General features: G+C 37.5%; 4 protein-coding genes and 5 long non-coding RNA genes across 13 annotated transcripts; 5 read left to right on the top strand and 4 right to left on the bottom strand.

Moving 5' to 3' along the window:
* The first annotated feature begins 22189 nt into the window (after positions 1-22189).
* LOC140144364 (uncharacterized protein F54H12.2-like) lies at positions 22190-23269 on the top strand. Its single transcript, XM_072166185.1, has one exon. It carries the CDS (start codon positions 22190-22192, stop codon positions 23267-23269), a length of 1080 nt encoding a protein of 359 aa, XP_072022286.1.
* A 22649-nt stretch (positions 23270-45918) lies between these two features.
* LOC140144359 (uncharacterized) lies at positions 45919-49220 on the bottom strand. Of its 2 annotated transcripts, none has more exons than XR_011857868.1 (3): positions 48980-49220; positions 47040-47131; positions 45919-46647 (listed from the first exon to the last, which is right to left on the bottom strand). It is a non-coding gene; the product is annotated as an uncharacterized lncRNA (long non-coding RNA). The 2 variants fall into 2 exon arrangements; XR_011857869.1 differs by lacking the exon at positions 48980-49220 and adding an exon at positions 48551-48899.
* A 1494-nt stretch (positions 49221-50714) lies between these two features.
* LOC140144377 (uncharacterized) lies at positions 50715-59449 on the top strand. The gene is made up of 3 exons (XR_011857874.1): positions 50715-50890; positions 55693-55808; positions 57268-59449. It is a non-coding gene; the product is annotated as an uncharacterized lncRNA (long non-coding RNA).
* A 10928-nt stretch (positions 59450-70377) lies between these two features.
* LOC140144360 (uncharacterized) lies at positions 70378-94076 on the bottom strand. Of its 3 annotated transcripts, XR_011857871.1 has the most exons (6): positions 93880-94076; positions 89454-89594; positions 77449-77643; positions 76714-76812; positions 71783-71875; positions 70378-71130 (listed from the first exon to the last, which is right to left on the bottom strand). It is a non-coding gene; the product is annotated as an uncharacterized lncRNA (long non-coding RNA). The 3 variants fall into 3 exon arrangements; XR_011857872.1 differs by lacking the exon at positions 89454-89594; XR_011857870.1 differs by lacking the exon at positions 93880-94076 and having other exon boundaries at positions 89454-91008.
* A 19551-nt stretch (positions 94077-113627) lies between these two features.
* On the bottom strand, positions 113628-184018 carry LOC140144363 (uncharacterized). Its single transcript, XM_072166184.1, has 9 exons — positions 183897-184018; positions 172913-173112; positions 171514-171772; positions 146885-146944; positions 146331-146437; positions 145459-145652; positions 143896-144189; positions 135596-135742; positions 113628-113906 (listed from the first exon to the last, which is right to left on the bottom strand). Exons 2-9 carry the CDS (start codon positions 173055-173057, stop codon positions 113676-113678), a joined length of 1437 nt encoding a protein of 478 aa, XP_072022285.1. The 5' UTR covers positions 173058-173112; positions 183897-184018; the 3' UTR covers positions 113628-113675.
* Positions 150800-153309, top strand: LOC140144369 (uncharacterized). Its single transcript, XR_011857873.1, has 3 exons — positions 150800-150899; positions 152179-152315; positions 152834-153309. It is a non-coding gene; the product is annotated as an uncharacterized lncRNA (long non-coding RNA).
* A 1006-nt stretch (positions 184019-185024) lies between the features above and the next one.
* On the top strand, positions 185025-213287 carry LOC140144373 (baculoviral IAP repeat-containing protein 3-like). The gene is made up of 8 exons (XM_072166191.1): positions 185025-185206; positions 195697-195883; positions 198593-200682; positions 204095-204294; positions 206069-206252; positions 206912-207253; positions 208494-208601; positions 211892-213287. Exons 3-8 carry the CDS (start codon positions 199314-199316, stop codon positions 212083-212085), a joined length of 2397 nt encoding a protein of 798 aa, XP_072022292.1. The 5' UTR covers positions 185025-185206; positions 195697-195883; positions 198593-199313; the 3' UTR covers positions 212086-213287.
* Positions 213288-231423: 18136 nt separating this feature from the next.
* Positions 231424-233841, top strand: LOC140144387 (uncharacterized). Its single transcript, XR_011857876.1, has 2 exons — positions 231424-231936; positions 232876-233841. It is a non-coding gene; the product is annotated as an uncharacterized lncRNA (long non-coding RNA).
* Positions 233842-243157: 9316 nt separating this feature from the next.
* LOC140144378 (uncharacterized) lies at positions 243158-256632 on the bottom strand. 2 transcript variants are annotated; one of them, XM_072166195.1, is made up of 3 exons: positions 256422-256632; positions 249094-249197; positions 243158-247449 (listed from the first exon to the last, which is right to left on the bottom strand). In XM_072166195.1, the coding sequence occupies exon 3, from the start codon at positions 247443-247445 to the stop codon at positions 243636-243638; it is 3810 nt and encodes a 1269-aa protein (XP_072022296.1). In that variant the 5' UTR covers positions 247446-247449; positions 249094-249197; positions 256422-256632; the 3' UTR covers positions 243158-243635. The 2 variants fall into 2 exon arrangements, with proteins under 2 accessions (XP_072022296.1, XP_072022297.1); XM_072166196.1 differs by lacking the exon at positions 249094-249197.
* Between the last annotated feature and the right edge of the window lie 8867 nt (positions 256633-265499).

Raw genomic sequence — 265499 nt, 5'->3', positions numbered from 1 at the left:
CATTTTTTTCAATGACCGCACCAAAATCTTCATGAGGGGAGGTTAGGAGGGGTGGGGACAATCTGAAAAATTGCTAAAAAATTGTGCAATATTTGACTGAAATAGTGGATTTTTCAAATTTGTTTTGTTTTTACTGAGCCATTCCTCCATGCCCCATAACTTTTAAAGCAATTTACCCAGTAAACCATTGCATACGAGAAATATGTTTCACACAATAATGACGAAAACCTAATTTCCAGGTCAAACATCATGTTTTTGATTGTAGGCCGTACAGGGTAACAACTTACTCTGATGTTGGCAAAAACGGTTGAAAATTGTCTATCTTGAAAATAGAATCAAGGAAAGATATTGCACTTGCTCAAAACTGTTTACTTGTGTGCAATATGGAAGTCAAAGATCAACAGTGGCTATTAATATTAGTATTATGACCTTTCTTAACCGCTTAGTAGGTAACACGGTATAGGCAAAACTTATTTACCTGATATAATTTGCAACCATTTTACCCAAAATTGGAGCAAGTTGAGATTTTTACCCTCTAAACAACACAAAAATGTGTGATTTACGCAGTGGCGTAACTCCTATGGGCTCTGGGGGGCCGCGCCCCCGGGCACCCGGGCTAAGGGGCACCCATCAGCAGACCGGATACCCTTTCGACACGATAATACTTTGTTATAGGAAAGAAGTGGAAACCTTTACCCACCATGTATAGAATTCTACTCTTCATTTGAGTGCCCCGCCAACACAAAATTTTCGCGCGCATTGCACATAAAACTGTCATTTGAAAGACCAAAATTCAACTTGATTAGGCTATACCAAATTTGTATGCACATTTTTGCGCGCCCGCACCACAGGTATTGTGTATTCTTTCCTCTGGGCGCCACAAGCCCTAGCTACGTCACTACAGCTAGTGATGAATTTTCAAAAGTAAAGACATTGGAGAAGATGAAAACATTTTTTTTATTAACATGAAGTTATTCGGTAGGTCTATGGCTTTCAATACCAAAATTGATTAGCTCTGCAGTCTGCACCATGCACACATAGTCCGACGAGTAGGACCTGTTTTTTCTTAGATAGCAACTTTCGCGATTGGTCTTTCTTGCGCCATGTGAGATAGTGATCATAGTCTGAGCTGAGTATAGGCCTACATGTTAACTTAGAAAATAGGTCCTACACCAGTGGCGTAGCGACGGGGGGGGGGCAGAAGGGGCACGTGCCCTGGGCGCCACCCGTGGGGGCGCCGAATTAACCAATTCAGCGTCGATTCTGCGCCCACTCCAGCTATGAAAGTCTAATTTTTCGCGCGCTTCGCGCGCATTTCAGCACAAAATCATTTGAAAGATCAATTTAAGACCGATATTCAACTTCATTATGACCAAAGTTAATGCGTGATTGGTCCTATTTGTGTAAATTATCGCGCGATCCTCCCCAAGAATTGGGGAGGGGTGCCAATATGTATCCTTAGCCCTGGGCGCCACAACCCCTAGCGAATGCGAGACGTCTCACCCCGAAACCTATTCGCCCCAAAAAGTTCACCCAATACACATTACATACCACGACCAGTTCGCCCTAATACACGTACATACCACGACCAGTTCGCCCCAATTGACTCACCGTGTATAACGTTGCCGTAGCGTGCATAGTACTATAAGTAGTGTTAAACATGATGTAAATTACTTATAAATCGCCAGTGTAATAATTTATATAATATATGGCAAAACAAAACACTATATAAAAGAAAATAAAAACAACAAAAAACTCTTACTCTTGCGAGTTTTGTGTATTTTTATTTTACCGACTCAAACTCAGTTAAAATAAGTTTGAGATGTTCAAAACTTTCAAAACTTGCAGTCCTATAAACATATTAAATCAGAGAAGATCTTCTTTGACATAATGAAACTATTAAAAGGACTGAAAAAAATATATTTGGCAATTTTGCGTACAACTAGCAAAACAAACGCCAGCAGCAGCTTTGAGATGTTTTGTGGGTTCCGTGCTGTGCACCCGGGCTGTGCACTGACTTTTGCCCGCTTTTTGCACCGCGTGTAAGCGGCGGATATTTGCTGCCACTTCCGCGAAAACGCCGGGTGTGATATGTGTTCAATCCTGGTTCAATCAATGGTACCGTGACCAAAGCACGCAAAAGTGCCAGAACACACCGACGGCGTACCTTGCTTGACAAGTCCCCGGGCCCGCGGCCGTGTGCCTTACACACTGATGTACGATCGATTGCTTGACAAGTAGGCCTAGTATGCTCTCAATTTGATTAAGACCCGGAGGTAGTGCCACAAAGAAGAAAAATGCAATGATTTTGTTTGCAAAACTGGTTAAAGTCCAGTATTATTCTTTGCCAAATATTATTATAGTAACAACTGTCAGGAAAGTTTTCTGGTCATTCTAAACTGTGATGTTCTAAAATAATCAAAGATATAACAATTTTTATATATTAGTCTCAGATAATTATATATTCATCCTCATATAGCTTGATATGCGCGTTACAACTCTTTACAATAACTTATTATTATATATATCTTTAATTGAAATGCTATTATTTTAATTATATAATCATAATTTTATAATGTTTCAGATATATTGTACATTGTAATTGACAGTTATCATGATTCATTTTGTTCTTAATTTCTGCAACTTGCCTGTCAATCACAGACTAATTATGATTGATTTAAACACCACGGGACATCTTACATTGTACGATGTGTCCTAATCCTCTCAATATGCCAACAATTTTAAGGCGGGATGTTTTAACTCGATGATGTTAATACAATTTTTATTATTTTATTGATTTATATCAAACGCTAATACATAAGCTGGCATAATTATTCCCGGAATATCATGATTATATCGTTATGAACACGACAAAGTGCCGAATACGCAAAATTGCTGTTCTGAGTAAACGCCACGGCGTTTGAAAATCTTGGTACCATGCTCGACCAATGGGCTCAATCGATCCAATTTTATATCACAATTTTGCCCCCGACATACCAATGACCGCAATTTTGGCAAGCTGAGAGGGAGCAAGCAATTTTGGCACGAATTCATGGGGCGCCTGTTTAATAAAACGCTCTAAAAGGCTTAGGAAAACGGTACGGAAACGCTTAAAAATGCAAATTGTCCTGCTCGCTGCGCTCGCAACATAATTCTAGACCATTTAAGGTTTGCAATTTGGGATCCCAAAAATTTGACATGTTCAAGGGGGGGGGTAAAGAATTTTTGGCGAGCCGAGAGGGGGGGCAAGCGATTTTTGGCGGGCCGAGAGGGGGAGGGGGTGAGCAATTTTTGGTGAGCCGTTTGGAAATTTTACCCCCCGCGGGGGGGAAAATAATTATTGCACAGCACCTAAACACGTTACACAAAATTGTTCCATTAATTGGATTTTTACCCATGGTAGCTCCAATATCTTAAAAACATAATTAATTTGGCAGAGTTCAATGTAAGCTTTGACATTTTTAATCTTTAAATAGGCTATCGCCCTTTTTTTACATTTATAAAGTAAAAACAAAATTTAAGAAGTAAAAGTTTGTTCTCAGAGAATAAATAAATTGAATATCTCTTGTGTGAAATATTGTATTAGGCCTATATTAAAGCCACGATTTCTCCGTGATACGGAAAAACGGAAAAATTCACGGAAATCGGGGTTTGCCCACGGAAATTTGAAAATGCCACAAAATTGTAAAAAACGGTGTAAAATGTCTAACTGTTGTGTTGATTTGCAAAATAAAACAAAGAAAAGTGATTATTTGGCAGTAATCAACCATTAAACAACCCATTTTAGCATTAATTCTAGGCCTACTACAGTAAAGGGTAATAGAAAATACACTTATAAAACATGTTTGTTTTCAATTTTCAGTGCTTTATAATTATTGGAAAACGGAAAATCACGGAAATCGTCCAATTTGTAACACGGAATTTTAATTTCGTAACATGGAGAAATCGTGGCTTTAGCCTATATTATGTTGTAAAAGAATTAAATGGGAAATATTTTCCATTTCGAATTATGCGGAAAGAAAACACATTCGGATTTATGCGCGCAAAAGTAACATTTTCCAATTCCGCGCTCAATTCTTTTATTCTGTTCAATACTGTTCATGAAGGTGTGCGTTGTGTAACTTGGGGTGGAGGGTGTATAAAAATAGTTGTTTTTAAAAGGTTTAGTATGCCTACAACGTCAGAAATCCCATTCTTGCATGAAAAGTAGCCTATACATTACCGGATACATTACCATGCATGAAGATATAATAATGTCTATAATACATGCTGCATGCATGGAAGACACCATTTAATATCATGAGTAGGCCTAATGTTGGAAACTCCATTCTTCCATACCAGAAGTTCAGCTTTTTCCTCTGGTCTTAAATTAAAATAAATATCTTGTTGTTTTCTTTGGTTTTAGATTTCAATAACATTTGTCAAAGTGTCAAAGTGATTTTCCATTTCTGCGCCAAATTTCAAGTTTGAGTATATGGGTGACCGATCATGACGATGTGTGTTGTGTGTGTGGGGTGTGTGGGGGGGTGTGGGGGGTATACCGGGTGTGGTTGTATAGAGAATAGCTAACCAAGCAAAGAAACACAATTATTTGGGAAAGATTTTCCATTTTGAATTATTGGAGAAAGAAAACTCAAATTCTGATTTATGTGCGCAAAAGTGACATTTTCCATTTCCGCGCTCAATTCTTCTAGTATTTCAGTGTGTTTATACTGCTGAATGAAGGTGAGCTTCAGTATGTGGGGGGGGGCGTGTGGGCGGGGGGGGCATATTTTTATATCACTGGAAACCTCTGGCTACATAATGTACAAAATATTTCTTGCAGATTAATTCGTTTTGCAAAGATATCGTGAAATTTGAATTTCGTTCTGGTGCACCAGAACGAAATTACAACGCATTGTCTATGGAGCAGTGTAATACACATAATCGTGCATAACTCGCAAACGCAAAATCGGAATCAACTGAAATTTTGGGAATAGGCTTTTTCGTGGATATCTACTGAATAATGTCATAAAAAGAGATTGCTAGGATCACGAAACACTCCTTTAATAGGCCTACTGGGCTTTAATCAGTTTTGCAAACAAAATCCCAACTTTTTCTTCTTCGCGTGCCTCCCAATATAGGCCTACGTCACAATTTCAAAACACGGCCCGTAATTCTTGGGGTCGTAAAAACATACTCGATAAAATAGATAAGTAACAAAAACCCATATGGATGGAAAAGTACATGATCAAAAATAAAATGTTTTCATAACATAAACATAGTCAGCTCAACTGAATCTCGGGGCTGAATCACAAGGGGTTCTAAACAAATTCATAGCATTACACGTTTATATATATATATCACCAGCCAAATTGTTACAAATACTCAACATTTATTTAAAAACAGCACTGCATACTGTCTACTGAAAATACAAATTGTATTAGTTACGAACAATGGATTGTAAAAACATGACAAATTCATAAAATACAAAAATACATTTTAATGGCATAAAATTCATAGAACACCGTCAAATTTGTTTACAAAGACATAGGCCTATACAGCCGGGGCCTACAGTAAATAAACAAATTAAACAACACAATGTAAAGTGATTCAATAATATAATAATAATTAAGATATGATTAATATATACTAGTACTATTAATAATATTAAAATGATAGTTATTTTTTATTGTTATCATAAGAAAATAATAATAATAGGCCTACTATAATTTTTACTATACCGTATTAATTATTATTATATGAATAGGTCGTATTGATTATTCCATAATACATGAATATAAATGCAAACAATTGGAAGTTGTATTGATTGGCCATATGACCGCATGCACTGCATTCACGGCACTTTACAGTTTACACAGTGAGTCAATTGGGGCGAACTTGTCGTGGTATGTACGTGTATTGGGGCGAACTGGTCGCGGTATGTACGTGTATTGGGGCGAACTGGTAGTGGTATGTACTGGTGTGGGGCGAAACGTCCTGACACCCCCCTAGCTACGCCACTGTCCCACACGTCGGACTATGCACATCCTTGGTCAGGGGCACCCGATCTACTTTCGCCCCCGGGCACCCTGGCCCAAAGTTACGCCACTGGATTTACGGTTTTTACCTGAAAATAAGGTTTTTATAGCATAACTCAGGCATGAGAATTTCCAGTCAAAAAGCTGGAACCAGCTTTTTGTGATGTCAACATTCCCGCAATTTTATTTATTTTCAGCCCATTTTCAGGTGTTTTGGTTCAATTTTAGGTGCTTTTCCATCTTTTTTTATGCCTGATAACTTCATAACAATATCTTATAGATTGCACAAACTTTTGAAATCCTTGTGATCAGACATGATTTGGTATCTGTAAAAAGATTGGGATTATTTTCAATTTTTTACCCCTGTATGACCTTTTGTGACCTCTAGCGGTCATCGTGGGTCAAATTCAAAGTGGTTCTAAACTAGTTCTCAACTAAATAATTTGGACCTTGTACTTCATCTGTGGAAACACTTATTATGCTTTCATCACAAGTGCACAATACTTACTTCAAGGAATATTGCGATGATGAAATTGGGGGGAATATTGTGATCATGAAATTTGGTGAAAACCGGGGATGAAAATTACAACATTTCATTCTCAGTCTAGGGTAACTAACCTCGCCAGGGGGGTTTGCACTGGGGTTGATCTAGAAATTGGAAATTCAAGCATCCAAATTTCGTGTTCCCATCTCCTCAATGGCCAATATGTTTTCATCTAAAAATTATTTACCAATTAAAAAAAAAATTGATTGTAATTAAAAAAAAAAAAAAGTTGTGTAGGCCTACACGTAATTCCCTTTTCTTGAAAAAACGAAATATGTTTCTCCCATAAAATTAATTATTGGTCGTGAATCGATGGAAATCTTAAATCGGGATCAACCGGACCATGACTAACTCAGCAAACATAAAACGTTTTTAAAACGAGGTTATATTTTGGATTTTTGGTTTTGGTAAAAATGTTTTAATAACGTTCAATGTCGGGCTATAAAGGTTAAAGATAACGTTTTAAAACGTTTTGTATGAAAACACACTACAAACATTTTGTTAATGTTTTCAAAATGTTATTGTAAAATATGTTTGGCAAACATTTTTTGCCAAATATTGTGTCAACACTTAGATAACATTGTGTTAGAATATTTGCAGTACATGTAAGTTATCAAAAAACATTTTTGAATGTTATGAAAACGTTTTATACCCTTTATATACCCTTTATATAACCCGCCATTTAAATGTTTTCTGGCAACCTTTTCTAACCTTTTGCGAATGATGTCGAAATGTTATGTGTTTGCTGGGAAGGGAAGTAGGCCATAATGATTATTGTAATTGTATAAAAGGAAATCCGGTGAAAATGGCGTGTTTTAGGATTAATCTTATAGGCAAAATTCATATAATTGGGATTTCCAAATTTTGGGAAATGGCATACATTTTTTGGTATCACTGATTCACTGAATAAAGTGTCCGGGGGACTACTTTCGAAGTGACGGGGTGTCACGCTGCAGACTGAGATTCAAAACGGGTTCTCTCGATGAGTTTTGACGCCCACCCCAAATGGGGTAATTGGGTGAGGAGCTACCGTAAAATGGGGTAACTTCGGTCAGCGGGGTAACTTTGGTCGGTCAAATATATTTTTTTAAATGGTCATATTTTCGTACAGCAATATTGTTTTTAGTCATATTTGGTGTCAATTTGTTAAGAAATATGTTTGGAAGAAATAATAGTCGCTCATGTGTAATTTCCTTGAAATTTACGAAAAAAGCGGGATTTTTGACCAAAAATCAGCATTTTTTTTACATTTTTTTCAGAAAAAATAAAAATCGATATTTGTGAGCAAGGATGTGTGTTTGATAATTTTGCAAGGTGTCAAATGTCACAAAAAACAACAACTTGTCCATATTCAGCGAAGATCAATTTTTATTATTTTTTTTTACTTCATGGAATGCAATACGGTGACCAAAGTTGCCCCAAAGGCGGGGTAACTTTGGTCAGGTCATTTTAACCCCTAGGGCACCCTTACAAAATTATTAAAAAATCTTTTTCAACTTCAAGGTGTAGAAGGGAACCCTAATGTCACAAAAAAGAGTTAATTAGAAATATAATTGGTTTTGTTTGGAAGCAGTGGTTTAAGGGATCTAAAATGAGCGTTTATTGCGTTTCGACAGTATTTTTTGTGGCACATGAGAGCACGTCAGACCTATCGAATTGTATTCTGAATACGAACCATGTCTTTCTGATATCAAATAATTTTCATTTTTTGAAAATCACAATATAGTACAAATTTTATGACAAATTATAAAAATTTGATATTTTTCGAATTTTTGATATATAACAGTCCTCGAAGTAAATTATATAAATCTAATGATATATTCTTAAAGTGTATGTAGCAGGGAGGAAAAGCCGACGGTCAATTGAAAATTTTGACCTTTCATATTGAAGCTATGGATTTTTTTCCCAAAAACACCTAATTTGTTTTTGTGTATTGGGAAAAAAATCCATATCTGCAATACGAAAGGTCAAAATGTTCAATTGATCGTCGGCTTTTCAACCCACCTACATACACGATAAGTATAAATCATCAGATTTATAAAGTTTACTTCAAGTACTGTTAAATATCAAAAATATCAATTTTAATGATTTGCCATAAAATGTGTATTAAATTGCGAATTTCAAAATTCAAAATTATTTGATATCAGAAGGCCATTCTTCGTATTCAGAATGCAATTCGATATGTCTGATGTGCTCTAATGTCCCAAAATAAATACTGTCCAAACGTTCATACCCCAGCCCTTAAAAACTCTGAAAAGTGCCCAAAGTTATACTAAAAATGATGATTTAGTGAGACCTGTGACATTTTGGGCTCATAACGGTGCTGATAGGCCCTATGACTATGTCAAAAAAGGTGTTATATAAATTGAATAAAATTTGGATAATTAAAAATTCTGCGTGATCATTTTAGAAAAAAAGTAATTCAATGAGATTGTATCTAAAACTCGTTCAGAACTATTTAAAGATTTAAAGAGGGGTCATTGGATGACAAAAAAAGTGGTCAGTCGGGGTGAGACGAAGTTGAAAACTGGTGGTCAATGTGGTCCCCTGGTACCCCATCACCAATTTCCAATGAGTGCCCGGGGATACATTACTAACATTGACGGTAAGGCGACGAAAAAAAGAAAACCTGTTCTACGGGCGGACGGACCTTTGAAGTAGGGTCGGTCGGTCGGGCTTTTTTTTTTTTTTTTGAAATTGTCGAAATTTGGGTCGGTACTCATTTGTACAAGAAATTTTTTTTCCCAATTTGTTCAAAATCTGGGTCGGTCGGGCCCGTAGAACAGGGTTTTCTTTTTTCGTCGCCTAAAAGGACTAAAGGTATAAGCCAAGTTACCCACCCCACCCCCACACACCGTAACAGTCATCAGTCGAACTTGAGGAAAATGGTTCTTATGGGCCCACTGTGCCACAACGGGGACATTTTTTACATTAACATATGATTTCACCGTGAAAGAATGAAGTCTTCTGTCTTTAACACCCAAACACGCAAAGCAATCGTATATCGTGCTCTCGATTCTTGCACAATAGGCCTCAATCAGAACATATGACCATTACTCATACTGGGAAATCCCCATATTATTATTAGCAAAACGCTCTCGTTGTGTTACACGTGCGTGTTGCCATAATAGAGAATGCATGGAAACGTAACATATGGCTTTATAAGATATCGGTCTATCATGATATCGGCCTACAAAGACGGTATAAATAATATCCTACGTATAATTCATCTTCTGATTTTTCTGGATATCTCGAGGTCAAAATGAAATGCGCGCAGATTGAAGTGGAGTGAATTTCAAAATATCCAAAAAGTAGGACGTATTGGGATTAAAAAACTGGTGTTGGAGTCGAGTGAGGTATGAAGGACTTAAAGTAATGTTAGAAAGTTTGTTTGACAGAAAAAAAAAATTAAAATAACGCAAAAACAACCTTATTTAAGATAAAGTCAGTTTCAGATCTGGTGTCTTAACCGTGCACGTGTGCTCTCATTCAAAATACATGGTACCTCGTGGACAAATAACAAAATTGGGTATCGCAGCAAAAGGACTCATAAAAATTAAACGGTAGTCGCGATTCACTTCATATTTTCACAGAAGGTAGGCATTGAGTGTAGCATTTATAGAATTTTTCAATATTGGGAAAGTTCGACTTGGTTCTTACATAAATATTGATTCTTTGCTCTATTGCAGTTTTTTTGACTCGCCCTGTATTTGATTCTGGCCAAGTTTCAAAATAAGCTTTGTATTGTCAGGAAATTTCCTTCCCATTTCAATACGCGGATTTAGTGTTTCTCTACCGGAAGTCAATTTGTGCCGAAATTCCTTCCCACAATGCAATAAGCGTTTTGCATAATAATAGATACAGCTCGAAGGTTGATCCGTCTCCTTTCTTATGCAATACGCATATTGCATTGTGAGAAGGAATTTCGGCACAAATTGACTTCCGGTAGAGAAACCCTAAATCCGCATATATTGAGTTTCAAATGGATACTCAAGAATATTTTCAAATGTACACCATCATATTCATTATCCTTTGTGTGTGTTATTTTCAGCCTGTGTGCGTTAGACAATAAAGTCAATGTGCTTTCATTGATAAACTGAATTACATGTATTTGTTGTCTTTTTTGTGTCATCTTAATACTAATTATGGCGTGTCTGTCCTCTGTCCGCGCGCTATCGCGTGCGCGTGGCTCGCTAACGCGTGCTCGCGGTGCGTATAACGCGAGCGCGCGGTGCGTATCGCGTGTGCGCGGTGGGCTCTCGCGTAGTGCTGCGGAGTACCGACGGGCGCAGTGCGAGCATCGGAAAGTATTACAGTGACTAACAGGTGCATCTCATCGGACCAATAGGCCTATTTTAAAGACATGATTAACATACCCGTTTGCGTTCACATTTCTCCCGATTGAATTGATGGCCTACATCCAGACACTACTAAAATTTCGGGGTATTTTTGGGTCCTCCGATGTGGTTGCAGGACAGGGTTTGGAAGAGGCGAACGATGGGTTTTCAGATTATAGGTTCCGAAGTAAGCGTCACAGCTACAAAACAGAGTTGATAGTTGTGTCTTAATCATTGAGAGACATATATATCGTATAGGTCAGGACAAGTATGATAGGTAACGGGCGTTGGGTAATATTAGAGATAGGCCTATCACGAGAACCGCCCAACCCGAGAACCGCGAAATCTAGTAAATATATAATTTGGTTTGAAGTGAGGTCAAAATGTTTACTGTCCCTCCACAGGATAGTTTCCTTCTGATCAGCGGCATACTGGATGAAATTGTGTCATCTTTCCTGTTACTTTGCAGTGATATTGTCATTTTAAGAGGCACCATTAACATGAGGTGAATGGTCTTGCACCATTTAGGAAAATGCATACCACTAGTTTGGTACATTTTGTTATGTTTTATGTTTCCATTTTTCAATGACAGAACCAAAATCTTCATGGGGAAAAAGTGGGGTGGGGGTTTGCCAAAGATTAGGCAATATTTTACCAAAACAGTGGATTTTTCATTTTTTTTACTGAGCCACTCCTCCAATGCCCCATGATAACACTTTCTAAGTCTTCTGGAAATGTGGCCAAAAAAAAATCCGGAAATGGGGGGGGGGGGGTGATACCCGCAGCCTATTCCCCGGACAAGCCCCCATGCACTTACGAAAATTTGGCGAGGTGCTCGCCTTTGGCTCGCATGTTTTTCAGGGAGTGGATCGTTACCTCACTTACACCTCTGTAAATATGTTTCACATGATAATTACAAAATCCTCATTTTCAGGTCAAACCTCACGTTTTTGGTTGTACAGAGGTAACAATTTCAACTTATTCCAATGTTGGCAAAAACAGTAGGGAATTGTCCATCTTAACAATAGAATCAAGGAAAGAGCCAAAAAATGTTTACTTGTTGTGCAATATGAAATTCAATGATCAACAGTGACCATTATGGCCAGCCAATGGTCTTTGACCTCTTTTACCCTTTTAGTAGGTAAACACAGTAGATAGGCAAAACTTCTTCATCTGATACAATTTTCCACAATTTCTCCCAAAATTGGAGCAAGTTGAAATTGTTACCCTCTAAACAACACAAAAATTTGTGATTTTACCTGGAAATGACATTTGAAACTTTTGAAATCCATGTGATCAGACATAATTTGGTATCTGTAAAAAGATTGGGATTATTTTCAATTTGTTACCCCTGTATGACCTTTTGTGACCTCTAGCGGTCATCGTGGGTCAAATTCAAAGTGGTTCTAAACTAGTTCTCAACTAAATAATTTGGACCTTGTACTTCATCTGTGGAAACACTTATTATGCTTTCATCACAAGTGCACAATACTTAGTTCAAGGAATATTGCGATGATGAAATTGGGGGGAATATTGTGATCATGAAATTTGGTGAAAACCGGGGATGAAAATTACAACATTTCATTCCCAGTCTAGGGTAACTAACCTCGCCAGGGGGATTTGCACTGGGGTTGATCTAGAATTTGGAAATTCAAACATCCAAATTTCGTGTTCCCATCTCCTCAAATTCAAAGTGGTTCTAAACTAGTTCTCAACTAAATAATTTGGATCTTGTACTTCATCTGTGGAAACATTTCTTATGATTTCATCACAAGTGCACAATACTTAGTTCAAGGAATATTGCGATGATGAAATTGGGGGGAATATTGTGATCATGAAATTTGGTGAAAACCGGGGATGAAAATTACAACATTTCATTCTCAGTCTAGGGTAACTAACCTCGCCAGGGGGGTTTGCACTGGGGTTGATCTAGAAATTGGAAATTCAAACATCCAAATTTCGTGTTCCCATCTCCTCAATGGCCAATATGTTTTCATCTAAAAATTATTTACCAATTTAAAAAAAAATTGATTGTAATTAAAAAAAAAAAGTTGTGTAGGCCTACACGTAATTCCCTTTTCTTGAAAAACGAAACATATTTCTCCCATAAATTATTGGTCGTGAATCGATGGAAATCTTAAATTGGGATCAACCGGATCATGACTAACTCAGCAAACATAAAACGTTTTTAAAAGGTTATATTTTGGATTTATGGTTTTGGTAAAAATGTTTTAATAACATTAAATGTCGGGTTATATAAAGGTCAAGAAAACGTTTTAAAACGTTTTGTATGAAAACACATTGCAAAATTTGTTTCTAAATGTTTTCAAAACGTTATTGTAAAATATTTTTGGCAAATATTTGTTAAAACACCCACTATAAGGGGACACGCACAGCAATTGTATATTGGTGCTTTCGGTTAGGCCGTATAAAATTAATGTTTTGGTTCTCGTCCAGAGGATTTTCATGAATTGATGAGGAGGGAGGTGTTTTTTTTTTTTTTTTCCCCAATGTAAAATTAGCATTGTCAGTAGTTTTCGGTCTTCTCCAACAGTGCTCGAGGAAACGATGAGGCCTTTTTTTTTTTTTTTCAAATGTGAGATTCTGAGGATAAACCCCTAGAGTACCACAAAAAGACTTGGAAGTGATGCTTGTTCTCTAATAAACTTATTTATACTAGCGGGATACCCGCGCTTCGCGCGGGTCCCCGCTAGATGAGTAAATGGGAGCGTTCACTATAACAGGAAAAATTACTGAACAGGTAGAATCATTGAAAAGGTACATTTTATTTATCTAAATCTGTCTCTTCTAACATTTTCTTTTTTAGTTTCCTCTGCTTAGCTTGTGATTTTCCGTTTCCATGTTAGTTATTTATTTAACCCATGCAGTTCCCATTATTTTCTAAATCTGTTCTTTCTTACATTTCCCTTTTAGCATCTTTTTTATTTGCTGCTTGTGATTTCCCGTTTCCATGTTTTTTATTTAATTCTGTTCTCATTATTTTAGCTTCTTTTTTTCTTACATTTCCTGAATAGTTTCTTTCCTTCTTTGTCAATTCATGCCCGTTTCATTTAGTTACTTTAACCCGTTGGTCTAATTACTCGTACCTTTTTGTCCTCATTTTAATTTAATTTTTCTTTATAGTACCGCTTCATCCCGTGACCCGTCCATGTACCTTTTTGTCCTTTATTATTTTTCCTTCTTTCCGTATTATCATGTCCACTGGTCTCTGGCTCGCAGTCGCGTGGCTCTGCGCCGTTTACGCGCCCATTGGCGTAGTGCGCATTACGCACGAGGCGCCGACGCGCTGCCGGCCAGCTGCAGTGACGCGTAGGCTGACAACCGATTTTCATAACAAAAACCCCGTTTTTACCCATATTTTCACTGTTTTTGCAGCCAATTCTTGACCGTTTTCAACCAAATAAAGTGTAAACATGTTCCCGTATATTCATCGATCTCCCGTATGAATTTGGCGACATTTGGATCGAAACTGACGGAGCCTTTATAGGCATACATAGATAGATAGATACATACAACATTCCCTATTTATAGTAAGACTAGCGGGATACCCGCGCTTCGCGCAGGTCCCCGCTAGATGGGAGCGTTCACCATAACAGGAATAATTACTGAACAGGTAGAATCATTGAAAAGGTACATTTTATTTTTCTAAACCTGTCTCTTCTTACAATTTCTTTTTTAGTTTCTTTTGCTTAGCTTGTGATTTTCCGTTTCCACGCTAGATGGGAGCGTTCACCATAACAGGAATAATTACTGAACAGGTAGAATCATTGAAAAGGTACATTTTATTTTTCTAAACCTGTCTCTTCTTACAATTTCTTTTTTAGTTTCTTTTGCTTAGCTTGTGATTTTCCGTTTCCATGTTATTTATTTATTTAACCTCGATCCCATTATTTTCTAAATCTGTTCTTTCTTACATTTCCCTTTACCTTCTTTGTTTATTTGCTGCTTGTGATTTCCCGTTTCCATGTTTTTTTTATTTAGGCTAATTCTGTTCTCATTATTTAGGTTCTTTTTTCTTACATTTCCTGATTAGTTTCTTTCCTTCTTTGTTTCGTTCCCGTTTCATTTAGTTACTTTAACCCGTTGGCCTATTAGGCCTACTCGTATTTTTTTTTTTTTTCCTCATTTTAATTTTATTTTTCTTTATAGTACCGCTTCATGTTGTTTATACAACAAACATCTTTTTTCCCGTATTTATTACGTCCTCTCATAGCGTGTCTGCGGACGTGTTCACCCGTTATCATAATCCCGTGACCCGTCCATGTACCTTTTTGTCCTTTATTTTCCTTCTTTCCGTATTATCATGTCCACTGGTCTCTGGCTCGCAGTCGCGTGGCTCTGCGCCGTTTACGCGCCCATTGGCGTAGTGCGCATTACGCACGAGGCGCCGACGCGTTGCCGGCCAGCTGCAGTGACGCGTAGGCTGCCAACCGATTTTCATAACAAAAAACCCGTTTTTACCAACATTTTCACTGTTTTTGCAGCCAATTCTTGACCGTTTTCAACCAAATAAAGTTTAAACACGTTCCCGTATATTCATCGATCTCCCGTATGACTTTGGCGACATTTGGATCGAAACTGACGGAGCCTTTATAGCATACATAGATAGATACATAGATACATACATACAACATTCCCCTATTTATAGTAAGACTAGCGGGATACCCGCGCTTCGCGCGGGTCCCCGCTAGATGAGTAGGCCTAAATGGGAGCGTTCACTATAACAGGAAGAATTACTGAACGGGTAGAATCATTGAAGAGGTACATTTTATTTATCTAAATCTGTCTCTTCTTACATTTTCTTGTTTAGTTTCTTCTGCTTTCTTCTGCTTAGTGATTTTCCGTTTCCATGTTATTTATTTAACCCCGTTCCCATTATTTTCTAAAGCTGTTCTTTCTTGCATTTCCCTTTTAGCTCTTTTTTTTATTTGCTGCTTGTGATTTCCCGTTTCCATGTTTTTTTATTTAATTATGTTCTCATTATTTTAGCTTCTTTTTTGCTTACATTTCCTGATTAGTTTCTTTCCTTCTGTGTTTCGTTCCCGTTTCATTTAGTCCGTTGGCCTATTACTCGTACCTTTTTTGTCCTCATTTTAATTGTCTTTTTCTTTATAGTAGGCCTACCGCTTCATGTTGTTTATACAACACACAACTGTTTCCCGTATTTATTACGTCCTCTCATAGCGTGTCTGCGGACGTGTTCACCCGTATAATCCCGTGACCCGTCCATGTACCTTTTTGTCCTTTATTTTCCTTCTTTCCGTATTATCATGTCCACTGGTCTCTGGCTCGCAAGTCGCGTGGCTCTGCGCCTTTTACGCGCGCATTGGCGTAGTGCGCATTACGCGCTGCCGGCCAGCTGCAGCAACCGATTTTCATAACAAAAACCCCGTTTTTACCCATATTTTCACTGTTTTTGCAGCCAATTCTTGACCGTTTTCAACCAAATTTTCGCATTACCGTCTCGGTATATTCCCCGATCTCCCGTATGAATTTGGCGACATTTGGATCGAAACTGACGGAGCCTTTATATACATGCAAGATGCAAGATACATACATACAACATTCCCCTATTTATAGTAAGATGTATGAAGATTTCATAAATCATTCCAAAGTCTAAAAAATTGAAAAATCTAAAAAAAAAAAAAATCTGACAAATCCCAGAAATTGAGGAGGGAGGGACGAGAACCAAAATATTAATTTTACACGGCCTTATGACCATTATTACTCATTCTGGGAAATCCCCACATTACATAGGCCTATTATTTATTAGCAACATATTGCTCTCGTTGCGTTGCACGTGTCGCCACAATAGAGAAGGCATGGAAACATAACATATGGACATATCTATCGTGATATAGGACTAAGACGGTATAGCCTATGTACTAGTATTATTCATCTTCTGCTATTTTTTCTGGATATCTCGAGGTAAGACAAGTATTCTATAACTTCTAATTTTAAATCCACTTTATAAAAATATACAGCTATAGGCCTATGGCGATATGTTTCTTTGTATTTTACATCATTTTCATCCCAGTTTGAAACTTAGGGGCTGTGCACTGTGGCGTAGCTGCCGGGGGCGGGGGGGGGGGGAATTGCCCCCACTGGCAATGCATATTTGGGCCCACGTCCCATTTGCCCCCCCCCCCCTAGCGCAGGGCAAAATAATAAAGGAGTGAGAGAGATGGAAAAAAGGGGATAGATTTTGAACAATTTTACAATTTTGTTAAAAAATGGAACTATATTATATCAAAATGAAGTCGCTATCTCTTGTATTCCTTGTATAGTTGCATCATACAATACATATGCCGGTTTTGTTTTTGATTAAAAAAACTGTACATGTCTTCGAGCTTCGCGCAAAAAATTGTATTTAACACTAGCACTATTTTCGCCCATTATAAGGATAAAACATTGTGCGCGCAGCGCGAAATTATTATTATTTTTTTTTTGGCCCATGATCGGGGTGAATTTTTCTTTTCATTTGCCCTCCAGATTTTCTCTTAGATTTTTTTGTCAGAGGGACCTTTTTGCTTTCATTTTTGTCAGGCTATGCCCCCCCCCCCCGCCCCCCGCTACTGACAAAACTCTTTTGTGCATGCGGACCCGAGCAGGAAATTTTACATATTTAAACGTTTCCTGAGCCTAGAGTGTGTTATTAGTAGTTCCTGGGCATCCTCACACCCAAAATTATGCAAATGAGATCAAACAAATGACGTCACGAGTTAATCCCTTCTATTACCTAATTGCTTCCTAAATTGTAGTGGCTGAGCAAACGAGTGAAACAATGTCAATATTAATAGGTCAATTAAGAGGTTCAACTTCAAATATAGGGTTTAACATGTTTAATGTAGTACTTGTACAGTATACCTGTATACAGGAGTAGATTTATCGGCCTAATATAATATTGGTAAAGTATAAAAGTTAATAATAGGTACTCTACTATAAAAGTCAATAGGCAGGTACAATTTTTGTAATATAAAAGGTAGGTCAAAATGGATCCCCTTCACTGTTCATCTTGAAAACATTACAGTTACATCAAAGTTATAATATATCATTACAATACTGCATAGATCTGCTTCAGACAGTTAAAATAATATGGATGCGCAACTAAATGAATGTCCTCTAACAGTGGTGAGGAAGGAAGAATTGACCAACCAGTTATGTGCCTGGGATGCTGATTTTTACCCAGAAAAGTTCAATCCTTCAAGAACATTGTACATTGAAGTATATGGCTGCAGTGATTGTGGCAAAGGTCTGTCCTATGCCAATGCCAATCATACGTGTAGTGATGGTTTAAATACAGACGATGGATTTTCTGAAAAAGACTGTTACCGTGGTCATTTCAAATCATTTTTGAAGAGGATGGTGAACAGTATCGATACCGAATTTGTGAAAAGGTGCGAGATATGTACTGAAATGCATTATGTTTCATTTATACTGGAAGAAATCGACAATGATGATGATGGAGATTATGGCGACATGGACATCGATGATGGTGATAATGAACCAATGGAAATGGACCACGAGTTTTTGTAGGCGGATAATGAGCCAATAGGAATGGACCACGAGTATGTGTAGGCGGAGCATAGAGGATGAAAGGATGAACTTCCGGAGCATTCTGGGATGAAGTAATATATAAGCAAGTAGTTTTATGAACTATAACATTAAACATTCAATTCGGCAAAATGAATTCTTCTGCAACATCATCATCTACCCAGTGTTGTGGCCTTACTGAAGAGTTGGACAAGATACTTGCATCGGATATGAAAGAAGAACTGTACAAACTGTTAAAGTACTTGTACGCCGCTCAAATTCTTTTTGCGTACAGAACGCTGGTGGAATCCCGATGTAACGGATGTATGATAGATCATCCTTCCCAATCGCAGCACACATGCTTAGGATCTATAGACGATCAAGTTGCTGCAGAGCTGTATGGTATTGCAGAATCCAAGGTGAACAAACATTATTTAAAACTTCATAGAGTGTTGTAATACGCTTTGGCTGAATTACAGACTGATTGACATTGAAAATACATTATTGGAAAGTTTAGAATGGTGGACAGGCACAGACTTCCTAGATGTGGACTTCAGTATGAATGTAGAGGAGTCTTTCAAAACAGCGTCGTTAGCAGCAGCGATGAAATTGTGTTCGCTGGAAGAAAGATTTTCCAAATGATAGCGATCTGTTCGCATGTGGAGAAACTAAAAACAAACTGTGAATGCAACGAATGTGTATTATTACAAGGACTGCCTGAAAGGATACGACTTATTCGAGAACATAAGGACTACAAATCAACTACGGAATGGATTCTACAAAATATAAATTCAACGAGGGAGCTGAAGATTCTGGGAGAAGAAGTGTTTGCAGAAAAAAACTGTAACCCTAAAAGCCTGTGTTATAGAGCATTGACTTTACTTGTCTGCACTTACGACGTTTGCGCACAAATGAGAGACAATGATTTGATTGAGGACATACTTTTAACCACTGAGAATTTAGTGGATTCAAAGAAAGTGAATTGGAACTTAATGTGCGTTGACAATGATCACGATAATTATCATACAGTTTGGATTATACTTAAATCATGTTGCTGTGCAATGGTTGCATGCTACATTCACTATCTTCTTAAATATTAATTTGTTTAATCAAGCTATTGATCTAATCAAGACTAAATGAAATAATGATTGAAATAAATATCACCTTTGAGTGTAAAAAAGAAAAAGAAAAAGAAAAAATCTTGTGTGTCATTGTGTTTTATTTTCTAGAATATATCTTTTGTACTTAAACCTATAACAGTGTTTAAATGTATTCATTACATATCAGCATGGCTAACGATCGATAAAGAGGTTAAAGATTTCTTGCATGGGATTTATTATGATGCTAGTCATCCTGCAGGTTATGGGAGTGTAAGGTCTCTTTACTTGGCAGCACGGAAAAAAGGTTTTAAAATTACCTTAAATATAATTAAAAAGTGGTTGCAAAGTCAGGACACTTACACTCTACATAAAACTGCCAGGAAAAAATTCCGACGCAATAGAGTTGTTGTATTTGCGATGGATTCACAATGGGAAGCTGATTTGGTGGATTTGTCATCTCTTACTCGTCAAAATAAGGGATACAAGTACTTGTTAACCTGTATAGATGTGCTTTCCAAGTTCAGTTGGGTGGTTCCTTTAAAAGATAAAAAAGGAGTCACTCTAGTAAATGCTTTCAAGAAAATCTTATCCTCAGGAAGAACCCCTGTCCGATTATTTACGGACAAAGGTACAGAGTTTAAAAATCATCACTTTCAAAAGTTATTGAAGAGTAAAGGTATTCATTATTTCAACCCCAACAATAAGACCAAATGTAGTATTGTAGAAAGATTTAATAGAACACTCAAAACAAAAATGTGGAAATATTTTACCAGTAAAAATACATCCAAATACATAGATGTACTCCCCAAACTTGTCAGAGCATACAATGATACCGAACATCGTAGTATAGGTACAAATCCATCATCCGTCAACATAAATAATCAGATGAAAATCAAGAAAAGGTTGTATAGAGAAATGTACCCTTCAAAATCATCTCCAAATTTTAAATTTAAGGAGGGGGACCGTGTAAGAATAAGCAAAACCAAGATGACATTTGAAAAGGGATATAGGCCTAATTGGACGGAAGAAATATTTATAGTTTCAAAACGTTTAAAAAGAATACCACCCGTGTACCGAATCAGTGATCTCGATGATGAAAATTTGATCGGTACATTTTACGAGGAGGAATTGCAAAAAGTTGATAAAGGAGATGATGCTTTATTTATCATCGAAAAGGTGTTGAAGAGAAGAAAAAGGAGTGGTAAAACTGAATATTTTGTGTCTTGGAAGGGTTACCCTAGTAAATTTAATAGCTGGGTGTCAGACATTCAAATTGCAAATAGGTCCTGAATAAATACCGTTGAATTTTGTGGGTTATGTCACATTGAATCCAACTACGGACAGAGTGATAACGTTTAATAAAAGATGGGTCTCACACAATTTTACGTTACCTTACCTAGTAACAGCTCGATGCAATTTTACCCCGACAACAAGTTATCGTCCTATACAACAAAACTCCATACTCCATTATCATTACAGGGTGAATGGGAGGTGTCTTTGGTAGAAGTCAATTATCCTAGAACATGGTACAACATATCGGGGGATAGTTGTAAAATAAAATACAAAGGCAGTGGAGTGGATATAGAGGAAACAATTGCGTTAACCCCTGGATATTATGAAGATGTACACCAAATTATTTTAGAGATAAAACAATATTTATCAGAAAGATCCAAGAGGAATATACTCATGTACGTGAAATCACAATCCCGAAAAATGGTCATCAGTTGTCAGAATGGCGCCAGTATAGAGATTAATGATACATTAGCTCGTATGTTTGGGTTTGAAAATGCTGGATATTTCAAAAAAACTAATTATGGTTCATTTCCAGTAGATGTTCATAGAGGATTTTACACTTTTTACGTTTATACCGACATAGTTAACTCTCAATTTGTCGGAGATGCGCACGCTCCATTGTTAAGAACTGTAGATGTTGATCATTCAGTAATTGGTGGGATGGTTTGTAGAACATATAACAGTCCTCATTACGTACCTATCAAACTGAGGGATATTGAAACTATAAAAATAGATATAAGACTGAATTCTGGGGAACTTGTACCATTTGAAGCCGGACAATTGATAAGTAAACTACACTTTCGCCTGAAGCGCTCACCATATTTGATTTAATTAAGTACATCATTATGTACCGTAAACCATGCTCAACCCACAGTCAAGACCCTCATTTTTTTAATGATTACTATCTCAAGCAGGTAGGATCGGGGTCAGGAATGCCTTTTTACCGAGGGTCTACGAGTCTTCAAAGGGGGTACGGTTTAGGGGGTCTGTTAGGAGGACTTTTTCGATCAGCCATACCTTTACTCAAACGAGGAGCAGTGACAGTAGGTAAACAAGCTCTTCAAACTGGTATGGAAATTGCTGATGATGTTATGTCAGGTCAAAATGTAAAAACCGCAGCAAAGAGAAGACTCAAACAAGCCGGTAGACAATTAGGTTCAAAGGCTGTCAGAAGAATACAGACGGGTAAAGGAAAGACAAAAAGAAGAGGCAGGAAACCTAAAAACAGACCGAAGCGTGGGAGAGGTATAAAGAGAAAGCAAAGTGGTCGTGCAGTCAGTTTAAAAACTAGCAAGCGAAGAAGAAAGACCTATCTAGACATATTCTCTTAATTTACCAAAGATGGCTTTATTACACGAAAAATCATGTCAGTGTACCACTAATCAGTTAGATTTATTCACTGTGCTACCAACTCAAACAGGTATTTTGTCTGGGACATGGGATGAGTATCACCCCATATCTAATCTTCTTGATGGATCTCCAATAGAATTTCATATAGCTGGAACGGCGGAAGAATATGTAGATCTGTCACAAACTAAACTACATATAAAAGCAAAAATAGTCAATGGTGATGGGACCAATCTACCTGCTCAAGCTGAAGTAGCACCCTCCAATCTTTTCCTACAGTCTTTATTCAGTCAGTGTGAAGTGTCCCTGAATGAACGCTTGGTGTCTGTGGCTAGTAACAACTATCCTTACAGAGCTTATCTGGAAACATTACTCAACTATGGGAGGGAAGCCAAAGAAACGCAACTTACATCATCACTGTTCTTTAAAGATAAGGCAGGATTGATGGATGAAACTAATCCTCATGCTGATGATGGTGTGGTGAACACAGGGTTAAAGAAAAGATGCGAGTACTCTGCCCGTAGTCGTCTCATAGACATGACGGGTCCCTTACATTCCGACATTTTTATGCAGGAAAAACTTTTACTGAATGGTATTGATCTTAAAGTAAAACTCACACCATCTAAAGCTCAGTTTTGTCTTATAGGTACCAATGCAGCTGGTGACTACAAAGTTTCTATAACTCACGCATCCTTGATGGTGCGTAGAGTCAAGGTCAGTCCTAGCGTGTCCTTAGCGCATGCCCGAGCTTTGGAAGTGGGTACGGCCAAGTACAATCTTAATAGAGTTGAAGTCAAGGCTTTTTCAATCCCTACAGGGACTATGTCTTTTTCTAAAGATAATTTGTTCCTAGGACAATTACCACAACGTTTAGTAGTTGGATTTGTCGACAATGATGCTTACAATGGAGTTTTGACCAAAAATCCCTATAATTTCAAAAATTTGTCCTTAAACTACATGAGTTTGATGCTAGATGGACAGACTGTGCCAGCGAGCCGGGCTCTCACCCCTAAATTTACAATTGCAGGAGGACAGGGTTACATCCAGGCTTATCAGACTCTTTTTCAGGCCTAAACAAAATGTACCAAGATACGGGACACTTCATCAGTCGTGATGATTACCCCAACGGTTACACACTGTACTGTTTTGACCTCTCCCCAGATCTAAACCAAGGAGATCATTTGAACCTAGTGAGAAAAGGCAATCTGAGATTGGAAATGCGCTTTAATGAAGCCTTACCCCAAACTGCCATGGTGATTGTCTATGCACAATTTCAGAACATTCTCGAGGTGGACAAACAGCGAAATGTACTCTTAGAATACAACGTTTAGTCAAAAGCATGGATTCGCAACAACTGAGACGTGTTATGCATATGGATAGACTAGGCAATACATACTTTAGGGGTGTATTTGCATCTGATGAACTTAGTAAACAAAAAGTCAACAAATTTCCCAGTGGGTACATTGTCAATACAGATCCGAGCCAAAAACCTGGTGAACATTGGGTGGCTTTTTATTTTGATGAAAAAGGCAGAGGAGAATTTTTCTGTTCTTACGGTAAAACACCATCAACCTACAACTTTGAAACATGGATAAAAAGGAACGCTACATCTTGGAAATACAACAAAACCAGACTTCAAGGAGATATGTCAAGCGTGTGTGGACAATATTGTTTATTTTTCTTATTACATCGTTTCAGAGATATAGTCATTGATGATGTTTTTGGATCAGATAGGGATGTAAATGACTCTTGGGTTAATGACTTTATTAGTAGTCGATTTGATTTAGAAACTCGAGTAACTGACGAGAAATTTCTCTTAAAACAAATTGCTAGATCTTTATTAGGACAATTGTAAAATCATATAGATCTTTTTCTTATCATTATAGGGGTGTACTAGATTTGTTTAAGTCATCATCTTTGTACATAGTATTTATAAGTAAAGTAGAGGCAATAAATAGACAAAAAGATTTTTTTTTTTTTTTCAGTTAACATAAACAATGTATGTTTTTTATTAAAGTATTATTCTTTTTTTCCTTTGTACATGATATTAATAATATTGTAAAAATGACAATGTAGTATCAAATAAAGTTTTACAAAAAAATTTATATTACAGTAATGAATGTGCTTTATTATACAGAGTGTTGTTTGAAAACGTATCTTACAAATACTATTATACACAAATAAAAACTAAATATATTTTATACAGATAACACCCAAACTACTCGTAATACAAATTTATATGTTTCTTATAATCAAAGTATTATTTACATATTATTAAAAAATTAAATATTTTACGCAATCACTTAGGTGGGTAAGTATCCCAATTTAATCGCCCTTTTACACGCTTTAAAGGAGTCGCTGGGGATCTCCTAGCTTTTTTACCTTTTGATGGTTTTTTGTGTGGTGTGGGAGAATCAAATTCCCCCAAGGTAGAAGAAGAGGTGGTGAATGGAGGAGTCGATCCTTCTCGCTTCATTTTTATCATTTTATACCGTCTATTTGCGTTACTAACAATCCTTTCAGGTATGTTCATTTTGATCAAACCGCCCAAAAAATGTTCCCAACCCCTTGGTTCAAATCCCTTTTTTCCTAAAAGAATATCATAAAGCAAATCTGAAACGTGACTCCCATGCACCACTTTTCCTTCAACGATCAATTCTCCTTGTTCATTATAGGGTCATTCCATATGAAATCAAGGAGGCGTCCCACCTGACCCCTTCAGATTTGCTTTATATTGTAGTCATATGTTGTACCTGTGAAAATATTAAAAACCTGCAAATTTGAGGTCTGTAGCTCTTGCGGATTTTCTGTGGCAGCCATTTAAAGTTGGAGTAGGGGGGTCTAAATTTGGACCCAAAAGTTGCCCTTTAAATAAATTTCATCTTTGGGAGTCTGTGCCTTCTTTATAAAAAGAAAGAGAGGTCTGAAACTTTGTATACACACTAACTGCATGCCCAATTTGTCAAAAAATAAAAATAAAAAAATTCTGTAATTGCGCGTTGTGTCACGGGGTCATTAAATATGCAAGAAAAAATGTAATATTTCGTAAACTGGCAAGTTTAGCCCCCCTAAATTCACACTTTTTGTCAGATTAATTATTTTTTGTTATCACTGATGCTATGTATAGGATAAATACAATACATATCCAAAAATTGAGGTCACAACTCATTTACAGTTCGAACAGCACCCTCAAGAAGAGGAAATTTATTGCAAATTCAACATTTTCATGTGATCCAAAGTCGATGTGGTCCACCTTAAAAATTTATAAAACATCACTTTTATATAACTACTAGTCTTAAATTACAACTTTGGTAAGTCCCAGTAATTGTATAGGTTGACTTCATATAAAATGACAAGCCCAAAGTTGACCATTTTCTTATGATTGTATGTAGTGCAAATGTGCCGAATTCGGAAGGCTTGAAAGTCAAATTGGCCACAATATTAAAAAATAAATGATTAGATAAGTAGTTATTGGTCCTATTTATTTTTATTTCCATTTCATTTTCAATATATACAGATTTTCTACGGTAGCCATTTAAAGTTGGTGTAGATGAAAATTAATGCAAATTCACCATTTTCAGGGGCCCAAAGTCGATGTGGTCAACCTACAAAATTTATAAAACATCACTTTTATATGACTACTAGTCTTAAATTACAACTTTCCTCAATCCCAGTAATTTTATACATTGACTTCATATAAAACGACAAGCCCAAAGTTGACCATTTTCTTATGATTGCATGTACTGCAAATGTGCCGAATTCGGAAGGTTTAAAAGTCAAAATGGCAACAATATTGAAAATAAATGACTAGATGCGTAGTTATTGGCCCTATTTACTTTTATTTCCATTTTATTTTCAATATTGGGGCCAATTTGACTTTCAAGCCTTCCGAATTCGGCACATTTGCACTACATGAAATCATAAGAAAATGGTCAACTTTGGGCTTGTTGTTTTATATGAAGTCAACCTATACAATTACTGGGACTTAGCAAAGGTGTACTTTAAGACTAGTAGTTGTATAAAAGTGATGTTTTATAAATTTTGAAGGTGGACCACATCGACTTTGGGCCCCCTGAAAATGTTGAATTTACAATAAATGTCATCTTCGTGAGGGCGCTGTTCGAAATGTAAATGAGTTGTGACCTCAATTTTTTGGATATGCATTGTATTTATCCTATATATAGCATCAGTGATAACAAAAAATAATTAATCTGACAAAAAATGTGAATTTAGGGGGGCTAAACTTGAGAGTTTACAAAACATTAGGGTAAATTGGGGTAAATGGAACGCTTAAGCAATAAATCACTTTCTGTGGTCAGGAGGGTATCCATATATGATTTTTGTTTGTTTCAATAAGTAGATAATATGTTTTTACAACTTGTTTTAACAGATAAACTCCCATTTTATGGCTTTGTTTCTTGTATCGGTCCAAATACAAGCATGGTCATGGTGTTCCAGTTACCCCAACAAATTGGGGTAAATGGAACAGTAGGTTGGGTAATTGGAACAAGGGGCATTACTTGCAAGGAGCCTACATTCATAGCTATATTTACATTGAAAAGACATCAGACTATTTTATTTAACATATATTTTGTGACTAAGCAAAAGATTAACAAAAATAATTTTGTTTTCATGTTTTTTATAAACATGGTAAAATACCACGTAAAAACACACTTTCTCTCGGTACATAACAGAAAAAAATGGTTTTCAGATATTTAAAAAATCAATAGGAGGCCTAATCTACCATGAATTAGTTATTTGTAGTATATAATTTCATAATAATTAAACCAATTAGTAAAAAAATATTAACATGTTATATATATTTGAAGTCAGTCAACCGTGTTCCATTTACCCCAAGTGGATCTGTTGTGGGGTAAATGGAACACCAAACTAATTAATTAGCTAATTAACATATTAATTTGCATAATTTCATCATTAAAATCTGCTATTTTATTGTTTAAAGCATTTATGTTATTGTAGAAAACAAACATATTGCCAATATTGTAAGACAACTCTCAGCACAACATTCAAATATTTAGGAATCAATACCCTTAAATTAGTAATGTTCACTGAACCGTAGCACCACTTCAAGGTCAGTGACAACATTTGAGATTTTCTTCCACTCAAACAACGAGTAAACCCACGCTTGGGGTATGAAACGAAAGCAGAACGTATGGCGTTGGGGTAAATGGAACAGTCGGTATGATGTTGCCCAATTTGTTTCTTGATTGAGGGAATTGTATTCTCCGCGTTCCATTTACCCCACCGTTCCATTTACCCCAATTTACCCTACATTTTTTCTTGCATATTTAATGACCCCGTGACACAACGCGCAATTACAGAATTTTTTATTTTTTATTTTTTTTGACAAATTGGGCATGCAGTTAGTGTGTATACAAAGTTTCAGACCTCTCTTTCTTTTTTATAAAGAAGGCACAGACTCCCAAAGATGAAATTTATTTAAAGGCCAACTTTTGGGTCCAAATTTAGAGCCCCCTACTCCCACTTTAAATGGCTGCCACCGAAAATCCGTAAGAGCTACAAACCTCAAATTTGCAGGTTTTTAATATTTTTACAGGAACAACATATGACTAAAATATAAAGCAAATCTGAAGGGGTCAGGTGGGACGCCTCCTTGATTTCATATGGAGTAACCCTATAGTCTAAAATACCCCCACTGTTTTTAATTACTCTCAACAAAGACTTGGCTTTTGCAAGTAGAGTCATTGGAAAATTTATAAGAAGTTTTTCAGCATCTTCATGTACAGAGTCTACACCTGTTGCGCCATCTAAAGATTGTACATCATTCTCTAGATCAGAAATTTCCATTGGATCAATAGCAGCATCCTGAACATTCTGAGGTTTGTCCTGAGTTACTCGAACAGTGATCGGTTTTTTGACAGCTTGATTATAGTACGTCAAATATCTTTGCAAAATTTGATTATAAAGTTGTACTTTGTCAAAGGGAAGTAGATCGTGTCTATCAAGAATCTGCTGAAGTTCTAGGTCTAATTTAGATAAATTGTTTTTCGTTGAGGATGTCGGCACATCTTTAATCGCCGATAATGCTTCCGGTGACACTAATACCATTTTCTTAGCATGCTGCATTTTTAATGCAAAAGTAATTTCCACTATTTAAACAATAAACCTGCCAAAGTTGATAAAAACTGGTTTTAAGAGAGCTCCTAAAAATCCACCTTGTTGTACTAGTAATTTCTTCTTGCGATTATTCGACACTTTATGATCAGCGAGTGCTCTTAACTTTTGCTTGTGACGAGATAATTTTCTCTTCTGACAAGGAGTCAGCTTGACACGACCATTTAATACATTCAAACAGCATTCAGAAAGTGATCTTAATAAAGTTGTACTAGCTTTCTGTAAGATGGATTTCCGGACTTTAGGATTACATTCTGATAATATTTTGAGAAGGTGAGCGTTGCTCTTTACGTGTTGAGACATTTTGATAAAGTGAAACAAGTTTGATTATCAATCTTCTTTTATAGTACATCGATCATTTCTTTGGTAAATATACAAAGTGTGGTTTTTCTTGAGGTAAAATATTTGATCTAACTCTCATATTATCCGGACAGTTAGGCTTAAAATCAAGAAATAGATATCCAAATGGTGGTGAAGTTGCGTCGGTAAAAGCCTCCCGCAAAAAATTAACATTGCCAGGAAACATCTGCTTGGCTAGGTGAACAATTTGGGACCTATCCCTAGGGTTTTTAAATAAGACCATATAATGACTATTTAAGCTAATAGTACGACTCTCTTTACCTTGATAAAACAAATTTTGTAAGATGAATATTACACTAAGGTTACGATGGTGAGATCCGTAGGGCGTCGAGTTGGGAACTTTTCTATCACCAGCAGCTTCAGCCATTAAATCATCTATAATGATCATGTTATTCATTTTAGGGTCAAACATATCAATAACGTCTGTAGGAATACCTTCGATAAATTCAATTTGAGGGAATTGTTGGGAAAGTTCTTGGTAAGAAGGCTGAAATTCACCGTAGCAAAATACTATTCGATCAGGAACATTTGTCATCATCTCCTCCCTAGATTCCAAAAGTTTTTTTGTCCATTGAGTTTTACCCGAACCACTAGGTCCGCAGCATAATAACGAAAAAGGTGTCTGTAGACGGACGTCCATACTCTTGAAGGTCTTGGAATCCATGCGCGTATTTGGGGGGGCTTTGGGGGCGCCAGCCCACCGGGGTCAAAGTAGGGGCGGCAAAAACGAAGGGGCGGCGGAACAAGAAGGGCGGCAAAAACAGGGCGGCAAAAACAAAGGGGCGGCAAAACGAATTAAGAAAGAAAAAAGGGCGCAAAAAATTGAAAAAGCATAACAAATTTATAAAAAAGGTTGCTTTAAGTGCGCTAGCGCCTATAATTTTTTTTTTTTTTTTTTTTTTTTTTTTTTTTTTTGCTCTTCACTTTTTCAAACGACCGTGAAAAAAATTGGGTCAACCTTTTCGGGCTGTTAAGGAAGGGGCGGCAAAATTGTTTCTTCTTCAGCCCCCCGGGGTTGGGGCGGCCACGGTACGCCACTGGGAATGAAATGATGACAAAGTACAGTATGATCATAAATAAGTTATACATAATAAGAATGATACAAATGTCTCAAACAGGATGACTCGATAAATCAATCGCCATGTTGTCTATGATATTGACACTTTGTTTTATAACGTTCCATTGTTGTAGATTGAGATTTATGCCAACTACCGTTGGTCTGATGCCAGTTTTAACCGTTCCTGTGAACTTACGGATATCTATTACAATATTATAAACATTATTATTTAGGTTGCTGACACCATTATAAATATTGCAAACACTTAGGAATACATTTTCACCTAATCCTATAACATTTTCTTCCAAACATGGCTGGGGGTGTAATATGGAAGAGAAGTTAAACTTCAATGGTAAATCATCTGACAAAGAGGTGGTAGACACGTTAGATATTGTATCGGTGTGATTCATATCCTTAAAGAATCCTATGTCATTGGACAGTTTTTCAGTTGAAGATAATATAAGTGCCGGAACTGCGATGTATAGTCCCATTGTAACAAAGATAAAAACTAGAGTCAACAGACGCTGAATACAAGCCGCAATTTGACCCCTATAACTTGACCCCTGGGTTACGGATGGGGTCAACTGCTCTTGCATTGTGCTTAGGATGTCATAAGAAATATTCCTGGTGAATTTCAGCTTAATCGGAACTTATACATGGATTTTGATTTTTGACAATTTTTGATTGACCTTTTGACCCCTTAATGACCTTTGACCTCAATGAAAAAAAAACCTTATATACACCGACAAAATGCATTGTTCCAATTTTAATTAAAAAATTCTAACATGTTTATTTCTTGAGATAAAAATTTTTGAAGTTATTTAGCTAAAAACAGGAAGTGACCCCTTAATGACCTTTGACCCCCAAAATAAAATACCATACATACATCAGGTAACACTGATTCATGTATGATGGTTATATTACTCTGGTCTGTCTACATTTTGAGACAAAAATTTTTTGAACATTTTTGATAATTTTGGTTTTTGACCGGAAGTAACCCCTTAATGACATTTGACCCCAAAACTGTAGGCATCCTAAAGACCCTGGCTAGTAGCAATGCATGTGTGCTAATGGCGACTCTCTGCTATGTAATTTGTAAAGACAGTGATTTTTTGAATATTTTTAGACTTTGACCGGAAATGACCCTTAATGACCTTTGACCCCTTATCTGAGCACACCCTATAGACACCGACTAAAGTTGAGTCACATGATATAACCATGTCCTCATCGCATGAAATTTGTGGAAGGAGTAGCATTTTTTTGTGAAATCACATTTTTGACCATTATAGCTAGGTCAAAGGTCACAGCAAGGTCAAAGTCAAATGGAAGGTTTGGCCTAGCCCAATGGTCATTTGGGTCAACTTTGGTTGAAATCTGTCAATCCGTTGCGGAGCTACATGCAGTTAATTGCGGTTGCCAGAAGAAGAAAGAAAGAAAGAAAGAATTGGGAAGAGACAGAACAAGCCGACATTCGTCGTCGGCTTGTAAAGAAAATCATGAGGACAAATTTATTGTCCTTAATGTTTTGGTAGGACATAGTTAGAGAAAAACGTTGTTCCTCAGCCATGGTTAAAAGTAAAATGATAAGTTTCAGCAATTGAATGCATGTTTTATACATACTGTATTTATTAAATAAACAAAGCTTTAAAATTAAAATATTTTTGATTGTTGGGGGAATAATGATAAGAATATATGAACGATATTTTTTGGCCTAATCTTGTTTGGTTTCTGCATCTTCTTTTACTAAAATGTCCATGACCCGGGGGGCACTCCAACTTTGGAGGTGACGCGTATGTAGGGCTGTTAAGACCCCTTTTTCAGCATCGCTGTCACCCAAAGACCCATATTTTTTTTACGAACACATGCTCGCTCTGCGCTCTGTCACCCAAAGACCCCTATTTTTCCATTTGATCTGTCACCCAAAGACCCTTACAAGTTCAATTTGAACAGCAACTTTCATTTATCACTGATTTTGTTACTTATTTTGAAAAAATAAAGAATTTTGAAGCCATTTAGAACTAGAAATTCGATTTTCGAGGTTTTTGTGGCGCTGTTTTGGTTCTCACCCAAAGATTCCTTTTAAAAAAAAGGTCATGTTCTCACCCAATGACCCCATATTTTTTACATTTTGCTCTCACCGAATGCCAAAAATCATGCTCTCACCCAATGACCCCATATTTTTTACATGTTGCTCTCACCGAATGCCCCTTAGTGTGAAAGCGCCAGCCCTACACCTATATCCATTTCAAATTGAAGTGCCCCCCCCCCCGGGGTCCATGAGGTTGTGAAAATAGTTTGGGGGCAAGTTTGGCGGTGTAGGGATGGGGGATGTGGGTGGAATGTGAATGTGTGTAGAGATGAAGGCTTGATATTACTACAAAATTTATCAATTAGTCCTATATCAACGTAGCTTAATGGTCTTATGGGCGCTTCAAAAACATCATCATCCCCGATGCTATCATCGGATAGGTTCAAGGTTAGTATAGAGGATGATGATGATGAGTGTGGACATGCACGCATGATGTGCTGACACTAATCTATTGCATCTCTTGCAATCATAGGGGTACGGTTTAATACCTTCCAAGCTGTCATTTAGATATTGCCCTATGCTTGAATTCAGAGGATTAAAACCTACAAAACTACTACCGGAATGGGGGGAGGGGAAATCGGGTTCACATGGAACAAATACGGGACTTTGTAGTGGGGAACTTGTGCTACATGTATAAGGGACTAAACGTAGGGGACTAGGGGCAAGAACGGGATCATTTCTAAGTACGTTGGGATTTTCTTCTTCTACTACTATACCTCCATATATAATTCTACTTCTACTTCTTCATCGGACATTTCTTCTTCCCCTTCCCGCACACCATTCATCGGCTCTTCTTCTTCATCCTCTTCTGTATCGTTCTATTGAAATGAAATAAAAATAAAAATGAAAATATAAATTTTAGTGGGAAATATTTGGACGATATCCATAAGGAATAGTATCAAATTCCCCTACCCTAACCCTTTTATCATAAACGACCCTAAAATCTTTGTTTTGGGACCTGGTAATAATCTGTTTATTTTTCAAATCCCTTACAATTTTGTGCGGTTCATGAACCGTAACTTTCTCCGCACCCTCCCCCTTAACCATTTCTGCTAAAGTATTAAAATTGACCACTTTCAGAGCTTCAGCGTTTAAAGTGATCCCCCTAATTTTGTTCACTATTTTCCCATTATTTGTAACATACGAATAGCATTTCGGTCCCGATGTAACAAATGTTTTTATATAATCCCCCCCTCCTATCTCGTCCGTTAATTCCCCAGATTATCCCTAAAGGCGGATTCCACTCCCCTCACGCTCTAAAAACACTATGGAATCGGTATCGGCATAGTAGACCCTATCACATAAGGCTTCTAAAAGTTCATAAAGTTTTAGGCGTGCATGAGCTGTCGTGAAAGCTGCTATGACAACATTTGTTGTGGAATTTGACTGAACAAAGTTTTCCCCCATTTTGTAAGTAATTTCGGCGAACATTTCACCGTAAAAATTCAAATCTGATAATTCCATCCCATCACTCCCTAAAATTTCAAATAATCTTGATGGTGAATTTATAAATTCTGTTTTTGGCAAATTATCCCTCATACCAAATCTACCCCACAAAGTATTTAAACAGAGTTTTGCGACTGTGCGCAAACCAGGGTTGTGTTTAATTTTTTCTGGGTCCAAACGTATACCATCTGCCGTGAAGTAATCTTCAATATATTTACAAGCCGACGACGGATGTCGGCTTGTTCTGTCTCTTCTCAATTCTTTCTTCTTCTTCTTCTTCTTTCTTTCTTTCTTTCTTCTGGCAACCGCAATCAACTGCATGTAGCTCCGCAAGGATTGACAGATTTCAACCAAAGTTGACCCAAATGACCATTGGGCTAGGCCAAACCTTCCATTTGACTTTGACCTCGCTGTGACCTTTGACCTAGCTATAATGGTCAAAAATGTGATTTCACAAAAATGCTACTCCTTCCACAAATTTCATGCAATGATCATGTGACTCATGCATATGAATCAACATGTGGCAGTGCTTAAAACTTCCTAAAAAGAATTGAGGTCAAAGGTCATTAAGGGGTCATTTCCGGTCTGAAAGCTAAAAATATTCAAAAAATCACTGTCTTTACAAAATATATAGCAGAGAGTCGCCATTAGCACACATGCATTGCTACTAGCCAGGGTCTTTAGGATGCCTACAGGTTTGGGGTCAAAGGTCATTAAGGGGTTACTTCCGGTCAAAAACCAAAAATGTTCAAAAAATTTTTATCTCAAAATGTAAACAGACCAGAATAATATAACCAACATACATGAATTAGTGTTCCCTGATGTATGCATGGTATTTTTATTTTGGGGGTCAAAGGTCATTAAGGGGTCACTTCCTGTTTTTAGCTGAATAACTTCAAGAATTTTTATCTCAAGAACTGAACATGTTAGAATTTTTTAATTAAAATTGGAACAATGCATTTTGTCGGTGTACATAAGGTTTTTTTTCATTGAGGTCAAAGGTCAATAAAGGGGTCAAAAGGTCAATCAAAAATTTTCAAAAATCAAAATCCATGTATAAGTTCCGATTAAGCTGAAATTCACCAGGAATATTTCTTATGACATCCTAAGCACAGTGCAAGAGCAGTTGACCCCATCCGTAACCCAGGGGTCAAGTTATAGGGGTCAAATTGCGGCTTGTATTCAGCGTCTGTTGACTCTAGTTTTCTTTGTCTTCTTCTGACACCACTCCCTCTGGCCAGCCAGAACATTCTTGTTTAATTTTTAAAAATGCATCTATATAATCTCCAAAAATACCCTTTTCTCCCGTTTCAGAATTGTACTCTGCTGTATTTTCAAAATTCCAAACTTCGATCACCTCAACTAATTTGTAATTCATCTGTAATGCCTTCATAATTTCTATCGAAACCCATGTACCTTGTAACGCTCGTTCATCGTCAGTATGTTGACAAAGATCAGTTTGTTGCATCTCAGCGCACATGGAGCAAAGTGGAAACACTAATTTGCCATTAGATTTTACAGGAAGTACGGGGAAATAAAGAGAAGTGGGAGGTAAAATTTTGCACTTTATTAATCCGAAATACTCTTCGATATTACCAAAATTTTCCCTGATAATGGTAGGTTGCCCTATCCCATATTTTTTGTATTTATTGCAGAAAGGATAAAGACTGGTATAATCGTAGTAACGTATTTTCTCCCCTTTTTTACACTCGTGAAACTATTTAAAACCATTAGTACGACCCCCCATGAAAGCATCAGGTGGCTGGATCGGGGGTTGCACGTTACACTGTAGAGCCGCTGCCTTAAATTGAGGATCTGTTTTCATTAACTTATCAAATTCATGTTCCCACAAAATACACAGATCGTATCCCAAGTCTTTAATAGCCTTCATTTTGTTTTGTGATTCTTGGTAAAGTTGACCCATTGTTTTACCCGTTAAAGAATTGATAGTCGTATGTCCGTAGCACTCGTTACACCCATGATGAAAACACCCTTCCAGTTCCCATACTGTAGGCCTATTTGTCTGAGGATCTATTCCAAAACCATCTACAAACCCAACACCTGGTATGTAATGCTCACCCCCATGTGCCGCATCTTTGATTTGACAATTTTTCAAAATTCTCAAAGTATGAAGCCACCTTAACCCTTTAACCGATTGATTTTTACCAGGAGAGTAACCATGAGGGGGAATAAGCGCTATCTTGTCAGCAGGCATAAACATAGTTCTATACACCAAGTTACAGGCTGACGCTAAAGTGGCACTCTCACGAAATGGATCAATTCCTGGAAAATCATCACTCAAATAAGTTGTTTCCATAAAGAGCCGTCTAAATTCTGAACAAGCTCTAGCAAGAATATCAACATCGGAACGACAATACTCCAAAATTTCCTTAGTAAAATCAAAACGATAGAGTCCCTTTTCCTGCAACTCTATCGTGTCCTTGTACCATTTTTCAAAGTCAGCTCGGGCAGAGGGCATCATGGATTCGTACCCATAATCTTCCATTGGAGGAAGCTTACCAATATAATTGAAGTTTTCCGGCCTATTAAAGAAATGAGCAAAATATCCTTTTTTCAATTCGTTAAAACCAAATATTTTTGGTAGCTTGGCAAGAGCCATTGGAAGGAAACTAAGGGAATCTATAAATCTAATACGTGTGATAAGGTTCCATCATCTGCCTAATTTTCCCCCCTGATCTAATAACGTTGATTGGTTTGACACCATTGGCAATCATGTATTGTATTATAAAATGTATATCATAACCAGAATTATTGTGCGCTATAACTGTCGCTCCATGATTAGCTTTTGTATGAAATAACCAATGGCAAAATGCTTTATTTACATCTATTGGCAAGTTATATGTAAAAACTGACTCCCTCTCGGAAACAGGTCCGCATAATTTACATTTGCTGAGTTCACCTGATTTTGATACCTTAGGTTTATTATGTTTTTCCCTTTCCAAATTCTCTTTATCAATCCTAGCTTCTAAATCTAAACAGTCTGTACATGTCCTCCTAGCTACAACTACGTCAGGTTTATGGATGCCTCCCAGTTGTGTACACTCATAATCAAAAAATATATAAGGTAAAGGTTTTTTGTGTGTGGGGTACTCAATATTTTGCATGCAACAGTTGTGATCATGGGTGACATACTGATTACAAGTTTGACAATGATAATCTGAACAATTATGTTCTAGCCTTTCACCTTTATCATCGCGGGGGAGTTTTTGTTGGTATACATAAAGCTTACATTCACCACATATGTAAAAATTTTCACAAGTTTTATTTTCAGGGTCTATATGTAAATCAAAACATAATTGTGTCTTAAAAGATCGGAAACAATCGTCACATTTTATCCAGGGAGCATTATTACCATCTGGGATGCGAGCATTACAATTTGATGTCTGACATTGTGAACATACAGGGGTGTCTGAGTTTCCCATTTTACATTTTGTATGTGTATTTTTATTATTATAGCCCTTTAAGCAAGCGTGGCAAAAGTAATTGCTGTTAACAAAACCCTGGGGGGAACCAATTACATCGTAATGATTATGATGGTAAAAGAGATATGCATTATACTTGGCTGGGGGTCCTTCAAAAATCACACCATCTTGACTCCTAAGACCATAGACTACTAATCGAAAATTTTCTTTGAGGATTGCTTCTTGAAATTTGGGGTAATCTACCGCGGAAACTGGCCCTAAATTAACCTTGGCTTGATGGTACAAAGCTATAGATTTGCGTGTTAGAATTTTTGACCCATTCTGAATACCTCTCCAATTTTTATCAGCTGGTTTAACACCCCTAATTGGTCGAGCCATAGATGTAACGAGTGCTCTTGCAAAACAAAAGTCATCATCTTTGTTTTCTATAGAAAGCATTGAACCAGATTTTTTGACAAATTCACGACTGTCCAAATCCTGAACTTTACGTGAATGACCTCCTATGGGAATATTAACGTGTTTAATAACTAGAGTCACTCCTGAATGGATGTAGAAATTTTCATTTGATTGTAAAACACTCTCGATGGCTTTCAACATCTCCTCGAGGGACATATCTCTAGCCAAAACCCAAGGAATGGCTATAGGGTTTTCTAAATCGGGTGAAATCAAAACAAATCGTACATGATCGCCACCCTGAATACCGTCCAAAGTCTGATTCATAACATCTTGAAAAATCCGATCTAAATCCCCCAAAACTTCAGCCATGGACCCTCTACTCCCTGATTCAAACGATACTTTGTACCATTTTTCCGTTCCCCTAAACCTTTTACTTATCATTTTCCTGTCTAACTTTAGATTGTACCTAGGGGTTTCACGCTGCCTTTTAGGTAAGGACTCTTCACTCGTCTGATCATCAGAGATACTCCTCCCACGTTTCAACGTTGATGATGGTGTTCGTGGAGTTAAAGGTGGTAATGGAATTGATGGAGTTGAAGGTGGTGATGGAGTTAAAGGTGGTGGTGGAGTTGATGAGGTTAGTGGGGATGTTTCATTCAGTGTGGACCCTCTTGATGGTTCAGGAATATCCCTCCTATCTTTCGCTACAGTCGGGTCTTTTGATGCATATGGCTTACTCTTTTTAGAAACTGAACTTTCAACATTTTCTAACCCGCGTTTAGAATACGTAGGCCCTGTTTTTGATGATTTCACGTCATTCCTAATTGTAACGTTATCTCTAGGTCTACCACCTTTTTGATTCTCTAATTTGGTTAGGCATTCACCCTTAACTACACTGGCATATGATGGACGGCGTTGTTTAGTGTCAATATCATTACACGATTGATTTACCTTTTTTCCTGGTGTTGATGTTGATGGTCCCGGTGCTGTTGCTGATGGCGATGGTGGTGGTGATTCCACGGGTACGCTCGGTGGTGATGGTCCAGCAGGTGCCGTTGATGTTGATGCCGTTGGTTGTTGCTGTTGATCAGCGGGTGCTATTGGATTTTCTCCTATGGGTTCGGTAGGTGGTGGTGGTGATGGGCCTATAGGTCGGGCTTCACAGTTGTGTCCGTCCCAAATCTGTTTCAAAGTACTCATCCGTTTCCACGCAAGATTTCTCATGACTCGCTCATCCAGGCGATCCCCAAACACTTGCTTCAATGCCGCAAGAATCTTCCATAGCCATTGATCGCTAATGAATTTGAGTCTAAAATTAAAGATAATTGAATCATATGTTAGATCCACGTTTCATATATTATATATATAAATATGCACATTGCGACTAAAAATACTAAACATAATTATGTTTCGTTACGATTGTTTTTGTTTTTTCTGAATATTTATGCCAAATGCCGGTAATTCGAGTCATTTTTCCTCGGATAGTTTTGTCTTGTAACTGATCACATTTCATCCATAAGATGAACAATATCAAAATTAAAGTTTACCCGCTTTAAATAAAAAACTATTACATCTCAGATTTAAAGTAAAGGAACAAAGAATAGAATACTTACGTAGGGTGACTCAATCTCCATTTTCTCAATTTGACAGCAATGTTAGATCGCACTATCTCATCCGTAACACACTCCGCAATCTCCCAGTGTACGCTTTGAGGATAAATTACATCAAAGTCTTCACTATCCCACTCCCCTCTGATGTATTGTTCATCCTCGGGTTCTCCTGTTGGATTGGTCATGCTAATAAGCCCATCAAGTTTGATAACGTCCCGGATGTTAGCCATGATAGTTGCGATAGTTCTTGTAACGGGGTTTTAAGCCGAAGAAGTCTTGATGTATTACGATGTAAGGTGTGTTCAAGAGTGAACATGAGAAATATGTCTCTGAAAATATATGTCATAGAATTCCTACACTAATAATTTAGCACCCTCCCCCTTTCTGAATCTACCAGAGTACATCAAAACATCTCTGATTGCTGATTGGACTGTACTTGATATTAGGCTCTGTTTGGAGTAACCAATCAGGACTGCTTTACTATAACATACATGTATAACTTTTAGGTATATAATTATCATACATGATTGGATAATTAAATATTTTACTTTGGGCCCATTAACTTAATGATAAGAAGTCAATAGTCAGCATCCTGAATACAAATTTTTTTTTTCTGTTAACATTTTAGATAAATTTATTTGCTAGAAGTACAGCACTACTTCTTCAAATCTTTTCATCTTTTGACATCTAGGTATAAAACTAGCACTTACTTGTTTATGGGTCAAATATTAACTCTGTTTTAGCTTTTTACAATATTTGTTATATGTCCAGGTGGTTGGAGCATTTCACCTGTATCTTTGTTTGAACTTGTACTTGAATGTCTAACAATTATTTACAACATTTACCTTCAACTCTTTTCATCTTTTGTCATCTAGATATAACAATAGCACATTGGATTATTCTTACTTGTTAATGGCTCAAATATTAACTCTGTTTTAGCTTTTTACAATATTTGTTATATGCACAGGTGGATGGAGCATTTCACATATCACACCAGCTCTGATTGAACTTGTTCTTTAAAGTCTAAATATTTACAGCAGCTATATACTGATTAACTGTTTGATACATATACTTTAACAGATTGTATAATATATACACAGGTGTTTAATGTCTTCCTCTCAGGAAATGTACTTGTACTTGTACTAATACTAGGCATGTCCACTAAAAATTGAAGTACTTTTAAATTGATTCAGACCTAACTTATTGGCTGGGAATTGATGAAAGAAACATTTTGGCGTTTAAATAATCTTAATCGGACGTTTCATTCCAGAGATATGGCCTTTTGAGTGTTACGGTTTTATATAGGGCTGCTAGAACATTTTAAAAAGTTAAAGTCCAAACAGGATTACTAACAGAAAGTGCAATTTTAAGGTACTTTTTCTTAATGTATTTATTAACTAGCGTTATCTGGAACATTATATTTGCTTATAACAACATGAAAATAAGATCATCCTGAAAATTTAATCGATTTTGTTGACATACAACAAAAAATATAAGACCTCAAAACCCATGGTTTGTTTGGTGAAACCGCAAGCATGATCATAGATGGCCGCCATGGAAAATATCTCCATAGAGGAGATGAACAATAAGTGCATTATTTCAAATGAATGGCGGTAGTCTTAAACATTGTTCAATCTTTTACGGTCAGCACATTTTATCTTCAAAAATTATTATATTTCATCAAGTTCGGTAACATTAATCACTGCCAATTTTGAGAAATTTGCTCCAACTCAAAGTTTATCTTTACTACATTGAGCAATACACTGTGTGCATGGAAGCCATGATGGTCCCCGGTTTTTATACTCCCTATGAAATGGACATGGTAGTAAGAAGTGCACGGGGAAGTGCATGATTTGAGATGGGCCGCGGTAGGCTTAAACATTCTTAAATTTCTTAACATCCTACACATTTTGTCTTCATAAATAGTTAAATTTTATGAGTATGTAAGTTTGCTTGTCTGATTCACTCCAAATTTGGAGATAATTGCGTTTGAACACCTGATGCACGGAATGGTGTCACTTCAACCTGTTGTAGTTCTCATCTCATTAAATTTGTCATTAAAAAAAGTTGATCTCTTCATGCAGGAAGGTCCTCTCTATTTACTGACCAAACAGGAAAAAGTTTGGTGAATGTTTTCTGGTGGAATCAGGAATTTCTTGAAACACCCTGATATAGGCCTACATTTGGATCAAAACAAGTATGTACGCCATTTAACATGCCTGGGATTTCTTGTATCGATCAGTTTCTCCATAGACAATACGTGTGTGAGTGCACGCACACAGTAAATGAAAAATCGTTCTAGTGGAAACTGTATTGAGAGTGGGCATCCCTACTAATAGTCAAATATTTACACATACAGCTATTGTAAAATGTTCAGAATCCTTCAGTTCTTGTACTTATTAGTTTTCAGAATTCTCTGAATTTAGAGTTTTGTTAACATCTTCCATCATGGTGGTTAGTTTCTTCCATTCATCCAATGTAAAGACAATTCCTTTTTTGCTAGCGTGCCTGAAATTTTTACATAACATTGTAGAACTGCCTAATGTGTACGCTTTTTCTTCCTCTGAAATTACGTCACTGTAACATACTTTTCATTAGCAATATGAAATGCTTTCTCAGAGTTGGCCTGTTGATCCGATTTCTTCTCCATTTTCTCAAACAATGTCTTTGGTCGCTGATAGAGTCTTGGTAAATGTGCAAATGGTTTTCTTGGTGCATTGCTCAAATTATTGTCCAGTGACGGTTTCTGTTCTATCGGTGTGTTATCAAGTCCCGGAGGCTGCATATGCCCACAGTCGTCAACACCTTCCGAACATGAATCTTCTACAATGATCAAATTTCCTTCATCTTCTTTGCCTTTATCACAGTGTTTCTTCTTTTTGTCGGATTCTCTCCTACATTCTGAAATATGCTCCTCAATGTAATTATCCAGACTAGCAGCCACAGGGTCATCAAGGTCCCATCCATTTTGGGCTTTCATAAATTGTCTGTAAGAATCGGCTGTTTCCATCAAATCATGAACGCTACAACTACTTCTTGATGGTTCGTCGTAATTGCCTGCTGAATCTACACCCGTAACATCTACATCAAGCATACTGGTGCTGGATGTTGAATTGTGCATTGAAGACACAGGATCACAGTGTATTGGTACATCAGGCAGCGCTTTAGTATAATATGGAAAAAGACTTTGTTGTACAGTATACAAATATTAACTGTCTTATTCGTGTAATGGTCGAAATATAATCACGAGGTGAAAGATGGATTGTTCCATTCCACGAGCCGGAACGGCGAGTGGGATGGAACAATACATCTTTCACCGAGTGATTATATTTCGACCATTACACGAATTTAAGACAGTTAATATTTGTTTTATATCACTCATGCATAAATTATATTACTAAAATACTATTTAAGGTAGGAAATACATTTGTTCATCAACATAACACCATGATTTGCGGTGATATACTTCACATTTTGGGGTCCACCCCATAACTAAATCGGCGAGTCCAAGAGTCAGCGAACGGCTTGGCGCAGGCGCACTACGGCAAAGCACATGATGGTATAGTCTCGCGGCCAGACTGTATGTGGCTATCACGAACATACAGTCTGGGAAACTGAAGGATCTACGTGATTGTGATTGGACAGTCGATTCTGAGTGTCAAGTCACGCAATTGATATAACATCGTTCGCAATTGGTCAAGATACCATGACGTAATTTAACCCCGGAAGCCGTTCGTCAGCTGGCTGCAGTGTATTACGGGGATTTCCCGGGAACTGTTTACGGTTATGTTTACGAGGATTTTATGTAAACAAACAAGGTGCTAAACATGAACAAAAGAAAGTATAATTAAAATGCTGTGACACTTTATGGATACAATTTGTATGGATTTACCGTGACCGGCGCGGCAGACAGCTGAAGCACGATCGCGACAGTGTCAGAGACAGGGCAGTTTTGTGCTGATCTAAGAAAGCTTAAAAGTGACGTGAGTATATTTATATTTAATTAAATAATTAGGTGGCTGGCATTTTCTTCGGAAGGGTGTGGGTCTCAAATATACTTGGGGGGGTCATACAATTTTTAGACCAAAAATAGGGGGTTATAATTTTTTTAACACCCAAAATAGGGGTTTGTAGAATTATTAAGGGCTGGCGACTAAAATTTTCACGCGCTATGCATGCATTCTTTAACTTCACAATCAAAATGTGCATACAATCTATAGCTATATAATGCAAATTTTTATGCACTTCACGCGCCTTCATCGCTCTTAGCCTTTGGCGACTCCGCTTTAGTTCCGCAATGAATGATTCGCCTTGAGTGCGTGTAGGTGGAAGGGGTGGGGTGGGGTTGGTCATAAAATTTTTTGACCCAAGATAAGGGGGTTGTTAAAAAGTTTTGGCCGCGATAGGGGGGTCATAAAAAATTGACTCTGGTCACTGACATATTTGGGACCCCCCTTCTGAAGAAAATGCCAGCCCCTTATACTAGGTGCTTTACATGAATTGAATCCTACAGCACTCTGAGGGCCGATGACACACATTCGATGGGTGTACATGTAGGTGCTTGCATGGAAGGTCATTACTTCAAATCATCCTTCCACTGACCTCCAGATTGGCGCCCAGAAGACATGCAAATGCATTTGCATGTCTTCTGGAGCATGTCTGAGGATGATTTGAACTGATGACCTTCCGTGCAATAATTAGGGGCTGTGCAATAATTATGAGGAGGGGGGAGGGTAAATTTCCGAACGGTTCGCTAAAAATTGCTTGCCCCACCCTCTCTCAACCTGCCAAAAATTATTCCCCTTCTGGCGCATGGCCGCATGCCAAATTTTTGGGATCCTAATTTACAAGATACATGTTAAGTAGCGCAGCAAGCAGGAATATTTATGATTTAAGCATTTCCGCACTGTTTTCCTAAGCCTTTTAGAGCTGCTTTTATTTAAAAGGCGCCACATGAATGTGTGCCAAAAATTCCTAGCACCCCAATTTTACCCTCCAGGGCTCATAATTATTGCACAGCCCCTTATATGTACCGCAGGGTGGTGAATGGGGGGGGGGGGCAAAGTTTTTTGGTAGGCCAAAGGGAGGTTTGATTTTAAAATAGGTGACAAAAAAAATAAAACCCTGTTCTATGGGGCTGACCTACTGAGATTTTTCCAAAATTGGGAAACAATTTAAGTTTACAAATGAATGCCACTGAGTAAACCAAATGTTGGGAGGGTAATTTTTAAAGTTTGACTAGCTATAAAATGTACCTACAGTCCACCTGATCTGCAACCAGTATGTGACCAGTCACAGTGTATCATTTTCAATTTACCAAAAAATTGTTTGATTTTAAACAATAAAAATATTTTATTCTTTTTCCTTTAAAATTTACAGGTTGAGGTGGTAAGCCAAGTGGTTGACCAAGCCTGGGAAACTTACAGAAGCCACCTGGGAGTCAGCAATATGAGGTTCCACATTATGCTATTAGTCCGATGTACACTGGTGTGGCAACAAGCATTCCACAAACAACTTTTAATTTAACACATTCCAATTTAGAAACTAAATTTATGCAGTGAACTGTGGCAACAAATGAATAAGGATTGATATTATGAAGCTTTGTTAGACTGGATAGACAGAAGCTGAGAATCATGTTTATTCAGTGATTCTCAAATCTCCAATGAGTGCACCACTGTGAACTCTTTAAATTACACCATAGTACCACTTTCAGTGCAAATAGCATGTAATTGGTACAAAATTCACAGCGAAATCATCTGGCCATTCTTACATCTGTTCACAGCTCAACTTATTGTCAGAAAAATGCAAGTATTTTCATACCCTATGAAATACTTCCACTAACTCATTGTGTGGCAATAGATGGCCTTGAGGTCTACATGAAATGTGTAATTTCCACCTCTTGATAGGAATTTAGTTTCATCTCTTTTAAAAGGGTCAAGGTTCACTTGTTTCATTTAGACTTTAAATGTGTTTATGTGTTTCTGGTAACATAGGTCCTGGAATTAACTCTCAGTTGGTCAGCCAAATATTTTATAGTGAATTGTGATCACATGTACATGCTGTTGAGGTCTGTCAGAACTAGTAAGGACATTGATGAGAGATGAATGACTATAATCTGACTTATAAATGACCATGGTATATAAAAAGTACATTTTATTCAAACTCTTTTCATGGTATCTAAAGATTTACCTTTCATACACTGTTGAAAGAAACTATAATTATATTTGATAACACAAGCACTGGTAATACTGTTGGTAATTACAGATGGCATTTAATAACAATCATGACTTTGTATTTCATGACTTTGTATGTGTAACAATGGAAAGAAAGAATGATAATTACAAGCATAATTATTTTAGTTTGTTTGAATTTGCTTTAGTGTGAAATACCCGGGGAGCCACTCAGAATAAATGTGTTGTCATCATCGAGCAACAATCTGCAGGAAAGGGTACTCTTTTCATGCATCATCGCGGTCTGCAATTTAATATACAATCCTACAAACCTATGGGATAAAATATTTTGCAGGCAAAAATAAAAATCATGAAAGATCATGGGTTTTATTTTTGCCTGCAAAAATGTTTTTGTCCCATTGGCTGTAAATGTTTGAAACTGTGAATACAAGAAACTGCAAGTTGAAGGGGTTCGAATAAGCGATAGCCCAATAGCCATGCCTACCAAATTTTCCATTGGGCTATTGGGTTTTATCTCCATGTGGCCTGTCGGGCTATTTAAAAAACATTTAATTAATTTATTTAGTTATTTATTTTTTCGGTTTTGGAGTGTCCCTGGACCCTAGAGCTAAGGCCTTAAAAAATTGTTTGATTGGCGTAACCCGTTTAATTCTAAACTTAAACACCCTAAAAAATAATAATAAAAAACCTTTTTTTAAAGTTCCAAGGCCTTTATCATAAGCAATTTACAGCTTAAAAAGCGGGTGCAAAAACGAAGAAAAAAAAAGGAGAAAATGCTGACCGACCTACCCTAATTTTTCAAATGTCAATCAAACAATTTTTTAGGCCTAAATGCTAGGATCATTCATGGTTGATATTTAAAAAGAAGAAGAAATAGGCCCTAGTGTTTTTAATATGCAAATAGTTATATATAATGTGTTCATGTCATATTTAGTAATGATTTCAAAATGGATACAAATGCATTTTGAAATCATTAATAAGAGTATCTCATGAACACACCGAATTATAGCTTTGCAAAAACACTGGGGCCTTATTTTTCTTATATTTTGTTTTAAATGTCAATGAAGACTGATCCTAGCATTTAGCTCTAGTACAGGGACACTCCAAAACCAAAACAATAAAAACAAAAAAAACCTTAAATACAGAACTGTACTCTCTGAACTTTAATTATTGTTCCAAGTTTGGTTCCTGAACCAAACCGTTGATTTTCAAAATTAAAAAGTAAGTGACAGATGCTTTACCACGTAAAAACATACACCTTTTTAATTTCTTTGTAGCAAAATTAATTACGGTACTCAAAAATTAAATTTTCTGACTGCAGTTCTTTCAGAGGCCCTGTATTAAATCAAATTCCTGTGTCATAATCTTTGAGTGTTATACATGTGTACATTGTTTATGTAATTTTTAGAGTAATACTGGAGCCCTTTTAGTTTTGTTCTCCATGAACACAATCATTTTGTGTTCTGTGTTTCTGCACAATTCATTTTCATACAGGCCAAACAAGTGTTTTTGTCTGATTTTTCTCAATTGCTGAATGCTGTAACTTTACATCTAATTGCTATTTGAGAAGTATGTGACAAATCAGTAGGCTACATAATCCACTGAATAATCAGCAATAATAGTTCTGTTCTGTCTGTTGATTCAAAAATCAGTTGTTCAAGGTGGCCATCACAAGGTCCAATTTCCAAATCATCATGCATGCTCCTGTAAGACAATAATAACAATTAAACATAATATATTAAATGGGTCTGAAAAATGTCTGCATGGAGATTTATTCACCAATAAAGTGAGTGCTGAGACATCTCATTACGTATCATTGAATCAGTGACATTATGCATTAGTATTTTTTCTTTCAAATCAAAAACAAGTAAAAGAGCCATTTTAATGTGCTGCCATAGATGATGTTTTTCACATTTTCAAGCCTTTCTGTGATTGTTTAGCGTAATGTAGCCTCTTCCAGTTTTTTAGTTGCTTGTCTTATCTAGGCTTATTTATATTCCACCATTCTTAATTTCACCATTATACTCTATGGTGTTTTGCTGTTGGCATGATTCTAAAGGAAAAAATGAGTTGACATAAAGAATGTTTTTACTTACAAAGTAACAGGTCACTGTCTGTCAGAAACCCAAGATCGTGTTGCATCAAGCCATCTCCATTACTGTTGTTCATCAGATGTCATCTTGGTCAACTGCAAACCAAATACACAAATTAATGATTTAATAAATAGCAGTTTTTTTTCTCACAAATGATGTTTTCATCATAAAATGAGTAAAAAACTTTTTAGGGGGTATATCCCCATTTACCAATTCCTCATGTTTGCTAAAAATTGTGCCCTGAGCTGGCGCTCTAATTGGATATGGTATATTAACCGCACTCAACTTGAGCTAGCTAAACCTGATTTATCTCTAGGCCTCAACCGATATGGCAGAACTGTCTACCGATTGGATATCGATGTAAATAATACCGGCAAATATCTGATCCGATCAGATATCAGTTAAAAAAAAAAAAATTTAATTCAATTTAAAAAAAAATGTTCCCAAAGTTTCCAGCGACTTTGAAGAACCACTGGACCTATTCTGAGGTGCTAAGATCAGAAACAATTACAATTTTCCATGCATTTATAATAATTATGTGGGCCTAATAGATGAAGAGCTAAGAGGTAAACATTTGTTGATAGTTTGCATATTGGATAACAAACTGTAATGTTTTCGTAATTTTTTCCAAATTTTTTCTTCAAATTAACTATGCTAGCACCTCAGAATAGGTGCAGTGGTTCTTCAAAGTTGCAGAAAACTTTGCAAAAAAAAATAATTAAAATTTTTTTGGACTGATATCCGATCCAATACCAATATCGAAAATATCTGGCCGACGTCACGGTACAATATCCGATTTAATGATACTGAGATAAAATTGTTACTAATTTTGAGTTAGATTCAGAATGCCAAAATCGGGACTTCACAAGTGAAAAAAAATTCCCACCATACTCCCATGGGACCAGGATTTGTACCATTCGAGAATCGAGACAGTAACGTTTGCTTACTACTTACTTGAGAACTCTAGCTTCAAATTTGCACACAATAGTTTTACATACAGTACAGCTTTGTACGCATTCGATGCTATCATGCTCGAGTCCATTTGCTATCATTATTTCAGTGGATCTGCCAATCAGAACTGACATGTAATATTTCTGCTGATTTTGATGCAAGTTAAAATTTGATTGAGTCAACTGTGTATTTTAAGGAAATGTTGCCTATTTTTAACAGTCTAATATTTAGTTGAAGTGCAAACTGCAATTTTAGCAACATTTTTTGATACGATCTCCAGCAGTGATCGGCTGTATTTACTTACAGCTATAGCCATTGATTTCTAAGTACTAGATTTTGATAGCCCAGGACTCGTCTTTAAATAGTGTGAAGCTATCTGTGACAAATTCGAAGCTAGACTTCTCGCATAAGCTGCTCATGTGTATTGTGTAATTACACACACAATCAAACGTTTATAAATTAACACTGTTTGAAGGCCGCAGTCACCTCGCACCACATCCTGAACCCCGAAGAATCCCTAAGTATAATATGTTGTAGTAAACCTTTGATGAGCCCGTACGTACCGTGATGTTGCAAAGTCAGAGCTAACAATGTGTTATGTACGGCACAAAGTTAATTTGTAAATTTCCACTGACTCCATCAGCAGGTCACCTCTGCAGACAACAATCAGACAAGTGTGTTCCAACAAATGACTGAGTAAATTTTGTGATGTACACTCTCGTCAAAGGTTTACTCATGTACTCCAAACGCCATGCCATCAGACAGAATCAGTATGTAGAGTATCATGCATGCATGCAATGGGTAGTATTATAATATATTTTATATTCCAGTGTAATAGTATGTGTGCCATGTACAAATGTGAAATGATGTAAACATTGTAATGTACAGATGTATCATGCAGGAATTCAATTTTAGACGGGACTATGGACCTAGCCTGCGCCTGTCGAGCTGTATCAATAAAATCAACAGAAATCAGTTCGTTAAGTACTTACTTTCTCGTCTTGAGATTATCTTTCGTGCTCAAAATTACCAAATAGATGTTGAAAATTCGTTCAATTTTCAATCAAATCTGCTCGCGTTGACAGATCGTGCTGCGACGAACGAAATCAATCAGCTGTTCAAAGGTCAAATCAAATTGATCAGGTCAACAGTCACTTCCGTTTCCCCGAAATATGGGGAACCAATCAGAAGAGTCGTTATATGTGCTCTTTTGCAGACTGTTTGTTAGGAGGATCGACGAGTGTCAGACCGACGCAAACTGGCTGTGTAGGAGACTAATGATGGTAAAGACTATCACACGGAGTGGGTGATGGTAAAAATGGCAAATGGTAACAAATGGTAATCAACCAATGAACTGTCTAGAATTTATGTATGAGTGATATAATATCCATTGTAGAGGTATAGTACTGTGTAAAACACGTTTTGTATTCTCAATTTTGAAAAGATGAATACAATGATATCCTACAATTTTTCTCTACTTATATAACATTAGACTATTTTTCTATTTGATTAAAATCTTGTTATAACCAGTTAGTACCGCTTTGTACTAGTACCGCTTTGTACTAGTATTTTGATTAAATTGTTTTTACCTATTTTTTCATTCATAACTCTATTATAAAGTTGGGGGGGGGTCTTGACCGATTAATATTGCGTGTTAATTAGATGATTGAGCTATCTGGGTTAGGCCTACTATATATATATATTTTATAATCACAGACCTCTATGCATTTATTAAAGATATTGTCCACTTATTTTGACAAATTGTATTTTGGTCTAATTTTATATTACAAAACTGTGTAGTACAGGTCCTATTAACTTTTATACTTTACCAATATTATATTAGGCCGATAAATCTACTCCTGTATACAGGTATACTGTACAAGTACTACATTAAACATGTTAAACCCTATATTTGAAGTTGAACCTCTTAATTGACCTATTAATATTGACATTGTTTCACTCGTTTGCTCAGCCACTACAATTTAGGAAGCAATTAGGTAATAGAAGGGATTAACTCGTGACGTCATTTGTTTGATCTCATTTGCATAATTTTGGGTGTGAGGATGCCCAGGAACTACTGTTATTTAAAAGATGCCAGTAAATGTGTGCCAACAATTGCCCCCACGGCCTGGCAAACATTACTTGTCCCCCCCCCACCTCTCGGCCTGCCAAAAAAATCTTTGGCAGCCCCCAATTCTATACCCTCTCACAGGGCTCATAATTATTGCACCGCCCCTTACTAATAAGTTTATACGCAGGATTGTTTTTTTTGGGGGGGGGGGGTTTGCGGGACTTCTAAAAAATGGACCTTATTTCGAATAATGCGGATTTTTTTAAAAGTAGATCTACCCATGGCCTTCATATTAAATGCCTGTTATTTTTGGACTCTTTGAATCCCGTATCACTAAAAAGTGGACATTTGTCATTTTTTTCCCACGGGAAATTGGGGGTCTTTGAAATACACACAGCACATCTTTAATATATTGAGCAAGCTACCCCCGAAGTTACACATTACACAAGATACGTGTGTTCCGACGAATGTGTCGACGCAACGCAAGTATCAACTCGTATAAGTATGAAAAGAAAAAAAAAATTCTTTCTTTTTCCTCTTCTTTTTTTCCTTCTTTCTTTCTCTCTTTCTCTTTCTTCCCTTCTTTCTTCTCTCTGGGTCGGGGTTGGCAAATAATTACTTAAAATTGGTAATTTTACAGGTTTACTGCTTAAAATATATGGACTATATTTTTCACTCGGCGGGATACATTTTTTCATATATCAGTAAAACATACCCGGAAGTGCTGGTTCTTCAAACCAAAACAAACACAAGGTCGATCGAGCAGCGGTAAGCTGTGTGGAGCAAATTTGGTTCTTATTTTCCTTCATTTTCTTCTCCCGTGACATCCCAGGTAAGAGTTTTGGGTATATAATACATACATCGATTGGTTGTGAGAATGGCATGAAGACTAAGTCAGGCTTAGTGCTGAGCCTGGTGTATTTAAAGTGTCTATCATGCGGGCTATCATGCCAGTGGAGTTGCAGGTATAATAAATTTTAATAAAGGAAAGGGTTCCGAATTCAACACTTCACGTAGGCCTACACCCCGGCCTACACAGTTCTTCTTCTTCTTCTTCTTCTTCGTTATACCATGGTAGGTAATATACTGCTTAACTTCCCAGCGAAGAGATAACACAAGCAGGGATGTGGTGTGCGCAGTTTGTTTAGTCCTTCAGATGACTGTCCTGCTCACGCAGGTAGTCTATGGTGACAGCTTTAAATTGATCTGGGTTGGATATTGAGGAGATGGTATCAGGGAGATTGTTCCAATCCCTTATTGTTCGGTTTATGAACGAATATTTGTGGCAATCAATCCTAGCGTGTTGTTCAATATAATTATTGGTTCCAGATCTCCGTGTTTGCCTTTGGGCTGGCGCCAGGTAGTTTTGCACGGTATAGCGAGGTGCCCCCTATGGCTTTATGTAGAATTCCAAGTCTGTTTGCTTTCCTTCTAGTGGCCAAGTTGTCCCATTTCAGCTTCCGTATGAGTCCCTGAACACTGCCTTCCAGTCGTAATTTTGTAGACCATTCTGGCCGCCCTTCTTTGTACTTTTCCTACTTTTTTTAGTAAGATCTTGAGTGTATGGGTCCCACACAGCCGAGCAGTACTCGACTGTGGGGCGTACTCAGGTCTTGTAGGCTGAAGACTTGATCTCCTTGGTGCAGGAACCCAGATTACTACTAACAAAACCTACAGTTTTGTTTGCTGTTGAAGTGATTCTGTTTATATGTGTATTCCATTTGAGATCATCCTGTATGTCCACCCCTAGATAGGTATGAGTTCTTGTTTCCTGAAGTGTGATATTACCCAATTTGTATTTGGTTATGAGGGGTGATCTAGAGGCTGGGATCCGGAGAACAAAGCACTTCTCGGCATTGAATTTCATTTGCCAGTGCTTTTCCCACAAGGACAGAGACTCAAGGTCTTTTTGGAGCAATGCAGCATCCTGAGCAGATGAGATATTTTTATAGATGACACAATCATCTGCAAATAATCTCACAGTTGAATGGAGATTATTAGGAAGATCATTAATATAGGCTAAAAATAATAAGGGTCCTAAAACTGTACCTTGCGGTACTCCGGATTCCCCCGGCGGATTCCACACTAGACCATTGAGAGTGTTCACCTCCAACCACCACACGCTGTTTCCTCCCTTTCAGGAAGGCTTCAATCCATCCATTGACTCTACCACCTACACCGTACTGTTTAAGCTTGAGCAATAATCTGTTATGGGGCACGACGTCGAACGCCTTCGAGAAGTCCATTATCACACAGTCTGTTTGGATGTTTTTATTACGTGAGGTGGTAAAGTCATGGACAGTCTGAATGAGCTGGGTGTCACAGGAGTGGGCTACCCTGAAACCATGCTGTTGTGTTGTTAATATGTTGTTTGCATCAAAATACCTCATTATGTGAGAATGAACCACATGTTCTAGTATTTTGCATGACACAGATGTTAAGGATACTGGCCTGTAATTACTGGCTTTGGTGCGTTCACCCTTCTTATAGATTGGAGAAATATTTGCTGTTTTCCAATCTAGAGGCAGCTGACCTGTGTTTAACGATTGTTGATATATAAAGGATAACAGTTCATGAGTTGTGATGTTACTAGTGAGTAGTAAGTTTCGAACATTTGAGGACTTATTCGCAAGTTGTAGAACGTTCAGTGCATGTAACTCCGGGAAAGTTTGTAATAGTTATGTAGCATAAATAATATTGACAACTTTCACCCATCCATACATACATGCAGGGATCTGTAGAATGATTTTTTATTCTTTAATAGTCAGTGGGAGTGGTCTAGTTCGTAGACACATAATCTGATTGGACAATCGCATGATTTCGGTGCCGCCTATCAAGCCGTAGACGACCCCACGCCATCATGCGTGTTCATAACGCTGTAACACGCTCACAGAGGTGCGTGCAGATATATCGCGTTGTATGCGAGACGAAAAGGGATACTCGCACGCCGCTTAGCAGTACGCCGCAAAAGAAGATGTGAAGTTGTAAATAAGTTTCGTTCATTTTAGCAAAAGGGGAGTTTTTATGACGGTAACTTAATTTTTGCTTTAAAAAATAGTTTACAGTTATTAGAACAATATTTAACTGACTAAGATTAGAATGAGAATAAACGATAGGAATTTTTATTTTGACTGCGCCGGTATCCACTACGATAAAAATATTGGACCTGCCTGTCATCTATCATAGGTAGAGGATAGTCAAAATAAAAATTCCTATCGCTTATTCTCTAATTTTTGGGTGGATCAGCGATGCAAATGATGTAGAAAATACATGTCACCCAATGTACCACGCAATTGAATAGCATTGGCACCACATGCTCTCAAAATTTAGCAAAATTGCACACTTTCTGATAGAGGCATGATAGTTTCCAAACATGATGTACATTGCACATGGTCCAAAGTTTATTTTAAGATGTGGAGGCATTTTGGATGTGACCTCTAGAGGTTCACGATGGTCATTGCTGGTGTAAAAAAATTCTCAAATCTTGTTCAATGATATACAGCAAATTATTTGTCTGAACACAAGGATTTCAAAAATGTATATTTTGTGTTCTCTACAACCTATCGTGACCATGTTATTATACAAAAGCCTCAGTTTTGGGTCAAAACAACACATTGTTGGTTGTAGGCCTACAGCTCGAGGTAAAAATTTTAACTTGTTCCGATTTGGGTGAAAATGGTGGAAAAATGTTCGTCTTGACATAAGAATCAAGAAAAGGCATAGCATTAGTACTTGCCAGCTAAAATATGTGACCGCCCATCTTAAACCGTCAGTAAAGTCAGCAAATTGTATTTTGAGTTACAGTGCAAAATGTACATAGAGGTTGTATTCATATGTCCCTAATATTTGTCCGACATAATTCTCATTTTAGTCCTGTCAAACACCAATCTGTAATCCTATTGTTGAAGAGGATAATAGGCTTATACTTAGGCCTATGTATAGAATTAGTAAAAAGCTGAAGTCTTTGTTTGCTTTGGCTGAATCCTGTTCAAGTGGTGGGTTAACCAACAATTAACAATGGTATGACATTCCTCAACCTCGTTGAGTTGGGGATGATTTGAAGTGACCACCAATTATGACCATTTGATATTTAATACCAGCAATGTGGAAAAAGAGAAATAATGTAGTGCCAAAATGATATACCCTTTTACTGAAGGAGCAAAGTTAAACAAGTTATAACTCCGCTTCTGGATATCGTTTGAAGTCAAATGATATATCATTGTAAAGCTTATGATATATATTTTCTAAACACGGAAGAAAACAAATTTGACCAGGGGCCAACTTTACGAGCGTTTCGACCTGGACGGTCACATATAGTACTCTTTACGTCTTAGGGAGTGTTCATAAATACTTTGGAGGGGGTGGTTGGAAAAGTTGGCGCATTTGCCGCCTTGGACACAAAAAAATTCTTGATCCCCATTTTATGTTCTAAAAATTAGTTGATCCCCTTTCTTAGGGCCCAAATTGTTTTGATCCCCCTCATGTCTATAGACAGAAAATAACAAAGGCTATAAAATTGATCTAATTTAAAAATACTTTATTACAAAGTATTCATATGACAGGTATCTAGATACAATTGTGTAAATACTTAAATATTTGAAGTCATTTTAGATACTTTGAGGGTGCTGCTTTCAATTGGATCAGTTCATGTTACATTAATGTTTCTTCATTCCATGCCAATTCAACAAGGGGTATACACCATACCTCATGTGTTTTGTTCGTGGTTTCGGTATTAATAGATATCACTGAGAAATGAAAAACCTGAAAATTTGAGCCTCTAACTCTGTTTTGTTTTCGTACAGCGTCAATTTGAAATTTATGGGGGCTGGCATGAAAAGTGTCGTCGCGTGAATGTCCAACTGCAAGCGGGCATTTCTCCCAAACGACACCCCCTAGAACATTAGGATTTTTTTGGGTGTAGATTTCAAATTTGTATCTTGCTTCTTAACAAAGTTATAGGCCCCCCCCCCCAAAAAAAAAATGGTCGAAATTTCATTCGAACCATATTCTGGGGGCATCTGTCCGGAAACTTAAACTATTTTTTTTGTCAAATTTGTTGGAGTTGGTAGATAATATTTCAGTATTTAAAAGTACTATTAAAATTAGTACATGTATATCTCATCAAGCTTGTCTGAGAATTAGCTACTCTGGGAATGATCAAAAATGACACTGTCCGAAATAGGCAACCTTTGCTCTGAAAGATACAGTTGACACATCAAAATAACTAATCCAGATTTAAAGATCAACAGAATATTTAAGATGATTTTGTGTTGCAAATTTTTTTTTAATGTAAATTCCAAACTGGAGTTCTCGAGTAAGAGCACTGATAACTGGCGATGGATAGGGTTTTTACCAGTGACCTGTGCACTGATCATGTAATGGCAGTCTCTAACAAATGCATACTGCAACTATGGACTCGGTTTGGGCCGGGTTGGGTAAGTCGCAAGAAAAAGTCGTGCCAGGAAGAAGACAGGGGAAGAAGAATACATTTTAAAAGTATTCTGGGTCAAGTCAAGTTTAGTTAGATTTTATGGGGAAGAAAAGCAACCTAGTTTACTAAAATAAGGTATGAAGAAAGTATTCTTTCAACTAAAGGATTGTCCTGTTTACATATGCAGTTTGTTTTTCTTCCAGGGATTTGTTCATGACTTCTGTTTGGTTTGGCATTGTGTAAGAGACTTCGCATGGCACAACACAGCTTTTGGTTTGGCATTATGTAAGAGGTTTTGCATGGCACAACACAGCTTTAGGTAAGTGGTGAAAAAGTACTTAAAATTATCATTAATTTTGCAAACACGTACTGGCACAATGCCTAGACGTTGATCCACAACACTCAGCACACTTTACAGGTTGTCTCTGACCACTACTGCCCCACATCATTCAATAAACCATTAAATAACTCGGGGAATTTGCAACTTCAAGAGCGCACAGCCTTGACATACCACAAATGACCTTCACAACCAGGATCAGCTCCCTGACTTTTGGACCAGTTACAATGAGACAATTAGCAGTAAGTTCCTTGTCCAGGGGAATTCAAAACTAACTCACTTTTTCCACAAGAGCATACTAATCACCACCAGGGTTCGAACCCACAACCTCTCGCACCATAGTTGAATGCCTTATCGTTTGAGCTAACTTGACTACTCAAACTTAATTATCTTTATCTTTACATTGAAAGTATTCATCCGACCTTAAATTCCAACTGGGGACCTCTGGGGAACTGAAGACCATCCCCATGTAAATTTAAAAAATTAGAGTGTCCTCTTTGGTGATCAAAAATGTGTCCCTGTTTGATAGGCTAAATGATCAAAGTTGTGAATAATTTGTGCAATGCCCCAGTGAATTAATGTTCGACTGTTCCCCTTTGCATAGTCTTAAAAAGTATCTCCATATGGGGGATCACATAGAGGTGTATGTATGTGTTTTCCATTTTAGTTATTTGAATTTTTAAAATCTTTTCGCACACTTTTATTGTCGGGTTAGTGCAAGGAACTCATACCGTATTTCGTCAAATAGTCGCCCCCCCCCCCTCAAATAAACGCCCCCACCACTTTTTTCAACCAAGATGTTAAAAAAATTCTGATATTTCCATGCTATCTTGTGTAGTAAGCTTACCAAGTTGCTCACATGGTCATGAGTAGCAGCAATAAATGGCGAAAATCTGCATCCGAACCCGGAAGTGAACCAAAAGTCAGTGTCAAAAGGTCATAGTTCGTCATTTTAGCGTGACTTTTAAGCTTACCTAATGATTTTAACGGGAATTTTCGTGCTAAAAATGACCTCTAATAAATGCCCCCCTTGGGAAAATGTAACGCTCGGGGTGTTTATTCGATTTAATACGGTATTTGGTGAAGTGTAGTCATTAATGGATTCAGAAACAGGTGTTAATGGGCATAATTATTTTATATTGTATCATATTATCTTTATTCTGCACTCAGAACTTAATGGTCAGAATAAATACTGAATCAAATGTCTGAAATTTCATCCATTGTAATTTTCATGGTAAAACACAAAAATGCTTCTTGTGTAAAATGAAAGTGCAGGTACAACTTTCTTGCAAAAACACCAGATTTAAAACATGTATTGCATAACTATCTCAAAATTGTTTAGAAATTATGTGAAAACCTGCATTTCAATCCCAAAAGAAATGCACTTTTGAAAATTTTGAAAATAACTTTTCTATGTAATGTTGTGTTGTTTTTCCCACAGTGCGCACATAATACATTACTTTGGGATACAAAGGACTTGTGGACTTCCTACATGTATGCAGTCCAAATCTCACTGCCAACAAGCTCACCTGCAATTTTCTTCGCATCTTGAACAAGAACTTGTACAGATAATAAAAACAGTGATGGAGACTTGTGAAAATAATGACTGATGGCAATAAACATCTACCATCCCAATTCTATGAATCGAATGAATGTGTATGATGTCACTATGTATTTTCCTGTTATCGATCGAGTCATTTGGACGTTAGGCATGTTCACACACTCACTAAAGATAGGATTAACAGGCATCAACATAGTGCATCCCCTTCACTTTAACTGAAACTTGTGAAACTTGCAAACTCTGCAGACACTGCACAAATAGATTAGATTCTACAATGTATCTTCTTTCACAGATCTGATGGGTTTTGGTAAAAACTTCTTAACATTACATGTAAATGTTATAAAAATGTTTCATATTTAAAACATTTTGTATGAAAACACTACAACAACATTTTTGAAATGTCAAATATTTCCTCAGCACTAGACATTGTCGAATTTTGATAAAAAATATGTTATATTAATCATGACGAGCGCATTCTGTTGAACTCAAAATTATACTGATGTTTGGTCATAAAGTGTTTATATAATTACTCGAGTAGATGATCAGTGACAATAAAAGTTATATTGAATGCAACATATCTTGCATCCCAGCAAACACAAAAACGTTTTTAAAACGTCTTAAATAAGTTATATTTTGGGTTTGGGTTTAGATAAAAACGTTTTAATAACATTAAAATGTCGGGTTATATTAAGGTCATGAAATCGTTTTAAACGTTTTGTATGAAAACACACTACAACAATATTTTTAAAATGTTTTCGAAATTTCATTGTAAACTATTTTTGCATACATTTTTGGGCAAATAGTTTGTCAACACTTAAATAACATAATGTTAAAATATTTGCACCCAGCAAACACAGAAATGTTCTTAAAATGTTTTTTACAAAATGTTTTAATAACATTTAAATGTCGGGTTATATAAATGTCCAATCACAAGCCAGATCCATTTAAAGATGTATTACATCATGGCCAATTTTAGTTATGCCAGAAATTGGCCTAACTCTCCATTCATGTAGAGTCCCGTGTTAAGAATCTTAACCGCAAGTCAAAGTGAGTAGTCCACTTGGGAAGCTAACAAACAGAGGGAGTACGGTGACTGAAAATATCAGATGTGAAAATCTATCAATTGCTCACAAATTAATACAAATCAGTGTTTTATGCTTAAATGTATTAGCCAGTGTATGCAAAATGGGCAAGTGGACTACTGAGAAGTCTACCTCAGCACTACAATATTTTGGAGCAACTGAAAAATGTTGTTGAACAGGTTGAATGTTATGAAAATGTTTTGTGCCCTTTATATAACCTGACATTTTAAAGTTTTCTAGCAAACTTTTCTAATCTTTTGCGAATGATGTTGAAAGTATTTTGTGTTTGCTTCACATCCTTTCTGGTTGGAGAGATCAATATTGGTGGAAGGCATGGGCGTCAATCCCAGAGGGAATGTGTCTCCTCACCTATCGGTAGATTGAACCCCCCCCCCCCCCCAAACGTAAACACACACACATTTTCAAGATGGATTGATGCTAATGGTCAGGGGCTTGCTGAAACAAATCTACTAGAGAGAAGTGTCATGTTGTATGTGTATGAAACAAATTTTCAGTTTCATCCTGTTCATACAGTCCAAGAAAGGGGTTAATTTTGTTTAAAAAATCATTTTTCTTTTGCTACCCAAAGTTCTGCACTTCTCATACATGTAGTATGTGCAACAATCCTTTTTTTATCATTAATTTCAATAATTTGATTGTTATACTTTCATGACTTTTGTTCCTCTATTTGCTGTATCAAGTATAATATAAGAAGAAAAGTTTGAACTATTTCTTACAACTTTTGGTTGGAGCTGTGTAGCCTGCAGCTGGCATCCACCAACCTTCAAAGCACAATGCGTTATTCATGTTATTAGTCTCTGATAACTCACCACTGCCAGAATTACAGTCACATGATTTGATATGGTAAAATATGGTTGCTTAAATAGTTTTAGTCTTGTCTATTTTGATATTGTAATTATTGCATGTAATTTGCCATGTGGGCCAGGATATGTCAATAAAATCAATCATCATCAAATTCATTTTTATGATGTTAACTATGTGAACTTGTTTTAAATCTGCTAACTCTTGTTATTAAATCTGTAAAACAAAGTTTGGGACTGTGCAATAATCATCATGAGCCTTGGGGAGGGTAAAATTGGAGGGCACACACTTTTTGGCCAGCTGAAAGGGGCGCAAGCAAATTTTGGCAAGCCGTGAAGATTTTTGTGTTTTATCACACATTCATTAAATGCTCTAAACAGTACAGAAACACTTAAATATCCTAAATGTATTTATCTGGACCATTTGGAGGTTTGCAAATTGGGACCCCAAAAATTTGGCATTTGCAAGGGGGGGTGCACCTGATTTTTGGTGCAAGAGGGAGCAAGTGATTTTTGGCATGCTGAGGGGGGGGGCAATCTTTTGCGCACCATTTGGAAATTCGCCCAGCTCATTATTGCACAGACCCTTTGGGAACTCAATATTTCATGTATGTCGATCCTTTACACCTATACCCCTTTCATTTTTTTTTTTTTTTTTTTTTTTTTGTGCATTTTTGTACAAATGTTTACACATCAGCCAATAATGTTTTTGTAGTCCACCAAAAACAAAAGTGTAGAAAAGTTTGAAAAAACAGGGGTCAGTGGGTAAACTTTTGAAAAAAGGGTCATGCGGGTAAAAAAATTGGGTCACAGTCGGGTAGAACGTAGAAAATAATGGGTTATTGGGCAAGTTCGCCAAAACAGGGTATAGACCTATAATAACAGTAGCGTAGTACGCAGGGGGGTGGGGCGTCCTTTCCTGTCTGCAGTCAGGGTCAAGTGGCAGAGGCATTATACGTGCGTCATCGTGGGGTCACCGATCATGACGGGGGGGGAGGTATCGGGCTAAGGGGGGGGGGGGGGCACAAGCTTTGGGTCTTTCAAATCGGTGCCCATATGACGCGATGACACTACGCCAAATTATGCTAGTATAGTAGGAGTGGGTCAAAATGATGCACCCTAGTCGTATAGGCCAAAATGTGGTAGGTGCATTGCCCCTCAGATGTTTGTTGATATCATGGACTACACAAAATGATAACAAGTAAACGTGCAGCTCCCCCCCCCCCACACACACAAGTGGTACAGGTCTCTCACCCACCGCGATGTCATAATGCAATAAAATTCGGCAAAAATTATTACGAAATTGAGACTGAAAAAATGGGGCTGCACTCACCCCCACCCCCACTCAAAAAAAAGAAAATAGGTCTACCCCTGTGCTGAAAAAATAGGGGTAAATTTAACGATTCACAATTTTAGTCGGGAAGACTCTTTATTTCAGTTGCAGTTTTTTTAGCAGTTGGGGTGGGGTCGCCGGGAGAAAGCTACGGTAGCCCAGTGGCGTAGAGCCCGCCTCCCCCTGAAGTACCCATAGGACACTACTCGCCCTGATATTTTAGATTGTTTGGCATTTTTGTGCTCTTTAGCCTTTCCAATCAATTGTCAAATTCCGCTCGCCCATAAAAGTTCCCTTTCCTCCCCAGTGGCGTGCGCAGCACATTGAAAGTGGGGGTGGGGGAGGTTGTTCAGTTCCCCGAATGGAGTCTGATTAGGAGTGTAAACGAGCGGAATGACTGATTTCCCATGAATGACCAACAAAAGTGGGGGGCATGTGCCCCCCCCCCCCCTTTGCGCACGCCACTGCCTCCCTCCCCCTAGCTCTCAAAAAGTGACACTTCCATCATTGGAATGTCCCCAGTGGCGTGCGCAGCACATTGAAGTGGGGGAAACGACTGATTTCCCCCAAATGACCAACAAAGGTGGGGCCCCCCTGGTTTCCACAAATCAAACTCGCTGAAAAGGTACACCCCAAAACCATGACACATCCCGTGCCACCTTCAGCGAGCTGGGGCTCATTTCCTCCCTCTCCACGGGAAGTGCACGGTGTACCCACAACCCACGCATGGACATCACTCATCATGGGGGACATTCCCTTTTCCCTCTCCCCACACACAACTTTTGGCAAACTGAGCTATTTTTTTTAATAAGACACTAATATACCTATAGATAATGACCCCACCCCTACCCACACTACCGAAGACAGATATTAACGCCGCTGCCTGATCATGCTAATTTGGTTCACTCTATGTGACTATTATAAGATGCGACGCGCGCCATGGAAATGTTATAATCAAGTCAACCCACCTTGTCCTTGAACTTCGACGTTTTAAAATACCCAGGTATGCTGACCAGGCGTATGATCTATGTAACCATTCACATTTCAGCACGCTAAACCCTAAATTTAACTTAACCTTAATTTATAAAATAGGTACCAAATTACCACAAAATCTGAGTAGGAACTTCATATACCGTAAGACCACTTAAATTGGCTAAAATGACACCACAGAACAGCTTTTTTGTTTGGCTCCATATCTCACTTTAAAGCTGTTTAAACCTCAGCAATCGTCGAATTTGGGTGTTAGGCATATTGGACGATAACCCTGCAACCTTTTGTACTTAAAATTATATTTCCATTGTGCTTAAATTTAAATTTTGAACGCTGTTTTGGGCATTTTGCGCATGCGCGAACTGTTTTTTGGACATATTACAGCTTTATTACGTAACAATTCACATCTGCACCCATGTAAAGTAACTTCCACGGATTACCACATCTATCTAGAACCAAACTATGAAGATTGTGTAAAAATCTATCAAGACATATTTTAGCTGTAGTGTCTTGTATAAAAATCGATAAGAACCAGTTTTTAAGCAATTTTGGCTCATTTGACAAATTTCTTGATTTGATTGGTTATCGATTCCAAATTGATTTAGAAAATTATAAAATGGTCTCTGAGGAACATTTGAACCTTCAAACTCGACGAACAGGCGGTTTAAACAGCTTTTTAGGGGGGTAAAAGTTACCAAGAAAAATAGCGCCCTCTATAGTAAACGCAATTCAACTTGGCTGTTGTTACTGCATTGATAACACTGTAAAAAGATAGTTTGTTTTTTATTGCTGTTTCTCTTGTTTTATGAAAATTTTGACTCTTTGTTACTACCATTATACATCAGAAAAACTAATAAAAGTGCAATTTATAAATTGAAGATCACTTATTTTAAGTAGGCCTAATCAGCGAAGATGGGTCCCTTAATACTCATTGTGTTGATAACTTTACTCTGATATAACGTTTTAGTTAATTAACTACCTAAAACTAGTACATTATACTATTGGAAGAGCTTGGACAACTATTTATAGGCCTTTCTTCGGAAGGGGGGGAGGGGTCCTAAATTTACAAAAAGGCGTCAATAAAATTGTGATCCCCTTATTTTGGCAACAAATATTTTATGACCCCCACCACCGATAGGGGTTCTATATAGGGGGCCCGGGTAGAAAATTTGACGAAAATGTCAAGTGGGCGATAAAAAGGCCCCAAATTAAATATCAACGGCCAGCATCCTAGGTCGGAGGAGGGGGGGGGGGGCTAATCGTCCAAAATGTTCATACAGAAACAAGCGTGGCGTAGCTTTCAAGAGAATGTTTTCAAGAGGGGGGGCAAGGTGACTTAGCGGGTGGGGATGGGGAAATTCAGTGCCACTGCCAGCATCCCATAGGAGCAAGATGTTCCACAGGGGGAGGCTCCAACCAGTGACGGCGCTAGGGGGGCAAGGGAGGGGGCAATCCCCCCAATATTTTTCTTGCCCCCCCCCCCCCACTTTTGAGGCAAACCCCAAAAATTACGTAGATTTCTAGGCCTTTTTGCGTCAATTTTGCACAAAATTTGTCGATTTTGCCCCCCCCCCCCATGAAATTCACTTTGCCCCCCCTCCAAAAAATAATCCTGGTGCCATCACTGGCCCCAACTGTCGCCACTGTCGTACCCCCAGCATAATTAGGCCCTTGAACCACAATTTGATGAAGTTTGATATCTGACCCCATGTAAAGTTTAATGACCTGTCCCCCACCCATGGGACAATATTTTGTTTTTGGATAACAAAATTGTAAAAATACGAAGAAATAGGCTAGAAAATACATCATTCAGGTGCATGGGAAGCCACCCTTTCAACCCCACTACCTCTTTACATGCATCTCTCCTACATGCAGCGCCTACACCTATATACCTCCAGGGCAGTAGACCAATGATGAAAGTTAATAAATCCAAAGGATTTAATTTTAAATCTTTGAAGGACTGTACTTGTTAGGGAAAAATTAAATTGAAGTGGTTTTAAAGTTATTCTTTAATAAGATTTTAAAAACTTAATCTAAGAGTGATTAAAAATTAATTATCAAATCCTATGGATTCATTTTTAAATCGTTATAAATTAATACTTAACCTTTTCCAGTTAAATAATGTTGTCAGTAACATATTGGATTAATCCATCTTGATATTACACCAACATCCATAATACCAAGAAACAATAAAACAAAAGGAAAGAGTAAATTTCAAATTTTAATAAACTTTATTTCCTATTGAACATTACATGTACAGCGACAATACTTTTTAGTCAGTATAATTGAACATAAATAACAAGCATTCAATCAGATTCAAACATCCATAACAGCACCATACTCAATATATAAAAATAATTGTAAACATTAGTTTGAAGGCCGATCCCTGCTTCCTGAACCCACAATTGTGAAATATTGAACATTATTTATTTTATTTATTTGTTTCAATCATATTATCCAGGGTAGCCCAATCTGCCAAAATAGCTGGTCTGCTACACCAGAGAAGATGTCTCTTCTCATCTTCTCTGGCTACACATTACAAAACTTTAAAAATCAATAATTATCACCATGCAATTTATATAGTACAGGGTGTCCCATAGAAAATTACCCGGCAAATAAATTTGAACGCAAGTCGAAAAATAGATATCAGAATCCAAAAATCTAATCGCGAAGAAATGAGCGATTACATAACGCATGTGTTAAATCAGTTCATTTCAAATTTGCAAGAAAGATCATTCAACACAATGAGCACTAGTGGTTTAAAAACTGTCAATGGGCTTCATAATTTGTTCTATGAAATAGTTTTTGTTCTTTTTAAACAACCTGTTTTTTGCAAAACATTTAATTAGGTTTTGTTCAAATTTGAACACCTGCACGATATTGAAAATGAAAGTTTGCATGTAAGATGATGCTCGGTATTTGTAAATATCTTTTTTTGTTAATGTTGATATAAATGTTGCATAAAGAATTACTACATTAAGAATTCCAGCTGGCTTAAAAATTTCACACACACATTAATGTTTTCGGAATATTTCAAAGAAATTGTAATGCAAAGTTAAGGGAACAAACCAAAAGATCGATGACCCCCTATAAACGAAACTAGTTTCGTTTAGGGGGAGGGGTAAAAATACTCGATTACGTTTGTACAAAAACATCGGTCTGAAGAATGTGTCATTTCATTATTACGTTTCTGGCAGGGAGGGAGGGGGTCGGCTGAGAAACGAAACTAGTTACGTTTATAGGACATAATCGATCTTTTGGTTTGTTCCCTAAAATCTGTTAAAACTTCAACATTAATGTTGCTTGGATCAAAAATCACACGTAAAACTGTAAGCACTTGATCATTGTCATTCTTGGCTCAGATGTTCTTTGTAAAGTATATTTGCACAACCTAAAGAATTAAAGTTGGAGAGCTTCCAATCGCAGAAATCACAGTTTTCTCGGATGTTATTTATCTTCAGTGAAATCATGAATGACATAAAACCGTCGGATTTAAATAGGGAATGTAGACTAAATTTAATGAGATACATAAGCTTTAGGAAGCGGTGAGCGAGTATAAAAAAAAGCCTGTTGACCAAACTTTGAATGAACTGCGTTGATGCGAACATTATGTAATCATTCATTTCTCCGGAACCAGTCAATCGAATCAAATAAAATTTAGGTATGTGATGCACAACAAAATAGGCTATGCGCTACATTTTGAATTTTTTGATTCTGATGTCTATTTCGTGACTTACGTTCAATTCTATTCACTCTGTATTTTTTTCTGGGACACCCTGTATATACAAATATTAGATACAAATTAAAAAACACAAATAAATACAATTTTCAAAGTAAGTAAAAACACAAGTACCGTGGGACATGCTCATAATTTTAAGACTTAAAGGCCCATTCAATGATTTGCTCATCCGCACAATCGTAAAAATCATCAACATTAAGATTTTTATACCTTTGTCCTTGTCATAAATGTGCTAACATATCCTGCTAGTGGTTCAGCCGAAAGCTGTGTACAAAATAAAGCATTCACATGTTATTTGTAATTTATATACTGTCAGTATATAAATTAGCTACATGTATTTGAATGGGGCTTTAACTTTGTCAATACTACCATTTTTTCGGGGTTTTTTTTTGCCAAATTTTTCATTTCAAAAATACCAAATGACAATTTGAATGACTTATCCTTCACTTTTAAGTAATTTATAAACAAAACTTTTAATTTTTTTACACTTGCACTGGGATCACTAAATGGGTCTTTAAATAATTGTTTGAAAGTCTGCACATTTGTTGGACTTCTTACTTCATTACACAGCTTATTCCAAACTTCAACCCCACTGTACAAAAAAGATGATTAAAAGTATCCAGTATCATAACTATTTGTGCAAGGCGGTAGAGCCAAGAAATTTGTCTCAGCTTATAAGCTAGTTTAGACATTTAAACATTAACAGTGATTAGAAATGCATTCCCCGATTTGGAAGTGATTTCCACCCTATTATAAGAAACATTATTTCAAAAGAAGTAAGGTGATTGCCACACAATATTTATTCTTGCACATCCCTTCTGTAAAACATTTCATTTACGCATATCTTCACTGAAGCGACCAAACCACACTACAATACACACATACTACAACTACAAATGTAACTACACTACAATAAATATTTTGTACGTCATGAAATGTTTTAAGATGTCTCAATAGTCTTATTTAACAAAGTATCTTCTGTATTACTGAGTTAACATGATTTACATCAGAGACGATACTCTTAAAATTATACTCTTTTAGTTAAGCTGCTAATCCAAATAATTGTGCACTTTCTGATACAAGCATCATAATTTGCACACATGCCGTACATGGTCCAAAGTTTTATTTTAAGATATGGAGGCATTTTGGATTTTACCCTAAAGGTAACGAAAGGTAATACAGGGATAAAAAATTAAAATTTCTCCGATCATGTTGAATAAATCCCAATTATTTGTCTGATCATAAGGATTTCTACGGTGATAACCTAATAAGGTACAGGGGAAAAACAGTCAAAAGGCCAGGATCATTGGCTACTGTTCATCGATAATGTATTTGCATAACAAGTAAAGAGTACATTTTAGATGGCAAGTACTATACCTTTTTATGATTCGCATGTCAAGACAAACATTTTGACACCATTTTCACCAAAATCAGAGCAAGGTGAAATTTTTGCCCCTGTACAACTAAAAAATTAATGTGTTGTTTCTACCTAAAAAAGAGGTTTTTGTATAATAATTCGATAACGATAGGTCGTAGATAGCACAAACTATACATTTTTTAAATCCTTGCGATCAGATGAATAATTTGGTGTACCATTTAACAAGATTTGAGAAATATTTAATTTTTACCCCTGTATGACCTTTCGTGACCTCAGGCCTTTACAGATATAAAATATTCATAAGCCCTCTATTACTCAGAGCAAAATTAAGGTTGCAGTCAAATTTCTTTAGAAGTTATGGCTACTTTTAGATTTGACATTTTTCTCAGTTCAAGTCACTTTTAGGTTAAAGGTTAAACAGATAAAGGAGACTCTAATGATTAATTTTATATCCTTCATTCATAGATTCTTGTTCATTGATTGGTTAAAAGTGTGTCACGTGATCAAACATTAAACACACTATTCTGTGAGGAAGTGCAAAAAGTACTATTTACGTCCGTAAATAGTACCTTCAAGCCGTAAATAGTACTTCTGGATATTTACTATTTACGGATAGCAGCGGACCCACGTCGCAGTCCATAAAGCATAACAATAACATTGAACGTCGACATTGACTATGAGAATATTTTGTCACTGCCGAGAAACGACAACACAAAAATGGCGAAATATAAATCAAGCTGGAGTGGGCTGCTACTGCCGAAGAAGATTCACAATTTCAGCTGTTTAATTTGAATTGTTACCAGTTCTAGCGCAGGAATATGTTTTAGACCAACACAGTCAGATTCAGAGCAATACTGACATGGTAAGCTTAAAAACAAACACTGACAGTGCGAAACTAGTCTTGGACCGCCGGCCTAGTGCCGTGCGTACGGAGGCGTATCCCGATGCATGATGGCCTTAGAGTTTAGGCCTACATGTAAATCTTTTTACATGTACATCTTTTCACTAATCTTTGTACAAATAATCTATGAATGACATGAATGAAGGCAAAGTGGATTGAAGATACAACTTGAACAAATATAGTCTGACAACGAGTAAGCTTAAAAAACCATGAACACATGGACCGCCTAAACCGGCCTACCGTGCAGGTCCTACTAGGCCTTTCTCGCAACATGGTCATGTGTGGAGTTTTCATGTAATCTTTTAACAAATCAATGAACAAAAATCTATGAATGAAGGATATAAAACAAATATATACTGCCTTCATTCGAGGTACTGGTTAAAACTATGGTCCCTCGCTGAGATCAGTAGTACTATTGATCTCACCTCGGGCCCATAGTTTTGAACCTCTCATGGCAGTATATATTTGTATACTATCCCAGCTGGCACCTTTGTCCAAAAATGATGCACGGAACTCTATGTAGCCAGAAAGTGGCTTCTCTACTATAGAGTTACACACATGGTAACATTGAGTCAGACCTATCCAATAATTACATTTTCTTATGTCAAAATACAACACGAACATTCTACTTTCCATACGAAAACTACTGTCGGTGCACTATTAAAATCTTGTGTTTTACATACAAAAAATACACTGACAGCCAAACACTGGCTCTGTAGGCCTACTATCAAAAACTTGTACCTTACCAAAACAAATTACTGAAATAAATTTACTGGAAGAATTACTATTTCATTGATGTATTTTGTTTTCCTTCTGTAAATTTGTTATGGTATATATAAACATAAAAGGTTTTGATAGTACTGTGATAAACAAGGCGGTTCTCGAACCACGAGTCTCGCCTGCTTTCGTGACCACCTGCTTTTGCGATTACTTTTGGTAGAGGTAAATGAATTTGGTGGTTATCGGCTGGGCATGATTATCTGGCTGATATTTGACCTCAGATGACCTTGAAATGACCTTCCAAAAATTGGGCTTAAAATGTTGACTGTACCCACCAAGTTTCATGCCCATACAACAGTTTTTACTCATTTGACCTCAGATGACCCCCAGTGACCTTGAAATGACCTTCCAAACATTTGGCTTTTAATGTTGACTGTACCCACCAAGTTTCATGCCCATACAACAGTTTTTACTTAATTTGACCTCAGATGACCCCTGGTGACCTTGAAATGACCTTCCAAAAATTTGGCTTTAAATATTGACTGTACGCACCAAGTTTCATGCCCGTACAACAGTTTTTACTAATTTGACCTCAGATGACCCCTGGTGACCGTGAAATGACCTTCCAAAAATTTGGCTTTAAATGTTGACTGTACCCACCAAGTTTCATGTCCGTACAACAGTTTTGACTAATTTGACCTCAGATGACCCCTGGTGACATTGAAATGACCTTCCAAAAATTTGGCTTTAAATGTTGACTGTACCCACCGAGTTTCATGCCCATACGACAGTTTTTACTAATTTGACCTCAGATGACCCCTGGTGACCTTGAAATGACCTTCCAAAAATTTGGCTTTAAATGTTGACTGTACCAACCAAGTTTCATGCCCATACGACAATTTTTACTAATTTGACCTCAGATGACCCCTACATGACCTCAGTGACCTTGACCCACTAACCAATACAAACCATTTCTGTCTCGGGTCAAGATGCACCCACCCACCAAGTTTAAGGAACGTGCGACTCATAGTCTCCAAGAAAATAGGCGGAAGGCAAACTTTAACCAAAACTTTAACCAAATTTGTCACATACACACACACACATACACCCCTACACACACCCCTACATACGGAAAAGTGATTATATAGTCTCCTGCCTTATCAGGCGAGACAAAAAACAGAGCATCATAATTACAAGGCACTTCTTGAACCACAAGTCTAGCCTGCTTTCATGATTACTTTTGGTAGCAGAAGTAAATGAACCTGCGACAATCTATGGCGATTTCCCCCAAATGACCCCAAAATGCCTGTGACATTTTTTTACAGTGGTCGTTCCAACCAAATTTCATGAACCTATATATATATGGCAATTTGACCCCAGATTACCTCGATTGACCCCAAAATGACCTTGACATTTTTTGTCTTGCTACAGTGGATTGACCGTGACATTTTTTGTCTTGCTACAGTGGATGTTCATGAACCTACAATTTATGTTGATTTGACCCCAAATGACCTTTAAATGACCTTGACATTTTTTGTCTTGCTACAGTGGTCGACTGGTCCTTCCCACTAAATTTCATGACCTTGTAACAATCTATGGCAATTTGACCCTGAATGACCCCAAAATGACCTTGACATTTGGTACACTCACCGGAGCCCTTTCACTGGTTCAACCAGACAACCTCCTGACCCCCCTCGGAACCATGGGGGCGGCACAACATCTTCCTGTTTGACGTCATCAACATCTGTCATCGGAGGTGTCCTAGTACTACATTACTAGCAAAAACAATCTTCATAGCAATAACATCCGCTGAAGACACAAGTTGACCCAGTGAAAGCGCTCTGGTGAGTGTACCAAATTTGAGTATCGTAGAAGTATAATTTTGCTTTCAATTTACATTTACTGCTATGAATACAGTAAGCCAAAAAATTAAGGTACCAGTTATATTCACCCCTGTATATCCTACACAAAGACAGATATGTCAGAAGTGGCACCAGCAGTCAATGGCTGTATCTTTTAGCTCGAATTTACGATCTCATTCGTTGAAAATGTTCAAGAAATAAAGACACAGCGATCCCGAAACCCACGGAAGATACCAATTTAAAAAGTTGCAGTTTGCTGTGTTAAATGCCCTATTGATTTGTACACAGAGCGTTCGTGAACAAGAGAACCAGCGCTGGGCTTCCCTCACATTAAAACTAGCGTTGTGCTTTCATTGATTAGAACACAAAAGTGCAACTTTTGATTTAGTTTCTTCAGTAGGTTTTTAGATCACCGTTTCTTTAATTCTCAACCAATTTCAACACATAAGGTCTTAAATCAGAGCTAAAGATTACAGGTATTAACTGCTTGTTTTAATTTTGACATATTTGTTTTAATTTAGGATATACAGGGGTGAACATAACTGGTATCTTAATTCTTTGGCTTACTGTATACATCATTATACAAAAATGTATAGTTTTATATACTTTGGAAATACAAGTCAGAAATAATGATGCTCAAAAAGGTCCATGTTCTCTCCCATTACTCTGGCCTTTACATGCTGAAAAAGTCCAGAGTAGTTCATCAAGACCTGTGGATAGTTTAAAACACCACCAAAGACAAAAAATGCCTTTGAAAAACTTATCAAACACCTCTGCAATTGTTGATTCTCCACTCACTGGTATGCGATCAGAAAGAGCTGCTGTGTTTTCTTCTTAGTCTGCAGTGCCAAAATGAGTAGCTCTCTGTTAACCCTTCTCCTTCTGGTTTTGATGGCTGCTTCTACATCTGTCCTCTCCTATTAAAATGGAAAGAGTGGGGAAATGCAAGCAGTAAGTAATTGAGCCCAATGACATTCTTCTTTTACAAGCATGTTTGAAAAAGGTTAATCATCATGAACTACAAAAGCCCTTATATTTTGCACCTTAATTATTTTGATCCAAGCATTTATTAAATGTCTTTACACAACCCTTCTGAAGGGGTGGTCTCGGGGTGAATGGGTGAGGGTGGTGGTGGTCTTAATGCCCTTTACAGCCAATTATGGGTTCTGGAACAACCTCATGGAGATTATTTTCTGTGTGGAGATGCAAAACAATGCTCCATAATGATAAGATTAACACACAACAATAGAAATTGAAAATTGAATACTGTTAATTGATTGCAGCAATCAATTAAAAGTCTCCTGTGGTCTACCCTGTTTTCGGTCTTTTTAACGTGTGTATAAGACAAATAACCTAAAGTCCCAAAGTAATGCTCGGGTGTGGTTTTGAACCCCGCCCCTCTTGTGCTAGACATACAAACAGCCACAACTTAGACAGCCAAGCTGTAGAAATGTGATTTTATATCTAATTTGCATTTACAATTTACATTTTAAATGTTCTGAAGGTGGCTTGGCCCCCTCCAAAGGATTTTTACAAAGAACACACTGAGTAGGAGTAGATAACATCTACCTTTTCTTCAATATCTCTTTATTGGATATTGTTGCTGTTCCGACATCCTTTAGTCCATGCTGGCTGCAAAGTCACTTCTGAATAGAAATATTCCTAACAATAAAAAATAAAAATAAACTGATTCAACATGATTTTGTTTTGGTAAGATCATAAAACAACCAACTCAGTTAAATACTTGGGTAATATGTATTACTCTTGACCAGAGCCCATTCAGGTAACCCTGTTGAAATTCACACTCAATGTATGGAAGATTAAGGCTATGTCTTCCATAGCGCCTGTATGGATTTCAACTGGAATAGCCCAATACAGGGACACACCACTAAATCAAGTTACTATTCTGTTATGTGTTGAAAGGTACCTAAAGAATTAATCATTTTGTCATGGTTACAACATCATCATCATTTGATCATTCAAAACACAATTTTTCTAAAGGTTTATGATATATTCTACCCTAAAACCACCAATTTTTTGGTAGTTGAGTTCGATTAGTTGGCTTGATTTTCGCAGTGGTGCATCGAACATGATGTAAACCATACCAAACACTGCAGTACAGTGCCTCCATGTTGTGACATCATGAATGGAACCAAAAACCTTCCTAAAATTTCAGAATTGTAATATTTTTGAATATTTTTATAGTTAGATACTGAGAAAAACATCCACAGAGCACAACTATTACAAACCAATGGGAACATCAGCCTTCATTCCAAACTTGTTTTTTCTTCATTAAAACAGGTATGGTCAGCAAATAGAAACACTGGTTGTTTTTTTTTCAGTCAGATAGGGTTGGACCTGATTTTTGATCTCTTAATGGGGGCAAAACAAGTTTTAAAACATCATTTTATATGATCTGCAGGCTTTCTTAACATATGAACATAAATTATCTTGACCATTAAAAGTTATGTGGTTCAAGTTTAAGTATGACATCAGGCTGATTCAAGTCATCAGCATATGCATTGCTACCTGCTACCTACTGAAGATAGCAACATTGAAATAGCATTGTACTATATAGCCTACAAATCATTGTATGGGCATGGACTGTCATCCTATCTGGACCTATTTTAAATACTCAAAACCATTATAATACTTTGTCTTATAATTTTTGAAGGTGCCATCCACACCCAGTATTCCTTTTAAAAGCCTTTCTTGTTCAGAGTTTGTTTCTTAAATTATTCTTACTTTCAGCTTGTTGAACAAAGCTTCAGGGATTTCAATCCTGGGAGGAGATTACAGTTCATATTATGATCTGTTGCTTAGCTGTAAACTTGACTCCCTGTTTGATAGGAGGGTGGATAGCACTGTTGTAGGTTTCCTGAAGGGTTTCCTAAAATTGAGCGAACACAGGACCAAACACTTTCTGCTGAGTCCTATTCCATATTTTGTTGATATTTTAAACCGGGTAATTTTCTCTTGAGATTGTTCTTCAGTGCCATGAATGCCTTTTTTAAAGTCTGGTGCAGCTGTTATAATATTTTTGTCATGTTTTGAAATTAAGTATATTACAAGTTCACCCGAGAGTAACTGATAGTGATAGCAATGCTATTTGACCCCTGATGACTTTTTGACATGTTTCTGTCATATTGAGGATTCTTTATACCACTTTTAAGCCCAATTGGGCATACTCTAACATTTGACCCCATATGACCTTTGACCTCGAGTGACCTCAGTTTGATTTTGTTCATGATCCCGTGATATGGAGAATTACTTTCACCAAGCTTTAGCCAAATCAGATGAAGCTTAAGATTTAGCTCCTGGATGACCTTTGACCTCTGATGACCTCAATATTTATTTTTGTGCTCCCCTCATACGAAGGATTCCGCCACAAAGTTTAAGCCAAATCGGGCAAAGTTTAAATTTAGCCCGTCTATGACCTTGGTTGATTTCGATTTTGTTTTGTGCACATATATTCCCTGTGTGACAAAAGTTTTGAATCCAGCATACCCATATTAACCAAAATAATTTGTTTGCCAGCTGTTACGCGAACTTGCCACTTGATTGCTTTTATAAGTATGTATACTATGGTTTCCGAGAGTGTGTGGTTCCCAGTAGTTTCTCTCCCTATGGTTAATATAGGTACACGGTCTGTAACACAAGACTATATAAATCTGTCGATTTGGTGCTTCATTAGGGGCGGCAAATTATAGGGGGGAAAAGATTTTTTGGCAGGCCAAAAGTCGGGGCAAGCATTTCTTGGCTGGTCAAAAGGGGGCTTAAGCGATTTTTGGCAGGTCGAAAGGGGGGGGAAGCAATTTTTAGCACAAATATTTTAGGCACTGTCTCTATATTACGCCCTAAAAAGGAGTATGAAAACATTAGGAACACATTCAAATAGGCAAAATTTATTGCTCGATGCGCTCGCATTATACCGCAAACGTTCGCCTAATGGTGCACCTGGGTTCCTTTGCCTTGGGAGTAAATTTCATGTACAAATAGAGAGCCCCCTCCTCCAGACTTGTAGTACCCGTACTCTTACCCCTACCTGTACTCGAGTCCCAATTTCTGTACCCGTACTCGTACCCGTGGCTTCGGACCCGTACCCGAACTCATGCCCTACTTTGACTTCGGACCTGTACCCGTACCCGTAGTGACGGTGGCCTGGGACCCATACCCATGGCCTGGGACCCGGACCCGTACTCATGGTCAGGGATCCGTACCCGTTGGGTGGGGAGTAAATGGAAAGCTATAGCAAGTGCCCTAAATTTATTTTAGCCTGGTCCAGGGCCCTGAAAGAGATAAATCCAGCCCTGGCTACACAAAATGAACATGAATGCTGCACACAGATCTACACTGTAACAGCCTGTGCACACTGCCACCCATGTACATGTCTCATTCACACAATGACTGATCAATACAGAAAAAGACCCAGCAAACTGGGAAAACATTTCAAGATTTTTTTCTTTTGTGGTGAATTTCAAGTTATCATGTTAAAATATCATTATTTTAGCTTTTATTAATCATTTTGATATTTTCCATTCAAATACACACCCCTACTTGTATGCTGCACACATGTAGAACTAATGATAATGTGACTGGTGTGACTTTTCCGCCAGCCACATGAGCTCACAGTGTACTTCTTGTGCCAGGCTTGGGCTAGTGCATCTGAGACAAATGAATAGAGAGGTCCTTACCATACAGAAATTTGGGATTTGATAAGAGATTTAAAGGAGTTTTAAAATATTAATAAAACATGAATATAATTATCCAGATGTGCATAATTAATGATAATAATTATATTGATTTAAGCTAATGGATAATCTGTTGGATGTGTATTGTGTAGATGTGCATGAATTGACAATTAATTTAATTCCAATTGATGGTTTAAGATAAATAATTTTTCCACATTGTACATGGATTGATTGGACTGGAATCGGACTGGGGTCAACTTCAAGCCCGAGTCCTATTTTTTGACCGAGCTGAGCTAAGCCTTTTAATGTTCAATTCTGAGCGAGTCCGAGTCCAGCAAAAAGTGGACTTGAGTCCGAGTCCAGACTTGAAGCTACATCACTGCTAAATATACTAAAGTATGATGAAATTAGTATTGCACAGTCTGGGTGTCCATACCTAGACATAGTTTTTTCACTTGCATCCCAAAATATGCCACATTTAGGCTAGATCATGAAAGTAAGCTTACTTCCATGGCTAGATTCACCATGACCACCAAGTCTTTTTGTACTTGTTTAATTAATTTGTTTATACTCACACCCATAATTGGACACATACCATATTTTGACTTTGGATCCGTACCCGTACCCGTACTCATGGACTGGGACCCGTACCCGTACTCATGGACTGGGACCCGTACCCATGACCTGGGACCCGTTCAAGTACCCATACCTATGGTTTGGGACCCGTACCCATACTCATGGTCCGTACTCATGGCGGGTCCCATACTACAAGTCTGCCCTCCTCTAAAAATCCCAACAAGAATTAAGGGTATATGTGCCCTTATTTGCTGGTGAGATTTTTATGGGAGGGCACTTTTAGTTTGTGTCTAAAAGTCCATTTATGTCAAGAGAGCCCATAGCGCAATTAGGCGAACGTTTACAGTATGATAAGAGGATCTAGGGTTTTAAAATCGGGTTCCTCAAAATCTTAGTGTGTCAAACGGGGGGGGGGGGCAAAGATTTTTGGGCACGACCGAAGGGAGAGGGGCAAGCAATTTTTGGCGGACCACTTTGAGAATTGACCACCCCAGGGATACACATAATTATTTCACAGCCCCTTAATACGGAGCCTGCGGGACAGGTGCATAGCTCAAACTCTTTTAAAAGAACGCAATTTTGAGTGGTAAAAATATATAACTTAATTGTTTATTCGGTCATATTTTGTAGATTAAAAGTTATTTTCAGATTCCTTACCGACTGTAAATGAAAGCAGAACTTTTCCTATTTTGCCAATAATTTTCCCAGACATTTTCCTCAACTAACCAAATCTTTAATTCCCCTGAAAAACAGGGGCAGGCAGCCGCCACATTTTGGCTACCACTGCACACTCACAACATAAGTCTACATGTACATAGGTGTTGTTTTTGTCTGTTTGTGCCTTATAATTAGGCCAAATAGTTAAAAGAAGTATTTTGCGATCCAAGCATCTTTTTTTATGACATTTTTCCAGTAGGTATCTACGAAAAAAGCTCATTCCCAAAACTGATTCCGATTTTGCCCAGCTGGTTCCGAAAATTGTCTTTGTGAGTTATGCATGATTACCGTATGTGTATTGCACTGCTCCATACATGTAGAGCACTGTGTTAAATTATGTTTTGGATGTTATTAACATTTGGTGATATTTTTGCTGTAAACAAATTAATTTGCAAGAAATTTTTGTATAGACATTATTACATTACATTTTTTTTTAGAAACGTGGGGGATGAGGCTGTGAATCACAATGACCCTTTAACACTACAAAATAATAGCTCGTTCCCCAGGATGACTCACCAGCTACGCCAAATGTCAGGATCTTGTTCATGTGGATCAATATTCTATCATATAGGCTTGACTTGAGGTCATCTCTGCATGCTGTTTCTGTAAAACTTTCTGGAATTAAGCACATGAAAAACACATGTAATAACCTTAAAGTCATAGTACGATCTTATAATATGAATTTGGTTAATTTTTTCAAACCTGATTTTTTAGCATTTTTGTAATGTTTACACATGTCACAACTTGCACCTAAATGGAATCAGCCAAATTTCTTGTGTTTGTAGGTAAACAGAGCAAAGTTAGACATAAAGTCATAATTCAAAGAATTATGACTTTATGTCCTCCCATAGAACTGCGTGTTAAACGGCCAAAATAACAAGCAGTGTTTCTTTCACTTTACCTCGTTATTTCAGCTCAAAATTAACAGAAACCATTCCCGATAATTATTACTAGTATTATTTCAGCATTTTGAGTATATAATGACAAATTTAAAATTTGGAGGAAATCGTACATTAAGCCTTTAAAGTGAAAAGGCTGTCAAACACAAATTGATGCAATAAAATCCTACATACATAGAAAAATGCAAATATTTTTGGCCGTTAATTTCATTTATGGCTGTATTCTCAGTAAGATGATGAAAGGTAGCAACAAAAAGCTGCTCTTGTATATTAAACTAATCAATCTGTGTTCCAAAATTTTAAAACAACAGAACTGATCATGTTGTTTTACCAATATACAAAAATGTCTCACCCTTTTCGTCAGGTCTCATGCAGGATGTTGATAAGTATACCAAAGAAGATGAAGCCCTTCATTGTACACAGCGCTGGAGCAGGAAATATGGCAAATCACATCCTTCCAGTCCCAACTTTTTACACAAGTGTCCATTGAAATGCTCGGCTCTGGCACTGTATAGTACATTACTCCATACCGTTCCACGACCGATGCCTGTATTTAAAAAAAAAGAGGACAGCTATGGGTTCTCAATCTCAGGCTAAAAAAATTCCTAATGTTATGTCTCAAAGCCCATGTCAGTTTCAAAAACAAATGTGGAATGGGTTTTTTTTATTGAGATTTTTTAGTACACAGCATACATGTGGTTGACTCGCACAATTGAAGTACAATTATCAATTGTTTTATACCTAAATCTGAGTATCGAATCAAGTAACTTTTCTTCCAAATTTGACTCAGAATTTCATGATTTTATGGCAAAAATGCATGAATTTGCCGTTTCAACTGACATGACGCGCTAAGAAAAATGAATACGCGGGCGCTTTGAGACATATCATTTTTTAGCCTCATACGTAGGCCTACCTGTAATCAAATTTGATGCTGTGGTGCTCTTGATAGGCATGACCATATTGCTTCTACAACTTCGGGCTAGATCCTTTCAACTGAAAATTGACACCAAAGTCAACATTTGTCTTCACTATTAGGTAATTTTACACAGGGAAGTTATTCATGCAGTGATATCTAGATTTCATCCTGAATAATCACTTTTGTGAACAATGGATCTCTGTGGACATGGTGGAAAATGAGACACCACTTTTTATACAGCATGCAATTTGCATTGTCAATGATAGGCTGCAGAATTTGACAAAAAATGGTGACATACATTTGCTTGCTCAAAAAGTCTAGCTTTGACTTTGATGCTCACCGATAGCTTTGCATTTGAGGCTATAGTTCAGAGTTATCAATACTGATGAAGCATGACACTACGTAAAGCAATGGAAGTTAAGAAGTGATCATCAAGATGGGTGATTGTATCAAAATGTTGCTCAAAATGCTCTGCAACTCAATAGACTGTTCAAAACAGGCAACCTTGCTCTAAAAGATCAAAATTCACTTCATGGAGAATGTTACAAACTGTTGTAATTAAATATATGTTTTGCTATTTTGTTTTTTCTGTAGGGAATATGTTTTCGACCATTAAAATTGGAAATGAAAACTATAAAAAATACAGCACAAACAGACATCACTATGTGCATAATACAAAATATAAGAATTATACAGAAGTGACATACGATATAACACTTATAAAAGCCGTCTCTTGACAAGGAGATCACTCCGATGCTAGAATCCCGGCATGAAAACTCAGGTGAAATGAAGACAAATATTTCTAATTGATTTTGTGCGCCTTTTGAGCGTTAAGTGTTTCAAAATTTCAAAATGAACAAAATATAAGTAACTATGTTGTCATCAACATGACAGTAATATTCATGAGGAACAATTATTGCTCCCTCAAGAAAGAAATGGTTAACAAATGACTGGGTTTCATCACACAACCTTCTAGTAACTGTATCTAAAAATTTGTGAAAGTTACTTGTAAATTTTTGCCAGGAATTAACAAGCTTTTTTCTATGGTTACTGACCAGCTCATTAGCGCTGTTCATCAGACATTGGGACATTCTTTACCGCTGGATTACTGCCCTCTGTTGATAACAGGGCTTCGAACTCTTAACAAGGCGATTGTTTAACACACAGCATTTACATGCACAGTTTACCTATGCATGATCCTGGAACCTAGGATTGATTGCAGATATCACTATTATCAGAACCGGGGATGGTCCCCCTTCTCTTTTCGAATAGCTCTGACACTTAAACGTGCACAGGGTTTGACTCTTCCTGTACACAGGACAAACAGCTTTACGTGACTTCCGAACTACGAGACGTCGCACACACACCACCTATATCTAGCACTTGCTAAGCAGTGTATGAGGGTGAGAAGAAATTCTACAATTTTATTCTGTAAAGTAACTGAACACAATTGTAGGATTTCCGACACTATAATCACATTTTGGGAGAGAATAAGAATTCTCACCTAAGGCAAGCCCAAGGCAATGTTTTGGTTCTTGTCCTCTCAATTTTTGGGATTTGTCAGATTTTTTTTTTTTTTTTAGATTTTTATTTTATTTAGACTTTGGAATGATTTATGAAAACTTCATACATAAGGTTGTGCGCTATGAATTGGGGGCCAAATGTGTTACATACTAAACTAGAATTATGCCACGGAAAAACAGTGGCATGATCGACGGGAATTATATAAATAAACATTATTTTTCATCAGGTTTGCCGTCACAAAAAAAAAGGAGACAAGTAGAAAAAGTGATCCCGCCTGGGAATCGAACCCAGGACCTCAGGTTTACTGAGACCCACGCCTTAACCACTTGGCCACGGGAGCTTCATGATTAGGCTGGTTGAAATTGAACCCATAAGCGGTCACTTAAACTTATCTCCTCCCATAAATAGCCCAGGGCCGTAAATGCAAGAAATAAATTGCCATCCTCCCTGTGAGGAAATATAACACGCATAAACAGTGGCATGATCGATGGGAATTATATAAATAAACATTATTTTTCATCAGGTTCACCGTCGCAAGTAGAATTATGCCGTTCGTAATTAAGGTGGCCCCCACAACAAAGGTTGGTAAATACAAAGAATACTATCAAAAGACCAAGTTTGCATTTGAGTTGCAGAGTGGAATAGCGGAAATGTAGGCAAAATATGCAAATGAGGTCATTAATATTCATAAATATGCAAATAATGTGAAACAAAAAGTATACAGCATGAGGCTGCCATACCTTATCACCGTGCCAAGTTTGAAGTTACTATGTGAGTGCGTTTAAGCTGCAGAGTGGATTAATGACAATGAAGGCCAAATATGCAAATGAACTCATTAATATTCATAAATATACAAATAACATGACACGTATACAGCACATGAGGCCACCATATACTATCACCATACCAAGTTTGAAGGTAATCTGTAATTGCGTCTAAGCTGCAGAGTTGATTAATGACAATGTAGGCAAAATATGCTAATGAGCTCATTAATATTAGTCCCAAACAGTGCGTTTAAGCTGCAGAGTGGATTAATGACAATGAAGGCCAAATATGCAAATGAACTCATTAATATTCATAAATATGCAGATAACATGACACGCATACAGCACATGAGGCCACCATATACTATCACCATACCAAGTTTGAAGGTAATCTGTAATTGCGTCTAAGCTGCAGAGTTGATTAATGACAATGTAGGCAAAATATGCTAATGAGCTCATTAATATTAGTCCCAAACAGAAATGTTTGGTAGACTCCTAACCTCGATCTTACCTTTCCGATGTTAATTAAGATACTTCTTGCATCGATCCCGAGATGCAGAAAAAAACAATAGTCATTTTGTCCCACATAAATGAATAATAACAACAACAAAAACCTGATCCCCCTGAGTGGACTCACCCATTTGGTGACGTCACACCCGATAATCATCCCTTATCCGACTTGGGCACCCCTGCTCGTCAAAACTTGTAGGGGGCGGCCGGAGTCCGGGATAATCAACATTTCTGTTTGGGACTAGACTCCGACACCGGACGATCTTACCGTTTCCGATGTTGATTAAGATACTTCTTGCATCAACATCTGAACGATTGATCTAGCAAGTAACCGACGGATGGAGGTACAAGATTGGCCAGCATCTGATCAGGAATAGGATCGGGATTGGGTAGCACTGCACGGTTTTCTCGGGGTCTAGAATTTTTCCCCCACATCGGCCGGGATTTAAACCAGACCATGTGAATACAGACAAAAACCTCCGCACTTAACAAGTACGGTGGTTAAGAATAGAATAGAAACACTGGTGTTCTTACCATGCTGATTATTCTGAAGTGTCTGAAACACCTGATATCCCAACAGCATCACCGCCCCAGAACGGACCTGGCAAACCTCTCACCTGCTCTCTGATTTATGTTTTTGCAGTAAATAGTTCAGAAAGACGATGGGGTCATCCAGGACACTGCCTGACAGATCTCTTCAATTGGGATCTCCCTATGATAGCTCCAAGATGATGAGATTGACCTAGTTGAGTGGGCCTTGGGGCGCACATCTTTAGCCGCCCCTGAGTCCACCAACACCTGGACCAGCCACCTTGCTAGGGTTTGCTTAGCGGCTGGACCGTGGGGTTCTGGATGGGTAATAAATATGCGGTCATGAGTCCCTCTAAGGTTTGTGTTCGGAAGTGGTAGTGTTGCAGCACCCTCACCGGGCACCACAACCTGTCTTCGGCTACTGACGAACCCTGCCCAATTCTGGGTATGGCGAGGGACGAGTGTCGGAATGCACTGCGCTCCTTTTTGGCTAGGAAATCGGGGCGCAGAAACAGAGTCGCTCCGTTGTTTGTAAACACGGAAGCTGACTTTGAGACCGCATGCAACTCTGAGCACCGCCGTCCCAAAGCCAATGCCAATAAGAAGGCCGTCTTAAGGGCTGGGGTATGAACGTTTGGACAGTTATTTATTGCGGGACATTAGAGCACATCAGACATTATCAATTGCATTCTGAATACGAAGAATGTCATTCTGATATCAAATAATTTTGATTTTTGAAATTGCAATGTAATACACATGGCAAATCATTAAAATTGATATTTTGATATTTAACAGTACTCAAGTAAACTTTATAAATCTGATGATTTATACTTAACATGTATGTAGGTGGGATGAAAAGCCGACGATCAATTGAAAATTTTGACCTTTTGTATTGAAGATATGGGTTTTTTTCCCGAAACACCAAAAAAATTGGGGAATTTGTCTTTTGGGAAAAAAAATCCAAATCTTCAATATGAAAGGTGAAAATTTTCAATTGATCGTCGGCTTTTCCTCCCAGTTACATACACTTTAGGAATATATCATTAGATTTATAAAATTTACTTCGAGGACTGTTATATATCAAAAATTTGAAAAATATCAAATTTTTATAATTTGTCATTAAATTTGTATTATATCGTGATTTTCAAAAAATGCAAATTATTTGATATCAGAACGACATGCTTCGTATTCAGAATGCAACTGACACGCCTGAGGTGCCCTCATGTTCCATAAAAATACTGTCGAAACGCTCAAAACGCTCATTCCAGATCCCTTAAGAGTCACATACTTAAGTGTCGCTTTTGACAGGGGCTCAAAAGGATGACCCTTAAGGTACTCCAAGACTGTGTTCAGATCCCACGGGGGATCACCTTCCTATCTGGCGGGCGCTCGTTGAACATACCATTCGAGAAGAAGACTTAGGGACCCGTCTGTGTTGATGGTCGACCCATCTTCAAATCCTCGATGAATCAAGAGAATGGCTGACTTATAGTTGGCCACTGTGGCCTGCTGAAGTCCTGACCTGAACTTTTCTGTCAGAAACTCTGCCACTAGAGGCACAGGGGCTTTAGTGGGAGAGATATCTCTCTCACCGCACCATGCTAAGTAGGGAGCCAGACGCCAGCTATACGTACAGAGGGTAGACTCTCGTCTATCCCGGCGATGAGAGAAGCAGCTTCTGATGAAAAGCATCCCTCCGCCGCACGTTCCCTGATAAGGGCCATGCAGCTAACTGCAGGTACTCTAGTGGTAGACTTGGTACCTCTCCTCCGAGCATCCGGAGTAAATCTGGTAACTCGGGGAGCACTCGCGGCGAGTGGATCCACCATCGGACGAAACCACATGTGTTTCGGCCAGAACAGCGCGATCAGAATGACGTTGCAGTCCTCCCTCCCGATCTTGGTCACCACCCTCGTGAGCAGTGAGATCGGGGGAAAGCGTATGCCGTCATCCCTTCCCAGTCTATGGACAGAGCGTCCACAGCGAATGCCTGAGGGTCCACAACCCTCGAGCATTACACCGGCAGTTGATGATTGCGATGAGATGCGAACAGATCTATCGAGGGGTGGTACATCACTCGAAGATCGTCTGGACGACCTGCGGAGCAAGGGACCATTCTGTTGGTCCCGACACCTTTCCTCCTGACAGATCGTTCCGCGAGGATATTGGTGACGCCCGCTATGTGCATCGCTCTCAACATAATCTGCCTGGACATGCACCACCCTATCAGGCGCAGTGCGTGCAGGCATAATGAGGTGACCTGGTGCCCCCTTGTCTGTTGAGGTAGGCCACCACGGTTGTGTTGTCCGTTTGGACAACGATATGAGATCCCACGATCATCCTCTCAAAGTGGTGGAGAGTTCTCTCCACTGCCCATAGTTTGAGAAGATTGATGTGGGACTCTGTCTCTATGGCCGACCATAGGCCCGAGACTTAGTCCCCATGGATGTGGCCCCCCCCAGCCCTGCTTTGACGCATCGGTTGTCACCATATGACATACCGCGGGTGCAGGAAACTTGACACCCTGGGTCAAATTGGGCTGATGGGTCCACCACCAGAGTTCCTCTCGCGCGATCTCCGACATCGGAACCGCGAGGATATCAGGTGACGACTGGGCCTGTAAAGGTGTAGTTGGATAGGCCTCATGTGAAACTGGTAGTACGGTACGAGGTCTACCATACTGGACATAAGGCCCAACACCTTCATCCATGCCACAGCGGGTGCCGTCTCCGACTCGGCCAAGAGTCGTGCACACCTCGCCATGTTTGTCACCCTCTCGGGTGAGGGCACCGCGATCCCCTCCTCGAGGTTGATCTGGCCCCTAAGAATAGTGGTGTCTGCGTCGGAACCAAGTTGGATTTCTTGATGTTGATCAGAAAACCAAGGTCCTGCACCGTACGGACTACCAACTCCATGAGACACGCTGTCTCCAGTGGGGTGCGTCCGTAGATGAGCCAATCGTCTAGGTAGCAACAGATGTTGACACCCCTGCGCTTAAGATACGCTACCATCGCTCTGACCAGGAGCGTAAACACTCTGGGAGAAGTGGACAGGCCGAATTGCAGGGATCAAAACTGGTAAGTTTGATCCTGTACCTTGAAGCGCAGATACCTCTGATCTTGAGGTGCGATCGACACATGCAGATAGGCGTCCGAGAGACCTAGCGATACCGCCCACACACCCTTGATGGGGCAGGCTAGCACCAAAGCGAGAGTCTCCATTCTGAACCTCTTGGGCCTGATGAACTCGTTCAACGGCTTGAGGTTCAAAATGGGCCTCCAGTCGTCGGTCTTCTTTGGAACCAAGAAGAATGTGCTCCAAAACCCCTTGGTGAAAGGGGGGTAGACCTGGACAATCGCCCGCTTCGTGAGAAGCTGAGTGACCTCTGATAGTAGTGCCCGACGCTGGGGGCTGTCTGACGGCACTGTGGACCTCTGAAATGTGCAGGCGCATGAGGGGGGACTGGTGAACTCCAGTCTGTAACCCCCACTCACCACCGACAATACCCATGTGCCCGGAGAGATGGCTTGCAATAAGCGGCCGCCCACTGGGGGATCCCCCTGTGGAAAGTCCATCGCCCGCCGGCAAGGACTGTCGACCGCCGTGCCCTCAGGAACGATCTGACTTGCTCCCCTGGGAAGAACGGCTCTTCTTGGGGGCTTGCCTGATGATCCTGCGCTCTCGTGCGCTTCCCAGTCTTCTTGGGTGCTGCAGAGGTAGCCTCGGCCTTGGGTGTAGTCGGTGGTGCACGACCTGCTGAAGCCGGAGCCGACAAGGTTCAGCAACAGTGGTGGCGATGCTAGAAACTCGGATGAGCGTGCGAGCACGTTTATCAATGAGCTTCAGCTCCTCCTCCCATTGGGGGAAGTAAGATCCGTGCGCCTTAGCCGCTAACGGCAGGCAGAGGAGAGGAAGAGCATAAGCATGTGGCGTCGTAGCTCCAGTGAGCTTGACAGCCCTACAATATCTACCCTTGAGGTCTGCCGGGAATGCGAAAAGGGCGACCCCTGTGAAGAAGCACTAGCTGGGCATCCTACTGAAAGGATGCCCTGGTCCTCCTGGACGGACTCCTCCTGAGAGAAAGCCAGGCCCAGACCTTGGGCCACATGGCTCAGCACCTCAGAGGTGTCCGCAGGTAGATCAGTGCTAGTGATCTCCTCGTGAGGAAGCGGGGAAGGATACCTGTTGTGTCATCATCAGACTCATCAGACTGTGATTCACTACTGGTTTCGACTACCGACTCCTTTCCCTCGCCGTCAGACTCCGACTCATACTCTGATGAGGACGAAGGCTGTCGACAGCATCTGAAGGCGGGACAGAAGGTGCTGCCACCGTGTGGCTTGCCAACTGCCTGCCAGCAGAAGAGGGAGTACTCCCGCTAGACCCTGAGGTGCCTGCCATAGCATCCCTGGGTCTGCGCACTCTTGTGGCTGTCGCCCCAGCCATAGCAGCATGTGGCCTACACTGAACTAGATCTGGGTTAGCCACCCGCCGCCCGGCCTGGGTAACAGCAGGTGGTACCACCTGACCATCGCTAGGTGGCTCTTGCCACGGTACTAGACCGTGGAAGAAACCACCCTGCGGCGGGTACCACTGGGCATACCCTGTCGGTAGCTGACCCTGCAAGGATCCGCCACCAGGGAAACCCCACGGTACGGTAGTACCAGCACCGCCTCACCCGTTGCCCCACAGACTGTGGAAACCAGGGCGGGTACTACGGTACCTGTGTGGTCCCAGCGTAGGTACCTGTGAGGGCTCCCGGCTGTGCACCACTGTACCCATGCCTCACTGCGTTCCCCGCAAGGGGATCAAGCTGTGTGCTCGGGTACCCCGTGGTACCGGCTGTTCCTTGGCTAGAGGAAACCTGCCGTGTACTACGGGCAGCAGGCCGTGGATATCCCGGTCAACCACCTCGCCACCGAAAGGGTAGCATCGATCAATGGAGCCATGCTCTGTTGATTCAGCGGTGATTGACCATAGGATCTATTGATGACAAATGGACCTTTCACGCCCCGCTGGCTCTCCAGGACGAAAGGCGGTTGTTGACCAGACAAGCTGTTCACGCTACCGTCCCTGGCCTCGAAAGCCTCGCCCAAGGTCGTTGTGTGTGGTGGACCACTCACCGCAGCTATGGGCGCATGCATAGTAGATACTACTGATGTCAGGCCGTTACTACTGACTGTACTGTCGCTATCCTGCGAGGGACTGCAAACCCAACCCCTGAATAATCGCCAGCCGGTCCCGGAGGACAGCCGGCAGCTATTCTAGGGCCCAGGGTATCACTCAGAGGTCCTGCCATGGGACGGCTCCGTGCGACAACCCCAGTTGGTTCTCCAGGGACTACACCCACGGCGCTAACCGCGGTATCATCTATGCTGAACCCATGCACGCTCTCTCGACCCTTGCGAGGAACGAGAGGTGTGCTGCGGATCAACCCAGGCAAGCCCAGGGTTCCACTGGCACACTGCATGCTACAAATCAACCCAGGCAAGCCTGGGGTTCCGTTGGCACGCCGTATGTTAGGGTCCGACCCAGGCAAGCCCGGGGTACCCGCAACATACTGCCCGTCACTGGCCGCCTGTAACAGACGGGTGTCCTCCTGCAAGAAACTCGGTAGAGTTCTCGCAGGAGGACTGGTGCCCACCTGTTAGGGTAGGTACCGCCCTGCTGCCTGCTACTCGAGATGTCAAAACTTCCGCTGGCTGCTGGGCCTCGGGACTCGCCTGCTTGCCCGGGACCGGAGCCCCTACGGTAGCTCTAGTGTGGCTCTTGGAAGCAGCCACACCTGAATCTACCAGGTCAGCCTTACCTGCAGCTTTGGTAGATTTCTTTGTCTTCATCTTGTCTTTATGACGGTGACGAAGTCCTAGCCGTGTGCTGCTTTCCAGGTCGTCGAAGTGCGATTCCGAGAGACCTATACATAATGATGAACATTTATTATGTCTAGAACACTCCCTATGAGTGTACTAGGGACGGGCAGGACCGACAGGGCCTGGACATAGTTGTGGAAACTCGGGAGCGCGAACGCTACCCCCCCCACCCCTGAACACAATACTCAAAGCCCTGATAAGCAAACCCATGCACGGTGGCTGGCCGCTGATGTTAGTGTTATGTGAATATAAAGGGGATAAAACACAAACGATCTGTCAGGCTTTTGTCCCTTCGGACCCCACCGAAAAAATCTTAACTACTCGTCATCGAACGGGTTCTGAAAGATATAACGATAGAGCACACCATAAACATAGCGATAAAAACACCCCATACATGATACACAAGAATGTACTGCACGTAAATATCTCTGCCGTAGACCAAGTTGGATAAGGGATGATTATCGGGTGTGACGTCACCAAATGGGTGAGTCCACTCGGGGATCGGGGTTTTTTTTGTTTGTTATTATTCATTTATGTGGGACAAAATGACTATTGGTTTTTCCGCATCTCCGGATCGATGCAAGAAGTATCTTAATCAACATCGGAAACGGTAAGATCGTCCGGTGTCGGAGTCTCATAGATATGCATTATGTAAATAATGTTACACAAAAGTATACAGCACATGAGGCCACAATATACTATCACTGTACCAAGTTTGATATAATATTGGATGGCTGAGCATGATACCATAACATATCGGACGAGCCAACAGCGAGTTCGATATTTGTATGACGAATCCGATATGTTATGGTATCATGCGAAATAAGCCATCCAATATTATCATTATTAGGTTTTCTTAACTCCTAATAACCCTGAAAACATAATAATGAAGTTGATCGGTGATTGCGTAAAAGTTGCAGTGTGGATCAACGGAAATGAAGTCAAAATATGCAAATGAGCTCATTAATATTCATAAATATGCAAATAATGTGACAAAAAACTGTACAGCACATGAGGCCGCCATACCCTATCACCGTACCAAGTTTAAAGTTGATCTGTGATTGCGTTTAAGCTGCAGAGTGGTTTAATGACAATGAGGGTCTAATATGCAAATGAACTCATTAATGACCGCTTATGGGTTAGAATTTCAACCAGCCTAATCACATGAAGCTCCCGTGGCCAAGTGGTCTCGTAAACCTGAGGTCCTGGGTTCGATTCCCAGACGGAATCACTTTTTCTACTTGTCTCCTTTATTATTTGCGACAGCGAACCTGATGAAAATTAATGTTTATTTATATAATTCCTGTCGATCATGCCACTGTTTTTCCGTGTTGCACTCATTAATATTCATAAATATGCAAATAACATGACACATATACAGCACATGAGGCCACCATATACTATTTCAACGTACCAAGTTTGATGGTAATCTGTGATTGCGTCTAAGCTGCAGAGTTGATTAATGACAATGTAGGCAAAATATGCTAATGAGCTCATTAATATTCATAGATATGCATTATGCAAATACTGTTACACAAAAGTATACAGCACATGAGGCCACAATATACTATCACTGTACCCCGGTACCAAGTTTGATATAAAATTGGATGTATTGAGCGTGATACCTGAATTTATTGGTCGAGCTAGAGTTTATAAATATCATGCAAGACGTAGTTGAGTGTGATATTTGAAAACTCTAGCGAGATCGATAAATTCAGGTATCATGTGAAAGTATCGGTCAAATTTTATCATTATTATGTCTTCAGAATCTTTTTTTGGTCAAAAACATGATTTTTAGTAAAAAACAAGATTTTTGGTCAAAAATGTGATTTTGCTTTTAAAAAAATGATTCCACTCAACAATGTGATCTTGTTTAAAATGTGATTTTTGGTCAATAATGTAATTTTTGGTCAATAGTGTGATTTTTGGTCAATGAAGTGATTTTTGGTCAAAGAAGTGATTTTTGGTCAAAAATGTTGACTTTTTGTTTACAAAAAAATCATACCAAAAGAGACATACCGGTACATGGCAACTTGTGCACATAAAGTATATGAACTATGCACTCTATGAAGAGGTTACAGATATGAAAAAACCCTGTAGCTCCCGGCGACCGATACACATAATGAAGTTGATTCATCAAAACCCTATAAAACTGGCCTCAAAAAGAAACTTATAATTTTTCACAAGGTCATATCTTAAAATCCTCTACATAAAAATGAACAAAAATTGCACACAGGATTACTTCAATACTCTACTCTAAACACTGGTCAGTAACCAAACAGTTGTCCAACTGACACAACAGCAAAATGCACTGACATGCAACACCTTCCTGGACCACATTCACAGCACAACAGATTTCTTTGGCTGGGTTCCAATTATTCGCCTGTACATGAACAAAAATTACACACAGGATTACTTCAATACTCTACTCTAAACACATGTCAGTAACCAAGCAGTTGTCCAACCGACACAACAGTAAAATACACTGACACGGAACAGCTTCCGGGATCACATACACATGCGAATAATTGGAACCCAGCCAAAGAAATCTGTTGCGCTGTGAATGTGTTCCAGGAAGGTGTTGCATGTCAGTGCATTTTGCTGTTGTGTCAGTTGGACAACATAAAACAATGAAGTAAATGTCAGCAGTTGTTTGTTACCAGGCTGTTTTTCTATCAATTTTGAAAATGTCCATCATTTTCCTCTCTCTCTACTTTTTCCTCTTTTTTTCTTGCGCTAGGGGGCGGGGGCCCAAATAGGGTTTGCCAGTCGGAACGAAGAAATCATTACTCCAAAAATGATTGCAAATTATATCCACTAGGCGGTTACCCGTATTTGGCGGTTCTCGGCTGTCGCGATTACCTGGCTGATGGTGACTGTACTCACCAAGTTTTATGCCCATAGGACAGTTTCTACTAATTTGACCTCAGATGACCCCCTTGTGACCTCGAAATGACCTTCCCAAATTTGGCTCTAAATGTTGACTGCACCCACCACGTTTCATGCCCATATGACAGTTTTTAGTAATTTGACCTTGGATGACCGCAAAATGACCTTCCAAAAATTTGACTCTAAAAGGTGACTGTACCCACCAAGTTTCATGCGCATACGACATTTTTTACTAATTTGACCTCAGATGACCCCTGTGTGACCCTGGATGACCCCAAAATGACCTTCCAAAAATTTGACTATAAAAGTTGACTGTACCCACCAAGTTTCATGCCCATACGATAGTTTTTACGAATTTGACCTCAGATGACCCCTGGATGACCTCGGGTGATCTTGGCCCACTAACTGAAACAAACTTGTTCTGTCTGAGGTCCAGATGCACCCATCCACCAAGTTTGAGGAACGTGCGACCCTAGTCTCCGAGAAAATAGGTGGAAAACAGTTTTTACTAATTTGACCTCAGATGACCCCTGGGTGACCTTGACCCACCAATCAATACAAACTTGTTATGTCCTAGGTCAAGATGCACCTACCCACCAAGTTTCATGCCCATATGACAGTTTTTACTAATTTGACCCCTAGATGACCTCTGGTGACCTTGACCCACTAACCAATACAAACTTGTTCTGTCCAAAGTCAAGACGCACCCACCCGTCAAGTTTGAGGAACGTGCGACCCCCAGTCTCAGAGAAAAACAGTTTTTACTAATTTGACCCCTGGATGACCTTGGGTGACCTTGACCCACTAACCAATATAAACTCGTTCTGCCTGGGGTCAAGATACACCCACCCACCAAGTTTGAGGAACGCGCGACCCCCCGGTCTCAGAGAAAAGAGGCGGACAGACAAACAGACACACAAAGACACAAACAAACAAACAGACAGAGTCTGGTGACAGACAGAGTCTGGTGAATTATAGTAAGATTTGTAATCATTTCCCACCACAAAATATGATATGACATAATGAAACAATTAACACTGAAGACACCCTATGGCACCTGCTACAACTTGAGAACAAGTCCTCAAACCTCAAATTTGTAGTTTCTACAACTGACCCATAGAATCTCACTTCAGACCTTTGAAGCAGAGAAATCAGTGGAACTTAGTTGTAGCGATGGGGGAAAATTTGTTCGAAAATTCTAACTTAAGTATGCACAACCGATAGCTTGTGATACGAAAAGATAAGGTGCAAGTATTTGTGCTCATGTCACGTACCTTGTTTGGCACATGTACACGGTTGTCATACAGGGCCCAATGTCATGCATATCGTGTCGTTGTGGACTCGTGGATAGTAGATAGATTTCTCGATCAAGGGAAAACTCTAGTCCTAAACCTGAAACATCATATTCTGAGGTGCGGAAGTATACCAAATTGGTGTCTTATGACCTTTGACATTCTTTTCGTGGCGAGTTACATGGTCTTTCAATTCACCCCGAGTGTCCTTGACAGGCATGACTATGCTTCAGTGCCGGTCATGAAAGAATTCAAAAGATAACCTCTGCCCCAATAAGCAAGTTCGATAATTCAGAACAGAGTGCATTGTGGGTGAAAGTCTGTTGGGATATCACAGCCAGGCCTCACACAGTATTTCAATGGTGACGAACTTTGCACTTTTCAAAAAACCTTTTTGATTTTTTTTTTTGCAAGTTGTTGGGTCTGATTGTCCCCGGGATTGTCCCCATAGAACTTTTATATAACATGGGGATAGTTTGAACCTATCCTGGAAGCACTAACGTTGTAAATGATGAATAAAATCACAAGAATTCCTGATCGATCAAAGTCCATTCCCACAGCCGTCTATGGGAGGATTGTGTTATTATATCCCCAATACTGGCCAAGAATATTATCCACAGTGCACTCTGTTCTGAATTATCTAATTCGCTTATAATCTCAGGCTATTGTCTGCACCTCGGAAGATGTATGGTAAGAACTCAGTCCTCAAATGATAGTCATATAACGACTAGCTCGAGAAGTCTAGCCAAGAATTTGCTCACCGATAGCTTCACATTCTAGGCTAGAGACCATTGCATTCACAATCTAGTCGGATTCGCTGGAGCGTGACACCATGTTAAAGCAATGGAAGTTCAGAAGTAAATATAGCCGATCACGACAGGCGATTGCATCAAAAATGTTGCTAAAATTACACTTCAACAAAATTTTAGACTGTCCAAAATATGCAACCTTGCTAGAAAGGTACAGTTGACTCATCGAAATAACTTTCATCCAAATTTTAACAAATAACAAAATAAATAACCTCCGGTGCAAAAACTTGCACCGCTGTCCGACCGAAAAACGATAGTAACGCTCTCTAGCATCGAATGCGTAACTATCGTGTGCAAATTCGAAGCTAGAGTTTTCGAGTAAATAACGACCAAAAGATAAGTGACTATCATTGAGGACTGAGTTCCGCAGTCTAGGAAAATACATGCGGTCGTGTGTCTTGAGCTCGCCACCAAAAAAAGGTGGCGATGTTACATTTTGCCAAAGTCGACTCAAAACAAATGATGATATCTCTGTCAAGCAAGAAGTTATTGTCATGCTTGTGGTCTCATTTTATTGCTAAATAAAATGCACTTTCAACCCTGTAAAAAGAAATACTTGAACTTTTTTAATACTGATCGACACTGTGCTTCATAGAATTCAGAATGGGCAGGGTGGTGGTGGTGGGGGATGTGGTGGTGGGGGATGTGGTACACACAAACTCTATGGGATTGGTATTTTTAGTGCGTAATCTGCTTCTGTAAAGGCTGTATTGGATTTGGACTCTATTTAGCATCTAAAAATCTCATGGCCTTACAGCTAAACAATTCTACTAATTGTTTTTAATCATTTATGATTGGTTTAGTCTAGAAAATACAAACTTTTCCATACAAAACTACCCGTTGTCATATTAAACACTGTAGTAAGTAAATGTAGATGTCTTCAAAATCTAAAAGTTACTGTAAAATTTTAATTACTTATCCTATCATAGTCAAAGTATAGATTTTCTGAAGGGAAATTTGACGAGGAATCTAAATGTGGCCATATTTTTTTCTGTATGGGTTAGGGGGAAAATGTTTAGGTTCAAAATATGTTGAATTGTAAAAAAATCTAACATACTTTGGGACACCCTATATTCCAAGATTACCAAACAGCTGTGATTTTGGTTTCTTCCAATGTCAGTTGGCTCTCCATATCCTCTAACCAAATGAATGTTGTTTACTTCCAGTTTATTACTGTAAGTTGGTAATAAGCAATGCATTGAGCGACCCATTTTTATCAAAATCTTTTTATTCCACCCTGTATAACTTGCAGGTCACCCTGTATAATGAGTTGAAATGTATATATTTGAATTGCTTATGCCTTCAGCTTTCCAAAAATGTATACTTTTGCTAGTTTAGGCCGGGTTGATGATTTTCTTTCTTTCTTTTTCCCTTTGTAGTGCTGACTTCAAATAAGCGAAGATAACTCGCATTGTCGAGATAATCTAATTAGAAACCGGTTGGTGTAAAAATTCATAATATTTGTCATGTAACACTAAGGGTGGCGAGTTCAGGACACACGGCCATGCTAGCTTATTTATAGCTAGTTTATATAGCCCGAAACCTCCTCCCGGAAACCCTCAGTCGTCTTCTCTACGGCTACCAGTGACATCTCCGTTGTGCGAGGATAGGAAAGAAAAGGCCATGCATTTCGGGCTAGTACTATTTATATGCTAGTATAATATAAATTTAAGCTTACCTCAGTGACACAGTGCCAGTGGTCATTGCATCAGCATGTCAGTGACCAAGTACATGTACATTTACCCCATCAGACATGTCATGTGTACTGCAATTCCATCATACTTGTCTTTCGGGTCTGTAGTGCTGGTACTGAAGACTTTACACATCGGCTGATTCGGCTCCTTAGTAATACTAACCGCCAAACAAACAATTTATTTTGAATTAAGTTCGCATTGTTTATCTGTGCAGTATCTAGCCTCTGCCACGAGTACTGATGCTGCACAGAATAACCGGAAATAGAAATATGGGAATTCCCTTTACAGACCGACTCACTTTGAATATTCCTACACTATCCTACACTACACATGCGCATCGATACTTTCGTCGCGAAGATACTTACGGCTCAACATACGTGCAATGTATGCAGTAATATAAAGCCTATAATCACGGTGTGGTTGAACATGTTGAACTTAGGCCAATCTGGTTAACCACGGGACATTCCGACATACCTAACGATATACCATATTAATTTGTTAGGGAATTTCCCAAAACGGCTGAAATAAAAAAAAATCCTTTAAAAAGGAACGAGCGCTCAATGGGAGATTTGATGTGATGTGCTGAAATGCCTTGAAATCACCGTTTCGATAAAAACAGTTAAAACATAAGCATAACAAACAAAGAAAGATTATGAAATACAAGGCATATACATAAGCTTACATATATTGCAGTGGAGATGTGTAAAATGGTACTGCATGGGATGTAAGATGGTTGGTTTCATACTGCAGTTACTGTCCGTTTTCCTATACACAATACACAGTGCTCTCACCATTGACGTGTGACCTCAACAAATGATGTATGTTGGGAGAATGGACACTTGCCTAGTTAACATCACTGTGTGAAAAATAACCAGCCAATATTTTATTTATTCTCCAAAACTTCTAGCAAATATATTTCTCTAACATGACCTAAAATTACAGCTAGGTTTGGGATGTTCAGAAATGGTCGCACTTTTGTAAAATATGAGTGAGGGCAAGGCATAGCTAGCCAACTCCCCGTGTTAATTGAATGGAGATTTGACCGAAAATATTGGTATCGGACCGCTCACTTCTGAAGGATGCCACAAAAAACGGTAAAAGCTACATTTAAATTATTCTAAATAGGTTCTAGAAAATAAAGTTTTGTAACATGTCCTAAATTTTTAGCTAATTTAGATGAGTTTGGAGAGGGTCGCACTTTTGTGTTTTAGGAAGGATATGTAAACGACAGATAACACCAAAAATATGAAGAAATTATTTCCAAACTGTGTTAAGTCAACAATCATTATGTTGCTCATTTTGAAGAATGCTGGTTAACAAAAAGCAGGTCTTTGTGTCATTTCGTGAACAATGGTAGGCCTACACATACCATTGTTTCCTTTCGTTTAACGTTTCCTTTATAATCGGTTACCCAACTGAAGCTGTAATACCAGCTTTATTGCGATGTCGCACATTGAAAACAGACACTTGTACACAACCAGAGAAGATCTGATTTAATCAGTTGAGCTGCTTCAATGAGTGTTATCTTGGTTTAATAGCTTTTAATGGGGTTTAAGTCCTGCAAAGGTCGAGATGAATTCTACTGTAGACATGACTGCATCATGTCAAATAAAAGGAATAACGCTCAAATAAAATTTTATCTGTTGCTAAAAATTCATCTTCAAAGTGCAGAATTCAACAGGTTTTTTTCCATGATTTGACAACAACAAAAATTCTTTGAAATGTTCACACGATAAACATGACTGTTTTTGTTGTTGTTGTAAATATCTGATAGGATTGCGCATGTCTAGCAGTCCACTGGTCTCTTTATCATGGGGCATAGCAGCTCTTGAAAAAAAAAGTCGAATCAAATAAAAAAATCCGATTCAAAATTTTGCAGTAACGATGTGAAGGAACAAGCTTTCAAATGAAACCAAATTCATTACCCAGGGATGTAAGTAAGACTGAAGCAAAAAATCCTACAAATCTGGAAAAAAATCCTGAAAAAGCGCGCGAATTTGGGCTAAAAAGTATGGGCGGCCGTGAGGGGCAAAAGGGTCTCAAAACTACACAAGGGTCTCAAAAGTACAATAAGGTCTCAAAAACACACAAAGGTTTCAGAAATAAACACACAGTTATGTCTCAATAGCACAATACGGTCTCAAAAACAGAGAAAGGTCTCAGAAACAAACACACAACAATGTCTCAATAGTATAATAAGGTCTCAGAAACAGGGAAAGGTCTCAAATACAGAGAAAGGTCTCAAAAACAGAGAGGTCTCAAATACAGAGAAAGGTCTCAAATAGGCCTACAGAGAAAGGTCTCAAAAACAGAGAAAGGTCTCAAATACAGAGAAAGGTCTCAAAAACAGAGAAAGGTCTCAAAAACAGAGAAAGGTCTCAAAAACAGAGAAAGGTCTCAAAAACAGAAAAAGATCTCAAAAACACGTTAAGGTCTCAAAAACACGTTATGGTCTCAAAAACACGTTATGGTCTCAAAAACACGTTATGGTCTCAAAACACGTTATGGTCTCAAAACACGTTATGGTCTCAAAAACACGTTATGGTCTCAAAAACACATTATGGTCTCAAAAACACGTTATGGTCTCAAAAACACGTTATGGTCTCAAAAACACATTATGGTCTCAAAAACACGCTATGGTCTCAAAAACACGTTATGGTCTCAAAAATACGTCAAGGTCTCAAACCAGGTATTACAACGGACCGTTATATGTGCAGTACCGCATGCAGTACTATACTGCACACATCAGCAGGCGAAACTACACATTCCGTCACGCACTTCCGCATGAGGAACTAACATATCCCAACTTGCATTTCCGCATGCGGTGATGCTGGTCGGGATGTGCAGTTCCGCATGGGGAACTGCAATATTTTTGGTGTATTTCCGCATGGGGAATTTCGGTATAGGCCTATGGATGGGTCATTTTGTTTTCAAAATTTTCTTAATTTCTTTTGGAAAATAGACCAACTTTGCATCACTGCAGCCAAAATGTTTCTCAAATTGCTTGCGGTTGTAAGTTGTAAAAACTAATTTGTGTTAGATTTGGCCAAAACTTTTGTCCAAATTTCTTACAAAATTACAAGTTGGACTTAAAAAGTCTTATCATATAATGCGATTGAAAAGAAATTTTGCATATTTGAACACGTTCCTAACGTTTTCCTACACCTTTTAGGGTGTAATTTAGAAACGTTGCCCAAAATATATGTGCCAAAAAATTGCTTGCCCCCCCCCCCTCCCCCACCCTGGCGACCTGCCACAAATTACTTGACCCGCCCTTTCGACCTGCCAAAAAATGCTCCCCCCCTTTGACATGCCAAAAAAGCTTTGCCTCCCCCCCCCTATAATTCACCACCCCGGCCCCGGGGGTACAATTTATTGCACCACCCCTGACAAGTTCAGGCGCCTATAGAGGTGTAAATGAATTGAATAGAAATTTAGTATGAAATGGGTCTATTGAGAAGATTTATCAATTTTGTCCAGGTATTTGGAACATGGGATCACTCAGGGTCCACCCCATATCCATGTTGGTATATCACTGTGGAGGATGAATCTTATTCAAAAATTGAGTTTTATTGGAATTCAGCAGCAGGCATTGCATTCACTAATTTGGACATTTTCAAAACAACTTGCACCTCCCCTCATCAAAACAAACCTTCACTGAAACCCTCAGTTTTTGGCAAAAATCAATGCCTGTTTTACACCACAGAAAAAAAGTCTTCTTTGTGCAAGGGGTAAATGTGAAAGATAAAAAGCATCACAAAGAGAATATTTTGAGGCAATTTATGAATTGTTTTCAGCTCAAAAACATTGACATATTTTGCTTAAAATTGTTTTCCTTATAAATTTTCTTTTTTTTTTTCTTGTTTCACCCTTGCCATTAAAAAAAGCTCAACAATTAACTTGTCTAATATTGATCAGCCCTTACACCAGTCACCATGAAAACAAACACATAGATACATGTTAAATTGTATTCTTATTTATAGTCACTTTATTTTTCTAAACACACACAAGTATTCCAACATGTGGTCAGTATACATGTATGATTCAAACAAAAATACACAAGTTGTAAAACCTAAAGCATGTGTTACATTTTTAGAATTATTAATAAATTTGTTGTTTAAAATTATCAAATTTTACTAGCAGTGCCCGTATTATTTTGAATATTCATAATTAACATTAAAAGTTGGGTTGTTTGTCTGTCACTTTTTAATTGATTTAAGGAATATCAACAAGGAATTACAAGAATCATAACAAAGCAGCCATGAAAGTGAAAATTTTAGCTCTTTTGACCTTGGGAACTCAGGCCTGTACATGGGGGAGTGGGGAGGGTGCGACCACACCTTCACCCCAAATTTGCACATGTATACACAAAGTACCAAAATATCACATTTTTGTGAGCATAGCAAGCAAAAGGTTTTTTACGCTTTTTTGGTCAAAAAAGGTGAAAATTCCACTTTTCACTATATCACCCCCCCCCCTTGAAAAAAGTGCACTTTCTCAAAATCAGCACCTCCAAAAAAATCCTGCGTACTACGGGCCTGAGGGAACTGTGACAAGCCCTCTAAACTTAGAGCTAAAGAGCATTACTTCTTGTCATTTTAATACTGAATTTATTCCTAAAAATCATAGATTCTGAATCAGCACCCCAAAATTGACTAAGAACACTTCTCAAACCTTGTATAGCTCTCTGTGTAGACCCCAGTCCGAAACCCCGTCAGTCCGACACCAGCGCCTTAGACCGCTCGGCTATCAAGGCTTGATGGTGTCATGATGAAAATTTAAAAATATAATCGCAACTTCATTACTTCAACATACCACGTGTGACAAGCAAATACAGAAAACGTACCATATTTTGGAATTTTATTTGTTTAAAACGTTAATCATAGACTCAGAGTCTATGCGTTAATGTGTATTAATAGCGCTCAATTGTTGATAACTGCGTGTTTTATAATACAGAAATAGGAATGAGGCTATACACGCACAATAGTAGGCCTATAATCGATTTTGATTCACACGTGCGCTACGAACTCGCCGTATACTAAAAGCATAGATTATCAATGTGGCGTGGCCTACCATTTTTCTTGTAGCTTCTTTTATACACGTCGATGTTTTCGTCAATTACACAATTAATCCACATTAGACCCCTAATTTTATTTCAGGAAATAAAAGATTAGATTACCATAAAAACGAAACAGTTATCATTGGTTGGGTCTAACAATGTCTAATGTAATTTATACATGGACTTTTCAACGTTTTTTCTATCGCCATTCTCGCTCAATTAAAAAAATATTTTGGCGTATATAAAATTGAAATAAAATTCTCTGCCTCATAAAACGACATCAAATGTGCCACAATTGGGTATCACGAATCGTTATATATGATGTGCAGTTAATATTCATTTTTTTTTTATACAGAGGATGCTTCAGTTTTGACAGGAAAAATATTTTCTTGAAAACCCTCTCACTCGGTTATTTAAAAAAAGGTAACCACGCTTCCCTAGAATGTGCAATAATTACAATTAAAATTTTTCTTATTCTAACAGCAAGCGTTTCTAAAATGCAGTATGGCGAAATGTGGTGTAGATATTAACAAACCATCTAACCCAATAAGTATGATAGGGCCTATATTGTGACGAGCTTAGTAACTTAGGGACCGCTCATTATTAATGTGGGAGGGGGCGTGAAAATGTAGGGGGTTATGTGATTTTCACTTTGACAAACAGGGGGTTATGTGATTTTATTTTTCCTGATAGGGGGTCATGTGAAATTGAATAGTCATTCACTATTTTTAATACCAAGAATCCTGGAAGGTCTTGCATACAGTAACAATATCAATCATACCATACATAATTGTCTAACTTGACTTGAACAAAATTGTTCCCATTTTGCACCATATGTCACCATTTTAGCTTCAATTGGGGCAAAAATTTGCGCGCTTCACGCACATTTGTAATTATAAACATTGTCAACAGCCAAAATGTGCTGGATTCACTATACCAAGTTCAAGAAATATTTTCATTTTCCTACCCCATCCCCCCAATGTCAAAAAAGAAATCTACGCCACTGCCATATGCTACACACACCTCTCACTCACCACATTTTGACCACCCCACCTCCAAGCACACACCTATAAATTTCAAGATCAAAAGTAGATCTATTGGCATAGGGGTAGATCCATGGGGATGGGTGTGGGTTAAATTCCCTCCTATTTGGCCAAGGAGATGGTCCATACAATCACCTGTAGGCCTATGTGGGTTTCTGACCATATTAACCTTATAATTATTTGGTAATTTTATTCACAAAATTGCACATTTTTGTGCACGTCGCGCGAATTTATTCCACTTTTGCATCAAATTTCATCAATTCAGCTTCAAAATTGCAAAAATTTCCTCTCGCTTCGCGCGCATTTGTACAATACACTTATTTTGTCCATAACGTGTTTTGAGACCATAACGTGTTTTTGAGACCATAACGTGTTTTTGAGACCATAACGTGTTTTTGAGACCTTTTTCTGTTTTTGAGACCTTTCTCTGTTTTTGAGACCTTTCTCTGTTTTTGAGACCTTTCTCTGTATTTGAGACCTTTCTCTGTTTTTGAGAGCTTCCTATGTTTTTGAAACCTTTTTCTGTTTTTGAGACCTTTCTCTGTTTTTGAGACCTTTCTCTGTATTTGAGACCTTTCTCTATTTTTTGAGACCTTATTGTACTATTGAGACCTTGTTGTGTGTTTGTTTATGAGACCTTTCTCTGTTTTTGAGACCTTATTATACTTTTGAGACCTTATTGTGTGTTTTTTTTCTGAGACCTTTATGTGTTTTGGAGACCTTATTATACGTTTGAGACCTTATTATGTGTTTATTTCTGAGACCTTTGTGTGTTTTTGAGACCTTATTGTATTTTTGAGACCCGTGTGTGATTTTGAGACCCTTTTGGCCCTCATGGCCGCCCATAAAAAAGCCCCAAAACGGACTGATAATAAATAAAAGTGCGGAAATTTGGACACAAAAAAAATCCTACATTTAGGATTAATCCTACAAACTTACATCCCTGATTACCTTGCGGCAAGATAGCAAACTTTGTTCTACGAACTTATTGACCGCCCTCGTACAAGTTTATCAAATGTTCATTGAAATTATAAGTTTGTAAAGCACTGAGGTTTTTTTTTTTATTGTTTTACATTTTTAAATAATTATTTTTGAAATGTTTTTCGTTTCATGAAAATTACCAGGCCTTCACTCTTACTGTATTTTTCAAAACAAAAATCATGAAAATCGAGCGGCCTACAAACTACAAAGAAACAAAATGTTATTTCTTTTCTTTTTCAAGGGGGTACTGCACCCCTCGATAAATGTTTGTCTATTTTTGCATTTTTCTCAAAAACTAATAACACAGTGGTAGCAAAAGTTATGTATAGGCCTATTAAAGGGGCAAGGAACCCAATTACTACACTGGAATGTCAGTGACCCAAGACAAGCGGTTTTTTATTTATGATAAGAAATAAGGTACCACTAGGATGTACCTCATTTCCTATCAATATATACTGAACCGTCTGTCTTGAGTCACTGAAATTTCAGTGTAGCAATTGGATCCCTTGCCCCAATAATATACATAACATTTGTTACCAGTGTGTTATTATTTGTTGAGAAAAATGCAAAAATATTCAAAATTTACCACAGGAACGTAGTACCCCCTTAACGCTTATTCGGGAGCCTATTATACTAAAGTGCCCCCTGCCTCCCAAATACATGAATTAGACAGCCTTTGAAATGTTTAAATAGACATCAATGGATGGATTTTTTATATGCGGGTCGCATAACCTTTTTTTGGGGGGGGGGGGGTGCACGTATCGTGCGTCCGTCCGGGTAGTGTGGGTATAGAATTAAAAACAGGGAAAATATGACACAACATCCAACACAAAATATATAAACAGACTTGTGGTATAGGCCTACGTGCATTGTACTAGCTCTCTTTAAATGCTAGTGATATGTGCATTTTTGCACGGGGAGGGTACCAGTGATGGGGATGGCGTAGCCAGGATTTTTGGGGGATGCCTCTTCTTTTTAGGGGAAATTTGACGAACAAAAATCCAAAATATTACGGCGGCCTGCCAACATCCCACAGTACTACTGACTATGGTTCGTCCCGTTCATCATAACGAATTACATAACTACACTCCAAACAAACAAAAAGCCAAGTAGAACCTGAAAAGGTTCTTAAGCTGTCCTGTATGTACATGCAGAACCTTAAATAGTTCTACAAAGAAAGGGGCATTTTAGACATGAAAATGGTTCTGTGAAGGCTAGAAAGAACCATTTTGGGGTTCTTGTAATTTCCTAGAACCCTAGCTACCTGTCATGTAAGTAAAACCAATAGAATCCCTTTTTCTAAGAGTGTAACCTTTAATTCCACTCCACTCTAGCATGGGCGTCAATCCCGGGGGAAGGGAAGGGGCAGCAGGGGGGGAGGTCCCCGCCCCCCTTTGGCACATTTTTTGTTCTTTTCAGCCACCTTTTGACAATTCAGGTCGATTGTTCCCCACCCCACGCTTCAAGCCGGATTGGCGCTAATGCACTCTAGCTCTCTCTGGCACTCTAGTGATAACTTTCTGATGGCCAAAAGTTCTGGTATCAACTTTTGGGCACTAACATCAGGTTTGTTTCCATTTAGAAATTTTGTTGTCCAGGCGATATATTTTGAAAATTTGTTGATTTTGGTCAAAGACGTAAGCAAACACAGAAAATCTTTAAATATTGTCACATATAAAAGTTACAAAACGTTTTATTGCGATTCAAAAACATTTTTGAAACTTGCTACAAAACATAGTAATATGTTTTGCAAATGTTGACAAAATATTTAGCAAAAATGTTTGCCAAAAATATTTCATAACATTCCATTTTTCACAAAAAAACACACAAAACAACGTTTTCATGACATTTATATAACCCAACATATAGGCCTAAATGTTATTAAAACGTTTTGACCAAAACCAAAACATGTTTATCACATTTATAACATTTTAAAATCGTTTGTGTGTTTGCTTGCTTTAGATGAGTAAGCAAATGTACATGAAAACATTGCAAACAAAGTGTCGGACTCAAGCCTAATGCAAGTGTGCAAGCATTAGTCCTAAAGTTCACTATTTGATTCTCCAAAAACACAGTTTGCTAGCCCCCCCCCCAAAAAAAAAAAAAAAAGGTTCTTTCATCTAATAGTTAATGTCAGGGTTAGCTTTAGGTGAGGTTAGTGTGCTAGCAAACTTTTAAACTAACGACCCTTCGGACTTGCAGTTGTAGACCATGGTAGTAAGTGGAGGTCCCAAGAATGACATATCAAATAAGTTGATATATATTTTTGTAATGAAATCCAATTCAATTTCTTTCACTACACTTAAAAGCAAATACTTCAAAACATCAAATTATTGTTTCTTTCATTTGCAATATCTTTATTTATAATAATATAATGTATCATTTTACATTGCTTTTTGCAATAGTTAATCACTATCATTGCATTTCATAATTATTGAAGATCAAAAGTACTGTTAAATTATACAGGCTGTATCAAAATGATTGCTACCCATCAGTTTTCATGTTTATTGACAATCCTGCTGCTTCCAAATGCAACATTGGATCATACTGAAATGACCACAATTTACAATCGTTCACAACATTAATCTACAAATTAGCGCATTCTATGCTACATTTTGAAGGAGCAGTCTTGTCCATAATTACTGGAAATTGGTGGGTACCAATCATTTTGATACAGCCTGTATGCACCTATCAACAGATAAAGGTGTATAATTCATAATTATAAATCACAAAATAATAGCCACAATACAAACTCTATATAGCATCTTACATTGAACACATGATACAAGTCAAAAAAAATTAATAACATATTTGTGATGCAATCCCTTTTTGATAAACAATTCATACCATTCCATGCACAAAACACAAACATAACACATCCCCAGTGATTGCTCTGCCTAGAGAAGATTTTTTCATGGGTGGTGGGGTACCAGAGGATGATTTAAATACTACCCAACACCCCACTGGGTTAACTTGTGGTTAGCATAGCAGTGCGAGTCAACACGACACCACTGCTCAACCACTGCATAGAAGTGTATGGTTCAATTTGAATTTGGACAGTTATATTTACAATAAAAACACTGTCAATATGCTGGTGGATTTCACATTTTTTGTTATCTACAGAAGGTGTGAATTATCCTTTATGTACACGTCACTTTTGTTTGGAAATCGACCAAGTAATAATGACACATACATCTTTTGCACATTTGCACAATTCAATGGGATTTGAAAAGTAAGCTGGCAGTTGAAACTCTTTCCATTTAGGTGTAACTGTAAGTTGGGACATATGTAGATTGCAGACATTATAATGCCAAAAAATCAGGTTTGATAAAATTAAGCAATCCCATATTATAAGATCGTACAGTTGAAATTTCATATCACTTATTGTTCGCATTCTTACATTAAAAAAAATAGTGCAGACAGTATGAAAATTTACAAAATGTTGGCTAAATTTAGAATAATCTATGGCAGTAACAGCTTACATGTAAATTTGTATTATTCCTGGAAAGCCCGGTGTTGGGATAAAATTCTGAAGGTCTATATAAACATTCTAAGTCTACAGTTTTCTGCAGCAAAAGCTTATCAATTTAGTCAAATTTCCGCATAATTCTTGAATATCCTTCACACCCTATTGCTTTATTCCATAAACTGTATTCACTGTAAAAGTGACGTAATAATCGGATTAACTACCAGATGAATACAATTTTTGAATAGATCACCCTGTACTACCAGCAGGTTCCACTCATCACCTGTGTATGTTTGCAATCATAGATTGAATACAATACCGCTCTTTTCAAAGATACTAATCTTACAGGTGCGAGTGATAGCATTTCTTTGACATATGAAGAGCTTTGTTGCAAAACCCCTTACATCCACTTTTGACTTTTTGAGAAAAACAGCTTTTTTTAATTGTGCAAGTATTACTTGTTCGATTTGATTCAATTTGGGGTTGGATAAAGTGTTGATGAATAGAAACTAAAAGAATAGGTTTGGGACAATTTTCAAGCCTTCCTATTTATTTTATTATTTCTTTCATATCGCACCTTTTGTGGATGTAAGGGGTTTTGCAACAAAATAAATTTACCCTTTTCTAGAAACCACCTTTGCAATCAAATTTGAGCCCATTTGTTTGCACTACAATTTGTAACTTGACTAATGCTTTGAAAATCAAAAAGAAAAATTGAAATATCTCATTTACTTTTTTAATTATGAATTTTTAATTAAATTCGGGAAAATGGCATTTTTTGGGTATTTCCGAAGTTACACCTTTTGTTAATTAAAATGATTTTTTCAAACATAGTGACCCAAAAACAGTTGCTTTTGGTTTTAATAGGAAAAGAATATCCCAGGCTACCATTATACATCAAAAAAAATAAAACAAAACAATTCTATATTCATTTTAAGTTCAGATTTCTGAAATTTCTAAGATTTCCCAAACGGAAATATGCGATAACTCCGGAAGGGAAGGTAGTATGAAGGTCAAACAACCACCAAAATGTGTATCTTTACCCATACTATAATATTATGCCAATAACTCAATTTCGCCAAAAGTGGATGTAAGGGGTTTTGAAACAAAGCTCTTCATATATGGTTCAATGCATAGGTACAGCATGAACGCTGTAGTGCAGAGTGATATATTCAAAAATTGTATTCATACATTGCTATGGTAGCCTTACGTCACTTCTACAGCGAATAATGTGAAGGGTATTCTGAACTTATTCTCAAATTTCTGTGCCTACTTTCCATGAATGATTTCACCCAATAATTATTGGTAACATTGTTACCTACAAAGAAGTAGCTTACACTACAGATGAAGTTTAAATTGGCAGCTCAGCGGCACAAGGACGTATGTCCATTAGCTGCCATGCATTCATTTACAACTCAGTGGCACAAAGGCTTATATGTCCATTAGCTGCCATGCATGCATGTACGGCTCAGCGGCACAAAGGCGTATGTCCATTAGCTGCCATGCATTCATGTATGACTCAGTGGCACAAAGGCTTATGTCCATTACCTGACATGCATTCATGGACGGCTCAGCGGCACAAGGACGTATGTCCATTAGCTGTCATGCATTCCTGTATGGCTCAGAGGCACAAGGATGTATGTCCATTAGCTGTCATGCTTTCATGTACCGCTCAGTGGCACAAGGACGTATGTCCATTAGCTGTCATGCATTCATGTACGGCTCAGCGGCACAAGGACGTATGTCCATTAGCTGTCATGCATTCATGTACGGCTCAGTGGCACAAAGGCGTATGTCCATTAGGTGCCATGCATTCATGTACAGCTCAGCAGCACAAGAACGTATGTCCATTAGCTGTCATGCATTCATGTACGGCTCAGCAGCACAAGGACGTATGTCCATTAGCTGCCATGCATTCATGTACGGCTCAGCAGCACAAGGATGTATGTCCATTAGCTGCCATGCATTCATGTACGGCTCAGTGGCACAAGGACGTATGTCCATTAGCTGCCACGCATTCATGTACGGCTCAGTGGCACAAGTACGTATGTCCATTAGCTGCCATGCATTCATGTACGGCTCAGCGGCACAATGACGTATGTCCATTAGCTGCCATTCATTCATGTACGGCTCAACGGCACAAGGACGTATGTCCATTAGCTGCCATGCATTCAGGTACGGCTCAGCGGCACAAGGACATATGTCCATTAGCTGCCATGCATTCATCTACGGCTCAGCGGCACAAGGATGTATGTCCATTAGCTGCCATGCATTCATGTACGGCTCAGCGGCGCACAAACGTATGTCCATTAGCAGCCATGTATTTATGTACGGCTCAGCAGCACAAGGACGTATGTCCATTAGCTGCCATGCATTCATGTAGGGCTCAGTGGCACAAAGATGTAACTCCATCTTAAGTCAGTGGAGTTGCATCTTTGTGCTGCTTAGCTCTAAACAAATGCACTGGAGATGGACATAATCCTTTGTGTTACTGAGCCCTGAGCTACCTACATCCTGGAAAAAAGTATTCGGCACACTTGTACTAAACTATTGAAATGCATGCTCTATCAAAATTGGACTGATGAGCAAAACATGCATGCAATATATATATATATATGTGAAGTACAGACACCCCCCGCATCTCACCATTCCCCACTCCTTATCTTTCAATGTTGGAGGGTCTCAGACACCTGCCGGCAATATGGCTTTGTCAGCATTGATATGGGGGAGCAGGGGCAGAGATATACCAAAAGACAGTAAAGTGTGCTAACATTTTTTTCCAGGATTGTACATGCAATCATTCATATGTGAAGGGTATTTCAAACTTTTTCTGTGCCTACCATGATTTGAGCCAATAATTCTTGGTTACAATGTTACCTACAAATAAGTAGCTTGAACTTCAGATCAAGTTGAAATCGGCGGCTCTATCTGCGGCACAAAGACGTATGTCCATTAGCTGCCATGCAGTCATGTACAGCTCAGTGGCACAAAGATGTAACTCCATCTTAGTGGGTTGCATCTTTGTACTGGTGAGTTCTACACAAATACACTGCAGATCATGGACATAAGTCTTTGTACTACTGAGCCCTGGGCTATCTACATCCTGGAAAAAAGTAGTTGGCACACTTGCACTAAATTATTGAAATGTGTGCCCTATCAAAATTGGAAAGACAAGTGAAACATGCATGCAATATATGTGAAGTACAGACCCCCCTCAAGATCTCACCATTCCCCACTCCCCATCTTTCAATGTTGGAGGGTCTCAGAGACCTGCTGACAACATGGCTTGGTCCAACATTGAATTGGATGAGCAGGGGCAGAGATATACCAAAAAAACAGGTTAAGTGTGCCAACATTTTTTTCCAGGATTATAGATGCAATCATTCACATGTGGAACTCTATGGAGACATATCACTCAGTCACTTATTAATTGATACATATATGCATTTTGTAGAACTCTCAACTACTTGAACTATAAAAATAAATATAAAAGTTATTTAAAAGATGCAATAATATATATAAAACAATGGAAATTTAGAACTTAATGATTGGTCAATTCACATCAATTGTGACAAGTCTGGTCACTAACAAGTTGATCAGTTTAAGGGAACTGGAATGAGCGTTTTGAGCGTTTCGACAGTATTTTTTGTGGTACATGAGAGCACACCAGACGTATTGAATTGCATTCTGAATACGAAGAGTGTCTTTCTGATATCAAATAATTTTTCATTTTATGAAATTCACGATCTAATATAACTCTTATGACAAATTATTAAAATTTGATATTTTTCACATTTTTGAGATATAACAGTCCTCGAAGTATATTTTATCAATTTAATGATTATAGTCTTAAAAAGTGTATGTAGCTGGGAGGAAAAGCCGACGATCAATTGAACATTTTGACCTTTCATATTGAAGATATGGATTTTTTCCCCCAAAAGACCTTTTTTATTTTGGTGTTTTGGGGAATAAAATCCATATCTTCAATACGAAAGGTCAAAATTTTCAATTGATCATCGGCTTTTCATCCCACCTACATACACTTTAAATATAAATCATCGGATTTATAAAATTTACTTCGAGTACTGTTAAATATCAAAAATATCAATTTTTAATGATTTGCCATAAAATGTGTATTACATTGTGAATTTCATAAAATGAAAATTATTTGATATCAGAATGACATTCTTCGTATTCAGAATGCAATTCGATATGTCTAATGTGCTCTAATGTCCCACAATAAATACTGTCCACACGTTCATACCCCACCCCTTAAGTAACAACATAATTACAAGTATTTGTATCAGGTACAATAACAGTAAAACAATTATTTTCAATTTGAGGAAAATTTTGCACCTTATACATGTAAGAACCATTTATTATCATTATTATTATTAAATGGCCTCCATGAGCAGGACACAAACATAATGCCGTCAGTACTTTACCCCACAGAGGCACTTAAAGACCACTTTCTCAGTTGTTGTATAAATTACATCTAAAAATGAGGTGACCTCAATGTTTATCAACAAAGGCAAGGGACTGGTATATCTTTATGCTCGAGTGAACCCCATGCAACCACTACACTGTTCAATAGTCTTATTGTGATGTGGCGGGACTTTTAAAAACACGAGCCCTGAACAAAATATGATGCTGCCAAGCATACTGCCAGGCAAAAAATATTGAAATTGTGATGATGCGCAAGATACTGCCAGGCATTGACGCCAGAAGTCACCTCATCTATATTCTTCACTTCTTCCTAGAAAGTTACTGGCAAATAAGTTATATACTAATGCTACAGAATATAAAGCCTCCAGTAAATATTGAATGTATGGCAGTATATATTGCTACATCAGACAGTTAAATATATAAGTCAATGATAATAATTTTTCAAATAAGCGGTATCAGAGTTGTAGTTGAATTTGAGTGCCAGACAAAAACTTTTTGCAAGAATTGGCCAATACTGGCCACTTTAAGAATAAATTCAGTAAAATTAACATCAAATTGTTTTCTGTGCTCTGCACATTTATGTGTAAATTCCTTGGAAAACCTCAGTTAGACAGATCTGAACTGTATGTTGAGGGAAAATAGTACGCCTGTTCAGGATTTGAACCTGGGACCTGCTCTTAATACAGGGTGTCCCAGAATGATCTATACCGGGAAAGATGGAATTTTTTAGGTATGAAGGGCATGTTAAAGGGTCATATTGTTTTGCATTTTAAGTTCTACATATATTTAGCTTTTTCAGATTTTTTAGATTTTAAAAATTGGACGTTTCTAGTAGAAGTTATAGAATATTGCGTAAAATGGTGAATTCTAAGTTTTGACAACGCAACCTATTTTGAAAATCTGTAACATTACTAACCGCTCAGCACAAAGTTATTTGGAAAAAGTTATGCAGGTATTTTAGTTGTGCCCTGTTTATATTTCCACTAGATAGCCGATATCTATCTATTATTTATGACGTTACGAAGCAATCATTATATGGAATTAAGGATTTGTGGCCTAATCCCATTCTCTCTTTGGCGGTAGTTTTAAATTTAGTTATTGTGTTGTGAGGTCCATGTCATTTGAAATGCTTGCAGAGATCGAACTGGTTGTGGTACAGAAAAGACGGCTCTTCAATTTACTGTACAACAGGGTGGATATCTTTCAAAAACTTACTGGCAAACCGGCAGCTATGTTGAGATGCAAAGAAGATTCATTAGACGATAGTGTTTAACGTAAAGAAGTTTGACGAGCACGGAACTGTCAGGAATCGGCAGAGTGAAGCTTCAGATGCTCGTAAGACTGTAAGAACTAGAGCGAACATTCGGGCGAACATTGCAGCTTTCCTGCAAGCTTTAAGGCGCAACCCCAACAGTAGTTGGCGTCGAAATGCTGTGCCAAACATCCCACGTTCTTCATTTAATCGTATCGTGCCATTTTTCAAAGGTGTGCGAGTCGTTTTTCATCGATTTTACATTATTGCATGCCACGCCAAAACAAATAAAGGTAGCGTGCTGAAATTAACAGAATAAGTAGGAGACATGTCCCACATTATAATGCTGGTATCAAAAATAGATACACTGCCCGTCTTCTATTTTTAGTTATTTTTGCAAACACGGTACAAATCATTCTGGGACACCCTGTAGGTTCAATACTCTTGGTCAACTGCACTGATAACCTGCTGATTTTGATTGAGTTGTAAAAATGTTCAGTGCAACTCAACTCCTTTATCTAGCACCATCTCATCTAAGAAACTTAGACAACTGTATCAGTAGCGTCTCAAAGAACACAATCGACAGTGTAACGCCTAACGAAGATTACCTGTGAATTGCTCTTGACCAAGTATGTCAAGGTGCACGTCGTTGTCACAGAAGAGGTATGTCATGTCCCACCTGAAATTATCATGCCTGATGACCCGACCCTCACTGCGAGAGAGTATTCTTTTGGCCATTTTATTTACCTCCTTCCTCTTCTCGTCAATACCCTTATGACCTTAATCTTCAACACAGGGGTGTAGATTTCAAATGGAGTCACCCATTCAGATAACCCTATTAGAATTTCACACTCCATGTGTTGGAGATTAAGCCCATGTCTTCCATACAGGCTATATGGATGTTAACTGGATAGCCCATTTTTCACTTGGAATCACCCCCTCAATTCTTGACAAATTTTGGCAACCAGAATAATGACTCATTTCAAGATCTTATGCAAGATTTGGCTGGAATTCAACATCAACACAGTAATGCCCCCAGCATACTTTCCTGCCGCTTGCCGCTGCGGCAAGGCGTTTCAACCAATGACAAGCCTTGATTGTGGCTGTTTGTCTGCAATGCGTGTGCGCCACGCCGCTCAGCGGCAAGCGGCAGGGTAGTATGAAACCAGCTTTAGGCATAAAATTTCCTGCTGGAACCATACAAGTACAAATCAGCACCAGGAGGTGGTGTGTTTTTCAAATGGAATAGCTAGAAGCATCACACACTACTGTAGTCCGCAATCGCATGCCTTCCTCGAGTCAGTAAAATCAAATCAAATGTTGTGATTTTCTCAGGAATCTGTTATGCTAGTTGGATTCCTTGTGTCATTATTCCTTTCTGAAAATGTAAACTTTTACATACCTATCACCATTACGTTTAGAGACACAATAAAAACAATATCTAAATTACTGTCTCGAGGAATGCATACAGACTATATAAGATCTCCAATATTCCCATGTGTCAGCTAGGACACAGTTCTTTCACCCCAACACGCACAACATGTACACTCACAATGTGTTGGGTACAAAAAAACAAAACAAAAACAAAACAAAAACCTCATACTCCACAACTTCATGTCATTAAGCACTGACTGTTGGATACAGGTGATTGGACCATGATACTGAATATGTGGCCAGTTTGGACCATGCATGTCACTGATATGTGGCCATTTTGAACCATGCATGTCACTGATATGTGGCCATTTTGGACCATGCATGTCACTGATATGTGGCCATTTTGAACCATGCATGTCACTGATATGTGGTCATTTTGGACCATGCATGATACTGATATGTGGCCATTTTGAACCATGCATGTCACTGATATGTGGCCATTTTGGACCATGCATGATACTGATATGTGGCCATTTTGAACCATGCATGTCACTGATATGTGGCCATTTTGAACCATGCATGTCACTGATATGTGGCCATTTTGGACCATGCATGTCACTGATATGTGGCCATTTTGGACCATGCATGTCACTGATATGTGGCCATTTTGAACCATGCATGTCACTGATATGTGGCCATTTTGGACCATGCATGTCACTGATATGTGGCCATTTTGGACCATGCATGTCACTGATATGTGGCCATTTTGAACCATGCATGATACTGAATATGTGGCCATTTTGAACCATGCATGTCACTGATATGTGGCCATTTTGAACCATGCATGTCACTGATATGTGGCCATTTTGGACCATGCATGTCACTGATATGTGGCCATTTTGGACCATGCATGTCACTGATATGTGGCCATTTTGAACCATGCATGATACTGAATATGTGGCCATTTTGAACCATGCATGTCACTGATATGTGGCCATTTTGGACCATGCATGATACTGAATATGTGGCCATTTTGGACCATGCATGTCACTGATATGTGGCCATTTTGAACCATGCATGTCACTGATATGTGGCCATTTTGAACCATGCATGTCACTGATATGTGGCCATTTTGAACCATGCATGTCACTGATATGTGGCCATTTTGAACCATGCATGTCACTGATATGTGGCCATTTTGAACCATGCATGTCACTGATATGTGGCCATTTTGAACCATGCATGTCACTGATATGTGGCCATTTTGAATCATAATCACCCTCCATCAGTGCTCCTCCTCCATCAGTCAATATCTTATTGACTAATGAAGGAATAGTGTGTATATTTGAGATATTGTCAAAATGTTTTCTTCTTGGAGCTGCACAACTAGTTTACTAATTTCATAGGGCAGCAATTCATTCTCAGAGGCAGGGGTCGATACAGTTTGTAAATTGACAGCAGTTCATATGCAGCAGCCCTATATAAGAGAAATTCTTGACCATGACTGTGAGAAGCACTGCCCGTTGACAATATTTCAAAAAAATAATATTGTACCCTGCTTTTACTAATATGTGATGCGATCAAGCAAAATCAGTTGGAACTCGGCAATAATAAATTTTCAGTTTCCTATAGGATAGTAAAAAGCATTTACAAAGCAGGATTTTGCAGAAAACCCCATTGAAATTGAACAACCAGTTCCAAAGATATGAGCAATTAAAGAGTTTCCAAAACAATAGGGAAAAAAGGAAATATTTCCTTTGTTTGGCTATATTTCAAAATCAATATTTCCGAGTTCCGACTGATTTTGCTTGATTGCATCACATATGTGTACATCCATATCAAAAGGATGCACTTGTCGGCTGCTACATGTATCTCATTTCACATAATAACTGGGAATAAATACCAGACTCATTTCAAGTGGGGGTCACTTAATATCATCCCCAAGTCACATGGCTTATTAATACAGAGAACATTCCTTAACCATGTTACTTGGGGATGATTTGAAGTGACCTCCACCTGAGATGAGTCTGGTATTTATTCCTAGCTATTATGTGAAATAAGGCACATGTAGCAGCCGACAAGTGCATCGTTTTGATATGGATGTACACATATACACACCATGAATGCTAGGATAGGAAGTGTACTACAGAGAGAGTACATCATACTTGTATCAAAGGTTCAGTATCTGACGTTCTACTGTCTTCAATATCTGCATTGATGCTTGTTGGCGTTATATGCAATTTCTCCTTCTTATTCTCTGGATCTAGAAAGAACCTCGGTGGTGACCTGGGTGACGGTCTGGCCGGCGATGTCCCCATCGATGGACCCTGGCTCATATCACCTCTGATAGCGCTGAAAGTTGGTGATCCAGGTTTGTTGTACTCACGTACCTGCAAGATGTGAAAACAAGATGGATAATGATTGAACAAATTCATCAGGATCGGTAGAGTAAACTAGTAAACCAGAGTTCGTAGTATCTGATCCAAGAAAATGCACTTACTGTGTACGTTTCAACAACCACTGTTGTCTTTGTCAACACTTGATGAGGAGTGACTGCAATCAACTGACAACCAACATGAAAATCCCCTGCATGAACTGTAACTTATCATACATTGGAGAAACAGGTAGAAAATTCGGCACGCGGTTAGAAGAGCACAAAAGTGAAGTGGAAAAAGTCAGCAGCACCGTGGTCACTAGAGCAGGGAGGAAAGAGTCCTTAACTACTATGCACAAGTCGGCCATAACAGACCATGTTGTTGATAAGAACCATGTAATTGGGTGGGGGGAAGCTGAGGTCATTGGCACAGAGCAAGATAGATATAAGCGCTGGATCAAAGAAGCTGTGGAAATTAGAAAGAGGGGCGTACAACTATGAACAGAGACGAGGGGCAGTACCAGCTTACTCACATTTTTGATGAGTTCCTGCAACAGGGATCTAAAAAATCCCCAAAAGGAAAACCAACTGGCAACCCAAAAAATCACGCTGGAAATCCCTCTAGCGTTGGTTGTCAGTAGATTGCAGTCACTCCTCATCAAGTGTTGACAAAGACAACAGTGGTTGTTGAAACGTACACAGTAAGTGCATTTTCTTGGATCAGATACTACGAACTCTGGTTTACTAAGATGGATATATTATAAGGAGATTCAAGTTTTGTGGTAAAATCCTTATCCAATACTAAATGATATGTTGGAACTTTCAGCTTTTATTTAACAGTTCTTTCAGCGTATCTCAATATCTACTTTAGTGAGTCACAAGTCAATCTTACTTGTTGGCATATTTGGATAGATATGCCATGACTTTGAGCTTGAACCATTAAAGGAGTATTTCGTGATCCTAGCATCCTCTATTTATATCATTTTTCATTAGATATCCACGAAAAAAACCTATTCCCAAAATTTCTGTTGATTCCGGTTTTATGCTCATGAAGTTATGCATGATTATGTGTATTACACTGCTCCATAGACAATGCGTTGTAATTTCGTTCTGGTGCACCAGAACGAAATTCAAATTTCACGATATCTTTGCTAAACTAATTAATGTGCAAGAAATATTTTGTACATAAACATTATGTAGCCAGAGGTTTCCAGTGATATAAAAATCTCAACTTTTTTTGAGGAAAGTGGGGGGATGAGGCTGTGGATCACAAAATGCCCTTTTAATAAGGCTCTTACTAAAATACCAAGATCCTTCCAAAGTTGAGAATTCATTTGTTCAAGGCATGTTCATGTATAATAATTTGTAGGTGACTATTTATTTACACTGGGAAAACACTTGTCAGAGGCAGGGAACTTTCATGATTTGTGCGCTGAAGCAATAAAGATTGCTTCTTGATATAGTGCAAGTATATGCAGATAAAAGTTGAGCTGATTTGTTTTGTTTGGGTTTGATAACCATGGATAACCCAAGAAAGCCTCTTAGTCTTATTTAGCTTATTTCTGTTGGTATCCATTTGAAGTGGTTCTATTCTTCTCGAAACTGACTGCGAGATGTACAGGTGCGGCTCTTCTGTACATGGGACACAATGGCTTAACATCCTCTCTGAAGGAAAGAATTCTATTAAAGTTCGTATACCAAACTCTACATTGTACTATGGGGAGAGCGGAAGTCTGAATTTAATCTACAGATGTTACCAATTAAAAGAGAAATTAGTTTTCCATGTTAAGTTTTTCACAGCCAGGAATTGAATCCGAAACATCATGCACCAGAACTAAGAATTCTAACCACTGAGCCTCATCCTCCCTTTAACAATACTTTGTCAGCATTTTAAAAATCACATGAAAAGCATCAGCAGCTCATTGAGTACATACTAATAATATTCTATGACCATGCCTTCCGCAGGCACGTGCTTAACTGGGGGATTCCTGGCATACATGTATGTATTGCCTCAAAGCAGTGCCAGGAATTACTACAGATCCAGCAGGCACAGGTTGACATTTCTACATTGCATCACTGTTAAAATTAAACTTAAACATTGCATCAACGTTTGATGATCTTTAACATTGCTTCAACGTTGCAATTACGCTTCAACATTCCTTCAACCATGTTGAAATTTAAATCTAAAATTGCATCAACATTTCAAAGTTGAAATGTCAACTAGTAACGGCTGGGTATTAGCCAATATAGTCCCACCCTCTGGCAACTGTGTTTCATTTCTACAGCAAAGAGAATGATAGATCAAGCTAAAATTAAGACACTGAAAGGGACAGAGATTGGCATGATTTTGGCTAAAATGTGAATCATTCCTGTTTTAGTGTCAGCGTTCATATTCAATGTGAAAGTATACCATAGACATGACAGACAAGAGATATTGGATGATTTTAAGGACCCTCTTTATTTACTGAATGGAAATACTAGCAGGAATTACCACAATCTTTATGTGAGCCCACATACAGCACCATGGACTTTTGAGTCAAGTCCTCAAAAAGGATGATGGTCAACCTATTATATTGTTTTTTCCAGTTTTAGTCATATGCATCAGCCTGGTACATCAGGTGATGGCTGATTACAACTAGCTGTCGTCAAGAACCAAGCCCAATTTTGTACACAATTATATGGAACAGCACTAGGAGAAGTGAAATGGCGCCGTTTTCCCAATATTGGCGTCAAAAGGCGCCAATTGGAGTCAATAGGCGCCAAATGGCGCCACTTGGCGCCACTGGCGCTAAATGTTGGCGCTCATTGATTCATTTAGCGCCAGTGGCGCTGTTTTGTCATCAAGTGGCGTCATCGGCGCCATTTTGGCGTCATTGGCGCCATTTTGGCATCATTGGCGCCATTTTGGCGTCATCGGCGCCATTTTGGCATCATTGGCGCCATTTTGGCGTCAGGGTATTTTCTCACATCACATATGGCGTCAGTGGCGCCAAAATGGTGGTTCTGGTGCCAAAGCGGCATACTTCGCCAATTCTAACATTGCAATAATAAAATTTAATATGATTTTGATATATACTAAGAAGCCAAGTGAGCATGTTACTTCTATTCCTCCTGAAGAAAAGGTAACAAAATTACTCCTTTACTATACTGTGCCAAAATAGCTCCCCAATTTCTACTGGATATTCCCGAGACGTGCCAGAAGTAAAACTGGTAAAAATCTAATGCTTGGTCAATGTTTCTGAAAATCTTCAGAAAATCACTTTTGTGCAATCATGAAAACAGATACAGCAAATGTGAACAATATACGATAGTGCCAGCTAAAATATTATGCACAATTATACTCTTGTATTTTACATTTTAAGGCATTCAAGAGGGCTTGTAATAGTACAGAATGTAATTGTAGATAAGCAATTTAGTGTTGAACAAAGGTTTAGCAGAGTACAGTTACATAATTGGGTCACAAAGACAACTGCCTTTATGATCTCTGTCTGATTCCTGGCTATGATTGCATAGGTGAATTACATTGGAAATAGGCTGCATTGTTCTGAATTTCAAATATTGATGAGCAAATCAAGTTGATGCAATTCAGCTAAAAAGATGTTTGCTTCTGCAGGTTGGTCGTCGGATAAAAATTGCTTTAAAATGTCATAGGCAGCATGATGTTAGGGGATTGTAATTTACCATCCCCTAAAATTGTTTTTTTTTAAACGGTTCCTAGATGTTTTTATCTAGTTTTTAAAAATTTATAGAAAAATGATTTTGGCCTAATAATTTTTTGTTACGTTGAACGAAAAAGACGTGGGCCAAAAACCTGTTTTCTTAGGATTTGGGGCCAAAATAGTCATGACCTCACATATGAATTTATCAAGTCTTTGCCATTCTAAATATGTATACTTTTATATACCTTAGACCAACAATTTAGCAGTTATGAGGCCCGAAAGTTTCCATAATTCCCGGGTTAAGGGATCTAAAATGAAGCGTTTATTATGCGTTTCGACAGTATTTTTTGTGGGACATGAGAGCACCTCAGACCTATCGAATTGCATTCTGAATCTGAAGCATGTCTTTCTGATATGAAATAATTTCCATTTTTGAAAATCACAATATAATACAAATTTTATGACAAATTATAAAAATTTGATATTTTTCAAATTTTTGATATATAACAGTCCTCGAAGTAAATTATATAAATCTAATGATATATTCTTAAAGTGTATGTAGCAGGAGGAAAAGCCGACGGTCAATTGAAAAATTTGACCTTTCATATTGAAGATATGGAATTTTTCCCAAAAAGACCTTATTTTTGTTTGGTAAAAATCCATATCTTCAATACGAAAGGTCAAAATTTTCAATTGATCGTCGGCTTTTTATCCCACCTACATACACTTTAAGTATAAATCATCAGATTTATAAAGTTTACTTCAAGTACTGTTAAATATCAAAATATCAATTTTAATGATTTGCCATAAAATGTGTATTAAATTGCTAATTTCAAAAAATCAAAATTATTTGATATCAGAATGACATTCTTCAGATTCAGAATGCAATTCGATATGTCTGATGTGCTCTAATGTCCCAAAATAAATACTGTCCAAACGCTCATACCCCAGCCCTTAAGGTTTTACCATCGTCAGCCGATTCGACTTGACTATTGCGCCTGTTTTCAAGGCGATGTCACCAGCGTCGTGATCTGCGTTATGTTGCAGACATCGCAGAGAACGATGCGTGTTGTGCGTGTCAATGCTATTTTAAGCACCGGCGATAACTAGGGCCAAAAAATAAAGAAAACAATGTTTGCTGAGCGCAAAAAAAAAAAAAAGTAATATATTAAATACAACATGTACAAACCAAATATTGCCAGCGTAAGCTTCCAGTAATAACGGACCTGGACCCCCTCCCCAAAGTAGGCCTACGACAGTAGGATCCAATAGATGGTATGAAGTTATAGGCCTACCAAACAAACACAGAATCAGGTTTTTTTTAAATATTAGGCCTAAACGAGTGTTGGTTAAATTGGTTAATTCGTTTTAATAACATTTTGGCCTAAATGTTGGGTAAGCACTACGGTATATTGGCGTATTAAAGGTTACCGTGATACGCTTGTAGAACGTTTCATAATGAAACACGCTACAACAAAATTAAAAACATGTGAAAATGTTATTGTAGACATATATTATTTTGGCAACATTGTTCCAACTAAGAATATGTTTTGCAGCAAGTGTTCAATGTTTTTGATTGTTATTTTCATAATGCATGCGATATAGACAACACCATCAAAACTATTCAGTTTAAAAAAATGTGTCATAGGGCCTACATTTACAAAAATGATATCATAATTGGCCAAACGTTTTTCTACAGCTATAGGCAACCCAGCGTTCTACAGCTATAGGCAACCCAGCGCTTAATTTTGCTTTAAATTGAACTGCAACAATTGATGATATGAATCCACCTCGAGATAATTCTGTAGGCCTATAGTTTTTGTGACCAAAAGTTTTCCTCTCGGTAAAGGCACTAAGCATGTTAAGTAGGCCTATGCCTATAATAATTGTAGGCCTATTATAGTAAAACACTTCCGCCCATGGTGTCAAATGCTTTGCTTTAACATGTTTAATAAATCCTCTTTTTGGTCATTCGAGTCAGGTGAACATAAAGCTGAAAATAACTCACTTTGTGTAACTTGATAACTCTTTGGCCCAATATCTTTGCAGAATGGGAGTCTTTCTTACACCCGCTTGTGACCAAAATACACCAAATGAGAATTAGGCTAAGAATGTTTTGATATTCTTAGCCTTAATAGTCACATCATTATAATTGTTCCTAATTATGGACACTTTTTAGCCTAAGTATCTTAGGTAACTTTTTTTACAGTGAAAAATTTTATGCGTAAACAGACAATTCCTTTTTTGTGGCTATATGCCTATATGAACGCTGATCCGGAATCAGATCGCGCTTCATACCAGCGCGTTGGCACGCACCAAAAATATCCACGCACGCAATTAACTACGCATGGTGTCGCAGAAAAATGCATTTTTGACCTATTTTGGTCAATTTACGCGAAAACTAGGTCCGTACCCCAATTTTTTTGGCGCGATTTTACAGAGCTTTTTCTGTTTCATAACATATATAAAATTAAAAAAATTTTGTCTCGACAATTTTTTATACAACATAAAAGGTGATATATTTTGGGCAAATTGCTGATTTTGCCATTGAAGTGTACAGAGATTTTTGGAAATGTACATCTCTTTTAAAACGGCTGTAGCTCAAAAGTGAGGTCCGCACCCCTTGTTTTTTTTTTCCTGATTTATTATCTACACATATTAATGTACAAAATATGTCAATTTAAAAAAATTTCGTCGATAGGTTTAGTAACGACGGTAAAACCTTAAGACCAACCTTAAGACCCATATTTGGATCATGCTCTAGTCTTTGTGCCTCAAACTCTGAGAATTGTCACGGTAGCTTTTTAGCTCAAATTTGGAGAGTTTTTGAATTGTTAGCTCCCCAGCCTATAGTTTGACCTAATTTTAGTTAACAATATCCCCCCCCATGTTGAAATTTAAGTTCATAAAGTCCCTATTTTGCCTGAAAATCGGTTCTTGTACCTTGCACACCCCTACCAAAATCTTAGAGTGGGCCCCCCCCCCTGCCTGAAAGCTCCTGGATAAATAGGGTGGAGCAAAAATAGAAAGGGCCCATTGCGATACCCTAGAATTGGGTCAATGTGGAACCAGGACTAGCCCTGCTTGACATCATTCAATGAGACTTGGGTTTTTTTTTGTGGTAATGAAATGGGTGTGTAAAAAAAATTAGTTACGTAGAAAATATCAAAATGTTGCTTGAAGTATTGTTTTCTTTTAGCATTGTAAAGTGCACAAGTTGAGATTGAGATTTTGACCATTGTATGGTCAATTTTGGCAGAAAAGCAGCTTGCTTGCTTGTGAGCTCTTGTGTTACATGGAATGTTTGACTTCCAAGTAGGGACTGTGCCATGGTATTGGGCTATTCCAGATATTTAATATCCACAGTCCACACTCCCCTCAAAGATGACATGGTTTAAAAAAAATTAATGTGGGATTTCCCATGGGTGAATTCACAAAACCATGTGGGATTTCCCAAGGTTCTCATAATATAGTAGTGAAAACATTTGTTTAAAAAAATGTTTCACTTTCAAGATGGGAAGAATATTCATTTGTTTTATTTTTTATTCTAATATAGTTTTTGTACAAGAAACAAAAAAACAAACAAAATCAAAAAGATGTATTGTGCAATTGATGGAGCACTAAATGAAAAGGCATCAAGGCCCACAAATACAGACCTATATTATCATGCAAGACAAACACATTTGCAAATAAGAAACTCATAGTTTATGTTAAACTTCAAATTGACATAACATTTCCTTCACCAGAAACTTACTATTCAGTCATACTATAATTTAAAACTGTCCATATTAAATATTGTATTTTACGGCTATGTACGCTATTGTATTCATACATGATATAGGTCTATGTAAGGCCTAAAAAGTGTTTGATTGCCGTAATCTGACCGACCCTAGAATTAGGCCCGACCCTTGAGGGCTGTGCAACATTATCAGCCCCCTGGGGTAAAATTTCAACGGCTCGCCAAAAATCGCTTGCCCCCCCTCGGCCCGCCAAAAATTCTTTGCCCCCCCCCCTTGAACATGCCAAATTTTTGGGATTCCAAATTCCAAACTTTAAATGGTCTAGATGTATGTTGCGAGCGCAGCGAGCAGGAAAATTTGCATATTTAAGCATTCCCTTACCGTTTTCCTAAGCCTTTTTAAAGCGTTTTATTAAAAAGGCGCCCAGTGAATGCGTACAAAAATCGCTTGCCCCCCCCCTCTCGGCTTGCCAAAAAATTGCTTGCCCCCCTTTCGGCTCCCCAGGGCTCATAATTATTGCACAGCCCCTGAGTTTTTTTTTTGCAAAATTGAATTTTAAAAAAAAAGAAGAAAAAGTTCAAAGGCCTTAAAACGCATAATTTACAGCTTTATTAAGTAAAAAAAAGTCCCGACCTACCTACCCTAATTTTTTTTTATGTTACAAACAATATTTTTAGGCCTAAGTAGTGCCAAAGTATAAATTGAGATACTAATATAATTATGAAGAACACAACCTTTACACAGATCTTAAAAATGGCTGTTTTCTTCAGAAAGCGAATGTGATTGAATTTGCCACTTAATTGTTGCTATTTTAGATTACTCTAGTCTTTTATTCATGTAAATAATTTAAATACATTGCACACAGAGAAGGCATATATTTTAAACACCTGATTCACTGCTATATTTATGGGGTAAAACACTAGAATGTGTTTAATATTAATAATTTACTCTAAATATACCAGTGCACCTTTAATAGCAGTGCTGGAATTCAAATGCCATTACAAAGCATGTTGACCTCTTGCCCCTAGCTCACCCTATTTGACAATCATGATAAATAGTGGTAAATTTGAACTATCTTTAGCTCTACTACTACATGTACTAGTCATAACTTGCTACTACTGTGACACAGCATACATATTTTATAGGAAATTTAAAATAAATTTGAACAAGAGTATGGTGGCCTATAAACTTATTTGCAGAGATACTCAAATTAGGTTTTGAATGCCTTTCAGACTCAAATTCATACAGCTGCAAACTGCATGTTTATTTTGGGCAGTTTTTAAATAAATATTTATCATCATCTCTTCAAAAGAAAGAAAGAAATGTACATGAAAGTACTGAAATTTATTAAAATATGGAAGACAAAGATATATGCAATCAGATTTTGGAAGAATCATGTGTGTTGTTCATAGGCCAGGAAGGGGGGCACCAATTTTTTTTCAACTTTCATCCCCCCCATATTGAAAATCTTCCTAAGCCAATGTAGTGTATGTTAGAAATAACTTTTCAGACCTTCTAAAGGCCTGAATAGCCCTTGAAAATTTGGTTCATTTTCACAACAAACAAAATAAAATAACCATAATATTACCTAATATTGTGGGTTTGGGCCTGTTAAAGTTGGTGAAGGCCAGGCCCGTACACACACATATCGATCTTTATAGAAATTTTGTCTTATTTTTAACACTGTGGTTGTCCCAAAATTGTCTTATTCTTAACACTGTGGTTGTTCCAGAAAGTGAAAATATGACCATATAACTTTATCCATATTTAATGAGTAATGTTTTTGTGGATTTGAAAATATATTATCCTGTTTTGTCAAATAAATCATAGCCCAATCCTACACCAATGAGGATTGCACATTTTTTTCTTTGTAAAATATTTCCGTATGCTGTTCCTTCCTATAGGCCTACTACTCAAAAATGTAGTTCCATCGAAAAAATGATAATATCATAATTCTTTCCACAGTGTTTCCTTTCTAAGAAAATAAGCATTATACGTACCCTTTGGAATTTCTAGCTACATTGATTTAACAAAAAATGTTTTCTGTAACCCATTCATAAACATTTTGTTTTAAAATATACTTTTGATATACATTGTTTGCAGCAAGCAAAATGAATTAACGATTAATATGTAGATTTATAATATTAGTTTCAACATTGCAATATCAATCAAAATTATAACCCTCTTGCTACACAAACTCATAATTTTTTTAGTTTGAAATACTTATGATTTTGTAAACAAAATCTAGTTTTGGTTTTCAGGCCACCAGCAAAAAACAAATTAACTTGTTTGAATAAGTAGGCTATACTTTGAATAAAAACATAATATAACATAAGTCATGACCCTTCCCATACCCCTAGATCCTCACACACACACAAACAAAGACAAACACCACTACCAACCAGCCCTCAAATTAACCCACGGTACCCATGGCATTTTGCCGTGGGTGCCCATCCCCACTGCCGTAATGCCCTCAAAATATGTACTTTACCCAAGGCAGTCATCACTTGCCGTGCCCTGTAATGAAGTTGCTGTGGGTGCCCCAGCCCTCCCCTTCATTATAAAATCATCTATCTATGTTTGTGTGTGTTTTCTTCACTTTTGAGATATTGCCTTGGTGCCCTTCTCAAATTTTCAACAGTTGCCATGGTGCCCTCTTGAAATATTACGAACTGCCGTGCTGCCTTGCCTTTTCAGTGAAAATCTAAGGCAATTTTCAACTTGCCCTCAAAAAGTTGCTGTGCCCCTTCAGAACCTTAATTCGAGGGCTGCTACCAACAAACACAAACAAACAAAACATACAAAATATTATAAATAAATGTATAGATAGATAAACTAAATAAATATTAAGAATAATCAAGAATGATAGAATAAAACAAATATAATATATTCAAAATAGGCAAAGAATGTACTGTACATGTATTTCTAAACTAGGCCTATAGAGTTCTGAAATCCTTAGTTCATCTTGGCATTACAAGTACAACAATGTTTCAACACAAATTCCTCGCAAATATTGCTATTTTGCCCGTCAACATTTGGAAACAAATTGTCCCATTGCATGTACCGTAATTATTGGAATGATCGATCTAAAAATTCAACAAACAAATTCATGGTACCCAATAATCTACAGCTTTTTAAAATTGATCACTGGAAAAAAAATCGAATTTGATGGTGTTTTTCACCAGGTTCTTCAAGTTGAAACAATATGCTGATGAAAAACGTAGCCAAATTTGATGGTTTCACACAATCAATTTTAAAAATTAGGTTATCGGGTACATGTATACCATGAATTTTCTTGAAGTATTTTAATTCCTGATTTTTCACATTTAGGCTTAAATATATTGTCACATTGTTAAATATTTAATCAAAGTTAACTTATAATAATACATTAGTTGTACTTCCAGGGGGCCATTTAAGTTTCAGTGTACACTGTGAAGAATTGGAGAACGAACACAAATTGTGTGAATCCGTTTAGGGGTCAAAACACCTGTTTTCAAGAAACAGGGTCTTTTTTTAAACTTCTAGTTAGTGCATTTGGAGTCATTTTAATGATCCCAATATTTCATAAAGCGTGATTCCCTCGCATGTTTTACATCAGGACCATCACCCAAATATAAATATTAGGAAATTATAAACAAAAACATGTAGGCCTACTTACTATATTAAGGGTTATCAAAAACCTGTAAGGGTGGTTCATTTCAGATAAAATCCTGCTTAGGGGTATATCTTTTAGGTTTACAGTCCTGTTTATAGGAATAAAATTGGTTACAAAACCCTGCTAAATTCCTGTTTAGGCATGTATTTTGCTCAAAAGGGCAAATCCTGTTTAGGCTATGTTTTAAAAGTCTCTGGCCACGCATGTGTACACTGTGAAACTTGAGTGCTTCATGTTTAGAATTCAATTTGATTCAATTTGATATGTCCGATGTGCTCTCATGTCCCACAAAAAAACTGTCGAAACATCATACCAGAGCTCTGCAATAAAAGTCCAATTTTAAAATTTGGCCAATATTTTTTTAAAGGGCTAAAAAGTGTCCCTTCTGAAAAATGAAAACAGATGTGAGTTGAGATATTTGGGTTGAAAAATGGATCTTGTATGATTTTGCACAAATATTTACTAAAAAACTGTCAATATATATTAAAATGGCTATAAATTTGAAATCAAACCGACAACAGACTTCATATATTGGCTGCAGAGATTTCAAGTGACATGCATTTAATATAAATATATAAAATATTGCATGTTTATATCTTGATGTAAAATTTGGGGCAAAATGCATTATGTTTGTGATTTTGGGCAAAATTAACTAGTGTAAAATAAAAAATACTTCCAGTTAAAAATATTACTGAAATAAACACAGGAGAATGTATTGTGGTGGCAAATGAAAAAAAATAGCAAAAGAGACCCTGTCACTAGGAAGGGGAAAAGTTCATTTCAGTTCATTTTCTGAAACTTTGTTGAGTTTACTTGACAAATCTGAAGTTTTATTAATAGACCTGTGTGACTAGAAAGGTCATAGCCACATTTAAGAACAAGTCAATATTTTAGTTCATTTTTTGGTTCCCAATGGTGTACTCTAAATTGGAGTGTGTCATTCATCCAGAAAGGCAAAGGGGTTTACCACAACTAGCCTAATTGATGCTGTGGGAATACTTGAGGAACCATAACTGGAAACCCCATTATAGTAGAACATGTAGTGTGAGGTTAAAAGCAGTGCTGGAGGACTCGATTCCTGGACTCGGGGACTCGAGTAAGGACTTAGAGTCGAGCGGAGTCCTCCTCGAGTCCGGCAAAATTGGGTCTTTTTAGGTCTTTTATTTTCATTCATTTTTTCATTTACCTTAATTTGGTTTCGATGTGGAACCGCATTCAGCAGTCTAGTCCACTGCTTGCAACAATAGCTAATTAAGGCCAGAGTAATGGGAGAGAACATGTTCAAGCATCATTATTTCTGAATTGTATGTCCAAAGTCCAAAAATATACATTTTTGGAAAGGAAATGAGTCAAGGAATCCCATGGTGACGTCAGATTTTTTCAGAAATCTCGAGTTTTTGAAAAAATCACAAAATTTCACTTTTTGCACCAATTTTTGGGACAACTTAAAAAAAAAATCAGTTCGCAGTAAAAAAAAATCAGTTAGCTTTTCATGGCGAAGAGACATGAACTTAGGGAAGGTTTTTTAAATTTTTTGAAATTGTCTCTCTTTTTGAAATATTAAAAAAACATGTGAAAAAAGCAATTTTGTCACTCTATTAAAGGAGTATTTCGTGATCCTAGCATCCTCTACTTATGTCATTTTTCATTAGATATCCACGAAAAAAACCTATTCCCAAAATTTCAGTTGATTCCGATTTTTGCGTTCATGAAGTTATGCATGATTATGTGTATTACACTGCTCCATAGACAATGCGTTGTAATTTCGTTCTGGTGCACCAGAACGAAATTCAAATTTCACGATATCTTTGCTAAACGAATTAATCTGCAAGAAATATTTTGTACATAAACATTATGTAGCCAGAGGTTTCCAGTGATATAAAAATCTCAACTTTTTTTGAGAAAAGTGGGGGATGAGGCTGTGGATCACGAAATGCCCTTTAAGCTAAAAATGTATATTTTTGTTTAAAACAAAACAAATATACAAAAAAATGAGAAAACCTTCCCTAGATTTTGATGCGCTCTAAACGATAGTGCAAAAAGTTTACCTTTTGTTTGTATATTTTTCAAGTTATCTTGTGCAATATTGTCAAAAGTGAACTCTGAGAAATCGATGTTTTAAAGTAAAAAAAAAGTCAAAATTATACACAAAACGTCCTTATATTTTATAACGGTAAGGCTTTCACGCTTGTAAAAGCTGTATCTGGTGCATGGTCTAAATGTGCGGCATTTTTTGCACCAACGATTCTATAATGTCTGCTTTTAGTGCGCCAAAATTCAAAATAATTTTAAAAATCTGTGGCATTTTGACTGCAAATTTTTGTTTTGTTTACACCACATTTGCTGGCATTAACAACATGCAGGATACGCCTTGACTGCGTTGGACATACGTGCAGTGTTGCGCCGTGTCACGTGACACGAATCGCAATATTGTATTTTATCAGTTTCAAGTGAAAGAGTACATCTTAGCAATAAACTACTTCTTTCCGTATGCCTCATGTAGCCTAAGAGTACAACACTAAGAGTACATCTTAGTGTTGATTCTGGCCTTAAATTGATTTATCAGTTATTTTACCTGCTAATTTGTGGGACTGTACCACTAATGAGAGTTGTTACAATTGCTATCAGCTTTCTTAGCCCCAATGAATCAACGCCATTGGGCTCTCGAATGCACACACCACACCCATTTAGTGCACACAGGTGCTTTTTTACATGCCCTGTGAAATGGTAAAATGGTAAGTCGTCCAACATGCCTTGGGTGCAATACTGTAAAATGTTTATGTAGAAATCCAACGATTATAATTAAAATCCGTTTAGGACATAGCCCCCCTGCATAGGCCTATCTGAAAGCAATCTTACTCTGTGGTTGTACTATTATTTACAAACTGAATTTATTGCAAGCAAAATTACTTTCATTAATCATCAAGCTAAAGAAGTAGTTTATTGCTATTGCTAATATTGTTTTGACACGACTGCACATGCCCCCCCCCAATCGATTTGAAAACTTAGAAAATCCATAGGAAAAGAAGCAGAAAAATGGTGTCTCCCAATCAGGCCAGTGCCCTAACTATCACGGTTGATGCCCCCCTCCCCATAGGATGACTCACGCTATGCCACTGAAGCAACAGACTGTTTTTGTTAGACGCAAGTCTAGCAAGTACATGGAATATATAACACTGCATACGTACAGCCAGAACCACCATCCCTTCCTTCCTTATCACCTGAAGTTTGACATCACACTTTGATTGTCATACCGCATCTTTTGATGCTTTAAAACACAAGCATGCTGTACATGTACATGACACGCAAGCTGTGCATACACGAAAGTCGGTCGTTATTTTGGCAGAGTAATGTCTGACCACCTCAGGTATAGTCACCTGAGGTGGAAAGTTGCATGACCATAATCCATGTCTGCATAATAGCTACATGTATACGGTATATAACTCAACATGACTGAACATGGACACAGTTTTTAGAGTATTTTTGTTTCTTGTACATACAAAGGCTGAACATGGACACAGCTTTAGAGTCAGTCCATGTTTCTTTATATACAAAGGCTGAACATGGCTTATCCTTCACTTTTAAGCAATTGATAAACAATTTTAATTTTTTTTGCATTTTAGCTGGGATCACTGAAAGGGCCTGTCTGTATTGATATACAGCGCTTCTTTAATTTTAAGCTATTAGGAGAATTCAAAGAGAAGCCAGATTACATGGATGCCATTTACACCCATTTTTTGTCAATTTCTAATAAAAGGAAGTCGCTAAATCTTGTCCAGAAGCAGGCTCCAAGATGCTTTCACTTTCAGCTCTGATTTATTCGTACATTGATCGGGTACATATTGCCATTAAACCATCTGACGTTCATTTTTGCAAAACTATTCAATCACTATGGAAATAACAAAAAAATGGTCGCTTGCTAGGCCGTTGAGGTCAATAACCTTATGGGTCAAGTCACAGCAACGCGTCAAATGCAAGCGGTGTCCAACACGCACGGTGTGTGGCGAGTCACGCACCTGCGGCGTACACGGCTCCCCAGACAAACAAGTACTAAGCCATTTCAGGGGATCATTGGGTGTAAGCTGATGAAAAGGGGGATCATTGGGTGACACTTTTCAGAGGGAATGGGGGAGCCGACTTTAGTAGAACTACTTGAAAGTCCACATTTTGGAAATTCTGCGGCCCCCGCAAATAAATCCTGGCTATAATGTAGGCCTAGCAATTAACAACACGGGCTCGCTTAAAATGTTTTGCTGCAACTTTTAAACATGTTTTATACCATTATAACCCGAAATTTAAAATTTTCTAGCAACCTCTTCTAACAAAATGTTTTAGGTTTGTTGGGATAAAGTTCAAATCAACCATTTTGTCACAAGCTGTTTCAAAAGGAACCTGCGGGTTTAAGTGAGTGACAACATTATCACAGGTCTGGATATTCACTTAAAGGTTAGCTTCTTTAATATGACAGGAGCTAACATATGATTATCAAGCTAACATGATCATTACTATACTGGATGAATAATCTACACCAAGACACCATGATTATCATCACCGTTTACCATGTTTACTAACCACCCCGTTTACTAACCGCTCCCTTTACTCAACTAGCGGGACCAGCGCAAAGTCTTGGTCTCCCGCTAGTTAAATATGAAGAGCTTTGTTTCAAAACCCCTTACATCCACTTGCCCATTTTTGAGAACACATCAAAAAAACACTGATATATTGGGGTTTGCAACAAAAGCAGTTTTTGGCGGTATGCTTGGGTAGGATGAGCATCCCGCCAAAAACTGCTTTTATTGAAAAACACCTTATATCAGTGATTATTGGGTAGGATGAGCATCCCGCCAAAAACTGCTTTTATTGAAAAACACCTTATATCAGTGATTATTTTGATGATTTTTTGATGTATTCTCAAATTTGGGCAAGTGGATGTAAGGGGTTTTGAAACAAAGCTCTTCATATAGAAAAGCATATAAGAAATTATAAGATGAAGGGAACCATTACATTAAGTTGAATTGGTTATAAGACTAAGTTAGTTAAGGCAGTGTTCACAATCTTCCCAAAATTAACAGCCAAAGGTGTGAACAAAATATTTTTGGGTGGAAAATGCTGAAATTGAAGATTTAAAAATGTATCATTTCTATGGTGAAACTCTCTACAGTTTCTGATTTTGCAATCTTGCTTTTGGCCGACAAAAATTTGAACAAGATATTTAAAATGCTCATTGTACTCTTAAAAGCCAAATTAAGTTCACATCTTTTGTTTATTAAAATCAATATGTTATCCTTTTAAATAATATAAGTTTAATCCAGTCATTCAAAATTGACATTTGGTTTACAAAAAATGATAAAAACAGTGATGCAAACAACAATGTACATTGAATTAAAATTTGCCAGGCATATAGCAAAATAATCAAGAGATACCATATTTTGCAACCATGAGTGACACACAAACATGGTGGAATCTGAGTATACTTTGGTTCTACCTGTAATCAATGCAGAAACACCTGCTTATAAAAATACAGTCTGCTTTGTTTTATAATGTAAACAGCTGGGGCTTGGTTGGGAGAAAAGTAAAACTTTACACCAATAGAAATTGATCTCTGAAACCTGGACACTTGTTGCAATGTTTACTTTATCAGAAGATGGCAGTATATGAATGTAACTTGTGGATTTGCCATGTCAGTTGTTCATTTGGGGGGCAGCAAACACAGTTTTACAATAATACCTGTATCAAAAACAATATTGTGTGTTCATCAGTAATGATATAAAGACTCACTGGTAGAACAAAAAGGAAAGCAATTATGTGTATGCATTATTTCAGTTAGTTGGGATAAAGGAAAAATTTGCACACATGTAAAAGGCAAGTATTTTGGGTTTTCAATAATTACTGAAATCATTGAAATGTTCATCCTCAATTTCATAATAACTAAGGCAGAGTCCCTCAACCTCTCCCGACGCAGCTGTCACACATGATGGAAGACAAAATGTAGAAACCATGTATAGATTTTTAAGTTCTGGGAACATCAACAATTAGTTGGGAATGTACAAGAGGCTCAGTTTGCAACCCCTTTGGTATTTAATGACACCTATTTGGTTCTCTTAAATGCATTCAGCGTGGGTATCACAAATTTAGGCACTTTCTCATGCCCACACACCAAGGTAAAATTAAAAATATCATGCCAAGGTAATGATATCACACACCATATAATAAAATCTCACACATCGCTAAAATATAATCAGAGACAATGTTTTGTGTCTCTTCCTCACTCCCCCAATTCTTTTAGATATTCGAGCGCCAAGGGCGTAAAAATAAATAATAATTTTATTTGGCAAACACTATTTCATTCCCGGTATGCCCGCAGCCTGTTCAATATCTCAAATCAAGCAATTCTGAAAAGTTGGCAACCAAACCAACCATGCGTTACAGTGTTTTTGTAGGTTTTGGTACCATGTTTACTTAAAAAAATATCTATGTTTTTTTTTAGTGACATATTAGAGCAAAATCAACACAAACTGCTAGATATTTTCAGCAGCCAAAACCTCAAACACCATGATACCCACATTTATTTGACGATGTGGACAGCCCTACAAAGATTGATAGCATTACAGCTCATTACCTGCTGTTGATTTTAAAAAGTGTCACAATACATGAACCATTTTAACATAAATTTTACAATTTGATTTTGAACCCGTCAAATTGATGACACCCAGATTCAAACTCTACGACTCGAGAGCCCTTGAAGTTTTTGTATATTGCGCACTGGGTTGTGTGGTTTGTAGCATCCCGGATCTCCCATCTTCCCTGCCATTTGGACTAAAATTATTAAATATTTCATTTATGTTACAACAACTTGATGTATATTAGCCTACTTCAAATATCCATAGAGCTTCCCATGGGTCCCCAGACCCCCACATTCACAAGTGAAATTACAATATCAAATGTATTTTTTAAGGGATCTAAAATGGCGTTTATTTGCGTTTCAACAGTATTTTTGTGGGACATGAGAGCACCTCAGACCTATCGAATTGCATTCTGAATCTGAAGCATGTCTTTCTGATATCAAATAATTTTCATTTTTGAAAATCACAATATAATACAAATTTTATGACAAATTATAAAAATTTGATATTTTTCAAATTTTGATATATAACAGTCCTCGAAGTAAATAATATAAATCTAATGATATATTCTTAAAGTGTATGTAGCAGGGAGGAAAAGCCAACGGTCAATTGAAAATTTTGACCTTTCATATTGAAGATATGGATTTTTTTCCCAAAAAGACCTAATTTTGTTTTGGTGTTTTGGGAAAAAAATCCATATCTTCAATACGAAAGGTCAAAATTTTCAATTGATCGTCGGCTTTTCATCCCACCTACATACGCTTTAAGTATAAATCATCAGATTTATAAAGTTTACTTCAAGTATTGTTATATATCAAAAATATCAATTTTTAATGATTTGCCATAAAATGTGTATTAAATTGCGAATTTCAAAAAATCAAAATTATGTGATATCAGAATGGCATTCTTCGTATTCAGAATGCAATTCGATATGTCTGATGTGCTCTAATGTCCCACAATAAATACTGTCCAAACGTTCATACCCCAGCCCTTAATACCAACAAGTTTCAATAGCCTACATTTAACTATTTCTGAGATATTAACAAAATAACTAAGTATTCGTAGGTAACTTTCGGTAGCCAAATGTTGCCTACAAATACAATTTGACATCATGACCCTATTGTGAAACACCGCCATTCATGCCAATGCCCATATCGGTACATAAAGAAGGCCCATACGTTAAGCTATCTAATCATATGTCAATGAAAGTTGCAAATTCATATACATGCCTGCCATGCAAAACTGAATCTGGCTTAATTGTTAAAAATATGTACTGAAATAGACAACGGTCTGCTCATTTAAAAGAAAAATCAGATTCGAGGAAGATTTGAAGGGGATAAATACTTGGATTTACCAGCTGTCATGTGTGCTTCATTTTAGATTTTTACTATATTGACCAGCAAACCATTAGGTTTTTTTGTTGTTTTGGGGTGTTTTTTTGCAATTTTTTTGTTCAAAATGGTTCTTCAACTGAAAGAGGAACTCAATATTAATGGAAACCTTCACATGTAGTACATTTTTGGGCTAAAATTCAAAATAATTGAAAATATTTTTAGGTCCAGAATCACTATTTTAGTAATTTGTATGTGATTACATACAGATGATAAGGTCAGGAATTTAACCTACATTCCATGTCACTAATCAAGGACTGTTTTTTTTTTTTTTGCAAGTCCAAAACATTACTAGGTTGCATTCGAATACCAACATCCAACGGTACATGGCACGCATGCTGGTTGCTGGGGCTGGTTGTTGATGATTTCAATGCTCACACAGATGCATATTAAGCAGTGTTTGAAGAATTGTACAGCGAATTTTAATCCATTCCACTGGATGACTTTGTAACTGAAATTTCTTTATTAGACTCAATAGTAGGGAATTGTGTAAAGTGTGAAGAAACTGTCAAAAAACTTTTCAGAATTTATCAAAATTCAGAAAAAAACAACTTTTTGGAATTTCCAAAATTAGGGTTGGTATTCTTTTGTAAAGTAAAAAACTTTTTCCAGATTTTCACAATTAGGGTAAGGTTGGAAAAGGACAAACAAACAATTTCTGCTGCAGGATTGATATTTATTGGGCCTATTTATAAATTAATGCAGGTAAAATTAAGGTTAGCCGAAAGGTTTTTCATGCGCTTGATTTCAGAGGGGGGTAAGTTCATAACAGAAACAGCCATGCAGAAAATGAAAAAGCGTACCGGGAGTTATTAAGCCTACTTTAATAATTATAATAGAATATCGATCCACGGTCAAGACATGAAACTTGGCTCAGCTCGTGCCCGGAGCTTCGTGATGCGGCGGGGGGCACAAGCCGTTTTCGGCAATTTTCATGAGGATTTTATAAATTTTAAAATCGATTGGGGGCACTTCCTCTGGCCCCTATGCCCGCCCCATGAAGATACGCCACCACCGTCTAGAAAATGTGTTCATATTAAATTTATCAACAACAACATCACAAAGCAATTATTTGTAAATTGAATTTGGGAATATTCAACAAGACAGACTTAGCAGGCCTACAAATTTCTGAATTATATAAAGTGAAAAACAATCAATCACTGTAGGCCTACTGGTCAGCGAATCAATCAAATATACAAAACTAAAAAAGAAAGGAGCAAGAAAGAATAAAGAAATAGTGATTAAAAAAGAAAGAAAGAAAAAAAAGAAATGAAAAAAGAAAAGGATAAGAAGAAATAAAAGAGGGAAGAACAGAAGTAAAAATGAGAAAAGAGGAAAAAACCGAAATTTCAGCCACACGGGGACTCGAACCCACAAAAATTAATCATAATAGATTCAAAGTCCAACGCTCTATCCGCTCGGCCACACATCAGCTTACGCAATTGATTGTCCTTGAAGGGGATATATAATTTTAATTTGACGCAATGATGTGATTACAATTGCGTCCGCATAATGGCTCTTAGAATAAACACGCATGTCGGCGCTGAAATTTTGGACGAACCCGATGGAGAAAAACCTTGTTTTTTGCAAAACTGGCTTCAATTTGGAGTGAAAATCAAATGGAATAGCAATTGGCAGAATGTTGAGAAATAATGTAGGTATTCAGATATCTAAATTAACGTCCCGTAATCAAGATATCGATAATTTCACAAACCAGCTTTTTCTCAAGCAAATTCTCCAAAATTTCCCCCAAAAGCGGGCTTTTAAAATTTAATCGGTACTGTATTTGGTTCTTCCCCATGGCAACATTATTTCTTTGATCGATTTGTAGTACAATACTAAAAAGAAGAAAACAATCACTTGGCGTGGATTTATACTGGGCGCACATTTGAAAAAAACGCGTCATGGAGCGTGTTTTTGATCTTGTGAACATGGTGCGTAAAAATGCTTTAAACGAAGGATTTTCAAACTTATTCTAAAAATTTGTATATAACACACACAAAAATGTTAAGCTACATCCAATGCACCAACATTTCACTCGCTGCGATATTTGATTACTGAGAAAACTCTGTTTTAGAGAACAACTTTATACGTCTTTTATACGTTTTTTATACGTTTCTTCGTGTAACCTTAAGGAAGGAAATCAAAATGCACATAAAATTGTTTTTTTTAATGCAATTTTATCATGTCTATTCACCAATTAATGGTAGACAATGTCACAATAATAAAATATTCATTATTCAATTTAATTGCAATGTTAGAATTGGCCATTGATGCAGGTTTGACACCAGATCACCACTTTAGCGCCACTAACACCATGTGGGAGAATAACCCGATGCCAAATCAGCGCCAATGGCGTAAAAATATCTCATGATGCGAAAAACGGCGCCACTGGCGCCAAAATGGATCCAGTGACGCCAAGTTGGCATACGTGGGCGTAAAATGGATCCAGTGGCGCCAAGTTGGCGCCAGTGACGCGTAAAATGGATCCAGTGACTCAAGTGGCCTAAACGGCGCCTTTTGGCGCCATATGGCCTTTCGGACGTAAAATTGGGAAAAGCGGCGCCACTTGGCTTCTCCTAGTGCAGTGGACTGACATTTAGTTCTGTTCTAGCATACCTCACACAATACACTTACCCCTAATACAGAAGTTGACCTCCTTAGTTGTGATCTGGCAAATTTTGCTGCTGTTCTTACATCCACAAATACATCAGTTTCATCTAAGATCTCTTCTTGAAGAAGCTGCTCGAGTATGTCCTCTAGTGTGATGATACCTAGAATATCCTGACAAATGTGAAAAGCAAGATATAATGTTATTATATTTGATCAGTATAAACTATGTAGTCCATTTGCATTCCTGAAGAGAGTTATGTTAGTGCGTGCTCCAGTATGTGCAGTATTAAATTGAGTGTGTTGACTTAAAAGTCAAAAGAACTGGGGTGTTTAAATGTGTAATCAAAAGTGGTACATTTGTACATGTGCGAAACAACATCAACAAAGTATGAATGTCACTCTCTTGAGCAAGCTAAATACTTCACCTCAAATTTGGTAGTGATATAGACTGCATATTCGCTGGTTATTGTATCGAATTGCACATGCTAACCTAATCTTCTTGTGTTCAACATGGACTGCCTTTTGAGGAGAGCAAGAACAACCACTCTCTACTCCTCTCCTTAAATCTGATATAGGAGAGTTGAATTTTAGCTCTCCTTAGTTGACCATTTTCTCCTTACATTCTATTGCAAATGTCCTGCACAACTTTCTTTGAAGCTATTTAATGCTCTCCTGCAAATTCAAAAAGACCCTGGTACAAGACCGGTTTGTTAGCACACCTGCAGCGCAACCATGTAAAAACGGATTCAAGGTGAAATGAAGTATATACATTAATTGTATATAATAGAGGGCAGTACAAGCACACCCTGATAGCTTAAAATATGAAATGAAGTTAAAATTATAATTTTGCTGCAAGCAGTGAGTGATTTTAAAGTTGACAAATGAATTGAAATGTTACTTGCTATATTACTTGAAAAGAATAATGCAAATCTGAAGTTGAAATTAGAATTTTGCTGCAAGCAGTGAGCATGGTGAGTGATTAAAATTGACCAATGAGCTAGAATGTAACTTGATTATATTGTTTGAAAAGAATAATGTAGTTTTCTTGGCCACAAACTTGTTACTCTCATTAGGTGTAGGGTCAGTGGTGCCTAAGCCAAGGATAGGGAATCATGCCCATCTTGAAGTAGGGGAACAGCTGACCTGCTCCTACATTGTATGAGTATTCCTCCTGAACAAATTGTATATGGAGCACACACAAATATTTTTGGCCTCAAACCATAGAGTGTAAACAGTCTATGGTCAAACGTTACTGTCAAATGTTAGTGATGCCTTTATGTGTGAGACAATTCATCCCACATATCATATGAGCTGTTAGCTATTAATGTGATAACTGATTTAATGGCATTAATAAGAAAATTAATGAGTTTTTGAAATGCAATTTATGCAAATAAAACACATTTAATAATACATTCAATGACAAAGTACTCTTTTGGTATGGTCATTGAAAAATTACCTAAAACATGCTTCACATGATCAGAAGAACAAAACACTGCAAAAATGGTATGGGCTCTAAAGGAGATCCCAAGGCTTGATATATATCAAGCCTTGGGATCTCCTTTAGAGCCCATACCATTTTTCTTGTGTGTCAGCTTTATTTGTCTCAATATTTTAGTGCAAACACCACTAGTTGTGCTCTCGTAAAATTTGACAAATACTAGTATTATAAGGAACACTTGAGGTTTCGACTTTTAAAACCTACATTTTGGTCAAAAATTGTACTTGGATAAGTCGTTTTCAACAGATTTACCACATTTGTCTTGCTATAAACATTGAATTGCATTATCTGTTGATGTAATGAAAAAAAGTGTTTTTAGGGGGAAGTGTTAGCTTTCATTTGATATAAAAAATTTCTGATTGGATAAAGGGAACACTTGTGGATTTGACAAAAACCAATCACAGATGCCTATTTTCCACTAGATCTCACAGAGCTCTATGGTGCTATGTACTCAACCGTGTATTATAAACACAGACTGCATAGAGGCTAAACTCGCTGTGCTTGAAAAGATCTGTGTACTCAGGTGTATCGAGATGGAAACTGTGCGTAGATGCATTTATAAGAGACTTGTTTTGTAGCAAAACCTTTTCATATGATTAAACTTGTTTTGCACAAGTTTGTTCTTGTACAGTATATTTCTTCTTAGATGGCTGAAGCAGGGGGGGGGGGCAACCTCAATTTTTCCATTAGGACATCACCCCTAAAAATCCTAATAGTAGACAAAATAATTATAAAGCAATCATTGCCCTGTGCATTTACCATTTTAGCTTGCAAAACACTGGACCAACATAGGGTAAAACTGCAAGTCTGCAACATTTTGTGTGCGAAGCGTGCATTGGCACATCAAGTACCAACATTATTTTGATTAGTATTGTAATTTGAGTTAAAGATTAATACATGTACATTACAAATTGCTAAATATAAGCACTTCAATATCAGCAAACCCGGCAGCAAATGTGATTGCTCTTGGGTTGTGAAACATTGGACTCCTCACAATGAATATTTATTATCAAATCAGCAATCTTTGGCAAATGTTAAAGTGCAAAATTCAAACCAATTTTGTTTCTATTCAAATTGAATAAATAGCAATTTTTTTTGATGAGACTGAGCACGGCTGTTCAAGTACTGGCAGTTTGGTAAGTACAATGATCATATTTCTTGTCTGCATAAATTGATAAACCAGTATTTACATTTAACAATTATTAATACAAATATAGCATACATAGATTAGTAAATTATGGTGTGTGTTGGTATTAAATAGCAATTTTCTATGCATTGCCTCATCTGTTTGGGCCAAATCTGACAGTGAAAACTAATATTTTATGGAAAAGAAAATAATACAATTTTATGGAAATGCTACAACATGGCTTTAACAAGTCTCCTATTGGTTACTTTAGTATGACTGACCAAAACTTGAGGAGCTGATCTTGGTTGTGATGGTTCATCTTGATGTAGGCTTATATGGGTAGATGACTTGTGTACTATGTATTTTACAGGGTTGTCACTTTCTATTGTGAAAAATGCAGTGACAAAAGTTGAAAAGTAGTCGCATAGTTTGTTTTCCTTCTACCATGTGCTTGCCATGGAGCAAAATGATGCTGCAATTATATTATAAACAGCAGATGATATTGATAAACGTCTTTTATCAAACCTGCTTCAAAATATCTCAATTGAGTGGATTACATAATGTGACAACCCCAATTCATGTGAGCAGTACCCATGAATGATTCTGATGAATGGTCGCTATTCTAATGCAGGCAATGCAGTTGCATATATTAGCAGAATATATTTATGAAGCACAATGATCTGATAATATTGTGATGGAGGAAAATATACCTGAAGATTATATGTCACCATATTCTGCATATACCCGTGTCTAGGTGTCGGAAGACTCAATGCTCTCTCCAATTTCTGTCAGAATGACATAAAACTTGACACAATTACCATTTTCTAATATGTCTTAATACAAGGGGAATTTTTTGTGTAATATATCCCGAACTGATAGAACTGCAAAATTTCCAGACATTGTAAATCTCATTATATACACTACAAAATTCCTATACTGTGCAGTACCATGGGAGAACCAGTGTAGTACCAGTGCAGTACCACTGCTGGTGGGTCCTGCGCAGTAGCAGCATTGGTACTATATAGGTACTTTGTGTGCACCAGTCAAGTACCTTGGCAACAGTGTACCTGTGCAGGAGGACTCAATAAGAATCTTGTAGTGTATAACCCCGTGCTCTGTCTTATCATGCATTTCCACTTACTAGCAATGCAAAGTTTTAGCTGTCAAACTGAAATTTAATCTGCATTTGAAAAGGCAAGATAAGATAAGAGCACAAGTTCAAACAGGATATATAAAATGAGATACTATTATGTGATCTGCTACCACGAAATGAGCATAAAGTTGCAAGTTGGTAGTTTTGAAACACCCTAGCTACATGTACTGTGTTGGTAGTCTTTGTTTCATTTGTGAATGGCCCATTGTGCCACCATTCACAAAGGACATAACAGACATTCTTATAGCTTGGACAGGTGTGCTGCCGGCAAATAAAGAAATCAACTCAGTCAGCATGTCTTGAAACTACCAACTTTATACTCATTTCGTTGTAGTAGGTCACATATACAAACATAACAATTCTATTTGTACTAAAAAGGCCAAAGTATCATACCTACTATGCATACATTGATATGATTACATTCAAATTTTATCTTATGACCAGCTATATTCCTGCAAGGGGAATTTAAAACAGGTTGGAATTGCAAACATAACCTGATAATGATTTAATGATATCGCAAAGAAATGAAAAAAAAAAGAAAGAAAGAAAAGAAAACAGAAAAAAAACCGGAAAAAAAAAAAACCTAAGTGATGAAATCAAAACTCGACAGCTGGTTGATCGGCGGTAGAACCCTGTTCCAAACTGGCTCCAACCAAACGGAACCTCCCAGAACCCTCAGTCAAGTTTTGATTTCATCCCGAACTGGTTATGTGCAAGGTTTTTTTTATACAAGACAGCCAGTTCTAAGACCTAGAAAAATTAGCTTACTTTCCAACTAGATATGTTAAACCTTTATCAGATTTCAGCAGTTGGAAGTAAACATGATTTATACATTGCTCAATGTGCCACATATATTTAAATTTTGTTAGAACTTGATTTGAACATTCCATTCAAAGCACTTAACCGCACATGGTATCACATTACAAACAAGGTTCAATAGCCCATTGTGTGGTTTCACCTCATTGCACCCAAAATAATCAAAAAGAAATGTGTGTTATCGCTGGGTTTTTCAATAATGCGACAGTTACCACTTTGTGAAAAGTGGTTTGAACTATTGTCCCGTATCTGAATACAACCATTATCATTTTCACTGTTTGCTGTTATCAATACAGAAACTTATTATACTTTCTTGTTTGAATTTGGGTGTTTTTAAACAATGCAACAGCTAAGACAACAACATCACATGGTGTGAATCATATGAATCAACATCATTTTTCGTGGAGGGGATATCCAAAATGAAATGTGACTTTTTAGCAGAATATATTTATGAAGCACAATGATCTGATAATATTGTGATGGAGGAAAATATACCTGAAGATTATATGTCACCATATTCTGCATATACCCGTGTCTAGGTGTCGGAAGACTCAATGCTCTCTCCAATTTCTGTCAGAATGACATAAAACTTGACACAATTACCATTTTCTAATATGTCTTAATACAAGGGGAATTTTTTGTGTAATATATCCCGAACTGATAGAACTGCAAAATTTCCAGACATTGTAAATCTCATTATATACACTACAAAATTCCTATACTGTGCAGTACCATGGGAGAACCAGTGTAGTACCAGTGCAGTACCACTGCTGGTGGGTCCTGCGCAGTAGCAGCATTGGTACTATATAGGTACTTTGTGTGCACCAGTCAAGTACCTTGGCAACAGTGTACCTGTGCAGGAGGACTCAATAAGAATCTTGTAGTGTATAACCCCGTGCTCTGTCTTATCATGCATTTCCACTTACTAGCAATGCAAAGTTTTAGCTGTCAAACTGAAATTTAATCTGCATTTGAAAAGGCAAGATAAGATAAGAGCACAAGTTCAAACAGGATATATAAAATGAGATACTATTATGTGATCTGCTACCACGAAATGAGCATAAAGTTGCAAGTTGGTAGTTTTGAAACACCCTAGCTACATGTACTGTGTTGGTAGTCTTTGTTTCATTTGTGAATGGCCCATTGTGCCACCATTCACAAAGGACATAACAGACATTCTTATAGCTTGGACAGGTGTGCTGCCGGCAAATAAAGAAATCAACTCAGTCAGCATGTCTTGAAACTACCAACTTTATACTCATTTCGTTGTAGTAGGTCACATATACAAACATAACAATTCTATTTGTACTAAAAAGGCCAAAGTATCATACCTACTATGCATACATTGATATGATTACATTCAAATTTTATCTTATGACCAGTTATATTCCTGCAAGGGGAATTTAAAACAGTTTGGAATTGCAAACATAACCTGATAATGATTTAATGATATCGCAAAGAAATGAAAAAAAAAGAAAGAAAGAAAAGAAAACAGAAAAAAAAACCGGGAAAAAAAAAAACCCTAAGTGATGAAATCAAAACTCGACAGCTGGTTGATCGGCGGTAGAACCCTGTTCCAAACTGGCTCCAACCAAACGGAACCTCCCAGAACCCTCAGTCAAGTTTTGATTTCATCCCGAACTGGTTATGTGCAAGGTTTTTTTTATACAAGACAGCCAGTTCTAAGACCTAGAAAAATTAGCTTACTTTCCAACTAGATATGTTAAACCTTTATCAGATTTCAGCAGTTGGAAGTAAACATGATTTATACATTGCTCAATGTGCCACATATATTTAAATTTTGTTAGAACTTGATTTGAACATTCCATTCAAAGCACTTAACCGCACATGGTATCACATTACAAACAAGGTTCAATAGCCCATTGTGTGGTTTCACCTCATTGCACCCAAAATAATCAAAAAGAAATGTGTGTTATCGCCGGGGTTTTTCAATAATGCGACAGTTACCACTTTGTGAAAAGTGGTTTGAACTATTGTCCCGTATCTGAATACAACCATTATCATTTTCACTGTTTGCTGTTATCAATACAGAAACTTATTATACTTTCTTGTTTGAATTTGGGTGTTTTAAACAATGCAACAGCTAAGACAACAACATCACATGGTGTGAATCATATGAATCAACATCATTTTTCGTGGAGGGGATATCCAAAATGAAATGTGACTTTTTTGGTTGTAAAAAAATTACTTACAAGCAAAAGTGGCCTTTATGAATCTTTTTCTATTATTTGGACTCAAGAGAGTACCTGATGTGAATCACTAAAAGTTATTTTTGGCCCTATGTCCTCACACAGGTGGACCTTATGGTGGATATCAGGGTGCACACCTGCAACCCACACGCTATGGGCCTGCACTGTACATCATACAATGATTTTAAACAATATGCCTGCAATAGGCAATATGTTTATAAGGCATGTTTGCATTACAAGAAAGAGATGGTAACTGAAATTTATCTGCTGAAAATATACCATACAAATGTCTAATTGAGCACTGGTTTATTTATACAATAGTGCACCAGTCTGTTGCTTAGAGAATAAACGATAGGAATTTTTATTTTGCCTATCCTCTACCGTGTGATAGACGACAGGCAGGTCCAATATTTTGAGTAGTGGATGCCGGCGCACGTTTATTCTCATTCTTAGTCAGTTAAATACTATTTTAATAACTGTAAACAATTTTTTAAAGCAAAAACTAAGTTATCGTCATAAAAACTCCCCTCATTATCAAATGAACGAAACTTGTTTACAACTTCACATATTCTGTTTGCGCGTACTGCTAAGCGCTGCTCACAGATTCTGCACTAGCCCACGCATACAGCGCGATACATACGCCGCACCTCTACAAAAGTGTTACGCATTATCAAGACGCGGGATGACGTGGGGTCGTCACGGCCTGATAGACGGCACCCAAATCATGCGATTATCCAATCAGAAATGTGTCTACGAACTAGACCACTCCTACTGACTAAGAATACTATATCCTTACCATTTTGCACTTTTGCAACACAGGGCATTAACAATTATGAATTCAAACTGGCAATGTGATCCTAAAAGGTCTGTATAATACTAGGAAAAAATGTGCAATTTTGGTCATGTGAGGACAAAAAGAGTGTACCAGCAGCATTTTTTGGCAAAAAGGTTGAGACCAAACACTTCACATAGATCAAAACCTTGGTTTGTGGAAGTATGTGGTACCTAACACTTTTTTTTGGTAATCAAGCCAACTGCTGTGAATAGCCATCATGTTATAACCCACATCTTCGTAATAGCCCCTTGTAATCGACCATTCCCTTTTAAAGAGAATTTTGTTCTCTCTAGGGATAAAACTTCAGTTACTGGTAAAAGTGGAAATTTCTGCACAATAATACTTTGCGCTTGCCAATTTTGAACTGTTTTAGTTGTTCTTTAATTTGTGATTCTAGCGTATCCAGACATCGACCTATACACAAGGGAAATTTAGCGGTAGCAGTTTGGAATGGGAAAGGCTTGATAAATAAATAGCGCCAAAATTCCCCCCGTTACAGTATAACAGACTATAGGCTACACATTAAAAAGTAGCACATGGACAAAATATGCAGAGAACAAAGTAGCAACGTGCCAGAATATGCAGTTTCTGTGGATCAAAATATCATCATAATCATTAGGTTTTTTTTAGGTTTGCACAAATATATAGAACTTTTTATTTTTATTTAGCTGCATGATTTTTTTTACCTTTTTATCTACAACTTTTGCTTGCCCATCCACATCCATCGCATTCGACAACTCTGCCTCTGCAGTAACCGCTGCCATGTGACATCGCCCTGTCTGCATATCATTAAGTAGATCGTATAGTGGCATGTTGCAAGGTACTATGGGTAATGGGCGGCCATATTGGTGGAAGATTTGCTCCATTGAAAGTGGGTGTTGTGGATTGAGTTCAATGAGATTTTTGACAAGTAGGATTCCACGGATCGTGTCTTCTTGAGGGTCGTATACCGGTACTCGAGAGTGACCCTTAGATAAGATCTGTAGGATGTAAAGAACATGGAAAGAGATTGAAAAAGTTTGAGAACCCTTTAATTATCACACTTTAGTAGGAACACTTTAATGAAACAAGCTGAAAGTGCTTCTGCTTTACAGTACAACAAACTCCTCAAAGGGATTATATAAAGTTGCAGGCATGTGGCCAGAGGACAAAGTTTAAATGTGTAAAAACACTTTGATATTTCAGCTACAGCCGCATCAGAATTCTAACTTTTTGAACTTTTTGGTCTAATGAGGGTGCTATAAATGTTCACCAATTCCAGCCTCTGATCTGTATTCATTTTAGGATACAAGTTTCATTATGTGTATAGCCCCCTCATTTTTTTAAAAAGATTTTAGTCAGAGAAGATAATATATCTTAATGCATTTGTCCCATTTCAAGTTTCTGTATTGATGTGCCATCTAGTGCAACATGGGTCGATAGTGACAAAAAGTACCCCAATGAACAGAACACATTCAGATCTTGCAAAATATGTTTATTTCTTGACTATCGACCCATGTTTAACCAGTCAACAATCTTATTTCCTTCCAATCTTTCCTCATTAGACCGGAAGTTGTTGGGGAAAATTGATACTTTTGTTGGTAAGATGGCAGATACTTTGACATCAGAATTTGCATTTGAGCTATACTTGCTCAAAACTGCGGACCATATGTTTAAAAAATATGGTCAACAGTTGATGGGTAAAATTCCGTTTTGTATCATACACACAAAAAACCCGCCATTTTTTGTCCACGGTTAGGAAATGAAAACACCATACACACGTCTGCGATTGGATAGGGAGAGCGAGTTGGTGCAGCGATTGTTCCCTCGCCTTCCACCACTGGTCTTTGTGCCCAAGGACTGTATGTGCACTTGGTTTATTCTGATTCTATGCTCGCTCTCGCAGATTTCCTCCTGCTTTCAAATAATTGATGATTAGTTGTTTAGTTAATGAAAACTTCCTTCACGCAATGGAATTTGAAGAGCTGCACAGATAATTGGTGGATGCTACAATCTAAGTGCGGATAGGTTTGCGCCAGGTTCGGCTGCAACCGCCTAGTTGATACAATCTGATTGTGATGATTCACCACGGCAGTGAAATTACAGCGCTTTGAATCCTGCAAGATCTGGAAAAGGCGCTATATATAAATCTGAAATTTATTATTAGTTTATTATAGCAATAAATACACATTGTGCATGGTTGGCGGTGAACACACACAGGGGTGGGGTGTGGGGTGTGGGGCATGTGTGTGGGGTGCATGCATACAAACCTGTTTCATAGCATCTTTATCCATCTTCTGTTGGATATCTACCATAAAAACCCTGTCCAGTTGAACATACGCATCCTTGACTTCCTTGTGCCGCATCTTGAGGGCGCCTTTTATTATCATAACTTCATCCTCTGTTAATGGTTCTTCATTTTCAGATATTTTCGTTTGATGCAGATCAACCAAGACACCTAATTCTGTTGGAGGAAAATATAAACAATCAAACAAAATATCAAGGTTAAGGTCATTATACAAAATTATGTGAAGTTCAAATGGAAATTTCACCCCCTTATATGGAAGACATGACCTTAAATATTCCACACAGGGAGGGCGATTTCAAATGGTATGGGGTTACCTAAATGGGTATGACACACAGTATGATAATAACATAATACATCTGCCAACCGAGATCACTATTTTTGAGGCACAATAGCGGACCCATCTTTCAAATGTGCATGCAAATGTGACTTACAGATTACAGCATTTGTAAGCAAATATCGATGCATACCCACATACATACACATAGTTGTAAAGACTGGCAAAAAGGATTTAGAATTTTTCAACCGAGGACCTCTAATTGGATCTGTCTAACTGAGGACTTAAATCTATACATTTGAAACTGCACTAAACCGAGGACCTGCTTGAATTTTCCTGCCATAAAACAGTATTTAATCCCAAAACCGAGGATCTACGATAGGGGACCTACACCCCATATGCATTACTTTGCCATGTAGCACCTTCTGATGTTTTCTTAAAACCGTGGACGTCCACAGTTTCCATGGCTCTGCACTGAAATGTCACAGGTGGGTCCACGTTTGTCGGTGAAAACAAACACCCCCCACCCCCGGGACACACCCCCACATACAAATACTTACCCGCTCTCCTGAAGAATGTCCCATGTTCATGCCCCAGTACACAATCTAATATTTTAGCTATAGGCCATGCTATTATGAATAGTAGAGCCATCAAACAATAAACTAATCTAGAAAGAAAGAAAGAAAAACAAGAGTCTTTAACATTGTGAATTTACATATTGCTTAAAATTGATAAAGTAGTTGTCATACATGTACTTTGTTTTACCGTGCATTGGTAGCTGGTGGCAGTATCAAATCAAATCCTACAGAATGCACTACACATACAACATTTTTGTTGCTCTTTTTACGATGACATATCATCATCCAATTCCAGGAATGTAAAAAAATTTTTTTGGAATTTTGGAAATTTTACCAGCCTAAAGGGGGGGGGGCTCATAATTATTTCACAGCCCCTAAAGAGATAGCGAGTCATTGAAAGAAGCTATGTATCACTCTCACACATGCAATAAGAGGAGCTGTACAAGAACAATCACTCTAGTCTTACTCCTCTCAAAAAACAGTGTCTGTTTTATAGTAAAATTTGTATGAACCGTATATTTATGGAGTTTACTTACGGTGCCAAAGTTGCTCCTATAGCCAGCCCATATCGTGTACATATCGCTTGTGGCACTACTCTGAAAGATAAAATATGAAAGAAATAAAAGTCAAAGGTCAACCTGGTAAGGGAGAGGAAATCATGGACATCCACAATTGCTGGGTGTCCACAGTTTTTCAGAAAATTTTGGGTGTGTGTCCCGATTGTTTGCAGGTCTTGACAATGCACCCCCTCATACCCACCCACCCCTAACAAATAAAAATGCCTCTTGTAACTTGGCAACAGGGAGAGTTGCGATGGAAATAAAAGGTGGTTCTCAAACCACTGTGCCTACTGTCATAGCAGTTGCAAAAACCCTGCAGTGGCAGTTGTTTTAACCCAGGACAAGCAATTTAAATCCTGATTAACCCAATTTGACCTTTGACCCATGATCCACTTCAAAACTCAACTACTGCCTATTTGAGATACATCTATATGCTGTGAAGATGGACACCCATATTCGCTTAGAATGTAAGCTATTGCATTTACAAGATAGGGAACCAACTCTGTGCGGGGGACTATAAAATAATTATTTTGAAGTTATAATTTATCATTGGTTAATAAACTGGCTGTCAGAATTCAGGAAGTTTCTGGTTTGCACTAAATCCTACTGAACCAGCCAGTAACCACTTCTGACTAAAATAAATAAACAAAACAACAAAATTGTATGATATTTGACTATATGGGCTTTGTGAAAGGAAATAATTTAACATTCTGTAAATTCCCTGATTATTTGTATATTATGTCAGCTAATTGTTCTGAATACAAATTTCAGAATTTGATTAATATCTTTTTTGTATTCAAAGTCATACAGTGCATATCAAGAATTTTTGAATGAATGAACACCCACATTATACTCCTGGTAAACCAACCCCTCCGTCATGAGAATTAGTGCATAAAATTGACTGACTGAGTGTGTGATTTGGTTTCAGTTGTCATATAAAAGTCTTTTCACTTTTACCCGGGCCCAACGTGCAGGATTTTTTGGGGGAATACAGATTTTGAAAAAGTGGACCTTTTTTCCCAGCAATTTTGTGAAAAGTGGACCGTCACAAAATTCTGACTTAAAAATATTTTGTCCAAAAACTTAAAAAGCATAAAAACCTGATTCTTTTTTGCTCGCTATCCTCGCGAACTTTTTAATTAATACTTTTGCAATATTTTGGGGTGTGTGGCTGTACCTTGTTATTTATTTTGTTGCTGACTAAAATTTGTATGACTTGTTTTAGTCAACAGTGGGTGTTATTCACAAAAAACATGGACAAACAACAAACAAACAAATATTTTTTCGCGCAGGATAGTATTATGACTTTGGATTTGTCCATGGAAACTACCATTGGTTTCCTCATTCCTCATAATGAGTAGGGGAGATTGGGGTTAGTTGAAACATTTTTCACAAAATCGTCTTTTTAAAGCAAACCGATTACTTTCAAGAAACACTAACCATATCAGTATAAACATATACATACATGCTACAAATACAGCCTTATACTTTATTGGACCTGCTTATGATTATTCATATAATCCAATTTGAAAATTTGAAAAAAAGTGTTTCAACTAACCCCACCCCTGGGGTAAGTTGAAACATAGGGTGGGGTTAGTTGAAACACGGCTTGTTAAAATTTCAAAATAATTATTATTGTGTTGTTAGGGTTATACTTCCCTTGAAGGCACCCTTTAACATACAATCAGTGTGAAAAAATGAATAAATAAATATGTGGGAGTGCGGGTCAATACTTTGGACACAAGGTGACGAGTGTCACCATGGACCAAAATATGAGAAGCCTCAAATATTATAAAATGTACTTTCTGTGTGCACTTTTTGCTTGTATTATTGCTTTTTAACCATATTAAAGCAATATTGAAGAAATGGTAAACATGTTACAAATTTTTAAAAAGTCAAATTTTTAACCATATTTTTCTATGTGATTTTCATGTGTCAACTAACCCCACCTCAAAAGTTTCAACTAACCCCGATGCCTATTTTTACTTTTCAAAGTTTATTACACAAAATAAGAAATACAATAAAACTTTTATTTAACATTATTCTGGGACTTACTACTAGTGCTTATGATACTCAAAAAATGATTCCCTGGATCTTCAAACAACATGGAGATAACGCATCTTTTCTGAGGGGTATAAAAATTAGTCAGTAAGTCAAAAAACAGATATTCCTTTCCCAAGCCAACACTGGTGGGGCATCAGTGTTGTTGCTAATTTGGTGGATGACCCTTACTAATACCTATTACTAGGTGCCAATATTTTACCAAATTAATTTTTGTGTCAGAAAAAAATACAATGTTTCAACTTACCCCGCGTTCCAACTAACCCCAATCTCCCCTACCGTAAGAAAATTGATTATAACCGCTGGCACCGAGGTAAACCACAGAGACCCAGTTTAATTTTGCTCATAAGCCTTAATGTGTGTTTTTTTTTTATAGTGAGTATACATCTACATGTAGTTACAGTCAGTGAAGATACATAATAAAAAGTATTATGTGCACATTTTTTTCATGATACAAATTTTCACACTTGTTTGCATAGATGAAACTTTCAAACAAACACAAATATTGTTTTTTGCATGTAGCTTCATAAACATGTAAAATGGCATATTTAAAAACAAAGGCAGAAAGGTTAATGATCATGTGCAAAGAATCAAGATTTAGGCCTAGATGTATTATCTACAAAAAAACAAATATACACCTAATCACCCACATTCATGGAATAGAGGAAGCGATGACAAATGATGATACAATGTTTAATATTTGATAATCTGTTAAATTTACTTTGGGATATTTCCCAACAAGTACTGAAGTATATAAAGAATCAAAGCAATGTATTGAACATGAGTTACTTATATTTAGTCACTACTGCTCCTATTGTAGAGTATTTCATTTTTCCCTTTTCTGTAGTGACATTTAACTGAAATGCCCTTTATGAAGATTTTTTGTTTAGTCATAACCCAGAGTCAAAGCAGATCAGCTAAAACTTGACGTTCCTTGAGTTAGTAATTACTTATTTATAATTTTCATGAAGATGCAAAAATTGTTTCAAATCAGTTCAGTTACATCTGGGCAGTCACTACAACCAGAACAAAATTAAGTGAGTAGCAACATTTTCTAGTATTTAGTATTTTGATACAATTTTTTATTTCATATAATTATTATTTTTATATTACTATTTACAAAGTAATGTATGAAGTAAAAAAAGTTAATTTTATACAATGCAGTATTTAAGTACACTACAAGATTCCTGGCGACGGTGTACCTCTGCTGCACTGGTACTTTGTAGGTACTACTGCTGCTACTACCGAGTACCCCATCCGTGGTAGCCGACGTTGGTACTACACCAAAGTACCAGCGCCGGCCACCATACTGTAGATACTCCCGTAGTTGAGTACCTATGTCGGTACTCCACCATGCGTCACCTCCGAGTCAACTGCGATTGTACCGAGTAGGTGACTTATAGGCACACCATAGTGTGGGTACTTCTAATAGTCCTTCCATGGAAGTACCTGCACAGTAGCCGCACCTACTGTGTACCCATGTGTCACCTACTGTTTACCTCATGTGTCACCTACTGTGTACCCCATGTGTGAAGTAGCAATGAAGGTACCCTTGTCGTGTTTTTGCATTCCTAATCGAATCGCCCAGCGATCACCGTGATGCGCGTACTCCCTCATATTTGGCCGTGACGACGAGTTACGAAGAAACATCATCATTTTCTCAGTTTTAAACCAAAAAAGTCAAAATTTCCTGATGTTTATGTCTTCAAATGTTGTGCATGTAAAGATTTGCTGACTTAGATCATATTGGGCACACAGTAACTCTTGAATTGTAAAAGATTTTGAAAGAAAGGTTCGCCAAATCACCGTAGATAACACACGCAATTTTCCTGGACTGTACGTGATGTGGGTTGCATACTCCGTGATTTTCCGTTGGTGTTTTTGGCATTTTTCGTCACAGTATAACCACTTCAGTTGTCTCGAATGTTCGGTAAGTAACTGAAGCCGATAACTTAAGTAAGCTTTATTCTCAATTCATCACCAGTTTGATATTAAAAAACGTGCTAATTAATATTATTTATAATACCATGAATACGTGGTGCTTTGTTACTGTTAAACTGTATGTTGACAGATGTAAAATGCACATTATTGCCAGGCTAGCCTAGCCTACAAACATGATAAAAAAACTTTAAAAGCATACTCATACTGTCACTGTGATTCGAGTCATCCCCGGGGAGTATTCTCTGTTCAGTGACAGTTTAAATGTGTATTAGGCGTAATTAAATATCTGGACATGCTAGACTAAATTAAATATAAAAAAATGAGTGAGAGGCCTATCTATGCGGATTTGTCGCCCTAAAAAAGGGGACACGCCTGTGTTAATTAACATTAGCATGTGTTCCTCACGGACCAACCTGGGTAAACAAACAAACAAACAGGCCGGAGTGCCCATCTCTCTTTCAAGGACAAGGTGATTGGGGCAGACTCCTTCCTTCATGTAATGTTGCTGGGGGGAGGGTCAAAGTTTTAGGCCACTGTATGTGTGCCACCTTGTCCGTGCCCCTCACTACAGTGCCACCGTGGCCCTAGCAGGGCGATTAAAGACAATGCGAGACACAAATGATATATGTGTGCGGATTGGACATATACGATGCAAGCATAAGAAATTGTGCAAAAAAATGAATATGATCGGGGCAAACTGAGAGGCCGTTATTAAATCTACTAAAACTTCAGTTCAGAATATAAATAAACAAGTCATACTAGTCTGGCAAACAGGTGATACAGTATAAACATAGCCTACGATCTGTGCCTAACTTAGGCTAGGACTAGTCTAAAAGGGTCACCTTTTGTATGATTTCTAGGCTATTACAGCAATTTTGGTTCACAATAGGCCTGTCAGTGACAATCAATGTGTGTGTAGTCTGGATCAAAGAAGATACACCTTGTGTAGAGGGCACAATGCCTAGGGCAGCTAGGCTTGCACAGATTAGGCTTCGAATAGGAAGTTGAGGCCGGGCTTACTATTTTAGTCAAATGACATGTCATTAAAAGATTGAAGGGTAAAAAACACTGAGGCCTAGGCTAATTGATAAATAATAGGGCGGGCTATTATATAAGGCTTAGGCCTATCTTAAATTTTTAAAGACTATTCAGGTCACGGGTCAGGTCAGTATTAAATTCTGAAAAGTTAGGCCTACTATCGGCTTGGCTAATAAAATAACAACATACCGGTACAAATCATGTTTCTTGTACTTTCCTCATTCAATTAGGTCGGTGCCTTGAAGTGAACTGTTGCAGCAACTTAGCCACATGATAGTTGTGAGGAGAATGTGTCGATGCAACTAACGTCTCACGTCTACAGAGTTTAGTCCAGAACGAACAGATTGTGTTCCATATAAAAGACCTGGTATGTGTAAGTTTTTTGATTTTAAGGCACATGCTAATATTTTGATTTCATGATGTGGTAGTGGTACAATCATAATTTCACTAAAAGACAATGATCCCTGCCATGTGACAAGGCACTAAACGATAATGTTCCACGTGACATGCCGAAATGACTTTTCCACTACTTTTGATGTGTGTATGTAGGGTCGCCATAAAACTAAATTTGTATTTACAATAAAACTCAAAATCTCTTGAATGTCCCTTTAATAATAATAAACAAACAAGTGCCCTTGGAATGCACAATTTACTAAAAGATGATTATGATCTCATGTGACTATATGAAAACGATCTTTCCTGAAAATCTTTAGAATCATAAAACTCAGCATCTCTGAATGTCCCATTAATGAAATAGTAATACAAATACTGAATCAAACAAACATCTTTAAACAGTCTTTGTGCACTTTCCATTTTAGACTTGTTTTAGTTTTTAGTATTAAAATGTCTTGTCTAAACTTGTCTTTAATTATGTTCCTTTTTCAGATGAAAATTTGCACATTGCACAGGAAGGAACTGGCCTATACAGCAACAAGCTAAAGACCAGAGAATAGGATGGATGATCGTCCCTACATGAAATATCTTCATTTGGCAATTGGATATTGTACCACAGTGAAACTGACCTATAGGGCACAGTTGCACAATATCAAGACATCAAGAACCCAACCCATCAGCTTTAATATCATACCTCAAAGAATAAGAAAAACTTTGGTGACAACAATGCATCTTGGTCAGAAAAGAATTAAAGGTTAAACAGGCGTCAAATTTCATATCTTGTTAAAAACCACACCAAAGTATTCCTCTGATCATAATGAATCTGAAAAAGTATTGTTTGATCTATAAAACACTATGTTCTCTATTTTAATATAAACAAAAATTTCAAGGGTCACATTTTTGGCTCCATGGGGATAAAATTTCAAACACTCTTTAAGATTTTCCTAAACAGTTACTCTAATTGTATGGTTTTTGATACCAATTCATATAATGAATAGTTTGCACCATCTAAGATGTTTTAGGATTACATGATGACATGATGAATACTTTGTAGGGCTTTTAACTTTTTTCTGAGTAAGGTGTGTTTTTTCTACCAACGTTTTTCTGATCCCTTAAAGTCTTAAAGAACTAAATTGCAAGCTCCAACGACAAATATCGCACAATGTTTGAAATTCATGCATCATTTATCTACAAATGTTGTAGGGAAACCATGACTGATAAAAAATTAAATTTAATGAAAAGAGTCATTGAAATATAAAGATGAATATTCAGACCAGGGTCTTACTTAAATGGTGGTGTTCCTCAAGGCAATGTCATTGGTCCTGATTCATTCCACTGATGCCTCGGATAAGTATGTGGTTGATTTGACTGTTGGTGAGAACAGAGCCTATGATGGCACCAGCACAATACAAGCCCCAGTCTATGATGTTATGTACACTTTGACTGATAAAAACAAATGGAGGCTGTCAGGTGTTGTTCAAGTCGTAGTTTCCAATCTATAGGCTTTGATTTGTTTGGGCTCCCAATATTAGCATTTATCTGACATTCCCATTTGAGAATAATTTCTTATTATCTTGTTTTATCTTTATATGTTAAAATGTTTTTACATATTTCTAGTGTGCAATTAAACATGTTTTTCAGTAGTGTAAAAATCATGTAGGCTAATTCAGCCACTCGGCTGCAATATGAACCAATACATAATATTGAAATTATTATACTTAGTTCTCTGGGTTGATGAGATGTACACATTTTAATCTTTACCCAGAGCAGCCAGTGCACAGAGCAGCGGCGCACATCGTTGAAAAAACCCCACCTATAGCAAACAACTATAATCTGTATACCTTCCTCGAGTCAGTAATTTAGGTATTGCTTTTTATTGTATCTCTAAAGGTAATGATGAGAAGTATACAAAAGTATAAATTTTCAGAAAGGAAATGATGCAAGGAATCCAACTAGCATAACAGATTCCTGAAAAATTAATAGTTTTTGAGAAATTCTCAAAATTTTATTTCACTTTACTGACTCGAGGAAGGTATATGGACTATAGTACATCTGGTCGGAGTTGAACCGGCAACCTTCGTAATACTAGCATGATGCCTAACCAACTGAGCCACAGAGGCATGTTGCAGAATAGTTAGAGCGTCATTATAGTATTATGAAGGTCGCCGGTTCGAACCAGACCAAATGCACTATTTTTTCAACACTTATGTGTGCTGCCTGCTCTGAGTAAGGCTAAGGGCCTGTGCAATAATTATGAGCCCTGGGGAGCAAGAATTTTGGTTGGGAAGCTAAAAAGTGCGCAAGTAATTTTTGGCAGAAAGGGTCCCGGACAAACGATTTTAGTTTAGACACACATTCATGAGGAACGCACTAAAAGGCTTAGGAAAACAGTACGCGCACGGAAACGTTATAAAAGATTTCTTTTGAAACTTTTGCACTATTGATGCGATCAAGCAAAGTCAGTCGGAAGTCTGCAACATTAAATTTTCAGTTTTGTATACGATAGTAAAAAGCATTCTATACAAAGCTGAATTTTGCAGAACACCCCATTGAAATTGAACATGCAGTTCCAAAGATATGACCAATTTAAGAGTTTCCAAAACAATAGGAAACAAAAGGAAATAGTTGCTTTGTTTGGCTATATCTCAAAATCAATATTGCCGACTTCCGACTGATTTTGCTTGATCGCATCACAAATGGTTTAGCTTATCATGGTCGGTAGGCATCATCAGAATGATGTTTGTTGATCCTTCTGATGTTGTCTACAACCATGATAGGCAAAACGGTCAATAATGAGTAAATGTTTTGGTTTTGTTCAAAAGAAATCTTTTATGTTTAACAACAAATCTGATGAATCTACTTAGTGACGTACGGAAATATTTTTCTGTTCACCGCGCTCCCATTATGTATCTAGACCATAAAATTTTAAGGTTTGCAAATCGGGATTCCCAAAATTTGGCATATATATATGGGGGGGCAAATATATTTTGGCCGGTCAATGGAAGGGGGGGGAGCAATTTTTGGCATGCCCATTTTACCTCCGGGGGCTCAATTACATGACAAAATGAGCCAAAATCATGGAAATTTCTGGTCATTTTAATATTTAATTCATGTGTATATATCCTTTGTTCGTAATACTGTGGGGCTGGAGAATCTGGCACTTACCCGTCAAAATAATGACTGACCCCTTTATAGGCGATGATAAAAACCCCATGTTCTACGGGCGGAAGGCCGTTGCAAACATATTCTAAAAATATTCAGCCAAAATGAGTAAAATTTAGCCCAAAAACGGCTGATTTTACATGCTTTTAGCCAAATTAAAAAAAAAAAATTCTCCAAAACGCAAATTCTGGGTCGGACGCCCAGGCCCGTAGAACGGGGTTCCTTTTTCGTCGCCGCACGGAAGATTGAACAAAAAAAATCAACATCCAGGAAAACTTATAAGGACCCCCTCTCCCACTGACTGTCGGTCTGTAAAATGTATAGTAGGCATAGACCCCATTAGGCCTACACCAAATTAATGAGTATAGAGGCCGAGATGCCACTTTTCAGGTTTTAGCCAGGTTTTAGTGAGTCCAAGTCCCGCTTTTTTATTCATTTTCAGCCCGTTTTGGGGCTTTGTGGCCTGCATTCACATGCTTTTTCAGGTTTTTCTCACCAGTTTCAGGTTTTTTTGAGTGAAACTGAGTGGCATCTTTGAGTGAAACTGGAGTATAATTCTGGCCCGGTTTTTAATACTCGAACAATTGTGAGAATATTTTCAATGTTACACTAGCCACAAATCAAGGTGAAACTTTGTGTTTACTTGGCCAATTTGCAGTTTTTACAATATTTTAAAGCCCCCAAATCAATGTGTTTGTTTATACTAGGCTAAAAAGGAAAAAAAAATAAGATTCACAGCAATTCTGGTGATACGAATATACCCGGCGGAGTGCAAATTTACAAGGGGCCCATATTGAAAAATGATCCATCCCCATCAGTCATCCAAAATGATGTTTGCCATATTGAACTGTCTTTCTGGTAACAAACCAGTAAATATACACCCAGAGACACCTAAAGACACTTGCAAGAGTGTTGCAAGTCCGTCACGTCATAGGCCGTCAAAAAACATTTTGAAGGCCTATGGCGTCGTGGAGAATTCTAAATTTTAGAAAGTGAAATTGCATCCTTATTTGTAAACTTGACGTCGAATGTTCTATTTAGTATTTGTTGAGTGGTTGTTTCTTTTGCCTCTGCCGATATAGCTGTATTCCGTGTTTTGGATTGAAAAAAGATTTTTTTAAATTTCTGACCCTGACTCGAATTCGTGTGAACCTTCGCAAGCCAAGGGTGCAGACAGGCGGCGGATGACATGATCGAGCCGGCAACTCGTGAAACCGCCCGGCCGTATGGCATTTTCCATATACTCGGTTAGTTTTGTGGGGTTCATTATCGAGCCCCAACGGTTTTAGCTTGTATTTATATTATTTATCAACATAGGCCTATTTGTTTGTGATATTTCAAGCGTTTTAAAATTTCAAAATAATCCCATTCAATTACACGGTTGACGATGAAAATTTACTGAATTTAGGGAATGCACGTCATACACCACCTGGGTGCAGAATAAAAAATTCGACGCTTCCATTTTTGGAAGGTATTCGATCCTTGATTTTGTTGCGGTCGGATGTTATATCAAGCACAAATATATTAAACACAAAATTTTAAATGATTTTACCACCAAACCTCAGTACATAGATGAACTCCTGGATGGGGCAGCTTTAATTAGCATGAGGCCGCATTGATATGTAAATAGCGTATTGTTATTTAAATTTGCGCCCAGACGTATTGAGGGCGACAGTCATGTTATCCAGGGAGGGCGAAGTTAGCGCGAGCGGTAATTCCTCGCTTTGCACCACTGAGGTCCCGGTTCAAGCCCGGCGCGCCCAAGGACTCATGTGTAATTTATCCCGATTCCATGCTCGCTCTCGCAGGTTTTCTCCGGGATCTCCGGTTTCCTCCTGTATCGCAAAAATCGGTGATTAGTTGTTTGGTTATCAAAACTTCCTTCACCCAATGGAATTTGGGGAGCTGCACAGAAAATTGGTGGATGTTACAATCTAAATGCGGATAGGTGTGCGCCGTTCGGCAGCAACCTAGTTGATGCGATCTGATTGTGATGATTCATCATTGCAGCGAAATTACAGCGCTTTGAGTCCTCTAAGATCTGGAGAAAGGCGCTTTATAAATCCAAAATTTATTTATTATTTATATCCAGACGGAGAATGGCTGCATATGCCGGGCATGTCAATTTGCTGAGTGAAGGCTGATAATCACCTTTCTGTATAGGTAATAAGCTAGTATATTTCGTCATTTTCGTGTACCAGTTGGTTATAACAAAAAATTAGTATCATATTAAATATATTAAATGTATAAACTTTGAAATTTACATGAATTTGAAGATCAGAGCTCCGAAATGTAGCTAAGTCAGGTGATGTGAAATTCTGCTGCGTGACCCCCTCTGCGTGGTAGAATTATATTCATAAAACATTGAATTTAACAGATATCATGGGTAGCCAACCACGATTTATCAGCATTTAAAATATTGGTTAAGTAACAAAGATAAATAATAAAGAGTACAAATGGCAATTAACTAGTAAACAAGCCTGAAATCTTAAAATGTTGCCACGTGATTTCCGAACACATGATATGTTAACATGTGACCACTATTCAGATTTACCGTAAATATTTGGAGTATGCTTGCACATCATGCACATACACTGTGCATTTCTTTACTTCCGTATAAAATCAATAATTCATGCTGGGAGCCAAGTAACATTGTCTGCTCAGAGCAGATTGGTATTTTATTTTACTTGAGAGCATAATAGAAATACATAAAACGAATAAGGCGCCATGATGGAAGGTCAGGTCGGTATCAAAGGTTATTATAACTTAAATACTACTTGTATTTCCCACCTTGCCTCTGTCACATGTTTCCTTCATATTATTGACAGCAAGTCCTAATTTTGACTTTGCTATTGCAAAATGTCATTTCATATCAAATTAGTAGACTTTCTTTGAAAAAACATATCACTGGTGCCTGATGGGAATACCCGTCCGCCATTTCATTAAACTGGATCGTTTTCGCCTGTTTTGTGCCCAGATGTATTGGGGCGCGCTATACTCTCATTGAACAGGCAAAGTTCGCAAAACTAACAACGTTGTTATTTGCCAAACTCAATTAACATGATCCAAGGGTCGAACATGAATTATTCATAACGAGCTATAACGGATCGATAACTGGCCTCACTTTCTAGCTAGTAAACCAGCTGAATTTTTCATAGATTTTGCGTTGCTAATAGAACAACCGTGAATTTAGTGTCACCCCCTTGCTCAGTATTTAAAAAAGTCTCAAATCGCGGCGATATTGCATTGTGATTTGAGTGACTTAACTTGCAAGTCCACCCGAGGCCGGGGCATATTTTTTTCCAACCATAGTCGTGGGCCGTAATACGCTCAACCCTAAACCTGACACTTAAACCGAACCGTGCGCCCTAACCAACCCTAACCCTTTCCTATGTGTTCTGGGTTGATAATATTTTGCATCCCGTTATGGTTGCAGAAAAAAAAAAAAATAAAGCGTCCGGGACATTCTCCTCCGCCGACGGCCTCCCCATGTCTTGAAATCAAATGTAAACACAATGTCAGAGCGCACATGGATGTCAAAGGTCAAGCTTATGTGCGGGGTTTCTGTGCCCTTGAATCTTCTTCAGTGTTCTTTTTCAGCTCCAATGTTATATTTAAAAATGTTGTTAAAACCCATTCACTGATTGAAAAATAAAAATAAATCTATCTATTTTATAACTGTAATAATTCTGTACATTATAATAAGTTTTTCTATAAACTAATGTGTATTAAATACTGAAATTCAAAAGCAATAAATTATTAAATATCACGCTACTGATAAATATCCGAGTTTGAACTCTTTATTATCATAGTGAAAGACTAAGTTCCATATATCCACATATAAAAAGGAATTTTACTTCTACGATGAGGTTAAAAGGTTGCCCGAACTCATGGGTGACGTCATTGTTTACGGCTGGAGTACCGACGTCGGTACCAGCTGTGGAGTACCTGGCAGGTGAGTACCAGTGTCGGTACTCGGAGTACCTTCAAAGTACCTACGCGACGAGGTATTCGCGAGTTGCAGCCGGCTTGCTGGGCCACAAGGGTCTGGTGGCCGACGTGGGTACTCGAGAGTAGCAGCACTGCTACTCTCATGAGAATCCCGTAGTGTAAGTATAGAACAGGGGTTTTCAAAAGGCCACCTGTGGTCCAGTGCAGGCCCGCCGACCAGTTGTGGTTGGCCCTACAGCTCTGAAGCGTATGTAAACATAGCAAACCAAGGTGTATTTGGCCCTCAAACACAATCTTTAAAATGATTTTGCCCCTCTGACCTGTGAGTGAAAATAATTGAGAGCCCCTGGACCCTGGTATAGAACAACTTCTCCATTTTGGACCAACTTTTGTTTACTTCACATGAACCAAAAAAAGTGGGTAATGGAGAATCCAACGAACGAGGACACAATACACATCAAGGATCAATAAATGATACATGTTACTTTCTACAAGTTAAGCACTTCTGTGGGCCTTGGAACTGGTAATTTTTGGCTATCGAACTTAACCTTCTTCTAATGCCTACATTTGCTGTTTTTGTCCCCCCTCTGCGTACCACCTAGTCTGTATTATACTTGTTTCCCCATGTCAAGTTGGTGTACCTTGCTCTCCTTCTTTCCAAACATGAACCACTTTCTATGATTAATACCAAAAAGGAAACGCATCCCAACCAAAATATTTACTGGGGTTAGGAAAAAAAAACCTAAATTTGATGGGTTAAAGAGTAAGGATGAGGCTGTGTATCAGTTCACCCACCTACAACACACCTACTAATATTTTTCAATGTATGCTGACTCATTAGTATTTAAGAGTATATGACTGGTAAGCCACAAGTTTAAAATTGCTGGACGATCTGATGCTGGATCTGGGGATTTCCCCTACAGAGCTGCATCCAGGAACTCACATGTCACAAATCACATGTACCAGTCTACACACATGTTGAAGCCATTTTGAAACCATACTTCTTTTAACTTTAATAACATTGTAAAAAAAAATTAATATAAACCAAACATAATTTTGTTTAGTATTCTGACATCATATGCATTATTATAAAAAATAGCCAAATAATATAAATTTAGAAGATAAAAAAGCTAATAAAATACATGTTTCAAAATTAAGAGTAATAAATTCATTTATAGCTTTATAAAAATAGGCTATATAGTATCAGAACCATATCCAGGGATGTGAGAGACCTAAGACAAAAAGAGAGGAAAATCACTAAAATACAGCGTAAAATCAGGGTAAAAACGCCGAATATGGGCTAAAAATAAAAGAAAACACATATAAATTTTGGCAATAAAAATATGAACTCTCACACCCCTGAGTATGAAAGGAATTTACATAATACCGCTGCCAATAGGATATATCACACTAGTTATTTAGCTGCCAACAATAATGGTACCAATATGACTACCCTGTAACAGCTCCTCATTTTACACTTGGGTGGAGTGGGCAATTTGTCTTTTTTTTTTCAAAATGAAAGAGACAGCAACTGCCCCCTTCCTCCCTCAACCACACACAACCAATAAATATGCCAGATTATTTTAGTCTATGGACAGACTATAATTATAAAGGATTCCCTGGCACAGTTACCTACAAGGAAGTAGTATCATGAGTATCCTCTTGTTTGTTTTGGTTGTGAAGCATTATGTAAGGTTCAAAAGTTGTAGATAATGTTTATGTAATACTATACATTGTACCAGCTAAACCTACCAATGTGTATACATGCTGTTAAAGTGGAAATTTTCGCACCTTTTATTTTCGCACTTCAAGCTGCTACCGTGAAAATAACAATGCATGAATATATTCATTAAGTGTATAGGTCAATGTAAGGGAACTTAGAATCGCAAATTTTAAAAACAAACAAGGAAACAGTTCAAAGTTGGTTAAATGTGAAAAATTAATTGTGTGAAAATTTCCACTTTTACAGTATTATGTCCCTTTAAGTTTCACATTAGCAGGAAACTTTGTGTTATTTCCCCCTAAAAATTTTCAATGATATTTTTAAAATAATTAATACTATTTTAAATATATTGAACACATAAACCATCAAAATGATACAAAAAGAATATAATCATAATAAAATAAATTCCAATGTTTCATTTATCAGAATATAAACACATTTCACAATAGATCTAATAGAATATTCTTATTTTGATTTCTTTTGGACAGTCAGTAGAAGATTGACCAATAAAGTGAAACGATCAACAACATTTGGTGAGTATAAATAATAAAAATAAATATTGTGATTTATACGGGGGAGGGCCGGAGGGAGGATTATCATCCAACAAATGGTGGATCTCATGGCGCTGTTATGGGAAAAACTGGAACTGGATTATAAGTCAGGACAGGATATACGTGTAGGAAGATTTTTAGAATGCAGCAAGAAAGTAGATTAACCCTAAACATGACTGAAACTCACTAAAACTCGCTATGAAAAGCACTGCACAATGCACAAGCATGCATTCCATGTGATGCCATGACGCAATCAGCCCAAGTCATGATATATACCTAGGGAATTGCTGTCCGGGCCAGCGTAACCCCTTGGCTACAGATCTTCTGCGTGGCATGCGAGTGGTCTGAGGCTTGAATCCCAGGGGTACCAAGTGACTTCTTTGTTCGTCTTCTTTCCTTTTTCGTTTTTTTTTCCTTACGATAGCAAAACAAGAGCACCAATGGCGCTGTGGCTCTGTGCTTTTTTGAATGTGAAAGTAATTGCAGTCGAATGTGCAACAGGTGAAATCATATACATTGTATGTGCCAGATCACATGCAATCATACATCTTGCTGGTTGGTAGCTATATCTTATTTGCAGAGCATAATACATCCATCAATAAGTTTCATATCCACATGAGGTTTTAGTAATTTGACCTTGGATGACCCCTGAGTGACCTTGGATGACCCGAAAATGACATTCCAAAAATTTGGCTTGAAATGTTGACTGTACCCACCAAGTTTCATGCCCATGCGAGTTTTTAGTAACTTAACCTCAGATGACCCCTGGGTGACCTTGGATGACCCCGAAATGACCTTCCGAAAATTTGACTCTAAATGTTGACTGTACCCACAAAGTTTCATGCCCATACAACAGTTTTTAGTAATTTGACCTCAGATGACCCCTTGGTGACTTCAGATGACCCCGAAATAACCGTCTGAAAATTTGACTCTACATGTTAAGTGTACCCACCAAGTTTCATGCCCATACAAGTTTTTAGTAATTTGACCTCAGGTGACCTCGGATGACCCCGAAATGACCGTCCGATAATTTGATTCTAAATGTTGACTGTACCCACCAAGTTTCATGCCCATACGACAGTTTTTAGTAATTTGACCTCAGATGACCCCTTGGTGACCTTGGATGACCCCGAAATTACCTTCCGAAACTTTGACTCTAAATGTTGACTGTACCCACCAAGTTTCATGCCCATACGAGTTTTTAGAAATTTGACCCCAGATGACCCTTGTGAGCTCAGATGACCCGAAATAACCGTCCGAAAATTTGACTCATAATGTTAAGTGTATCCATCAAGTTTCATGCTCATACGACAGTTTTAGTAATTTGACCTCGGATGACCCCTAAGTGACCTCGGATGACCCCAAAATGACCGTCAGAAAATTTGACTCTAAATGTTAACTGTACCCACCAAGTTTCATGCCCATACGACAGTTTTTAGTAATTTGACCTTAGATGACCCCTGGATGACCTCGCGTGACCTTCACCCACTAACCAATACAAACTTGTGCTGTCTGGGGTCAAGATGCACCCGCCCACCAAGTTTGAAGAACGTGCGACCCCTAGTCTCCAAGAAAATTTTTTTTGCATATTATGCATAAATTATGCAAATTAGGTAGGTAATTACCATATTTTGCGCTGAAAATCGAATCAGGTCGAGATCCTCTGGTCATGCTACCCCCACCACGTTTCATCATCATAGGTAGGGACCGGCACATCTGAGCGAGGGCGCTATTTATTTTACTTGATAATTAAGCCCTATGTAAATCTGTGCCATTTTGTGCCACTGAAAACACCATTTTTGGAGAAAATGATGAATAAAACCAAAATGAATCGTTTTCAGATGCTCTAGTTTGCATTGACAACAGATTCAATGCTTAAGGAAGCAGAATGCAACATTGACTTCACTTTTGAATATTTTTTTCTGTGAGATATGCCTTGGTGAAAATCACCGTTTTGGTCAAAAAAGGGGTCAGAAAGGGGCATTTTTGGGAAAAAATTATATTTTGACCCAAAATTCATCTTCTGACAAAAGGGAAACATGGTTTGACAAAAACTTTCATCCTTTTCACATAACAATTCCAGTTTACTTATTTGCTGGGAGAAAGCACTTTTTTGTTATCGCTTGGGAAAAATCATTGTTTTTGCCTAAAATGGGCCCAAAATGGCCAAAAAATGGCAAAATTTGACCAAAATTAGCACTAAAATCACATTTTTACCACCTTAAAAATTGAATTTTCATACAAAATTTCACAGACGTGTTGGAAATGATAACATACATAATATTCAACAAAAATTAGATAAAATTACAATGAAAACAAAAAATTGACAAGGGGGCACAAAAATTATCAAGTCCCCCCATGCACTCCTATGGTAAGTCTTATCAGAGAAAATGGCCCAATGTTCCGACAGTAATTTCGTCATAACTTCACTTAGCAATACAGTAGAAGATTGGTTTTGGTGTCAAATTGTTTCTGAGAAGTTCTCTCTTCCAATAAACAATAATTCATGTTAATAGAATTAATTTGAAATGTTTATGCCTGTCCCTATCATAGGGCTTAGCATTCTTACGGATCCCCAGAAACAGCTTCACAAGGCGGATTTCTTCAGATTTCCAACCATTTTGCAGAAGCGTTCCGCATAAATTATGCAACTTAACAACTAAATGCGCATACTTTTCGCCAAAAACTAATCAGGTGATCAGCAGGTGTGTATCATTCCTGTCACAAGGTTTCGTTACCATGCGCCGCTATCAATTTGCGCTGATATTCGCAGATAAATTATGCAAATTAGCTATGTTAATTTGCATATTTTCACCGAAAACATACGACACGGAGCAAACTTGGATACCCTTCCTCCCACCAAGTAGCGCCCCCGTAGGTCTTACGGTTCCCCAGATACAGCTCCGGAGTCCGGACAAACCTTCGGACATCCCACCCCCACACACAGACGGAAATAGTGATTACTAAGTCCCATCCTGAACAAAGTTCAGAAATGAAATTTTATCAACTTGCGCTGATTTTCGCATAAATTATGCAAATTAGCTATGTTAATTTGCATTATTTTTCACCGAAAACATACAATTACGGAGCAAACTTAGATACCCTTCCTCCCACCAAGTAGCGTCCCCGTAGGTCTTACAGTTCCCCAGATACAGCTCCGGACGGACACACGGACATCCACACCCCCGGACAGACAGAAATACTGAGGCGAGACAAAAAATGAAATTTTATAACAAATTTTTGTGACTTGAGATCATTTGCATTTTTTTGTAAACACCAAAACTGTTCTGTCCTGACATGTCTGTTGTGTCATGTGTGTTGAACCCGGTCCAACCGAACAATCGTAAGTTCTGTTCGGATCTGCCTGGATGCTGTACTCCGATTAAGCAGGACTAGCTAACATCACATCAGTGTTTATTTCTGATAGATTTCACTTCATGATTTTTTCTTCAATTTCATCACTTACGAAAGTACAAAAGTAGACAATCTAGTAGTCAGTATAACCTCGGAGCAGTTCGTGTGACACCTACGTACATGGAATAGTAGTACATGGCTTCCGAATTTGGAACTTCACATGTTCAACTTGTCATGCCGGTCGAGTCCCGCGTTTACAACTAAAATCAAACCACTTCTAGATTAAGTCCATCGCTGAATCGCTGAATTTTACAAATAACTTAAATAAACATCTTTATATTTAATAAAAAAAATATTATGGTATGCTCGTAAATGCTTTGGAATGACATTTACCAGAAGCTCATGAGCTCAGAATGGTAAACAAACTAGCGTATTTTCACCTCGATTATGCACCGTAGCTCTCTGTGGTTGAGTTTGCAAGGTCAGTGGGTCAGTGAACTTAGTCTCCTATGCAGCCAGTTTGGTTACGCTCCCTCCACAAAAATGTTTGTGTGGAAGGGCGGAACCAAACTGGCTGCTGTGGAGACTACTGCAAGAATCGATCAATCACACAAAACTGTTTGCTGATTGGTTCAGAAATGGTGATGTCATCAATCAAGAAAAACTAATCGATTTATTGGTTCAAAATAGCCTCATAGAAAAAGTACGAAGTTTGTTGAGCATCGCAGCTTATCGGTAAAAAACGTGACCTTTAACAAAAAAAATCGGCACAGTGCTTTCGTACTGCACTTGCGCAAGCCAAATAGTCCCCAGAAAAGTCATTTGTTCAGATTTATTCGGGATTTATTCAAGATTCAGACATGTTCTTGACTATTTTTTGACATTCCTTACCTATCTCTTTATTTAAATTATAAAGAAATAGTGAAGAAAAGTTAAGAAGTAGTCAAATAATTTCTGATCTGAACTAAATCTTAAGAAATGTACCTCCATTGGTTTCCGTCTGTATTACGCATCTTAAATTATACAGACCAGAATAATCTCTAGCACACACAGGAACCAAGATATAACTCGATTATCGTGACTATTTTGGTCTTTTTTACCCCAAAAAATAATACTTTTATCGCCTGAATTTCAATAAAATCTGGAGTGCAATCGATTCAAAAATAACTTAGCCAAACTTAGAAAGCGAAACTTAAGTCTTCATATCAGTCATTAAATGATCCTTAGCATAAAACCAACAGCGATTGTGGCCTGAAAATGAATGCTAGTTAGTTGCATGACAAAGGCACTGATAAGCTCCGCTCAGAGCCAAAAACCATGGGTTGCCAGGTTAGGGTTAAGGTAGTATGAACGGCTACGGTGTCATGCTCAGATTTGCTTGAAAATGATACAGAATGTGGAGATGGGTGAGAAAAACTCACCTGTCCATTTTTAATTTTTTCCAAAAAAGCGTTTTTGACTTATGTAATTTTTGGTGATTGGAAAACCCCATAGACTTTGCACACGGCATGTTTTTGGCATGTTGCCAAGTTCTTCAAATCAGCTTAATTTTTGAAAACAAGTAATTTTTTTAAATGTGATTTTCACTCCTTTATACCCACTGCATAAATCTGGTTTTTAATTTATTTTATTGCAAAAATGCTACTTAATAATTGACAGCAATTTTTTCCAAGATATTGGCCTTAACGCGGCTGTGTACTCTAGCCATTGTTTCTTTCTCAAAATTGAGGTTTTATGATATGTTTGTACCTTGTTATGTTTTTTATAAATACAAGGAATGAAAATCCAGATTTGTAAACTCCAACTGCAATATTTTAAGGATTTTATTTCACTATTCCACTCGTGTTTGAAATTGAAAAGGAAAGAAAATCTTTGTTGTACCAGCAAGGTACACGCAGCGTTAACAACTCATCGCGTTGCGTGTCGCGCAATTTGTTAACGCACAAACGCTGACGATACTGCTGACGACACGCTGACGCTTATCTACATGCGTGGCGCATCTGATGGAAACACCACGGAAGCACTGATTTCACAAAAACCTAGTGGTCAAATGGCTCCGTTTTAGCTGATAAAATGTGGGTTTTTTCAAGTTCTTTCCCCAATTTAAATATCAAGTTATGAATGGATTTCGCTCAAACTTCTCAAGGGGCTGTGGATTTACCCGATGTTCACGTAATATAAGTTTCAAAAACGAACACTGTCGCATTCTCCTGTGAGATTCGATGAAAGTGCAAAATGTGACCACTTTAAACTTCAACGGCCATTATTTCAATGTTCATTTTCTCGGTAAAATGACGATTTAGGTACACGATAACTCAATAAATACAGCATCTATAGGTAAGCAAATATGATCATCGTAAAAAGCATGATCGACTCAAGAAACGGTTTTCTCATTTTTTATATTTTGGTCTATTTCCGATTTTGGGCATCATTTTGTGCAAATAGGCGTTTTTGAATTTTAAAAGTTCATTTTGATGCCTTATATGGTCAATATCTCAAAAAACAAGGCCAATATCAAAAAATAAAAAACCGTTTTGGAATGGAGCCTCAAGATTGAGCTAAAAACAAAATAAAATATTTTGGAAAGAGTGTTTTTTGTTATGATGTACCTAACAAATATTGCCAAAAACTCACTTTTTTGTGATTTTCTTCAAAATTGTTGTTTTTACCCCAAATCTGTATTTGTATTAAGATTTATTGATGTCTTGCCTTCATAAAAATGTATACTTTTATATGTTTTTGTGAATAATTACAAAGTTATTGCACTTTTACTACATGCATGTCTGAGAGTACACAGCCACCTTAACAAAGGAGATATAAAATGGTAATGTTAGTACTTTTTTCAATTTTCTTGACTTTTTCTAGAAACACTAAATTACCTAAATTCTAGAATTTTTTTGGAGCTAACTATAGGTCCAATTTCAACAAACAAGGTGTCATATGAAAGGTAATCAAATTTGGAACATTCTCTCGCCAGCTTTTTTTAATTAAGTGTTTCTATTTTAAGTTATAGGTGTTTCTAAATTTCCCTAAAATCAAAAATTTAAAAATTAATTTTCTAAAAAATTAAACACTTTATCCCAAAAAGCTGGCGAGAGAATTTAGATATTAAGCTTATACACCATCCCTGAAAGTTTGGAAACCATAGCACACTCCATGTAGGCAAAAAAAATTATAATGTGGAAAAATTTAGGTAATTTTCAAAAAATAAAGAAATACATAAGAAATAGTAAAATGTGGATAAAATTCTAAAAATAGGTGGAGTGAAGACTTATCTTTAGTTTGTTCTAAGTTTTAAATTAATACACAATTCCAATTTGCTATTGTGGCTATTTTGCTGCAAGGTTGATTAGCCGTTCATACTACCTTAAGTTAAAATGCATGCAGCTGTACCATTGCAATTTGCCAAGGTGTCCAGTTGTAAATTTTAGTCACTAAAATATCATCTATATTCATTGATAGGGATAAACTTGGAATGTTGCATCTGTCAAAACTTACAAGGCCTGTGATTGGTTAGTTGTGTGTGATGAGGGAGGTATTAATCTAGGGCCTTCATCGGAAAAAAGGAATCCCAGAAAATGGTGGACAATATGTCTGTACTTTTACAAGCCAAAAACAACTTTTCTTGGCATTGCTGACATGGTGCCGTCAGGAAAGAAAGTTTCTTGTTATTAAAACATATGTCATAAGATGATTTGTATGTTTGAAGGTGAAAAACTAACTATAGGACATACAATGTAACTGCATTCTGAAATTTCAATCATCAAAATAAATTGTAAACAAATTCTCAAGAGTTTCATTGACAGGTGATCATATGATGTCAAATGTAGTATTCTGAATTTATCTTTGCCGATGACTATAAATGCACTCAGTAATACTTTTGAAATGCAATGCATACATTTTTACATGAATTCTACCTTACCAGTGTTCGAATTAAGAAAAAATAAATGTTTGTCCCATGGACAACCAGGTTACAATTTCTGGTTGTCAGTCTAAGTTTTTGGTTGTCCGTACTTGGAACAAGTTTTTGCTATTAATATACTTGAATATCAGTGTATAGGTACGTGGTTATACTTATGTGATATGTTAATGTTCTACCCACGCCGGAGATGCCGCCGATGAGCAACGCAATTACAAGCCACAGACAAGAGATAAACTTTATATCACATTCGACAACAACATAGTTCATATTTTATGTCACGCTTTCCATTGAATTAATTACTGGCTTGGTTTTGAAACATTGTACTCTGGCAATCGCGAATGTGAGAATTTCCCCACAACCACGAGTGTACAAGTACAAAGGCGAGTTTTGGCTACAGATTTATGGTTGTCTGGCGGACAACCAAATCAGTATTTTTGGTTGTCCGGCAACTTTTTTAGTTGTCCCGGGCGAACGGACAACCAAAATTTCGAACGCTGTACCTTACATTTTGAATTATACCTTTGTGTGTTTTTTTGCTTCTTGATTGATTTCTATTCTGATCTCTGTAAGTCTTGTCCACCTACCCCTGCTGTAAATATCGAAATACTAGCCATCTTGCAGACAGCAGTGTTGGAGGACTCGGGACTCGGACTCGGACTCGAGTCCTTTTTTCAAGGACTCGGACTCGGACTTGGACTCGGGAGCTAAGGACTTGGACTCGGACTCGGACTCGGACCCCAAGGACTCGGGGACTCGGCTCCGAGTCCTCCTCGAGTCCGGCAAAATAGGGTCTTTTTAGCATGCTTAGGTCTTTTATTTTCATACATTGTAAACTTCCTCTTATGCTTGATCAATGATCACATCACTTGGTTAATTTAAGAAATTTTGCATGCAAAATAAATTCAGTTTGTAAATAAAAGTACAACCAAAAAGTAAGATTGCTTTCAGTTATATCTTTAATGAATTTTAATCATAATCGTTTGTCATGACTGCTTTGTTAGACGCAAGTCTAGAATGTACATGCGGTGTCGAACTTTGGGAACTAATAACTGATTTGGGGGCAAAATAGGGGCTTGATGAACTGAAATTCCAACATTTTTGTGGAGGTCTGTGAACTAAAATTGGGCGAAATTATAGGCTTTGGAGCTAACAAATTCAAAATGTTTCCAAATTTGAGCTAAAGAGCTACAATTTTCAGAGTGTTAGGCTCAATGAACTGGAGCATGATGCAAATGTGGGTCTTAATCTAAAATTATGAGCATTAGAGGAAGGTAAAATTAGGGGGTAAGAATTTTTTGGCCGATCGAAAGGGAGGGTGGAATTTTTGGCACATATGGGGCACATTTCAAATAAAACGCTTATAGAAAACAGTACGGGAACCCTTACATTTATGCAAATTTCCCTGCTCGCAACATATATCTGAAGGTTTGTAAATTGGTCCCGGAAATTGGTATCCCAAAAAAATGGCATGTGCAAAAAAAAAAAAAAAGGGGAGTGCAAAGATTTTTGGCAGGCCGGGGGCAATTTTGGCAGGCCGAGAGGGGATAAGCAATTTTTGCAATTTCACCCCTCCTTGGGCTCCGCATAGTTATTGCACAGCCCCAAAACAATTACTAGGCATGCTAGGTGGTACTAGCAAATTTATGTATTTACAAGAAAATAATTATAGAACTAAAATTCTGGTTAAGTATAGGCCTACGTTGATAAAAGTATTGGTGAAAACCCCGGGGCTTGAATTTGATACATAAGGACTCGGACTCGGACTCGAACATTCAGGACTCGGACTCGGACTCGGACTCGGACATCAGAAATTGGCAGGGACTCGGACTCGGGCTTGGACTCGGACACCAAGGACTCGGACTCGGACTCGGATGACGAGGACTCGACTACAACACTGGCAGACAGCCCTGCTGACTTGGTTGTCAAGGTTTACAGGAGTAACCAAAGAAAATTTCTGATCCCAATTTTGATCACGTAACTGCTCTCAACAACTACAAGTTCTCAATCTATTATAGGCTCTCATTAGTTATATTTTAGCTGCTATAGCAGCTAGACAGATCTATATTTGGGGGTTAGATGGTTTTGCCAGTTATAGTTTGTTTCTTTGCTGAATTGCTTTTTGAGTACAGGCTAATCTTTAGAATACCCTACCTACATTTTACCATCACTGAAGCTACCCTAGTTAAAACCCAGCTACACAGACAGCGCAAAACTTGGAAGATACAATTGTATAAAAATAGTACATTGAAATTCAATGACAATTCAATTTGAATGATGTTTGAATTAAAAGGGCATTTTGTGATCCACTTTTCTCTAAAAACAAAATTGAGATTTTTATGTGGCCTATGGAGCAGTGTAATACACAAAATCATGCATAACTCGCAAATGCAACATCAGAATCCCAGAATCAACTGAAATTTTGGGAATAAGGTTTTTTTGTGGATATCTTCTGCAAAATGTCATCGAGGATGCTAGGATCATGAAATACTCCTTTAAGTAAAATACTTACTCGCCAAATATCAAGACAGCTGTAACAGACACAGCAATAGCAACTATTGGATTTGTGATTCGATCTAGAAATATTGGCATAGATTCTACAGCAGCTGCATTAGCTAACAGCAATGTGACCAATAGTAGATGGTGTTTCTCTATCAACGGCGTGATGCGTTTAGCGTATACACGTTCCTCTTTCTTGCCTCCGGATGCCAGCACTTTTAGACTTGTGAGGTCTAGAGACAGGAGACCCATTGTGAGACCAGACATTAGTCCTGCAGATCAAAAAAAGAATATACTTTGATCAGCTCATAATCGGTGGGAATTGTTAGGCTTTTACCACTACACCGAAAAAGTAGATCCACGTTAAGAGTGATATTGTTCATCTGGAAGATCTACAATGTGCATGTTAAAAAAAGTAGACAGATATAGGACTTGAATTAATAATTTGTGATTTTTCTGGCGAGGTGTCACCAGACAATTCTCTAAATAAAATATACATGTATTGATATTAATCCGCGATGTTAAAATTCCCGCAGATTACGAGCTGATCAAAGTATAGCACATTCACTTTTATGTTTATTTGATTTTTTATCACATCAGATCAATTTGGACACCAAATGTCCTTATTTTAGTTGCCTCAATTCTTGTTGATATAGCCCGATGTGCTTCCTTGCTTTTGAAACCCATCACTCACTCATCCACTGATGTTAGATAAAACTGCGACTAACTGACCTGATACCAAACCTTTTCAAAATTTGCAATTTTGTACTTTTTTGCACATATTTGGTATAACTTGCCCCATGGGTACACACTAATGCTCACCATGGGGGTCACTCTCATGTGCAAGTGTCTTCTGACAGTCCAACAACCTCTGAAATGCACATTTCATGGTGTAGAAACCACATACAATTTCATTTGTACCCTTATACAAGGCAAAAGCACCCTTACCAGGGAAAGGGCTATGATTTAAAGAGGCATTTCGTGATCCACAGCCTCATCCCCCACTTTTCTCAAAACAAGTTGACATATTTTTATAATATACCACCGGAAATCTCTGAAAACATAATGTATATATACCAAAAATTTCTTGCAGATTAATTCATGTAACAAAAATATCGTCAAAAATGAATTGTGTTCGGGTATACCAGAGTAGCCTATGGAGCAGCGTAATACACATTTTGGGAATAAGCTTTCTTCATGGATATCTGCTGAAAAATCTCATAAAAAGAAGATGCTAGGATCACAAAATACTCCTTTAACCTACCATGCTGAAAAAAGGCAAAAATGTGTAGTATAGCATCGCAGATAGACACATAATTCCACTCCCGCTGGGGCGCTGATCATGCTGATGAGACATGCTGATCAACACACCCACACTCAGATATCAGGACAGAGACAAATGGCACACATACCTGCAACTGCTACTAAACCAACATAGATGCTTAAATAGATCCAGAACCATTTATCATGCCAGTCCAATGGACCCTCCGGTTCACTGTATATAGTGCCATTACATATAATGGTGTCCTCGTTCATTAGCGTGCAGTTCAGTTCCATATTGAGACTATGTACTCAAAACAACACTTTGGCAAAGTTGACAAACCTGGAAATCCTGAAAAAGAAAGTGGTATATTAAAATATGTCAATTACTAAGTATTTGACCTAATTTGATTAGAACACCCGCCTCCAGACATCTCATGAAGGAGGACTTAATAATTACCATATTTAAATTAAAACTTGATATTGTTCCTACAAAACAACGTTTCGGCTAAATTGCAGCTCTATGCCAATCTGCTTTTGCTGTGATTTACCCCCAGCACACAAAATTCCTCCTGGGATTTACCTAGCATTTCTCAGTTTTTATTTGTGCCAAAACTATTTTGAATAGATATAATAATAAATTAGTCGTCCTATAGTGGCCTTTTAAACACGCTTTAGTCTGAGAACCGCTAAAACCCCAGAGACCGCTCTGGACACCCAAATGGGGTAGCGGTCACTGGGTATTAGCAGTGTTGGATACAGATTGCCATGGCCAAAAGGCCGTATCTAGTAGGGCTAAATAAGTTCAGTTAGAAAAAGAGGGGCAGGCCCCCTTCCCCCTACTGGTCAGGAATACTCAGGACGTCTCGGTTGTAAATGTTAACTGCTTCACTATACATTTTATTGAGTTGAAAATATCCCAGGAAAATGTACTGTCTTAGTTGTAGAGTTACAGAGATAACCCTGATATTCTTTCACTCAAATTGGCACAACTCTATCAATTCTCTATATTCTTCCATATAATTTTCTGTAATTTCTGGATGTAAGCTTGCAACCAGCATATTAGGTTCTGAAGATGATTGTGGTTTGTTTTGTAACATGTTTTATGCTAAGGCTCTCACCAATTCCCACCCATCCTTGGCCTACCTGGGTCAAAATTCCAGTAACAGGCTATTAAAGCAATAATGTGTGATTTGCATATAGATTCTCATTTAAATGTTTGTTTTCACTGATCACATCATCGGACGCATCACATACTGGTCTATCTCGAAAAATGCGCATTTCGAGAAAATCGCAATTGAAAATCTTCGTATTAAGTTTACCTTTCTATAATTTAATTAGACTATGGATTTTCATGAAAGTGGTTTTAAATTAAAGCATATACTTGTCAGATTTATTAAAGAGGAATCTTGAATTATATTTACGTATGCAATATTGCTTAAAACTACACTAAAGTTGTAGTTCTGTATGTGAAATAGTTAATTTCCCTATATCGTATTTAAAGTGCATCACATACTGGTTTATCTTGAAGCTTCTCGAGATAGACCAGTATGTGATGCACTTTAAATACGACATCGGGAAATTAACCATTTCACATACAGAACTACAACTTACATGTAGGTTTAAGCAGTATTGCATACATAAATATACAGTAAAACCTCATTATAACGAAATCTGATACAAGAAAAACCCTGTTATAAAGAAGTATTTTTCCAGAACCAAGATACAAAATTCTTTTGTTATTTATTGTTTTTACAACCCTGATATAACGAAATTTGGATATAAAGAACTAATTTTTCTGTCCCTGACAACTTCGTTATAATGAGTTTCCACTGTAATTAAAAATTCCACTTAAGACAGCGTTCAAGCTTCGACTTACGTTTGGCGGACAGAATGGAGGAAACTTAAAGTGAAAGATATCCTACTTAAAGGAACTTATTCTAGGGTGAAATTTTGTGTAGAAACTGAATCTGACATAAAAAATGCATAATTATCAACTTGAACATTTTCCCAATCCCCATAGCAATGTACAGGAATATTTCTGCCCAAAATCGTCAAATTTGAGCAAAAATTTTTGTTAAAAAAATAAGTCCTTCAAAATGGAGATACTTAAGCCTAAACAAAAAACATGCTGCTCTAGAGAAAGGTATTGGTTAGAGCAACATGTTCTTTGTTTAGCCTTACACCTCCCAGTTTTGAAGGACTTATTTTTAACAAAATCAATACTTTTTTCACGCCTCAAAATTCTTAGGGGTGGGGGTAGCATATTGCAAGTTATTTTCTTTTCTGTAAATCTAGCTTACTTATTTGTTATATCACCATTTAGCTATTGAAATACTGAGCAAAATGACACTTACAACATACCTATAGCTCATACCATTGTGGAGATATGGCATTTTCAAATCGAAAATGAGGCAAATATTATACTTTTTTCCAAATCAATTGTCACCCGAACCTTTGAGTTTCTACCCATGCTATGAAAATAAAGAAATATATGGATCTCATTCAATGCTTTTAATATCACAATTGTACCCTTGTTACACAATTAGCCAAAATTGGACCAAAAAATGAATTTTTCTCAAAATCAGTGAAAAATAAGGGGTTTTAAGTGCCAAAATCTGAAAATATGTCACATTTTACCCCTAATAACATTTAAGTAATTAAGAATTTTGACTGTTTTCACCCCTAAATACTTTTTCACGGTTTGTCCGCCAAACGTAAGTCAAAGCTTGAACGCTGTCTTAAATAAATCTTACAAGTATATATATGCTTTAATTTAAAACCACTTTTATGAAAATCCATAGTCTAATTAAATTATAGAAAGGTAAACTTAATATGAAGATTTTCAATTGCGATTTTCTATAAATGCATGTTTTTTTCGAGATAGATCAGTATGTGAAATACGTATTTTGTAAAAATCATAGATTTAATATTTTAGAACTAATTATTTAGGAAAAATTGAGGTCTGTAATTTGTTGAATTAGAAGAGCTCCGTAAAAAAGAACTCTATACCAATTTTCTCAGAAAAGTCAAAAATTCAAGATAGACCAGTATGTGATGCACCCGACGACATTATCCCATTTTAATTTCGAGCCAAACAAATGAGGTATAACAAAGAAATGCCATTATTTCATTTCAACACCTACAATGCGTATACTACGCTCGCCGATCGTATTACATGTAACTGCACGGAGTATCGCGCTCGACGTGTGTACATACAAGCGGACATCCATGGTACATGTTAGCAAGCACTCGATCGTTGAACTCTGAATAAAACCGGGTCGACCCGGTTTTAATACAAAAAGTTATATTTTTTATACTGTTATTAAAGCACTTCAGGCTTAGTCTTTTACATGGTATTTTAGTATACCACTGGGCATTATAATTTCATGTATGCAACAAGGCGGTTCTCGAACCACAAGTCTTGCAGGCTTTCGCAACCGCCTACTTTCGCGATTACTTTTGGTAGAAGTAAATGAACCTGCAACCCATGGCAACCCCTAAATGACCTTCCAAACATTTGGCTCTAAATGTTGATTGTACCCACAAAGTTTCATGCCCATATGATAGTTTTTAGTAATTTGACCTCAGATGACTCCTGGATGACCTCAGATGACCCCTAAATAACCGTCCAAACATTTGGCTCTAAATGTTGACTGTACCCATCAAGTTTTGTGCCCATACGAGTGTTTAGTAATTTGATCTTACCACCGATGACCTTGGAATGACCTTCCAAAAATTTAGCTCTAAATGTTGACTGTACCCACCAAGTTTCATTCCCATATGACAGTTTTTAGTAATTTGACCTCAGCTGACCTCTGGGTGACCCTGGATGACCCCAAAATGACCTTCCAAAACTTTGACTCTAAATGTTGACTGTACCCACCAAGTTTCATGCCCATACGACAGTTTTTAGTCATTTGACCTCAGATAACCCCTGCGTGACCTCAGATGACCCCAAAATGGCATTCCAAAAATTTGGCTCTAAATGTTGACTGTACCCACCAAGTTTCATGTCCATATGAGTTTTTAGCCATTTGACCTCAGATGACCCCTGGGTGACCCCGAAATGACCTTCCAAAACTTTGGCTCTAAATGTTGACTGTACCCACCTATTTTCATGCACATACGACAGTTTTTAGTCATTTGACCTCAGATGACCCCTGTGTGACCTTGGATGACCCCGTAATGGCCTTTCAAAAATTTGTCTCTAAATGTTGACTGTACCCACTTTACCCTTCCTCGGGTCCATGGATAACGACTAGTACTGTAGACTATATAACACTAAAAATCAACCCAATACACGGCCCTTCCATTCTGTAGGCAATACGCCTTCCAGTTCCCAGTACTTTGTGGGAATTCACTTTTACCGATCCTGGGTCATGCGATCTTTCTATATACCGTACCACATCCATGTTCTCACTACATTAATGTTTGTGTAAGCGACTAAAACAATATTGTATCCGACCAATCAACGCAGCTTGGCAGCGCAGGGATATTTGAAGAGGCTTCCCTAGCTAAATAAATAATGTGCAAACATTTGCAAACTGCACGCGATAATATACGCAATATGGACAATAGGCCCAAGTTCGAGTCGAGTGGTTGCCTTTTATTATTGCGCATACCATGGGTCTATCAGACGCGTGCCAGTTGAGCTCAATACCTCTCAGTTGTTGACAAGTGTCCCATCCGATCTTGCGTCACATCCCGCGGCATAGGTTTGTGCTACCATATTTGAATTGAAACTGGGGCGGGGCTTTCGTATTGACATCGGAATAAGAAACTATGTTATTTTTGCTTCCGAGCCCAGTAACTCCGACCGTGGATTCTCGGTGCCCGAGCAAAGAAATGATCCACCGCTACATATAAGGAACTGCGCCCGGGAGCAGCAACTCCAATAGTGGATTCTCTGCCCTCGGGCGCAGATCGTCCACTACCGGACGTTCTGCGGAGGGGCACAGGACTCAGGAGCTCCACTGGTGGATCTCGTACATAACTCCTACCGGGCAGGGATCATGTACTTGGCATGCGAGATTGCCTAAGCCTAAGGTTAGAATCCCAGGGGTACCAAGTGACTTCTTTGTTCATCTTCTCTCCTTTTTCATTTCTTCTTTATTTTAAAACTTCTGATAGCAAAAAGCAGTGTCGGTGAGACCGGCGGAACCAAAATGGTTATTGAAATACTATTAGACCATATTATGGTTTTACAGGCAGATAAGAGATTAATGCTTTAGTACTGATGTCAGGGTGACAGGGATTATGAAACATTAGTACATGTAGGACAGTCTACAGATCAAATGGCCAATAGAGCTCTGCATGCCTGAAAATGAGGCAATTGAGGCTGGGGATTGAGGATAGACTTTTCAATCAGTGTTGGACCAACTCTATCTCGTCAGGATATGCAGGTAGTTATCCTCATGATATTTCGCAAGATAAACTCCTGCACAGAGTTCTTGGTTTGACTTGTGAAAAAAAATGATAAACTCCTGCACAGAATTCTTGGCCAGACTTGTGTAATAATTGTAGATCATCTGAACACTTAGTACGCCACTGACCAGCTTCTATTGTTTATAGTCACGCTAAAAGTTGATCGATACATGTTGAAATCAGCACAATTCATACACCTTTTTGCAATGAAATTAAGTTTCTCAGTCAATAAAGCAGTACTTTTTTTCTTCAGTAATGCCAGTTAAAAACATAGTGCTTGGATATACCTTTTTTTAACAACTACATGTAAGGCAAAGCAAAGAAAATTGGAATTTACTACGTATCACTCATTTGGTCGTGCTATGGTACGATCCTTCGTTATATGTAGATCACCTTTCCGCACGCCATGTACTTACTGGTATTATGAACATCGCGTTCGACTAATATTTCCATCGTAATAATAAACGATGGTACCTGCGTTTTATTCAAAATCTCGGATTTGACAAAACTACAGCACATAGGGTCTTGATTTTTGCAGGGTATGTTGGTTTAAAAAATGAAACCGCCCAGCCGTATGGCATTTTCCATACATACTCGGTTAGTTTTGTGGGGTTCATTATCGAACCCCAACAGTTTTAGCTTGTATTTATATTATTTATTAACATAGGCCTGTTTGTTTGTGATATATTTCAAGCGTTTTAAAATTTCAAAATAATCCCATTCAATTTATACACGGTTGACGATGAAAATTTACTGATTTTTAGAGAATGCAATGCGACCACCACCTGATCAGAAGTGGAGAATGGTGAAATCAAAATGTAAATTCTGACAAAAAGTACATCTACATTGCATGATGTGTGTTAGATAGTTGGGAAAAATCCTTCTTTTAGCAAACTATATTATTACTATACGAGTGGATATTCAAGTGGATATTCATACGTAGTGGTAGATAAAATGATTAAAGAGTTTAACTTCAACACTACACTATTTTTCGCTTACTGTACTGGTTCTGGTTTCGTACAGTTCAACTGTACCATTCTCCACTTCTGATTGAAATTTTTTTCGTGCTGTACTTTGAAAAGCTAAAAGTTCATCCAAAACAAAGCTCATGGGCCAAGTTAAATTGAAGCCTGTTAAAATCTAAAATCTGATAGTTTTATACACTAGAAGACTAAATTTTATGCTAAAGTTTAACACCAGGATTTGGAAAAAATGGGCCTTCCCATAGAAGATTGCTTAATAAGCAATATTTAAGCAATCATGCTAGCAATCACTGATTATTAGCAATCAGTGTCCGAAATAAGGAAAATATGGAGGTTGTCCTGAGGATAACTAAAGCATGATTTCTGCTTGTCCTCAATACATTTTGGTTGTCCCCAAAATGTGCCATACCTTTGGAGGTGAAATATAGTGGTTGTCCAGGGGATAAGTACATAGCTCAATATGGTTGTCCCCAGTGATTTTTGGACAAGAGGACAAGAGGATAAGTGCTTATTTCGAACACTGTTAGCAATAATCTAAGCAATATTAAAAGATCACTAGCAATCAATCCAACTATAAGCAATAATAAGCAATATCACATCCTTGGTAAGACATCATGCTAGCAATCGGTCCCATCATAAGCAATCACTGATTGCTAGTGTTAGCAATCACTGATTGCTAGTGCTAGCAATCACTAGCTGCCAGCTTAAGCAATCATGATCACATGATAGTTCATGGCCAGGTCAGGTCAACTGATATTTTCAAATTTGCTGTAGACTAGGTGACATGGCAGTTGTATGGAAATGTGCTAGTATTTTAGAGCAAAAATTGGAGTCTTACATGGTTTTGGATATTCATAGGAGAATGGTACTAGTATCATAATGTGCTGTAATCAACTGGTAAGTTATTTGATGTGTGTATGCTTATAAATGGCCATGCAAGTGGTAAAAATTAATGTAAGCTTATCAACACAATATGATATTGCTGTTGGCTAAGCTACATGCACTTGCGTACACAGTCGAGTGAGAACAGTATGGGGTACATGTATTGGCTCTTTTCAGGGTCTATATTGCACTATACCATATCACAAAAACTTCAATGTACAAGGATAATGTAATTTAAAATTATAATAAGTGTATCCCAGGCTCCAAGCTATAGCTAGCTTGCATGTACACTAGCTTTTAATTATATTGCATTATAGGGGCTGCGCAAATCAGCGCAATATGAGCCCACGGACCATTTTTAAATGGTGTGCCAAAAATTAACTCCCCCTTCTTGGCCTGCTAAAAAAAATTGCCCCCTCCTTTTGAACATGCCAAATGTTTGGGTTCCCAATTTTTAAACTTTAAATGGTCCAGATATAGGCCTATATGATATGAACGTAGCAAGCAGGAAATGTTGCATATTTGAACATTTCTGAATAGTGTTCTCAGAAATGTCTTTTAAAAGTTGACCTGCAAATGTGTGCCAAAAATTGTTTGCCCTCCTCTCAGCCTGCCAAAAAATCTTTGCCCCCCCCCTCAATTTTACCCTCCCCATGGCTCATAATTATATTGGACAGCCCCTTGTACTTCAATTCGTGAAATCGTGTGTTGCAATACAGTGGGATCACTCTCACACAAAAGTGCTACCAACCCGTGTCCACCTCTATTACCGTACTGACGCGAGTATAGTCCCACCCCGTTTTTGGGTGAACATTTTTCAAAATTGGGGGTGGGACTATACTCAATTTAAAAAAAAAAAAGTTTATTATTTTTTTCGGTTTTGTAGTTTCCTAGACCTAGACCTAAATGCTAGGATCATTCATGGTTGACCTAAAAAAAAAAAAAAAAAAAAAATTTCAAGAATGTTTTTTATTTTTAATATGAAAATTTATAATTTGTATTCATGTCATAGTCTATTAATGATTTCAAAATGCATTGAATTTGAATGCATTTTGAAATCATTAATATTATGACATGAATACAAGTATCAATTTTCATATTAAAAATACAAAACATCTTTAATTCTTTTTTTAATTTTTTTTTTTAGGTCAACCATGAATAACCCTAGCATTTAGGTCTAGGTCCTGGGACAGTCCAAAGCTGAAAAAGTAAATAACTTACAAAAAAAAAAAAAAAAAAAAAAAAAAATCATTTTTTTTTTTTTAATTTCTGAAATTTTTCGAAAATTTGGGGGTGGGACTTTACTCGAAGGTGGGACTATACTCGCGTCAGTACGGTAATTGCACCCTTATAAATCAAATTTCCACAACAAATTTGGACATGTGAAACACATGCAAAATTCTACACTAAATGGCATAGCGAATGCAAAAACATACACCTTAAATGTCATAAACTGATGATGATCTTATTTATATCCTAAATGGTGTACATAAACTGGGAAATGGGCTAACAATATGCATCAAAATAAATATGCATCAAAATGAATTTATCGATGGAATATTGCTTTTACAATGTTGAGTTCTTGTACCAGGCAACCGTGATACCAACATCTGACCCCTCTATTTTGATAGTGTGAACAAGTCATAACAACATGAAAGGATCGATAGCAATTTGTCACCTAGCAATCAATGATGTCTTATTTAAGCCATCAATGATGCCTTATTTAAGCAATATATTACTTGGCTCATTTAAATATTTCGCCCATATAACATGCTTAGGTATTGCTTATAAGCAATAATAAGCAATATGTTGCTTTGATTGCTTAATATAAGCCATCAGTGATGCCTTATTTTAAGCAATCAGTGATGCCTTTTTAAGCAATCAACGATGGCTAATTATTATAAGCCATCAGTGATTCCTTATTTAAGCAATATATTGCTTAGCTCATTTAAATATTTCGCCCATATAACATGCTTAGGTATTGTTTATTTATTGCTTATAAGCAATAATAAGCAATATATTGCTTATAATTTGCATGGAGTACTCAATGGGAAAATTAAGCAATCAGAGCCTTGTTGATTGCTTATGTTATTGCTTAATTATTGCTTGTTTTTTTGGTAAGGGATAGCATCGCATAAAAATTGTTCTGACATTTACTGAAAAAATGTCACGGAAAAACTTGATTGACCGAAAATTACATACCGGTACTCAAAATTTTGCTCAATGTCAACACCGAATTTGATCGCGGTGAACAATATAATTTTGCTAGCCTAGAAACCTTTGACAAGAGCGTACTTCGCGATGTTAGCAAGTTGCCTCCAAAGCGTAATATATGTGTGCTTTAGGCGTTGTACACATTGTTTAAAAAAAACGCGTTGTCACTGTGTCAGTTTCATTTTGTAAACATCTCAGTCTCAGAAGTACGCTCTCGTCAAAGGTTGGTTTACATGTGTATGTTGCAACAGCTAAACACGTTGGTTTAGATGTGTTGCAGCAGCTCACTAGCCCTAGAACTCTGGCCATAGTATCCGTTTTTACTTCCACTAGGGCCAGAGGCACTTACATTGAAAAATTTGTTGGAGATGCTTGAACGATCCAGTACAAAAAATCATGTTTGATCGAACCAATACAAATGTGTGTCAGGTCACTAATTAACAGGGTTGGCGATTTTTTGATTTAAAAAAAATTTTTTTTAAAATCGATTTATTTGATTTAAATCGGATTTTTTTTTAATTTAAATCGATTTTTTTGATTTTTTTGATTCCAAGAACTGCTATACCCCATGATAAAGTCAAGAGAGACCAGTGGAATGCTAGACATGCACAATCCTATCAGGTATTTACAAAAAATCAAAACGCGTTTTCAGATGTGAAAATTTCAAATAAAAAATTTAGTAAAATCATGGGAAAAAACCTGTTGAATTCTGTACCTTGAAAATGATTTTTTAGCAATAGATAAAAATGATATCATTCATAGAGGGATTTAATTGAATCCAAAAGGTGTAGAAGCATTGGGAATGAAGTAAAACAGTCAATTCAAGAAAGAAATTAACTTAAATTTATCAAAAATTGTAAAAACTGAAAAATTTAATTTAAATCAGTGATTAAAAAAAAAATCATTTGATTTAAATCGTGATTTAAATCGTGATTTAAATCAATTGATTTAAATCGCGCCTACCCTGCTAATTAACATGATAAAACCCACTTGAGAACACACAATCGCCAGTCATTTCTAAAGATGCATTTATACTCAATCGCTTTTGCAGAAATCTGAATCACACGCATGATCAGTGTACTAAATCGCCGTCGTATTTGCCTGCTGAGCATGCGCATGAATCGCTGTCGGTCAACGTTCTCTAGAATTGCACACATAACTTGTGCAGTTAACGACAATGATTCAGTCTGATGATGAGTAACCTATGGGTATAAACACAGCTTTACACAATGACTAATTTACATAGGCGCAAAAGACCGACCGTGTTCATGTCTGAGACGAATGGTTCATGTACCGTCTCAGGCAGCCAAACACGGCAGAGTAGGTCCCGGATGTCCGGTACATGTTCCTATCTCGTCAACGTTATACCTTTCCAACAAGGAAAGAGATACGAAAAGCGAACGTCTACAGCTCACTGTTACCAACGAAACCATTCATATTGAGATTGATTGAGAAGGTTTACAGCAATTTACTATATAAGCTTATTATTAGTTTTAATGAGTATGTGTGTGTGAACCTTTTCTGCACAGAACATGAGAATACCCATGCATTATGTGCACATGATGCAATTGTTCAAGTTGTCATTATAGTTTAAAAACACATGACTCGCCAATTTATACGCAAACCTTACATCTGGTAATCCCGAAATGAGTCAGACAATCATCTGCTGCTGTAATCAGCTGCGTTGTTGAAGTTCAGTGAGTTCATGAGTTGTTGCTGGTTGTTGTTGGCTGTTGCGATATCGTTGCAATCTGACTCGACTTCCGGTGTATGGTGTTGGAAAATCCCATGCAGTTGAATGCCAACGCCACGCCCAAAGCGCACAATTGGGCTATTTCGTGATCACCACTACTTTTCTAAGGTTCTATGCATCTTTTTTCTTGGGTCTTTGGTCTTTTTTCTAAAAATTTAGTTTTTGAGTTTTAAATAATAGGTTTGGTTTAATTAATAGCATTTATTCTCGAAATAAATTACACATGAAAGAGAACACAGATTTAATAGGGTGGTTTTGAAAAGCAAAACAAGGATCTGCACGGATCCGAGATTATGGTCTCAAAATACTCAATTTTAAAGACAAAGGGTTATTTTAAAGGATGATCCTCGCTTAGGGGATTTTTTTTGATCCAGCTAGTGGCGACATTAATCAAGTTATTTGGCACAAAAAAGTGGATGCCGAGTGATTTTACCATGGATTTTACAGGGCTATAAAATTATAAAAAAATTCTGAATGACACTCAACCGACACACCCCAGGGGCAACTTTCAAACCAATTATGTGTTTTAATCCTCGATTTATAGGGTTAGTTTGACAAATTTTCAGCATCCTATAGAAAAATTATAAAATTTGTGGAACATTCAACTACGCTTGTTACTCCGCGACTTATCATGCTATACACGAGCGCAATTCACGCGTCCATATTGCGTACAACACAAGAGTCCCGGGACAAGAGTATGTTCCACGATGTAATTTTTCTATAGCTTAGGGTAATTTTTGAAAGTGAATTCAAATGCGGATGCTTACAACTTTTATAAAATCATGAATGCCCCCCCCGAAGGACGACCACATTTAGTGTAAAACCGCCCAAATACCCGACATTGAGCAATATTTTGGAGCTGGACTACTTTGAGAGTCATTTACCGCGCCCAAGCCAGCTATTTTTCACTGCAAAGTTTTGGCCAATTAGTGGGCAACACTGAATTCTGCTGTGGTTTGCCAATAACAAACGTATGCGCTTACTGCCAATCTTTACTGCTGCAGTGCTGCGCTATCTCATCAATCTGCTGTGCCGTGGTGCATGTACTTTGTGGTGAACGTGCATAATTTGAAACAAAAACTCACCTTTTCGGATCGACTAAGATTTATAAAATTAACATTTGTATTATTTGTGTCTACAGTTGCAGTTTTGAACTGATATAATGACGAGATACCGTCCTGATTTTGGTAAGTAACTAACAATACTAGTATTGAATCCCAGTTCGTACACATAGAAATACCGGCCACCTTCATGATTGCTCTCAATTGGGTTTTCCCTAAAGTATCTATTTATAGGTTTTTTTTGGGCGCGGACGCGATCAAAGTGCAGGCTGCCCTGGGCATGCTGGGTGGATTCATGGGACCAGGGACACAACATTCTGGACGGGACTGGAGCCCGGGGACATGGGCATTATCATAATATGATAAGGCCAAATAAAAAAAAATAAACATGTTTCACGTCCCCTCCCGCTTCCTTTTTTGAGGTTTCCTCAAATATATTTTGCCAGCTGCATCAATATTGCTTCACTAGGAGTATTACTATCAGACTTAGAGTCAATACTACAGTCACTAGATATACTAGAGTCACTAGATATGCTACATAGTGTATTAAATACAGCAGTGTGAGTTGGTAGAGTCAGATCCCTTGTTTTGGCCTAAGTCTGTAGGTCGGCCTTTGCGGCCACCACCACGGCAGACAGTTTCAAAGTGTCCCTTGACTGTGCATTTGTTGCACACATGGTTGAATGCTGGGCAAATCTTCTCGCGTTCTCCACGGCGAGTTCTTGCGACCACAGTAGTTGCACATTACATGTCGTCAGTCCGTATTCCATAGTGGCGTATAGTGAGGCGCCATGAATAAACAACTTTTCGAGAAAATCGGGTTTGAAGAAATGCCAATTTAAAATCGAGTTGTGTAAATCAGACATTCATTATATTTTGTAAATGATGTGAAATTTCTGTAGTAAACTAAAGAGATTTTATTGTTATATATTTTTCAAAAGAAATAAATACATACTATTGCTGGCAAACTGAAAATAAAACTATACGTCACTATGGAAAACGAACAAAACGCAATACCCTAACCTTACGTTAACCAGACGCCACCTCGGCGCCGTGTAATCCCTATGGCGTTACTTTTCGTCGTTCAGTATTCCATAGTGGCGTATAGGTCCGATCACACGACGCCACTATGACATACGATGTTTTTCATTTTTGCCGATATTTCATAATTATAAAATGTGTATAAAAAGTGGCGTATGGTCGATACGCCACTATGGAATACAAAAAATGTCACTTTGTAACCATACGCCACATTTAATTAATTAATTACTAATTAATTAGCTAATTACGACTGATGAGACTTAGAAAAATGAAAGAGAACATCATTAAAAACATATGTGCCAATATTCAAAAAAAATGACCAAAAATCACTACTCGCCACTATGGAATACAGCCGACGATGTGGGTGGATCTTGGAGGCGATTAGCCGACCGTTTGCCGCTTTCTTTCGCTTCAATGTAGCGTATTGTGTCTTCCAGTGACTTGTCCTGATTCTGTTCACCAAGCAGTTCAAGTTTGATCTCTTGATCACTGATGCCACGTGTTACGGCATCCCGTCACACGTGATCACCATAGCTGACCTCATGGTTACAGTTTGGGCACTTGGTCGTGAATTTGCACACGCTGGATTGGCCACGGAGGCGAGCAGCAAAATTACGGACAGGTTCATCTCTGTCCTGGTGCATGTTCAGTAAGTTCACCCGAGACACCATGACATTCTCCTCACGAACTGCCAGCTGCTTTATGGCCTTTAGAACGGCATCCTCTGTCTTTCCTGTGAGGGTGCCACCATTGTTTCTTGTGAGGTCTCTGCGCAGTGTTTCTTCGCAGCATTCCAGGAGCTGGATGACTACGTCCTGACCACTGATTTTAGTGGCTGTCTTGTACTCTGTCCATCTAGACGAGAAGTAACCCCATTCCTCCGACGTGCCACTTGTCGATACAGTCGGGCCTCTCACTTTCTCTGTTTTAGCGCCAGAGGTTTGAGCCTCATGCTCCTTTGCATGAAGCTGAAGCAGTACGACTGCGACTTCTGGTGTGGCTTCTGCAGGGGTTGCGTATTGGCACGCTGAGATCGGACACTTTATTTCTGCCATGATGAGGTCTTGACTCTTGAGTTCTTGAGTTCTTGAATCTTGAGTTCAGATTAAACTCAAGATTAAAATGTTAAGCATAGATAACTCTGTAAGTCTTTGTCTGTCTGACAATGCTTAACAAGTCTTTCTGTATACCTGGAAGATATAAGGATATAGGAGACTATAACTACAGTAACTACATACTACGATAACAGTAACTAACATACTTTACTAATTTCTTTGCTATTGCTACTCTTTTTCTGATAATCTGATGTCTTAGTATTGATTATTACCAGCGTCTACCCCTTGTAATGATGAAAACACAAATAGTGCCATCATTGTTCACATTTTCATAAAAAAAACATAGTTTTACGTACATACCATCAAACAACTGTGGACCTGATCAGCATTGGTTCAAATGGGGCATCAGCACTAGCTCAGTCTTTCCAACACTCTCCAGCACTGCAGCATTTTGACCTGTATCATAATAGCATTGGTTCAGATGGGATATCAGTACTAGCTCAGTCTTTCCAACACACTCCAGCACTGCAGCATCTTGACCTGTATCATAATAGCATTGGTTCAGATGGGGCATCAGCACTAGCCCAGTCTTTCCAACACACTCCAGCACTGCAACATCTTGACCTGTATCATAATAGCATTGGTTCAGATGGGGCATCAGCACTAGCTCAGTCTTTCCAACACACTCCAGCACTGCAGCATCCTGACCTGTATCATAATAGCATTGGTTCAGATGGGGCATTAGTACTAGCTCAGTCTTTCCAACACTCTCCAGCACTGCAGCATCTTGACCTGTATCATAATAGCATTGGTTCAGATGGGGCATCAGCACTAGCTCAGTCTTTCCAACACAGCAATGCAGCATCTTGACCTGTATCATAATAGCATTGGTTCAGATGGGGTATCAGCACTAGCTCAGTCTTTCCAACACACTCCAGCACTGCAACATTTTGACATGTATCATAATATCATTGGTTCAGATGGGGCATCAATACTAGCTCAGTCTTTCCAACACACTCCAGCACTGCAACATCTTGACCTGTATCATAATAACATTGGTTCAGATGGGGTATCAGCACTCGCTCAGTCTTTCCAACACACACCAGCACTGCAGCATCTTGACCTGTATCATAATAGCATTGGTTCAGATGGGGCATCAGCACTAGCTCATTCTTTTCAACACACTCCAGCAATGCAGCATCTTGACCTTTATCATAATAGCATTGGTTCAGATGGGGCATCAGTACTAGCTCAGTCTTTCCAACACACTCCAGCACTGCAACATCTTGACCTGTATCATAATAGCATTGCTTCAGATGGGGCATCAACACTAGCTCAGTCTTTCCAACAATTGAACACACTCCAGCATCTTGACCTGTATCATAATAGCATTGGTTCAGATGGGGCATCAGCACTAGCTCAGTCTTTCCAACACACTCCAGCAATGCAGCATCTTGACCTTTATCATAATTGCATTGGTTCAGATGGGGCATCAGTACTAGCTCAGTCTTTCCAACACACTCCAGCACTGCAACATCTTGACCTGTATCATAATAGCATTGCTTCAGATGGGGCATCAACACTAGCTCAGTCTTTCCAACACACTCCAGCATCTTGACCTATATCATAATAGCATTGGTTCAGATGGGGCATCAGCACTAGCTCAGTCATTCCAACACACTCCAGCATCTTGACCTGTATCATAATAATTAACATAGGTTCAGATGGGGCATCAGCACTAGCTCAGTCTTTCCAACACACTCCAGCACTGCAACATCTTGACCTGTATCATAATAGCATTGCTTCAGATGGGGCATCAACACTAGCTCAGTCTTTCCAACACACTCCAGCATCTTGACCTGTATCATAATAGCATTGGTTCAGATGGGGCATCAGCACTAGCTCAGTCTTTCCAACACACTCCAGCATTTTGACCTGTATCATAATAGCATTGGTTCAGATGAGGCATCAGCACTAGCTCAGTCTTTCCAACACACTCCAGCAATGCAGCATCTTGACCTGTATCATAATAGCATTGGTTCAGATGGGGCATTAGTACTAGCTCCGTCTTTCCAACACACTCCAGCAATGCAGCATCTTGACCTGTATCATAATAGCATTGGTTCAGATGGGGCATCAGTACTACATGTAGCTCAGTCTTTCCAACACACTCCAGCAATGCAGCATCTTGACCTGTATCATAATAGCATTGGTTCAGATGGGGCATTAGTACTAGCTCAGTCTTTCCAACACACTCCAGCACTGCAGCATCTTGACCTGTATCATAATAGCATTGGTTCAGATGGGGCATCAGTACTAGCTCAGTCTTTCCAACACACTCCAGCACTGCAGCATCTTGACCTGTATCATAATAGCATTGGTTCAGATGGGGCATCAGCACTAGCTCAGTCTTTCCAACACACTCCAGCATTTTGACCTGTATCATAATAGCATTGTTTCAGATGGGGCATCAGCACTAGCTGAGTCTTTCCAACACACTCCAGCACTGCAACATTTTGACATGTATCATAATATCATTGGTTCAGATGGGGCATTAGTACTAGCTCAGTCTTCCCAACACACTCCAGCATCTTGACCTGTATCATAATAGCATTGGTTTAGATGGGGTATCAGCACTAGCTCAGTCTTTCAAACACACTCCAGCAATGCAGCATCTTGACCTGTATCATAATAGCATTGGTTCAGATGGGGCATCAGTACTAGCTCAGTCTTTCCAACACACTCCAGCATCTTGACCTGTATCATAATAGCATTGGTTCAGATGGGATATCAGTACTAGCTCAGTCTTTCCAACACTCTCCAGCACTGCAGCATCTTGACCTGTATCATAATAGCATTGGTTTAGATGGGGCATCAGTACTAGCTCAGTCTTTACAACACTCTCCAGCAATGCAACATCTTGACCTGTATCATAATAGCATTGGTTCAGATGGGGCATTAGCACTAGCTCAGTCTTTCCAACACACTCCAGCATCTTGACCTGTATCATAATAGCATTGGTTCAGATGGGGCATCAGTATACTAGCTCAGTCTTTCCAACACTCTCCATCAATGCAGCATCCTGACCTGTATCATAATAGCATTGGTTCAGATGGGGCATCAGTACTAGCTCAGTATTTCCAACACACTCCAGTAATGCAGCATCTTGACCTGTATCATAATAGCATTGTGTTCAGATGGGGCATCAGTACTAGCTCAGTCTTTCCAACACACTCCAGCAATGCAGCATCTTGACCTGTATTATAATAGCATTGGTTCAGATGGGGCATCAGTACTAGCCCAGTCTTTCCAACACACTCCAGCACTGCAGCATCTTGACCTGTATCATAATAGCATTGGTTCAGATGGGGCATCAGCACTAGCTCAGTCTTGACCTGTATGTATCATAATAGCATTGTGTTCAGATGGGGCATCAGCAGCGTTCGAAAATTTGGTTGTCCGGTTGCCCGGGACAACTAAAAAAGTCACCGGACAACCAAAAATACTGATTCGGTTGTCCACAGGAAAACCATAAATCTGTAGCCAAAAATCACCTTTGTACCTACGGACAACCATAAACTTAGACGGACAACCAGAAATTGTAATCTGGTTGTCCGTGGGACAACCATTTATATTTCCTTAATTCGATCACTGGGCATCAGTACTAGCTCAGTCTTTCCAACACATTCCAGCAATCCAGCATCTTGACCTGTATCATAATAGCATTGGTTCAGATGGGGCATCAGTACTAGCTCAGTCTTTCCAACACTCTCCAGCAATGCAGCATCTTGACCTGTATCATAATAGCATTGGTTCAGATGGGGGATCAGTACTAGCTCAGTCTTTCCAACACACTCCAGCAATGCAGCATCTTGACCTGTATCATAATAGCATTGGTTCAGATGGGGCATCAGTACTAGCCCAGTCTTTCCAAACACACTCCAGCATTGCAGCATCTTGACCTGTATCATAATAGCATTGGTTCAGATGGAGCATCAGTACTAGCTCAGTCTTTCCAACACACTCCAGCATCTTGACCTGTATCATAATAGTGTTCAGATGGGGCATCAGTACTAGCTAAGTCTTTCCAACACACTCCAGCAATGCAGCATCTTGACCTGTATCCAGTGTCCGAAATAAGGAAAATATGGAGGTTATCCCGAGGATAACTAAAGCATAAATTCTGCTTGTCCTCAATACATTTTGGTTGTCCCCAAAATGTGTCATACTTTTGGAGGTAAAATATAGTGGTTGTCCAGAGGATAAGTACATATCTCAATATGGTTGTCCCCAGTGATTTTTGGACAAGAGGACAAGAGGATAAGTGCTTATTTCGAACACTGCCTGTATCATAATAGCATTGGTTCAGATGGGGCATCAGTACTAGCCCAGTCTTTCCAACACACTCCAGCATTGCAGCATCTTGACCTGTATCATAATAGCATTGGTTCAGATGGAGCATCAGTACTAGCCCAGTCTTTCCAACACACTCCAGCACTGCAGCATCTTGACCTGTATCATAATAGCATTGTGTTCAGATGGGGCATCAGTACTAGCTCAGTCTTTCCAACACACTCCAGTAATGCAGCATCTTGACCTGTATCATAATAGCATTGGTTCAGATGGGGCATCAACACTAGCTCAGTCTTTCCAACACACTCCAGCAATGCAACATCTTGACCTGTATCATAATAGCATTGGTTCAGATGGGGCATTAGTACTAGCTCAGTCTTTCCAACACTCTCCAGCACTGCAGCATCTTGACATGTATCATAATAGCATTGGTTCAGATGGGGCATCAACACTAGCTCAGTCTTCCCAACACACTCCAGCACTGCAGCATCCTGACCTGTATCATAATAGCATTGGTTCAGATGGGGCATTAGTACTAGCTCAGTCTTTCCAACACCCTCCAGCACTGCAGCATCTTGACCTGTATCATAATAGCATTGGTTCAGATGGGGCATCAGCACTAGCTCAGTCTTTCCAACACACTCCAGCACTGCAGCATCTTGACCTGTATCATAATAGCATTGGTTCAGATGGGGCATCAGCACTAGCCCAGTCTTTCCAACACACTCCAGCACTGCAGCATCCTGACCTGTATCATAATAGCATTGGTTCAGATGGGGCATTAGTACTAGCTCAGTCTTTCCAACACACTCCAGCAATGCAGCATCTTGACCTGTATCATTAATAGCATTGGTTCAGATGGGGCATTAGTACTAGCTCAGTCTTTCCAACACACTCCAGCACTGCAACATCTTGACCTGTATCATAATAGCATTGGTTCAGATGGGGCATCAGTACTAGCCCAGTCTTTCCAACACACTCCAGCATTGCAGCATCTTGACCTGTATCATAATAGCATTGTGTTCAGATGGGGCATCAGTACTAGCTCAGTATTTCCAACACACTCCAGTAATGCAGCATCTTGACCTGTATCATAACAACATTGTGTTCAGATGGAGCATCAGCACTAGCTCAGTATTTCCAACACACTCCAGCAATGCAGCATCTTGACCTGTATCATAATAGCATTGGTTCAGATGGGGCATCAGTACTAGCTCAGTATTTCCAACACACTCCAGCACTGCAGCATCTTGACCTGTATCATAATAGCATTGCTTCAGATGGGGCATCAACACTAGCTCAGTCTTTCCAACACACTCCAGCATTTTGACCTGTATCATAATAGCCTTTTTGTTCAGATGGGGCATCAGCACTAGCTCATTCTTTTCAACACACTCACCATTAACACAATCTGACTTGGACTATCTTCAGTAGATAGTACACATACTGGCAGCATTAACACAATCTGATAGTAGATATCAGCATTGCTGTAAACACAATCTATTTTTGGTTACCTTCAGTAGGTATCACCATTAACACAATCTGATATGGGCTACATGTATCTTCAGTAGATAGTAGCATTAACACTAAGGCCCGGCAAAAAACGAGATCTCGCTTTTCACGCTGTGATTCTCGCTATTAACCAACTATCTTGCTTTTTTAAAAAGTTTCCAAGCAGTGCACTTACTGTAAAAATGTTGCTTTATGCCATAAAAGTTCGCAGAATTCCATTAAAATCGTCGGGTGCATCACATACTGGTCTATCTTGGATTTTTGACTTTTTGAGAAAATTGGTATATAGTCCTTTTTACGGAGCTCTTCCAATACAACAAATTACAGACCTCAATTTTTCCTAGATAATTAGTTATAAAATGTTAAATTTAAACTATCTATGATTTTTTCAAAATACGAATTTCACATACTGAACTATCTCGAAAAAAACACACATTTCTAGAAAATCGCAATTGAAAATCTTCGTTTTAAGTTTATATTTCTATAATTTAATTAGACTATGGATTTTCATAAAAGTGGTTTTAAATTAAAGCATATACTTAACAGATTTATTTAAGTGGAATCTTTAATTATATTTACGAATGTAATATTGCTTAAAACTACACTTAAGTAGTAGTTCTGTATGTGAAATCGTTAATTTCCCGATATCGTATTGAAAGTGCATCACATACTGGTCTATCTCGAGATAGACCAGTATGTGATGCGTCTAAAATCACGCCATTGTTCGCGAAATCGAGATAGCCCCCAAGATAGACCAGTATGAAATGCACTTTAAATACGATATCGGAAATTAACTATTTCACATACTGAACTACAACTTTAGTGTAGTTTTAAGCAATATTGCATATGTAAATATAATTCAAGATTCCACTTAAATAAATCTGTTAAGTATATGCTTTAATTTAAAACTACTTTCATTACAATCCATAGTCTAATTAAATTATAGAAAGGTTAACTTAATACGAAGATTTTCAATTGCGATTTTCTCGAAATACGTGTTTTTCGAGATAGACCAGTATGTGATGCGTCCGACGATTAATGCAGTTCAAACTTCGCCAAAGTGCAGAATTCAACAACATTGCAAGCACATGGTCGAGTGAAAAAGTCATGCTTTACTTAATAAAAACTGACATTTCATTTCAAATGAGTTCAAGTTTAGGCCAAATATCATTATATTTATTGAATTACTGGACTATTTTGACTATAAAATATAATGCAGGGTCAAATTTTTGTCACTTTTTTTCTTTGATACCGGCCGGCTGTCGGCAGGTTTATTTACATCTAAACATTGTTCTAAACTATAGAGGGCAGCAAATTTTTTGATTTTTTTTTTTTTTTTTTGCACTTTCGGGCGTTTTGCAAGCTTCTTGGGCCATTTTTCGGGGGAAATCTCGCTTTCCAAAATTTTGGATCTTGTTTTTTACTTCAAAAAATTGTGTTTTTTGCCGGGGCCTAATTAACACAATCTGATATGGGCTATCTTCAGTAGGTAACAGCATCAACACAATCTGATATGGGCTAGCTTCAGTAGATTTGGGCTACAAATTTATCTTTAGTAGATAACAGCATTAACACAATCTGATATGGGCTATTTTCAGTAGTAATAGCATAAACACAATCTGATATGGGCTATCTTCAGTAGATAGCAGCATTAACACAATCTGATATGGGCTATCTTCAGTAGATAGCAGCAATAACACAATCTGATATGGGCTGTCTTCAGTAGATAGCAGCAATAACACAATCTGATATATGGGCTGTCTTCAGTAGATAGCAGCAATAACACAATCTGATATGGGCTATCTTCAGTAGATACCAGCATTAACTGTATAACACAATCTGATATGGGCTGTCTTCAGTAGATATCAATCAGTATTAACGCAAACTGATATCGGCTATACTCAGTAGATAATATCATCAATTTTTAATATTTGAATGACTATATGTGAGTTTTTGTCAGTTATTGCCATTTTTGCCGGTTTAAACCGGGCAGTTTTTGCCACTGGCAACGGCATTTGCCGGCAAAAACTGAACCCTGAACCCACCACCTGATCGTAATCATGTATAACTGGCAAATGCAAAACGGAATGAACTGAAATTTTGGAAATAAGTGCCAACCAACTGTGTGTACATGCTATTCTTAAAGGATTAAATCCATGATTTTATGAGTCTGTGCCAATTATCTGAACAAAGTACATGTATAACAGAATCTGACGTGGACTGCCTTCACTAGACATTAATCACAAGCACAATCTGAAGATTATAAAACAGTCCCCAAATGTGATCCTAGCATCCTCTTTTTATGACATTTTTCAGTAGATATCCATGAAAAAAAGCTTATTCCCAAAATTTGAGTTCATTCCGATTTTGCATTTCCGATTTTGACGATATTTTTCTAAACGATTTAATCTGCAAGAAATTTTTGGTACATAAAACATTATGTAGCCAGAGGTTTCCAATGGTATAAAAATCTCAACTTTTTTTGAAAAAAGTGGTGGGGATGAGGCTGTGGATCACAAAATGCCCTTTTAATGTACCAACTACCAAATGACAAAATGTCAAAGAATTTCATCCAATTGTTTTATTATGACAGATAAACCAGATAAACCGTTAAGTCCAGCTGATATTGTTTTCATATTTATATTTTAATTACAGACTTCAGCTAGCATAATTTCATGATGAACCTGTCAATGTTTCCTACACATATTTGTAAATTTGATTTGGGCAGCACAACATTCAAGCAAAAATGGCAGTTCCGACTGGTGAACATGTAAATGATGCTTATCAAGAGCATAGTTCTAAATCAAACTTTTATGGTCCGGATTTCATCAAATTAAGAAAGGTAAGCTAATAAATTATCCATAATTAAGGGAAGGGGTTTTATTTATTGTGGGACATTAGAGCACATCAGACATATCGAATTGCATTCTGAATACGAAGAATGGCCTTCTGATATCAAATAATTTTGATTTTTGAAATTCGCAATGTAATACACATTTTATGGCAAATCATTAAAATTGATATTTTTGATATTTAACAGTACTCAAGTAAACTTTATAAATCTGATGATTTCTACCTAAGGTGTATGTAGGTGGGATGAAAAGCCGACGATCAATTGAAAATTTTGACCTTTCGTATTGAAGATATGGATTTTTTCCCAAAACACAAAAAAAATAGGTCTTTTGGGGAAAAAAATCCATATCTTCAATATGAAAGGTCAACATTTTCAATTGATCGTCGGCTTTTCCTCCCAGCTACATACACTATACACTTTAAGAATATATCATTAAATTTATAAAATTTACTTCGAGGACTGTTATATCTCCAAAATGTGAAAAATATCAAATTTTAATAATTTGTCATAAAATTTGTATTATATCGTGAATTTCATAAAATGAAAATTATTTGATATCAGAAAGACAATCTTCGTATTCAGAATGCAATTCGATAGGTCTGATGTGATCTCATGTCCCACAAAAAATGCTGTCGAAATGCTCAAAACGCTCATTCCAGATCCCTTAAGCCAAGAAATTTTGAATTAAATGATGTCTGAACTTTGTACAGATAATTGTCTTGTCTGTCAATGCCTGAAAGAGAAGAGACTGTGCAATTTCACTATTTCTGTGTATTTATGTCTGGATGGGGAGGGGTGCTTTGTATATATATCCATCCAAATGTGGACACAAACAGGAATAAAAAGCAGGAAAACATGGGACAAATAATTAGAGATTTGGCTGTGTTCATAGGTTGGATTAGGTTCATGGTAAGGCGATTAGAAACATATGTGTGTGTCCTCAGTTAGATGGGATAAAGTTGTGGGCTCATTGAGGTCCTCGTCTTCCTATCTGTGCGAGTAGGGGTGTGAATGTTTATGTGCTAATTTGGTTTCATAAAATACATCCCATTCCTAAAGTAGCACTACTACTGAACTTAAACTTGGTAGCAATGATCACCGGGCATAATTATTTTTTTCATAATCCCAGTAACATTTTAGGCCTAAATTATGTTCTTAGATGTTATGAATGAAAAAGTGATAGCCTTATCCCCAATTGTGGTATACCATAACCATACACACCTTTCTATGGGCCATTGTGAAACACGTTTTTACTTCTAATATATATCGAAACAGATAATGTGCAATTTACCTAAAAACTTAAGAATTGGATTATTTTGGTACATGCCTTAAGGGATCTAAAATGAGCGTTTATTGCGTTTCGACAGTATTTTTTGTGGGACATGAGAGCACCTCAGACCTATCGATTGCATTCTGAATACTGAAGCATGTCTTTCTGATATCAAATAATTTTCATTTTTGAAAATCACAATATAATACAAATTTTATGACAAATTATAAAAATTTGATATTTTTCAAATTTTTGATATATAACAGCCCTCGAAGTAAATTATATAAATTTAATGATATATTCTTAAAGTGTATGTAGCAGGAAGGAAAAGCCGACGGTCAATTGAAAATTTTGCACTTTCATATTGAAGATATGGATTTTTTCCCAAAAAGACCTTATTTTTGTTTGGTATTTGGGGAAAAAATCCATATCTTCAATACGAAAGGTCAAGATTTTCAATTGATCATCGGCTTTTTATCCCACCTACATACACTTTAAGTATAAATCATCAGATTTATAAAGTTTACTTCAAGTACTGTTAAATATCAAAAATATCAATTTTAATGATTTGCCATAAAATGTGTATTAAATTGCTAATTTCAAAAAATCAAAATTATTTGATATCAGAATGACATTCTTCGTATTCAGAATGCAATTCGATATGTCTGATGTGCTCTAATGTCCCAAAATAACATACTGTCAAACGCTCATACCCCACCCCTTAATGTGAGGTATGAAACACAATATAAAAAAATTTGACCACCTACCTTTAAGTGTGATACCCTACATTCCAACCGTGGACCTCTCAGGAACCGGGGACCATGCACATTTTATAAAAGAAATGGGAGGATAGAAACCTTTATAAATCCCCTTCTTGCAATTTTGAAAGCTCAATTCAGGCAAGGCTACAGTACCATTGGTGCTCTTGTTCTCTCAATTTGTGTTGTGTAGGGCCTATGGTACCTGACAAAAAACAAACATCAACAAATCTCATGAGTCCCTAAAAATCCCATACTCATACTCTGGAATTTTGAAGAAATCTGCCCTACATGTATCTGCCAATTTCAGTCTCTCAATACCATTACCTGGGTCAGAATTTTGGAGAGAATCCGTAAATCGATTCTCGCAAAGATTCTCGTAAACAGATTTGAGTGAATCAAAGTTGATTCTTGTTAATTTTTTTAATGTACACAGAAGTTGATTTGCAAGAATCAAATGATTCCTGCAAATTTATTTTGCAAGAATCAAGATTGATTCTCACACTGCGAAACAAAATTCAGACCCTGATTACTTAATCTGTGCTCACAGATGCATGTTGAATGTTTCTGTTCATGTGGCGTAAAAATATCTTAACATAAACCCAGGTATTTTATGTTGCAATGTCTAACTTATTTTTGTTTCTATTTTTACTCCACTTTTACAAACAGATTCGCAAAGAAACGGAGTTCATAGTTGGTTATCCTGGTTTTGGAAAAAGTGCATTATTAGAAACATTAGAAAGGTTGGAAGCTGCAAGGAAAGAACTGCATGATTTAGTTGATCATTTGCGTGTACGTGTATTTTTTACAAGAAATGCACATGGAAGCATATTGAACCCAATCTTACTGGAAGACTTCATTAACAGAAACGAGAAAAATATTAACAGAGAACATAATACACCAGAATATTTTCCTTTTGATGATAATACACCAGAAAATTTTCCTTCTGATGTAAATATTGTGCTCATATATTTTTATGACTTCAAGAACTACCTGCTGAGCGTCATTCACTACAATTTTCCAACTCTTGACCGTAGCTCTATAGAAACACACTTACTCTTGACTTTACTGTTGTTTGCTTGTCTTGTGTATAGCTCGAACATAGGAAAAGCATTTTGGAATTGATCTCTCTTACAAACTGTATATTACATGTAATATTCAATTGTTTGTCATTTGCGAATTTTTTTAATAACAAGGGATTTAATAAGCAGTTACATTTCTTACACATATTATACATATTATAACCATACATAAGTTTGTTTTTACTGTACATGTACATTTATAGTTGCTCATAACCATACAAAAGTCAGGTGTTTATCTTTCATTCAAATTTTTTGGATAGACAATACATTTGATCAAATCAAGAAATAGATTAACTTTCAATCAAAAAATGGCATCATCGACAGAAGTAGACCAAGTTGATGGCTGTTTATTGCCCAGACCTAGCATTTCTCAATTATTACAAAGAGCAAGATCTGAGGGGGCTGTAACTATTACTCCTGATGAAGTCACTTCTAGGGTTACTCGCGGTTTGCAGCTGTGTAGTGGTGTAGGCGGTAGTGACTCTAGCAGCAGCGATGGAGGTGGTTCAGATTTTGCCAGTGCATCCATAGTCAACAGAGATGACCGCAGTAGCGAATCAAGTAGAAACAACGCCCCTGCATCTATGAACCAATTCGATGGGCGTTCGTTAGGTAATCAATCTCAAAACCCGCGACCAGCAGCGGCGGAATACGAAGTCACTCGTTTGTCAACTTTTCGCAATTGGCCATCAATGGCCCCCGTGACACCCTCTGCCTTGGCGAGAGCGGGTTTCTTTTACACGGGGAGAGATGATATCGTGGAGTGTTTTATCTGTCAAGGCCAAATAAGAGATTTTGAATATGGCGATACGGCAATGGGCGAGCACAAGAAGCATTTTCCGAAGTGTCCCTTTGTTAAGAATAAAAACCATGGCAACGTACCAATGGCTGGAACCCCAGATTTCTCAAAAGTAGCTACATCCGATCCTGCAGGAGCATCCGGATCATCCACAGAAAAGAAAGTAAAAGAAAAAGAAGCGTCACTGTTCAGCTCTAAAGATGCAGAAAAATTGGAGGCTGCTTCAAAAGAAAAGAAACCGAAATGTGCGAATGGGGGTAAAAAGCAGAGCGGAAAATCGAGTCCAAAAGCAGAAGTTGATGACCCAGCTACCAGAGCCGACAATCAGGCAAAGCTTACTTTCAAGAGCGAATTCAAGCGGCTTCTTTCATATCAGAATTGGCCTGAGTCCTGCCCTGTTGATCCAAGAGATTGCGCCAAAGCAGGATTCTTCTACACTGGGAAAGAAGATGTGGTTCAATGTTTTGCTTGTTTCGGGAAGCTCGGCAATTTCAAAGATGGCGACGTACCCATGGTGGAACACAACCGACATTTCCCATCGTGCCCGTACATCTTGGGGCTGACGGTTGGAAATCAGCCAATCACGTCTGTCCAAATGGCAAGCGCCCTCCAAGCAATTAACTACAAAGACCAGTCTATGTTTGGACAACGCAACCAAACTCAGCAGCCGAAACCAAAAGGGCCGCTTACGCAGACAGCTAAACCAACCGCCGACTGGGGCCCGCCGAATCAGAGACCAAACCAGAAGCGAGTGTTTGCTAAAGTGCGACACCCACAGTTTGCATCGGAGCAGGCCCGATTGGAATCCTATGAGCGCTGGCCACCAGCTGTTGGCATTGCACCCATACAACTAGCCAGAGCAGGATTCTTCTATACAGGTAAGAACATAGAAGCAAATATTTTAAGGGGGTACTACACCCCTGCCAAATTTTGTGCCTATTTTTGCATTTTCTCAAAAATTATAGCGCATTGGTGACAAGTAAGATATGTATATTATAGGGCAAGGACTACAACTACTGCACTGGAAATTTTATTTCAGCACAGACAACAGATGTGGAGTTACAGTCAAAAATGAGGGAAAACCAATATTTGATCAATAAATCAATAACTACTTGCCTTGAGTTGCTGAATTTTCAGTGCAGTAGTTGTAGTATTTGCCCCAATAATATACATTTCTTACTTGTCACCAATGCGCTATAATTTTTGAGAAAAATGCAAAAATAGGCACAAAATTGGCCAGGGGTGTAGTACCCCCTTAATTACCATACTGACGTGAGTATAGTCCCATCTTCGAGTAAAGTCCCACCCACAAATTAAATTTTTTTTTTTTTTTTTTTTTAATCAACCGTGAATATAAAATGATCCTAGCATTTAGGTCTGGTCCAGGGACACTCCAAAGCCAAAAAAATAAATAACTTTTTGTTGAAATTGAGTATAGTCCTACCCCCCCCCAATTTTGAACCATGTTCACCCAAAAACGGGGTGGGACTATACTCGCGTCAGTACGGTACTTGATCTAATTACATGAAGATATTGCCACTGTATATTTTGAGAAGATGTTTATACAGGTTTCAGCAGAATGATGTTAATCCAAGTTTTGATTTTATCAAAGTTTGAAAAAAATCCTTGTCAGCTCTTGAGTTTATCCAGGGAAGAGGCCATTTGCGATTTGGATCTGCCTTAGGTTCTGTTTCAGACCAAAAGTAACATCAATTTTTGCCATTTTAGCATTAAAATGGCAAATTTGTACATGCCAATATGTACATTTTTGTCCAGGTTATTTTTGTCCAGGTAATTCATTATGGGAACAAGTCGCAGAGACAATTTTCCACCTTTTTGAAGTTAACCCTGTTATTATTTGTATACATCGTAAATGGAATGATCTGTGTTTTGGTGATTATTTATGGTGAATAAACTTGTAGTGACAGTTGCTGATCATCAGAGTGGAAAATATGTTCATGTTATTGACTTGTTTTATGCATTACAAATGTTAATGCATTAATATTGTTGGTGGAAAGTACAGGCTCTGTCAAAATTTTGTTGCGTGACCAAAGAAGATTGTACGCAGTCAAGCTAATCGAGTCTTTTGTTGGAAATTGTGGGTAAAAGTTATTTTGGGATTCACCCAAAAGAAGGATTTTGATTTCTTTTGCATTTCAGCAACCTCAATTGTGTAGTATATATCTTTTTGTCATACTAAACAAAAGTATCATACATGTCAAAATAATACACTGGCCCTGGGAATCCCTAAAATGGGTGATTGGTCACCAGGAACATAGATGTGTACAATACAATGATAGTGACTTGTGCTGCAAGAATGCCTTTTGCATGCAGCAGCTATTTTATTTCCCTCAATTTTTACAGTAATAAAAAAAGCTGCTCCATGTAAATGTAAGAAGCAGAGCTTAAAGGAAGCAGAGCTTACAAATATTATTTCCCACAGTTTTACAGTGATACCGTTGCTTCCAACTCCAGTGACCTTAAAGTGATTAATTATTTTAAACTGTTGTGATTTGGTAGTTCACAGCATCTTACGAATGGTAGTGCGCTTTGGGAAAAACTGCATTGCTCAATTCATAGCGGCGTGTAGAAGAATTAAAATATCACAGATATACTTTTATAGGTGCTGCGGTTCTTGAGTTACGTTGTAAAGAGGGCTGAAACAACAACACTTTTGTAAAACGTACATAACTCATTAACAACAATAAATTAAGCAAGTTTGCAAAATATATGATTTGTAGAATGAACTTTTGGCAAAACATCAAGGTGTTAATTTTCAATAATATATTGATTTAGATAAAGAAAATCAATTTTTTTTTGGTTGCTTCGACCAACAATACCTCATCTACCCTTAAAGGGACAATGTATAACTTCCTGATAGGAACTTGAAAGTTGACAAGAAAAAAGAGGAAGTGTTAACTGAAAGTGGCTTTTATTCCATAACCAGGTACAGCACACCCGAGTAATCCTAACAAAATTGAGTACCAACACATGCTTGTGAATTGTGGTGATTAGCAAACCTTTTATTAAAGCGTAATTTTCTTGATGTATCCGGAACAGAAACCAAAACCATAAAGGAAATGTCCTAATTTGGAATGCATTAATCAAATTAGTATTTTGGGTTTGTGATTTCCTAGAGGAAGTACATGTAGCATATTAGACTATTCTGTTTGCAAAAAACCAAAAAAAAAAAACCCCACAAAAACACCCTTGCCCCCCCCCCCCAAAAAAAAACACACACACCAAAACACACCTAAATAAACAAAAGCAGTTGGTCCACTTTTATGTTTGTGTGGGAACCAAGGACTTCTAGGATTTGAAGGTTTGGGTGTGTAAATTCTAAAACCTGGGTGTGTAAATTAAAGATTTGTGTTCAAGGTATAGGCCATGTACTGTCCATGTGGGCAAAAACTGGGTGTTTAGGTGTGTAAAACACTCCCTACATGCTGGCTGCATAAGCCCTTGATGGGAACACATATGGATATGGTCTTGCATCAGTGCTGCACTAATCTCACCCTACTTCAGATAAGTGAGTAATGGATGTTTTATTCCCTTAGGGCCTAAAACAACTGAAAAAAGTATCTTTCTTGCCCCATATTCAGAAGATCCTGGTTGGAATGTAAGTTCTTATAATGATTAAAGCCATAACATTTGCTGAGGAAGATGCCCTCGCGGAATTTTTTACACGATTAAATTGTACTTTATTAAACCAATATACCCTGCAAAAATCAAGACTCTAGGTGTTGTAGTTTTGTCAAAATCCGAGATTTTGAATAAAACACCGGAACCGGCGCTTTATTATTACCATGGAATTATTAGTCGAACACATACACAATGTTCATAACACAGAGTACGTACACGGCGTGCGGGCGGTGATATACACAACAAAGGGTCGTACCACAACATGACCGAAAGAGTGGTACGTATTGGCGACATGTGCGCTGGTAGTAAATTCCAATTTTCTTTGCTTTGCCGTAGTTGTTCGGCTCAAAAATAAAAGGGATATATCTGACGGTAAAAGCTAACATTTTATGGCAAAGAAATGCTAATCTATTTTGTTCGAAAATGTTATAATATGGCTTTACCTGAGTAAGCACAATGTATATTTTATGATGCCCAAGTCGTTTGCGTTAATTAACACAAGGTTGATTTGAGATGTGGCAGAACAAAGTTTCATGATTTAGCCCAAAAGTATTCAGCCCAAAAATTATTACTGTTTTTTTTAAAGCCTGTGATGATCATAATTTGATCATAGTTAATATTTTCCCCCAATTTCAAATATTTTTTCAGGGAATAACGATAGCTGCAAATGCTTTTACTGTGACGGAGGCCTCAAAAACTGGGAACCCAAAGACGAACCATGGATGGAGCATGCCCGCTGGTTTCCTCGCTGCGAATGGTTGATACAACAGAGGGGTCAGGCCTATGTGGATTATGTTGTCCATAATTTCCCTCCACCAAGAATATCTGCTGAAGTTTTGTCTGCTGGGGTGAGTAGAAATTGTACTTGGGGCATGGGGGGGCAAATGCCCCCCAGTCAGAACTCCTTGCCCCCCCCCTGTTTCCCCCAGTAAAAACCCAAAATTACAAAACTTTCCACTTTACATGTATGGCATTTTTGCGCAAAATTGATTGATTTTGCCCCCCCTGAAATTCCCTTTGCTCTCCCCCAATACCCCCGAAAAAAAATTCCTGGCACCGCCATTGCCTGTAAGACGACAAAAAAGAAAACCCTGTTCTATGAGGGAATGTACCTTTTAAAAATCCAGAGAATGTTTTGTTGGCAATGACCCTAAAAACTTTTTTAAATTACCAAAATCTGTAAAAAATGCATTTTTTAGCACTTGCTTCGCTCACATTTTTTCCAGTCAAAATCGATCACACATGCAAAATGCAGCAAACAGAAAAAGGAAAGAAAAATAGACAAAATTTTGCCTGAAGGACTTGAGCCAAACAGTGATCTGTGATGAGAGAAAGGCCTTTTGATTGTCTAATTCCATCAGTCTACACTGGCGTGTCCAGGATCTTTTCCTGCGGGGGGCTCAGCCCCTTTTTCAGATTTATGCGGGGGGCTTAAGGGCTAAAATCGCCAAAAAACGGCTGATTTTACGTGATTTTTTACAAAGTGCAGGGGGCTTCAGCACCCAAAGCCCCCCCCTGGACACGCCACTGGTCTATGTAGTTGTGCTACATTTATCCAATCAATTCTGAAAGCATGTACTTGAATATCTTGGGCTATTCTTTCTATTATTTATTTTTTCATTCATGGCATTTGGACTCCAACATGCTGTATAACGTTTCTCTCAGTGAATTTGCAAAACTGAAAGTGAAAACATACTTGCTTAACAATTCCTGGTAAAACAAATATGTAAAACAAATATATACAATAAACAAAGTTTTATAAGGTTTCCCATTGATGTAGCCCATTGATATCCGTATCCGGCATCAAAATATTTGTGAAAATAGTATGTAGTAACCACAATATTTTTTTGCATATATGTCAACACTCTTTGGATTGTTTACAAACGAAGAAATTAATTTTAATGCTTTGAATATAATAAAACATTCAATATTCTTTCAAATAAGTGGTTTGAAATGTGAACTATTTTAGCTAACAGATTTGTCAGAATAACTTTCTCTTTTCAATTCCAGTTGTAAAAAATAAAATAAAAAGAATGGTGCACACAGAATTGATATTTTTCAGTAACATATCAGATGTACAAAAAAGTTTGCAAAACTTTAAGAATGACAAAATAAAAGTCAGTTAAAGTGGACCAGATTGCCAAGATTACACAATTTTCTGGTCTTTAGGTGAAAAGTAGATAATTATGAATAATTTAAAGTTTTGCTCTCAAATCTATTAAAATGTATTAAAATGTTATTGCATTAGGTCAAAATGAGAAGGGTTTATCTCTGGTCTCACATATGAGGTTGAAAATGTAATGCGGTATGTTTTTTCCTCCTGAATGGTCTTTGCTCCTGAATGGCTGTTTAATTATTTTTAGGAATTTTTGGTTATATCCTTCATGTAATTATTTCATGTAAGCTAATCCTAACCCTAATCCTAACCCTAAGGTTTATCCTAACCCTAATCCTAACCCTAAACAAACCCTAACCCTAACCCTACAATGTAATTTTGTGTAAAATTGTGTGAAGGAATAACCAAATTTTTGATGATTTTACTGGAACAAATGTCATTTGTTTTTATCAACAACTTTAAAAACATAATATGTATCAACTATCATTCATATTGTCTTGCTTTAGGGTAATCGCAAGGGCAACACAGGTGGCGGTGAGGATGCTGGTGAAGATGAAGCCGGCACCTTCCAGACAGCTCAGATGGCAGTGAGAGGTTCAGGGACAGGTTCAGATGAAGAGGAGGAGGAACCAACAAATGAAAGAGAACCAGAGGCTGGGGTTGCCAGGACAACAGTACCAAGAAGAACAGGTAGGTTCACATTGTTGATACACCTGAATTTGACCCATTCAACAAAAATACTGTATTTTGCACTTGCAGAATTCTGAATTAAAAAATATATATTCTTGCTTCGCTTTAGATCATGCTCAATCTGATTGAATAACCATGTATTGAGAGGGAGAAGAGGAAAAGAGAGAGGGAGGGAGGGGAGGGAGCATTTGCAGAAATGTGAGGGAAGGAGAGAAAATGAAAAAAACAAACAAATGGAGAAAAAACGGAGAGATATATATAATGTGAGTGAGTGGGGAGAGTGAGATGATTAATCAAAGATGGAGAGCCGTATTGGACACACAAATGCAGAAAGACAGAAATAGAGAAAGGAGAGAGAGACGGAGGCAGAAATAGATGGTGAGAATCCAGAGAAAGATTCTGTCAGAATTTAATGTAATTGTGGCAGTCCTTCCATTTACAGAGCCCCTGATTGGTTAGTTACAAATATAATCATCTGAAGAACCTATCAAATTAGAGCGGTTAGATCTCTCAGCAAGTGTAATCCCTACTATTCTAATTATCACATCTCTGATTGGCTCAATACAGGATATACCCCTCTTTGTAACCAATCAAAATAGGTCTTAGACATTGATTATTTGGCCAGCATATTTTTATCAAGCATATTTTGTATTCAACAGCATCTGGCATTGAACAAACAATGAAAAGTAAAGTAGCCAAAACTGTGTTGGACATGGGCTACGATCCTCGCCTGGTGAGAGCCGTTATTCGCCGCCGCATGCAGTCTACTGAGCCACCATTTGCCAATGCCCAAGAGCTCCTAGAGGCCATCTTTGAAGCTGAAGGCAGTATTGACTTGGACGATGAACCCACTGTAGAAGACCCACCAGCAGGAGATGTCAGCCAGCTTGCGAAGGACCTACAGAATGTGACCCTGGTTGAGCGATCACCGCCTGAGGCATCTTCTTCATCTAAGGGATCAGAATCAACAGCTGGAGCGTTATCATCAAGTGCTTATGCAGGTAATGTATGAGCATAATACAACCAAGATGATTTTATAATGTGTTAAATGCAGTGTCATAGCTAGGATTTGCCCATCATTTTCACCAAAACTGCCTGTCGAAAATTTGACCCTAAAAACATAAACTAAACCTCTGCCCCTTCTGGGGTTCAGTCAATTCAAATAGCTATTGCTTTAGGGATTCAATCATGTTTCACCATTGTTCATCACCGATTAACAACGATGCATCCCCGTCGTCTGAGTGGTTTCCGCAGACGCGCCGGACGTGAGTTGTTAATCGGCGATGAACAACGGTGAAACATGATTGAATCCCTTTCAACAACGAAACTAACTAAAGATGTCTAATTCACATGATTATTTCATGAGGAATGTCCGTTTGTTATTACACTTAACCTTACAAAAAGATTGTGGTATTTCTCTGTTGATATCAGCAATAAAACTAAAGGATAAAGCGGTAATATTTAGCTGCTACCGCCAACATAAGAGAGTTCATAATGTTCCAGGTATGACAAATTTTACGCGCTTATGTGTAACGCGTACACGTAACCTTGCGTTCGCGTATACGCTACTGAGTGTGGATTCATCACAGATTAACAACGGTTGGCTCCTGTACAAAGGTTTAGGAAGAGTTGTTGAAATAGCTTTGATTTACTTATCTGGTCTGGTTTTGAGTTCACATAATTTATTCAACTCTTATTTATGGAATTTAGCATATGTCACATGCATTAATTTTGCATGTCCCAGGAGTAAACTGCTCATCCCAAATGACAGGTGGACGGGTGGCTAGCTAACAGTCTTCCACACAGGAGAGTGTGAATTTCAAATGGGGTTTCCTGATTGGGTGACTCCATTTGAAATCAACACCCCTTGCGTGGAAGATTAAGGTCATGTCTTCCATAGGGGGTGTGTGGATTTAAACTGGAATACATGTAGCCCATATCTGTCTATTTTTCTGAATATACATCACACAATCCTCCCATTAAAATAAACATATAGGTATCAATTTGAGGCAATTTGACATCTGTTTTAAATGAACAAAATCTAATATGCATAATAATGCATAACTTGCAAATGCAAAATTGGAATCAACTGCAAAATTTTGATGATGAACTTTTTCCCTGGATATCTACTCGAAAATACCGTAAAAAGAAGATGCTAGAATCAATTCTTGGGACCATGATGATTTTCAATTTCATGAGGAATATAAGAAACTTAATTTGTAGCTTTTAATTGTTTTAAAGGTAAACTTGGTGACCAAGGGACTTTGCCAGGACACCTGGCACCACAGACAGCGCCCCCAGCAGGTGCACATACTCGCACAGATGAAGATCGTCTGCTGCCAGCTACAGGTTTGTAACTAAATTTCTTTTCCTGTTTTCTTGTCAGGTGAAAATGTTGAAAAGTAACTTTGGTAATTTTTTGTGCATTTTCTAAACTTCACTTAGGTGGGTAGAGTTGTCTTGTCACACAGGAAGTCGATTCATGCCTAAATATGTTTTAAGCTTTAAAAATGTGCATGCAAGATAACTTAAGATTCACACAAATTTATTTATGATAATCTTTGGCAAGACTTCTGATTAACCCCATGATAACTACCTGCCGATTGTTGGCCAAAAAGAAGTATTCATTATTAATGGGACCAATCAGCAACATTGTTAGAATAATTTCACCACACAAAAAAATTGGGGTAAATTAACATAAAACCTTGTCTACAAGCATATAGAGTGCTTTTGATGAAAGCTAAAATACTCCAGATGCCATCCATCGACAAAATTATAGTGTTATGGATTTTGAGTAAATTAATTACTGATACAAACATATACAAACAATTACCATTGTAAGACCAATCTATTGTATTGGCATATTTACGGATGTCTCATTTTAATATAGCTTTCATCAAAAACACACTATATGCTTGTAGACGAGGTTTTACGGTATTTACAAACCTCCATTCAGATTGGTGATTAAAGTGAAGATATCATGTAATTGGCCAATCAGAGGCAATGTTAGAGCGACAGGTAGTGCTCAGGGGGTTAAGATATAAGGATTAGGTTGGGTTTTAAGGCAAGGACCTGAGCTGGAAAAATGTTCATTTCCCAGGAATATAGCTAGATTTTATCCCAACTGCAAAGTTTCACTTAATTTCTTATGCAAATGGAAATGCTAGACTGATTAAAAAAAATAAGTAGGCATAGTGCTAAACTGAGATGAAAGAAAAAGTTTCCAGCTTTCTGGTGAATTGAAAACAGAGCTAAATTCCGGTTTTAGTTTCTAGTAATTGGTAATTGAATATATGTGATGCGATCAAGCAAAATGAGTCTGGATGTCGATCAAAAGCAAATTTCAGTTTTCAATCTCATTATATGAGCCATTCTCAGAGCTTTATTTTGCTGAAAACCCCATTATAATTAGACTTATGGTTCCAGAGATATAACCATTTTAGTGTTGCTCAGAACAATAAAATGCAAAGGAAGCTGAATACTATTATTGATTATATCTCAAAATCAATATTCCCGACATCCGACTCATTTTGCTTGATCGCATCACATATGTGAATGGTATATAAACTGCTCCAAAAAAGAAACTTACCAGGTAAGAAATTTGTTTGTCAAATTCAAACGACAAATTGTGTTACACTAAATGGGATATGAGTGGAAGCAGTGTTAATTTACGCAATTTTGACACCTCATTTGTTGCAAACGGATGAGTATTTTTGAAGTTATGCTTATTTAACCGAACCTATCCACTGGAATGAAAGTTGCACTCATACCACTTGAGATGGTTGGCAGTATACAGGTGTAATCAGTGCTCTCCTCTTCTTCTTTGCATGACTAACTTTCCTATTGCTTCTTGTGAGGATGAAGAATGATCAAAGTTCAATGACAATTGTCCTTATTCAATCATGTGTCTGTTTATTGTGTGAATTCATTGGGGCGGACCTGCAACTTTCAAATTTGATAGAAGGCTTGTTCAAATGAGCATAACTTCAAAAGTTTTGATCTGTTTGCGACAAATGAGGTGTCAAACTCCGCGTAAATGTACACCGCTTCCACTCATATGCTATTCAGTATAATACGATTTGTCGTTTGAACTTGACAGACGAATTTCTTACCTGGTAAGTTACTTTTTGGGACCAGTTTATTACATCTGAAAATGAAATTAGCAGTCAGCAAAGGTGTATTTTAAAATGTGACCAGATCTGGTCCAATCAGGCTAAAGTCGGCAATAATGAAACTGTGAGATATAGGCAAAAATGAGGAGTAAAAAACATTAGAAAATGGATATATAAAATGTTCATAACTATGCAACCAAGTATTCAAGGCACTTGGGGATTCAACATGAGTAAGTGTATGTACTGAGCAAGTTAGTAATGGTAATAACTCAGTTTTCAAAATTTCCGACTTTAGCCCGAGTGGATCGGATTGGGTCACAAATGGTCAAATTTACATTGGTTTTGTGTTACATTGCATTTTCATTTTAAATCATCCAATGCCTATTATACTACTGGTTTGTTTTGTTTTGTGTTTGAACCTATAATGGGCTGTTCCAGTTGAAATCCATGGAAGATATGACTGTAATCTCCCAAACAGAGGGTACAAATTTCAAATGGAGCCACTCATTCAGGTAACCCCATTTGAAATCTGCCCTTCCTGTGTCATGTCATCCTGGGGGTGTATGGATTTCAACTGCAATAACCCAATGTAACATAAACTACTTCAAACACTATCCATGTATATGTCTGGTAAAATTTCTGTATTTGTTACAGGCATGATGTCATGCAGAGTGCTCGATTTAGAGGAGTTTTACATGCACAGTACAGATGCATGTAACATTGGTTCTGTGCATACAATTTTGCCCGTGTGTGCAAAATTGACATATTCAAGGAAAAACTGCATGTAACTTTTATTTTCTCAATCGACCTGTGACGTCATGTCACCTGTTTTGATGCACGCCTACACCACTACCTAAAAATGAAATTAATCCTACCAGATGTTTTTAATTGACATTTAGTAACATTATGCAAGAAAGGTTATATGAAAAATGTTGAATTATATTACTTTGATCTAATTTGTGGATGGATAAATTAGGATATGTTTATATAAAACTGCTTACTGGCTTATTCACATTGTTTTTCTTTACTACCAACATTTTAAAATGAGAATTCAGATAAATACACAAGAAAGTGACAACGATATAGGAACTGTTTACCCATAAATAATATTTTCATTAGGTTTTTACTGAAAATTTTGATTTTTTGAACAACAATATTGATGATTTAAATTTAACACTATAGTGCACAACCAAAGTAGCGCAAGAATATTGTCATGAGTCCGACCAGTGGTGGCGCCACAGGGGGCATGGAGGGGGGGAGCAAATGCCCCCAGTCAGAACCCTTGCCCCCATGCCCCCCCCAGTAAAAACCCAAAATTGCAAACATTTCCACTTTTTGCAGCAATTTTGCATAAAATTTGTTGATTTTGCCCCCGAATCCAACATGATACGTGCGATAAGTAATTCAGTCATCACAGTACAAGCACAATATATGTGCTCTTTAGACAATGAAGAAGTGTCATACTTTATAACAGATTTGGACATTGTAGTAACCATTTCAGTGTTTGCTTTTTTTTCTTCCTTACAGTCCACGACTTGAAATCTGAACTTGAGCGATACCGCGACAGTCAACTCTGCAAGATTTGCATGGACAACGACATGAGTACGGTTTTCCTACCGTGTAATCACATGGTTGCGTGCGATGGATGCGCCAACGCGCTTGCCATGTGCCCAATTTGTAGGAAGAAGATACGAAATGTAGTTCACATCTATAAAACCTAACCTGGGCCAGAGTAGGGGCCACCTAGGTGTGAATTTCTTAGCATGCACAGTTGCACACAATGCTTACACAATGATTGAAACCAGTTTGAAGCATTAATAATACCCCATATGTATGAAAAGATTTATGATTAACTCAAGGTATCAGAGTTCAATGCTACCGCAGCACGTGTGCATGGAAATTGACAAATTAAATATACGGTAGTATATACAAGTTATATGTACAATTGTACATTGGCATATATTCTTATTCTGTGTGCATGCTTCCAAAAGGAAGTCCATACCTAGGTGGCTTTTCTGAAAATGGATATTAAAAGTCGATAAGGTTTGCAGGAACAATAATTGCAGCTTGCTTTTTTTTTTCACCCCTTTGGCCTTTAACCTGTTTTCATTCTACCTCTCCCAGCTGTATGTAAAGGCGGAGATTGTCATCAGTCTGCCTGTCCATTATCGCACCTGCTTACAGCTCAACCCCTACCTCCTCGCTGGTATCGGCTGGATAACTTGTCACTTTTTGGCTAGAGAAAACTGACAGGGGCTCTGAGTAGGGATGGAAAACCTGAACAAAACCAGACTTAAAAACGCTAGCTCTTTCCATCTGTTGGATGAATTTTTTTATAACATGAAACAGCTAAGCGGAACTTATGTTACGATGGCAGTAAAACTTGCCTATTATGTTGTTGAAAGCAGAAATCATACAACTCTTCCAATTGAGGAATTTGTATCTGGGGAAAATTGCCCTGAACTGTTATAATAATGGCCTCAACTCACCATGATTACAAAGTATATACGATGGATATAGTTTCTTTGTAGTTTGTTTTAAGTTTGCTAATATTCGACCTAATTAGTCCCCCTGGACATAAAAGTAAAAATGGAAATTAAAAATTTGACTTTTTCATGCAAACAAATGTTATATTTTGGGGTAATACAAAGTAAATGTCACATCCATTGCTACTTAATGTTGTGATTCAATTTACATTTTGTATCCAGTTTTATGCTAAAAATATACTGAAAGGAGTTGCTAAAACGAGCAATTTTTTTAATAATTGGCAAGGGCGTTGATTAGGTCAAATTTGGTACACCAACTATCTAATGGAGATATATATAATGTAAATATATGTAATGGAGAGCTGATGCTGAACAGCTCTCAACATGATTAACAATCTTCTTTAACTTATGATATGTTAAATCAATGATATCGATGTATGATGGATGTATGATGCTGCGCATGTCAGTGTAGAACAAAGTTGTACACATCAGTTCTATAAAGAAAAAATTGTAGTAGCGTAGAGAATTTGTACAAAACATGTTTCAATCAAGTTACCAATGTTGTGGAATATTACAAAATTTAAAAAGAAGTTTGTTTCTGGTCTTAGGCAAAGGAGTTTGGAAATCAAGGTGGTATGCATTTGTTTTCTCTCTCTCAATGGTTTTCAGTTATTTTGATAATTAAAAAAAACAAAAACAAAAAAAAGAAGAAAAGAAAAGAAAAAACAATGAAGACAAAATGTTTTTCTGCACAATTTTTTGACCAGAGAGAAACCCTTTTTTTGGCCAAATGTCTTATATAGTTTATAGATGTATATACTTTTATTTGCACCACAATTAAGGTACAAAACTGAACTGAGCATAAATGTATGCACAGAAGGCAACAGTTATATTTATTCTGTATTTGAGATTAATTTGTTTTTACAATATAGCTACAATGGAGTAATCATTGTGGAGGCATGTTTCAATCAGAGTAAAACAAAACATTAGCTGACAACTGTAGGAATACATGTGAACAACACAAGGAAGCAAAGTGCATCAGTTTTAATGCTATTTGTATTTTGTAGTTCAGGCTTTTATGTAGACATTAAATATATGTATATAACATGTTCATTAAGCAAGATCCAATGAAAATGGATATAGTGATTACTAAGGAGGTACTGGGGTACACATATCTTTTGCTGGAAAAAAATATTCCATAAAGCAAAAGTTTGCTACTGTGAATCATGGAAGAAAGAGATGAGAAGGAACCACAACGACTTCGATCGGCCAAGTTTTAATCCGCTTATCTATTGCCGCACGAAAAGAAAAGCTATCAATGGTACTTACTTTCATGTATGATCCATTTTCCGCGATCGATGCTTGGCAAAATCATTACTGGAAAAAATTAATAACAAACCCATCCACGAACAAACAAACGCTACCCAGAAGTAAGATTATGGAATTTCACTGATGCTCTGAACATGTATAGTAGCTTTGTTTTGGGATCTACAGTCAAACTGTTTTCTTGATCGTGTTGTGTAGAAAATGTCCTATAAAACATCGAAAAGGTAATCAAAATCGGCCGTTTTTTTGCTGAGTTTCATCTTTAGCAAATAAGGTACGATTTTGGTGACTTTTTCGATGAAAAATAGATGTAAAATGTTCTTAAATAATGCACAATGTTCCGGTTGAGTCCGGTACATAAAACCTGTTTAATTTGATAGTTTATATGTGTATAATCGTAACTAGCTAACTTCGTTTCAGTGCCAAAGACTGCCAACTCTGAGAAAAAAGTCATCAAAGTTCGGAAAAATTGGGCAAAATGGAAGAAAAGGATGTAGGCCATCAATGACCGATGATCACGTCACCAAAGAAAATCCTATAGGGTGCTTGCACGGAAGGTCATTAGTTCAAATCATCCTTCACACACGCTCCAGAAGACATGCAAATACATGGAATACAATACCAATCACCTATTTAACGCGGGGTATTGATCAAAGTAAATCCTCATTAATAACAATGTCAACTAAATGTCGGTAAAGGGAGTGGACAAAGTGAATGCGTTCGTTGTGGTTCCTTCTTATCTCTTTCTTCCATGTGTGAATGAAGACTGTTATGAATCTATTACAAATTCGTATTATGTAGACATTAAGGGATCTAGAATGAGCGTTTATGGCGTTTCGACAGTATTTTTGTGGGACATGAGAGCACCTCAGGCGATCGAATTGCATTCTGAATCTGAAACATGTCTTCTGATATCAAATAATTTTCATTTTTGAAATTCACGATATAATACAAATTTTATGACAAATTATTAAAATTTGATATTTTTCAAATTTTTGATATATAACAGTCCTCAAAAGTAAATTTGATAAATCTAATGATATATTCTTAAAGTGTATGTAGCTGGGAGGAAAAGCCGACGATCAATTGAAAATTTTGACCTTTTATATTGAAGATTGTCGGCTTTTCATCCCACCTACATACACTTTAAGTATCAATCATCAGATTTATAAAGTTTACTTCGAGTACTGTTAAATATCAAAAATATCAATTTTTAATGATTTGCCTTAAAATGTGTATTACATTGCAAATTTCAAAAAATCTAAATTATTTGATATCAGAAGGACATTCTTCGTATTCAGAATGCAATTCGATACATCTGATGTGCTCTAATGTCCCAAAATAAATACTGTCCAAACGTTTATACCCCTTCCCTTAAGAAATGCAAGTATAACATGCTGAATTGAAAATGAAATAATTGATCGCTCAGGAGATACACTGCTTGCAAACAAATACCATGAAAAGCAAAACTTTGCTGCACTGTGAATAAAGACTTATGAATCTATTGCAAATTTATTATGGAATATGTTAGGCTAAAAAAACACCAAGTTTGTCTCCGGAGACTGCATGCATAGCTTTTTAAAATTGCAGTTTTGGGCACATTATATTACCTTTTTGTTATCTAGAATTTTATTTTGAAGTCATGAAGAAATTGGGGTTTTTCCTTTTTTTTCTGAGACAAACATTTTTACACCTTGAAAAAACTAATAAATCTGATTGGAATTTATACTATGTACCTCGAAATCTATTGTTTTAATCTTTTTTATGCATGAAGATCCACACATTTACTGCAAAATATGCTACTTTGGAAACTTAACTTTTTTTGTGACCTTCGTACATATCCATTGTAGAAAATATTTACAGAGCAGAAATCTGTTACAAGAGTTTGTTATACTTGGAAATTCTATTGTTGAAGGTGCAAATATTAATATAACCGTCCTTTGTTTCTGTTTATGGAAAATACTTTTGAAATCATTTTTATCCATGTAGAGCTGCACATTTGCAAAATATTGCCAGTTTCACACAATTCTTGGTGACCATGATACATTGTACATAAGATAAAATTTATTCCAAATAGAGGTGAAACCATCTAAAAATGGTAAAGTGCTCAACCATAAAGGAGCTTATAAAAACATAAAAATTTGGACTTGTACTACTGCATGTCTTGACAGATCTGTTTCGTAAAGGCCGTTAGGCCCTCACTCTTCACAAGACTCGATGCATAAATGTTAACTACATGTGTTGAAGGTTCAGAGATTTTTTAAGTACAGTGGAGCTTCATTATTAGGGCCTCTGAATTTGTGTTGTCAGGTTATTGTAATGTATGCCGGAGACGTCAAAAACATTTTGCGTAATCAGGAATTTTGTTTCTTAAGTTATTGTGTTCATGTTTCCACAGTATCCATTATGGAAAATACTTCTGAAATCATTTTTATGAATGAAAAACCACTGTAGCCATACATTTCTTGCAAAAGATGCTGCTTTGAAAACTTCAGATTTTGTTACAAGTTTACAATTACAAGTTTTTGCTTGATTGCCTTAAAGGCTCGGTCACCCATATTTGCAGACACACCAAATTTTGGGATATAATGCAAGATTTTATGGCAAATTATTAAAAATTTGACATTTTTTTTACATTTAACAGTCCTCAAAGTAAACTAGGCAGACTTTATAAATCTAATGCTATGTACTTAAAGTGTATGTAGCTGGAATGAAAAGCCGACCGTCATGTTAAATGTCAAAAATGTAAATTTTTAATAATTTGCCATAGAATTTGTATAATATTGCTAATTTCCATAAATCAAAATTATTTGATATCATCAGGACATTCCTTGTATTCATAATGCAATTTGGTGTGTCTGATGTGCTCTCGGGTTTCACAAAAAATACTGTGCAAAGGTGGGTGACTGAGCCCTTAAGAAAATTGTTGCTATTTTGCCAGCAAAAACTGGCAAGTGGAAAAAACTGCAATTAAAACCATGTTTTTTTACCTGTGGCAAAAACCTGCAAAAAAGAGTTATTTAAAAAAAAAATTATAATATGTCGATGAAGGTTCAAATATTTTCCCATTCTTTGCGAATGTATCATACTTCTGCACACATTTTAAAATATGCTACTTACTTTTTTTGGTGACCATAGTATATATCAGTTGTAGATACTATTTTCAAATAAGTTCTCTAAATTATGAAAGATGTTTGTTTCAAGAATTGTTTCTTTGAATTTCTTATGTTATGCTGGTGAAGGTAAAACGGTTGATACGAGTATAAACATTCACTGAGGAAGACATGTTCATGTCAGTTAAATTTTATATTATTATAAATGTTGCTTTTTAGACGTGGTAAACGGACAAAATTAACATTACTCCTTTTCTGGGATAGACACGTCATGAAATCCAATATATAATATCTTATGGATATGTTTGTTATTGACACTCTGGACAAAATGATGGTTGTGAGTTGTATGGATGTTCAAATATTTGTTATGAATTGATATGCTGCATTTGTTGAGTACTGTTGCTATGCTGTTACTGCCATAATTCTTATATGTACCACCAAAGAACTAATGTAGTTTACCGCATATACAATGGGCAAGGTTACGATCAAATTAAGTTTTGTTTTATATTACGGCGAGAATTAGTATTAATTAAAGTCGTGTAGTGGGTGTTTACACTTAGCACGATACTGAATTTAATTTCCATTATGATAGTCAGAAGTGCACCTGTTGCAAACACAAATTAAATTGATATTAGCATAAAGTTGCAATTATTAATGATGATTTATTCAAACTCAATTCAAATGAATGACTGATTACTAGTGCTGTCATTGAAATATTTTTTCTTGTCGACATGTCGGAAAAAGTTATTGACATGTCGACAACATGTCAACATAAAAGTATGCCCATGACTCGGTCAAGAATGTCAATGAAATTGAATAAACAATCGTATATATACCACAGTGAATGCCTATAAATAAGCTCAGTAAAAATGGAGATCAATATGATGAACAATGGTCACATCTTTCGAAAAAATCACACATAAATTGTTTTTTGAGTATTGTATTTCTTTATAATTTTACCACCATTTCATAAGCAGCATGTGTCATAAACAATGTCGATAAATGTTATATAATCCAAATGTATGTCTACATCGGCAATTTTTTCTGATGTCAACAACATGTCGGTATAATTGCATGTCAATGACAGCACTACTGATTATAACTCTCTGATTTATGATTCATTAAAGCTTGACCGTTACTCACATGACAGAGCTTGAATTGATTACAAATTTTGCTCATTGTAAATGGGGGTGCTTTTTTTTATTACGAGGCCTGTGAAATATTTGAAAGAAATGTGCTTATTCTTTGATGCACTAGTCCTGTTATGAAGTTGAAAGTTTACTTGCGAAGGAAATATGATCATCAATTGCTTGAAACAGTAAACTAATCTTTTTTATAAACAATATTCTCAGAATATGACCAGAATATGGGTAATTTATACATTACATTTATATCATAATGGGTTGTTTGAATCTTATCTTATACAAAAATGTGTGAATGTAATTCCATAAAAAGTTTTCTAGATCTTTGTGTTTTCAAATATGCCCGTATGATGTGGTTTAATTACAAACCACATAATTCTAGTTGCAAATGTTGTCGTTGTGCTTTCATAATTATAAAATAGCTTTTTGTAAAATTCTTGTAAAACTCATTTTAAACCATCAGGTATTGTAAAATGTATGCCCCGTCTCTGTGATATTCAACAATGTTCTTTCATTAAGCATGGATCAAAACTGCACTTACATTGGGTCATTCCAGTTGAAATCCATACAACCCTTATGGAAGACATGTCCTTAAAATCTCCCACACAGAGGGTGTAGATTTCAAATGGAGTCACCCATTCATGTAACCCCATTTAAAAAATCTTCATCCCCTGTGTGGAAGATTAAGATCATGTCTTCCATAGGGGGTGTATGGATTTCAACTAAAACAGCCCATTAGGCCAAATATACTGTAAAATGCTTGTCTCAGAGCTGATGCGTGGGTTGGGATCAGTAAGGTGTCGTCAGGCCCGCGACACTCCGGAGGACAGCAGAGGACAGAAAATGTGACTCTTGGACTAGTCTCCTACACAACCAGTTAATTATTGGTCCTTACACTCGTCGTTATATAACCGCATACAGTCTGGCCCGCGCCCAAGACTAGGCAAATGTGACTCTTGGTAGACTGCTGCCCTCAGTCGTCAACCGTCTGGATTGACGACTGAGAAAACTACGTGGAAAAAAAGTGACGGATTTTGCAACAGGATTCCTGTGGCATAGAGCATGCGCAGTTGTGTCCAAATTGACCTTTTGACCGAGTTTGTTGTTTTAGAAGTTCAGAGCGCGATTTTGTCACAGCGGCGCGGTACAGCGACGCGATACGCTGGTGCCGCTAGTAGTCAGTCGCGCTACGGCGCACAACTGAAGTCGCATTGAATAGTTTTCAGAAGTCCGTCATGATATTGGCTGTAAGATAATCAGTCGTCACTACGAAGCATACACAGTATATGCGAAGTGTAGACGGCTGATTGGAATTAGTCTAGACTCTTGGACTGTCTTCACGTCGGTATAGGCCGCCTACACGTTAATTGTACGGAGTGTCCCTTCTCGATCTCTTTTTCTCGGGTGTCGTATCGTTTGGAAATGGTGAGATACCTAAACAGTTTGTTACACATACATTGGTAAAATCAGGCCGCTTTCATTTTCTTCCTGCTTCTGAATTATGATTATTCCATGAAAGCTCATGCTATTGAGTATTGGTAAATGTTGTTTTGCAAGTCCAATAATTAACTCACTTTTTAGACGTTGCACCTTCTGATTGGAAGACTGTATCAGTAATGTGCCGATTTAGCCATTGCACCTCCTGATGAAGTCTTCCGATCAGAAGATAAAATGTCTAAAACGGGAGTAAATTATTGTACTTGTACTATGTAGTTGTGAAACAAAATTTACCAATATGTAACAGTCCTGATGAACTTATATTCAAAGAGAACAGCTGATCAAGCACCATGTACATTAGTTTAAACACATGTATATAATTTTTACATTGAACATATGGTAATGATTATTTGTACTAAAATCATCCAAAAATTGGGTTTTATTTAACAAAAAAAAGAATACTTCATTAAATTTCAATTTCTCATCAGCTTTGAGAACAACCGTTTTATTCAATTCTTTTGGCCTCAGCGATGGATGCAATATTATATTTTGGTGTCTTCCAAAAAGCCTATACTTGCATAAAAATAGCTTGAATGATGCAAGTGAGAAATAACCATGATATATTGAACAAGCTAAATTGAGTGTGCAATATTATGGAAGTGCCTTGTTCCGTCAGCAGCAGAAGAGTTCATTTTTATTACTGAAGCTTCTGTGCATATGTTTTTGTCTGAAACAAAACAATAGCCATTGCATGTCATCAGTCTAATTTGAAATTTGTAAGATTCGTGTATAAAAGAATTTTAGTTTTATATGACGTGTGTGTTTGAAAAAGTAACATTTTGAATTTGAAAAAAAAACCTTTGTGAGATATTCCTCAAATGAACATGAAAAAAAAATTTAAAAAAGATAAAAAAAAAAAACCTGTACAAATTAAATTCTAAGATTATGTTAACATTTAGGTGGCATTGTAAATAGTATACTCTGTTTTTATGTAGATTTGTGGTTGTGCCTATTAAGTTGCAGCATAGCAACTACTCCTGATACGCCAATTTTATAAGTGTGTAATTTAGTATGCAGGGTGATGATTACTGTATCATTGAACATTCCAAAGTAAATAGATGAAAACAGATAGGGCCTACTGTTATTGCATCATGCATGGAGTATTCCACCTTAAACAATGTAATATATAGGGTCCACAAGTAATAAGTTCCCCCTAAATACTTTTTAGAATAAATCGAATAATATTTGAAGAAATGCAAACATGTAAAAAGATATGGGTAGCCTTATTTGTTTTACACATACGGACCAATTTATAGCGTTACACATCATTGCGTTCAGTCACAATGGTTCATTTTGTAAAAAAAGAACCGTTTTAAACAGTACTAAAAGTTGCATCTGAGTCCATAGGATTCAACTCTCAAACAATACAGTCAGTCAGGTCTATTCATGCGTTCATTAAAGATAACCTGACTACTATGCACTCAGTTGCAACTTTTAAAACGGTCTCTTTTCTTACACAATTAACCATTGTGACTGAACACAATGATGTGTGACGCTACAAATTGGTCCACATGTGTAAAACAAATAAGGTTATACATACCTTTTTACATTTCGTAAAATATTTTTTGACATATTTTAAAAAGTATTGGGGAAAGTTGTGTACCCTATATAATGACATAGAGCACATATTATGTATGCAACACACACTTTGAAAGATTAGTGCAATTGAAATATGATATACAAAACTTGAATACATGTACCGTAATGATATAGATATACATGTACAGTACATCGATCTTACGAAGTACAATGCAATATATGCTATAAATACTGCTTTAGGTGGTCAACTAGAACATAATGAACGGATAATGTAGATTGTGCATTTGTTGTACATCTAATGATTTTTCTCCATTTTGGAGTGTAAATTTAAGACAGTTTTAAGGCATTTTAAACATGCATGGCATGTTTTATACAGGATTATAGAAGTTGAATGATTTGGTAAAACCTGAATTCAACATTAGATAGAACACAAAACTACCAACAAATAATATCAGTTTTAGCTGAGGGATGGAGTCAGAGTGGTGGATTCATTGCCTAAAAAATTAGAATTTGTTGCCCTAGAATTGAAAATTTTGCTGATTTCTTATTTTGACTTGGGGATAGGAGAGACCAAAGGTGAATATTCCCCCCTCCCGAGGACACTGATTATAACCAGGTGTTTCATTGTAATATAGGAATTTCCCCAGGCAGACAAGCACAATTTTAATGAAATGATGAAGACATCCGATTTCATAGTATTATGTATGACAGCCACTCTCCACTACGTGTCCACCTCTTAACTAAACCTCATAGATATATTCACAGATCGCTCGGTCACCTCAAAACAAGGTTCTACCTGCTTAGTATGTGATGTGTATGCATATGTGGCATATGCACACACATATGCCTGCCAAATGCATGTTTTAATTACCGCGTACACTTTACACAATGCACATTTTGTGCATTGTTTGCAGGGAGAACCTTTTTGGTAGCAAGATGGCGAATCCGTGCAAAGAGCGAATATGCATGTACATTTTGCATTTTGGGACTTGACTCCCGGATTGCGTTGCGATTTGAAATGATGAAAAAGAAAAACGAAATGACAACAAGAGATTTTTACAGTTGCTACATTGTAGCCTAGACATTCAGCAAGCATTCAGAAAATCTCAAACTGTTTTCAGTTTATTCAAGTGAATGTTTAATCAGCTGATAGTTTTCAGTTGAAAACAAGCTGATGTTTTCAGCTTAATTTTGCTTTTTATTATTATTATATTTGATGTGGTGTTATTTCTCCATATGTTTGCCTCCAGGATAGAGTTTGCTGTAGTTTAATTTATTTGCTCAAAGGATTTCACCATCTATATTATGTTATCCCTTCTTTTCTGAAGGCTTGTTTGAAAATTTGTGTGAATTGAATTTTGCATTTTAAAACAAGATGTAGATTACCACGGATGGAAGATTCTTCCACGCTTCCACCCAAGCAGTAGAATAAGTATTTCTTGTTTAGAGTAGTGTTACTGTGTTAGATTATTAGGCCAAAAATAAAAACAAGTTTGTTTCCTGTAGCGCGCGCATTTCGTTTTTGACGTTTTTTTGCGCATTTAGATTTTTTTTCACTTTTGAAAAAAAAAAAAAAAACGGAAAAAAATCGCAAAAAATAATATAAAACACTACTGGAGTAAACATTTACACATCACAAAACAAACGAGCTTAGTGAAAAACTGCTGGAGAAAACATCACACATTTTTAAAAATACTTTTTTAATCTGCAGGTTGAAAGGGGATCATAACTATTCTTGAATATGAAGAAATATGATTTTTTTTTTTTTGTGTGTTGGAGAGACCCACTGTAAATTTCCATTCCAATTTGCAGCAAAAATTGTATTTTTTTCATTTGAAGACATGGATTATAAAAAAAAATTATAAAAAAACGCATTTCGCATTTGACTTTTTTAACCTGCTACAGGAAACAAACATGGGTTTTTTTGGCCTTATATTAGTTAGTATTCCTTTTTGAAACCCAGCATGAATGAAATGGGTATTTATGTAAGAGAATTATTATGAGCATGTAGGTAATTATGCTATTTTGTCATTCATGATTTCTGGTATTGATATCACAAAGTTTTATAATGTGTTACACAATTAAAGTAGCAAAGTCACTACTAAGAGGCTGTGCAATAATTATATGTTACCCCAGGGGGGTGAATTCTCAAAATGGTCTGCCAAAAAAGCCCTCCCCCCTCTCGAAATGCCAAACAATTTCTGCCTATGCCAGCTGCAGGGAACCCAATTTAGAATCTGAAAATATTTTATCATGTAATGCGAGTGCAGCGAGCATAAAATTTGGCATATTTGAACATTACCTATCATGTTTCTACACCTTTTAAGGGTTCTGTATAGAAATAGTGCCTAAATATCTGTGCCAATAATTGCATCCCCCCCTTTGGCCTGCCAAAATATCTTTGCCCCTCCCCCCTTTATGGCCTGCCAACAAATCTCTAACCCCCCTCTTGGCCTGTCAACAAATATTTTCCTCCTATATTTCACCACCCCTGGGGTATACATAATTATTGCACCACCTCTAATGGATAATACTAGTGATTATGAAGTATATATGCCTTTCTTTATTATGTGAATGCTGATGATTGCATTTTTGTTCGTCATCAAATTTTACACTGTACACAGGATTTAATGTGAATTGTGATATCGGGTAGCGTTTGTTAAAATTCAGTCTGGAATCGTATATACGGAGGTGATTATATTGAATTGATATATTAATAGATAAAATGGTAAATCTGTACTAGTCTTGTATTACATTCATAACCTTTGAAAAGCGTTTGTTAAAATTCAGTCTAGAATCGTATATATCAAGGTGATTATATTTTAATGACATTAATAGATGAAAAATTTGTATTTGTATTACAATCATAACTTCTGAATATAACCATAACCTTATGATTAATGCGACACAATCAAACTGATTTAAAGGTGTAACAGTGGTTTGGGACTGTGCACTACACTGACGTCCGCGTACATATCTTACACATATTTTGCTTTTGACCTCCCTTCGGGACTGCACTTTGGGATTCCACTGTTCCAAAAGCAAAATTGTTAGATTTTTCACACAACTGCTGATGTGCAGTCATAAAACCTCTAATATATGAAATACCAGATTTGGGTCTATTTGTAGCTTATAAAATGACATTGCCTTTTTTTTTCCAATGTACACAGCCCAAGCATAATTATTAATGTATATATCCATATTAAGATATATATTTATACAGCAATGTTTTATGTATTTCCTATATTCTCCATGTTATCCCACCCCTATTTTTTTTTTACAAACTTTTTTAAAAAACAGGAAATCTCATCTCTTTTGCTGCTAATATACATTTCAGATGCAGTTTATTAATTTTAGGCCTTTTACAACACTTCAGTGATCCCAGCTAATATCTTAACCCGCTCAAGAAAACTGGAACTTTGGACTAGTATACTACACCAATATGGTACTTGTATTTAGTATATTTAGCTTTATATTTAATACAGCTTTCAGTATTTTCTAGACTGTTTGGTTCTGTGTTCTTACCTCTGTATTAGCATTTATATACAATCAACCATTCAAACATAATTATAACTATATTTTTACAAGATCACCACACTATTTTGTCCACCCGCAGACTGTATCAAAATGATTGGTGCCTACATCTATATAAAAGTAATGCATTGGAGACTGTTTGCAACCATAGACACAGTATAATAGGCCGATTTGAATGGTGTGGTGGTCTCATTTTTACGCTCTATTTGTATTTTAAATAGATATATTTTGATTCCTCTAACACTAATTATAGTACGTCTTATATATCATTGTCATTATATTTATATACTTAAAACCAAGATGCAATACTGAATTAATACTTGACATTATCACTATAAACCCATCACGGGTCGACAGCTGCTTCGAAGGATAAAGTCACTTGAGTGGTACACCGCTATACTTGCTTTCAGATTTTTTAGAGGAATTGGCCAAGCTGCATTTATGTATGGTATAGCATATTAGCGGTGTGCTTTCTTGCTTAATATAATTGTCTCAGGTAAGATCTATATCCCAATTTGTTATTAATATTCAATTTTTTTAGCATATGAAGGTTGATATGTAAAAACCGGATGTAAAACGATGTGATCATCATCATCGGCTGCCCATCGAGGTTAGATGAAGGCACAAAACGATGTGATACGATACACTGCATGTACAATATGTGATGTGATATGATGTGATGATGTGATTGTAAATGACGTAATCGGATAATGATGTGACATGATCATATGATGTTAAATGATGTAATCGGATGATGTGACATGATCATATGATGTTAAATGATGTAATCGGATGATGTGATATGATCATATGATGGTATATGATGTAATCGGATGATGATGTGATGGTAAATGATGTAATCGGATGATATTGTGTGATGTATAAATGTAATGGTAAATGATGTAATAGGACGATGATATGATTTGATGCTTTATGTAATTTGATATTTATCAATTTTGAACAGCTTTCTTGACAATTTAAATATTGGATGTTGAAAGGTTTAATGGTGGGGACTTTGCTGATTATTATATATATCATAAAAGTTGGATTGTTTTAAATGAAGCCTCAATTAAAGCCATTAATTGGTTCAACTTTTTACCAAAATGTGGGTTGAATAGACTATTATATAGGCCTATAGGATAATTTATGGTGGACTTTTTTTTTTTTGGGGGGCGGGTGGATTAATTTATGGTGGACGTTTTGGGGATTGTCTTTTTTTTTTTTTTGGGGGGTAAGTGTCTGAGACACAAGGAGTCTGAGATGCATGCCACTTTTCAGGTTTTAGCTTGAATTCAGTTTTTTTGAGAATCCAAATTCACATTTTTGTCCTGCATTCACATACATTTTTTCTTGTATTTCTCACCAGCTGCAGGTTTTTTGAGTGAAACACACATCTCTGGGGCATAGGGCATGTGTCCCTCAGAAGTGGGACAAATTAATTTGATCAATATTAACAAATTTCGTGTTTTTTAAGGGATGGGGTATGAACGTTTGGACAGTATTTATTGTGGGACATTAGAGCACATCAGACATATTGAATTGCATTCTGAATACGAAGAATGTCCTTCTGATATCAAATAATTTTGATTTTTTTTGAAATTCGCAATGTAATACACATTTTATGGCAAATGATTAAAAATTGATATTTTTGATATTTAAAAGTACTCGAAGTAAACTTTATAAATCTGATGATATGTGCTTAAAGTGTATGTAGGTGGGATGAAAAGCCGATGATCTATTGAAAATTTTGACCTTCCGTATTGAAGACATGGATTTTTTCCCCAAAACACCAAAAAAAAATTAGGTCTTTTGGGGAAAAAATCCATATCTTCAATATGAAAAGTCAAAATTTTCAATTGATCGTTGGCTTTTCCTCCCAGCTACATACACTTTAAGAATATATCATTAGATTTATAAAATTTACTTCGAGGACTGTTATACATCAAAAATGTGAAAAATATCGAATTTTAATAAGTTGTCATAAAATTTGTATTATATCGTGAATTTCAAAAAATGAAAATAATTTGATATCAGAAAGACATTCTTCGTATTCAGAATGCAATTCGATATGTCTGATGTGCTCTCATGTCCCACACAAAATACTGTTGAAACGCTCAAAACGCTCATTCCAGATCCCTTAACTCCCTTCTTTTCTATCTATCGCTTCCATTCTTTTTCTCCTCTTGTCTCTTTTAGGGGACCCCGGGACTTCAGCTCCCAGGATGCATGATGGACTTGGGGGGGGGGGGGGGGGGGACGGAGTATCTGCAACACAAGAGGTGTCTGAGTGGGCATGTGCCCTTCTGAAGTGGGACAGATTTGACCGATATTGACTTGTTATACTTTTTCTCTCACTTCTGTTTTTCTCCCATGTTTTCTCCTCTTCTCCTTTTCCTTCTTTTTCTCTTCTCTCTTTTCAGTGACCCACAAAGCAATGATTAAATAATCATATTTTTCATCAATCCATTTGTGTAATGAGTATCTATGAGAACCACCTGCAAAAACACTCACAATTACCAAAATGTGACAAATTTTTATGGTTTGCAGCAGATCCAGTGGGCAATTTAGGGGATACTAGCCCCCCCCACCCCCCCTGCACATATTTTTTTTAATCATCCCATTTGAACAATATTTGGGTCATAGGAGCTCATCAGCCCCCCCCCTTCCTCCATATTTGTGATCATTTTTCAAATCCTGGATCTGCCACTGGTTTATGTAAATGCCTTCATCATAAAATTGGGTGTGCCAACATTTTTATGGTTTTGTGCTAGTCACAGGAAGTTATTATTAAAAAACAAAATGCAAAAAATGGTAGGCCTATGTTAATTAAAATTGGTTGAACTTAAAATTTGTTGAACTTAAAAATTGGTTGAACTTAAAATTTGGTATGACTCATTTTATGCTGTGGACAGTAGCAGTTAGTTAGCGCCTCAGCCTTCCTGTTATAAATATGAAGCCAATAAAGCTATATACAAGCACGTGTATGCATTTCTGTGTTTAAAGTGGTGTTTCTTTTGTGTGTTTATAAACAATATATGAAAATATATTCGGTTGAGAGCCCCCGAATAAGAATATATTGATGTTCTTTGCGTTACGTAATAGTATGACTATTCCTGTGCGGGAGAGTGTGTGAGTAACCTCACTTCAGGTTCGGTTTCTATCACGGCAACACGTTCTATTCTGTTGCGCAGTTGTTTTTCCCGCTGATTTACACTACAAAGGTTTTCCATAGTTGACTGTTTTTATGGCGATATCATCTGTATATTTCATTAAATGTGCAGCATTTCTGTATTTTTGCAAGCACGCAAGGTGTACATCCACAGAGCTAGCGCTATATTTATAGTGTTTTTCCTGAACATTGCGATGAGTTTCTTGGTTCATCATTGTAGGCCTACTCAGAAGCGGCTGGAAGAAGACGCTCCGATTCCACGTGATTAAGTTAAGTAGTTCGATATCCCAGTATTTTAAATTGGGATCATAGTATCGTAATTATTTTAATAGCAGTAATTACTGGTGTATCTGTATTATTTAAACCGTTATTATGAGCTATTATGGCTCGACAGTAGTTGGAGATCAGTTGTTATGGAGCAACTACTTGCATTCCTATGGTTAATTTAGGTTTATTTTCGATCAGATTTCAAGGAGTAGGTATATATCATTAGTTACAAAAATCTCAAGAAATAGGTTAACAAAAGCTAACAAACACGATGTATGATGATCTGTACGTTAATCGACATAACAGGCGATTTGTAGTAACAAGAAAGTCAAGATAAGGCGAGAAGGGATAAGAAGTCGGTAATATTCCGTAATAATATAGGTTTGCCCGGCGCTGTTCGGGAAAAATTGCATGTACTATTCGCATTCACCACTGAGATGCCAGGTAGGTCTCACATCAGCATCAATAATGCATTTAAGAGTTCTGATTTTCATTCATGATTGTTGGTTTTTATCTTCCATACAGTATACAATGATAGATACGACAGATAGCTGTTTGTACACAATGAAGAATGAGATGGTGGAATTAACAGCGTGATCTTTATCACCGAGTATTGATTACGAAGCTAACGAAGCAAAAGACGGAACAATGTTCGGGGACTGAGCAAGTTAAGTGAATGATTATAATTTACATAATCACTGATGTGTTTTTGCATCAATCATTTCAGTCACTCTTGTAGAGATCAATAATTTATTAAATACGTTTTAATCTGGATTGATCAAATTCTAAGTGGAATCCAATATTAAGAGGTGAGTTAACCAAAGAAATGATTGTTTTAGGACTTGGAAAAATATCACAGTAGTAGATTTTAGAAGTGTAGGCGGTAGTTTTTTATACCCGATCTGTTAGATATTGTTTTTATTATTTTGTGCTAGAATGCGATGAGTTTCAGAATCTAATTAGTGTTTTGATGAGTCAAACATTTTTTCAATAAGGATCGCATACCTTAGACCATGTTCCTAGTTTTTATAATAAAATTCCAAGTTTTGTTTGTTGGTTTGTTTGTTTGTTTGTTTGTTTTAACGGTCGATCTGTGTGGAGACACGCTTGGGTCCTTTAAGTTGGATTCTAGATTTAGACGGTATAGATGTGTTCTCTTGTGATCATGATGGTCATCATATTCAAATAAAGTAAAAATTGTTAGCATCACCAATAAGCTTAATTCCTACGGTGATAGTCCATCCGATAAAAATTGGTTGTTCAGGGACTTTGATTTGCCCCTAGTGGTATTCGGTACCAAATGGACTTAAATATGTCCCGGTGATTATACTAGAGTTACAGGAATCCTGGTAATTCAGGAAATGCAATATTTCATTGGAAATTATGTTTCAGCCTCGTAGAAGGGTCAATGCTAATTTTGTAAAACAAAGAAATAGGCAGAGGTGTATTCCTCGGATTAGTTAACAGCCCGGTGTTAACAGGTAAGCCACATTAGCTGGCACACAATCTACATAATGTATTGACACGAATTTAATGATAAATATTGCTGTCTTGTTTCTGGTGAGTAGATCTGTAAAGTTTTTTTTGTTTTTTTTACTATGCTGTCAGAAAGCAAGTTTTTCAAAACAGTTTGGAAGGGTGTTTGGTCATTGTATAAAGGCGGAAGTGTAAATGCTCTCGAGCAGCAGGTTTACCCAAACAGTTTGGACGAGTAATTTGTCATGTCATAATGGCAATAGTAATGCTGTCAGACAGCAAGTTTTCCTTCCAGCCAGTTTGGTAGGGTGTTTGGTAATGGCCTAATGGCAAAAGTAATGTTCTTAGGCAGCAGGTTTATCCACACAGTTTGGATGAGTGTTTTGCCGGGTGTTTTGTCATGGTCTAATGGCAATAGTAATGATGTTGACGGCAGATTTTCCCAAACAGTTTGGATCAGTGTTTTGTCATGGTTTTCGGCAAAATTATTGCTGTCAGACATGTCAGACAGCCGATGTTGTTATCCAATCACTATTGGATACCGAGATAAGCTCAATCAGTTGATGAGTTTTTAGTAATCATATTATATCTATGCTCTCAGACAGCAGGTCGTTATCAGAAAACAGAAATAACAGGTAGGCCTATGTGAAGTATAAGCGGTTTATACTGATTGTATGACTTCTGATCCTCGTTTTTGGGTTGGTTTTCAGCATAATTGTCAAAGAAGACACACTGCAATTTTACTGTAACCAAAATTCTTATAAAATAAATTAACAGTTGGGCTCTATGACCGGTGGTCACTTGACATGAGTTTATATAGTGGTGCAGACTATTAAGCCATTATATTAGTAGCACAGTGTCATTTAGGACTGGTTGTCATTTTGTAAAATAGATTTACACATTTTTGAATGATATTGTGATATAGTCCTATGCAACAATATTGTGACTGGTTGTCCTTGGATAGTGCAATTAAGTCCGATATTTTGGCTCTTTTCTTTTTCTTTGGTAAGATATTTAATAATGGTTTAAACTGACAGAAAAGATAGATTTTATTATATCACTCATACATAAATTCTAGACAGTTCATTGGTTGCTTACCATTTATCATTTTTACTATCACCCTCTCTGTGTGATAGTCTTTACCATCATGTGCTCTGCCGTAGTGCGCCTGCGCTAAGCCGTGCGCTGACTCTTGGACTCGCCGATTTAGTTATGGGGTGGACCCCAAAATGTGAAGTATATCACGGCAAAACATGGTGTTATGTTGATGAAAAAATGTATTTCCTACCTTAAATAGTATTTTAGTAATAGAATTTATGCATGAGTGATATAAAACAAATATTAACTGTCTTAAATTAGGTGTAATGGTGAAATATAATCACTCGGTGAAAGATGTATTGTTCCATTCCACTCGCCGTTCCGGCTCGTGGAATGGAACAATCCATCCTTCACCTCGTGATTATATTTCGAGCATCACACTCATAGACAGTTAATATTTGTATAATATGGCATTATTTTAGTGGCTAAATGCTATAATACTAGACAGGTATGAATGGTTGTTATTTAGTATCATAAGATGCTAGTGGCTTATACTTTCATTTAAAGCAGATTGCGGTCATTTGGTAAGATATTAGTGGCCCAGTGCAGATATCCTGGCCATGACTTCTCAGTTACTATGGTAAGATATTGATCATAATAATGGTAGGCCCTAACGGTAAACAGGATTGGCTCTTTGGCTGGTCGTTATTCGATATAGCAAGATATTGTAGTGGCAGAAAAGACGGGTAATATCTTCATATGAATGGCTGCCATCTACTAATGGTTGTGGCTTAGGCCTAGTGCCATGTTACGCAGATGGAGTCTCGATCATTTGGTATTCTTGTCTGAGATTATTATAGTGTCGTAGTCCAGATAATATTAAGGTTATGACTTCAATTCTATTATGCTAAGATATTGATATCAATAATGGTGTGTTCACAATCAAGACGAGCTCTATATGGCTAATCGTCATTCAGATGGCAAGGTAAGTTAGAGACATAGATCCTGTCATGTACTCATGTTAGTGGCATCTAGTCCGAGATAAGGCAGGAGGCTGGTAGTCATACAGTATGACGGGTTATTATGACAATGTGCTTTATAAGGCAGGTATTGTGACCCACTTGTCATATAAATTCATTCAAGATGATATAATGGATCAATGCTATATAAGTTGTGTAATATGATTGGTTGTCATACAGTAGTCTATGTCAATGTTTTAGTGCCTAAGGGAGTTACGTTTTGCGCATAATAGCGTCAGAGAAAGGACTTTTTTTAAGGATTAAGGAGCAAAGATTGATATTCATTTCAAAATTTCAAGCAGGTTGGTATATGGTTCGTCAAAAATGTTAAGATCGGGTCATTATCCAGGATTGTCATTAATTGATATCCTAGAAGTTGTCATACTTTGCAATTAGAGCTACAACTGTTCGTTAATAGTGTACATTGCTAATATGTCGTTTTATTATTTCTTTTAAGAATCTTCTATATTTAATAGAAGTTCCCTTATGCAAACTTTTGGTTTGTCAGTTCTGAGCTCTTAGCATGGCATATGGTCCACATAAGGCAGAAGACTGGTCTTCATTCAGTATATGTGGTATTATGGCAAAGTGTCATATAGACAAGTAATAAGGCGCAGTGTCATATAGTTTGTCAAGATAATATTGGTCATAGTGTCATATCAGGTAGTATGATTGATCGAGCTGAATTTCTTATTTCTGACAATAATTTCAGTCATGACAATTCCGATCTGAAGATTTTGAAATTTGATTTTATTATCTTCATCACTCGGAGGGATTAGGAGTTCTCATCCCAATAATTCATGAGTTGGGTTGTGTTTTTCTGCATGGTAAGGATTGTAGACTCAAAGTCGCAAAATTTGCATTTACGACATAAGTTTCTCACAGATTTGTGTATTTTTTTGCAGATATGTATGTGCGGAAGACTTGCAGATGTTACTGTGAAGCATGGCGATTCGAGGATTGCAATATGGACATTTCTTAATTTAATAATAGGCCCATTCCATTTTCACAAATTTGATTTGGGTTAATCTAAGTATTAATCAAAGAGACTAACCAGATTGGCATTTTTGGCTCATATGTAAAGTTTAGTAAAGAGTGACGACTCTGATGTGGTTCCAACTGTTGGAATGCACGGTGGATTTGACTTCCACGATTATGGTATTTTTGCCAGCAGCCCTGACTTTGGACTTCATAGCATGGCACAGTGTGTGCTTCTCGTTTGGCAGCAATAAACCGACACCAAAATGCTATATTTGTTGTGTGTATGTTGTGTGATGTATGGATAGTCATAGTAAGGGTTTAGCAAAGAAATGAAAATATATTCGGTTGAGAGCCCCCGAATAAGAATATATTGATGTTCTTTGCGTTACGTAATAGTATGACTATTCCTGTGCGGGAGAGTGTGTGAGTAACCTCACTTCAGGTTCGGTTTCTATCACGGCAACACGTTCTATTCTGTTGCGCAGTTGAATTTAAGTAGTGTGTGTCAAGTTGCTTCTTCTCAGAAGCATGATTGTTTAGAATCATTAGTAAATATTTTTATTAAAGCCAGTTTTAGTCTCGGTGGGATTTTGGTCGATTAAGACTGTTTATAGCGGGAAGGAAGGAATCAACACCACGTTGGCATGGGATAGCCTAGGCAGGAGCCACGTACTATGCCCTCAGATTTTTCTTGTTCAACAAAAATAAAAAATAAGAAATAATAAATTGTGTTCAAGTTTTTTTGAGGTTGCGCAGCCCCCTAGTTATCACGTTGATTCCTGTGGTAGGCTGCCCTATTGTATTAGCGTAGGCATGATATCCTAGTTCTGTATAGCATGGCACAGTGTGTGCTTCTCGTTTGGCAGCAATAAACCGACACCAAAATGCTATATTTGTTGTGTGTATGTTGTGTGATGTATGGATAGTCATAGTAAGGGTTTAGCAAAGAATTACTGTTATGTACCTTTACAGAGGAGGCTTAAAGGCATTCCTACAATGCACTATGATTGGGAAATTTGATCAATATAACCTAATTTTAAAGGCAAAGTCCCCATTGCCACACACACAAAATGGTAATTTTAAAACTGCAACCAACGAGCTAATATTTGAGACTTTATAACTTATATTTGAATTTCTCACAGGAAACATTCATATTGTCCCACTGCATTAATTTTATTCACAAGTCAATGTTTTGAATGTTAAATAAAAGGATGAAAACACCAGATATTTGCACACAATCTCAATATAAGGTATGGTCAACTGTACAACATGTGTACAAAAGCCAGACATACCAAGGCCGGGGGGGAGGTCACTCCCATTGTGGCCTGTACACCATCCGCGATAATCAACTTTTGAAAAGCACCCTAAACAAGGATTTAACCCTTGGCTAAAACAATACCCTAAACAGGTGTTTTCACACCCTAAACAGGGATTTTATTACTTGCATCAAATTTCATACCCTAAATTCCATTTCCGCGTATTAGCAATTGGAATTTTGCTACCCTTTTTTCCAATATTTCATGTTTTTGACACCCTAAACGTGTTACGCAGCGTATCGTGCTTACCAACGAAAAGCTACCCTTTTTACGTGTTTTCATTATCGCGGATGGTGTACAGGCCACAATGGGAGTGACCCCCGGGTACCAAGGTCAGAAACCCCATTGGATTATGGGAATGCCTTTAAATATCCTCTGGTACCTTTACTTTGGCTAAAAATAAGGTGATAGAGTTTTGTTTAAATCTTGGATTTTGTCACAACTACACAACCTAAAGCCTTAATTTTTGCATGGTATTACAATAACAACTGTGCAAAATTAAAGAATTGTGAAAAACATTGTGGATGTTTTCCTCCGCAAATATTACAATATGGCTTTATATCACAATTATTGAATCACAAGACAAACAATAATAATAACAAAACCTAAAATAATGACCGTGGCAAATACAGCCTGTGTATCAAAATGTTTGGTACCCATCAGTTTGGGTGTTTATTGACAACCCTGCTTCTTCAATATGCAATATTGGATCCTCTTGAAATGCCTAGGATTTATAGTTTTATGACCTTTCATAAGATTCATCTATAAGGCCTAAAAAAATTGTTTGATTGGCGTAACATAAAAAAAAAAAAATTAGGGTTAGTCAGTCGGCAATTTTTTTTTTTCAATTTTTTTTACACACATTTTATGCTGTAAATTGCTTCTTTTTTTTTCTTTTTTTAATTTTAAGTTTAAAAAAAATTAATTTTTTGCAAACAAATGAGAAAAAATGTCTAGGATCAGGCCTGTTTTTAGGGTCGGTAGGGATACGCCAATCAAACTAATTTTTTTAGGCCCAAGGTAGCTCCTGGGTTGCATTTTGATACATCCTGTATTTGCACTGTATTTGCAGGCACTGGTAATAACCGGACGTCTCTGATTTCAAAGACGGGTCAGTGATTTCACATACGGGGGTCTGTGATATCACATATGTCGAGCTTTGTTGACAGCTGGGCACTCGATGCAGCACATCGGAACGAAGCTGAGTGTATTAGAATAAGCTTTCCTATGTTTAGCAAATATCTACCTGTGCAAAAATTATATCCATCTGTGCAAATTCTGACAAATGGTCCCAGAACACACTTAGATTGCAATGGCCAAAATCAAATGTTTTGAAGTAAAAAAAAAACCACTGTTACTATCCAATTCATGAATTGGATAGTAAAATTAGCAGGCACTCAATATGCTCAACTTGGGCCAGCTACAACCCTGATAAGACCTACTATACACAAAATTATTCCCACTGCGCTGGCACGTTCATCAAAATTATTTATAGCCTATCGTTTGCGACTGGGTTTTGAAACTAGGGAGTATGTGATTTATGAGACGTCTCAGAAATATGATACTGTTATCCCGACTGTTATGTGACATGACGCTTCAAGAATCAAGAGTATTTGATATCAGAGACGTCTTTGAATTAGCAGTGGCCCCGAACTGACCTATGAAAGCATTCACATATGAGAAAGCAGCGGATAAATTCCTGGTGGAGTCAAAAGTTAGCCGCTCGCTAGGACTACATTACTGCATTTGAATTGTGGGACAGATGCAATGGATTACAAAGACCTCACAGCCAGTTCTGATCAGGGTAACACCTGGTTTTAGGGCCTAGCTTCATGCCTACCAAAAAAAGGACTCCAGATGTACAATTTTTATCTGGATTTCTCCAATAAAAAACAAAAATGGGAGTAAAATTACTCTAAAACAAAACAAAATGAAATAGTTCTGGCCTACAGTAAGCAAACTGGGTTTTTTTACAGCCTAGAGGGGGATTTGCATTTTTGGTGAGAAAAAAATTATTATGGCCAATTTCACTGAGAAAAACATGAATACCGGAAAATAGAAATGTGCATGATTTTGCAAAAACAAAAGTTGTTCATCTGCAGCCATACATTGTCAACTCTACCACAAATTTGCATAATTTGTGCACCTGTCCTGAGTTAATGGAGAATATTACTGGAAAAACCTTCAATTAGGCAGTTACAGCTGTGTTTGGCTATTACACAATTTTGAAAGGGATTCCCCAGCAATCGCATGGTTTTAACCCGGTGGTAAGGGGGTACTACACCCCTGGCCAATGTTGTGCCTATTTTTGCATTTTTCTCAAAAATTATAGCGCATTGGTGACAAGTAAGATATGTATATTATAGGGGCAAGGACTACAACTACTGCACTGAAAATTCAGCAACTCAAGACAAGTAGTTATTGTTTTATTGATCAAATATTGGCTTTCCCTCATTTTTGACCGTAACCCCACAACTGTTTTCTGTGCTGAAATAAAATTTCCAGTGCAGTAGTTGTAGTCCTTGCCCCTATAATATACATATCTTACTTGTCACCAATGCGCTATAATTTTTCAGAAAAATGCAAAAATAGGCATAAAATTGGGGAGGGGTGTAGTACCCCCTTAACTTGATCATCATGTGATAGGAAACATGTTGCAGTGCTTGCATAAATATTTACCTTTGGCAGTTAACTCAAACAAACAACACAATATAAGTTTATTCACCTATAGCTCCTGATAACGGGCTGTACAGTATCTATCCCTGCCCTGGGATGGACAAATTTCAAAATGCATGGCCTGCATAAAATGCTTGCCCCCTCTCTGCATGCCAAAGCCTCCCCACTCCTCTTGGTTGCCAAAATTACTTACTCCTCCCACACTTGGCTCGCTAGAAAAGCCTCCCCATTGCACATGCCAGATTTTTGCGAGGATAGCCAGCTAGAAATCCTTCATACTGTTTTCCTTAAATATTATTATTTAGATGACCCATGTCTGCCAAAATCACTACCCTCACCCCCCTTCTTTTTTTTTTTTTTTTTTTTTATTCTCCCTTTCAACCTGCTATTATTGCTTGCCCCTTCATTTACCCTGCCAAAAACTGCTGGCCCTTTTTCCACCTGGGGGACAGTTAATTATTGCACAGCCCTAACTGTCCAAATACATGACTTTATGATCATGAACAATTATTGCATTTTTGATCCTTGTTCAAAGTAGCTTACATACATGTAGTCAAACATGACCTTTGGCACCTTTTCCATTTATTATAACCATAGGCCTATAGCCTTTGTTAGGCCTCCTTTCATAGTCACTAGCAATATGTCACAGATCACAAATATTAAACTTATTCAGTAGCTTTCAGTTATGATTTTCATCCTAATCAAACATACCATATATACGCCCAGCAAACACAAAACGTTTTCGACATCATTCGCAAAAGAGGTTATAAAATGTTATCAGAAAACGTTTAAATGTCGGGTTATATAAAGGGTATATCAAGGGTATAAAACGTTTTCATAACATTGAAAAACATTTTTTGATAATCTACTGTCCAGCAAACACAAAATGTTTTACAGAAAAACGTTTAAATGTCGGGTTATAAAGGGTATAAAAACGTTTTAATAACATGCCAAAAACATTTTTGAAAATCTGATACAAAACATTCTAAACAGAATATTATTTTTGGGTTGAAAAAATGTTTGCCCAAAATATTTGCAATAACGTTTTAAATACGTTTTTTATGACCTTTATATAACCCGACATTTAAATGTTATTAAAACGTTTTGAAGAAAACATTTTAAGAACATTTCTGTGTTTGCTGGGGGCAAATATTTTAACATCATGTTGACAAAATGTTTGGCAAAAAATGTTTGCAAAAATAGTTTACAATAACATTTTTGAAAACATTTTAGAAATATTGTTGTAGTGTGTTTTCATACAAAACGTTTTAAAACGTTTTCATGACCTTTATATAACCCCACATTTTAATGTTATTAAAACGTTTTTACCTAAACCAAAAGCCAAAATATAACTTATTTTAAACGTTTTAAAAACGTTTCGTGTTTGCTGGGCGGTTTTGGCAGATTACCTTTGATGTTTTAATCCAGCTCTTCCCATGTGCCATGGTTTTTTGGGGGATTTTGGTATATCGTTGGGTGGGAAGTTGGCATTGTAGACCAAGGTGCTCATTTGGGTACACTTAGGCAAAAGTACCCTTGGACAAATTGTGGTGCTTTTTGTGAACAATTGGTAAACTGATGTGAACTTGCAAAAACAGCAAAAAGTAGGTATAGAGAAAGCCAGCATCCGAAATTCTGTGTAGCACAACCTGTGGTGCTCAGTCTTGCAGGTTGTGTTATTATATCATCATGAGTTTGGCAGAATGCCTAATAGCGATTCATCTTCGTAAAATTCATGTTACGCATGTATTTTTGTGCCTCATTTATTACCGTATTAAGCACCCATGCCTCAATAAGCACCTACCAGTGGCGTAACTAGGGTTGGTAGCGCCCGGGGCAAGAAACAAAATTGGCGCCCTCCCCCCCCCCCCCCCCCGCGAATTTTTTAATACCTGAAAGAATTGCGCGCGGAGCAAGCAAAATTTTGGACAAATAAGGCCTATCACTAATTAATTTTGGTTACTAGAAGTTGAATATCGATCTTAAAATGTCCTTTGAATTGATTTTGTGTTGAAACAAAAGCAAGCCTTGCGAAATTTTGACTTTCATCCCTTGAGGCGCAGAATTGATGCTGGTCCTGGCTGAATTGGTCAATTTGGTGCCCCCCTAACGGTAGCGCCCGGGGCATGTTGCCCCCCCCCCTGCCCCCCCCTAGTTACGCCACTGGCACCTACCCACAATATTTCAACTTCCAGAAGTTGGATTGACAAACATCACTCCAAGGAAGGCTATCACCTAAGATGGTCGAAACTGTCATCTAGGTCAGTAAATACCATTGGGTTTTGACAAGATGAAATGTGATACTATCAATCAGCTACCCATCCAAAAAGATTGGTTGAAGCCATATATTGTAACATTTCCATAAGAATTGCATTTCTTTTCCACAAAATATTAGTTTTCACTGTATGTCAATCATGACTAAGGGCAGTCCTATTCAGTGGCGTATTAGCTCGTATTCAGGGGGGGCTTTGGGTGCTGAAGCCCCCCGCGCTTTGTTAAAAACATGTAAAATCAGCCGTTATTTGGCGATTTTAGCCATTTAGCCCACGCATAAATCTGACAGCTCCTCTGAGCCCCCCGCAGGAAAAGATCCTGGACACGCCGGTGCTATTGATGTGTATTGATGATGTGTTATCACCATCCGTAATCCACCCTTATCAGCTGTAGATGGCACACAACAATAGTATAGCATACACACCCTTATCAGCAGTAGATAGCATACAATAATAGTCATCCACACCCTTATCAGCAGTAGATAGCATACAATCATAGTATGTCACCCACACCCTTATCAGTAGTAGATAGCATACAATCACAGTATGTCATCCACAAGCACATTATCAGCAGTAGATAGTATACAAATATTAACTGTCTATGAGTGTGATGGTGAAATATAATCACGAGGTGAAAGATGGATTGTTCCATTCCACGAGCCGGGCGAGTGGAATGGAACAATACATCTTTCACCGAGTGATTATATTTCGACCATTACACAAATTTAAGGCAGTTAATATTTGTTTTATATCACTCATGCATAAATTCTATTACTAAAATACTATTTAAGGTAAGAAATATATTTTTTCATCAACATAACACCATGTTTTGCCGTGATATACTTCACATTTTGGGGTCCACCCCATAATTAAATCGGCGAGTCCAAGAGTCATGAACGGCTTGGCGAGGCGCACTACGGTAGAGCACTATGATAGTAAAGACTATCACACGGAGAGGGTGATGGTAAAAATGATAAATGGTAATCAACCAATGAACTGTCTAGAATTTATGTATGAGTGATATAACATACACTTATAGTATGTCACCCATACCCTTTTCAGCAGTAGATAGCATGCAATTATAGTATGTCATCCACACCCTTATGGGCAGTAGATAGCATACATTCATAGTATGTCATCCACACCCTTATCAGCAGTAGATAGCATACAATAATAGTATGTCATCCACACCCTTATCAGCAGTAGATAGCATACAATCATAGTATGTCATCCACACCCTTATCAGCAATAGATAACATACAATCATAGTATATCATCCACACCCTTATCAGCAATAGATAACATACAATCATAGTATATCATCCACACCCTTATCAGCAGTAGATAGCATACAATTATAGTATATCATCCACACCCTTATCAACAGTAGATAGCATACAATCATGGTATGTCATCCACACCCTTATCGGCAGTAGATAGCATACAATCATAGTATGTCATCCATACCCTTCTGTCATCCCTTGTCGGCAGTATATATCATACAATCATAGCATGTCATCCACACCCTCATCAGCAGTAGATACCCTTACCAAAGTGTCAGGCCTGAATTAAACCTGAATTCAGCTAGAAATCAGGCCTGAAATAATGACTGAATTCAGGCCTGATTCTAACCTGAAAAAGGGCCGAAATATTTAAATGAGATAAGCCAGAAATGTTCATTTCAGGCCTGAAATTTTAGCCAGAAAAATTTAACCAGAAATAATAAGCCAGAATTTTAGCTAGAATTATTAAACAGAATTATTAGCCAGAAATATTAACCAGAAATGAAATCAGGCCTGATTCTAACCTGAAAAAGGGCGAAATATTTAAATGAGATTAGCCAGAAATGTTACGGCTGAAATCTTAGCCAGAAAGATTTATACAGAAAAAATTAGCCAGAATTTTAGCTAGAATTATTAAACAGAATTATTAGCCAGAAATATTAACCAGAAATGAAATCAGGCCTGATTCTAACCTGAAAAAGGGCGAAATATTTAAATGAGATTAGCCAGAAATGTTACGGCTGAAATCTTAGCCAGAAAGATTTATACAGAAAAAATTAGCCAGAATTTTAGCTAGAATTATTAAACAGAATATTAACCAGAAATATTAATATTTAAATTAAGTATGTGTATGTCTCTGGCATGGTACAGAAGATAAATCCCCCAATATTTTACAAGGGGGGATGCTCCATACAATCATCCCCCCAATGTTGATGCCTGAATATGGGTTTCTGACCAAATTAACCTCATATTTGCACATTTTAGACCCAAAAGTGCAAATGTTGGCACGCTTTGCGCACATTTATTCCACTTTTGCACCATATTTCATCAGTTTAGCTTCAAAATGGCAAAATTTTTTGCACTATAGACTTCTTCTGTCGCCAAAAGGTGCTGGATTCACTATACTTCCAACAATTTTTTCCAACCCCATCCCCCCATGTCAAGAAGAAATCTACGCCACTGGAATGCACCAGTGGCATAGCGTCATAGGGCGGGGTGTGGGGGGTACATGCCCCCCAATCGATTGCAAAATTAAGAAAATCCCATAGGAAAATTGCCAAAAACAGCTTGTGCCCCCTAATCAGACCCGGTGCCCCAATCATGGTGGTGCCCCCCAATCGGATGACCCATGCTACGCCACTGGAATACACCCAGGTGAAAAGTGTTACTGATGTTCTTCGGGTGTTATGAAGTGGGGAAGGGATATTTGGAGAGTTCAAATATGGTGAGTTATCATTTGGAGAGTTCCAATATGGCGAGTTGTCAATTGGAGAGTTCAACTATGGTGAGTTGTCATTTGAAGAGTACCAAAGTGGCGATTTGTCACCTTGAGCATATTGGAAGTTTTGTTTGTAAAGTTGGGATGTGGTGTGCTATGTCAATGTAATGGGAAGGTTTCTATTTTGAAGTGGGGAGGGTAATTTAGAGAGTTCAAATATGTATAGTATAGCTACCTTTAGCATATATTGGAAGAGTTTATGTGTACAAACCACATCCTATTAACGGTACTACACAACTCTCCCAATATGCAGAAGACAACTCACCATATTTGAACTCTCCAAATAACCCTCCCCCACTTTAAAGTACAAACATCCCCAAGACATAAACATGACATATACCACATTGCAACCTTTACAAAATATAACTCCTGGATGTAGGTGATAACTTGGTGCTCATCCTGGTGCACTAAATGTCATCCACACTCTTATGGGCAGTAGATAGCATACAATCATAGTGTGTCATCCACACCCTTATGGGCAGTAGATAGCATACAATCATAGTATGTCATCCACACCCTTATCAGCAGTAGATAGCATACAATCATAGTATGTCATCCACATCCTTATCAGCTATGATTGTATCCCATAAAGACAAAACGTTTTCGACATCATTCGCAAAAATGTTTAAATGTTGCGTTATATAAATGGTATATAAAGGGTTTTCATAACATTAAAAAAAAACCATTCGTATGATAATAATTTAACATAATGTTATTTAAAAGTGTTGACAAAATATTTGGTAAAAAATGTTTGCAAAAAATCATAAAAACATTTTAAAACGTTTTCATGACCTTTATACATCCCAACATTTAATGTTATTAAAATATTTCTACCTAAACCAAAACCTATAATATAGCTTGTTTAATTTTTTTGTTTAAAAGGTTTTTTGTGTTTGCTGGGATGCTATCTACTGCTGATAAGGCTATGGATGACATACTAAATTATTGTATTCTATCTACTGCTGAAAGGGTGTGGATGACATTATGATTGTGTGCCTTTTTTAATCCTTTGAGCCCATTTGCATTAAATCATTCTCACCCCCCTTGAAGTTGCCCACCACCCCTCACGCAATCCTGAAAAAAATTCTGGGTACATCACACCACTGGAGACTAGGGTACACAAGAGAGAGAATGGACTACATGACAACAATATTTGGCTGTGTAGAAAAGTTCTAATTATTTATTTTCACCACACTGAATATAAATGAAACATTTTGCAATTTGCTGCATTGTATTGTATTCTTGACACCTGGCAGCTATTGCAGATGGGGCCTTCTTGCACTCAACCCCTTGAAAAGATAATGCAGATAGTGTCAAATATGGGCTATTCCAGTCGAAATCCATACACCCCCTGTGGTAGACATGGCCTTAACCCTACCACACAGGGAGTGTGAATATCAAATGGAGTAATCAACTCCATTTGATATTCACACTCCTGTGTGGTAGGGTTAAGGCCATGTCCACCACAGGGGTGTATGAATTTCAACTGGAATAGCCCATATTTGACACTATCTGCATTATCTTTTCAAGAAGCCCATCTGCAATAGCTGCCAGGTGTCAAGAATACAATATACAATGCAGCAAATTGCAAAATGTCTATAGGGCAGCTATAGCAGATCACACATTGCACTAACCCCCTCACTCATTTTGCATAACATCTAAAAGCTCCTCTTTGACATGAATAATCTCATGCTCAGTGGAGGCTCCATTTGAATTATCTGACACTCCTATGGCTTCACTTGAGGAATTACATCCAAAAGGCTCCTCTTTGACATGAATACTGTCATACTCTATGGAGCCTTCAGTTTGAATTCCTTCATTTGAGTTTGCTGGTAGTGTATAGTAGTCTTCACTGCATTCAAAGGGCCTTTTTTTGAGACGAATACCCCCATGGTCAGTTAAGCCTCTATCTGATGACCTCAATTCAATAGCTGGCTCTTCAGTATGAATTTTTTCACGTACATTTACGTTAACCAACATTGTGAAAGCTTCGCTTGTTTCAAAAGGCTCCTCTTTGACATCAATACTGTCATGCTCAGTGGGGATCTGTCTGAAGCCCTTAATACAAAAAAGCCGCTTTTCAGGAAGAATTCTTTCATGTACATTTGTGTTATCTGACACCATGGAGGCTTCACTAGTTTCAAAAGGCTCCTCTTTGACATGAATAATCTCATGCTCAGTGGTGGCTCCATTTGAGTTATCTGACACTGCCAAGGCTTTACTTGAAGAATTACATTCAAAAGGCTCCTCTTTGACATGGATACTATCATACTCTATGGAGCCTTGAGGTTGAATTCTTTCACTTGAGTTTACTAACAGTGTCGAGTCTTCACTTTCAGACTTGCATTCAAAAGGCTCCTCTATATCGCTGTACTCAGACTTGCATTCAAAAGGCTCCTCTATATCGTCATACTCAGTGTAGGCTCCGTTTGAAGACCTGAAATCCATACCCAACTCTTCAGTATGAATTCTTTCATTTACATTCCAGTTTTCTGTGGCGACTTCACTTGCTTCATGTTCAGATTTGCATTCAAAAGGCTCCTCTTTAAGATCAATACCATCGTGCTCATTGGAGGCTCGACTTGAAGATCTCAATTCAAAAGCTGCTTCTTCAGTATTAATTTTTTCATGAACAATTATTTCATCCGACACTGCGGAGGCTTGACTCGTTTCAAAAGACTCCTCTCCGACATAAATAACGTCATGCTCAATGAAAGCTTTATTTGAAGACCTTGATTCAAAAGCTGCTTCTTCATCTCTAGGTCTTTCACATACATTTGTGTTATCTGACAATGCGGAAGCTTCGCTTGAAGAGTTGCATTCAAAAGGCTTTTCTTTGACATCAATACACTCACGCTCCATGGAGCTGCCATTTAAAGACCTAAATTCAAAAGATCCCTCTGTGTGAATTTGTTCATGTAACTTCAAACTATTTGACCATGTAAAGCCTTTGTTACAAAATTTACATTTGAAAGGCTTCACTTTTGCATGAATAAGTTCATGTGTTTTCAAGTTACCTGAGGTTGTGTAGCCTTTGTTGAAAAACTTACATTTGAAAGGTTTCTCGCCAGTATGAATAAGTTCATGTTCTTTCAAGCTACTTGACCGTGTGAAGCTTTTGCTACAAACTTTACATTTGAAAGGCTTCACTTTTGCATGAATACGTTCATGTGTTTTCAAGCTACTTGACCGTGTGAAGCCTTTGTTGCAAAACTTACATTTGAAAGGTTTCTCGCCAGTATGAATAAGTTCATGTTCTTTCAAGCTACTTGACCGTGTGAAGCTTTTGTTACAAACTTTACATTTGAAAGGCTTCACTTTTGCATGAATACGTTCATGTGTTTTCAAGCTAGCTGAGGTTGTGAAGCCTTTGTTACAAACTTTACATCTGAAAGGCTTTTTTCCAGTATGAACAAGTTCATGTGATTTCAAGTCACTTGACTGTATGAAGCCTTTGTTACAAAATGTACATTTGAAAGGCTTCTCTTTTGAATGAATACGTTCATGTCTTTTCAAGCTAGCTGAGGATGTGAAGCCTTTGTTACAAACTTTACATTTGAAAGTCTTTTTTCCAGTATGAATAAGTTCATGTCTTTTCAAGCTACTTAACTGTGTGAAGCCTTTGTTACAAAATTTACATTTGAAAGGCTTCACTTTTGCATGAATACGTTCATGTGTTTTCAAGCTAGCTGAGGTTGTGAAGCCTTTGTTACAAACTTTACATCTGAAAGGCTTTTTGCCAGTATGAATAAGTTCATGTGATTTCAAGTCACTTGACTGTATGAAGCCTTTGTTACAAAATGTACATTTGAAAGGCTTCTCTTTTGAATGAATACGTTCATGTCTTTTCAAGCTAGCTGAGGATGTGAAGCCTTTGTTACAAACTTTACATTTGAAAGGCTTTTTTCCAGTATGAATAAGTTCATGTCTTTTCAAGCTACTTAACTGTGTGAAGCCTTTGTTACAAAATTTACATTTGAAAGGCTTCACTTTTGCATGAATACGTTCATGTGTTTTCAAGCTAGCTGAGGTTGTGAAGCCTTTGTTACAAACTTTACATCTGAAAGGCTTTTTGCCAGTATGAATAAGTTCATGTGATTTCAAGTCACTTGACAGTATGAAGCCTTTGTTACAAAATGTACATTTGAAAGGCTTCTCTTTTGAATGAATACGTTCATGTCTTTTCAAGCTAGCTGAGGTTGTGAAGCCTTTGTTACAAAATTTACATTTGAAAGATTTCTCACCAGTATGAATAAGTTCATGTCTTTTCAAGCTAGCTGAGGTTGTGAAGCCTTTGTTACAAAATGTACATTTGAAAGGCTTCTCTTTTGAATGAATACGTTCATGTGTTTTCAAGCTAGCTGAGGTTGTGAAGCCTTTGTTACAAACTTTACATCTGAAAGGCTTTTTGCCAGTATGAATAAATTCATGTGATTTCAAGTCACTTGACTGTATGAAGCCTTTGTTACAAAATGTACATTTGAAAGGCTTCTCTTTTGAATGAATACGTTCATGTCTTTTCAAGCTAGCTGAGGTTGTGAAGCCTTTGTTACAAACTTTACATCTGAAAGGCTTTTTGCCAGTATGAATAAGTTCATGTGATTTCAAGTCACTTGACTGTGTGAAGCCTTTGTTACAAAATGTACATTTGAAAGGTTTCTCACCAGTATGAAGAAACTTATGCAGTTTCAAGCTACTTGACTGTGTGAAGCTTTTGTTACAAAATTTACATTTGAAAGATTTCTCACCAGTATGAATAAGTTCATGTCTTTTCAAGCTAGCTGAGGTTGTGAAGCCTTTGTTACAAAATTTACATTTGAAAGGCTTCTCTTTTGAATGAATACGTTCATGTGTTTTCAAGTTACTTGAGGTTGTGAAGCCTTTGTTGCAAAATTTACATTTGAAAGGTTTCTCACCAGTATGAATAAAAACATGATCTTTCAATTTACTTGACCATGTGAAGCTTTTGTTACAAAATTTACATTTGAAAGGCTTCACTTTTGCATGAATACGTTCGGAATGTGTTTTCAAGTTACTTGAGGTTATGAAGCCTTTGTTGCAACACTTACAATTGAAAGGTTTCTCTTTGGTATGAACACATTCATGTTCCTCTACCCCATCTGCCTGTATGGATCCTCTGTTACAAAGTGCACATGTATCAGTATCTGCTGCATGAGTGTGTGCATGTTTTTTCAAGCAACATTCATGCTCTATCCAATTACCGCTCTTTGGGAATGCTTTATTACAAAATTGACATTTACCGGTAGTACAAATGGGTTCTTGCGTTTTCAAGTCATAATTTTGTTCATGTTCCAAACCTTTGTTGTTCTCTTGTTTACCATTAATACAGATGCTCGTGTCACATGTTGATGACTTCTCTGATGTGACGCCATTTTTGGAGATATTTTCACAATTGGAATCCATCTGTTGATGAGGATCTGATGCCATTATTCTGTGAAGAAAAAGCAAATCTTGTATGACTAGCACAAATTAAGTAATTAGCACCCTGCAAACAATAAAAACAAACACAGGTCTTTTTACCTTGAGGGTGCCAAGACCCACGTACATGTAAAAAGGCCTGTCTGACTTCCAAAAACAGGGCACCTTTATATGTGATGTGATCAAGCAAAATCAGTCAGAAGTTGGAAATATTGATTTTGAGATATAGCCAAACAAAGGAAGTATATCCTTTTGTTTTCTTTTTTTTTTGTCCACTGGTTGTCCTAATTCAATGGGGTTTTCCACAAAATGTAGCTTTGCAAATGCTAGTGGTTTTTTTACAATCCTTTAAGGGGGTACTACACCCTGGCCAACACCCTTGCCCCAATGCGCTATAATTTTTAAGAAAAATGCAAAAATAGGCATAAATTTTGGGTGGGGTGTAGTACCCCCTTAAGAAACTGAAAATTGAACATGTCCAACTTCAGACAGGGCCGTGACACTCGTATTCAATCGGATAATCCCTGTATAAAAAATGAAGTCACTTCGCCGGCAGTTTGAGTGCCGGTTGCTATGCATTTGAGTGCGTAGCCTAAATCTTACGTACTTGTGAACGGCTATGATGCGCAATTAAGACTGCTTTATTGGTCAAAAGGACTTATCCTGTATTTGATTGACAGTTGCTGGGTCATTCGAGTGTGCAAGATTTGATTGGTTAATTTAGTTCCAGATCTCAGTTCTAATCTTGAACGACTGTCGAGGAAGTCTATTTCGAGCTATTTTCCAAGCTGGCGCACATCGACTGCCAATTATTCGGACCCTTTCCAGCAAAAATACAGCTTATTTAGCCAGTCTCGTCATGGGGTCATCGAAGAGAATATTTTCCTAGCATATTGAGCTAACTCCTCAGCTATTTGGTTTTTCACGATATGATAGTAATGCAAAGATTCGACCAAATGTTCGCCGTTTTTCGCCATTTAATTTTTTTTGAAATGATGACGTAAACATGCCTCATCTCTTACAGGTGATACACTCCTACACAGCTATGCCATCACATGCATGAAGGCGCATAGGCTGAATGACTGACTTCATTTGCGCAAACAAGTGGCTTATCCTATAGTATATTTACTCGAGAATCCTTGCTTCAGACTGCATGAATTTGCTTGATCACACCAAAATTGAAGAGCTCTGTTGCAAAAGCCAATACATCCACCTCTGGCTGAAATTGGCATGACATTATAGTGTGGGTAAAAATACACACTATAGGTGGCTGTTTGACCTTCATACAACCTTCCCTTCCGGAAATTATCGTATATTTCCTGTTTGGCAAATCTTAGGGAATTTCAGGAAATCTGAACTTAAAATGAATGTAAAATTTTAGGAAAATATTTTTTGATGTATGAAACTATGAAAGCCATAATACATGGGGAGTATGGGTTTCAAAATGATTTACTCTGACCAATTAGGCCTACATTTGAAAAACATACTACCCCTGTGGAAGATATTTCCGAAATCTTCCACAGGAGTAGTGAGGATTTCACTGGAATAGCCCATATTATTCTCATCAGTTTCAATGGTTTCAAAATTCAAATATGCTCAAAGATTAAAAAACAACCTGCAAAATCAGGCATTTTTCAATCGAGGTTTTCATACATACCTTGTTTTTTGGTTTAAAGATTCATGAGCTCAACAATTACCCACAATGCAATTTCCAGATCTTTGCAAATGGTTAACTGCAAAAAATTTCTCACTCGGACACTCCTGCCATTAAGATAGATAAGAAATTATATTTTAAAATTAAATTTACATTGACTCTCACAACTACGTAAAGTTGGCTTGAAAACCAAATGTAGCATGGACTTTTTTGGTATGCATCTTTCTCCTTTTTCCCTTTTAGTGTCATTTTCTTTGGAAGGAGGGTCATGAATATGTTGGTAACTATATGTAGAGTCAATTTTTGTATGACCCTTATCACAGGCTGAAAATTTTGCATGACGCCTATCTCTGGTTCAAAATTGTTATGTCCCCACTTGTGCCAACATAGGCTCAAAACAAATTATTCCAAGGATTATTGGATGACTGGCTTTTTTTTTATACTGAAAGCCCTATTATCTATCATGCCTTCTTAAGCCATGATGTACGATCTTACAATATGAAATTGGTAAATTTCCCAACTTTTTCCCCACATGTCCCAACTTGCAAAGTGTAACTTTTTTTCATACCAACTTATGACTTACTCGAGAACTATAGCTTCGAATTTGCACACGATAGTTACGCATTCGATGCTCGAGTACGCTGCTATCCTTTTTCTGTTGGTCAGCGATGCAATTTTTTGCAACAGGGGTTATTTGGTCTTGAGGTGCATAGACAGATTTACCGCGATGAATGTAACACTAATTACTATCGTCTCCTGCTGGCTGCCAAACGTAATTATCACAGAGAGCAGATCAGTGGACGTAACCAACAGCAGCTTTTTAAAGTCGTTGACACCATCACTAATGGCAAATCAGAGCCAACTCTTCCTGAACATGATAATGGCAAAGATCTCGCTGACAAATTTGCTGACTATTTCACGTCGAAAGTCACAAACATCGAGAATCAGCTTAACCAATCGCCAAACAACCCTGTCTATGCTCAAGTGTCTGAGTCATGTCATACACAGTACGTGACATTCCAGCCTGTCACAGAGGAAGAAGTTCGTAAAGTGATATCCGAATCTCCGACTAAGACTTGCAATTTGCCAGAATTTGGATCCCATCCCCACGTGGCTTTTAAAGCAAGAATTACTCGAGGTGTTGCTTCCCGCTATTACAAGACTCGTGAACGCTTCACTCGCCCAGGGTCAGTTTCCTGCTTCATTTAAGAAAGCATTGTGTGATTCCACTCATCAAGAAACCCAATGCAGACCGTAACGATCTCAAAAACTATCGTCCTATATCGAACTTGAGCTTTATCTCAAAGGTCACTGAGAGAGTTGTCGCGTCTGCACTTCAAAATTACCTGGAAACTAATGGACTGTATGCAAGTAGGCAATCGGCCTACCGTAGGTGTCATAGTACCGAAACTGACCCCCTTGTAAGAGTTCACAATGATCTGCTGAGAGCTCTTGATGAAGGGAAAGAAGGTATTCTTGTCCTGCTTGACTTTTCGAGCGCCTTTGATGTTATCAACCATCAGAAATTTCTTAATCGGCTCACCCGAAGGTATGGTATCGGCGGAAGAGTGCACGACTGGTTTGCATCGTATATATCTGGGCGAACGCAAGAAGTTATAATCGGCAATCAAGTCTCGGAACTGCAGCAGTTACATCAAGGTGTCCCTCAAGGCTCGGTAGTTGGCCCACTCTGCTTTGCTATATACGCCGGGCCTTTGCAGGACATTATCAACATGCACGGACTTGAATGTATGAAATACGCTGATGATACCCAGATATACATTGTGTCCAAAACGTCTGAAAGATCAACAAAGCTTTCACAGCTGGAACAGTGCATAAGAGACATCAAAGCGTGGACAGTTGAAAATAGACTCCTGCTGAATGATGAAAAAACCGAAGTTATGCACATCTCGTCAAGATTTCGGCAATCATCTACTCTCTCGCAAGTCACAATCGCTTCTGCTTCTGTAAACACCGTCTCAAACGCCAGGAACCTTGGAGTTTTATGGATGACTCTCTTCAAATGACAAAGCATGTTAACAACATTTGCCGTGTTGCATCCATGTCGATACGGAAAATCGGTCAAATACACGATTATCTCGACCAATGTGCTGCAGAAAGACTTGTCCACGCATTTATCACCTCGCGTCTGGACAACTGTAACAGTTTGTTATTCGGTCTTCCAGATTCGCAGATCTGTAAGCTGCAGCGTATTCAGAATATGGCCGCCAGACTTGTTACCAGGAAGAGAAAGTATGATCACATAACCCCAATCCTAGACTCATTGCACTGGCTTCCTGTAAAGAAGCGTGTCATTTACAAATGCCTTTTACTTACATATAAGGCACTTCACGGTCTTGCACCATTTTACATAAATGAACTTATTCAACCGCATATTCCAAGCCGCAGTGGTCTTGATCTGCAGATCAAAACCTTCTCTGTGTCCCGCGATATGCCACCATTTCTTACGGACTTCAGTCTTTTGCTGTCGCGGCCCCGAGATTGTGGAATCAATTGCCCTTGAACATTAAGAATGCTGCCACTATCTCGCAGTTCAAGGGCCTACTCAAGACTCATCTGTTCAGGTTAACCATCACGGACTGGCTTGTTTAATTCATTGTTTGCTGGACTCACGCTGTTCTCTGATATGTCTATTTTGGTTTATTGTGTAATTTACTTATCTTGCTTATCACTTATGTATAATATGCCTGCCTTTGTGGTAGGCCTGTGTCTTTATGTGGTTGCCATGATCTGTCTTTTACTTTTGTATATATATTTTGCTTGCCAATATTGTTATCATTGTTGTAGCTTAAGATAGTACTTTTAAGATATTTTATATTTGTAGTTTAGTATATCATTGTAAGGCGCCTTGAGGTCAGTTCTGGCATAAGGCGCCCCATAAATGCATTTTTATTATTATATTATTATTATTTATTCTGTTAATGTTGAAATCCAGAGGAGGCTTAAGGGGTGGGGTATGAACGTTTGGACAGTATTTATTGTGGGACATTAGAGCACATCAGACATATCGAATTGCATTATGAATACGAAGAATGTCATTCTGATATCAAATAATTTTGATTTTTTGAAATTCGCAATATAATACATATTTTATGGCAAATCATTAAAAATTGATATTTTTGATATTTAACAGTACTTGAAGTAAACTTTTTAAATCTGATGATTTATACTTAAAGTATATGTAGGTGGGATGAAAAGCCGACGATCAATTGAAAATTTTGACCTTTCGTATTGAAGATATGGATTTTTTTTCCCTAAAACACCAAAATAAAATAGGTCTTTTTGGGAATAAATCCATATCTTCAATATAAAAGGACAAAATTTTCAATTGATAAATCGGCTTTTCCTCCCAGCTACATACACTTTAAGAATATATCATTAGATTTATAAAATTTATTTCGAGGACTGTTATATATCAAAAATTTGAAAAATATCAAATTTTAATAATTTGTCATAAAATTTGTATTATATCGTGAATTTCAAAAAGTGAAAATTATTTGATATCAGAAAGACATGCTTCGTATTCAAAATGCAATTCGATACGTCTGAGGTGCTCTCATGTCCCACAAAAAATACCGTCGAAAGGCCATAAACGCTCATTCTAGATCCCTTAAGGCATTCCTACAATGCACTATGATTGGGAAATTTGATCAATATAACGCTCATTCTACAAAATCCGGTGCCAATCCACTAAAAAAATTGAAAAAATAAAAGTTGTTCAAAAAGACCTGCTTTTTGTGTTTTTTAAAAGTAAATGTATCACTACTTTCAGATGTAAAAATTGCCAACACCACTTGCATATTTTTCTTTCAGGAAGTCATGATGTTTTTTAACACTAAAACTCAATGTAATGTGAGCTACGTTACCGACTATAAAATGGGCTGGTTTTACTCAATCCAAGGTCATAAAAAGCAAATTAAAGATCACTTGAGTGAAATTTAAAACAGATTTCACCATTTCATAGAAGTTTTGAAGATGCGTAAATGAGTGTGTAACGTAGCTCACAGTAACGTAGTTCACTGGTTTTTAATGTTTTTAATGTGATTTGCGAACGTTAGAACGTTATGTCGGTTAATTCTAATATAAATGGGGTTCGACCACTGGTAGCTTTCACATATTATTAGGAAGTACTTGTAATACATGTGCATACTATAGAATTCTGGTAAGGTAGCTCACCAATCTTAACATGGTCGGTCGAAATTTCAATGTTTACAACATTTCTATGCCAAAAATGCTACAGCATCACGATTTTTACTGTGATTTTAAAAACCTATGAGTGTTTCCTTTCAAAACCGCAAATTACATTGATACCTCTGTTTTACTTCTTTCCAATAACGTGTGTTAAAAAGGGGTAACGTAGCTCACAGCATTTTGGTGGAAAGTGCAATTTATTTTAGAATTACACAAAGACATTTTAATCACTAAAAAATAATGTTGATAAACAATATGATGGTGCGTTATCTAAGTAAAAAACAACAAATATGTAAAGAAATCGCATTTATTCAAAGAAAATATTCAGGGTTAGATGTGACACTTGAGCTGTGGAAACGCATTTTTAGCGATTTTTGAGCCTTTGCAAGGGTTAATCAGGCTGAAGAAAGCATTTAAAGTATGGAAAACTATATATGTCCGTGTAGATCTCGTTGAGTTCTACCAGAAAAACAACATATTTGATGCCCTAAATGCTCGACAAAGTTTTTGTGGACCAAAGAATGGAAAAAAGGCTATTGGCACCGGATTTTGTAGAATGAGCGATAACCTAATTTTAAAGGCAAAGTCCCCATTGCCACACACACAAAATGGTAATTTTAAAACTGCAGCTAACGAGCTAATAGTTGAGACTTACATGTATGACTGATATTTGATATTCTTACAGGAAACATTCATATTGTCCCACTGCATTAATTTTATTCATAAGTCTTGATGTTTTGGGTGTTAAATAATAGGATGAAAACACCAGATATTTGCACACAATCCCAATTCAAGGTATGATCAACTGTACCACATGTGTACAAAAGCCAGACATACAAGGTCAGAAACCCCATTGGGTTGTGGGAATGTCTTTAAGGCCAATTACAATTGATCCTTAGTTTCCTGTTTCCCTCGCGCGTCCAAAATCAAGAATGGAAAAATATTTAATTATTTTATTTTTATTTAGGTATTTTCATCTTTTAAGTGACTTTTTCATTACTTTTATTTGCTAATATCTGTTTTTGATCATCTCAACTTTGATTATGAATATAAAACAAGAACATTGTAGGGTCCCCTACTAATGTTAATGTAAAAATCAATTATAAAGGTAAAATAATTAAATACGTAGTCTTAGTCAAAATGACCAAATGGACTGTTGATGATAGTCACGACCATATTTTCAAAATAAAGAAAGTAATAGATAAGTAATAATTAATAGATAATTAATAATTAATAATTAAAAGTCGCCTCGTCCTTTGTTTTCAAACTTGAAACAGGAAACTAAGAATTAATTGTGAAGGGCCTAAACATCCTCTGGTTGAAATCTATATGGCTTAATTAAGTTTCAGTGACATAGTGTTGCAAGTTCAAAATACACAGCAGCTCACAGTGGCTTAAAACTGATGTGTAGAAGTTATCATGCAGTGATAGTTAGATTTCTTCAAATAAAATCGCTTTTGTGTAAAACGGATCACCGTGGTGATAAATGGTGTATTAAGGCCAAATAAAAAATAAAGCATGTTTCTCGTCCCCTCCCGTTTCCTTTTTTGAGGCCGCTTCAAATTATTATTTTTAATTGTACCTCGATCCGATCCCCAACCTTTTAACATATTGTATTGCCAATGATATAAATCCAATTTGCAGTGGCTAGAAGCAAGGTTATCACAGAAAACTAATTTTGGATACTTGCAAGTGCATACTGCAAAATTCAGCAGCCTGTGCACACATTATGTACATGCAGTTGATAAGCTTATATAACATTTACTGCTTGAAATGCAACTCTGCAAATCTTTAATTTACCTGTGCATCAACATGTGTATATCATATGTATACGTAGTCATTGTAGTCATCTGTAGCATAAAATTATCCATAAAGAATGAATGATTTGTTTGAAGAGACCAAAACACCACCATTAAGAGAACAGCTTGTTGCATGAATCCAACGGCAAATTTGAAATGGCAGTTGGTGATCACGTGACCTTAGCGGATACCTTTTGGATGCCTCCTTTTTTTGACTAAGTTAGTGGATACCTTTCGGATGCCTCCTTTTTCTTGACTAAGTTAGCAGGTGCCCTTTCGGATGCCTCCCTTTTATTGACTACATGTAAGTTAGCGGGTGCCTTTTTGGATAACTTGTTAAGGTACCGGATACCTACCCGGTAGCTCCCACCTCTGACTTTGAGGCATCCAAAAACTAATCCGCTAGCGGGTGCTATCGGATGTCTTTAAAAATGACATCCACAAGGTATCGGATACCTTGGCTTGCGGATCAGCACCGGGTAGGCATCCGCTACCTTATTTTTTTGATATGGGTGCATTTTAAAAGTGGTATGTGTGTGGGAATTTTTATAACTGGTGCACAGTTACATGTGTATCATGTTTTGAAATACTCTTTGACAGCTCTCTCCGTGGCTGTTTGAATGCATGGTTATACCATGTACCCATACACTAGATATGGGTACATGGGCAGCCCTCGAATTAAGGATCTGAAGGGGCACGGCAACTTTTTTAGGGCAAGTTGATAATTGCCTTGGATTTTCACTGAAAAGGCAAGGCAGCACAGCAGTTTGTAATATTTCAAGAGGGCATCATGGCAACTGTTGAAAATTTGAGAAGGGCACCAAGGCAATTTCTCAAAAGTGAAGAAAACACACACAAACACAGATAGATGATTATATAATAAGGGGCAGGGCTGGGGCACCCACGGCAACTTCATTAGAGGGCACGGCAAGTGACTGCCTTGGGTAAAGGACATACTTTAAGGGCATTACGGCAGTGGGGGTGGGCACCCATGGCAAAATGCCATGGGTGCCGTGGGTTAATTCGAGGGCTGTACATGGGACAGGACAGGTATACACCTGCGCAGTCTAGCAGTTCGCTGACTAGCAAATGTGTTAAAGTAGGTTTGCCTGGCATACCTAGTACCCGGACCTAGTATACTTAGTATGCGCTCATCAAAGGTTTACTGCAAAATATTAGTCTTTTTAATTCGGTCTTCAATTATGAATAAACTGTACTGTCACTACTGTACGTATGTACTGATGTACATGTGTATAGTATACGACACTGACACATTGGACAGTACACATTGTGATGATTGTCATGATTGTGTAAGCTTACCGCCAACGTTTTTGCCAGTCAGTGATCGCCACAGCCGCGAGGTCTACTGAAAGCACGATGTCTGCTACATGTATTAGACTACTATAGTGTGGGTCCTGATTGGGGTTAACATTAATTTATCGGTATAAGAGTAAACATTAACATTATTTACACATGCCGTTTACTTTTTTCCACAAGTTCATTTTCTTTTACATCAGCTTTTTACTCCAGGCTGACATTACTATACCACAGACAGACCAAGGATGATCTCCTGGATGGGGCAGCTTTAATTAGCATGAGGCCGCATTGATATGTAAATAGCGTATTGTTATTTAAATTTGCGCCCAGACGTATTGAGGGCGACAGTCATGTTATCCAGACGGAGAATGGCTGCATATATGCCGGGCATGTCAATTTGCTGAGTGAAGGCTGATAATCACCTTTCTGTATAGGTAATAAGCTAGTATATTTCGTGTACCAGTTGGTTATAACAAAAAATTAGTATCTTATTAAATATATTAAATGTATAAACTTTGAAAGTTACATGAATTTGAAGAGCAGAGCTTCGAAATCTAGCTAAGTCAGGTGATGTGAAATTCTGCTGCGTGACCCCCTCTGCGTGGTAGAATTATATTCATAAAACATTGAATTTAACAGATATCATGGGCAGCCAACCATGATTTATCAGCATTTAAAATATATGTTAATTAACAAAGATAAATAATAAAGAGTACAAATGGCAATTAACTAGTAAACAAGCCTGAAATCTTAAAATGTTGCCACGTGTTTTGCCGAACACATGATATGTCACCATGTGACCACTATTCAGATTTACCGTAAATATTTGGAGTATGCTTGCACATCATGCACATACACTGTGCATTTATTTACATCCGTATAAAATCAATAATTCATGCTGGGAGCCAAGTAACATTGTCTGCTCAGCGCAAATTGGTATTTTATTTGACTTGAGAGCATAATAGAAATACATAAAACGAATCATGGCGCCATGATGGAAGGTCAGGTCGGGTATCAAAGGTTATTATAACTTAAATACTACTTGTATTTCCCACCTTGCCTCTGTCACATATTTCCTTCATATTATTGACAGCAAGTCCTAATTTTGACTTTGCTACTGCAAAATGTCATTTCATATCAAATTAGTAGACTTTCTTTGAAAAAACATATCACTGGTGCCTGATGGGAATACCCGTCCGCCATTTCATTAAACTGGATCGTTTTCGCCTGGTTTGCGCCCAGATGTATTGGGGGCGTGCTATACTCTCATTGAACAGGCAAAGTTCGCAAAACTAACAACGTTGTTATTTGCCAAACTCAATTAAAGCCATATTATAACATTTGCTGAGGAGGACGCCCTCACTGAATTTGTTTAATTCATTTTTTTACACGATTAAATTGTACTTTATTAAACCAATATAGCCTGCAAAAATCAAGACTGTAGGTGCTGTAGTTTTGTCAAAATCAGAGATTTTGAATAAAAGGCTGATTCAGCCCTTTATTATTACGATGGAATTGTTAGTCGAACGCATACACGATGTTCATAACACACAGTATGTATGCGGCGTGCGCGACGGTGATATACACAACAAAGGGTCGTACCACAACATGACCGAAGGAGTGGTACGTATTGGCGACATGTGCGCTGGTAGTAAATTACAATTTTCTTTGCTTTGCCGTAGTTGTTCGGCTCAAAAATAAAGGGATATATCTGACAGTAAAAGCTAACATTTTATGGCAAAGAAATGCTAATCTATTTTGTTTGAAAATGTTATAATATTGCTTTAACATGATCCAAGGGGTCGAACATGAATTATTCATAACGAGCTATAACGGATCGATAACTGGCCTCACTTTCTAGCTAGTAAACCAGCTGAATTTTTCATAGATTTTGCGTTGCTAATAGAACAACCGTGAATTTAGTGTCACCCCCTTGGACAGACTATACCATGATGACACGGTCCAGTACAGTTTGGTCCACTCTAAGTTTGCCCAGCCCGTGATTGGATTGGGTTTTCCTATTTTCGGGGGTCATCAGTAACGGGTATGTGCCTACTGGCGTTGCGAAGTAGGTACGGTACCAAACGTTGTTTGAAAAAGGGGTCATTGAGTACAAAAAATGAGTCTTCTGGTAAAATTTTTTGAAAAAAATGGAGCAAGATTCTATTTCTTGATGAAATTAGAGAATTTGAAAGTTTCTCCATTGATTTGTGGCATTTTGATGATATAATAATTATAGAAAAAAGGGAATCATTGGGTATATTAAGGGGCCTTAGTAGGCCTATTGACAGCACATACTGTCACTTCTACAGTTGAGAGTTGAGTGCCCCCCCGGACCTTCTTCCCATATCTCCTTCACACCCAGTTTCTGCCGTTCCTGACACTTGTCGCTGCAACAAACCATTTTCTGAGCAGAAACAATGATCCTGTGTACTTAATTGGCTTTCTGGTTGGGGAAAATTACGGTGCCACACTGAAATTTCAACATGTGTTGTCCATTCTTTCAAATTCAGGGGCAAAATAGGAGCCTTCAAGTGGGTGAATTCATTCTAAAACATGGGGTTCTCAAGTTCACAGGGATGCGACCGGGCAGCAATATTTTTTTCATATATACTTTGTATTTGTAACGCATGTAGTAAAATCTGATAATTTTTCAGAAAATCTTTGGGAAAACAAGAAAAATACGGGGTTAGTTTAGGGGGAAATGGGGTCTTTGGGTAATATAATGGGATGGTTGGGGGAAACAGGCAAAAACACAGGGGGTCATTGGGATTGCACATAAAATAATAAAATAAAATAAGAGTTTGTTTCCAAAAGGCGCTAAATCCAAAGGCTGCTTTATGTAAAATTCAATGGCAGATATTCCTAAGAATAGCAGTAACCTTGCCAATCTAATAACATTGGACCACTAGAATAGTTATAACAATTAACTGATTTGTAAATTGCCTATATCCACATATATAAACATATTATTATATATTGTATATTAACGTCATGAACAGTAATATTATATATTACATAGATTATGCAGGGGCGGACTGGTGGTTTTAGGCGGCCGTGGCAAATTTATTAAGACCGGCCCTATTACTCAAATAGAGCGCAGCGAGCGAAGCAAGCGTAGCGACTGGCGCATGGGGTCCAGGGGCCCGCGTAAGGGCCCCTGGTAGGGTCCAGGGCAACGCCCCTGGTGGGGGTCCAGGGGGCGAAGCCCCCGGACAACTAAAAGTTTTAGCTATTCTAGGGGGTCAGGAAGCCCGGATTTGACAACGATTTCTGAAGCCAAATTCCATTTGTACAGACTTGAAATATTCTTTATCCATTGTCACTCACTTGCAATAATTAAGATCAAACCAACAGTTATTCAATTTTTAAGTAGTGCATGTTTTATGTTTTCACACAGGATTACATCTTTGCAGAACTGTGTTATCATATCGTGAATATATATTCAATCATTAAAAGACAAATGCTAAAAATTGTTTAGGCCTACTGGGTAAAGGTTAATAGCAACTTTTTTAAACTATTGCGATTTGGTAGTTCACAGCATCTAGCGAATGGAAGTGAGCTTTGGCAAAAAATGCATTGATCATTTCATAGCGAGCGTGATAAAACTCAACAGTGGCGTAGATTTGTATTTTACATTTGGAAAAATATTCTTGAAATAGCACCTTTTGCCGACATAAGTTTATTGTACAAATGCGCGCGAAGCGCACAGTCATTTTTGGCATATTGAAGCTAAACTGGTGATGATGCAGTGGAATAAATTCGCGCGAAGCGCAAAAAAATTGACACTTTTTAGGCTAAAATGGCCAAATATGAGATTGATTTGGTCAAAAACTCACATAGGCCTACAGGTGTCATCATGGGGGCTTGTATGGACCATCCTTTTAAAATATTGGGGGAGTATTTATCCCCATCCCCGGGATCTATGCCTATAGTTAAAACATCAAAAGGGAAAGAAATTGGTTTGAGTATTGAACTGAGTAATGTGGCTGTAAGTATTATGTAATGTAATCCCTGCATTACAAGGAGCACCCCAGCCCAGAGGTTTTTGAATGATGGTCTAGCCGTGCTAGTTTTGACAGCTGATGGTGGTCCAAAGGCCGGGAGGGGGGCACTCACTAAAAATGAGTGAAGCGATGTGCGTGCAGTGCGGCCACAACCCACATTAACCCCCATTTTTCAACTCCCTCTCACTCAATGACCACTTTTTTATTTTTTATTTTACTGAATTACTGATGAACTCCTCACTCAATGACCCCTAAGTTTTCTTTTCCTGTCACAATAAGACCTCCCTTTGTAAAGAATTTTTGACAAATTTCTGGTAGTCTTTCAATTCACCGTTGTTTCTCAAAAAAATCCCATTTTGATGACTTTTGAAAAACAATTATCAAAAATTGTCAACTTTTATATTTTGACCCAAGTTTTGTCCCAGTCTCACTGAAAGAACCCCTTTGAGGCCTCCTTACTGAATGACCCCCTTGGTTATGTGGTGTCGAAGCTCTCACCAAAAGACCCCTATAGCATGTATAGTTTCAAACTGGTGTCCCATGTCCGCACATCCCGTCACTTGAAAGTCGAGTGCCTGTAGGCCTATCAGCCCCTATTTCTACAGGCCTTAGGCCCTATCACTATGCAGACAAACAGCGGGCACACTGTGTAGGCCCTTATATTACTCACCCCCCTCAATGATCCCCCTCCTTTCTTCTCTTTTCCTTTCTTTCTCCTATGTCTGCCTAATACCAAATGCCCATACCGGCCCTAGCCTCATTCCGCAGCCGCAATGATATAGCCTACCAATATTCCATTGACAGCCAGCCCAATATTGTGCTGTATCGCATCTAGAGTATTGGCCTTTTGCTGTGTTTACGGTCTAGAGAATTGATTCAAAAGGCCATTTGTAGGTGATGCCGCGACGGTGTACTAGTGGCTGGCCTATAATAGCTTAGTGGCCTATGTCTTGGGCCTTACGCCCTCCAGTCAGCTCTCGGACCTATGCCTCAGGCCCTAGGGCCTATGTCTTAAGATACTCCTTCCCCATTCTCTCCCCTTTTCTTCTATTTTCCCTTTCTTTCTCCTCTTTTTCCTTTACTCTCTTTCTCTTTTTTCTCCCCTTCTCCTTTCTTTTCCTTGTTCTTTCTTTTTCTCTTCTTTTGAGCAACCGGCCCTGAGCGGCCCAGAACCAAGCGGCCCATGTGGCGATCGCCACAACGCCACAGTGGCCAGTCCGCCCCTGAGATTATGTATTCAAGTTATATTAACCATCACAAATTATCATCAATATATCTTTTTGTTAATATTATTGCAATTTACTCTTATTATTAATTGCTATTATATTTATTAAACTATATCTATTGTACTCAATGTTATTATTATAAATGCTATGCTATGTATGATATTGATTGATAAAATAAATTTGAACTTGAACTTGAACTTGAACAATTCTTTAGATATCTTTAAAAAAATAATTGCAAGTCTCTTTAACCTCCCACATGCGAAGACGAAAACAATAAATATAAAAGAATTTTTTTTTAATCCAATGGCAGCCATTTTAAAACTTTGCACTTGAGAATTTTTAGGGGACAAAATGATTTTGAAAATAGTTAGAAAATAAGCTAGAGTTACAAACATATCCATTCCAATTATTAAATGTCATTTAAACTTTAAAAATGTTAAAACATACCATTAAAATGTGACACAGGGCAGCTATTGGATTTAGCGCCTTTTGGAAACAAACTCTTAAAGGAGTATTTCGTGATCCTAGCATCCTCTATTTATGTCATTTTTCATTAGATATCCACGAATCAAAAAAAACCTATTCCCAAAATGTCAGTTGCTTCCGATTTTGCGTTCGCGAGTTATGCATGATTATGTGTATTACACTGCTCCATAGACAATACGTTGTAATTTCGTTCTGGTGCACCAGAACGAAATTCAAATTTCATGATATCTTTGCAAAACGAATTAATCTGCAAGAAATATTTCGTACATAAACATTATGTAGCCAGAGGTTTCCAGTGATATAAAAATCTCAACTTTTTTTGAGAAAAGTGGGGGGATGAGGCTGTGGATCACGAAATGCCCCTTTAAAAGACCTATTGGACTTAATAGTCACAGCAATAATAGGCCTATTAACACAATCATGTCTTGGGTCCTTATTTCCAACAAAATCACATTGCACCGCCCCTCCCCCATGGCCAGTAAGCAGTGTTCGAAATATGCCAGTCAGAAAAGTTACCGGCCAGGCCAAAAAGTTACAGGCCAATGGCCGGATGACCGGCCCTATTTCGAACGCTGCCAGTAAGTTGTAACACGACTAACACCCAACATTTATGTGGCCGTTCCCCTTCAACAGCACAACATGTACTGTATGCATGTCCATAGCGGTATAATAAAGGATTCTTCAACCTTGAATCAGGTACTAATAATCAATAATCCCTTCACAGAAACAGTGGCAGCGCAAGGAAATTTTTTCAGGTGGGGGGGGGGCAGTGCGTAAGGATGGTTTGGGCAGGATGTAACCCCGGGATATAACCATGGTAACAGCTGAAATATAAAGGGAAAAGGTCAATTTATTTATCAAAACGTTATTAACGACACATAAAGAAAAACACATCGGAAGTTTTTTTTTTCTATTTCAGCAACTAAACCACAAGTATTTATTCTGCAACATGTAAAGTTTTGGAAAATAGCACTAAACTGTAGAAGTACACTAAAAGAAATAGAAAGTCACTCTTTATACAAAAGTTTATAAATTAGAAAAGGAAAAGTGGTGAACAAATATTTCCACATTTGTCAAAAGATGCCTAATATAAAACCTATTGTATGAAGCAGCCAAACTGTATCCTGGGGGAGAATTTAAACCTGTATAATAAAAACCCTCTTGTAGGCCTATGCAGGGTTGCCAAAAGATTTCAGCCCGAATCGCGGGTCAAAAAATCGAAAAAGTCGCCCAATTTTTCTCTTAACCATTGGTTTCTATGGGGCAGGAAACTAGCGGAAGTCGCGGGAGCCAATGTTGAAAAGTCGCCCAATTTTTTTCTTAACCATTGGTTTCTATGGGACCGAAAATTGTCAAAAGTCGCGGGATAAATCTTCAAAAGTCGCCCAATTGGGCTACCAAATCGCGGGTTTGGCAACCCTGCTTGTATGGTAAATCTGCAAACTAAAATTGGTCCCTCATAATAAGGCCAAAAAAAAAAATTGTTTGTTTGTCCTCCACAGCTTTGAAAGAGGACGTGCGGGCGGGCGGATTTTTTAAACTTTTTTTAATTTGTTTTTTTCTTTTCGGATTTGGCGTATTCCTGGACCTAGCTAGAGCTAACTGTTACACTCATTCATGGTGACTTAAAAAAAACCCACATTTTATTTCTTTAATATGCAGTTAAAGTTATAATTTGTGTTCATGTCATAGTCTTTTAATGATTTCAAATCCAATGTATTTTGAAGTCACTAAAAATAATAGACTATGACATGAACACAAGAAGTTATAACTTTGCATATTGAAGAAACAAAATGGTTTTTTTTTGGGGGGGGGCTTTTTTATTTTCAACCATGAAAGATCTTAGTATTTAGATCTAGTTAGGTCCAGAGATACTCCAAATCTGAAAAAAAAATTGAATTTTACTTATTTTATATAAAAAAATTGAAAAAAAAATATTGGTCAGGCCTTAATCTGAGGAGCAGGCGGTGGAGGACAAACAAACAACTTGTTTTTTTTGGCCTAAGCTTTGATATAGGGAACAAAGACAAAGCAGGATATTACATTAAAAGAAACAGTCAGCAAACCATACTGTAGCAAATTTGCTCTCTTTCGGTGCAAACATAGCTTCATCCTGTATAACAAATAATGATTCTTACATGTACCAAACTTTTATTATTTGGTTAAATATTTTCTTGTTTGTCCATGAGGGAAGGCAACTGGTACATCTGCTCCAAACAGAATTTTTTTGTTGGCTTGTGCAATGAACTTGTCCCTTCAATAAATATATCCAATGGTGAAAGATGGATTGTTCCATTTTCACAAACCTGTAAGGAGAGTGAAATAGAATAATTATATCTTTCACCAAGTGATTATATTTGAAATTTCTACTATTAAACACAATTAAGACAATATTAATATTTGAAACTGTTTTATCTCACTCATATATAAATTCTATGTGTGAATGACATACGCATTATTGTGATGATAAAAATTATCATATGGCATTGGTTGGTAATAAACCCATGAACTGTCTATAATTTATGTATGACATACACTACTCCAACAGTTTAAACCGAACAGTTTTTGCTCAAATTTATCTTATTCTCTCGTTAGACCATGATAAGGGAAACAGTTCTTGGGAGCTTTGTGAACTCCACTTTTCTGAAAAGTTTTTGCTACAATTTATCTTACTTTCTTATTTGATATACCATGATAAAGAAAACAGCTCCTGGGAGCTTTTGTGAAAGCAACCAAAATTGATCGCTTGAAAAGTGATAAAAGCATAAAATGCGCACAACATTTTGGTGTAATATTTATACATTTATCTTTTGATCAGCAATGACATGGAATTAATTTTGCATTAATTTTCTGGACATGGTGGTTACAAGTAATGTACGGTAAAAGATAACAGAGCTTAATGCTTATAGCCTTCAACATAAAAAGTTTTGAGATATTTTCTTAAAATCTTATAGTTTTAAAATAATGAAGTCACAAAATGTGTTAAATTTACTGAGCACATTTACAGCATTCAATTGCCAATATGTGTACATCCATATCAAAAGCATACACTTGTCGGCTGCTACATGTGTCTCTTTTTAGTTAGAAATAAATACCAGACTCATCTACAATGAGGGAGCGTAGCTGAGCGGTTAACGCGTTGGACTGTGAATCCAAGGGTCACGGGTTCGAATCCGAGGTCCGCCTGAGCTCGGCTGGCTCTTTGTGTCCTTGAGCAAGGCACTTCACTCTACTTGCTTAGTGCTTGGGAGGGCACTTTAAGCCGTCGGTCCCTTGTACATGTATTTCTGACATTAATGCAGTGTGCATGTTAAAGAACATCACAGGCTATTCGAAAAGAGCAGGGGATCATCCCGGTACTG

The sequence above is a fragment of the Amphiura filiformis genome, unplaced genomic scaffold (genome assembly GCF_039555335.1).
Source record: "Amphiura filiformis unplaced genomic scaffold, Afil_fr2py scaffold_51, whole genome shotgun sequence".
Lineage (NCBI taxonomy): Eukaryota > Metazoa > Echinodermata > Ophiuroidea > Amphilepidida > Amphiuridae > Amphiura > Amphiura filiformis.
Note: the sequence above shows the minus strand (reverse complement) of the source record. Positions and strands in the feature narration are given on the sequence as shown.

Excerpts from the sequence above, each read along its gene's own strand:
- LOC140144364 (XM_072166185.1), top strand. The coding sequence starts at position 22,190 with ATGGCTTTATTACACGAAAAATCATGTCAGTGTACCACTAATCAGTTA.
- LOC140144363 (XM_072166184.1), bottom strand. The coding sequence starts at position 173,057 with ATGGAACTGAACTGCACGCTAATGAACGAGGACACCATTATATGTAAT. Across the intron at positions 146,945-171,513 it reads GCTGTCTTGATATTTGGCGA|AGTAGTGCCACAAGCGATAT; the intron begins GTAAGTATTTTA and ends TTTATCTTTCAG. Across the intron at positions 144,190-145,458 it reads ATAAAGATGCTATGAAACAG|ATCTTATCTAAGGGTCACTC; the intron begins GTTTGTATGCAT and ends TACATCCTACAG.
- LOC140144373 (XM_072166191.1), top strand. The coding sequence starts at position 199,314 with ATGGCATCATCGACAGAAGTAGACCAAGTTGATGGCTGTTTATTGCCC. Across the intron at positions 207,254-208,493 it reads ATCATCAAGTGCTTATGCAG|GTAAACTTGGTGACCAAGGG; the intron begins GTAATGTATGAG and ends ATTGTTTTAAAG. Across the intron at positions 208,602-211,891 it reads TCGTCTGCTGCCAGCTACAG|TCCACGACTTGAAATCTGAA; the intron begins GTTTGTAACTAA and ends TCTTCCTTACAG.
- LOC140144378 (XM_072166195.1), bottom strand. The coding sequence starts at position 247,445 with ATGGCATCAGATCCTCATCAACAGATGGATTCCAATTGTGAAAATATC.